The 218,696-nt window shown below is 42.1% G+C and overlaps 1 protein-coding gene across 1 annotated transcript; it reads right to left on the reverse strand.

Annotated features, from left to right (window-relative positions):
- Positions 1-249: 249 nt before the first annotated feature.
- Positions 250-152,927, reverse strand: LOC120999162 (collagen alpha-1(IX) chain-like). The gene is given in 39 exon segments (XM_040430036.1): positions 250-1,239; positions 1,242-1,268; positions 8,642-8,719; positions 17,544-17,732; positions 20,332-20,386; positions 20,495-20,641; positions 27,096-27,128; positions 28,356-28,400; positions 28,524-28,559; positions 47,486-47,557; positions 48,078-48,131; positions 50,671-50,724; positions 50,935-50,988; positions 52,128-52,172; positions 61,439-61,492; positions 62,844-62,897; positions 64,846-64,899; positions 70,855-70,908; positions 71,272-71,325; positions 73,467-73,520; positions 74,421-74,474; positions 75,295-75,348; positions 77,310-77,366; positions 77,450-77,482; positions 79,166-79,219; positions 82,958-83,011; positions 83,699-83,722; positions 90,195-90,230; positions 90,696-90,749; positions 104,048-104,110; positions 104,193-104,228; positions 104,356-104,430; positions 105,640-105,660; positions 110,722-110,805; positions 147,550-147,946; positions 149,054-149,186; positions 150,667-150,744; positions 152,606-152,679; positions 152,914-152,927. Coding segments are annotated over 39 exon segments (2,784 nt in total). The 3' UTR covers positions 250-1,063.
- Between the last annotated feature and the right edge of the window lie 65,769 nt (positions 152,928-218,696).

The raw sequence follows: 218,696 nt of genomic DNA on the forward strand, positions 1-218,696 counted from the left end.
ATGCCATTACTTTGATATATACCCCCTGTAGTTTCTATATAGCTTTTGATAAATTAACCATACATATAAACTTTGAATTATCCCATTTGCAGAATAAATGTTTGAAACGGAAAGCCAGATGTCTCCTCGGGGGTCCAGTTCAATTTCCTCATTTAACTTAATTAAAGCATACATTGAAAAAATGCACAGGGTTACGAAACAGTATTTATTCTTCCTTTTCATTTTCTCAAACAACCAGAGATGCCACATGAAAATAAATATAATCTCAGTTATAAAACTATTTTATTTCTGGATATAAAATCTGCATTGCTTTCATTCACATTGAGGAGCTGATGGTCACATAGAGACGAAGTCAGATTATAAACGCTCATACTCACAATGCTTAAAAAGAACATAAGATCAAGAAGAAACATCAGTTTTCTTTAATTACAATGTATTTTGAAGGCACACTGGTTGTCAGAGTTACCCCATAGCACATTTACAGAGATTTACAGCACATGTCATGTACTCAGTGTACCACATTTTGTACAGGAACCATTTCCCCTCCATGGATATACAGTGAACGGATATAAAAATCACACAATGGAATTGACATAGATGAAGGTAGTTGTTCATTGCCTGGTACCATTTGGTCTGGGCTCATACACGTCAGCTGCATTCATATTTGAGCTGATGATGCATTTTAGAAATGTATACCTTATGTCACTGTTATATACCGTTTATGTAGTCAGTTGGGCTATAGACAGTAACTATGATGGTTATTAAAACTTGAGGTAAATACAAGGCATTTCTTCATCCATGGAATCACCTGCACACCCTGGAAGTGGCAAATTAAATGTAATCAAATTATATATTTCTGTTTTTTCAGAGCTGTTTATGGAGGTCTTCACTGAGTATTTGAGCACCATCTTTTTTCCCAATTTTGGTAGTAATTTCTCTTAAAATTATAAATGTCACAGTTTGTTAATGCCTGCCATCCAGAATTAAAAAGAGCCTTGATTATCCTCTCTCTTGTTGAATCCATTTTTTGACGTTGGTTGCACTTGCAGACAGTAACATGGCATTAGCTGCTCAAGGCCCCTTTCATGTTGGGATCTTTAGCAGACTGGGGAGCAGCAAAGGCCTGAAGGCTGCAAGAGGAAGGATCACAGTATCCAGCATGGCCAGCAGGACCTGGTGGTCCTGGAATTCCAGGTTGCCCAGCAGGGCCAGGTGGCCCTCTCTCTCCATCACGACCTCTCGTCCATAACTTGGCTTTCCTGGTTCACCTTTGAGAAAGAAATAGATTTATGTGAAACCAAGCTTTCTTTTAGTCTGTCAGTACAGAAATCTTTGAAAAAGGGCTGAAAAAAATATTGTGCAAATTACATTCTGTGTTGAGTGACATTATAATGTAATATCAAGCCGTGATCTCTCAATGACACAAAACTTGCTACATTTCACTAAGCATATTATATCTAAAATACAAAATTTAATCTAATCTGGCTAATCTTAACATTATATATATATACGGTATTACCCAGGATGTGCAAGTAAAAGCTCCAATTATATGACAGCAACCCATTTCTCATAAAATTTTTATATTTTACATTCAATAAATTTGAACACAAGTATTAGGCATTCACACTGTCTCAAAAGGTCAAATTATCACAGAATGCTAAATGTCTTCAGCAAAAAAAAAATTAAACTGTCTAAATGGGGCATGGTTTTAAATATCAGCATTAGAGATGACATATAAATTTGAGTTTGAATCTAGATCTCCATCAGACATATAACTTCCCATCTGAATGCTTTGCACAAAGTGATTATAACTATTTTAGTACATCACATCTCCACTTACACTCATGACATCAAACTCTCTCTGTACAGGATGGAGATACAAAATTGTGGGTGTTTTGACATTTTATATATTTCCAAACAGAGTATAAATTATTTCTGCATTAACCAACAACAAATAATACACCTATTAATTGATCAGTTTCCCTATAAAGGGGTTGGCCACTTTCCACCCGCTGCGGAACAATGTGCATCTAAGATGATTATATGGCACTTACAAAAAAAGATTTGTTGATGTTTCTGCTCCATTTTCTATATTCATAAGGTATGCCCCCTTGTTGGGCAAATCTTTTGTGCTTGCCACACAGAGAACCTGTACTTAAAATGGTGGTATTCATGTAAGCATGCAAAAATAACTCCTGACACAACATTCAGTCTACTCCATTCAAATACACAGCAACTGCCATCTGAGTTTAGTCTAGGTGCAATGTCTGTGAAGTGTGGCAGGGGCGTAGTTAGAACTGACTGGGCCCCACAGCAAATTTGTACGCCCCCCCACTTTCTCTTACTTAAAATAAAACCATGTACAGGAGGCTGGCAGAGGAAGGAGTGGGCAGAGGTTGGGATAACTTCAGCATGCAGCTGCCAGGAAGCCACCCCAGTCTTTGCCCACTCCTTTCTCTGCCAGCCACCTTCTATCTGTATTGATGGAAGAGCTCATTGCTTCTGGCACCCTCAGCCGATCAGCTGTAATAAGAGTGGTGAGCAGTGTAATTATAAGTATGATGTCCCCATTCACGTCAATATGATGGCTCTGTATGCTTAAGTAAATACTAACGATAGAAGCGCTCATTGTGGTGAATACTACAGGTAGAAGCGCTCATTGCTAGAGCGCAGCGATGCTGGCTATCCTTTCAATTACTAGTGTTGGGCACGAATATTCGAATCGCGAATTATAATCGTGAATATCAGCACTTCGAGAATTTGCGAAGATTTAGAATATGGTGCTATATATTCGTATTCGCGAATATTCTAGATTTTTGTTTTCATCGGTAACCTCCCTTCTTGCTTGTGGGCCAATGAGAAGTCTGCAATGTCTTTGAGCTTAGCAACATCCCTAGCAACCAATAGGAAAGTTGCCTACCCCTTACTATATAAGAACCTCCACCAGCAGCCATTTTCTGTAGTTTTATGGAGTTCTGAGAGAGAGAGCAGTGTCATTGCTGAGCTCTGTGCTTTGCTGTATAATTACATTAGATAGTTAGTTAGCTCATATATATATAATACAGATAGTTAGTGGGAGATAGTCAGTGTAGGTTATATCCTGATATAGTGTAGCTGATAGGTTCCAGTGCAGGGTGTTAGGTAGTGTGATAGGTTCTACTGTCCATACATACGTACATACATACAAAGTTCACAACAATACTTAGTGCACCAATCAGTAATATGTAGTCAGACCCGCTAAAATGTGAAGTTGAATGTATTGCACAAAAATATGCGCATCATTAATTGCCGATTTGCGCAATTGTGAATATATTGGAGCACTCTATCTGCATATAAAGTTATTCTAATGTTCTGCCGTGCCAACCATTTACTCCAGTCTCAGGAAACTTCTAGCAGCTGGAAAAATGTAGCAAAAGTAACCCACGCCTGTATTGCGTGCGCAAAACGCGCATATTACATTGCAGATTTTCGCAATCAAGAAAATAATTGCGAATTCGAGAATGTATGACGAATATTCACCCAAATATTGGCGAAATATCGCAAATTCGAATATTGCCCCTGCCACTCATCACTATTAATTACTGCCTGCTATACTACAGACAGAGGCTGACAGAGAAAGGAGTGTGCATATGATGGGGTGGCTACCTGGAAGCTGCATGCTGAAGAAGGATAGATCACCAATGGTAAAAAGTAGTGACCTAATTCTTTATATAAATACACGCTACTAACCATATCGAGATATCTCCTGTATACAGAGTAAGCAGATGTTGACATAGATACACAAACACTCACACACTAACACATACAAACACAAATAAACACATAAATACATGCACACATATATACATATACACAAATGCACACACATATATACACACATGCACATATATATACACACATACAGATATATATATACACACACATATATATATATATATATATAATACAGACATAACCAATATATAAACAAACGCATATATACACACGCTTATTTACTTATAGGCTGCGGTTCTCAATTCTCCTCCTTCTCCTCTGGTGTCTTTTGGAGGCTAAAGGACCTGCGATCATGTGACATGATGACATCATCAAAGGTCCTTTAGCCTACCAGTACTGCATTCCAAATATCCTTCATACTCTGGAATGTACACCTTTTCTGGTACAATTCATGCCAGGCCTCCAGGACCTCCTCTGGCTGGAATGCAGTGGCTTGAGATGGTCAGAGATAAGGAAACAGCTGTGAAGGAGAATCCATGCCAGAGGAAGGTGGGGAGGTAGCCATCTCATATGGGAATATCCCATTAATATGATTAATATGACAGTATTTCAATGTAAAAAAATATGTTTGGTATGTTTGGTATATATCTACCAAACGTTTTTGAGCCTTACTTCCCCCTAATTACAAAAGGTGATTGACAGCTTTCACTGCATACAAACTCATCCTGTGCAGGCAACATTTCAGGCTTGCTTAAAGGGGTTCTCCGGGAATTAAGAAAATGAAAATACGTAAATATTACTTTATTATAAATATATTCCCAAATACCTGGATGGGGATGAGGCAGCTCTTTATCTTAGTGTTGTAAAGTAACTTGCCCTGCTGTGTGATTAGGACAGATTTTGTGTGTACTAATAGGACAGCAGCCATTTTGTTTTTCCTAATGATTGCTCCCCAGACAAAACGAGCCATTATAACTAATGTAAGGTATTTGGGAATATATTTATAATGAAGTAATATTTAAGTATTTTCATTTTTTTAATTCCTGGAGAACCCCTTTAAGGAGTTCTGGCAGCATTAAAATAACTTTCTACATGAAGATCTAAATCCCATCCCATACAGATCCCATAAAGATAAGGCAGAATGTTTTCAAAAACTGGCCCTATGGCCAAAACTTGCCATGCTACTAAAGAGATCTTCCAAGTTATATAAAAACTAATACATTAATGCATACTCATCCATTTTCTCCTCTGCTACTTGCTGCGATATGCTCTGGTCCTCACCAGTGCACTTTGTGTCAGCAATTGACTGCAGCGGTGACCTGTTCACGGAACATTACCGCTGCAGACAAGAAGATGACATCAGCAGCAGGAGGATCGAAGTGCAGCACTTGAAGAATCAGGGAAGAAAACAGGTGAGTAACCATTAATTTTTTATTTGGAGCCATTTACAGGGGTTGCCCGAATTTTAATATAACTCAGACAACCCCTTTAAGGTACCTCAACCATTAATCAAAATTTGTATAGGTCAAACATCAATGGAAATAATAACAGTAATAAATTATATTTTATCTGGACCTCTATGAAAACATTGATGATGATAACAATGCCTCCATAAATCTAGGAACATCATAAATTTCAATTTTCTATGCATCTAACTGAATTCATCTTAGTATAGGAGGCTTCCAGAAATGCAGAACTAAAATAACTAATATAGTATCAATATTATATTTTTTCCTTTTGGAGAAATGAAACAGGAAAGATGTGCCTTCATGGAAAATATTTATAGTCACTGGATTCGGTCAAGGAGGGGAGAACTGTGCCCTGCACTTCTGCCAGCTGTCCTTAATGTTGTGCTTGCTGATGACTTAAATACTTGTCCACAAGGGAGCAGTATTGATTTGTTGAATCATCCAGGCGTAACCTCATCAGGCCTTCGGCCTGAAACATCTTTTTTTTCTGTCAAAGATACACATTCTATTTTATAAGATGATTCTGCCTATTTAGGGAATGTCTTCAAACTACAGAGAGCAGTGAAAAGTGAAGAGCGAATATGATATTAAATTGAGGTAAATATTTATAGTGTTTTAGTATGATATTTAAAACGGTTGTGCACTGCTACAATATTAATCACCTATTCTCATCATAGGTCATTAATATCAGAAAGGTGGACGACTCCAAGCACCCCTGCTGATCAGCTATTTGTACTGGCACTGGCTTCCTCTTCAAAATTACACTGCACATTGTCTGCACAAGCACCACTACAACTTCAAACAGCTGATTATTGCAGAGTGGCGGGAGTCTGACCCCTGTCAATCTCAAATTGATGACTTATCCTGAGCATAGGTCAATACTGTAGCACACCATTTTATGTATTAGCACAGCATGTTAACATAGACTTTGAGTCAAAAGGTGAATGTAAAAAGTATTAACTGAGCCAACTAAAGGTAGACATTTGGTATCTCATGCAAGATATGCATCAAAGGGCATGAAAAGGGCAACATAAAGGCTATAGACTTTAGATTCTGTGTAACTTGTAAAATATTCATTTATATCTCTGCTCTTTCTTTGCTTAGTTATATCGAAACGTTTTCCCACTATATAATACATTTATATGCTCAGCTCCTCTTGCTCTATAACATGAAGCTGGTAGATGGGGCAGCATTGTCATTGTGACAGGTTCCTTTTAGAGAAATGTTTGTAAATAAAATGAGTGGTTTCATGCATGGGAAAACATAGAATTGGGGAAAATTAAAAAATAAGGACAATTATGCAAAGTCCTAGTTAGGGTATGTACAGTACAGACCAAAAGTTTGGACACACCTTCTCATTCAAAGAGTTTTCTTTATATTCATGACTATGGAAATTGTAGATTCACACTGAAGGCATCAAAACCATGAATTAACACATGTGGAATTATATACATAACAAACAAGTGTGAAACAACTGAAAATATGTCATATTCTAGGTTCTTCAAAGTAGCCACCTTTTGCTTTGATTACTGCTTTGCACACTCTTGGCATTCTCTTGATGAGCTTCAAGAGGTAGTCCCCTGAAATGGTTTCACTTCACAGGTGTGCCCTGTCAGGTTTAATAAGTGGGATTTCTTGCCTTATAAATGGGGTTGGGACCATCAGTTGCGTTGAGGAGAAGTCAGGTGGATACACAGCTGATAGTCCTACTGAATAGACTGTTAGAATTGGTATTATGGCAAGAAAAAAGCAGCCAAGTAAAGAAAAACGAGTGGCCATCATTACTTTAAGAAATGAAGGTCAGTCAGTCAGTCAAAAAATTGGGAAAACTTTGAAAGTAAGGGCTATTTGACCATGAAGGAGAGTGATGGGGTGCTGTGCCAGATGATCTGGCCTCCACAGTCACCGTACCTGAACCAAATCGAGATGGTTTGGGGTGAGCTGGACCGCAGAGTGAAGGCAAAAGGGCCAACAAGTGCTAAGCATCTCTGGGTACTCCTTCAAGACTGTTGTAGACCATTTCAGGGGATTACCTCTTGAAGCTCATCAAGAGAATGCCAAGAGTGTGCAAAGCAGTAATCAAAGCAAAAGGTGGCTACTTTGAAGAACCTAGAATATGACATATTTTCAGTTGTTTCACACTTGTTTGTTATGTATATAATTCCACATGTGTTAATTCATAGTTTTGATGCCTTCATAGTCATGAAAATAAAGAAAACTCTTTGAATGAGAAGGTGTGTCCAAACTTTTGGTCTGTACTGTATGTACATGAGTTGGGAGATCTTTATTCACTCCACTAAGGGAGAATGAGAGAAGTAGCTAACCTATGCACCACAACGTGGCAGATATTGAGGTTTGCTCAAAGGAGACCATACTGAAGATAAGCACATCCACCTGTAAAGCACATCCAATTTTCTGTTACATTGTACACACAGTAAATATCATCAGTAAGGTCCAATATGTTATTTGTTAGTTCAACCCACAAGAAATAGACCTCGTTGGAAGTGACTCCAAAGTGAGCTCCAAATGGATCTGTCTTCTGGTAGATCTGTGATGCCCTTTTTACTATATCAGAGCCGTGGTCCACTAGAGAATCATCAGGTTCTCTAGTGAACCAGTCAGAAGAATTCCTACTAAAGTGGAATAGCTCTTACTTTCATATCAGCTAAACACACATGCAAAATATCTGATTTTATGTGTAGGACTCTGGGACTCCAGGATGTATGAGTGTGTGAGTAAATAGTTGTCTGGTCCTGTACTTGTAAATATGCAATGATGTAACACAGGACTGCTTATTTGTTTAAGTAACATAATGTCATTGACATATTCTGATGTACTTCCCGATCAGGGATTCTTGTATGAGTACTGGATTATGGACTTGTTGTCCTGCTGTCTTTGTTTCTAAGTTTTCAAATTTAAAAGCTTTCTATAAATAAACACTATTAAAATTAATAAGACTAGACTGGATATATTTAAGGAGAATTTAAGGATATCATAACCAAGACTGAGACCATATACGTTTCATGTAACACTCTATGCATATATTCCTAAAATACTATAGACATACAGAGCAGTAAATGAATGCTCAATGAACATCAAAACCTCATAAGTAATGTATCTTTAGTGAAGAGGAAAATACATTAATTGGGTGGATTTCTAACCACTCTAACCCACTTTCTAACATAGGGCTCAACCACCTCTGTGCACAGGATGGGCAGTTCCTATGGCTGTATTCAGTTCTGATGTAATTTGCATGTGTTCATCCATTTTTAGATCTGATAGCTTTGCCAAGAAGTTCTGTTGCTGATCTCCTGGGTATTGACACCGTGTCTTTCTCTTATGTTCTCTCCATACGTTATGCAATCTGTGCGGCTTGTCTTTAAACATTTCCATCTATTATTCACAATTTATCATTATGTATCTACTGTGCACAGTTGCAGCAACCTGTTATTTCATACCTGTAAGTCCTTGTATTCCTGGCAATCCTTTTGGACCTCTGCCTGGTAGTCCTCTCTCTCCTCTTTCACCAGAATCACCTAAATGTGAATAGTAACATTTTAATAGATTGTAGGTGAACAGTAGAGTGCAATATCCTTTATACATTGCCCACAAAACAGGGAGAACCGGTTACAGCACTTTTGGTCATACTATTAAAAGCATACTGGATTTTGTGCACACAATAGCTTGCACTGCATGCTCTTCCCTGGAGATCTGGAATTATGAATCATATGCCATTTATGCAATTATGCAAAGCAGCCATGAAAGCAGTGCTTGAATATAAATATGAAAAATTAGATTCTCCTTTCACACAATAAATATAGCAGAGGTTAAAATACAAATTAAGAATGATGGTTGAAAAGGAAATATATTCTGATCCTCTCCATCCTTCAGCTTTGTAAATAGCCTGACAACAAATTTTCACTCGGTGTGTTTCTTGCAGCCTGATAAATGAAAATGGATTCTGATGATGTATCGACACTTTAAAATGGTGTGTGGAAGTGTCAGATAGAAATGGGATCAAACCTTTTAAGCTTCTGTTTTAATGCTTGATGCTGTCCATAAACTGACATGGAAATGCCTATATTATGGTGGCGCTAAACTGATATACAGTGTGTACATCTTTATGCTAATACACTATAGCCTATATATTATGATGATGAGCTGAAAGATATTTCTAGCATGCCATCCACAAGCTTATATAATGTGCTTTAAGCTCATATTTATTTGATGTATGTCCTTCGTATACATATACTGCAGTGCTGTACAGAGTTTGGCACCATTCACATTAGACTATCTTTGGGAGTCTATATATTTGCATGTGTTTGATAATATGCAAATACTCCAGAGTCCATTTAAAAAATCTGAAAAAAATCATAATAAAATCATTATTGATTACCTGACATTTTTCATAAGACTATAAATGAATATATACTTTAAGATGGCACGGTGTTTAAACAGGTTGCCTCTCTTCAGCAAATGGCATTTAACATGTAGATAAAGTTAATACAAGGCACTTACTAATGTAATTTGATGCTCCATATTGCCTCCTATGCTGGCTGGATTCATTTTTTCATCACATTATACAATGCTTATTTCCAGGGGTTACGACTCACGCATTAGAAAAAGTGTCAGCCTCTCTGGTGGCAGGACTGTGGGAGTGTGCATAGGCACACATCAGCAGAAGCTCCCGTCCCAGCCACCTCATATCTGTTCTGCAGCGATGACCATAAACCCTGTATACGAGCAGTGTATAATGTGATGGAAAAATGAATCGAGCCAACAAAGGAAACAATATGGACAATCACAATACATTAGTAAGTGCCTTGTATTAGCTTTATCTACATGCTAAATGTCATTTGCTGAAGTGACACCACCCCTTTAAAATAAAAAATGAAGTTGCAAGTTGAGCACTGCTATATGTGTCTTCTAAAGGGGTTGCTATTTTTTTTATAAGAGCAATGTCATAACAATCTTGCTAGTCTTATAGCAGGAGTCAATGTAACTAAGCAAAACAAAGATTGAAAGGGTTTTGGAATTCTGCCAAGGCTGCATCCATTTATGGGACTTTACTGCTCAAAAATAATATAATAAAAGCGTTATGTTTGCTTGTTTTTTTTCAGTACTTTGAATGGAGTGCATGCTCGACCATTGACCCATTTAAACTCCTCCAATCAGTGACCGTGTGGCTTTGGTTGGATAAGGCTTGGCTTGGCTTTGATATGTAAAAACATACCGTATTTTTCGCTTTATAAGGCTACTTTCACACCTGCGTTCAGGTGTCCGCTCGTGAGCTCCGTTTGAAGGGGCTCACGAGCGGACACCTGAACGCAGCCGTCCGGCCCTAATGCATTCTCAGTGGAGGCGGATCCACTGAGAATGCATCAGTCTGCCAGCGTTCAGCCTCCGCTCCGCTCAGTGAGCGGACACCTGAACGCTGCTTGCAGCGTTCGGGTGTCCGCCTGGCCATGCGGAGGCGAGCGGATCCGTCCAGACTTATAATGGAAGTCAATGGGGGACGGATCCGCTTGAAGATGACACCATATGGCTCCGAACGCTAGTGTGAAAGTAGCCTTAGACGCACTTTTTTTCCCCCAAAAGAGGGTTGACTTTTTTTTTACAGGGCTGACACTGATATATCGCCGGCCGCTATGCTGCACAGCGTGGCCGGCGATACATCAGTTACAGTGAGGGGAGGGAGGAGGGGCTGGAGGCAACTCACAGCGGGGCCCGGTGCAGACACTGTATTACACCGGCCCCCGTGCACAGAAGCCTCTTTGTATGTAAAATCTTTCATTATTCCTGAATCCATCGCTCTCCTATTGATAAACTAGCCTAATCGCCTGCATCAGTACTCACTATGAATGTAGCGTGCGGTCCCTCCGGCGCATGACTTCATCCTGCTCCTGCTTCATTAATGAAGTGGGAGGAGCTTGACTGACTGAGTGACGTCAGTCACACGCCGGCTGGACCGCACGCTACATTCATAGTGAGTACTGATGTAGGCGATTAGGCTAGTTTATCAATAGGAGAGCGATGGATTCAGGAATAATGAAATATTTTACATACAAAGAGACTTCTGTGCGCGGGGCCCGGTGTAATACAGTGTCTGCACCGGGCCCCGCTGTGAGTTGCCTCCAGCCCCTCCTCCCTCCCCGCACTGTAACTGATGTATCGCCGGCCACGCTGTTCATATGCAGGAACCTAGAGCCCTATCTGACCCTAAAGAGCCCTGGAAATAGTGTCAGGACAAAAGATGACCTGTTCCTTCCCAGCTGAGGGAACAGGAGACTCTCTCAGGCCTAATACCAAATGATAGGGGAATACAATAAACAAGAAATAGGGAAAAGACACTTAACTCCGAAGTACGCGGACGAGCAGGAACTCAGAGGAGAACCAAACACCAGCACTTCCACAACCAGAAAGGATCTATCAATTGCATAGCATGATGGGTGAGATCAGACTAAATAGAGGAGTTGGAATGACCACTTAAGCTACACGTGAGACAAGAGGTGTCGTCATAGCCAGCAACAACACAGAAACAAGTGAAACCAAAGAGGCTGTCAGATCACATCACGTGCAGCCAGTCTCTTAGATCTTCTGACCCCTGTGACGAGAGAGACCGTGACTCATGTGTGGCTGTACCCTAAGGGCTCATGCACAGGAATGTATTTTCTTTCTGTGTCCATTCAGTTTTTTTTTTTGTGCACCGTATGCGGAACCATTCATTTCAATAGGTCCGCAAAAAAAAAATGGAAGTTACTCCATGTGCATTCCATTTCCGTATGTCTGTTCTGCAAAGAAATAGAACATGTCTATTTATTATTGTCCGCATTACAGACAAAGCTGGACTGTTCTATTAGGGGCCAGCTGTTCTGTTCCGCAAAATACGGAATGCACACGGATGTCATCCATTATTTTTGCGTATCCGTGTTTTGCGGACCGCAAAATACATACGGTCATATGCATGAGCCCTAAGAGTGTTAAATACCGTATTTTTCGCTTTATAAGACGCACCTGATTATAAGACGCACCTAGGTTTTTGAGGAGGAAAATAAGAAAATAAATATTTTGAACCAAAAGGTGTGCTTTTGGTGGATTTTGAACTAATGGTCTGGGGATGACACTGTTATGGGGCTCTGTGGATGACGCACTGTTATGGGGGATCTGTGGATGACACACTGTTATGGGGGGGAATCTGTTGATGCACTGTTATGGGGGGATCTATGGATGATGCACTGTTATGGGGGATGTGTGCTGTGACACATAGGGCCATGAGGGGGGCCAGGATAAGATGCTATATGTGTGGATGACACACATATAGCATCTTATGCTGGTCCCCCTCATGGCCCTATGTTTCACAGCATTACAGTACTTTATTGTACTTTATTCTTTGTATGTAAAATCTTTCTTTAATCTTGAATCAATCGCTCTCCTTTTGATAAACTAGCTGACACTGATATATCGCCGGCCGCTATGCTTCACAGCGTGGCCGGCGATACATCAGTTACAGTGCGAGGAGGGGCTGGAGGCAACTCACAGCGGGGCCCGGTGCAGACACTGTATTACACCGGGCCCCGCGCACAGAAGTCTCTTTGTATGTAAAATATTTCATTATTCCTGAATCCATCGCTCTCCTATTGATAAACTAGCCTAATCGCCTACATCAGTACTCACTATGAATGTAGCGTGCGGTCCAGCCGGCGTGTGACTGACGTCACTCAGTCAGTCAAGCTCCTCCCACTTCATTAATGAAGCAGGAGCAGGATGAAGTCATGCGCCGGAGGGACCGCACGCTACATTCATAGTGAGTACTGATGCAGGCTATTAGGCTAGTTTATCAATAGGAGAGCGATGGATTCAGGAATAATGAAAGATTTTACATACAAAGAGGCTTCTGTGCACGGGGGCCGGTGTAATACAGTGTCTGCACCGGGCCCCGCTGTGAGTTGCCTCCAGCCCCTCCTCCCTCCCCTCACTGTAACTGATGTATCGCCGGCCACGCTGTGCAGCATAGCGGCCGGCGATATATCAGTGTCAGCCCTGTAAAAAAAAAGTCAACCCTCTTTTGGGGGGAAAAAAATTGCGTCTAAGGCTACTTTCACACTAGCGTTCGGAGCCATATGGTGTCATCTTCAAGCGGATCCGTCCCCATTGACTTCCATTATAAGTCTGGACGGATCCGCTCGCCTCCGCACGGCCAGGTGGACACCCGAACTCTGCAAGCAGCGTTCAGGTGTCCGCTCACTGAGCGGAGCGGAGGCTGAGCGCTGGCAGGCTGATGCATTCTCAGTGGATCCGCAGATAGGGCTCTAGGTTCCTGCATATGAACAGCGTGGCCGGCGATACATCAGTTACAGTGCGGGGAGGGAGGAGGGGCTGGAGGCTCTAGGTTCCTGCATATGAACATTCCTACCATCGAGGTCTGTTCATACTGATAGTAGTCAAGGCTGGGTCTAGGGATTCACTAGGTCAGGGCTGGCCAACCTGCGGCTCTCCAGCTGTTGCAAAACTACAACTCCCAGCATGCCTAGACTGCTTACAGCTATCAGCCTACGGCAGGGCATGGTGGGAATTGTAGTTTTACAACAGCTGGAGAGCCGCAGGTTGGCCAGCCCTGCACTAGGTGGTGACCTTTCCCCTTTCCCTAGTTTCCAGGCCTAGTACCTTTTCCCTTCCCACACCGCACTGTGACAACATGGCATAAATTCTGCAGATTCTCCGCAGTGGAGTTTTGTTTGGAAATATTGCAGCATATACAGCAGCAAAAAAGTAGATGTGATTTCAGAAACCTCATCTGCATGCAATAAAGAAAATGTGCATTGTAGCTTGACTTGTTTTGTGGTACCAACATGTCAGTTCATGCTGCGGATTTTATCTGTGGCTTTCAGCCTTAAAATGCAAAGGTTCATGGCAGCAGAAGACCCCCTATTATCCTGGAAGCAGTGTTGCTACAAAAACCAGACCATTTCAGATCAGATTAAGATTTTCTAAAGTGGAAAAACTGCAGTGGACACGCTACGTGTGGCCATATCCTAAGCGTTATATCACTGATGGAAATAGTAGGAGGAAGGAACACCCTCCCACCCCAATCAGAATTATGCAGTTCTTATTTGGTCAACAAATTACTATTTTCCTATGTGCCATGTTCCTTCAGATGCCACATTATGGAGCTATTTTCTCTTTTGCATCCAGGGAAAAATACTGTGCAACATGTAAGCACTAAGCACCAAATGGTGGCAAATGTAGCACCTATGGCTCTGAAGTATGTGTCTCAATACGGGCTCTATGCAGACTCTTAAATGGGTTGTCTTGGATTTTATTTTTTTAATCCCTTCGCTAGCCACAAGGAGCTCTAAAGATAAATATACTATACTTACTCTTCCCCCACTGCTTGTTTCTAGTTTCCTGGCTGCCAGGCTGTCTTAACTGCACTTCCAGACCCATCTATCAACATCCGCACATTGGGGGTCATGTGCACCACAGCAGCCAATGACAGCGTTGAACATCACTGCTGGGTCTCGTGCCAGTTGAGGACACATCACTGCTGAGGCCAGTCATTGACTGCAGCAGTGCACGTGACCTCGTCCATGTGGTTGTTGACAGATATTGAGCGGAAGTGCAGTGCAGACAACCCGGGAGTCAGAGAGCTGGAACTGCGTGGTGGGCATCAGGTAAGTGTGTTTCTCGTAACAGCTCCTGCTGGTGGTGTATTAAAGTGGTTGTCCCACGAAAAATATTGTACAGTTTTCAAACCAACACTGGAACTGAATACTTTTGTAATTGCATGTAATGAAAAATTTTGCATAGCCACTGAGTTATTTCATAAAATCGAACTGTTTAGCACCACCTGCTCATAGTTTTTTTTCTTATTTCTTTGACCTGCTCACTGAAAAGGCCGCACATGCTCAGTTTCATCCTACTGTCTCCTGATCTGTGATAGGGAGAGCATGGAAACGCCCCCTTAGCTTCAGCAGAAAAGACACTCCCCTGAGCTGTCAGCTTGATATAAATCCAGCAGAGCAATGAATGGGGAGATCTCTGGATTCATGTGAGGTACTGGGCTGGTTCTGGCTTTGTTAGAAAGAGATTGTCATGTACTGTATGATGTCTGATTTTCATTTTTTTACATTCGCCATGGGATAACCCTTTTAATAAAAAAAAATCCCTGACAACCCCTTTAAGATTCCTTCATCCAAAAACAGCGTTATCTGAATTAAAAACATAAGAATTGTATAAGAATATATTTACTGTGGAGAACTTTTGCTTACACTAACGCTCACTATAGTATTACAATTATGGATAAACATACGCATTAATATGGCAATACTATTACATGTAATGCTGCTGGCACATAGATTGCCAAGTCCACTTGCAAGGGAATTAGTATCTTTAAAAAATCATTCCGCCAAGTGCTTGTGATGCCCTTGGCAGATTGTCAATGTTACTAGGCAACAGGTGCATTGTAATAATCATCCTGGATATTTAACACAGAAGTAGCTTTTTCAAGCACATTTTCAAGCAGCAGCAAGAAACTCCCCCAGGATGATACAGCTAATAAATAACCTGGCTGAAATTAACAATATGTTAAATAGCGTTGTCCTAAACACGTGTTTATTTTGTTGAATAACCCCTGAAAACGTCTATTATGTAATGACATACTGAACTACCACAATCAGTCATAGCATAGTAATTTCCACTGACAGAAGCAGTACAATTCATGAGATTGTGCTAATATCAGCTAGACTCCTCCACTAGAAATAATTAAAAGCATCCGAGCGCACAAAACAGACTATTATAATGCTGTTAGATTTCTTTTTTCATGCATTTTTTTGTAACTTTAAGCTCAGGCTGAGAGATTTAAAAAAACACCTTTGGGATATCCATTTATTTTCACTATTACGTATGTTTATTATGCCTTCTTTCACTCAGATCAGGCATGAGCCAAGGAGTGTGTGTGTGTGTGTGTGTGTGTGTGTGTATATATATATATATATATATATATATATATATATATACAGTATATATGTGTGTGTGTGTGTGTGTGTGTGTCGGTTGTTGTCTCTCAGCCAAAGCAGGTTGTAATAAAATAATGTGGTTTTGTTTTTATGCAGCAAGCATTAAAATATATACAGTACACTAATGTAACTGCAGCTGCTGAGGCAATGCTTCTCACTGTCTCTTATCTCCCCTGCATTTCAGTCTGCCTCTCATCTCCCTCTAAAAAAGAAACTTAATTTTGCCCATATCAACCAATCACAGCAGAGCTTTCATTTTACTACAGAACTTCACACAATACTGTAGGCAGGCTTGGACAGGCCCACAGATGAACAGGTGAATCCCTCCCTTGAGCAAGGTGGGCCCTTAGCCCCCCCCCCCCCCATCCCCTGCACAAGTGACACAGTAGACTGACTGCAATATATACAGATAGGCAGTTTATTATTGTAGATGCATCAGGTGGCTGAGGTGACTTCTAGGCAAAGAGGCAGGCCAACCAGTATCCTCTTTCTCCATAACTTGCCTTCTCAAAATCGTTGCAGGGACACCCATAATCAATAATCTTGAGTTTTTTGCTGTTACCTTATGCTGTGTGAACAGGTGGAATGTGCATGCAGCTGTACAGTGGACCCCCAGAATGAATTTTACTGATGGGCTCTAGGCAGCCCAGTCCAAAACTGACTGTAGACCTATGTTCCCCAACCTGTCGTTTTCCAGCTGTTGCAAAACCACAACTCCCATCATGTCTGCAGCAGGGTATGATTGGAGTTGTAGTTTTGGAATAGCTGGAGAGCCACAGATTGGTAAACATAGGTCTACAGTATTGTAAGACGCGCTGCATTAAAATGAAAGCTGTGCTGTGATTAGTTGATATGGGCAACAACTAATTTGCCTTTTAGATAGTACATGCAGAGAGATGAGACTGAAATGTAGAGAAGATGTACGATCCAACAGACTTTATACAAAGGGGCACTCCCAAAACAGATTAAAAGATGTTTCTTCCAGGGCTGGGCACCTAGGTAGTAACAGGTTTTGCAAAGCTTGCAAAAAGTTAAGTTAAAAAAAACATAAATAAATGTTTTTTAAAAACAGTGGATGTTTTCTTTAACTCACTAAAGGGGACAAGGAAAAAGAGTATTTCTCGGTAACAAATAGAATTGGTAAATATTTATATAGACTGATGTTCACCTCGGCAATTCTGGATATATATATATCATGTACATATATATCTGTGTGTGTTAAACTATTCATGTTAAGAGGTAAAATTGGTTCAGCATGTGATTTCATGGAAAAATTACCACTTTACTTTCATAATCTCAAGGTCTATCATATTGAGTGTGTTTGATTAGTAATATAATCTCATACCTTTTGGACCTTTAAGACCAATTTCTCCAGGAGGACCTTTCAACCCAGGAAGTCCTCTTGCTCCAACATGTCCAGGAACACCATTATCTCCTGGTGATCCAGGTGGTCCTGGTGGACCCGGTCGTCCTGGTAAACCAGCTGCTCCAGATTCTGGCCTTCGTAGACTAGCCGCCAAGTTTGCTAACTGTTCTGTAAAACAGAGACATAAAGAGAGTATTGTTATACAATATGGAGACAAAAATGATGAAGTGATGAAAGCACATCAGATCTAATGTTAGAAATCACTAAAGACTAAAAATAATTTTGACTCATTTATTTCTCTAACAAAAAAAATCTGGTCTTCTCTTGGAAAAGAACTGTTGTTTTTTGTTTTGCTTTTTTGTTAGACCACAGACATAGCTTTAGAAGGTACAGAAGTGTGTACCAGTCCAAACAGGTCTAAGTACTAGTGTTGAGGGGCAGGGGCTATATTTTAATTTGCAATATTTCACAAATATTTGGGTGAATATTCTTCATATATTTGCGAATTCGCGAATTCGAGATTATTTTCTTGATTGCGAAAAATCGGCAATGTAATATTTGCGTAATGCGTGCGAAATACAGGCGTGGGTCACTTTTGCTACATTTTCCAAGCTGCTAGAAGTTTCCTGAGACTAGATAAAATGGTTGGCACGGCAGAACATTAAAAATGGCTTTATATGCAGTTAGAGTGCTCCAATATATTTGCGATTGCGCTAATCGGCACTAATGATGCGAATATTTTGGCGCAATACGTGAAATTTCCCATTTTAGCAGGTCTGCATGTATATATGGACAGCAGAACCTTTCACACTACCTAACACCCTGCACTGCAACAGCTACACTAGATCACGATCTAACTTACACTGACTATCTCCCACTAACAATCTGTATTATATATATATATATATATATATATATATATATATATATATATATATGAGCTATCTAACTATCTAATGTAATTAAACAGTAAAGCACAGAGCACAGCAATGACACTGCTCTCTCTCTCAGAACTTTAAAAAAACAGTAGAAAATGGCTGCTGGGGAGGTTCTTATATAGTAAGGGGTAGGCAACTTTCCTATTGGTTGCTAGGGATGTTGCTAAGCTCATACAAAGACATTGCAGCCTTCTCATTGGCCCACAAGCAAGAAGGGAGGTTACTGATGAAAAAAAATCTAGAATATTTGAAATTCCGAATATATTACTATATTCTAAATATTCACGAATTCTCAAAGTGAATATTCGTGCCCAACACTACTAAGTATCCGAGGAAGCATAAAGTACCCTCTGCCACAATAGTAGCTTTTAGCATTTTGTATGACACAGGGCTTATTACAGATTTTTTTTTAGATCCAGAAGCTTTTAATATATTTAGTTAAAGGGAACCTGTCATCAACTTTATGCTGCCCATACTAACGGCAGAATAAAGTAGAGACAAATCAATTGATTTTAGTGGGCTGTCATTTCTAAGTTAAAAGTAAGTGGTTGCCGAGAACCAACATCACAAACACTGCAGACTGGGCCTGGAAAAGAGTCAAATCTACATGAGAAGAGTCCTGGTTATTCATGGATTCCTGCTCTCCTGCCCACCTGCTGGTGACTGACAGTCTTCTACCTAGTTTTCTCCCTTTCTCACTAGGAGAGAACTGCCAATCATCAGCAGATGGGCGAGAGTGCAGGAGATTATGAATAACCAGGACTCTTCTCAGGTAGACTGGACTCTTTTAAAGGCCTGGGCTGTAATGACTATGATGCTGGTTCTCGGCAACCACTTACGGTACTTTTAGCTCATGAGTGACACACCACTGAAATCAGCATTTCTGTCACTATTGTATGTGGCCCTAAGTGAGGCTAGCATAAAATTGATGACAGGTTCCCTTTAAAAGGGTATGTGATATATGTCATATTCAAAGTGATACATCCAATAAAGTGATTATTTTCCTCAATGGTGCTCATAGTAGAAAATGGAATGGTCTCACCCCTTCTAGTTAAAATACAATGGTCATGCAGAAGTCCATGTAGTAAAGAGGAGTCACAGTGCAGGTCTCCTTGCTAGGTGACAACAGGACAAGGTGTTTGTCCCTCCACTCACCCTACTTAGCCTAGTCTCTTTTCCGTCCAGCCAAGCGGAGCACAACCCTAAAGGGACGACCCCTCTGGACAATCCCTTACTGGTCTGGAGACCCTAGTTTTTACCCCGACACAGGTTGTACCAGTCCTGCCGTCGAAAGAATAGCTGTTGGAGTCCCAGCATTCTCAAACAAAAGCGTTCCTAAGTGTTTCAAAAGGGCTATAGCATGAAGTTTCATCAGGGGTGAACAGAGAGGATATACCTGATTTAAAGAGGACCTGTCTCCACAAAATGCAATGCAATCTGAAAGGGAAAGCTAAGCAGATTGATACATAGTCTTGTGGGTAAAGATTTAGTAAAACCTGTAATCTATACATTTATATCTTAGCTTTTTTCACGTCCTGTGAGCAGTTATTGGTACAGGAAGGAGGGGTTATCAGTGACTGAGCTATGTCTGTATGCTTGCTTATACACACAATATCATCATTCACTGATAGCCCCTCTCTCCTGTACCAATGCTGTTCACGGGAGGTAGAAAAAGCAGAGATATAAATGTATAAATTACAGGTTTTACCGAACCTTTTCTCATAAAACAATATATCAGTCTGCTCAGCTCCTCCTGCTCTATAACATGGTGCTTTCAGATTGCATTGCATTTTATGTTGACAGGTCTTTAACAGTTATGCTTAACATACCTTGCAAAACTCTCATGCAGACTTGCTTAATGTGCTGATCTGTTGGTTCTCTACCCTATGAATTGAAGGGAGGTAAATAAAAAGGTTACATGTAATAAAAACTGTTAAATACATAAAATACAAAAGCAAAGAAAGTATAATTAAAGCAAATGTAATAACTTACTGCTGGGCCCTGACTTCCTGGTAAACCAGGTGCACCATGTTCACCTTGCATACCACGAGGACCAGAAGAACCTTGAGGACCTTCTACACCTGGCAGACCACGACCTCCTTCTGGGCCACGATTACCGGGCTCTCCGGGGCTTCCAGTCTACACAAAAAGAGTTACATTTCAATTTACATAGATAAAATATATCCATGCATTATGCATGTATACATAAAAATGTGCTCCCTACACAATGTACTGTATGTGAAGTATATATAGTAGTACCTTAAGGAGTTAACATTATGTATATCTGTGACTTAATATTATAGTACATGAACATAACATTCTAAATTCCCAGTGTCTTCACACAATCATGTGAATAATAACCTTTTTGCTGCCTGCAGTTGACACTAGGGGTAGCTTAGGAGGCTACTTCATAATAGTATTGTTTGTATAAATCGTGTGCAGTAAGTCTCCCTTTTGTCAGCTTCAGGTACAGTATATTAGGCTTCGTGGCACTACATGTTATAATGGAATGTTTTATTGTGCTCTTAGTACAGGCAAAGCAATGACAGTGTGACGTTTCGGTCATAAGGCAACCTACCTTTCTCAAACACATTTTCTGTTGGACATAAAGTATGGAAGTATGGGCACCAGGAAGTGAACCTTCACCAATGGAACAGCGCCTATACCTACATACTTCTTGTCCAAAAGCGATTGTGTTGAAGAAGGGTCGCTTTATGACCGAAACATCACACAGTCATTGCTTTGCCTGTACTAAGAGCACAATAAAACATTCCATAAATGTACATCTTATTGGATTACTGGAGTCTATTCTATTTTTGCTAATTTTGGCAGACAGACCTTGATTTACGTCAGTTCAACTGATTTGGAACTCTTTATCAGAAAAATGGAGCATCAAACTCTATAAACATATTTTAGGAATTTAAAGGGGTTGGCCAGTTTATATTACTAGCGGCTCATGTGTTGGTAATGCATGCAGCTAGTCATAAGCATTATAAAACCGCTTAATATGAATAATTTGTGTTTACATGCAGGTCCCCTGACCATTGCGCTGGGAACATGGCCACTGATGAGGAGTTCAGTCTGTCAGCGGCCTCCATTCATTTATACTGGAGACGGGCAGGGGGACTAGTGCATGTCCCCAGTAAAAATGAATGGAGACATCAGTTTAATAATGCTAATTACTAGCACATGTGTAGCTGGTAATATAATGTGGGTAACCCCTTTAAGTAGATCTAAAAAGAAATAAAAAAATAATAATGAATGAATGTTCAAAAGATTATCTGACAGATTTCTGACCAATCATTGGTCAGATGGCCTATTACACACACAGATCTTTTGTTATTGGTCTGATTGGACTGATTTTGGTCAGATAACCTGTTTGGCCAGTGATTTCCATCAGTGATTGTGAGTTAAACCAGGTGCAGATCAAAAACACAGAACAGGTACTAATCTTTCCATTACAGAAATCACTGACCAAATACAGTCTGTGTGAATGAGGCTTTATGTACACAACCACATTTTTCATGTGCATGCCTTTGGGATTTTTGCGGGTAGCATGCTGATCAGTAAATTTCTATGGGGCCATTCACACATATTTTTTGTGGGTCCATACTGCTGACAAAAATTGATATTGCTATTGATGGGAGTGAGAAAAATGTGAAATGCACACTGAAGGTATACATACCTTGTGGATCTATTGTTTGCCATCCGAAATACGGGCACAGACATGTGCATGAAGCCCAAGGCTACTTTCACATCTGCGTTTTTCCTTTCCGCTATTTAGATCTGTCATGGGATCTCAATAGTGGTGGAAAACGCTTCAGTTTTGTCCCCATTCATTGTCAATGGGGTCAAAACTGAACTGAACGAAACGGAATGCTCCAGAATGCATTCCGTTCCATTTGGTTGCATGCCCGTGCTGGACAGAAAACCTCTGCAAGCAGCGTTTTTCTGTCCAGTATAGGATGCAGATTCGGCATGAAACATAATGTAAGTCAATGATGTCAGATCCGTTTTCTCGGACACAAATGGTTTTAATACCGGATTCGCCATGGCTATGTTAAAGATAATAAAATCGGATCCGTTCATAACGGATTCTGCCGGTTTTATTATCTACATGGAAGAGATTTTGCTGAACCCTGCCGGAAGCCGATATGAAAGTAGCCTTAAGGCCTAAGGGTCCATTCACACGTCCGTGGGGTATTGCGGACAAGAATAGGACATGTTCTATTTTTTTACGGAGCCGTGGACCAGAAGATCGGGGCTGCGCTCCAGAAATGCGGATGCAGAGAGCACATAGTGTTCTCTCCGCATCCATTCCTGCCCTATTGAGAATGAATGGGTCCGCACCCGTTCCGGATATTGCGGAACAGATGCGGACCCATTCCACGGACATGTAAATGGACCCTAAGTATGTTTTATTATTCCCATTGGAGTCAGTGAAGAAAAAAGCATATGTCAACCCATGATTTGTTTTCATTATACGTAATGGACATTGGCCTTTACCTATACCTTTAACAAGGTCTTCTTGCTAGAGCATGTTTTTTATAGCTATAATTAGGTAGGGAAATGCTTTTCAAAAACACAATCCTCTTCTTTTACATGAGAAGGATCTGTTACATTAGCAGAGCATTCCTAGTGGTTCATAATTTGCATACATACAATATAGGAATTTAATAATGAAAAAACCAAATGAATGCTGTTGTGTAATTAGAAAGTGCTTAACTGAGTGGTATCTCAAAGATATAACACTTTGGGACCTGATAACATCTATCATATTAGTTTTAATTAAAGCAATATATTTTACTTCTCATATTATTTATATTCTATTACTTGATATAATATTGGTTAATTATATTTTATCATTCTATTAGGGCATATGGCCCTCCACTCAGGAGCCCCTCTTTATGAGCCAGAATCTAGTGCTGCTCAGTAAGAGAGTCTCCTGGGTTGGCGGACTGAAGACATCCTTGTATTACATAGGGGATTCAAAGTGTATGATCCATGGTAGTCAGCGATTAGCCATGGTAACTGCATTTTGAAAACAGTTGCCCCCGAGGAGACAACCCCTCTAATATTGTTAGCATTAAGGACTTTCAGTTATAGTTAGGGGTGGTGCTATATTAAAACTATTCCATTTACAATATTCATATAAGCACATTAGAAAAAGCTGATTAAAGCAGTATGTACAATAAAAAGTATATTTCTAATGTAAGGCTATGTTTTAAACTTCCATCAGCAATTGTGTGACTTTTAAGAAGAAAAGCACCGCATGCAGCACTATTCTTGTCATCAAAATGATGGGAACCTTTAGAGGTCCCATTTTAGGTCAATGAGTTCCATAGGGCACCATACAGGTTTGACACAGCATCATAGCTTCCATTATGAATGAAAGCCGTGACACAGATATGAAGAAAGTCTGTGTGTGATCACATTTGCATTAAAAAAAGACCTAAACCTTTACTGAAACCATGAAGGTGCCACAGGGTTTGTCAGAGAGCTTTCCACCTTCAGCTTCCATCTGCTCTGCTTGGCTTTTCCAAGGTGTGAAGTAAGGATCCCATATACTTTCTATGGATCTGTAATGCAGTGGCGTGAAAAAGGAAGGGGGAGTTTCGCCCCTGGGGCCAGCTGTGAAGGGGGCGTCACAGCACATGTTGCACACAGCAGGCTGTCAGGTAAGAGATGGTTATAGCATTCCTTCTCCCTGACAGCCTGTTTTCTGTATTGCTGTGCACTCCTCTCTCAGGACACCTCTTCTCCATATCCAGCACCAGCCTAGTCCTCTGCTCGCCTCCCCCCAGCTATCTAGTAGCAAGCAGAGGACTGGAGAGTGGGCAGGGCTGCAACCTTACATTCTAGGGGCACAGCTCACCATCTACAGAAACAGAAGCTGCAGGATCTTCCGTGATGTCAGTCACATGATCAAGGTTCTTCAGCCATGCACTGCACAGGTGGAGGACTAAACTGAGTGAATAGGGTAAGTGTAATATGGTGTGTGTGAATAGGGTGTCATCTATGTGATGTATGTGAATTGAGTGTAATGTGTATAAGGTGTGGTGTGTGTGTGTGTGTGTGTGTGTGTGTATAGGGTGGGCATTACTACTGCAAGGGGGCATAATAACTTTTATGGGGGCACAGAGAGGGCATATCTACTGTGAGGGAGGCACAATGCAGGTAAAACTACTGTGAAGGAGGAAAAGAAAGGGTACAACTACTGTGGGGGTCACAATGTAGACATAACCACTGTGAGGGGGCACAATGTGGGCATAACTACTGTGAAGGGGCACAATGAAGGATAACTACTGTGATGGTACAGAATGTGGACATAACTACCATGAGGGGGCACAATGAGGGCATAACTACTGTGATGGGGCACAGTGTGGGCAGAACTACTGTGAGGTGGACATTGAAGGGATAATTACTTGAGGGGGCATAATGTGGGCATAACTACCATGAGGAGGCACAATGTGGGTATAACTACTGTAGGGGGCACAATGGCGAGCATAACTACTGTAAGGGGGCACAATGAGGGCATAACTACCGTGAAGGGGGCACAATGAAGGTTAACTACTCTGAGGGGGCACAGTGTGGGCATAATTACCATGAGGGGGCACAACAAAGGTGTACCTACTGTGAGGAGGCACAGTGTGGGCATAACTAATTTGAGGTTGGCACATTGAATGGATAAGTACTATGAGAGGGCACAATGTGGGCATAACTACTGTAAAGGGGAGTAACTACTTTTAAGGGCACAATGAGGGCATAACCACTGTGAAGGGGGCACAATGTTTTAAAGTATGGTGGGGTAGCCAGAGAAAGGACCTGCCCCAGGTCCAAACACCTTAGGACCACCACTGCTCTAAAGGGCCCTTTACACAAGCCAAGAATCGCACAGATTATTGCTAACAAGCGTTCACAGTCGGGCGGTGTAAATGTACTGATCGTTTGTGCGCACGCAAAAGTGATAGTTTACCGGCAGCAGATCATGCCGTGTAAAAAACGATCTCCTGCCGGCAAACAACTAACCCTTATGGGGAAGAGAGATGGCATTAGCGATCACTCCTCCCCATACTCTGGAGGAGATGTAAATGTACTGGTCTCCTCCGCTAGCGATCAGCAGATTGTCGAGGAGGAACGCTTCCTTCCCGACAATCTGCTGTAATATCGTACTGTGTAAAAGGACCTTAATGCACAAGCTGGAAAAAGCCAAGGATAGCCAATGAAAGGCTATAATGTACAGCACTGTAACAAGCTTCATGGTTTCAGAAAAGGTTTACTTTTCCTATAAAGTGGTAAGTGATAGAAATGTCCAAGATTCCAGATTTATTCCAATGTCCTTTATTTAAGGCAGAACACATAATTATAGATTCTATGTGCTATACCGTAATAAACTGTTTGCTTATTGTATCTTTTTTAACACAATAGAAAGATAAAGTCATTTTCAATTTCGGATGCATTTCAAACACAAGGTTTAAATGAAATCAGACCACTAATTACTGCATTGTGTAAAATGTCAGAGGATGCATTATGGAACAAACAGATGGAGTTCCCACAATATTATCCAGGCAATAAAAATGATATCTTGAGGATCTTTTAAAAAAATGTGCTCAACTATTTTAAGAAGGAAAAATGTCAGCAAGTTTCTGGGAATTTCATATTTATTGCATTAAAATATATCTCATTTAATTATCTTATGTATCATGCCTCTATGGTGAATAATCTTGCAAATAAGACAGCTTTTTAGGGCTCTTTCTCACAAGTGGATGCCGTGCGAGTAATCCGCTGCGTGAAAGAGAGCCAATCCCCGTTCCGGAGAGCAGAGACACGGAACATTAACATGATTGATAATGCTCCGTGCCTCTCTGTGATCTTTTTACTACAAAATCACACTGATATAAAGTTGTCACCGTGATTTTGTAGTAAAAAGATCACGGAGAGGCACGGAGCATTATCAATCATGTTAATGCTCCGTGTCTCTGCCGTCCGGAGCGGGGATTGGCTCTCTTTCACGCAGCGGATTACTCGCACGGCATCCACTCGTGAGAAAGAGCCCTTGCAGGTATAATTAATGGTACTGAGATACAAAATACTTGGAGTGGGTTATCAATAGTGTCATAAGATGAGTGTGTTTAGAAGTCAAGGTATACATTTGGTGCACCTCACAATGCAACTGAGTATGGCGGTTACAGCCTAATGCAGTGCTCGGATGATGCGGTCACTCCCATAGAGTTACAATGGAGCAATACAGAGAATGCTCAACTGAAGCTGTATACTAACTTTTCACCAAAGTCAAAGAGATGTGTAGTGGTGGAGTTCCTAGTGATCAATTATTCTTGATCTTTCAGTTAAATTCATATTCTTCAAAACATTTTCTGTGATGTTTTCACAGAATTTCTCATAAAAAAAATATTGGAGCCTTGTGCCTTTTCAAATTATAGTAAAATATTATCCACATATACAGCGCTTTGGATTTTGAAATTTTTGTAGCACACTATATACCTCGCCATTTTTTGTGAATCTCTATTATTGTATCTGTACTAAGTAATATGACTTTGCTATCATATTCTGCAGCATGAGCATAACTACTTACCGTTCCCTTGGGGCCTGAATTTCCAATTTCACCCTAAATGGAAGACATCAAATGAAGACGGTAAATATGTACCCTATGTTGTTCTGTGAGCTTTCTAATGAGCAGAAATCTACTTTGTAATGTGGAATTGCAGGACAGGATTGCTCACACACCTCTTGGCTCTTAACTCCATTCCATAAATGCTGATGACTCCAGAGATGAAAAAAACATTGTCCTCCTACTGAAACTGGTTTGTGATATATAAGACTGCCACTGTACTAGTACTACTCGCTAATTATATTGTAGGGGGCAGACTACCCACTCATCAGCCTTTTCCCCATAGTCCCTGCACATGGAACATCTTCCAATGGAAGTCTTACATTTTGTAACATTTTGATGTTATGTTAAATAAATACAGTATTCTATGAGGAATGGAGTAATTATAAACAAGCAAGTCATGAATACTAGAACTTAGGGGGTCATTTACTATCCAGAAATATACTTATATTAGGAGTATTTCTGGCGCAGATTGTGGCGCAAAGGTTGCTTACGGCAGGTCTAAAAAAGCAGCCATGGCGTGGGTAGGGAAGGGGATTGGCCGGTAGGCCCGTCTCACTCATCATTTTCCATGCCTGTTTTAGTCGTCGAAAATGCTCTAAATGTAAGCCAGCAAGGAAGCTGTCATAGATTTAGACTGGTGCTGGACACGGTGAAGTTATGGAGAGGCCTGCTCCTCTTCAGTACTCCGGCGGATCCACTGCCAGCTACAGGGGTTATTAAGGCCGGCATCTAAAATATAGGTCTTAATAAATGACCCTCTTAATATTTAATTTACAATAAAGCCAAATTGATTAGAATTTGATGACCGAAAGAAAAGAAAGAAAGTACATACAGCACAATTCAATGCAATTAATTAACTCATGTTCGATGCAACATTTTAGTCCTATACCAGGGCATTTCTGGTATATGGCTAAAGCACTGCATTGAACAAGGGTGAATAAGTTGTATTTTTCCTTGGTATTCTTAAGAGTGATGCAACTTCCTTCAGTAAAGATGGATGTATAGATAGATGATAGACAAAAAGATAGATAGTAGATAGACAGATAGATGAAAAGATAGATGGTAGACGATAGAGAGAAACATATATGAATAGTAGATAGATGATAGATAAATAGATAGATAGATAGATAGATAGATAGATAGATAGATAGATAGATAGATAGATAGATAGTGTTCGGAAACAAATCTGCATATCTGTGTGCCATAGCTTAATTCTCTTACCTGTTCACCTTTTTCTCCGCCAAATCCTTCTTCTCCGGCACCACCCTGCATTAAACAGCATGGTTAAACAACATTGATACCATAAATACTTTACAGAATCAAATTCATTTTCAACAAATATAATATTTATATATATATTTTATAATAGTTTTTAAACACAAGGCTTACCTGCTCTCCTTTAGGTCCAGTCTCCCCGACACCACCCTAAAGGAACACAAAGTGTATTTTAGCAAAACTGGATTGATCATATGACATATAGTACTGTAATCCTAGCTGCATATGCAAAGGGGTGCTAAGATCTACCATTTTCATGAAAAAGTAAATGAGGTCACCCCCTAAATCAGAACCTTAGTGACCATTCCAAAGATCTAGACCCGTCAGTGCTAGAAAGTTGAGCATTATGATCTTTAGGAAATTCCTGGCAGGTTGTAGACTGCAAGTGATATGCTCATTATGCTGGTTTTGAAATCGTATTTGCTTACTATGCTTGTTCTATGCAGAAAATGGTTCTTTCTGGCTGCTGAAGAACCGAGAAGGAGTCGGAGAATTTTTCGAAGATTCGATTGAGATAAATGGTTTAAATCCCAGGAGTTACGCTACTTTAGAAAATTTCCAAGCATTCCACAATTACAAGGAGCTGTTCTAAGCATGTATTTGCATATGTTCACTAATCAGTGCAGTCAGGAGTTGCCAGTGCTGGATTAAAGTTACAACCATCTAAATTCCGCAAATCAAACAAATGTCATTTTATTACAAATCCCATGTTCCCTCGCAGCTGCATAGAAGACACTTCAAGACAGTTTGAAATGTAATGGAAAATTAAACAAACTAAGGCAAATAAAAAAAAAAAAAAGACCTGTCAGACTAATTACATCCGGAGTGCGTGATCTGACACTAAGTAAACAAGTGACTATTAGTTGTGATGCTGCACGCAGAATAATTATTGTCACTAGAGAATTGCGTCATTTGAAGCTTAGATATTATTGGCCATTATATATAACAAAGCCTGCCTCTCCAAAAGGAAAACCTCTGCGAGTGGCGCAGTTATATAGAGCATGCAGCATAAAGCAGACACTGATATTAAGGGCTATAGGTGGAAAAAAAGCAAAGATCTCATAATGGTTTATGTGTAAAGCATGGAACTATCCAAAATAGACGCATAAATAAAATGCCACAAAGAAATTCTATAAAATAGACATTTTTACGAAGAAATAAGACCTTTATAGCAACTAGCACTCTGCATTACTGTAAGAGACTGCAATACGTCTATTCCTGACATGTAAAAAGCCCAACCTGAAAGACAGGGGGATTGCTCTGTTAACATGGAAAGATTTTGAAGATACGATGCTAAACATCACAAAGCCCCAGGCTGCCCTAACCTCTCAGATGCCATGTTCACTATTGATTGCGGAATCCGAGGGGTTATATGACAGGGATCAGACTTATCTCCAATCATGGTCACTGTTGCCAAATGTCGGCTGTATTACACAGCCAGCACCCGCTGTGTATGGAGTAGGCTCAGCTCATGAGCCCGTTCTATACACCCCTATTGCACTGTTGATGTATATTTACATGGAGCTGCTGGGAAGGGAATAGGGGGTTGGAAAGTTGTATGGAACTTAGTTCAGGTGAATTACTTTTGATCACTCTCTGCTTTGCTTCTTAACTGGAAATAAGTAATGTACAGCTAGGGTTACGCAGTGACAGCAGGCGTGTAATGAGATGTGTTATCACTGCCCCAAAAAACAGCCCAGTGGTGCAGGATAAATGCTGTCTCTAGGGCAATATCCCATAATTGCAATATAATGCTGCAGAACATTTCACATTTCGACCATTCCTCTATGAACTTGTCATGCACAGTCATAGTCACAGCTGCATCCTGGTGTCAGATTTTACAAAGCTCAGAATTTCTAATTCTCTATTACGTTTTATTTTTAATATGAAAATTTCCCCATCACTATAGGCAGTGATTTTGATAACAGAACTATATAGAGGAATTGGTATTGCTATAAAAAAAAATATATTATTATTATTATTTTTATGTAACTAAAGCTTAAAGGGAACCTGTCACCATGAAAATGCAATACGAGCTGCAGACAGCATAATATAGAGCAGGAGGAGCTGAGCAGATTGATATATATAGTTTTATGGAAAAAGGTTCAGGATAACTTGTATTTTATTCATCTAAATTCCTGCTCCTTCTGGGTTTTGAAGTAAAGGAGGCGGTCCTATCAGTGATTGACAGCCTTCTCTCTATGACTGTGTACAGAGATAGCTGTCAGTCACTGATAGGACCGCCTCCTGGACTTCAAAGCTCATAATGAGCAGGAATATAGATGAATGAAATACAAGTTCTACTTAATCTTTTCCAGTAAAACTATAATCAGTCTGCTCAGCTCCACATCCTCTATAACCTGCTCCCTTCCATGTGACAAGTTTGCTGTAAATATTGTATAGAGAAAAGTTATGCAACTTTATATGGTAGACTTTTAATTTTATATGGAAGCAATTTGCTGCAATGTAGGCAAGAACAGATCAGGAGTTTATGTCATTACTTCATTCATCTCTTGAGGTCTGTGGAAATAGAACCAGGTCAGGAGTTTTCATTGTATAAACATTGTTACTGACAACAAGCAGAGATCTTGAAAATGGCAAGGAATTCAAACACACAAGCCTACATTTACTAATGTGTCTGCCCCTAAAATCTGTCTAAAAAGTATCACAAGTTGGTGCAGTTTGGAGCAATAGGGTTTCTACAGATGTATCGACCATCCTGATTTTTTGCGGGTTAAGTAAACAATGGCAAGAAACTTTTACTTTTGGTACCAGATGTTCTGACCTGCATTCTGGGGAGAAGCAGCAACGGACGTGGAGAGATCTAGAAGGACACAGGAATCTGGGACCAGGTAAGTATTCTCTGTATGAGGGGCTCGGGCACTGTGGGTGGGTTTTCCAGGTTTGGATAACCTCTTTAATATTCACCTCACTGATCTCCCATTGCTCCCGTTAAGATGTTTCCCATGTCCCCTATCAGTCTGTAAACTTCATGGTCACTCTTGTGTCAAGAGGGTATCTATAAACACATCTGTGCCCTTATGTGGACAACTTCATGATGTGAAGAAATTCATGACATGATGAGGATTAGCATGTGAGACTTGCAGTAAAAATAAAAAAAGCTATCGAGTTGAGCCAATCTCTCAGAATTCAATTCGGGTTTGAACTGGCCAAATCAGTTGACCAATTCGATTTAGGTCCAAATCCATCCTACCTCAGGCGAAAGTGCTCCAATAGGCATAAATATTTGTGTATGTAACTCTCTCTCTCTCTTTTTACAAAATTCTGGTCAAATTCGATATGTTAAGAATCGACTCACTCATCTCTTCTATTGACAAAACCATATCAGAGTGCAAAATTAAAGGGGATATCCCAGAATCCAACATTGTTCCTCTGCTTGCCATTTTAAAGACGATCAGCATCCAGTGTGTTCACCTCTGAGCAGTGCCTACTGAATTTCCAGAGCCATGGCAACCTTAGTGTGATTTATACACATGCTCAAGCAATGAGGACATCTAAACCATCAAGGCACAGACCCACTGCACAAGGACATAAGCATAGCTGCTGTATAGACACAGTAGACAGACACTGCGCACTCTCATCTTGTGAAATAAACAACTGCAGAAAATACAATATCCAGTCAGTGTCAGACTGTGATACTTAGGGCCCACCAATGTACCATATTTTTTGCTCCATAAGACTCAAAAGTGGAGAAAAATGGTCTTCTTCCAGGCACTGTGCTGGACATAGTGCACGTAGGCACACACTCTGACCTGATGCTGTGCAACATCTGGTCACGGTGCAGTGCCAGCCAGAAGAAGACCAGGAAGCGGCGCAGAATAAGATGACAGATCTGCGGAGTGGCAGCGCCATGCAGAGCAGGAGAGGTAAGTTAATTTATTGTTTTATGTCCGAACTGAGGTACATGAAATTTTGGGGGTCTGATGGATCTTGGGGGTCTGATCAGGATCTGATCTGAGGTCTGATGGATCTTAGGGTCTGATCTGTGGTCTTAAGGATCTTATGTTCTGATGGGGGTCTGATCTGAGGTCTGAAGGATCTTTGTGTATATACAAAATCCCAGCAGCTGTGTCTTCAAAAGTATAATTTATTCCAATATTAGTTAGTGTGTCCTACAACCAGGACGCGTTTCGGCTAACATGACTTTATCAACTTGTTGATAAAGGCATGTTAGCCGAAAGGCGTCCTGGTTGTAGGACACACTAACTAATATTGGAATAAATTATACTTTCAAAGACACAGCTGCCGACCGGCTTTCTTACCTAAAAGATATTGGTTGTCCGAGGTCTGAAGCCTAGTGGGGGTCTGATGGAGCTTGGGGGTCTAATCTGAGGTCTGATGATAAATGGGTTGATAAAATGGAGAATTTGGCCTGATGTATTGTCTGATACATGGATATATAAGGTATGTATTTCAAACTAGATGACATATGATGGCACATAATCACAGGAAAGAGCCTGTGTGCAAGAAGCATGTCTGGACCCCAGTGCGTCCAATGACAAAATAGCACCAAAAAATATGTATACATATATGCGTGGCACAGAAGCCACACACTAATAAATATATTGCACAGAAGCCAGTCAAATTGGACACATGCAGCACACATGACACTAATACAAGGATCATATGCTGCACACATCAATCTCACACAGAACACATGCCATGCACAGATCAGTCAAGTATACACACATAAAGCAAATACATTCATGCTGAACCCCTTTAAAATAGCACACCTAAGTAGTTAAACAAAAGTGAATGATACAGAATTTATACATACTTCATTACACATAATCTACATTTGAGGGGGTTGTCCCAACATAATAATTTAGGGTACTTTCACACAAGCGTTTTCTTTTTTCCGGTATTGAGTTCCGTCACAGGAGCTCAATACCGGAAAAAAACTGATCACTTTTATCCTAATGCATTCTGAATGGAGAGCAATCCGTTCAGGGTGCATCAGTTCAGTCCCTCTTACGTTTTTTGGATGGAGACAATACAGCAGCATGCTGCAGTTTTCTCTCCGGCCAAAAATACTGAGCACTTCCTGGAATCCGGCATTAATTTACATTGAAGTGTATTAGTGCCGGATCAGGCATTAAGTGTTCCGGCAAAACGGATCCAGCTTTCCAGTCTGCGCATGTGCAGACCTTTAAAAATGCAAAAAAAAATTCTACCGGATCCATTTTTCCGGATGACACCGGAGAGACGGATCCGGTATTTCAATGCATTTGTCAGATGGATCCACATCCGGATCTGTCTGACAAATGCCATCAGTGTGCGTCCGGATTGCCTGATCCGGCAGGACGTTCCGGCGACCGAACTTCCTGCTGGAATCCTCTGCCGCAAGTGTGAAAGTACCCTTATTACCTATCTATAGGATAGGTGATAAGTGTCTGGTTAGTGGGGTATGACTGGTGAAACCCCCACTGATGCCTGCGTGCATGGAGCAATGGCATCCCATTCAATTCAATTATGCATTACCGCCAATCTATGCACACAAGGGTCTTGGGACCACATTCTTGTGGTCATGGAGGTTCCAGCAGTCAGATTCCCACCAATCAGACACTTATCACCTATGTCATCTCCTATACACTTTTTCACATTGCCTATGCATAATGGGTGTCTTCAGATGTAAAATAAAATCAGGCTGAAATATGATGCTCACCTGTTAATACCACCACACCAGCACCAGCCTCTGTTCACATGGCAGAGGTGCTGCCTGTAATCACAGCATATCATCATTGCTGCCATGTAAATGATACTTGCCAACAATGGAGAATGTGACGCACTGCTCCGAATATTTTGAGCATTAGTCCATCACTCTTTGCAGGATATATACCTTTGTAATGCCCCAATCAAAGGTGCTAGTGGGGCAACAGAAGCAAGGGCATACCTGAGGCAGAGGCATTGGCGGGCACCTGCAGCAGGAGCACTAGAAGCCAAGGCATTAGGGGGCACCTGAAGCAGGGGCAGTAGTGGGGGGCACCGGGAGCAAGTGCAATAGTGGGGGAACATCTAGGGCAGAGGCATTGTTGGGCACCTGGAACAGGGGTAATAGAGGGTGGGATACCTAGAGCAGGGGCACTAGCTGGGGGCACCTATAGCAGAGACATTAGGGGGGAACATAGAGCAGAGGCATTAGGGAGGAATCTGGAGCACTAGAAAGGGGGGATGACAGAACACCACAAGCAGCATACATGCACATATATAGATAGGGCTCTCCGGGTAATCCACTGGCTTCCCAGTTGGCCAGACTGAGCTTGTATCCAGTAGTAAGAAGGTCCAAATAGCAAAATTGAATGTTTTTGATCCTGGTAAGGATACGGACATATGTTCAGGTTTCCTGATACAGTTTTGGAAAGAAACTATAAAAGACTTCCAAAACTGCATCAGGAAACCTATACATGTGGCTATATGCTAATGTTCCTAATAGTTGTACCTGGACAACAATTCATGAAAAGTCCAAATGTATATTGGCCTTGTGGTGCTTATGCTACCTGCGTACTCACTAGTACCAGCTCCAAAAATAACAACCTGCAACACCTAAAAGATGCTAGTAACGCTTTTTCTAAAGTTTTGCATTCCTATTATGTATTCCAATAAAAAAATACATTAACATGGAACAGCAAAGGTATTCTAGCAGTACAGTAACATCAAGCATAAGCATGCCAGTACAATCCTCCGGTAAACAGATCAATTCATCAAGTTGGCAATTTACAGTTCACATATACACAACGGTGTACTAGATAAGGGCAAATCGATTCACCAACTTTGAAGCTCAAAGCAAGAAAATCTAATCCCAAAATCAATTAATCAGTTTGCTGATGGAAAAAAAAAAACAGATAAAGAACTGCAAATATTTCATTTATTTATCTCAACCTGGCATTTTACTGCAGCAGCACTTTAAGGGGTCGTTCCAGGATTTAAACATATCCCCTATCCACATATTTGGCACTTGTTCCCCACACTCACCGATCATGAGAATGTGGGTCTCCTGTCCTCCAGCATGTACCTTAGAGATGAATGGAGCTACAGTGCACATACAACCTCTGCTCCATTCATACAGGAGAACACAGGACCCCAATTGTTGTGGGTCCTAGCAGACATTTATACAGGATAGCGATAAGTTCAAATCTTGGTACAGCACCTTTGAGCATACTTTACAAACATCCAAAACACATCCACATGGTCATAGTGATAGCTGTTGCGAGACTGCACTGCAAATAAGGGAGTCTACCAGAGTAAAAGAGCCCCTAGTGAGCCTTATGATCAGGGGCGGACTGGCCATATACCCTACAGGGAAATGTCCTGGTGGGTAGTCTGAGCCCTCATCATGGCCACTGACCAGGTACATAGTCATGTGGGGCTCTTGGTGTTAATTAAGGCTGGGAGCATCAGGTACTTATGTATCTGACCAGCAGCTACAGGTGAATTCAATTGTATCACCATCCTCAGGATATGGCAACTAGTGCTGATGACCAAGCTGGGAGGTATTATGTGCTGCCCTGTAGTATTTGGTTCTTCTGGGCCAGTATTTTGTGCTGCCCTGTGGTATTTGGTTCTTCTAGGCCAGTATTTTGTGCTGCCCTGTGGTATTTGGTTCTTCTAGGGTGTGGTATTTGGTTCTTCTGGGCCAGTACTTTGTGCTGCCCTGTGGTATTTGGTTCTTCTAGGCCAATATTGTGTGCTGCACTGTGTGACTGGTGGCCCTACCTACTTGTGTAGCTCTGCCTTCTGTCAATTTGGACTTGCTTACAACATGGGGCCACTTCTAGGTTTTTTTAGTTGTTTTTCCTAAGGTCACTTTAAGTTTGCAGTGCCCCCTGTTTATGCTGGTCACATTATACCTAGAGATGGAATAAGCTATCAATAAACTTACCTAACCAACAGAGTTAATAAAAGGGATTCTCTGGGACTTAAAGAGGACCTTTCACCATTCCTGACATGCCTGTTTTAATAGCTCCATGCATTCCCCATGTAATAACAATTCTGGAACATCTATTCTTATGGCTCTATGTTGTCCCATTCCGTTATTATTTCTACTAGAAGTTATGAATGAATTGCTAGCAGTCTGCAGTAAGGGTACATAGGGGAGGTAACCAGTTGGGGGGGGGTGTACCTGCACAGGCTGAAAATAGCAGCACTGATTAGATAGAGTGAGCCTATCCAGGTACACCCCCCCAACTGGCTACCACCCCTCTGTACACTTACTGAGGACTAATAGCAGTTCGATTCGGCTGATTTGCCGAATTTTACAAAAATAAATCGCTTCGTGACAAATTACTTTGTCACAAAGTGCATTTGTTTGTAAGTAGCAGGTGCAATGACAGGGAACTGCAATAGCGCCGCTCCCGTCATTGTACCCCTCAGATGCCGCGTTCATACATGATCGCGGCATCTGAGTGTAAAAACAATGTGAAATTAACATAATTTTTTTTAAAATCAAACTTACCGCCTCCATTTGCTCGCAACGGGTCTGCCACCGCCAAGATCTTCAATCAAGATGGCGGCTGGCGGCCCATTGCGAGCAAATGGAGTATGTTTTTTTTTGTTTTTTTACACTATTTCAGGTTGAATCGATTCGCTAACATGAAGCACGAGGAAATTCGGCTTTGAGGCGAATCAAATTTATCCTGAAATTTGGATCTAATTCCACTTTGTGGGATTTGATTCGCTCATCTCTAGTGGTGACTGTGTGTATGAGTGCATCCTTGTATGTGGTGATTGTGTGTATGAGTATGTCCATGTATGGGGTGAGCGTGTTTATGAGCGTGTCCATGTTTGTGGTGACTATGTGTATGAGTGTCTCCATGTATGTGGCGAGTGCATGTATGAGTGCCTCCATGTATGTGGTGAATGCGTGTATGAATGCATCCATGTATGTAGTGAGTGCATGTATGAGTGCCTCCATGTATGTGGTGAATGCGTGTATGAATGCATCCATTTATGTGGTGAGTGCATGTATGAGTGCCTCCATATATGTGGTGACTATGTGTATGAGTGCTTCCATGTATGTGGGGACTATGTGTATGAGTGCTTCCATGTATGTGGGGACTATGTGTATGAGTGCTTCCATGTATGTGGGGACTATGTGTATGAGTGCTTCCATGTATGTGGGGACTATGTGTATGAGTGCTTCCATGTATGTGGGGACTATGTGTATGAGTGCTTCCATGTATGTGGGGACTATGTGTATGAGTGCTTCCATGTATGTGGGGACTATGTGTATGAGTGCTTCCATGTATGTGGTGACTATGTGTATGAGTGCTTCCATGTATGTGGGGACTATGTGTATGAGTGCTTCCATGTATGTCTGGACTATGTGAATGAGTGCTTCCATGTATGTGGGGACTATGTGTATGAGTGCTTCCATGTTGTGGTGAGCGCATGTATCAGTGTGTCTATGTATGTGGTGACTTGATGTAAGAGAGCATCCATGTATGGGGTGAGCGTGTTTATGAGTGTGTCCACGTATGTGGTGACTGTGTATATGAGGGTGTCCATGTATGTGGTGAATGCATCCATGTATGTGGTGAATGCGTGTATGAATGCATCCATGTATTTGGTGACTGAGTATGAATGCCTCCATATTAGTGGTGAGTGTGTGTATGAGTGTGCCCATGACAGAACTGTATAGGGCACCTGTGGCTGCAGTATGAATGGTACAGAGGCTAAAATCATTGTGGTTATAACCTTGTGGTTATGTAGAGGTAAATCAGACATGTCTATTATAATGGCAGCGCAGGTTTAAAGGGGTTGAGTTATAAACTCCGCCAACAGCTGTAAAATGTTAAATAAAACCAAAAAGTCATGTTAACCACTTCATTACCGGAGTGTTTATACCCCTTCCTTACCAGGCCAGTTTTTCAGTTGTAACAATGTGTCTATCTAACTGCAAATAACTGATTAATTTCTCAGCCAGCCTACATGTATTTGATATTATTTTTCTTGGAACACCTTAGACCTTTCTTTTGTGCCTTTAGATGTTGGATATAATATTAAAAATATATATATATTTAAGGAAAAACTGTGAAAATTCTGAAAAAAAATATGTTTTCCTTTCTTATCAATTTTTTTTCTAACTATTACAAAAGGTATCAAGACAAAACATTTCTAAAACCATTCCCATACGCTTTTTTCCCTGAAAATGGATGCTATTTATGTAATTTATCAACTGGCTGGGCCCACTGCAAGACTTCAAAAGACTGGAGCGCATTTTGGATTTTCTATTGCTGGTTCTATAGCACCGTACTGCCAGAAAAATGTTCTACTTTTTTTTTAAAGAGAATTACCCCCTTTCTGTCACAGTCAAGGCAGGAAGAGGTTAATTCCCAGCCTGCAGGCTGACATTTCATTTTAAAGCCAGCAGGTGGCGATCTTACATAAGAAAAAGCGCTTCCTGCCAGCTTTCAGCTTCTTCTTGTAGCAGAGCACGGGGAGATGGGAGGAGTCTACCATCTTCCCCAATGGACAACTGGGCGAATCTGGTCCTCTGGTACCGTTTTATTGATGATATTATCTTCATTTGGAAGGGTGGGGAGGATCTTTTAAAAAGCTTTTTAATCGAAATGAATAAAAATGAATTTTAGCTTCAATTCACCCCATCTATTAGTTCACAACAGATACATTTCTTAGACTTAACTATTAGTATCCAAAATAATCAGATTCAGACACAAACGTACATAAAACCAACAGACAGTAATAGTTTTATTTCCCTAGACAGCTGTCATCTACCAATCTGGTTAACCAATATTCCACGGAGCCAATACATCAGGTTGCAGCGTAAATGCACATCTCTGGAACAATTCAATAAGGAAGCAAGCACCTTGCAAAATAAATTTGAAGAAAAAGGCTACAAAACGGATCAATTGTAGAAAATTAAATATGAAATAGCACAAATAGAGAGACAAACTCTTCTCCAAAAAAATAGGGAAAAGATAATAACAGATAAAAATAATGAAAACGAGACCACCGTTTTCAAAATTCCAATTATTACGCCATATAACAAAAGAGAGTTCCTCCGTATGAGAATTGTCAAACGCCACTGGGATGTCCTAAAAAAGGAGATGATCATAGGGGACAAAATCCCACAACATCCGTGCTTTATATTCAAAAAGGCACAAAACCTGGGCAATTTGGTGGCCCCCTCTGTTAAGATTCAAAGAAAAAAGAATTCAGAAACCATAAAGAAAAAAGGGGGTTTCTTCCCCTGTAAAACTTGCAAAGCCTGCCAATATGCTGCACATAATGGACCAATAGAAACAATAGAGGGTGTAAAGAAAGTATACAAAATAGATAGCCATCTTACTTGCCACACAAGTGGCGTAATCTACTTTATAAAATGCCCTTGTGCTAAAATATATGTAGGGAGGACAAAAAGGAGCCTCCAAACAAGGATAAAAGAACATATTAGAAACATCAAAAAGAAGTTTGGAGGCCATCCACTCTCACATCATTATGCGGATAAACATAATAGTAACTTTTCTGGATCCACCTTTGGAGCAATAGAAAGAGTCATACCCGACCAAAGAGGGGGTGAATACATTATATTAATGTCAAAAAACGAAACCAAATGGATATGCAACTTAGATTCCCTTGCACCAAAGGGACTCAATCAGGAGATAGAACTATTTGCCTTTTTGTAGCCCCATATATTGTCTAATTATCGATGACTCCGTGGTAGAGATTATATAGAGAGACAGTATATCTCCTCCTCCTACTTCTCCTACTTACTGAACTATCGGGATCTTCCCTATTGGCTCCACTCACAGCTCCGCTCAAGTGATTTTCGGCGTGGCATACTACAGTAAGTTATACACCTGCACGATTCTTGATGTGTCAGATTATTTGGGCACACACTTTTGTTTAGGTTCTGGGACCTTTATTTCATCCAGGAGGTCCTGCTTTCATGACAGACTGATATTCACAATTAGGTTATAGCCAGCAAGGCTGCATATTTTTACTTACGGTAATATTCAGGCCACCTTGGTGTACACCTTGCAGTTAGTACGGTCCTATAATTCATGGGCAGAATCTTATCTGGGTAGAGCTGCACATCAACCTGCTCAACTATATGAATTAACCAGCATCCTTAAACAACCACAGGGGCAACCATCGGTGCTTTTCTCTGTGGCCAGCGCGGCTTCAGATATTTATTCTTTATACTGAGCTATACTTTTTTAGCGGGTTTTATGGCACCAGCAGCGGCATACCTACACAAAGTTCCCACCTTCCCCTCTTTCCTTTTGGTAGCATGGGCATCTATCATTATTATTTAGTGTGTATTACTGCCTGACCGCTCCTGCAGGTCCCTGTGACCTCAGCTGTCTAATTACAGTGCGGTCACAGCGATCTGCGGCGGCAGATGTGTGTGGGAAGGGGGGGGGGGGTCCAGACAAAAATTTGCTGTGGGGCCCAGTCAGTTCCAGCTACGCCTCTGATTGTACTTATTATATGCATAACGTGTATGACTGTCTATATATTTTATACGGGCTATTCTCTTTGTCCCACAACTTGTCCAAGAAGCAGACTACATGTTGTTGGTTAATGAAACATAGCGTATAGACCAGACTTGGCAGGATAACTGCCTTTTGGGAGTCAAAATCATGACTAGCTGTAATTTAGAAACATCATTTATGAAAGCATCAAATTAGATCTGAACTGGGCCACCAGAGTACAAAATTATCCACCGGTGAGCCTAGATTATAAAACAAATCAGCTCAGAGGTCCAGTGGAAGAAAATCCCATCTGGAGAGACTGAAATCACTCACAAATGTCATCGTTTTAATAAAATGTCCTGTGTGTACAATAGAGATCATGATGCAATTTAAAGGTGACCTGTAGAATTTGTCTATAGATGGAGGGTGGGTCCAAAAAATCCAGGTCTGACGCTGCATAAAACCATGTTCCATTACCAACTTTATAGGCATAGGAGACATCTTAATTCCAACTCTGACTAACCTGGCTATACCTTCAATTCAAGACCCTGTAATACTATCAAGACAATGCCTTGTTGTAGCAGGTATTGATCTCCAGGCCTGAAGATGTGCCAAATAGTGCACACGACTGCCTGCCTACAGAGTGATACCACCCTGCAGATACTTCCCACTTTTGAAAATTATAAGAAATAATCATCCTGATCTAATGATGCTTGTATATTCCTTGCTGCAAAAGGTACATGGTTACTTTCATAAGAGGATGATGATACTTGTGAATCATATTCTCTAAGGCCTCTTTCACACGGGCGAGATTTCCGCATGGGTGCAATGCGTGAGTTGAACGCATTGCACCCGCACTGAATCCGGACACATTCATTTCTATGGGGCTATGCACACGAGCGGTGATTTTCACGCATCACTTGTGCGTTGCGTGAAAATCTCAGCAAGCTCTATATTGTGCGTTTTTTTCACCAACGCAGGCCCCATAGAAGTGAATGGGGCTGCTTGAAAATCACAAGCATCCGCAAGCAAGTGCGGATGCGGTGCGATTTTCACTCATGGTTGCTAGGAGATGATCGGGATGGGGACCCGATCATTATTATTTTCCCTTATAACATGGTTATAAGGGAAAATAATAGCATTCTTCATACAGAATGCTTAGTAAAATAGGGGTAAAAAAAAATAAGAAGAATTTAACTCACCTTAACCCACTTGTTCGCGCAGCTCGGCTTCTCTTCTGCCTTCTTCTTTGATGATCTGTGAGAAAAAGGACCTGTGGTGACGTCACTGCGCTCATCACATGGTCCGTCACATGATCCATCACCATGGTGATGGATCATGGGATGGACCGTGTGATGAGCGCAGTGATGTCATCAAAGGTTCTTTACCCAGGTCCTGAAGAAAGAAGAGAAGCCGGGCTGCGTGAATTAAGGTGAGTTAAATAATTTTTTATTTTTTTTAACCCCTCCAGCCCTATTGTACTATAACCATGTTGTACTATAACCATGTTATAAGGGAAAATAATACAATCTACACAACACCTAGCCTAAACCCGAACTTCTGTGAAGAAGTTCAGGTTTGGGTACCAAACATGCCGATTTTTCCTACGTGCGTGAAAAACGCATTAAAATGTTTTGCACTCGCGCAGAAAAATCACGCATTTTCCCGTGACACACCCGCATCGTATCCGGCCCAAATCCATGACGCCTGTGTGAAAGAGGCCTAAGTGTGTTCATGGTACCCAAGTCCAACATGATACCAACAGTACGGAGAATGAATTCTTCTTATTGGGCTTGTGTGTATCAGTAAAACCTATTAAATACAGTTGTACATTTAGACTGGAAACATATTATATCATGACTTGGAAAGTACCATATTTAATTCTGAAGCTTAAGTGAAACAAACTGACCATAGGCAGGTTCTTTGAAAAGCAAAATGAATCAGCTTAATATTTCTTTATGGCCTTTCTCAATTTAATTCCTAGCAGGGGACACCTCCTAATTCACATCTACTTTATAAAATCTTTTACCTCTGATAAAAAAAATACCCACTGAGTTGTTATTGTTGTAATTGCTAAATCAAATCAGCCGCTAATGTAAAAGTGATTTCACTCAAAGATGAATTTTACATTTGACATCTTTTAAATGATTGCTATAAAGATATTTTATTCCTCATGTATTATCTGTGTAGGATACAACTGCCCAATTAGACTTTTATATAATTAGGATTTATTATCAGCTAATACCAACCGGATTTGCAGCCCTATATAATGAAGGCAACTGATTGATTTATCTTCACAGAAATACTCTACATATAAACTCTATAAATCCCATCCATGTATCAGGGTAAGGCCTCTTTCACACAACCGTTTTTTTTTTTTTTTCAGTTTACGAGCCGTTTTTTGCGTTCCGTATACGGTCCGTATACGAAACCATTCATTTCAATGGTTCCGCAAACAAAATGGAATGTACTTCGTATGCATTCAGTTTCCGTATTTCCGTTTTTCCGTTCCGTTGAAAGATATAAGATTTCCTATTATTGCCCGCAAAGCATGTTCCGTGGCTCCATTCAAGTCAATGGATCCGCAAAAAAAACGGAACACATAAGAAAATGCATCCGTATGTCTTCCGTATCCATTCCGCTTTTGCAGAACCAGCTATTGAAAATGTTATGCCGAGCCCAATTTTTTCTATGTAATTACTGTATACTGTATATGCCATATGGAAAAACGGAACAGAAAAACAGAACATAATTGAAAACACAACGGAAACAGAAAACGGAACAACGGATCCGCGAAAAACGGATCGCAAAACACTGAAAAAGCCAGACGGTCGTGTAAAAGAGGCCTAACAGGAAATATGGAAAGGGCATTCTGGGAGTTGTTGTACATTTTCTTGACTAATAATCAGCATTCACTGGTATCTAGATTTACTCTTCTACTCTTAATCTAACTCATGAGGTCAACCAATGGTGCATCAATAGTTATAGTGGACAATATGTGCCTTGCTTTAGAAAGACTGAACCATATTAGTAGCTGAACTGTAAAGCTAAAAAAAATAGACGTGACAGTTACATAATTAATGGGTTGAGAAATACCATACTACCTTCATGTTAGTATTTTCTCCCTTTGCACTTTGTATGTATGCATCTTTTGCACTTTAAAACCCCCATCTGATCCACAGGAAGACTTTTGTGTCCCATACAATGCTAATCATTTACTTAAAGGGGTTGTCTGAGTTCAGCTTTCTTATTATAAACTGTTGTGGAACCAGAAAAATAATTTAAAAAACTTACCTTTCCTTCACCAGCCTCCTCCCATCCAGTGGTGCAACTCCATTCTCTTCGCTAGGCAGCAGCCAGTGAATTATTGTGGCTGCAGCAGTGATGCCCCATATACTGCTGCAGCCAATCAATGGCCTCATCATTGTATGGCCCAAGACTGGTGAAGTTAAGGTAAGTTTTTATATTATTTCACCAGTCCCACAGCAGTTTCCAGGTTTCCAGTTAAAAGAAAATGAAACCGGACAACGTATTTAATCACATAATTAAAGGGCTTCTGTCACCCCCCTACAGTCATTTTTCATTTTTCGGCTACTTAAAATCCTTATACTGCGATTTATCAATATATAGTGCTCTTACTCTTTTTCGTTCAGTAGTTTCTTCAAAAAACGGACTTTTATAATATGTAAATTACCCCTCTACCAGCAAGTAGGGCGGCTACTTGCTGGTAGCAGCAGCATCCTCCTTTCATAAAGACGCGTCCTCCTCATGTTGATTGACAGGGCCAGAGAGCGCTCTCTTCCTCTGGCTGGCCCTGTCAGCGTTCTAAATCTCGTACCTGCACTGTACCGGTCTTCACTCAGCGCAGGCGCACTGAGAGGAGGACGCTCGCTCGGCCGCTCCTTCCTCAATGCGCGTGGGCCGGTGACGTCACATCTACACCCGGCGCAGGCGCACTGAGGAAGGAGCGGCCGAGCGAGCATCCTCTTATCAGTACGCTTGCACTGACTGAAGACCGGTACAGCGAAGGCGCGAGATTTAAAACACAGACAGGGCCAGCCAGAGGACGAGAGCGCTCGCTGGCCCTGTCAATCAACATGAGGAGAGGGCGTCTTTATGAAAGGAGGATGCGGCTGCTACCAGCAAGTAGCCGCCCTACTTGCTGGTAGAGGGGTAATTTACATATTATAAAAGTCCGTTTTTTGAAGAAACTATATAGAAGCACTATATATTGATATATCGCAGTATAAGGATTTTAAGTAGCCAAAAAATGAAAAATGACTGTAGGGGGGTGACAGAAGCCCTTTAAATGGGCAATAACTTGTTGAAAGGCCAAAAAGGCCCAGGGCTTGGATCAATGGTGGGGCTGCATTCATTATTGCAGTAGCTGTTGGCCTGATAGCTGCAAGGCCCATAAAACTCAAATGTCTAACTCTTACAATGCAAGACTCTAAGGCACCTCCTGTGGTGGCTTTTCTTCCTCAAGAACATAAGGAAAAGACATGTTGAAATTCAACAGCCCATTCCCATTGCTCTATGGCTCTATTACAGAGATGCACAAGGAAGTAGGTGCATCTGAATAGAACCATAGGGTGCAGCAATGATTAGTTATAGTCTTGCCTAGGGGAGTAGAGGTAAAGAAGTATATACATATATTTAAAGGGAACCTGTCAGTAGATTCACGTTCCTTTAACCACAGCGAGCGTGAAATACTGACAAGATCCCAAATAGAGACCTAAAAGGTAACAGTGAAATAATAAAGGAACTGAATGCATTAGTCAACACGTTCCCAAGGAATGTGTAAATTATAGTTCAAATTCAGTTAAACCTATTCCTTCTTGTCAGGTGCCAAATTGTTCTCTACGAAAATATTAAATCCAGATATCAACATTTTCATCATACAAAATGGCATATCAAACTGAAGACTGAAGATTTCCTTTTGCCAAATACTTAAGTTCTACTGTGATGATCTGCGTAGACACATAATTGGATGAAATGTTCACCGTTATCATTATCTCTGCATAATTTGCAAATGTTTCAGCTCTACCTCAATTATACATTTCTGGCCAAGAAGCGCTCCTTCTCATTCTGTTAATTACATGCCCTAGTTGTTATTTGCTGTCTAGCCAGCAGAAAGATATCCCCTTTCTCAGAAATGTCAGAGATTTTATCTTGTATTTGCCACATGCTGTAGTGTGAACTGTCATATTCAGTAACCTGCAGTGATCTGCTATGTACAATACATGAAAGAAGAAAATAGTGGTTATTAGTGGTGTTGAGCGACCATGCATGGCTGAACACCAGTTCAAATCAGTGTATTTAAATCCAATTTAGCATCTATTTCTGAAAAGTTTCTGCTGGGATTTGAACTCACAACCTTCTACATTAGAGCCAAGAACTTTAACCACTATGCTATACAGCTACATGTTAACTTGCACTGAAATATGAAATTATACTTCTGCTGTATAGGAATACTTACTACATGACAAACTACTATGAGGTTTTTCTGACATAGTACATCATTCAGCTTTATAGTTTAGTGGTTAAATTCCTTGCCTCTAATGTAGAAGGTTATGAGTTCAAATCCCAGCAGAAACTTTTCAGAAATAGAGGCTAAGTTAGATTTAAATACACTGGATGTCCCCAAGCACTGACTCCATATATGGACATAGCTATATATGGAGTCAGAGCAGGGACTCCTAAGCCACGGACTCACACTGGGGGATTCCCTCACTGTACAGCGATCTTCTGCATTGACCTCAGTGGGACCCGAAACCCTCCATTCTTCAGAGCAGGTTTAATGCTCGGTTTCTCCCACTGACTTTCATTGTGCTCGGGTGCTCTGTAGAGCACCCGAGCATCGCAAAGTGTTCTACTGGAGCACCTGAGCACTTTGGTGCTCGATCAACACTAGTTATTAGACACTGATTAAATATTTTAGGAGATTATGAAAATCCAGTACAAATATGTATGCATTTACAATTATATAATTGATTTAGTATTTTTTTTTCACATTTATTTTAAAGTGTCACTGAACTTTCAAAAAACGTTTGATATGTCATTGCAAATTTTGATCAGTGGGGGTCTGAGCACTCACACCCCACTAATCACTAGAACGAGAACCAATCATCTTCCTCCTCGATGCAGGAGACAGAACTTAGACAGGCTCATAGGTTTTCTATTGATCCCATCTCCTGCAGTGAGTAGAGCGTGAACACGCTATGCTCCTCTCTCCTCGTTCTAGTGATCAGTGAGGGTCTGAGTGCTGAGACCCCACTAATCACTACAACGAGGATAGAGAGGTCCTAACATAACACACTCTCTCCTCTCTGCAGAAGACAGAACTAAGACAGGTCCATAGATTTTCTATTGATCACCTGCAGCGAGTAGATATTGAGCGCGCTATGCAAGTGCTTCTCTCTTCTCGTTCTAGTGATCAGTGAGGGTCTGAGTGCTGAGACTCCCCCGATCACTAGAATAAGAAGAGAGAAGCCATATGACATATCAAAAGTTTCTGTAAAATTCTGTAACACTTTATATATATACATATTAGTATTTTGGAAAGTCTTTGCAGAATTGCCTAGTTGTCCATTAATGTACATATGATGCAACACTTACCCTGTCACCTTTATGTCCTGGAAGACCAGGGGGACCAGGCAGACCTAAAAAGCCAGGAGCACCTCGTGGACCCTTAAAATAAAATCAAACACACTGACATTGGATCTCTAGCACATTAGTGAATGTTCACATAAAGTGGATACTTTGTTGTTCTTCAGATGCAAATTGTATTACTTTAAATACGCAAAAAGGAAATGACAGTGAGCAGTGTTTATTCTTGGCTTCCCCTGTGAGCTACAGTCCCCAAGGTCTACATTCCTTATGAACAGTGCCTTCTTTCACACAGGACCCTCTCTGCCGATGCTATGTAAATACCGGCCAGTCTGCATAGAAAGAGGGCATTCATAGCCATGCTCATTACTTCCAGACAGAGAGCAGCTTTTCACTGCTCTAAAGCTGGCAATATTTTATCTCCTTAAAAGAAAGTTCCTTGCTTTATGTAATTATTCTAGCCAGCTTTTATCAGTCACATTATCAGGAGTTGAAGATTTTTAAGATGCACTGCATGTCTTAGTATGTTAAAAGAAGAAGATATATTGTATTTATTCATTATTAAAAAAAACTTTCATCTTAAATCTCTATTTGTACTTACTTGTTTTCCAGGTACTCCGGGTGGGCCTACATGACCTGCTTCTCCTCTGTCACCCTTAATTAAAAGAACAAAGCAGAAAAATTATATAGGTAAACTTTTTAGAAAATGTAGCAGGTTTAAAAGCAATTGATCAGCTAAAAAAATTATAATCACATAAAAATATAATGCCAATTAAAAGGGATTTGACATCTTAGAATGTGAGGGCATATCGATATGATATGGAATTACTTGCTGATTAGTGAGGCTGATGGAACCCCTCTAAGATCACAAGCCATAAAAGAACAAAAGCACAACTCCCAGCAAGCAGCTCTACAGAGAACTACAACTGCAGAAGATCTACCAAATGTACAGCCTGTGCAAAGGACTATGGGTAAGGGACTCACTGTCACCGAAAAAGGTACTCCTATTGTTAAGTAGGTTGCATGAAACAATGTGTCCCTAGAGGAGGATATCCAGCACCATAGTAGATTGATTAAGATCCAAAATGAATTCTAAGAGCATTGGTGTGCATCCATGGAAATAGCAAACTGCTTTCATCATGTTTCAGATCCTAACAGATTCTTAGTCATAGCAAACTTCTATGAGAACAAATCAGTCAGGATTTGAAACATGCACGTAAGTGACTTGTTTTTCTACAGATGCACACCATGGCTCCGAGTGACTAACTCAACTAATCACTCTACTTTTAAAGCAAATCTTTGGTTCAAAAGTGCTGTTTTCCTTTAAAAACATATTTTTCAAGCAGACTCAATTGTGAGCAACATTATGCTGATTGGGCAGTGTTTTGCTCATAAGAAGAATAATGTATTGCGGTGTATTATTTAGTTAGCATTAACTTATATCAGAGCCAAATGATCAGTCATGTACACAATGGAACATAGCTGAGTACACTGTCAAAACTCAGTTGATACTGTGCATGACCATCAAACACTACGCTAAGGTTTCAGATGTGTAGTAAGAAATAAAGACCAATTCTTCAATCTACTTTTCCCCATAACTAGAATCCAATTATTGTACATTGGTAGTTTGAAATACCAAGCAAAAGCACCACAAATTGCATTTAAAATCCCTTGGCTGCTGTCTCTGCTTCTTGACTTACAACCTAAGACATTCATGCAATCACAGTTCAGCCTAGTCTGGAACCATAAGGTCCCGGTTCCCTACCTAGTAATTTTACCTGACAGACGTTAGACATATTAAACACAACAAGGAAGACATAAGCAGTCACATGTTAGATGTCCACTATTTCCAGGTATTGTGCAAAAATGAATATTTTATATACAAAATAATGAAATCACAGGTTTACTGTGAACCTAATAAAAAAAATAAACAGTAGAGTTCCAGTAAACTACCTTTCATAACGTGAGAATATCAGACATTCACAATGACATACATTTTTCAAAGAATTATCTGTAAAACTGTAAAAACCTCAACATATAATGCTGATGCGGAATATGCCATTTTGATATGAAGGGTCGATAAGATCTCTGACGGCTCTCTGACACTAGGGCTCAACTAGCCTGACATGTCAGCCCAGGTTCTGACCCGGAGGCTGTGTGGGAGAAAAACCCTTTTGGAGCTGACTGTGAAGTCAGTCACTTGCCACTAGGATCTATTTCTTATGGGTTAACTCGTAAATGGCCCATTATATCACATTAATGATATGTCCAGTGTGTGTAATGATAACAATAAAGATTACAATGCACTCAAAAATGGAAGTGTACATTTTCTTTATAGATTGCGATGGGATTCAGAATCATTTCCTATGGTGGACCAAAGTAACGTCATTCTAATGCTGCTTTTAACTGACTTTGTATCTTTACAAATATGCAAAACTTCTTAAAGGGAGTCTGTCATCTGGTGTTTGCATATTAAACTAAGCAAAGTGACATGAAGGGCTTGCAAAACTAATTAATTCATTACTTTTACTGCATTTAGCAGAGAATTTTTTTTTTTTTTTCAAATATGTAAATGAGATGATCAGAGCACCAGGGATGGGTCCTAGTCCCTCACTGCACTCACGTTCCGTTCATCTTCACAGTAAGCCTCTCCATTCCCTAATTAACAGGGTCAGATATCTGTATACTGCTCTCATTTGGCCCCATAATCTTGAGCTTGTATGTTCAGTACAGCATCTTGTTCCTGCTCTAGAGAGAAAACTGTTCTAATTATGCACTGAAATTCTGGTGAGTGGCACAGGCGCAAGATTACAGGGCTAGATGCATGGCCCTGTCAATCAACTAGGTTAAGGAGCAGTTTATTGCCAAGAGGGACGGAACTTGGCTGCACCAAGGAGCTTTGGCTTGCCTCGTTTAATAAGCCAAAACAATCCAGAAGTACAGTTTAGATAACACATCTCATAAATTGTGAGTGTTAACTCTACTACATCCGTAAATCCTGAGACAATTCAAGTTCAAAATGCCGATGTTTGCTACAGCATTCAGAAGGTGACTACATACACTGTAGTCAGCAGTCATGTGCTCAAGCTCAATGTTTATGTGTGATTAATTTGGCAATATATCTAACATATAAGAGGATTCTTTTACATTACACTATGCAACACATGAATACTCACTAAGCGTGTTTAACTTACTGAAGGTCCAACAGGTCCTCTTGGGCCAACTTCCCCTTGAGGTCCTTGATCACCCTGTAATTTGCAATTGAAAACTGTTTTGAAATATACAGTTCAGATGCCACTGAGTCTATTACTGAATGAGTCTCACTCATAATCACTTGTTTTTAACACAAGCATTCTTGAGGATTGCTATATGATTATGATAATAATTTCCTCATTTTATAAGGTCAAAGTTAAGCATCTAAAAAAAAAAGCATTCCAGAAAACAAAATTAAATCTTACAGGTTTACCAGATTTTCCCATTAATCCAGCTACACCTGGGGCACCGCTGTTTCCCTGCAGAATACAAGTAAAAGTAGAAAATTGGAAATCAGAAGCTTCAATTTTTTAGCTTTTAATTTTTTCTATTAAAAGACATTTACCAAAACAGAATACAGTGAAAGCTCTTTAAGAAGACGGTACACAATTGACTTGAAAAGTCTCCTAGGGGACATTATGCATTAGAGTATGAAAATTTGCCGCAGGAAATCTGGTCTAGATAAGGAGATGGTCTTTTGGAGAGGTTTTACTTTATATCCCAATTTCAATATTATTCTAGGTAACACAAAAGGATATAACAATTGAATGGACATAAAAGAGGCTATTTGGGAAATCCCCAGCACAGTACCAAATAACACAAATCTAAGTTTTGTTCCTTAATCCAACATGTTCAATATAAAATTAACAAACATCTCAAGTCTTCTTATATTTAGATTGGTCCTCTTACCATGTACTATTAGATTTCATCCTTATTAAAAATATTACAACTCCAATTAGCATCCAAGTATTAGCCCATATACTTTGACGTGGCCCTTCTAAAAAGACCTGAAGTTTCACAATCATGGGTAGCATGAAGGATATGAACCCAACAAAACCCATTTCTGTTATGGGGCCCATAAAAAGCAATGTAATGGAATCTGTAGTGGAAGCTCATAACGGAGCCTACCAATGACTTAAATTGCTGAGCAGACAACCACATCTGCTATTTGGCTAATGCCCTTAGGGTTTGTCATCCTGCTTCGACCAATTAGTGGAAAGTGAAGCTACTACTCGAGTGTAAAACTGATCCAGTCTACAAAATCAAACATTAAATTACAGTTTTGCAATCACCTCATATTGCTTCTCTCTATAAATATATATTTGCTGGAAGATCCCATCTAGCTTACATGTTAGGAATAACATTTTTCAAACTGGATGAATACATGATATGTTTTCCTCTGAATAATTTATTTGTTGGCTACATTATTAGTGACTGCAGCAATATTCATGAACCCTAATGATGGAACATCAGACTACCAACAAATGACAAATTACATGTGTAGTGCAGACTGCAATAATGATCTGCCAAAAATAACAGTTCTAATACACAAAATGTAAGGTCTTTCAAAACTAAATTCTAAGGTAAACATTGAGGCTAATTAAAGAGACATTGTTACCTTCTCTCCAGCTACTCCTTTTGCTCCCGGATTGCCTGGCAAACCCTAAAAACACATAAAATGCAAAAGTAAGGTATTTCATGTTTTTATTAATTTTGGGTATAAAGCACAATAAATCATTTCCATGCAAAAGAAATATAGAAAAACAATGGCCTCTATTCCTACACTCACATTCATATGTGTCGAAATCTACGCTCGCCCTTTTGATGTCCTGATTAACCTCTCTTCTAGATATGCCTCAATTTAACTAATAGGATATGCAATCAACAAAAATATATCATTAAACATAGAGATTTTAACAGAAAACCATCCTGGTTTGAGTCTTTAGTGCAGCCACAAAATTCCCCCATGAAGGTATGGTAATCTCTATAGCTTGTAAACAATTGCTGAGTTGTTCGCAGTAATACTGCAAAACACTTCTTTTGTGAAAACTTGGGACCTTTGTTTGAACACAGATTCAATGCCAAAAAATAATGCTTGCATTTAAGTCTGCTTCTAGATGTGTCCAGTTGCAAAGAAATGCTTATAAACTTCTGTCTCCATAGTATTTGACTCCAGATAGGCTGTAAGGAATAAATCAAAGCTACCCAGTTGTCTGCTGTAAATGTGGAGATGAGATGGGCTCCTCCTATATCTTTTGCTGCATTGTTTCACCTTTTCGCTCTGATATCTTGACTAGTTTCGATCGAGCACCAAATTGCTCGGGTGTTTGGAAACTCGGGTCGAACACCTGGGGATGCTCGGGTGCTCTACCGAGCACTCGAGCACAACGGAAGTCAATGGGAGAACCCTAGCATTAAAACAGACACCCCCTGCTCTGAAGAGGGGAGGGTGTCTGGTTCATAGGAAAAGGTCAGAAATTGATGGAAACACCACCGAAATGGTTCGGGAACAGCATGGGGAGGATGTCTGGATGTATCTTGGACTCCCAGGTCGCTGCTGGGAACTATGTTGTCCGAGTAGTACGCGACTACTAGAGGAAAAATTTTAGGAAACATTCTTCCCTGTATATTTACTTGTATATACAGTGCAAGTGCTGCCAAAAATTACAAGAAAGAGGCACTCCGATACAACCTGTATATCACATAATGGAGGGCCTCATTCACATTCACTATGGCCTGTGGGTGGGTGGCTGGGTATTTGCGCTTGCGTTCAAATGCCTGGGGTAAGGACATTTGTATGCTGCTCTGGGACACGCAAGTGGATGTGGTCGCTTATGGTGCTTGCGAAGGTCCAGGTGCAGGGCGGGAGGCATCCGGGCCTACGCCTTCGACAGGGGATTGGCCAGCATGTAACACAGTGGAAGAGGAGGCAGTGGTGTGACCCTCAGACACATATTGTGGATCCAGGCGTTCGGCCCACCTTTTACTGTGCTTTAATGCCATGTGGCGGATCATGCTGGTGGTGGTGAGGTTGCTAGTGTTCACGCCCCTGCTCATTTTTGTATGGCACAGGTTGCAAATTACAATTCTTTTGTTGTCTGCACTTTCCTCAAAAAAGCGCCAGACTGCTGAACACCTACCCCTTGGCAAGGGAGATTTCCGCAAGGGTGTGCTCCGAGGAACAGTTGCGGGCCTGTTTGGTGTGGCCTGCCTTCTCCCTTTTGGCACCCCACTGCCTCTTCCAGCCTGTTGCGTTGCTGCAGATCCCTCCCCCTTTGTACTGCTGTCCTTGTTCGGCTTGCCACCTTCCCAGGTTGGGTCAGTGACTTAATCGTCCACCACCTCTTCTTCCAGTTCCTCACGCTGGTCATCCTCCTGACTTGTTGACCTAACAACAGCCTCACTTATCGACAACTGTGTCTCATCCTCATCATCAACCTCTTGAGACACTAATTGCCATTGACTTATTGGCAACTGTGTCTCATCATCATCATCCACCTCGTGAAACACTAATTGCCGTTCCCCACCGTCATCTTCTTGTGTCTGTGGATGCTCAAGAGTTTGGGAATCAAGGCACAAGATCTCATGTCCCTCTTCAAGCGGGCTTGTTGAGAGGCCCAAATTAAGGAATAGTGCTGGGATCACTTGTTTGGCAAGACTCTCCATGGTGGGAGGAAGGAGGATCAGGGTGAGGATTGTGTTGACCAGACTCTTGGCTACTGAGACTGGACTTGGTGGAAGACAGGGTGGTGCTAAACTGACTGGAAGCATGATCTGCTACAATCCAACCGACCACCTTGTCACACTGGTCTGACTTTGATGCCCTGCGCCACCCTGCAAACTGGGACATGAAGCTAGGTATCGTGGATGATTGTTTTTATTGTGCTATGGCACCCAGGCCACAGCCTCTGCGTACACCATCAGCATCACAGCCACCTCCCTGTCCCTTACTGCTCGCCTTCTTCATATTAAATGTTATATATGCTTGAAAGTATGTCACTCGTACAGTAGCGTAGGATTTGTAAGTGTATGCGCAAAAAAATAAAAAAAGGGATTTGGGATGTGGAAACGTCACACAGGAGACATACCGCAGATAATGTTGCTGATGTCAGCAGGGGCTAATAAAAAATTACAGAGAATGTCACAGGTATTTGGAATGTGGAAACGTTACATAGGAGAAATGCCGCAGATAATGTCGCTGATGTCAGCAGCGGCTATAATGAAATTACAGGGAATGTCACAGGTATTTGGGATGTGGAAACGTAACACAGGAGATGTACCCCAGATAATGTCACTGTCCGCAGTGGACACCGACTACGGAAAAAGTACACTGGATGTCACTGATATTTTTTAGATGTGCACATGTTACACAGGAAATGTAGCGCAGCTAATGTCACTGTCTGCAGCGGACACCCTCTACGGAAAAAGTACACTGGATGTCACAGATATTTTTGCGATGCGCACATGTTACACAGGAGATGTAGCGCAGATAATGTCGCTGTCTGCAACGGCCAAACAATTGCAAGCTATCTAGGTCAGGATGCACTAAAAATAGATATTACTGCCACACACACAACAATACTTCTTAAAAGGACTTTTGGGTCTGTAAAGTTTTAGCAATTTAGCGCAGGTTCGCAAAAAATATATATTGCTGCTGCCACACACAACAATAGTCCTTAAAATAACTTTTGGGTCTCTGACAAGTTTTTCAAAGAAATTAATTTTTTCGCTCCCTACACTATCTTTCCCTTCTTCAGCACAGCTCTCCCTGACTAACACTGAGCCGAACAAGTGTCATCGGGTGCTATACAGCACCCGATGACGCGTTCTGGCCAGCCAATCACTGTAATGACAGTAACCAACATGGCTACAGCATTACAGAGAGGGCAGTACTTATCAGCACGTTTATTGGCTGCGTAGCAGCCAACAAACGTGCGGGGAGGAGACTCGAGCATATGCGGTATTCGGCCGAATACTGCCATGTGCTGAGAATTGAGATGCTCGAGCCGAACTTGTGTTCAGCCAAGCATGCTCAATCATCACTAATCTAGACTATAATAAACCAAATTTGTAAAGTAAAAACATATCTCTTCAAGCTGAAGTACTGCCCCTTCATTTATTCTCCCAAAACAATACATTTATCTCACCTAATTAAGGATCTCCTGCAGCAGGAATCCTACTATCCAAAAACTGAAAAGTGAGCACTTCCATTTCTGTAATTGAAAGGTCAGCAAAGGTAGACACTGTCTACCATCTCAAAGAAATTGCCCACTTGGAGACTAGAAATAATAAAAGATTTCTGGACATCTACTTGGCTTGGGCTGCCCACAAAGGATTCTCTTTCTCTTGACACCAGTATATAGCTATTATAACCCCTAGGGCTCTACCCCCACTCTTATCTCAACCTATTATAGTTTACAGTTAACATAAGATATATGTGCTAATGGTTATCATTGGGACATATCCTATTTTGCCTTCAAGCTTGCAGATAATAGCCAATGCTAGTGTTTCCAGATCTTTCCTGTCACTATACAGTATAAAATGTGATGTTCTCTGTATTTTTATCCTCACTTGTGAGAGTCTTTGTATTGCATACTATTTCTCGTTACATTGTAAAATCAATAGAGGTTTGAAAAAAAGAGATTAAGAGATGAAAGAGGTTTGCAAACAAAAACAATGCCTGCATGTCTTAAAATATATGTATTTTCAAGTACAATTAGCATGATATATGCTGTATTTCACAAGGTTTAAATTATGCTTAAAGGGTTATTACTATCTTGGACACTGGGGGCATATCTCTATGATATGCCCCCAATGTCTCAGCGGCCGCCCTCTATGCATTTCTATGGGACTGCCGAAATTAGCCGAGCGGCGCGCTCAGCTATTTTCAGAAGTCCCATAGAAATGATTGAGAAGCGTGCCATGCAAGTGTGGCCTCTGCTCCATTCACTTCTAGGGGCTTAGTGAAATTTTTGTTAGTCCCATAGAAATAAATAGAGGGCAGCTGTCCATGCGCAGTGCATCCTCCGGCACTTTGCGGGCTCCGTTCTAAGTTTCGGTGAAGGTCCCAGAGGTGGGAACTGCACCTATCAGACATTGGGAGCATATCCTTGTGATATTCCCCCAATGTCCAAGATTGGAAAACCCCCTTAATCATGGTACACACAGCTAGTTCTGTTTTTTTATTTGTGATATTCTGTTTTAGCTTTAAGTACTTAAAAGGAGTTTTCCCATCCTAGGTATTTATGGCATATCCAAAGTATATGCCATAAATGTCTGATATTTGTAAGTCCTATTCCTCCAAAATGGGTATCTTGTAAATCTTCAACCCATGGTCGCTGTGAATAGAAAGGTGACTGTGCATGTGTAGCTTTCTCCATTCATTTCTACGGAAGTTCTGTACTCTTCTGGGTTGGCAGCAAGGGGACAATTATTCTACCATTATTCTACCATGTAATTGTAGCAAAGAAGTTATTATGATGTATATAGAAATGTAAAAATAGTGAGACGCCTACTGATCAAATTCCCCATGTATATAAGAACATTTTGTCAAGATCACAGTTTATGTGACATTTTTTGAAGGTTATGAATATGATCAATTATCTCATGTTTCTCATAGTTATTCTCTTGAATATAACATGTTCCAAAAATCCTCTTGAAGAAAGGTTACACATTGTGACTCGATATCCCTTTAAGTTTGGATAGTAATAAGTGGATATGAATTCTAACCTAGAAGATAACCGGCACATGCTGAATGCATTTCTGTGGTGGGTTGACAGGCATTTTGTGGTGCTTTAGATGGATGAGCATAGAAGCAATGTTTTGAATTGACTAGAGTGGGAACATATGGTTTATTAGGATGCCAAATAGGAACATTTTGCAGCAGTTGAAGTGAGACATGATAAGTGGCTTTAATTATAATCCTAAAACAGAATCTAACAATGTTCTACAAGTAAAGATAGCAGACAGCAAAGATAAATGAACGCATGATAGATGACTAACTATGACTTTTATTGTCCGACAATAATGATATGCAACAAGAGTAGGATTGAAAAATGTAGTCTATGACTTTAACTCAGTTGTTTTAATGGGGCTTGAATATGTATGTTGGCAGAAGTGAGCAAATTTTGGTTCACATTGCTTTAACTGCAAATAGTATAAGTTACGTGAACTGCAGGTCAAACAGAAGCCATGATGCTAGTGTGAAAAGAAAGCCTAAGAAAGCTACTTTGACCATCTAAAACTCTTTCACAAGTTCCGCCAAGAATGAAACAAGTAACCATGGGGCAGCAAAACTTGCAATGCAATCAGTGAAGTTAAGCATAGGTATAATGTGAACAGTGGTGTGATAGTATAAGGATAATAGACACACGCATGTACATGGGAAATGCACAAAGGGACATCACAGTACAGGAATTACACAGTAATGTCACAGTACAGGGATAGTGCACAGTAATGTACATAGCACTATCACACATAAAGGTCAACACTGTGACATCACAACATAGGAAACAAACATAATGATGTCACATGTGGGCATTATGATATCTGAGTGCAAGGATATATGACACATTAATAGTGCAAAAGTAACGCACAGCAGGGGGTAGCCATGAAACTCTATAGTCAATTTCAAATGAATTAATATTAATTTTGCACACCCCTTTACATCATCCATAGTCATCACTAACTATTGTAAAAAATCTCAGTGGAAATCGACCCACTGGAAAAAATTAATTTTGTGCTTTGTGCATGAAATGGGTTGCACATCATTAGTGAAGTATTATGAATGAACATTTCTCCTCTCTTGATCAAGGAGGAGGTAGTCCAATTAAAGTATAACATTCTGGGGACAACATGTACTGTGTAGTTCAAATACAATGCATCTGTTTGAACTAAATTAAATGCTTTTCACCCAGTTCTTTATTCATGTGTTTTAGTATTGTAATTGCTTTTTACTATGCATGCTCATATTTATTGACTCTAGATGGATACTATAGAGTTTACGGTTCCTTGTTCAGCTAATCCATAAACAAAAAGGCAACAAAAAGGGAAAGAACCAGCCAAAGGCTCAAATATTCCTCAATAGGGATAGGTTGGTTCAAGGGCATACAAAGATCACATAGGGCCCCATGACAAACCTTAGTATGGGCCCCCTACCCCACCCAGTTTCCCAGTGGTTGTGTCAAACACTTCCAGGCAATTTGGAATGTAAAGCACAAGGCTTCAGATTTATGACTACATTTCCTATTTTTTATTAAGTGGAAAACATTGTATTTTTTCAAAAAATGTAATAAATAATTGTAACAGTTCATAGAAATGGCATTCTTTCTGAAGAAAAAATTTACACCAGAGAACTGGCTCATTTGCATACATTAAAACTTAATTTTTCCCAGCAATGCGGACACATATGAACATAGGACCAACACAGATGCCTTCAGCTGCCAAGCGCACATGTAACTGGTCAGTCAGTTTCATATGTACAAATCTACTGACAGATGCCCCTTAACCGCAATAGACCTGGAAATAATCTCTTGGCACTGAGCTCTCCCTAGTGATGGTCGGGAAGAGAAAATGAAGTGCTGGGCCCCCATTATTACACACACCCCCCCCCACCATACCCATAGCAGTCGTGTGGTTTGCCCCATGGAAGTTATGCCGTTTATTGGTTGAACAATCACAAGATCCTGTTTGGGCATAGAGGCCTGTGATTGATACATATGGCATTAAATCAGCCATGAGTTTACTCATTATGAACCATAGTTCTAAAAATAAAGAAGACAGAATGGAAAACTTGTTTGTTCATGTCAACTCCTTCAACCTATACTATGTATATCTGTCAACTGGACCCGCGTCACAGGGAGACAGATAATTACCTCATAGGAGGTGACTACAGTTGGAAGTGATATGTAAACAGAAGCAAGTGATAATTATTTGCTGTAAAATTATTTCAGCTATGCTATAAGTAGCTGTCAACATATTAAGGTTTTGTTGTAGACGATTATAATGATCTCCATGAGGGGAACTGCTTTTCAATTGACAGGTTGTTCAAATCACAGTGTACAAGACTCTTAAAGTTATCGTGGAGCCTATTACATATTTGATTAATAAACGCAAATACAATGATGGTAAAAAAGAATACAAGTTTCATATTTCCTTATTTTATATAGCAACGGTTAGGGTAAATGCATATGTAGCCTATTTCTGTGCAGATTTGCAGCTTGATGCAGTAGAGGCAAAAAATAATGTAAATTCACTTTATGAACTTTCACTGCGGATTTCACTCCTATCAATATGAGGGTGAAAACTGTGGTGAAATCCATAGAAAATGTTATTTATATGTATTTTGCTGAATATTTGCAACAGATCTTTGAAATCTGTCGTGCTACCACATGTAGTGGTAGCCTCAATGTAATTTTACCTGTAGATAGTAAACAGTGGTGTAAGGCCACTCAGATGAGAACATTCCAGTCCATAGTTTAGATGCCATAGTAGTGAATACTGCTGTGATACAAGCAATCAGCTTAAAGGGGTATACTGGTTATAGAAAGTTATCCCCTATCCACAGAATAGGGGATAACTATCAGATTGGTGGGAGTCCTACCGCTGGGACCACTACTGATCACGAGAAAGGGGGCCCTATACCGAGGGAGGCACACTGAAATGGACGAATGGCTGGTCAGAAAAGCGCGTTGCTGTTCCAATCATTTCTATGGGAGCAGAAAAGATAGCTGAGAACTGTAGCCGGCTGATAAGATCTTCTATATGAATAGGTAGTTCATTGTCATTTTAGTGCTGCTTTGAGGATAAAATGTTATCTGAAGAGTAATCCAATTTCTCAAAATCCCCCACATGTGCCAGGCCTCTCACCGGTAATATACTTACTCCGCTCCCCGCACTGCCACTGCTGCTTCTCCCTGCACACGGATGAAAACATCTGGTGGGGGGGCAGCCAATGGCAGACGGGGATGGGGTCGTGCCTCCCTAGCACCCCAGGATCGGCGCCGGGAGCGGGGTAAGAATATTACCGGTGGGGGGCCCGCCACATGTGGGGGGTTTGAATAATTTGATAACCCCTTTAAGATAGCAGTGTGTGTAGAATTAGGAATGGTATGACAGCTCTATTCAATTCATAGGCCTAGGTAAAGATGCTCATAGAAGAGCTTTGTATCGATTAGTATAATGTGTCATACTCTTATTGCGTCACTACAGGGTGGTTCCCTTTAGTCACAGTGAATGGTCTGATTGAGAAAGTTGAAGAGGCACTCCCTCAATTGTTTTTATTTCCTGACCTGTTAGAAAGGATCCATGATGTAAACTGTAGTGAAGGTAATCTTCTTACTAGAGACTGTATTTGTGAGTTTTCCCCTCCCTTCTACTTCTCAGCTGTGTCATGTGACCAGCAATCAGACTTTCCAAATGACACAGTATCTTATGTGTGGACAGGAAGCCAGTTTCCCTGTGTATTCCTATGAGGGCCTCAATGTCAGTCTCATAGGACTGAATAGAGAAGTAACTGACTTCTCCTGTCCTGTGTCAGGTGGAGATCAGAGTGCTGGTCACATGACACAGCTAAGGATCAGAAGGGAGGTTATAACTCACGAATACAGTCACTGGTAAGAAGATTACCTTCAGTGCAATTTACATCTTCTAATGGGCCAGAGAATAAAGATCTTTGTGGGAGTGCTTCTTTAAGCAAGAAATAATGAGCCAGGGCAGGAAGTAGAATACATGGAGTGACTTCAAAGAGTTATATCCAGAAAACTATCCACCCATTTATTTTGAAAAAAATTACATATAGTTACATATAGGTTGTTAATACATGACAAACATTATTTTATTGATGTGTCCTTCTAAACAGCTATTAAATGGCAATAGATGGCACTGAAAAATATTAAGGTTTATTTACCACAATATCGGGTACAAACTTACTGGCAATCCTTGAAGACCTGCTTCTCCTGGGGCTCCAGGTTCTCCAGAGTCACCCTAAAAATAAATACATGCGGTATAAATGTAAGATAACTTAAATTGATGAGGTTCAAATGGGTAACTAGAAAATGACACAACATTGAACAGATGAAAAGATAACATACAAGCATTCCAAGGCACCAGGTATTCCTCCAGCTTTAATTAATAAAGGCCCAAAACATTTCCTTTTTTCTAAATGTTATCTAGTGAAGAATATTAGGTATCTTCAAACATTATCTTCTTGCATTACAATACTGACAGGTTGCTGGTGAAGGATTTTGGATATGAGGAATTGGTTGTGGAGTAGCTGGACAGGACTGATTTAGACCAAAAAATACAAATAGGGGAATTAGCAGAAAACATGGATCTTCATCAGTTTTGGTAATCAGATTGCCATTGAGGCATAGGGTTCATATTAAGTTGCATTACCATTGGTGAACCATTGCCTGTGTGTAGATACTTTTATACACAAGTTAGCTCTCAATATACCGGTAAGTGTCATAGACACCATCAACCATAGTTAGAATAAAGCAAAGCATATTAATTATGGTATATTGAGATTGACTGGCCTGTTCTTTGAGTTTATACTTTTTTACATGCTACTGTGTCTTGTCCCCAATATTCGCTCTTGCACCTTAGTTTGCAGGATAGTGTATTTTGCATTTGCAACAATGCATCTAAAAATGTGTACGCCATATTGGAAGAATTAAGATCTCATTAACATGAATCAAAGCAAAACACGCATATTAAATCATGTTAATAGCGTTAGGTATCACATTGGTTATTGGCCTGTAAGATCATTGTATCAAAGTGTTTTATACCTCTTTTAAGTCATTATCATCAGCAAGTAATGCCAGAATAGGTTCTAATGGTATAATAATGGGAAGGATCAATCAAGTTCTATTCATAGACTAGTGACACTTCTAAGCTGTCATTAACCTTGTCAGTTTTAGAAATCTGCATCAAACGTTCCGCACTTTATAACGCTCATTTCATTTGGCATAAGCATTACAAAATGGGATATTAAATAAGTCATGTGTTTCGTGACATTAATGCTGTGTGTTTGATATATGACAGCATTAATATCACTGACTGCATTGAGGTGCTGAGAGGATAAGTACCACTCCAATGAGTTCCTTCTGTGTCAATGTAAATGATCAAACAATATTTACATAATTTTTGATGTTATTGTAATGTGGAAGAAACAAACATGTAATAGGTCAAACTGTGCACAGATTACCTTCTTTTAGCGGGTCTTACAACCATTAACGCTAACAAGCACGCGGACACATAAAGGATTCATTCATTATCACTTATACTATAGTGACAGCCAGTCATACCAACATGAGTGTTCATTGTCCATCATTACCTTTGATCCTGGCATTCCAGGGATTCCATCACGGCCATCAACGCCTGGCAATCCCTAGTGGAAAAACATGCTCTTATTACACAGTAGATTTCCTAGAATTTATATAACATCACCGTATTCTATGCTTTTATATAGAGACTCCAGCTACCTATATCAGTCCCTCCCCAGTTGGGCTATGATTGTCTTGACAAGACCGTGATGTTAGCTGTGTATTTAGACAGATGACTAAGAGAACGAAGAAGAGAATGTTCATCCACACCTGTTCCATATTCTGTTCCAAATTCTATAGAATTTTGCAGTTTCTATGGGAATTTCGTTACTTACTCTACTAGATCCTGTATGGGTCACCACACCCATGGCCAAAAGTTTAATTGAGATTTGTACTCCTAATATCTCTGCTATTCATTCTTAAATCTCTGTTTGTAAAGAAAAATTTGCCAGCTAAGACTAGTTTTTCACCTGTCTCTGCTGGAACAGCCTGCCGAAGCTCTCAGATCTGGCATTGCTGGATACTGCGGCCAGACCCTATTAACTATTAACAAATGTAAAAAGTAGTTTTATGTGATTCTGGGTATGGTATGGTTACAACTACATAATCGTGTTATTAACTGGGCTTCTGGTGAGTTAGAGGATGGGGACTCAAATGTTTCAGTACCTGTACATTTATGCCTGGTTCAAAGAAAATTTATGGGGTTTTCCAAGATTTTAGTACTGATGACCTATACTTTGGACAGGTCTGCAGTATCTGATTGGTGGGGGTCCAACACCCAGGACCCGATCAGGTGTTTGAGAAGGCAATGGCGCTCTCACAGCTTTCCCTAGGCTAGTGACAACATGTTCATCTGTCAAGTGACCTAGGCGCAGCTCAGCCCCATAAAAGTGAATGGGACTGAGCGCAATACCAATCACAGCTGCTATACAATGTACAGAACTGTGCTTAGAAAGCTGCGAGAAGGCCGTGGCGCTCACAGCACCACTGCCTTCTCAAGCAGCTGATCAGCGGGGGTCCTGGATGTCAGAATCCCCACCGATCAGATATTGATGACCTATCTTATGACATATTTTATATGCCTAATTGAGTAAGGATACATAATATGGCAGAAGCGTGTGGATATATGAACACCACATACCAGAATGTCTGTTGAGTGTCCCATTTCAAAATGGTGGACATTCTCTATGCATTAGTTTCCTATTTGCTGTTATTCAACATGGGAAAACTTTCCACTAGATTTGAACATACAGTGTCCTTTTAGCAACAAGATCATTACAAAGTTTTGGGTAATAATGTCTTGCTGGTACCCAATGTTTCATTTCATACTGTACCTAAGGTCAGAGCCCTATATGGTCAGCCAAGTTTTCCAGTGTCAAATTTTGCTAAATGTTTTGATGGACCACTCTTCGGTCCAGATTTAACCATGACCATGGCTTCAAACTATTATTATTCTACCATCACTCTTCACAGTTGACAACTGCTTTTGGCCAAGATACATGTTAGATGTTGAAGAGTGGTTCATTACTCAAGAGAGTATGCTTTCAGTGCTCAAGACTTTAATTGGACTCCCTTAATTCTTGGTATTGCGCACGATGAGCTGCTTATGAGGCTGCTTAAGGATAACCTCACGAGTTTCTTAAAAAAGATTTATTGTCCACATTTTCTTACAAAGGCTTTTTGAATTGTACAGAAAGTGCTGTATCCATGTAAAAGTGAAGTGTTGCATGCTTCACTGGTCATGAGTCCAGTTTTGTAAGCATGTGTAGACTCAGCTATAGCTAGGAAGACATTTAATGAACCTATTGGTCAGTAGTATGGCTTTCTATGATAGCACCACCTTGAAAGTCACTGATTTTGTCAGTGTGATATATTGTACTGTGAATGTTTGTCTATGGACACTGTATTTAAAAAATCTGTTAAAAAGTGTGGCAGAGATGGCCAAGCCTAGAACAGGTGTCCAAATACGTTGGACCATGTACATCCAAAATGAATACCATGAAAAATACATACCGATTCTCCCTTTGAGCCTGGCATTCCAGTGATTCCTCTGGGTCCAACAGTTCCCTGGAAAACGACATTAGAAAATATTAAAAATGTTGTTTTTTTTATTATAACTAAAGATGAGCGAATTTCCCAAAAATTCGATTCGGCTGGTCCACCGAATGTTTCTAAAAATTTTTGTTAGATCCAAATTTATTTGCAGCGAATAACGTTAAAAAGGGCTATTTCCTGGCTGCAGAGAGCTTTCATAGTGGTGTAAAACACTGTGCCTTGCAGTAACACGCTTAGGGAGTCTGTTGTGGTAGTGAAACACTACTGTGAGTCAGTATGACATGCAGAAGACAGGTGTCCCTCTTAAAATCACTGCACACTTCACTTATTTGGGCAGTTACGGGGCCAAAACTGACCAAATAACTCAAGTGTGAACTCAGCCTTACAGGTCAATGTTAGCATCAATAAGAAGCACACTCCTTTTACACTGTCAGTAGCTGATTCCACATAGATGTCTACAGAACCTGTTCTTTTAAATGCTTATACAAGTAGAGCCCCCCCCCCCCCCCTCCTCCCGACAGAGTGGAGAGGGTGTCAGCAGTAAGTTTGTGTTGACGTCACTGATAATTTTGCCCTTCCTCTGATCCATCAGAAGAATAACCCCCAAAAAATGGATCCTGTCTGTGGAGCACCCGTCTTCACTCGGTCAGCATTTGGTCAGTAATCCATCAGTATTGCTAAAGCCAAAGAAAAACAGGAGTGGATTCAAAACAGAGATGACACATGAATGGAATATTTGCATGTCTTCTGTGTTTTGTACTCACTCCTGCTTCTATCTAATCATCAGCCAATTCTGATGCAAAATAGGGACCATATCATGCAGGCCTTACAGCTGTTACATAGACAGGATCCGTTGTGCGTCTCATTTTTCCTTCCTTCTGACAAATCAGAAGAAGGGTCAAATAAATGATGATGTCAGACAGGTCGAAAGACAAAATAGTGGCCTAGTCATGAAGTGGGGAGGGTGGGGACAGCATGAGAAGTCCACAGAGTGGCTCTATGACATAGTGGTGATGTGGAAGCAGTATGAGGAGACCACAGAGTCGCCCAATGACAGAGTCTGGAGGTGGCAGCAGCATCAGGAGGAGGCCACAGAGTGGCACAATGTGGCACAACGACAGTGTGGAGGTGGCAGGAGAAGCATCAGGAGGCCACAGAGTGGCACAATGACAGGGTGTGGAGGCGGTGGCAGCAGCAGCATCGGGAGAAGGCCACAGAGTGGCAAAATGACAGTGTGGAGGTGGAAGCAGCAGCATCATGAGGCCACAGGGTGGCACAATGACAGTGTGGAGGTGGCGGCAGCATCAGGAGGCCACAGAGTAGCACAATGACAGAGCGTAGAGGTGGCGGCAGCAGCAGCATCAGGAGGAGGCCACAGGGTGGCACAATGAAAGTGTGGAGGTGGAAGCAGCATCAGGAGGCCACAGAATGGCACAATGACAGTGTGGAGGTGGCAGCAGCAGCAGCATGAGGAGACCATGAGGGACTCCCTGTCTCCATCTCCACTGTATACTGCCATGGTGTGTCTGGGTCCTCTGCCTCATCTTACTCATCGCCCTGTAGCTCCTCAGGCTGCTTCTGCTCCTCCTCTACTGTCACCTGTCCAATGTCCTCCTCCTCCTCCAGTTCAGCCCCCACAGGGCTCATGTGGCCGTGAGATCTAGGCGCCATGTCTCCAGTCCCCTGACCAGCCAGATTTACAAGCATCTGTTCCAGGACATGAAGCAGTGGAATGACGTTGTTCATCTCGTAGTCCTGGCGATTGACAAATAACGTGGCCTCCTCAAAGTGCCTGAGCAAACGCCAGGTGTCACACATGAGCTGCCACTGGCTGACAACGAAGTTACACAGGGGAGTACTTCTGTCCGCTTGGACCATCAAGAAATCGTTTATGGCTTTTCTCTGTTCGGTCCAACATATGGAGGGTGGAATTCCAACGGGTGGAAACTTCGCATATCAGCCTATGTTGGGGGACGCCGTTCTGCCGCTGCAGCTCAAGGATGGTGTGTTTTGCGGTGTACGAGTGGCTGAAGAGCATGCAAAGTTTCCAGGCCATTTTTAGTATGTATTGCAGATGGGTGAAAGACTTCAGGAACCACTTGACAACCAGATTGAACACGTGTGCCATGAAGGGCTCATGGCTCAGCCCTCCTTGACACATCGCCGACACCATGTTCTTCCCGTTGTCGGTCACCATGGTTCAGATTTTGAGTTGTCGCAGAGAAAGCCAGGATTCGATTTCTTGATAAAGGACAAGAAGCAGTTCCTCCCCTGTGTGACTCCATTTGCCCAGGCAAACAAGGTGAAGAACAGAGTGACACCGTCATGCCCTGCACATGTGGTATGCTGGAGGGACATTGTGAATTGTCCCTGCAGTGGAGGCTGAGGACACTGTGGAGGTTGAGGAGGCAGAGGTGGACATTGTCGCAGTACCAACAGCGTGAGAATGTGGAGGTGAAAGCAGCGTCACCTGGCCAAGTTACTGGTGTGACACATTCACCCAGTGGGCCGTAAAGGACATGTATTGTCCCTGACCGTAGTTACAGCTCCACACGTCGGTGCTGCCATGCACTTTGGCAGACACTGACAGGCTCAAGGACTGGTCCACCTTCTGTTCTACATACGTGTGCAGGGCTGGTACTGCCTTTTTTCCAAAGAAATGACGGCTTGGGACTCTTCACCTCGGCTCGGCACAAGCCATCAGTTCTCTGAAAGGTGCAGAGTCCACCACTTGGAAAGGGAGGGACTGCAGCACCAGCAAATTGGCCAGGAGCACATTCAGCTTCTGTGCCGTTGGATGAGTGCATGCATACTGTTGTCTCTTGGCAATGGCTTCAGTGATCGATTGCTGACAGAATGACTGACAAGGAGGAGGAGGAGGAGCAGGAGCATCAGGACCAAATGATGGGAAGGACAGACAGCTCTCTTTGGCTGAGGTGGTGGAGCCTTGACTGCCTGAAATCAGGTGCCTGCCACTGGGTAATGCAGCAGTTGCAGGCTGGACCACCACATCGGAGCCACAGTTCTCCCAGACCATTTTATGGTAACGCTGCATATGTTGATGCAGGGCTGTGGTGCCAACATTGGCACCCTGGCCACACTTCAAATCCTGCCCGCAGATTCTACAATGGCCATGTTGACCTCCTCCGGTGGCTTAACAAAAAACAGCCACACCTCCGAGTAGGTGATTTTGCCCCCAACACTCCGCACTGACTGACTGCAACCGCCGCTGCTTCCGTGAACCCCTGCACCACTACTTTCCGGGCATGTTTGGCTCCTGACCTTCTACTGCTGCCACCCTGCTGACTCCCGGCCACGCTAGTGACTTGCTGGCTCCGCCGCTGCCTCACGGGCAAGCTGCCACCCTCTTCTCCCGATGATGATGAAGCCCCTAATTCACCCGGCTCCCAAGGGAGATCAGCTACATCAGGCATGCTCAACCTGCGGCCCTCCAACCTGCGGCCCTCCCATCATTCCCGGACAGCCTACAGCTATCAGCCTTCAGCAGGTCATGGTGAGAGTTGTAGTTTTAAAACAGCTGGAGGGCCGCAGGTTGAGCATCCCTGAGCTACATCATCATCATTGAGTACTGTCTGCACGTTACTGATATCCTCCTCAACGGTTTCTGGGTCAGGACCCTGAACGCTCGCAACACCAGCTCCCACGCCACTCTCCTCATCACTACTTGCTCGCCTACCGGAGAAAGCGGCTGCCAGTAGCTGCTGACTGTCTTCTAGTAGCTCATCCTCGCTGTATAGTGGAGCTGAGCAGGGGCGTAGCTATAGGGGAAGCAGGGGAAGCTGCAGTTTTGGTGCCCTGACCGAGAAGGGGCCCATTCAGGAGGAGGAGGACTAAAGGATTTGGTCAGGGCCCCCTCAACAGTATTACACAATTAAATTATATACAGTGACAGTATAGACAGTGTATAAACGGATGGAACAGCTGCCGGCCCTGGTCTGAGAGAGCGATCTTTACTAGCCAAAGGAATGGGGGCAGCATGAAAGGAAGGGGCCGCTAAAAAATGACTGTGGGATGGAGCCCCATTCAAATATTTGCTGTGGGGCCTAGTCATTTCTAGCTACGCCACTGGAGCTAAGCCTACAATACTTATATATAATACTTCTCTGGCTGAGGGAACAGAAAAGGACAGAGGCAGGTTGAGGACAGGTGAGGGCAAAAGGCCTTCTCCTGGGCCATGCTAACTAAGGATTGTGTCTGACGAACCCACGAATCTAGGCTGGGGGTGTCTGATGTCACTTGGGATGAAGTGGATGACTGAGTCAACCATTCAAGAACCGCGGGGTTGCTGGTCAAGACACAACCGCTAGATGACACTGGGAGCTCAGGCGTCTTGCTGCGACTCCTTCTGCAACGCCCCCTTACTCTGCTGTGACCTCTGACTGTGCCAGAAACATTTAGGCCTCTGCCACTCCCCTGTGCAGGGCCTGGCACTTCTCTGTCTGACATACTGTTAGATCAAATAAATAAACAAAAAGGAAATTAAAACACCCCAAAAAAGTCTGTAATTTTCTCACTTCACCACACAATGGCTAATAACCCCTTGTTTTTTTCCACTAATACACTCCAAAAAGGGCTTTAAAGCATATAACTGCACCGCTGAACGGCAAATATGCCCTTATTTTTTTCCACTTATACATGGCACAAAAAGCTTTAGAACATATAACTACACCACTGAACGGCAAATAATATATATTTTTTTGCCACTAATGCACACCAAAAAATGCTTTAGAACATATAACTGCACCGCTGAACGGCAATTAATATATATATATTTTGCAACTAATACATGCCAAAAAGGGCTTTAGAACATATAACTGCATTGCTGAACGGCAAATATATATTTCTTGTGCCACTAATACACACCAAAAAGGGCTTTAGAACATGTAACTGCACTGCTGAATGGCAAATATATATTTTTTGTGGCACTAATACACGCCAAAAAGGGCTTTAGAACATATAACTGCACTGCTGAACGGCAAATAGGCCCTTACTTTTTTTCGCTTATACAAAAGGCTTTAGAACATATAACTGCACCGCTGAACGGCAAATAACATATATTTTTTTGCCACTAATACAAGCCAAAAAGGCCTGTAATTTTCTCACTTCACCACACAACGGCTAATAAGCGTTTTTTTCCCACTAATACAAGCCAAAGAATGCTTTAGAACATATAACTGCACTGCACAAGGGCAAATCAGACATAGAAATATTTCCTTGTAATAAACCCTGTTAATGGCTGTATCAAACAGCACTTGCACCCCTATAACAAGAACGGTTTGCTGGAATTACAGAGCTGTATAATAGCCATTTGGATCCAAGGCGGTGCAGCAAGGTGTAATAGGATTGTTCCTATTACCCAGGCTGTAAACTCCCTTACTGAACCCTGTTCTGCTTCAATACTGTGGAATGATTCCTCCCTATCTTTTCCCTGAACTTCTATTCAGAAAAATAAAAGTTTTAAAATCTTTTCTACCACTGTCCCTAGCTGATGTCTCTCCCTGCACTAAGTACACTGGAAAATGGCTGAATCCAAGATGGCTGAGGCTATTTATAGGGCTGTGACATCACAGGGCTGGCTGGCTGCTGATTGGCTGCATGCATGGCATTGTGGGTGATCCCTCATTACCAGAGTTCCTTGCTTCATGTCCTAACACGTGCAGCAGCCATTTTAGGAAAAATTTTGATTCGTTACCACGAAGCGTGAGGAAATTCGGATTTTTCCTGAAATTTGGATCGAATTCCACTTCGTCAACTTTGATTCGCTCATCTCTAATTATAAGACTTGTAAACATTTCTGACTTGGAAAAAAACTGTAATATCTTAGGATGATATTAACAAATCTTTCAAAATGGATAAAAGTATTCTGTGAACAATATTATTTTAATGGACCTTTGCCTTTTTTGGTACCAATGTACAGTATAATAACTATAGTAACAATATACTTACCCTATCGCCTTTTGGTCCAGCTTCTCCTAGTGAGCCTCTCTGACCTTGGTCACCCTGAAAATAATAGAAAAATATGTCTGTATTTCTGCAGATAATCTTATTTATACAAAACAGATGGTAGATTATTACAGATTTTATTTTAATGTAAGTACTTTGGGGGTTATTTATCACAGAAATGTATAGTTTTATGATAACATGAAAGGGTACTAAAACTATAATTTTAGAACTTTGGTTATCTTAAAATGTTTGAATGTCTGATCTGACCTTCTTTATTATATATCGTGATCCAGTATATATACTGTAGCATATACACCTTAACATTGAATAATCTATGAAGGTGTTTCTATGAAGTGGTAAAACAAAGACATCAAGAGAGTTACTGCACAAAGGGGTACGTAAAAGAACACAAGAACTCACAGCAGCTCCAGCAACCCCTCGAGGACCAGATTCTCCGTCAGCTGCACGAGCACCCTGAAAAGCAGATAAACATTAACAAAATATAATATCATACATTCTGTAGGCATAGTTTGTAATAAATACAATTAAAAGTCTATTGCTATAGAAATAACTTTTTAGTTATTATCCCACTGCTATCCATAGTGCTTCAGCAAAGATTGGTCAGTGTAATACTATTACTAATCTGTTGTGGCCTTTTCACTTTCCACATTTTATATAGAGAAAAGGTTTAAAATGTTGAAACCAGAATTAAAAGTTCAATAGCTAAGACAGATATGGTCCTCTCAGATTATTCGATCTTTGGAAATTATTTGCCAAGCTACTTTTTTATACTTTTTAATTGCACATGACAATGTATGACAATAACATTTTTACAATGTGCAATTGTCTGGTTCATTAAAGGTTGCTAGCTAATCAAAATTTACTCTGCCTAGTGATCACTTTAAAGGGGTTTTATTCTAGAGACAACCCCAACGGTCCAATTTGTCAATGGATTTATTTCCATTGTTATAAAGAAGTGGGAATCTAAGGCTTCATTCACACAGTCAGTGTTTGGTCAGTGATTTCCATCAGTGATTGTGAGCCAAAACCAGGAGTGGATCCTACACAGACATTAGGTAGAAGGGAAAGATCTGCACCTGTTCTGTTGTATTTTTTGCATTTCACCCCATTTGGAATTTTTTGCCAGCTTCCCACTACGTTGTATGAAATATTAAATGGTGCCTTTAGAAAGTAAAACCCAGCTCTCAAAAAAGCAAGCCCCCAATCGAACGGTAAAATAAAAAAGTTCTGGTTCCAGGAAGGCAGGGAGTGAAAAACAAAAATGAAAAAAAAAAAAGCTGAAAATCATCAGGGGTAGTAGGGGTTAAAGAACCTCCTAATCTCTCATACTTCCTGATAGGGAAGAAGTGCAATGATAAATGATTTCAAGAAACAAGTCTAAATGTCATTTTGGAAATACCATCAACGGCACTCAAAGATAGGAATAGGCCAATTGTAATGGTCTATCCAAGATTTGTTTAAGTCAATTGCTCATAGCCTTTCAAATGATCTGTATCCTTGTGTGTGAGCAAATACTATGATATGTAACAGTTCAAGGTGTATGAAATTTAAGGTGCCCATACATTTTCAATAACTGCTGGCCAACTGCTCATTCGGCTGACTCTTATCTCTCTGGACTCTAACATACACATACTGTACACGCTCGGCCAAGTGTGCAAATCTTTTTAAAGGGGAGAGAGTAGAATTCCTTTAGCACCCAGGTGGTCTACTATTTCCAGGGCGGATTGGCCATATAGTCTACAGGGAAATTTCCTGGTGGGCCGATGCCCCAGGGGGCCACCCAAGTCCTCCTCTCTGCTGATGACCAGGTACATAATGAGCTCTCAACAGTAATTAACGCTGTGAGAATCAGGTACTCATGTGCCCAGCCAGCGACCACACGCATCCTCCTGAATTCAACTGCTGTGGCCCACATCTCACTTCCTAAGCCCCCTGCTTCATAGACAACTGGAGGAGGACAGAAGATGGTATCTATAGATGGCCACCACAGAGGAACAGCTTTTGGGGCAGTATATTGTGCTACACTGTGTTATTTGATTCAGCTGGGATGGTATTTTGCACTATGGTATTGTTGACCTCACCTACTTGTGTTGTCTGTCCTTCTGTTAATTTGGACCCCCCTACAAAATGGGGCCACTTTTAGTTTTATTTTTTTCAGGGCCACTTTAAACTCCCAGTCCGCCCTTTCACTATTTCTGAGATATAAAGGCCAAATATTGCAGCTTAATTGAGGTTTTAACCTTCCACTTTCATTAATTACACGTTGTTTTAACAGTTGCTACCCATTGCCATTTAAAGTTAAGGGGCTGAATTACACCCTGATAGATTAGGAATGTCTTTTTCAAAGCCTTTTTGTTATTTTCCTATTAGCCAAACAGTAGAATTTTTTTTGGTCTATGACCAATACAGACCTGCACCTGTAATAAGAGGTCCTTGCCATAGTGGAGCATATTAGGCTGGCAAATTTGCTATAAATATGTAAATTCTATTATAATGAAAATAAACCTTCTCCTTAGTGGAACAACAACCTTCTTGTCTGAATTTTTTAAGAGTGATAGGGCTTAATTCAGTTTGTCAATGATATCAAAACTTACCTTGCCTCCTTTTAGTCCGATTATGCCAGTAATTCCTCTTAAGCCTTGTGGTCCCTAAAAGAAGCATAACTATCATGTAGATCAATGTAATGGATATATTTTAAATATGTGCAAATACAATTGTTTATTAATGTATATATTAAATATACAACATATAAATTGCTTATTTAGCCATTAAAAGTGCCTTTCTATGAATCATGTACTGGTTACATGGTAAAAATGGTTGTGTTTAGAATATTATACAAGTTCTTATTCCTTGAAGGAAAGCAGGATTGTGTGGCTTTTTGGATTGGGTCAGTTGAAGTTCTCAGGAGCCTTATCAGTATTAGTCACATGCTATGAAGTGCAAGTTAACCTAGTCATACTCTACCCCCTCTCATTTGGCAACTAGTTATACATCATAATACTGGAAGTGTAGACTATAGTGTAAATCAAGTATGGATTGTGAAATCATATATATATATATATATATATATATATATATATAGTGACACAGCAAGGCAGGTATTTTCCTCCCAACTGGTTTCAACCCAGGTGAGGTCAAATACCGGACTGGAGTTTAAGTGCCAGTCCGGGTTTTGGCAGCACCTGGCTGTCCTTTAATAGGCAGCTGGGCACAGCAGCTGAGTCTCTGTTTTTGGGATCTGAGGCTTTGTGTCGTGCTGGAGGGCTGAGAGCCGCACGCTGGGGAAATAAGACCTCTAAAGCCTGCTGTGGACCACTGGAGATAGAACTGCCAACAAGGTGATTTTTTGTTCTGTGGACTTTCCATTGTGTGAACTAACACCAAGACTGCAAAGTGTTGTTTTGTTTTTGCCTTATGTGTGAATAAACACTGAAGTTTTGCTTTACAAACTGGTTTTTGCCTTTGTACTACGTCTGCCTGCCTATCAGAGCGAATCCCCACAATATATATATATCAAATAAACATCTTTCAAAATAAAAGAGCATTACTGGAGGTCCTTGGGAACCAATTTCACCAATTTCTCCTTGTTCACCTTCTTCTCCCTGGAATAGAACAATAATATACCAAGTTAGAGTCAAAGTGAAAAGTATATTTTTTTTTATAACTATTCTAACAAAAATATAGATAAACTCCATTAAACAAATGATAAATTAGATGCCATTGTCTAATGGTACTATTACACTAACAGATCAGCCAGACGATTGTCAGAAGGGAAGCATTCCTTCCCTTGCTTGCTAGAGGAGGAAACTACTGCTATTGCAAGCAGTAAGGGAAGAGCGATCGTTAATGCCATTTCTCGTCCCTATACTTATCATTGTTTGTCGGCAGCAGACCTTTTTTATGGCATGATCTGCCGCCGACAAACGAGGATTTTTATAAATGTTAAAAGATCCCAATTACCAGATGAACGAGAGTTTGCTCATTCATCAGGTAATCGGCAGCAGTCATCGCTAACGAGCGTTATCTAATGGTGTAATAGTGCCTTTAGATCAGTACAATGCACATATTCTACCAGCTTCCTTATAATAATGCATCAGTGCAGATGAGATTATTATATTCCAGGCTAATAAATGAATAGGATCTAATATACAAATGCAGGGGGTTCATGCACTGCAGGACACAATTTGTCAATGTGCAATGAAATAATATGAGATACAGTACATTTGTAGGCCTCTTTTATAAATTTATATCCTATGACTGTAATAAGCAGCATTGTAGAATTGTATACAAACCATAAAGTTCTTGTAAATCTTCATATGTTTCAGCCTTCCAAATAAAATGTTTTTTAATAATTTACTGGATCTGAAAACTAAAACTTTTACGTAGCCATATAACCTAAAATTCCATACAATTAGTTATTACCTTATGACCTTGTTTTCCAGGTTCACCAGCTTCTCCCTTGACACCTTTGTGGCCCTAAGATCAGGAACACAATACACATAAACATAATTATGAAGGTTCAAATAAATCGTTATAAGCAAGTATTTGACCTTCGCGTTATGCAAGTTCTTCCCTTCTCAGAATCTAGCAATTTTGTCAAGAAACAAGCAAGAATACATCAAAGAAGTCCCAAAGGTAAACGTCTTCCTATCAAACATGTATTAGACAATATTAATATTATATATCAGACAAAAGCGCAATAAGCATATTCCATAGGTCAGCTAGGTTCTGCTATTCTTGTTTTTCTTTTTACTAAAAAAGATCTACAAGTTGTTTTAGATTCAATGGAGAAGGAGCAAAGTTTTTATCATCTAGGCTTGTACTGTATAATAACTTGAAACCAGGATAGCTTCATCATCAGGTCCTAAATGTCACACAGCATTGATCACACATTGATGTGGCTTACTCACTCCTCTCTCCCATCCCTCAGCCTTAAGAAATGTGCCTCATTTGTATCCTCTGCCACCCTTTCTCAATTTGTCGTCTCCAACTTCCACCTATTGTATGTATCTAACGGTCATCTTTACTTTAAAGGGTTTGTGCCAAGAAACACACTATACATTTTTCAAACCAGCACCTGGATCTGAATACTTTTGTAATCGCATGTAATTAGAAATTTAGTACAGCAACTGAGCTATTCAATAAAATGTATCTGTATAGCGCCACCTGCTGTTTGATCTTTTCCTTATTTCTTGTCCACCTCAGTGAAGTGGCTGCACATACTCAGTTTAACTTTTCAACTGCCACCAGTCATATCATCAATTTGAAGCTGTGTTAGTTACAGAGAAAGAGCTAGAGCAGGAAGGACACACACCCTGAGAACGGACACATCCCCATGAGCTTCCAGCCTGAAATAACTCTTGCAGAACAATTTTAGCAATGAATAGGGAGATGTTGATTCAATGTGAGGCACAGGGCTGGTTCTAGCTTTGTTAAAAAGAGATAGTCATGTACTATGTGATTTTTTTAAATCAATCATGGTATAACCCCTTTAAGCTAGTAACTCAGAATGCTTATTACAATACTATGGAGCACATTGCCACTATTTAAGAGTAAAATAAATGTACACTTGTTTTCTTTCTTGTTCTCTTTAAATTCATAGGTGACCTACTATTGTGTAAATGAATATACTTTCACCCTCTGCCCTCCAACATTAATCTGTTTGAACACATATACTAGAACCACCAATTATTGAGTTGATGAGTTCTACTACAAACCACTAAGGGTTTTTCACAATGCATTAGCAGTAAGTGTCCAAGGTCTCCATCAATGAAAGCCTTGGTTGCATGCATTTAATGGTTGCCACTGAGTGGTATCTGTCACCCATAGAAATCCTTGTTAAATGTCCTTCGTGGTATTCAGTTTTTACTGGATACAGTACCTTTGTATGGAATAGGGCAGTCTGCTCAGTTATTTTAGGCAGTAAAAAAATGGAAACCTCAGTAGTTACCACCAATCGAAACTCCAAAGAACACTGTTCAGCCTCCACTGGCATAATGGGGCCTGTGGGTCTGTTTAATGTATGTCCCAGATGCTTTCAGGGTGTATATGGTAAGACACTGTGTGAAAAGACCCAAATAATTTGCCACCTCACCTAACCATCAGAAAGTGATTTTACACCTCCAAATACATTTTCAACTGTCTGACTCCCAATACATTTAACTCTAGATTACATCTTAGAGGTTTGTGTACTGTAGTAAATGACCTTTTGTTTTGGGTATGTATCTTCAAATATGAGCAGAAAGGTACATTTTTATTAGCATCAATTTGGGCATCTTTGTATCTTTATTATTATGTTCTCCAGCATTTTTGGGTGCAGCTGCTTTTCATTGTCAACATCCCTAGAATGCTAAATTTTTAGAGCAAGGAATAGAAATATCCTTCTGCAAGCATATTCATTCACAATTGAAGACACTATTCCAGAACCATTGCTTTACCTTCATTCCAGCCAAACCTGGATATCCTGGACGGCCTGGTGGGCATGCATTAGGGCACTGGAAATAAAATCACAGTTTTGATTAATAACAAATTGAAAGAACATGGCTACAACTGTTAATGCTTTTCACGCAGAGCTCACCAGGGGATCTCCTTCGGGCAGAGCAACTGTCCCCTGTCGAAAACAAAAATAGACGTTTTCTGTAGTCAGTCAGAAACACATCACATCAGAAAACACAAGGAAATCAATTGTAATTGAAATTCTGAAGAAAAGAAAATGCCTTCGTGTACAGACACATTAGGTCTTAAAACTTTTTCTCTCCAACCACTGGGTAGCAGGAGGTCATAGTTTTGTTGATATTACTCAGAAAATGTGGCAAAATAACAATATGAGGTTTCATTTACATTGGCAAAAAATGTTTCACATCTCAGAGGTACAGAATACATATTCTACAGATTTTTTCCCACATTGGAATATTTGGATGGCAATCTAGTCAATTACATATGCTGGAAAATGTAAGATAACTATATGCCAACATGTACAATTTTCTGCTAACTTTATCTGTGGTTGATCAGAAAACCATTTGTTAGTTGTAATCATCAAACAGACTGATGCCTTATACTATTCTTGATAAATATGTCTGTGAATGAGTATTACCAGAAGATACAATAAACTGTACACATTAATAATAGTCAAATAATCATCAAAATACTATTCCTAGCAATATAGTGAAACCTTTCCAGAAAACATCTTAATGAGAGTCCCCCCCCCCCCCATGAAGACCACATTAATATTCTATGATCGATTTACATTATAGTCTACTGTATGTACCATTTTCCTCTCTCATTATGACCAACCAGAGAGAAAAGCTACAGTATACTGGGAAATGAGAAAGAGAATAGAGCCATGCTGGGGACTGAGAAGGAAAGTGGAGTGATGCTGGAGACAGAGAACATGGATTTGAGGATGGGACTTAGAAGAGGTAAGCCATGCTGGGGGATGAAAAGGAGAATGGAGCCATGCAGGGGACAAAGGAGATGGTTCTTAAGATTGTCTGATGAGAGAGAGAAGCTATGCTGGAGGCTGAGGAGAGTGGAGCCATGCTGGGGACTGAGGAGATGGGTCTAAAGATGGGACTTAGGAGACTTGGAGTTATGCTGGGGACTGTGGACATAGGAAATGGCTCTGAGGATGCATCTGATGAGGGAGAAGCCACCTAGGAGGCTGAGGAGAGTGGAGCTATGCTGGGGACTGAGGAGATGGGTCTGAGTAGGATACAATACAGTATGCTATGCTGTACTGCAGTGTTCTTCAACCTGTGGCTCTGAAGCTACTAGGAAACTAAAGCTCTTATCATGTGCTATAAATGACTGGTAGGATGAATTAGGAAGACACAGTTAGACCACTGGAGCTTACTGTTTGGATGTTCAGTTTAAATATTACAGTTACTAGGACAATCCTTTCCAGATAATTGGAAATAATGGAAAATGTCATAATAATTCCACTAGCGTATGCAGCTATGTGACAGATGACACGATTTTGGGGTGTTTCATCTTTGTGTGTTTCTCTGTGTACTGTACATGTTTGCTGACTGCATTAAACGATGTGACCAGCATTCTGTATACCACTCTCATAAAAGACCATTTTTGGGCAATTTTTGGTGGTCATGTCAAAAAAGTTTCACTGTATATGTTTAATGACGGAAAAACATTTGCAATATAATTTTTGGTGTGCTTCCATCTAGACCTGAAGATATTGTAATGAAACAACTCACATTGGAGTTTACATTTTTTTATAAATCGATAAAGAATTTACAATTGTAATGATTACATTGTTTTGCGCTTAATGAATACTTACTGGTGGTCCTGGTGGCCCTGGTGATCCTGGAAGTCCTCGTCCACCAGCATCACCCTAAAGGAAACATGAAGTTACACATTCAGTCATTTTTATCGTCATTTTCATCTGAAAGATTATTTACAGCAGGGATAAAGCAAGACAAAGGCAACCTTGAGCACTAGGCAAGGTTTGGGGAAGTAAGTGCTAGGTCTCAAGAGATTCACTGTTCTGTGTGAAAATACCAAGATTTTTTTTTGTATTTCTCAATAGTGAGAAGTACAAAGATTCTTAAAAATGTAGATACAACAGGTTTTCTATAAACATTCACTCTATAGAAAGTTAGGTGCAATGAAGTAAACTCATTGTACTTATAATCTAAAAGGGTTGACCAAGTGTTTAATACTGATGACCAATTGTCAGGATAGGTCATCAGTATCTGATCGGTGGGGGTCCAACGTCGATCAGCTGTTTGAAGGCCACAGACATCACATACAGTATATTGGTCACATGGCTTAGGCACAGCTCAGTCCCATTAAAGTGAACGGGGCTGAGCTGCAATACCAAGCACAGCGAATATCCATTGGATGGAGTTATGCTTCTTAATCTGCATGCCACAGCATCTTCAAAAAGCTGATCGGCAGTGGGTGCTGGGCATCAGACCCCCACTGATCACATACTGATGACCTACCATGAGGATAGGTCATCAGTATTAAACACTAGGAAAACCCCTTTAACCTTTAAACATCAAGTTCACCATGAACAAATGACTAATCAAATTTATGTCAACAAAACTTCTGCACTTCTAAAGTCACCGTGCAATTTTCAGCCCACCATTATGCCATACTGAATGAAAGAGTAAATGAAAATTGCTTCTCTTGGGGAGATGAATATTGCAAGTAATTTAAAAATCAAATCTGTCAAGATTTGGATTTATTACAAAATATATTTGTGTGTGTCACAAAAAGGCATTTTCATTTCAGAATCAATTTTATAGAGACAACCTCTAATTGTAAATGCATTAGAAGACAGTTTTAATTCTGCGTTTTGGTGGCGAACACCAGCAAAGGGGATTCTATTTAGGAATGACAGCACTTGTCAATGAGCAATCCTGTGATTTCTGATGTTTTCCACTTACCTTTTGGGGAAGTTGTATTCTGAAATGTTGCCGACTTGCAAAATTGTCAGTCTTTCTAGACACATTGATGTTCTTAGCCATGTTTAGTCTGAGTTTAAATTGAACTACTTAATCAATAGCTCAATGCTGCCTTGAAAATATCCTTTGTGGGCATTCGGGTTGTGCTTGTAATGTCAATAGGTTACATTTTCTAAGCAGATCACTTTATTAACAAGTGCATCAGTTCTATCTTTTATTTTACAACAATTGCTCCCATGGCTACAGTATTTGTAGCTGAAATGTAATTGAGTGCCCTTGATAAAGTGATGTGCATAGAGATAAGCTTACTACAGAGAAGTAAGGGGAAGTAAGTGAAGGCCGCTTTATATGGGCCAACACAGCAGGCAATAATTGGGAGTAAACTGCTCCCAATAACTGCTTGTTCGTCAGAGGAGGTAAAAGCTGTATTTACATGCAGATATTACCTCCACTGTATAGGGATGAGCATAGCTGCAGCAATCAATCATCCCCATAGAGAATCATTGTTTCTGGGCAGTAGATCCGTGTTCAGATGGCATAATTTGATGCCCAGAAATGAGGATTCTGCTGACCACACCAGCAATGCTTTCACCTGATAAAGAACCACTGGTGATCATCGGCACCTTTACACACAACAATTATCCAGAAACTAATGTAACACTCTAGGATTGACAAACCGTGGGAATACGTTTTTATTAAATACTTTTGTGTGCTACAGTAGTTTTTACATTGAAAACCAGTGGCATTTGCAGGGCGTATTCAGTGGGTCTTCAGTGCCACAAATGTCCAGAAGTCAAACACTACCTCCATTTTGTGTCCTGATAATAATATGGGGTGATACTGCAAACGAAATGTACAATATTGCTAACAACAAAGTTTATTCAGCCTGATAACTAGAGATGAGCGAATTGAATCCCACGAAGTGGAATTAGATATGAATTTCAAGATAAATTCGATTTGCCTCGAAGCCGAATTTTCCCATGTTTCGTGTAAGCGAATCGATTTAACCTGAAATAGTATAAAAAACAAAAAAATTCATTCTTACCTCCTTCACTTGCTCACGATGGGCCGCCAGCCGCCATCTTGATTGAAGATTTCGGCTGAAATCCCGCGCTTGGCGACGTATGATGTCATCACATCGGCAGGCGTGATGACGTAATCTCGCATCGCGCAAGATTATGCGCCAGATCTTCAAGCAAGATGGCGGCAGCCAGCCCGTCGCGAGCAAATGGACATGGTAAGTTTGATTACATTTTTTTATGTTAATTTCGCACTGTTTTTACACTCAGATGCCGCGATCATGTATGAACGCGACATCTGAGTGGTACAATGACGGGGGGGTGCTATCGCAGCCGAATCGAACTTTTTAAAAATTCGCTCATCTCTACTGATAACCTGCTTACCTAACTATTAATGTAGAGCATCCAGACCTCCTGTGATTCCGAATAGGTTTGCTACCTGCATGGCTTCTCTGTGCCACTTTGAAATGAGCCATCATGCAGATGGTAAGGAAGGAGATGTGCTTCAAAAAGGGCATGGTGTTTTATGAAAGGAGGCCAGGATAAGTGTCCCAAAGGATAATGTGGAACAAAATAGAAGATGAACCACAAAAGCAAGAGGGGTTAAAAGTACCCATAAACGTTAGTCTAAAGTTGATCAAAATGGACAAATTCAAATTGTAACGATTATTCATTGTGTGAAATGTAACAACAATTGTTTTAGTCAACTGATGACAGACCGCCATCATCTAAAAAAAGTAAACTATGTTTGAAATTTTTGTCCAGTAGTCGGACTAAAGATCTTTCATTTAAAGAAAGATTGTTTGTGAATAAAAGATCTATCTTGGAAAAGACATTCCCAGAAAGATTGTTGGTCCATTGCCTGGTTTCATTGAACGTATATGGACTAAAATGTGTATGGCTTTGTTTGCAAAATGTTCCTTCACAAGATGATTGTTCAACTGGTGGGTAACCATCAACCTGCTCATGTCTAATGTGTATTACCACCTTAAGAATACTACAAAGTGACCATGATGTACTGAAAAATAATTTGGGAAATTGTGTGCATTAAAAAGAACTAGTTAATGTCAGGTCTCAGGTAGGAGTGGGTTTCTTCATTGCAACTTCATTCAGAATTTAAGGTTTTATGTTCTATTTTGCAGTTTTGTTAATGATAATGCAAGATCTGAACTGCAATTGAGTAGTGCGAATGGGCCTTAATTTACATCAGTTTGATTAGTCATTTAGCTAAAGCTTTTTTGCTATTGTTTCTGTTTTGTAGCATGACAATGGTAGTTCTCTCAGTTCTGTGGAAATAATCTGCAGCACATTGCTCTGATGTCACCTATTATGTCTCTATGTGGTGTTGGCCATCGAAAGTTTTACAAATCAACCTAAAATGATTGTCACAGTAACTGATCTGTGCTTCACTAACCACGTCCCATGTACATTTGTATTGTAATTCATGAAACAATGCATATTTGCTATTCAAATAAGTTGAGGGTGTGAAAAACTTTGACTCAGCTTTACTGAAATATTACAGTCAGTTCACATCACTGCTATTGATTTCCTTTGCTCCGTAGAGGAGCAGAACAACGAAAAAAAATGGAAGTCTCAGATTCGGACTAATCAATAATATCAGATACATCTGGGGATTCTTACCACTGGACCAGACCGACCCAATTCTCCTGGAAGCCCAGAGGGACCAGGTGATCCCTGAAATGAGAATTAGAAATAGAACTTCATGATCTAGGTAGCTATCCATACATAACATCCACGTGTACTCCAATTATTAAAGCATTTAAACCCAAAAAAAAGTTTTAAATCTCACTTTTCCTATGTTTGCATTCATAAAGATATATCTTATTTGTATCTGTTGATGCACATATTGTTGTTGTTGTGGTTTGTAGTACTATTGAAATACTGTTTATTCTTACATTGGTATATTACAATTACTGGTAAAACAGCAGTAAAGCAACAAAGTTCTCAAAAGGAGAATACAACTATTTATGGCTAATTGCCCATAAAGCTTTCCAAAATATGTCCAAAATGACAAAATGAAGACTGAAAATAGTCATAAAATCTTCAGTTTAAACTGTGGAATGGTATACCACAGTGCTACATGACAGATTATTACTACGCTTGAACTATGAAAAAGACTCATTCTGCCATAATACCATGCAGCAGAAAATCACATACATTATCATCTACATGAAGGTAGCAACCAAGTGTTGATGATGTATATGCAGTCAGCTAAATGTACGAGATGTAATGGGATTTAAATTCAATATATTACAATGTTTGAAAACCGTATTTGTATCTAGAAGCTAAATTACTTAGCGGTATACAGTATTTTATTTATGATACTGTTTCTTGAAATAATTTCAGAACCAATGTACTTACCCGTGGCCCTGAAACTCCTCCACCCTGATAAAAAAGGAAATAAAAACATATTACATTATATTAAAGTTTTTTTGGGGAGTTCAATAAAGATGATCTATCCTCAGGATTGGTGGAGGTCTGATTCCCAAAAACCCCACAAATCAGCGACCCTCACAGCTTACCAAGCACAGTGCTGTACATTGTATAGTGGCTGTGCTTAGTATTGCAGCTCAGGATCATTCACTTGAATGGGACCGAGCTGCACTTATGTAGGCCTTGTGACCAATGAATGTGACATCACTAGACTAGGAAGAGGCCTAAGAGCTCACTGGATTTTAACATGCCCAATTGTTCCTGTTTTCTCGCCTCTTCATACTAAAAAAATACAGCTGAAAGGGGTGTATGGCCCCCTAAATGTGTCTATGCAATGTGTAATCTCACTGTGCAGGTTGAGATTTCATACTGCAGCCCTAGATGAGATAAGATTCAATCAACCAAACTAAAATGTGTGTGTTTAATATGCAATGTCCTCTTAATATTTGTAATTCCTGCACCAACTTAATCTTTACCATACTCCAAAATGAGCAAGACATACTTCATTTGTTAAAATAATTTATAGTTCTGATGAGCATTATATGTAACTTGACATTCACACTACATTTCACTTTCACTTAAAGTTATAACTGAAACTAAATTAAATTATAAGACATAGCTAATCAGCTATTGTCAAATCCAGTCACTAAAATGTCTTCCTTTATCTAATTAAACTGGATTTAGCAAATTAAAACAGACTGAAGTGGAACCTGCAAAATCATCTTCTAAATGGAAATGTAGGTGTTTTCTACGCCTTTACATATGAAATCAATTGTGAATACATTGATCTTTCTGCTGGAAATAAGCATGAATGTGAAAATAAAAGTATCTAGTGACAAAATGTTAAAATTGTGTTAAAGCAATATATGGGGCTGGTCATAAGCTTTTAATATGCAAAATGGTAGGTCTGCTTTCTAGGACCCCCACTGATTATTAGTAGGATAAAGGTGGTACACCATAGAGTGAATTAGGCTGAGCTACACTATAAGATTGTGCTTTGGCCCCTTTGTTCTACTGATTGTGAGAGTATACCGCAAATAAACCTTTAGAAGAGTTCTCCGATATAGACAGCCCATTTTCCTATGTCCTTTTTGCTGAGCAAATATAGGAGTTATATCTCTATTTGCTGAGCTGTTGGATCAATGTCCCCCATTTTTATACCACATGTCCACCTCCTCATCTTGCCCTTTCAGTTGTTGTGCCACAAAGCTCTCCTGGGACCCCTATTCTTCTCCATGCATACTTTCAGCCTAGGACAGTTTATGAGTCTATGACTTTCAATACCACTTCTCCGCTAATGACACTCAAATTTACCTCTCTGGTCCAAATATTTCCTCCCTGCTGTCCATGTCTATCAGCTATATCTTCCTTCTTCTTCTCTTGCTTTAAGGCTACTTTCATATCTCCAGATATCTCTGCCAGAACAGTCTGCCGGAATTCTCCAGATCCGGCGCTGCTGGATGTGGACAGATGTCTGCCGGCCCCATTAAGTATAATGGGGTCCAACAATGATCCGCACTCATTTCGGAAGACTTTGCTTGTCTGCCAGAATGGCCATCCCAGTGTTTCACACCATTAGTGTGACCGTAGCCTAAAACTCAACATGGATGAAATTGAATTCAGATTTTTTCCCATCTCACTCAGCACTCGTCACTCGTGACCTACCAATCATTGTTAATGGCTCCACACCTTTCCCAGTCTCACAAGTCCACTGCCACTATCACGGTGCTGTTCACTGTGACAGTTGTGGCCATGCAGGCTGGCTGCATGCCCTCTTGTGTACTGGCTGCAGGCTGACACCTGTGTATGCTGGTTGCTTGGGGCTGTGTGCTAGCTGAGATGGTGTATGTGTGAACTGTTGCCTGTGTTTGTGTCTCCCCACTTCATATCTCTGTGGCTCCTATCACCAGTGCCGTGCAGGCTGGCTGCATGCACTTTGTGTACTGGCTGTGGGTTTTCCCATGTATGCTGGTTCTGTGATGTGTGCTGGCTGTGGCCTTGTGTGTGAAAAGGGTCTGAGCATGGATGCAGTGTGCGGTTCTGTCACTCGTTGTTTTGTATGCTGGCTGTCTGTAACCTTGTACTGGCTACAGTTTTCTTCTGTATGCTGGTTGCCGTTTGGGCCGTGCTGGCTGCAGCATTCTGTGATAGGTATTGTATTATATTGTATTTATTAATGGTTCTGGTACTCCTAGTTCTGATAGGGTTCCCTGATCTGTTCTTGGGTGTGTCTTATCAGGTGCCCTCATTATGTAGCTATTTCTACCTGTGAGCTGTAGGGCTTGTGGTCAGTCTGTCTTGTGCCTTGCGGGGTGTAGACCCTTGCTGCCCTTCTGTGTGGTGTTGCCTCGTAAAGCATACTGTCACGAGGGCAGACCTCCAGGATGACATGCAAACAGGACACAGGCAGAAACAGACCAGGGACCAACAGAATACTTTATTACACATGTAATAAGGAACATGACAGTAATATATGCGGGTTGAGCAATAGTGGTAGCACTACCACAAAACCAAGAGCACAGGTAGACCGGAGGCAAAACCCAGGAGGGAAAAGAGCCAGTGAGTCCCGTTCTTCATAAAGCCCCTGTTGGTGGGGATGAACTTGGCCAAGGGCTCACTGGTCGCACCTCCAGGAAGGTCCCAGTACACTTGGCCACTACCTGCATAGAGCCACAGACAACAACAGGACTGGAACCCATACAAACACAAGACTTGGATCAGACGACAAACGGGAACCAGTACACAAGCAGATGCCTGGACCCCAAGAAGAATGGAAGCTTGACGGACTCAGTCAGAGCTGCACACAGACTACAGATCCTCCCTCCAGAAAACCCAGGAGCCCTCTCATAAAGGCAGGACATGCACAGGACAGGAACAGAAGAAGTAGGCACTGCAGGCAAGACATGGAACAGACTGGATCAGAAGCAGTAAGGCACGGCAGGCTATTAGACGCAGTTAGAGCACTGCTAGGTTAAACATGGAACAGAGTAGATCAATACACAGAACAGGTACAGAAGAACAGGCAAGGCATGGACAATGATATAAGATCAATGCAATACCAGGTGACACCACACAGAAGAGCAAACGGCAAAACAACCTGTGTCAGCAGCAAGAGGCTACACCCAGAAAGGCACAAGACAGACTGATCCAAAGCCCCACATGTAGAAATAGCTACATAACAAGGGCACCTGATAAGACCCACCCAGGAACAGACCAGGGAATGTTAACCCTATCAGAACCTTGAGTACCAGAAACAACGAACAAACAATACTTGTGTTAGTTCACACCAGTCACAGAATGCTGCAGCCAGCACGCCTCAAACAACAACCAGCATACACATGGTAACTGTAGCCAGTACGAGGCTACAGGCAGCCAGCCTACATAACAATGAGTGACAGAACCGCACACTGCATCCATACTCAGACCCTGTTCACACACAACGCTGCAGCCAGCATGCATCACAGAACCAGCATACATGGGAATGCACAGCCAGTACACAAAGTGCATGCAGTCAGCCTGCACGACTCAGAGACAGGAGCCACAGAGATATGTAGTGGGGAGACAAAAACACAGGCAACAGTTCACACACACCACCGCAACCAGCACATGGCCCCAAGCAACCAGCATACACAGGTGTCATCCTGCAGCCAGTACGTGAGAGAGCCTGCAGCCAGCCTGTACGGTCACAACTGTCACAGTGAACTGCACCATGACAGCCACAGGGTAACCTTTGATTTCACCCTGTCTTTCGAACTGCAGATCCAAGCCCCTAACCACCACCTTCTGCCGCCTCCACTTCAAAAATATTTTTTATTTAGACTGAAACAGTAATTCTTAGCCTCTCTCATCAAATTTTATTCTCATCTCTAGTGAATATAGCATTAGAGTAGTATTGTTGAATTGTGTTTTTGCTTTTGTATCGCAGCCATTGTGTATGTGCACCTGCACAATTATTCCATTTTATAGGATGTAATGACTACATTTGTTTTAGAATTCTACAGATGAAACTCGAAAAATTAGAATATCGTGCAAAGTTCATTTATTTCGGTAATGCAACTTAAAAGGTAAAACTAATATATGTGATAGACTCATTACATGCAAAGCGAAATATTTCAAGCCTTTGTTATAATTTGGATGATTATGGCTTACAGCTTATGAAAACCCCAAATTCACAATCTCAGAAAATTAGAATATTACATGAAATCAATAAAAAAAGGATGTTAAATAGTGATGAGCAGCAGGGGCAATATTCCAATTCGCGATATTTCGCGAATATTTGGGCAAATATTCGCCATATATTCGAGAATTCGCGAAATCATGATCTCCAGGCATTATTTTCTTGATTGCGAACATTCGCATAAAATTCGCATAAAATATTCGCATAAAGAATATTCGCGATTACGAATATATTTTGCGATATTCTAAATATTTGCGAATTCTCGAAGTGCCGATATTCGCGATTAAAATTCGCAATTCGAATATTCGTGATCAACACTAATGTTAAATAGAAAAATGTAGGACCTCTAAAAAGTATAATCATGCATATGTACTCAGTACTTGGTTTAGGCCCCTTTTGCATCAATGAAAATGAAGTCACCATCTCCATAAAGCTCGTCTGCAGAAGGAAGCATGAAGTGCTCCAAAATCTTCTGGTAGACGGCTGCGTTGACTCTGGACTTAATGAAGCACAGTGGACCAACACCAGCAGATGACATGGCTCCCCAAATCAACACAGACTGTGGAAACTTCACACTGGACTTCAAGCATCTTGCATTGTGTGCCTCTCCACTCTTCCTCCAAACTCTGGGTCCTTGGTTTCCAAATGAGATGAAAAAGTTGCTCTCATCAGAAAAGAGGACTTTGGACCACTGAGCAACAGACCAGCTTTTTTTTACTTTAGCCCAGGTAAGGCTACTTTCACACTTGCGGCAGAGTGATCCGGCAAGCAGTTCCGTCGCCAGATCACTGCAAAACGGATGGCATTTGTAAGACTGATCAGTCTGAAAAATGCATTGAAAGGCCAGATCCGTCTTTCCAGTGTCATCTGGCAAAACGGATCCGGCATTTATTTTTTTCACCTTTTTTTCAGTCTGTGCATGCGCAGACCGGAAGGACGGATCAGGCATTCCGGTATTTTGAATGCCAGATCCGGCACTAATACATTCCTATGGAAAAAAAATGGTGGCTCTTGATGCACCAACTCCAGCCTCAGTCCACTCCTTGTGAAAGTCCCCAAAACTTTTGAATGGCCTTTTCCTGACAATCCTCTCCAGGCTGCGGTCATCCCTGCTACTTGTGCACCTTTTTCTTCCACGCTTGTCCCTTCCACATAACTTTCTATTAATGTGCTTTGATACAGCACTTTGGGAACATCCAACTTCTTTTGCAATTACCTTTTGAGGCTTTCCCTCCTTATGAAGGGTGTCAATGATGGTTTTCTGCAGTCTTTACCATGATTGTGATTCCTACTGAACCAAACTGAGAGACGATTCAAAGGCTCTGGAACCCTTTGCAGGTGTTGGATGGATTAATTAGCTGACTAGAGTGTGACACTTTGAGCCTAGAATATTGAACCTTTTCACAATATTCTAATTTTCTGAGATTGTGACTTTGGGGTTTCATAAGCTATAAGCCATAATCATCCAAATTATAACAAATAAAGGCTTGAAATATCTCACTTTGCATGTAATGAGTCTATCTCATATGTTAGTTTCACCTTTTAAGTTGCATTACTGAAATAAATGAACTTTTGCACAATATTTTAATTTTTCGAGTTTCACCTGTATATATGGGGGTGAAGCTGGCTCCATTTTGGCCTTGGATCCTATCCAACCATCTGTTTAAGACTACATGCAAACCGCGGATCTGCAAAAAACGGAAGCCGCCCGTGTGCCTTCCGCAATTTGCGGCCCATTGTAGACATGCCTATTCTTGTCCGCAAAACGGACAAGAATAGGGCATGCTATATTTTTTTTGCGGGGCCACAGAACGGTGCAACAGATGTGGACAGCACTCCGTGTGCTGTCCGCATCTTTTGCGCCCCCATTGAAGTGAATGGGTCTGCATCCGAGCCGCAAAAACGGCGGCTCGGATGCGGACCGAAACAACGGTCCTGTGCATGAGGCCTAAGGCTGTTTTGATCAGGGCACAACATAGCTGGACGTCCTTTTCCTGAGTTCAATTCTAGGCCTAGGCCCGAGGTAAGGTGAGCCATTTTAGTGTAGGGTCCCATCTGTAAAAGGGCACCTTTTGGGCAAAAGGGGTCATATGTTTTGCACAAAATATGTGAAACTCAGATTCATTGATATAGTGAATACAGTATTCAAACAATTCATAATCTATATATTCAATGTTTGCAAAGTGCTGTTGCATCTTACATTTGCACTTAAAAATCTGTTTGTCTGAATCTGTTATTTTTACTTACCGACAAACCGCGAGAACCTGGCAATCCAGGCTCACCCTGAAAAAATTAAATGTATCACGTTACGGGGCATATTAATAATTGAAAATATCATGTGACGACATTGACCATAGCTATAATATTTCCTGAGTATAGCAGTTACCTAATATACAGTTACTACCAGAATTGCTCCCTTTATCAGCAAGAAGAAGAAAACTCTACTAGACACAGGAAGTTGTAGAACAGCTTGCAATCTGAAATCAACTGGCAGAATACAGACTTCTGCAACCAGCCAGTAACAGGAAATCTAAGTGCATTATTGTAATGCAGTTGCTACTACAAATATGTGGCAGACTTTTATGCTACATTTCTATAATTGATAAATCCCTTTTCACTGTCACAGTCTTTCTTCAATTCATAACAAATGCATGAATTTATTCATGATTGCTAGAAAAGTGGGGACACTCCTGAGTAACCTATGACCATGGCTAGAGTAACCCATGGCTAGATTTTCAACATACCCACCTTTTGACCTCTTGATCCAGGAGGCCCAGAATTTCCTTCAGGTCCAGTCAGCCCCTATGATTAAGGACAAGGAAAAACAAATCAATACTTCAGTTATAGCCTGCATTGTTAGCATTAAAGAAATCAGAGCAAAATAAATGTTATAGTGGTACAGTATATTAAATAAGGTGTACAGAGAATGGTAATGAGGCAAACAAATGACAAAAGAAAACAATTGCTAACTCCTAATATGAAAGGTACATTTATAAAATGATATCCTTTTAAATGAGGTATCCAAAGGCACCATTAAAGGTACAGGTATAATAAATTGGTTTTATTATTGTAGCTGTATGGTCCCTGTATGATCCCAGATTGTTGAAAAAAAGTACAATCAAAAACACAGGACAAACTGACACACACAGACTCCCCATACTTCTTCTATGGTGCAATTTAAGTCAGCATTTAATAATAGAAAGGGATTAAAGCAGAAATGTAAACTACTAAACAGGCACCCCTGTGTTTGCTGCAGAAACCCTTTTTTGGCCTTGTAGATACATAGCACTGAGTGAACTTTTATAGAGGTATTCCCATCTTATATAGTTCTGACATTATGTCTGCAATATTTTCTTACTTTAGTATTGGTGGGCATTAGTGTCACGGTGCGATTCACTGTGACAGTTTTGGCCGTGTAGGCTGGCTGCATGCTCTCTTGCGTACTGGCTGCAAGCCAAAACCTGTGTATGCTGGTTGCTTGAGGCTGCGTGCTGGCTGCGGTGTCTTGTGTGAACTATGCCTGTGTATGTATGTACTCCCCGTGTCTGCATCTCTGTGCAGTTCCTGTCTCTGGTGCCGTGTAGGCTGGCTGCAGGCTCCCTCGTGTACTGGCTGCAGGCTGACTCCTGTGTATGCTGGTTGCTTGGGACTGCATGCTGGCTGCAGTGGTGTGTGTGAACTGTGGCCTGTGTTTGAGGCCTCCGTGTCTCATCTCTGTGGATCCTGTCTCTGGTGCCGTGTAGGTCGGCTGCATGTGCTTTGTGTACTGGCTGTGGGTATCCCAATGTATGCTGGTTCTGCTATGCATGCTGGCTGCGGTATTGTGTATGAACACGGCCTTAGTATGAAGGCATTTCTGTTTGAGTCACGGGTTGTTTGTGCTCTGGCGTACTGTCTGTGGTGAACTATGCTGGTTGCCAGGGGCTATGTCCAGTACTGCAGCCTGTGTGTTCTCTTCTCTGTTCATGCAGGCTCCCCTCCCTGTTTGGTTCTGATGGGGTTAACTTTCCCTGGTCTGTTCCTGGGTGTAGCTTATCAGGTGCCCTCGTTATCCAGCTATATCTATCTGTGAGCTGTGGGGCTTGGGGTCAGTATATCTACTGCCTTGCTGGGTGTTGCATCTTGCTGCTCACCCAGGGGGTCAGTCTGTCTTGTGCCCTGCTGGGTGTAGCCCCTTGCTGCTGACACAGTTTTTTTTTGCCATCTGCCCGTTTGTGTGGTGTCTCCTGGTAATGTGTTGTTGTTGCCTTGTCTGATCTTCTGTACCTGCCCTGTGATGATGTCGATGTTATATCTTTGTCTGATCTTTTGTACCTGTTCTGTGATGTTGTTATCCTGGTTCATGCCTTGCCTGTTCTCAGTCTGGATCCACTATGTTTCATGTTTAGCCTAGCAGTGCTTTACAGCGTCTGATAGCCTGGCAGTGCCTACTGCTTCTGATCCTGCCTGTTCCTTGTCCAGCCTGGCAGTGCCTACTGCTTCTGATCCTGCCTGTTCTATGTCCAGCCTGGCAGTGCCTACTGCTTCTGATCTAGTCTGTTCCTTGTCTGTCCTGCAGTGCCTTACTGCTTCTGTTCCTGTGTTTGTACTGCCTTCGTGAGAGGACCCCTGGGTTCTCCGGAGGGAGGATCTCTAGTCTGTGTGCAGCTCTGCCTGAGACCGCCATGTTTCCATTCCGCTTGGGGTTCAGACATCTGCTTCTGTGCTGGTTCCCGTTTGTCTTGTTGTCTGTTCCATGTCCTGTGTTTGCTTGGGTTCCAGTTATGTTGTCTGTTCTGCTGGTGCTTGCACCAGCGTGGTTCTCCGCAGGTAGCAGCCAAGTGTACTGGGACCTTCCTGGAGGTGCGACCAGTGAGCCCTTGGCCCAGTTTATCCCCACCACCCGAGGCTCACTAGCTCTCCGCCATCTGAGTTTTGCCTTTGGTCTGCCGGTGCATTTGGTTTTGTGGTAGTGCTACCACTATTGCCTAACCTGAATATATTACTGTCATGTGTTTTTATTACATGTGTAATAAAATATTCTGTTGGTCCCTGGTCTGAATCTTGCCTGTGTCCTGACGTCCCGGAGGTCTGCCTTGGGCCTCTGGCAGGTAACAATTAGTGGAAGCAATACATCATCTTAACTATTTTTCCCAGCACAGCACCTCCTTCCCCTCCACGGCCTGCTCAGGGAACTACAGTAAAGCACAGCCCCATTTAAAGAGGACATGTCACAAACCTGACATGTTTTAGTAACCATGCATTTCTCATAATATAATAATTCTGGATGGTACCAGTTGGGGTTGTGCCCTTGCACAGACTGATGATGTCCAATCAGCCCTGACAAACTGTGCACCCCTTTCCCCCTTTCAGAAGGGGAATGGTAATGCACAGTTGTCAATTTATTCATACAATTTTCAGTAGGGAAATCAAAGGATTAGACCCGGATGCGTTCAGAGTGCGTTCAGTGAAACTCGCACCATTTTGCAAGCAAGTTCAGTCAGTTTTGTCTGCGACTGCGTTCAGTTTTTTCTGCACGGGTGCAATGCGTTTTGATGTGTTTTTCACGCGCGTGATAAAAAAACTGAAGGTTTACATACAACATCTCCTAGAAACCATCAGTGAAAAACGCATTGCATCCGCATTTGCTTGCGGATACAATGCGTTTTTCACTGAAGCCCCATTCACTTCTATGGGCCAGGGCTGCGTGAAAAACGCAGAATATAGAACATTCTGCGTTTTTCACGCAACGCAGAACTGATGCGTGAAAAAAAAACGCTCATGCACACAGACCCATTGAAATGAATGGGTCAGGATTCAGTGCGGGTGCTATGCGTTCATGTCACGCATTGCACCCGCGCGGGAAAACTTGCTCGTGTGAAAGGGGTCTAAAATAGAGTTCTAAAAAAAAGATGCTGCAGAACTGTTCATGGGGAATGCAAGTATTTACTAAAGCAGACATGTCATTAGAGGTGACAGGTCCTCTTTAAAGGAGTTATCCCATTACATGTTTTTTTCCTAAAATCTAGAAACGGTCAAAGGAAGTGTTTGTCGTGTATAGATTTAGCAGATGTGCGTTTTTTGCAACTTTCTTGTTTCCTTCTCCCGGTCTGTGCAGCACCAAAGGGGGAGATTGTGTAAGGGATCTGGAGGAGGTACACATGAGGGCACTAGAGAGGCTGCTTACTACAAACCACATAGTGTCTTGCATGTGCCTCTTCCTCATTGGTCCTCCCCCATCTGCCTCCTCACCTTTCCCTCCTCCCTGCCGTGGTGCATAATATTCCGTAGCTCTATAACTGTGATATATTGATATAAACGGTGATGTGTTCTTTGCCTGTCACTTGTACAAGGAAAGAACGCTAACAAGCAGTCAGATAGCTAAGTACAAGTGACAGGCGAAGAACGTCAGTCAGATCAAGGTGCTGCTTTTAGGGAGCTAGATTCAGTTAGTAATCCGGCACATGTGTATCTTCCAGTGAAAGAATCACCGGATGGATGTGCACAGGGCCATTCAGGATTGTCAGGTAACCAAAGGTAGTACGGCCTTTTTTAATGAAACATTCAATTGTAAAATTATTTGTTTCCTCTACGGAATCATTTCATTGTACTTCCTCTTTTAAGAGAATGGGGTTGGATGCAGTGTCTTGCACAGCCAGGTGGCCGAGAGTGCATGTGTGCCGGGAAAACCCTAAATCAACCCCACAGCCCATTCATTCTCAGGATGAGTGGGGGTCCAAGAGGTGGACTGGGAACCTAAAGTTGCCTTAAAAAGAATAATAAAAGTGGCTCCATGTTGTAGGCAGATCCAAATTGACAGAAGGCAGGGCTACAGAAGTAGGCAGGGCCAGCAATGTCCTAGAGCAGCACACTAGACTGCCCATGCAGAAACAAATACCACAGTGCAGCACAAAATACCGCCACCTTCGCCACAGTATTCAACTGTATCACTGTCCTGAGGACAGCAATACAGTTGAATTCAGGAGAGCAGCTGCTGGCCAGGCGCATTAGTATCTGATGCTCCTAGCATAAATTAATGCTGAGAACATCAGATTGTTATGTACTCAGCCAACGGCCATGGGAGGTGCTAGGCATCGGCCCACAGGGGAAATTCCTTGTATGTTCTATGGCCTGGTTGAACCCTTACCAATCAAATTGTAAAATCATATTCCAGGAAAATGTCATCACTATATAAGATGTGAAAACTCTCTTAAATGTAAAGCTTTATATTGATAATCAATAAAATAATCAAACCAAGTGGAAAAGTCACTTGGAGAAAGAGGACTTAACAGAGAAATTCTTGCTTGACATCAATAATTTGATGCAATAAAATCGGAAGAAATCCATTCAGAACACATCAAGACAGGAATAACCAATAAATGGGAGTGGAAAGTTTCCTGATAATGGCAATCTGATTCTATTTCTTTTATATAATGAATATTTTGTAAATAAATATGATTTTTACAAGGTTATTACATGTTCATCTAGGTTTTGCCGGGTTTGAAAGATTATATTTGTACACAGCAGGACATCAAAAACATATTGGCAGGGCCTTCCTCACAGCATGAAGCCCAGTAAGACAGAGGAAGTGATATATAATTTCCCCAAACTCTGGTGTGTGGTGGACTGTACAGTACAATAGCCATCCCATATACTGTATGCATTAGTTTAATCCTATGAGCATCTTGTAGAGCATTCAGTTCGTTCTGCCCTCAGATATGGTTTTCCTAATGAATCCTATATTCCCCATCATGCCTGGCTTTGCAGAGACAGAGTAGATGGAGTCTTAAAACACTGGACTGCTCTGAGTCCTGTGTAATGTCAGTCTCCATGTTTTCCTATGTGATACAGCTTGAACCTGTCTCCCCTCTCTCCTGTCATCTCTCTTCCCTGTCAGCTCTTACATGCAGGAGGCAGGAGACCAGTGTGAAGCTACATCTCATTAGAACTACACTGGAGAGTCAGCAAACACAGATAGTACAGACAGGTAGTGTGTGTCAGAAGGTTTATATAACTGCAGCTAATCACTGTATAAACTCACCAACTATATATCTACACTACTAGTCCTTTAGATAGGGGAGACATTATAAGTTCATAATATACAGAGAAATACACAGAGGGTGGAGAGGAGAGGGGCCTGAGAGCTGCCAGATGGGATTTGATTGCTGATAATGTCATCCTGTACTTCACAGGAAGTCAGCCAGAGGGAGAGACCGAGTTTCTGTTTAGACATGAGAGCAAGTTCTGGGTTGGTGGTGAGACTTGAGGTCAAATGACCAGGTTCCCACAATGAAAAGGTTCAAAATGTATGGATGCAACTGAGTTAGGGTCCATTCACACGTCCGTATGTGTTTTGCAGATCTGCAAAACACGGACACCGGCAATGTACGTTCCGTTTTTTTGCGGACCGCACATTGCCGGCGCACTAGTAGAAAATGCCTTTTCTTGTCCGCAATTGCGGACAAGAATAGGACATGATCTATTTTTTTGCGGAACGGAAGTGCGAATCCGGAAGTGCGGATCCGCAAATGCGGATGCGGACAGCACATTTCGGCCCCATTGAAAATTAATGGGTCCGCACCTGTTCTGCAAAATTGCGGAACGGATGTGGACCCATTTTGCGGACGTGTGAATGGACCCTTACAGGGTAACAAATTACACTGCTGCAATGCTGATGGTGAGTTAGCAATATATGAAAAATAAAAAAATACCCCAGAGTGCTTCTTTAGAAGAAACACATATAGTACCTACATGCAAGTTTATTTTATTTAAAAGGAGTGTGTCACCAGGAAATTAACCATTAAACCTGGCACAATGCCTTGTAGGACTATCTTAGCTGAATGTAATAATACCTTTCATTAGCCACCATTCTTCATTCTGGAGAAAAAGTATTTCTAATCCATATGCAAATGAGCAGCTAAGTACACTGAGGGCAGGCCCAAGCCACTTGGTGCACCCTTGCTCCACCTGCTTCTACCTCTCTATCTTCATTAGCAATGGATCACTTCATTAAGTGAAAGGTAGGATTACATTCAGCTGAGCTAGCCCTACAATGTGAACAGTGAATTTCCTGGCAACATATGCCATTTAACTGGCATACACCATGCAGAATGTTGTCACAATGTTGTCACAAAAAAGTGAACAATTTTGTTAAATATCATATAAAAGTAAACTACAAATAAATATAAATTCAGCCATACAAAGTGACCGAAAATTGCTAGTATGCTAGTATTTGCCATAACTTGCTGATCGGTGGGGGATACTAGTGAGATCCGCATTTATTCTTAAAATAACAAGGATTTTGCACTCTTTGTGGCATAGCTATTCCTTCTTAATTTTTCTCTCACGTCACTATAGCTATTCAGGCCCTGAGTACGCACTACAACTCAAATTAATGGAGCCCAGAAACAGTTCTTTATACATCACATGGATGGGAGCAGTCCTGTACAGAGAAAAGCCCCTTTATCCTTATGACTGTGGGGGTCCTGGTGGTCAGGCCAATATGGAAGTGACAACATGCTACTGATCTAGGAAAGATGGGTGACAATCTATATAGGGCAGACGACAACATAAACAATGGATGTTTTCTGGTTGTCATGGATACAGCTAGGGTCATCTACATAAATACACTTTCTCCTGTAGTCTATGCTACCTATACTAATATACAAATACACTGTGTTGCATACTGTAAAGTTTAGTAAGCACCAGGGGCGTTGCTAGAGTCTGAAGAGATCCGGGGCACGAGCCCACGTGAAGCCACGACCCCACCCCATGAAGCCACGTCCTCATCACCACGGGGGGGGGGGCTTTCACAGTAGTTATTAACCCGTTTCAGCAGTCCCCCCTTCAGTGAATGGGGGACTGCTGAATGGGGTTAATAACTACAGTGAAGGGCCTAGCCGTCTGGGCAACCCCACAGATCATCCATAACAGTGTCATCCACAGATCCCCCATAAGTGTCATCCACAGATCCCCATCAGTGTCATCCACAGATCCTCATCAGTATCATCCACAGATCCTCATCAGTGTCATCCACAGATCCCCCATAAATGTCATCCACAGATCCCCCATAAGTGTCATCCACAGATCCCCATAAGTGTCATCCACAGATCCCCATAAGTGTCATCCACAGATCCCCCATAAGTGTCATCCACCACAGATCCCCATAAGTGTCATCCACCACAGATCCCCATAAGTGTCATCCACCACAGATCCCCAGAAATGTCATCCACAGATCCCCCTAAGTGTCATCCACAGATCCCCTCCCCGCCCATCGCCGCCTCCTAGCTAATTTATTCACTTCACTTGCCTCTGTGTAATTGCAGAGAAGCTTCTCAATCTCACACAGGCGCACTGGCAGAGGCATCGTCAAACAAGGTGCGCTGGAAGACGGCGCATGCGCACTTTGCTCGACGATGCCTCTGCCAGTGCGCCTGTGCGAGATTACACAGAGGCAAATGAAGTGAATAAATTAGCTAGGAGGCGGTGCCGCGGGACCTGCATTCGGGGCACTGGACAAAACATCCGGGGCTCCAGCCCCGAATGTTTTGACCTAACGACGCCCCTGGTAAGCACAGTAAAATCCAGATCTATTCAGTAAATGTCTCAGGACATTGCCTCTGTTTGCATTGCCTTGAGAGATAGGACTACAGATAAAATACCCAAGTGCCCTATATCATCCTTCCAATTTCACATTAATGATTCAAAAACCGTTACCATCAACCAATCATATTGAACAAATAGAATATTTCTTCAATAGATAAATCCGAAGAGTTACAGTAAAAGAGCAGTAAACATGTCCAGAAAAATACAGCCAAAATCTGCTCAAATGTCAGCCACATATATAACAGTTTGTGTGGATTTTTGTAAACTAACCCAAGGTCATCAGACACACTTTAAAAATAACTCACAAGAAAGAGAGCGCGGCTAAAAAAAAATAACAAATATCACTGTTGTCTAAAAACTGAAATATATATAATCTAGATGAGTAAAGGGAAGAGTCTCAAAAGACCAGTTACCACGTAAAAGACTACAACAAACCAGACGGAGCAGAGAAGCGCACTACCTGAGTGCCATCTAATGGATGACTGAGGCACTGCATGTGCATAGAGGAGTGAAAAGATGGCTAAAGGGAACAATGTATCTTCAGTGATGGCTAACCTCCAGCACTCCAGCTGTGGTGAAACTACGACTCCCAGCATGCTCCTTTCACTTCTATGGAGTTTTGAGAACAGCCAAGCAAGTGTGCATCTTGGGAGTCATAGTTTTACCACAGCTGGAGTGCCGGAGGTTAGCCATCAAAGTTCTAGATCAGGGACGGCCAGACTGAGGCTCTTCAGCCATTGCAAAACTACAACTCCCAGCATGCCCAGACTACCTACAGCTATCAGCCTACAGCAGGGCATGCTGGAAGTTGTAGTTTTACAACAGCCGGAGAGCCGCAGGTTGGCCATGCCTGTTCTAGATCATCTCCATCTTTAGTCATCACCAGTCTGGACTTCCAATTCCCCTTTCTACAGCAAAAGAGTTGTACTATGTTTAGTAATATCTTCATTTTAACGTTTTTCTTAAAACTAGAGTGTGCAAATGCAGTTCCTCATCCAAGTATATGATACATTGGAGCTGGTAGGTGGAAGGCACATCTGGCAGATTTGTTGCAGAAATTTCTGTGACCGTCACATCCACCTGAAAGGGGTTTGTAGACATCCACATGCTTTGCTGCCAAAAAGAAACAACCCTTTCAGAAGAAGGGAATTGCTTCAATGTCAGAAATCTTTTCTAGAAATCTGCCACCTGGGAATATACCCTTAACGTGATCACTCGTGTCAACATGTATAGCGTGCCGCAATCAATGTCTACCTAACAGAAGATATTTCCACTATCAAAGTGAAGGCATCTGATGAGGCTCAGCATGCTCAGGCTTTCAGGTCCCTGCTGGAATACCTTTACAAACGTTTGTTTGAGTATCAGATGGAGGAATGCACTCGTGTAGAATTCCCCCGTCCTATTTATTTCGTTTACTAGCTTGTATCCTTGTAGATTTAGCTGTTGCTGGCACCATATGGTTTTACTTAGTGACTGCAGCTGTTAAAGCAGGAAAACTATACAAAGTGGCAGAGCTTAGAGTTTCAGAAGGTGCCTTCTGTCACCACAAAGTGTCACCTATGGTTTTCATACAATACTATGGACTTATGTAAGGTTCTGCTCATTGGACCTCTATTCTGCATCCTACCCTTCCAGTACCCTGTACAGCAAAGAGAAGGGACCTGCTGTCCTGATCCTCCACTGTTTGTACTTGAGAGTATATTGACCGTCCACACTGGTAACAGAAGGGGTAGAAGGAGATATATGGCTGACTTGTAGCAAAATGGCTTTGATGTTTAGTTAGGAATAGTCAATGTTGGAGTCTCCGTTAGGAGCTTCTGTCACCGATGCAGTAAAAAATGACGGACAAATGACAGACTTTATGAAGGAGACCCAGCAGACAGCAATATAGAGAATGAGTACATTGACTGCCAGTGGTGTCAGTCATGTCATGTCATTTTCTATGTTGTGCTCCGATCACAGAGTAGGAAATAACACAAATGTGAACAGAGCCTTACATAAAGGCTTACATAATGCAAGACATTTAATGGTCGTGCGAATGAGTCCTAAGTGTCATATGTATTTAAGGTATTTACACAGCTCCTTTTTGTGCTGCATTGTAAGATCAAAATTATAAGTGATAGGCAATCAATATCTGATTGGTGGAGGCCTGACACCTCATATTCCCACCTATCAGCTGTTCTGAGTAGCTACAGCACTGGAATGCAGCACCAAACCACACAGCGCCATCTGTTGTGTAGTGGACAGAGCTGGTTACTGCAGCTCCAATCCAGTTCAGTTTACTGTACTTCATTATTATCCAGTAGTCTGCTCAACAGTCCTCTGGGCAGTGGCGACAGTATTTGCGCTAAGAGACAGTGCACATGGATTGCTCCCCTTAAGGCTACATTCACACGACCGTGGTGTTTTGCGGATCCGCAAAACACGGATACCGGCCCATGTGCGTTCCGCAATTTGAGGACAGCAAATTCCGTTGCTGTCATAGAAAACGCCTATTCTTGTCCCCAATTGCGGACAAGAATAGGACATGTTCTTTTTTTTTTGCGGGGCCGCAGAATGGGGCAACGGATGCGAAAATTGCGGAACAGATACGGACTCATTCATACGGTCGTGTATCTGGATAACACAGAGACAAAAGGGTTAACCTGAAAGATGTGAAAAGACTCCAGCCAGGACCTAGAGCTCCGGTGGTCTGTATGGATACAAGGCCACACTATACACATATACTACTGCTATATTACTTTTCATGTATTTTCTATAATAACTTAAAGGGGTTGTCCGGGTTCAGAGGTAAACCCGGACATATCCCCATTTTCACCCAGGCAGCCCCCCTGACTTGAGCATCGGGGCAGTTGTTGCTCCGATGCTCTCCTTTGCCCTGCGCTAAATCGCACAGGGCAAAGGCATTTTCTGGAGTTCCGGTGACGTACTGGGGCTCTCTATGGGGCTACCAGGTGGAGGCTTCCGCCCAGCAGTTAGCCCGGTGATGTCACCGGCACTGATGGGCGGGCTTTAGCGCTGCACTAGCTTGTAAAACGGCTAGGGCAGCGCTAAAGCCCGCCCATCAGAGTCGGTGACGTCACCGAACACACTGCTGGGGGGAAGCCTCCACCCGGCAGTGTGTTATTGTAAAAAAAAGAGCACTTGGCCTGCGCGATCCAGGGCAGAGCAAGAGAGCACATCGGAGCATGAAATACTCAGATGCTAACATCAGGAGTGCTGCCAGGGTGAAATTATGGGTATGTCCGGGTTCAGAGCTGAACCCCTTTAATTCTGCCCTCCGTCATCCCCCTTTGGTTGGTGTGTATAACAAAAGATCTGTGTGTGTATTAGGCCACCTGACCAATGATTGTCAGATAATCTGTTGGTGTAATACAGGCCTAAGAAATATGTGAAACAATCTGTGTATATACCCAAGAGCAAACTTTGAGGAAAAGAGCATAGGGTTAACACAAGTTTGTCCATTTCTGACATTACTGCTAAGGAATAATTGAAAGTGAGCAAACAGTACAAAAACACTCGTCCAAGTGGCTAAATCTTCATGAAACATCAAAGAATGGGTGCGCTCGGCCCACAACAGGTAGCAGGAAGTCACGAACCCCAGAAGGCCAGAGTGCACTAATTGGGACTTATTAGAAATGACATGGCCGGGGTCATTTTCGGAGCTCACAGTGCACTGTGTTACAACATGCTGCGAATTTTAATTGCTTTCTACATCATTCCGCTAAATGAATTCCTATTATCCATCATCTTCAAGTGCAGATTTTAGCATCTGACTTAACGTCTGAAGTCTGTATTTTATGAACGTCTATTCTCAGCAGAGTGCAATGCGTCAAACGGTGGATCCCAGAAGATTCGAGTCTGCTGCGTCTGCATATGGACATCTATATAAGTTTCCAAATACATTAAAGGAAAATCTTCCTTGCAGCCCACCAACATGTACGAGATGTGTTAACAATGTCATTCTCAACAGCAACTACTCCGACTGCAAACCACGGAGGTCTCACACTGGTAGCATATACCGTCCGCAAACTGCGAAGCCTTATTCTCAGGCTGAAAATAATTCAAGTTTCAAATACCATCAGAATTGTGTATTTAATACACGTAAGGCCTCAGGAAAAACGCGGATCCGCAAAATACAGATGATGTCCATATGACGTCCGTGTTTCATCCGTTTTTTGTTTTTTTTGCTGACTCATTGACTTTCTGCTGTCCACATTTTCGGGCAAGTATACGACATGTTTTATCTTTTTGCGGAACAGACATATGGGTGTGGAAAGCAGATCATCCGTGTAGTTTTCTGCCTACGTATGTCTGGTCACAAAGGATAGACTGTGTCCTATTCTTGGCTGCAAAATGCAGTCCACTGACCCATTGAAGTCAATGGGTTTGTGAAAAAAAAACAAAAAAAAAAACGGATGCAACACGGACGTCATTTGTAATTTGGGTATCCATCCTGCTAAATACATTTGTGTGACTGTATACTTAGAATACAGGCCGCATATTCTCTGCAAACTCATATCAGCACAATATGACAGACATACAATATGATCAAAGTAAGCAAGCCGTCGAGCAGGGAGCTATGTGTCACCTCAAATAAAGACACCGGGTAAAGAAACGTCCGCTGTGACACGGAGAACATTGTCATACCATATGTTACCGCCTGATGTATGAGGCACCGTGTACATGGCTAGGCAGCTGTCAGTATACTGATGGGTTATAACAACGTCCAGTATACCATCTGCAGTCATCATTTCCTTGTCTGTTCCCTGGAAAGCTGTGTGACAACTAATATGGCCACCATCATGTCATAAAGTAGAAATCAGCAGTGCATTTCCTTCCGTCTCTGTTTGCTCAATCAGATCTGACATTCAGGAATCTTGAGGGGCTACCATGGGGCCATATGAGTCGTCACCCAGCTTTCCCAGGAATAGCTAGAATCAATCAGCTGAATACAATCTGTAATTCAAAATTTTAATGGCACTTACTACAGACTATGATATTAGATATAATAAAGCTGATTGAGATGTTGGCAGCAACTACCATCCAAATTTTAGAGCTATGCCCTGTCCCTTCTCTATCCATCCCCATATTATCCAGAAATAATGGAAATAAAACGGTTTTCCAACATAGTCGTGTCAGTAAGAACAGACAGAATAGCAGATTTCAGGCATAGCAGAGCCTTTAGTCGGCAGTCTCTGTGCCAAATGACAAACTCAACCCTGCTGCATATTATGTACTGCATAATAATAACAAACTGCATAGAATATAGACATTGCTATATGAACACCTGGCCATTTACTTAAATTGTATGTAGAAGGGAAGTCTGTGAATGGAGCTCACACACAGTCTGCTGGGAGATCTGAGGCACAGTCATCCTCTCCAACACAAGTCTATGCGCAGACAAGAAGCCCTCTATCCAGACACAGCATAGACGAGATGTCTACAGGGACCTCCCTCCCCCTTATACGACCTTGGCATCTCTAAAAACACCATGCAACACTGAATCTACTCACATCGGCTCCTGGCTCGCCTGGCAACCCGGGAGATCCTGGTTTGCCTGAATCCCCATCTGAACCCTGATAAGAGAAAATATCACAATTACTAACAAGACAAGGTTAAGAACACACAAGAACAGTCACAAGGCTCAGGGAAACTTACTGGAGGGCCTGGAGGACCATCTGGACCCCTGTCTCCCTAGAAGAAGCACAGACAAATCACAGCTACATTCAACACATGGGTGACAATAGGTGTTCAACAGATCCTTACTAAGGATGCACCTACAGACTCTCTCAGGTCAATCAGCTCGAATTGTCATACTTACATCAATGCCATCTATGCCAGGAACACCGGGTGGTCCGGGAGGACCTTCTGGTCCAGGGGGTCCCGGGGGCCCACTCTGATAAAACAATAGGATATATTAGGAATAGTGTAGATGATGCATTGCAACTCTGCCTAATACTAGACTGAACATACATAGCCGTGTGATCAACTTCTAAGTGAGGAGCATTAGTAGACAAATGATTTATTAGGTGGCATCTAACGGGCTTTCACCTGGTAATGGATCAAATACAGATTTAAGATAGTAGGGCACTTATTTATCAACTATTGTCACACTATAGGGTTTTATCTCTAGGTGACATCTGGAATTATAGACGGTATATATATATATATATATATATATATATACACACACACACACATAGTGATCTATTCTATGGAGGTTTCAGCCTGCCATGGGTGGAGTGTGTCCACTGTTCAGCCCCTGCAGCAGGATGAATGCACTCTTTCTTGTTTTCATATTTTTTTTAAATCCATCTATTTATGCAATGTCCTTAAAAAAGGTTTACAAAGAGGACATTGTGAGGTGGAGGTCTCTCCTCTGCCCCCCTCCTCTATGTGCAGAAAACCTGGGGGTGGGGGGCGACTTCTAGTCCATCCCCCAAGATGTGAGCTGGCCCAAACTTCTGTCCTGAACTCTACCTGAAACCGTGAGCCCTGCTTCCACATACATCCTAGATCACCTCCTGAACCTTGTACTGCGGCCTCATTGGCCACGCATTAACCCAACATCCCTTCCTTGTTAACCCTTTATCGCCTGAACCTGTCTGCTCTTCACCCTGCATAAAACCCTTGGTTATCTAGTTACATTAACCCTGCTACGGCTCAACCACCCCTGTGCTGTCCTCCCATTTAACATATTACACCTTAACCCCTCTCTGTCCCTAGTTAACCCTTTCTCACAGTACCCTCATTCTATGTCTCTCCAGGCTGGCTGCCTTACTGCTGCAGTCAGGAAGCTGGTGTTCAATTGGCATGTAATTGGCATGTCTAGGGAGTGATTATGTAAAAGTAGTCTACTTGAAAGCATCATCTTGCCCTTGTGTGTAAGTAAGATAAGTGCAGAACATTATGCAATATGTATCAGGTACAACTATGAGCAATCCCTAACACAGTCACAAAGTGCTGTAAACTGGCCACAAAATAGCCAAACATACATCAGTTAACACTTTCTCTGCTGTAAGTACACATTGCAGACACATTCAGGCAGGTGATGGCACTTCTAGAACCTCTAGCCCTACACAACGGCATTAAATCCATCTCTTACCTGGATCATGACCTGGGTGACCTGGAAAAGACAAGTGAAGGAAGTTAGATGACACTTACTTGAGCTAAGGAGATGCTGATGAGGTGTAACACTAGCACCAGCACAAGAGCCCTGCTACCCCTGCCACTTTTAGCCATGGTGGGACTTATGGCCAGGGAAGAAATCGCAGTATCCTTAGCCCTTGTCCAATATTAGGACCCACAAGTAAATCCCCCAAGTGAAAGAGCTAACACAAGTAGCAAGGTAAGCCCTGGAGAAGACTCAGATCCTTATGTTTATTAATGTTCTGGGAGGAGGGTAGTAATGATTGGAGGATGCCATGGTTGTGGGATGGGAAAGGTAGGATGGTGAAGGTCTCTTAACCCTTCCTCCAGCAGCTGGGACTGTAATCTAACACTACTGGTACATTTACTTGGAGCTGCCAGTAAGGGGTTACTGACCTCACTGACCTCCCTTTTCAATCAGGTATAATAACTTTCTTTTTATTGGAGCAATATGAAATTCCCACGCAGTCAACTCGTAACCCACGTCTTATCAGGAAGCTGCCTGTGAAATGACTTACATGACACTCTAGTTTTTCTAGATTATTTTTATTTCTTTTTCATCACTTCTATAAATGTTATATTAACCTTGCTAAGACTGTGAAAACCTGAGCCACCCACGTATTAATGCCCATTCAAAGAAAAGTCTTCCTATAAAAGAGAATGTAATATGAGACATTGAGAGGTCCTCTTTTGGCCAGTTGTTAAAAATCTGGTTATGGGAAAGCTGGGTAAACCAACATGACTTCGGTGTTTCTTCAACTCATTAATCACCCAGCTTTCCTAGAGTCCTGGGAGATTTACTAATGAAAGTGCACCAGAATTCTGTCACAATTTGCACCAAAAACAAAAATAGGCAAACATGCCTTGCCTGACATCTGTTAAGTGGTTTAGGCCATTTTCTCACCTCGTCCAACAAGGGGATATGGCTGTGGAAAATATGCATCAAAAGTGCACCAACATTTTTGTGCACATTTCTGGAGCAAAGTGAGACAATTAGTCGGTGATATTAACTAGTCTACTTTCACACTGGCGTTTTGGTTTCCATTTGTGAGATCCGTTCAGGGCTCTCAGAAGCGGTCCAAAATGGATCAGTTTTGCCCTAATGCATCCTGAATGGATGAGGATCCGCTCAGAATGCATCAGTTTGGCTCCGTTCAGCCTCCATTCCGCTCTTGGAGGCGGACACCAAAACGCTGCTTGCAGAGTTTTGGTGTCCGTGTGACGAAACTGAGCCAAACGGATCTGTTCTGACACACAATGTAAGTCAGTGGGGACGGATCCGTTTTCACTGACACAATATGGCACAATAGAAAACAGATCCGTCCCCTATTGACTTTCAATGGTGTTCAAGATGGATCCGTCTTGGCTATGTTAAAGATAATACAAACGGATCCGTTCTGAACGGATGCATGCGGTTGTATTATCTGAATGGATGCGTTTGTGCAGATCCATTACGGATCCACACCAACCGGCACCCCTTAGCACCGTACACGCTGCCACACACCATCAGTGTGGCAGCATTTGGATTGTGTTCTTCCACGTGTGTACACTGAGCTCCTGATGATTTGTGTAAAGAAACGCGTCGAGCAGTACTGAGATGCTATGAGTGGGAGTTTTAGCTAGGTTTAGGGTTATGGTTAGGGCTGGATGGTTGGTTATTTAGGGCTGATCATAGGAGTTAACATTCCTGGGTCCCGATCTTATTTAAAGGGGTTCTGCACTTTGTTTAAACTGATGATCTATCCTCTGGATAGATCATCAGCTTCTGATTGGCAGGGGTCCGACACCCGGGACCCCCGCCGATCAGCTGTTTGAGAAGGCAGCGGCGCTTCAGCAGCGCCGCGACCTTCTCACTGTTTACCGCAGGCCCAGTGACGTCACGACTAGTATCAACTAGCGCGGGCGGGGCTAAGCTCCATTCAAGTGAACAGAACTTAGCCCCGCCCAGGCCAGTGATACTAGTCGTGACGTCACTGGGCCAGCGGTAAACAGTGAGAAGGCCGCGGCGCTGCTAGAGCGCCGCTGCCTTCTCAAACAGCTGATCGGCGGGGGTCCCGGGTGTCGGACCCCCGCTGAAGAGAAGCTGATGATCTATCCAGAGGATAGATCATCAGTTTAAACAAAGTGCTAAACCCCTTTAAATTGGGGCGTTGTGTACCTGGACCTAGCACAGCCTATTTGGACACTCGCCATACTATACCAACCCGCCCCCCACCCTTTTCCGTTGTGCACGTACGATGTATACCCTCTAGGTGTGGACACCAATTTGTTCATGTCCTGTATCCAGTATATTAGAGTATATTAGGGTGACCGTGCGGCATCTTGCCCATTTGGCTTGGCTGAAGACCGATAGGGCATTTCTTTAAATTTATTGGAATGTACCCGACTTTGATGTTCACAGTCCTTTGCCCTTTCTTGTTAGCCCTCTGGCCGCCGTATGTTACTATACCGTAATTGGTTCTAGTGTGTAGGGTGTTTATATATATACATCCCCTTCTTTTTCCTTGTTTATTTGTTATTGAATAAAGAATATTTTTTTAACAGCTCTTTCCACCGTGATAAAACTAGCTATATTTAGAGACGTGTACCGTTTAAAAAAATAATAATGACAGTGAATTTGTTAAACTGTGATATGGCAGCTGTATCGCAACATAATCTGTCAGATTTATCATTACATCACAGTAGTTTTAGCGGTGACCTTATTGTTTTTGCCAAAACTACATAGAACTAAGAAATAGTTTTAACTGTACAATTCACTGATTGATTATTTTATACAGTTTTTTTTTGTTTTTTTTTCATTTAGGGGAAACGTTTTTTAACAAATTAATTTAAATAATGCTTTTATCATTACATCTATGATGTACATTCAAACTATTTTCCAGGAGCACTTTCTAATCTACACTTTGATGTACCCATTGACTCCAAAAGGCAAATATATAGCAAAAGAGTGTACTGGGACGAAACTGCAGTACCTGGCACTGTCACTATGAAACTCACAGTATAGGTATACAGACCGATATGAACAATGAAATGGCTGCAGCTCTCGCCCAAGCTCTGCTCTTAAAAAAACCTTTAAAATTAACACTGTGGCCTTTTCTACTTTGATAACCTGTCAAGTAAGGCTACTTTCACACTGGCGTTTTGGCTTTCCGTTCGTGAGATCCGTTTGTGAGAACGGTCCAAAATGGATCAGTTTTGCCCTAATGCATTCTGAATGGAAAAGGATTCGCTCAGAATGCATCAGTTTGCCTCCGATCAGTCTCCATTCCGCTTTGGAGACGGACACCAAAACGCTGCTTGCAGCGTTTTGGTGTCCATCTGATGAAACTGAGCAAAGTGGATCCGTCCTGACACACAATGTAAGTAAATGGGGACGGATCTGTTTTCTCTGACACAATCTGGCAAAATAGAAAACGGATCCGTCTCCCATTGACTTTCAATAGAGTTCATGACGGATCCGTCTTGGCTATGTTACAGATAATAGAAACTGATCCATTCATGACGGATGCATGCGGTTGTATTATTGTAACGGATCCGTTTTTGCAGATCCATGACTGATCCACCCAAAACGCGAGTGTGAAAGTAGCCCAACCTTGTAGACATAGTTCACTAAACATAACATATATAACCCAGCATTAAACAACAGCTATAAATATAGTTATGCAAATTTTTGAAATATTTGGGTACAGTATGTCATGAAATGCATGAAAGCACATGCACAAAGATGCTCACAGACAGTAGATTGCTAGTTCATTTAATATACAGTGAAAGCTTTCCAAATTATCTCCATTTTGAGAAGACCATCCCTTTATTAAAGAAGAGATTTACTATAATAGATTTTCATCTCCATCATAAAATTTTCATACTTGTTTCAGAGGATCCTCTAGAATAGGCATCCTCAAACAGCGGACCTCCAGCTGTTGCAAAACTACAACTACAACCCAGCATGCCTGAACAGCCTACAGGTATCAGCCTACAGCAGGGCATTGTGGGAGTTGTAGTTTTACAACAGCTGGAGGGCCGCAGTTTGAGGATGCCTGCTCTAGAAGACCATTGATGCAATTTTGGGTGGTTGTCTCAAATTGGTTTCACTATAGTTTTTTGGGGCAGATTTATGAACATTTTTGCTTCCTATGTCAGTCTGAAAGTGAAGTTTCAATGGGTCAGTCGGCACTCTGTGGTGCACGTGTCTTAGGGAAGGCATCCCGTGCAGACCATAGCGATAAAAGACCAGCACTCAATTTTAGTTAAATCGTTTATTGCCACATACTTATTAAATGTGACGCGTTTCGGCACAAGCCTTTACATTCCTCGGAAGGCACAGTTACGGGAGGCACAGGCTTGTGCTGAAACGCGTCACATTTAATGTAATGCATTTAAAGTATGTGGCAATAAACGTTTTATGCAAGACAACTGCAAGTGAGTGCCGGTCTTTTAACGCTATAGTCTAAAAGTGAAGATCATCAGAGTGAAATGCACCATGTTTATTAGGAGGTATATGGCTCTTTAAGGGGTTGGCCAATTTCTGGCTACTGTTGAAAATGTGTTTGTAAGATGATTATATGGCACTTACTAATATAGCATTTGTTGATATTGTGCACCAGTTTCTATATTTCATAATGTATGCCCCTTTCAAATACACTGGACCTGCCATGGGTGCTTGCATTGCTGGGAGTTTTGTGTGGGTGCAGTGTGGAGAAGACTAAGTGATGTGTCTGGTCACACGATCCTCCATCAGCAGCCATCTTATGGACAGGACCTCTATGTGGACAGGACAAAAGACTTGGCCATCAAGGAGCATACTTTATGAAATATAGAAAATGGCACAGGATTTTATCAAAGGCTATATTAGTAAGTACCATATAACACATTGGTCAACAATATCCAGAAAGAGGATAACTCATGTAATAAATTTGGAACTTCTTTCTTATTAAAACAAAATATGACATTTTCAACTACTATGAGCAAGTGCAGTCATGCATAAAAGTTAGAAAGTATATTTAGATATCTAGACATATAACACCCGATATGTACTTACCGCTCTCTTGGCCTCTAGCTCTGTGCAGGACTCTCTCTCAGGTCTCAGAGGATCACAATGAATTAACATCCACTGGAGGTCAAACTGTTTGAGAAAGCGGAATTGTGTCATTTTTTATGGATAACCTGTTATGTAAAGCCAGTACATAGAAAATATCAAAAGCACTTCTCAAGCATGAAGAAAAATGTGCACAGAGGGGGTCATTTATCAAAGAACAGTGTTTTACACCTATCTTTGATAACCCCTGCACCGCCACTTGATGTACTTAATTTATGATAAGGTGCATCGTTAGGTAGTCCATGTGCCAACATTGAAATCTACTCCAGCTCACAGCAGGAATAGATTTTGATCATTATTTATGCCAGTAAACTAACATAAATGATAGTGAATGTGCTGAGGTTACTCCCCCTTTTCAGAAAGTAGAAACTCCACTTGCACCTAACAGGGCCAAAATAGATGACCCCCCCCCCCCCCCCCCCCAGAGATACAGTATTCATGAATATACATATGTACAAAGTATATGTATGAAACACAGTACTTCTGACTCATTTGACGGTGTATATAGATTATTTGAAACTGGAACTATTAAGCGCTCCTGGAAACTTGAAGTTGTTCTGAATTGGAAAATTGATCAAACCAGTATTAGTTGACCAAAAAAGTTGTGACTTATGTAATAAATACAATGTGCCACCCATGGGCGTTGTTAGGTCAAAACATTCGCGGCTTGAGCCCGGATGTTTTGTCCAGTGCCTCGAATGTTATGCTGGATTGCTGGTAAAAAAAAATTGGGCTATTCCAGGGACCTTTTATATTGATTGGACCTGGGCAACCCCACAGATCATCCCCCACCCCCCTTGTACTTGTTCCGCTACTTTCCTGCTGCGCCAGCATGAGTTCAGTCACTTCGGTGGCATCGGTGCTCAATCCCGTCCTGCGTGGTGTAATCCCACACGACCTGCCGAGGGAGGTCACGGGTCTTGCGGGATCACGCGCCGCAGTACGGGATTGAGCACCGATGCCACCGAAGTGACTGAACTCATGCCGGCGCAGCAGATAAGTAGCGGAACAAGTACAAGGGGGGTGGGGGGGTGATTTGTGGGGTTGCCCAGATGGCTAGGCCCTTCACAGTAGTTATTAACCCCTTTCAGCAGTCCCCCATTCACTGAAGGGGGGACTGCTGAAAGGGGTTAATAACTACTGTGAAGGCAGGACTGCTGAAAGGGGTTAATAACTACTGTTAAGAGGGGACTGCTGAAAGGCGTTAAAGTACAAGGGGGTCGGGGGATGATCTGTGGGGTTGCCCAGATGGCTAGGCCCTTTACAGTAGTTATTAACCCCTTTCAGCAGTCCCCCATTCACTGAAGGGGGACTGCTGAAAGGGGTTAATAACTACTGTCAAGGGGGGACTGCTGAAAGGCCCCGCCCTCGGAGATGGAGGCATGGCTTCATGGGGTAGGGCGTGGCTTCACGGGGGCGTGGTAGAGTGGGCTTGTGTCACGGATGTTTTCAGACCCTAGCAACGCCCCTGGTGCCACCTAACATGATTGCAGTTGTTTTGCTAAGTGATGCCCATCGCACTTCAATGATGTCATCTGTTAAATAGGTGACATAATTTCCTAACTCAGTGACCCCAGTGTAAAATCTTCTAAGGCTACTTTCACACTTGCGTTCAGAGCGGATCCGTCTGGGGTCTGCCCAGACGGATCCGCTCATATAATGCAGACGTTTGTATCCGTTCAGAACGGATCCGTCTGCATTATAACTTAGAAAAAATTCTAAGTGTGAAAGTAGCCTGAACGGATCCGTCCAGACTTTACATTGAAAGTCAATGGGGGACGGATCCGTTTGAAGATTGAGCCATATTGTGTCATCTTCAAACGGATCCGTCCCCATTGACTTACATTGTAAGTCTGGACCGATCCGCTTGCCTCCGCACGGCCAGGCGGACACCCGAACGCTGCAAGCAGCGTTCAGGTGTCCGCTTGCTGAGCGGAGGCTGAACGCCGCCAGACTGATGCATTCTGAGCGGATCCGCGTCCACTCAGAATGCATTAGGGCTGGACGGATGCGTTCGGGGCCGCTTGTGAGCCCCTTCAAACGGAGCTCACGAGCGGACACCCGAACGCAGGTGTGAAAGTAGCCTAACAGACATAACTGTTAGGCCACTTTCACACAGCCACTGTTTGCCCAGTGTTTGATCAGAGCCTACACAGAGATAAGGTCCACTCCTGGCTTTGGCTGACAATCACTGATGAAAATCACTGATCAAATACTGACTTTGTGAAAGCAGCCTTAAGGTCGCTGATAATATGGGTCTGGTAAAGCCCAGAGCAGGGAGGGGTAGAGCAAGCAAACAACTGCATGGAGCTAAGGCTTTGTGATGTGAACAGAGGTATAGTCTAGAGATGAGCGAATTGATTCTAGCAATTTTGACTTTGTCCCAAATTTCCCCAAAAATCTGGTTTTGAGAGACCTACGCATAATACTCTACTGGAAATGGAACGTGCAAGTCAGTTCTGCTTCCAAAAGGAAAAGAGTACCGAATGTCCCCTTTTTATACTTCTCTTAATGAGACAATAAATTAATCTTCCTTTATCAGTTCACCTTCCAAAAGGACAAGAAAACTGAGTGCCTCAAAAGAAAATTGCCCTGGTTAGCCGAGTGGCCTTTGTTAGGGTCTTGGTGGTGCTCTTTCTCATGTGGGAGACCACCTAGTATGCACAAGGAGTATTGTAGTCCAGCCAACACTGAATATATGCAAATTAGAATATCTTACTTGTACCAGGATCAAATAGGCTTGGTGCTTTTTTCTTTTTGGAAAAAAAGCTAACTGAGTAATTTCACCAGAAAACCAAAGGTTTGCAAATTAGATTTCCTCGAATTGCACTGATTATACAAATGGAGGATATCTCCAGGGGAAAATCTTCTTATGAAAAAGCACTGATTGAACAGTTTGAAGCTACCACACGGGAAACCTGGTGGTAGCCTCAAAATCTTCAATCTGTTCTTTTTCATAATATGATTTTCCCTTGGTGGTAGCCTCAAACTGTTCAATCAGTGCTTTTTCATAATAAGATATTATTTCTGTCTATCTCTCTCTCCCTCAGCCTTCAATAGAACTTTTGATTCATACCCGAAAGGATTTTCAAGAAATTTGCTCATTTCTATTATAGTCATCACATTTATTTATTCTGTTATTAATGGCATTCTTATTCTAAATTCAGAATCACAGCACTGGCCTATATAAGTAGCATGTGCATGAGATGCATTATAGGACTGACCCTAATGCCAGAGGATCAGTATGTAGAGCGTGTGCTGATGGAATGCACGGCATAAAGGCAAGCTCACAAGGGGCTCTATGTGACTGTGACTGCTATGATCCTGTGAAATGTTTCACCACTGTGAGATATGTCGACTGGCCTCCATAATGCGACCTATGATGAAGAGCTAAAGTCTCATGCAACTGCCTGCTGTACGGTAACTGCTACAGCAGATAATGACTCCTTTCATACATAAATGATCATTGCTATGGAAACTAGCAGACAGGACACACTGCAGTCGAAAATGGCGTGCGCAGTATTTCTACAGAGAACAGAAAAATACATTTATGCGACCAGACAGAATCATTTTGCAAAATCATGGTTATTAAACTGAGACTTTGCTGCCCTCTGTGTGCACGATGGTTAGTCGGATTTCCACATAGGAAATCAGCAGTGCAATGTAATGGGCTGCCCTCCACTGCTCAGCATGTCAGAGAGCCATGCTTCATCGCTTCTCACTTGGGCTATCCTAATTGACATTTACAAATTCAGCCTCTCGTGGCAGTATAAGAAAAGAAAGTTATGCTTTCAAATATTATGGAAATGACTTTATTGAAACAAAGATCAGTCAGAGACACTTTCACATTTATTTATCATGTTAAGCCTCAATAAACTGGACGTACATTGCAGAACCCCGGGGAGTGAGAAGAGGAGATTTACTGTATATGTCTCAATGTTTAGATAGGAGTCAAACTTCTGTTAACATTAGACTAATAATGCATTTATTAACCTGGGCCCCTGGCTAATGTCAGGAATATTCAGTATTAGGAGCACTTTTCAAACAGAGTTTAACCTCTGACATTACAATACAACAAGGAGAAATATTAAGGATCATAACAATTACTTAAATATTTGTTAGCAGTATTAAAAAGATAAGCAAATATTTCTCCACCACCAGAATTGAACGGGCATGCACAGATATCATAGGGCCCCATAACAAAACTTAACGAGAACTCCAGTGAGACTTATGACAAGTTTTTATGTATTTTTTTTATATTTGGAGCCCACTTCACCCGAGTGGATTGGGTGCTTTATAAATATGGCGCTTAGTCTGAATACCATATTTCTAAATGTATTTATACTAGGCAACCGGCATGAATACATATAAAACTCCTCTACAGAGCTATAAATCCTATGCTTCCCCTCATAAAGCTAAAGGGGTTTTCCAGGCTCCTGACATTGATGAACTCTGTATAGGTCAATGACATCTGATCGGTAATGGTCCGACACCCTGAAACCCCCACGATCACCTGTTCCCTGCAGCCTCTTGAACGGGGACTAGCATTGTGAATAAAACAGGAAGTACAGCACCATTCAAGTGTAGTAGGCGTTCTGGGTTACTGCAGCTCAACTACCATTCACTTCAACCCGAGCTAAGCTGCAGTAACCAAGCGCAGCCACTACACTTTGAACAGAGCTGTTTTTCCAGTTCCAGTCAAAATGTTAGTTCTAGTACCAGAGGCTGCAGGGAACAGCTGATCGGTGGAGGAATGGGGTGTCAGACCCTACTGATCAGATATTAATGACTTATCCAGAGGATAGGTAGTCAACCTCAGGAACCTGGAATACCCCTTTCACTATAAAACTGGCTGCCTGCAGCCACGACTAGGGAACTCCCCCAAGTGGTGGCTGTGGGAAAATGTTCTAAGTCAAGAAATAGAAAAAGGGATTTAAAGCTGGAGAACATGGCAGGGGCATGGTCTGTCTCAATGGAAAGTATGCCACTGCTGGAACCACTTTGTTGCTTTCCTAGTAATCCTCTTGTAGCCGAGAGCATTAGTAACATGAAATTGAGCAGGATGCTTACGGTAAGGCAACAGTTGTGTTGATCGAGCTCCTGAGTATAATGGAAGTCAATAGGAGAACCTGAGCATTAAACCAGGTACCCCCTGCTCTGAAGAGGGGAGGGTGCCTAGTTAATAGATTCATAGGAACATGTCAGAAATTGATGGAAACACCACTGAACTGGTTTGGGGATAGCATGGGGAGGATGCCTGGATGCATCATGGACTCCCAGGTCACTGCTGGGAACGATGTTGTCCGAGTAGTACGCCACTTTTACAGACTGACAATAATACGCACAAAACCGAAGATGAAATCGATTTTAGAGGAAAAATTGTTAGGAAACATTCTTTCCTGTATATTTACTTGTATATAAAGTGCAAGTTCAGCCCAAAATTTTGTTGATTTTCGGAACTGGGGCCATGATTTAGAGGGACGGCCGGTGGCATCCGTATTGCGCCGCTAGAGGGGAAATTCGTGGACCGGCGCAAGACCAACCACAGTGAAAGCATTTGCCAAGAATGTTTTCATTAATCAACAATGAAAGTCGGAGGTTCGAAGACGATCCAACAGGCGATCCGGCGGCGTTATTCCCATGACCCGCCGAGCAGCTTCCAGGAAACCAAAGTCTTTGGGTTCCAGGGGTAGTATGGTTGCAAAGCTGAAACTTAAAGGAATTGACGGAAGGGCACCACCAGGAGTGGAGCCTGCGGCTTAATTTGACTGAACACGGCAAACCTCACCTGGCCCGGACACGGAAAGGATTGACGGATTGATAGCTCTTTCTTGATTCTGTGGGTGGTGGTGCATGGCCGTTGTGAGTTGGTTGAGTGATTTGTCTGGCTAATTCCGATAACCAACGAGACTCCTCCGTGCTAATCAGTTACGTGACCCCCGGCGGTGAGGATTGTGTTGACCAGACTCTTATGGGTGAGTGCCTGCTGCTTAGCTGACCATCGAAAAAATTATAGTTGAGGGCCTGCAGGTGAGCTGACCATCGCAAACATTATGGGCAAGGGCCTGCTGCCGCTTTGGTGACTCTAGATAACTTCTGCCTGATCGCACATCCCCGTGACGCCGATTCATTTGGATGTCTGCCCTATCAACTTTCGATGTCCTTTTATGCGCCTAACATGGTGACCACGGGTAACGGGGAATCAGTGTTTTATTCCAGAGAGGGAGCCTGAGAAACGGCTACCACATCCAAGGAAAGCAAATGGGGGGGCGCGCAAATTACCCACTCCTGACTGTCAGAAGAGGACACCGTCTATTGAAAAATTACATTTTATGTCACAGAAACATTTTAGAAGTGCACACGTTACACAGCAGATGTGGGCCTGGTCAGGTCACTGTCAGAAGAGGACACAGTCTATTGAAAAATGAAATTTGATGTCACAGAAATTTTTTAGAAGCGCACACGTTACACAGCAGATGTGGCCCTGGTAAGGTCACTGTCAGAAGCGGACATCGTCTACGGAAAAAGTGCACACTTTACACAGGAGATGTGACGCGGATAATTTAACTGTCCGCAGTGGACACCATCTACGGAAAAAGTGTACTGGATGTCACTGATATTTTAGGGATGTGCACACTTTAAACAGGAGATGTGGTGCGGATAATTTAACTGTCTGCAGGGACACCGTCTACGGAAAAAGTGCACTGGATGTCACTGATATTTTAGGGATGCGCACAATTTACACAGGAGATGTGGCGCGAATAATTTAACTGTCCGCAGCTGCCTATTACTCAGTATTTTGCTCAGGATGCACTAAAAATATATAGTGCTGCGGTCACACACAATAGTCCTTAAAAGGACTTTTGGGTCTCTGAAAAGTTTTTGTATATGCCTGTGTTTTTCTAACTTATATTGGCCATCATACTAAATGTCCTATGAATAGTTGGTAGCTGTCTTGATTATGGTGGGACATTCCTGGCTCTACAATCTCCCTCTCTACCTGTCCCATTCCATGCTTTCTGCAGAAATGCTTCTATTGCTTTTGCAAGATAACTGGATTTGCTGCCTCTCTAGATTTTATCTTCTGATCAACTTTCATGCATTACAGTTCGGGAAATTACAACTGTATGAAGAATTCTAGCTCTGCAGGTAATGACTAGATCCAAGGGATGTGATTTTGCACATTTACAAGCTTAGCAGGAGAAATTGTCCTCAAGTACCAGTTTGCTGTAGTACTGCCTACATGAGATTACTGATAATGATTACTGTATAGCTGGGAGGTCATGTCACCTACATGGTAATGTCAAATAACTGCCATGCATTCTTTTTCTGTTTTTCTAAACCATCCCCTTATTTGTATATCATTACTTCCTGAGTTATATCCCAGGGATATTGGCCATGTGCATTCTGCATTTTGTGGAATGGAACATCCTGCCCTCTATAGAACTATCCTATACTTGTCCATACAATTGACAAGAATAGAACATGTTCTATTTTTTATTTTCTATTATTTACGGGGCCATGGAAAGGACATACGGATGTGTACAGCACACCGGTGTACTGTCCACATCTTTTGCCGCCCTATTGAAGTGAATGGATCCGCACCCGACCTGCAAAAAATGTGGATCAGATGCGGACCAAAAATATGTTTGTGTGCATGTTCCCGAGCAAAGGTACAACCAGTCCTGTACCTATTCAGATTGGAAGAACCTGGCCCAAGCACTTCTAAAAGCAGCCCTTTCTCATTCAAGCATTTTGGAAACAGCTCAGTTCTCTAAGAAAGTGAAATGTAAAAAGCGCTGATTACATTTACTATATTGTCTGAGGCACCAGAAAAGATGTAAGTCAATGGTGTCATCAAATGGTCACTATGAACTGGATGCTCACTGAGTTAGTAGGTGGGTAACATCGCACCACTGGGTTAGAAGTAAACATGTTACACCATCACAATAGGAGAAAAAGCTTCGAAAGGAAGACAATGGCCATTGTGACATGTACATCGCAATATATCCTAGGTTATGAACAGTCTCTGGCTACTGTTACATTAGCACAGCCTAGGAATAAAGGTCAGAAGCTACTGGGATATCATCATAACAGAGCACAGCCTAGGAACAAAGATATAGATTATTGTGACTGCATCGTTTAGAGAATGCATAGGAAATAATACAATTTCATAATCATAACAGCTTAGGCATAAAGATAATTATATTGTGTATCATCACAAGAGTACAGCCTAAGGACCCTTTTACATAGCCTGAGGATCGGGTCGATTATGGCAAACAAATGTTCACACAAACACTCATTTGCTATAACTGGTCCTTGTAAATGTTCTGCTGATCAACTGACAGATGAGGGAAAACACATTTTTTCCTAAATGCAGCTAAAAAGCAGTCAGTAATGGGAATGAATTTTCCTCACGGACCCAAATAAAAGAGTCCTAATAGTAATGACAAAGTTCCCGATTTGTCAAACTGGAATTATCTTTATTTGAGTAAATTGTGAGTTTTCTGTTGTTTTACTTGTAAGGCAGATTTATCAATAGTCTGCAACAGGCTAAAGTTATTTTGTGCTCCTGCTAAGTCAGCTTCAGAAATCCAGCTTCTTGTGGGTGTTCCTATGGAGTATGTTGGTTGCTGACCTTATTTAACATAGGGATTGTCTCAAAAAATGTCTCAGCTTTACACAAATAGACAAATGTGAAGACAGACTTCACGGTGACATTATGAATATATACACCCTATCATAATAGCTATTCTGGCCTCATCATAAAAGAGCATAGCCTAGGAATAAGATAATCACTATTATAACACCATCACCCAAGAGTACAGTTTAAGGGTGAAGACAGAATACCATGATATCATCAATTCAGAACACTGTCTACACAGACTGCTGTGACATAATCAACATGCAACACAGTTTAGGAATAAAGATAATCACTAAAGTGACATCATCATAACAGAGAACAGCCTAGGAAAAAAGACAATCACTACTGTGACATCATCATAAGAGAGAACAGCCTAGGAACACAGACACAAACTAATGTGACATCATCATGATAGAGAACAGCCTAGGAACGCAGACAGACACTAATGTGACATCACCAATGCAGAACATTACCTAGGAATAAAGACACATACTAATGTGACATCATCATATTAGAGAACAGTCTAGATAAAGACAATCACTACTGTGACATCATCATAATAGAGAAAAGTCTGGGAACACAGACACACACTAATGTGACATCACCAATACAGAACATGGCCTAGGAATAAAGACACATACTAATGTGACATCATCATAATAGAGAACAGTCTAGATAAAGACAATCACTACTGTGACATCATCATAATAGAGAAAAGCCTGGGAACACATGCACACACTAATGTGACATGACCAATACAGAACATGGCCTAGGAATAAAGACACATACTAATGTGACATCATCATAATAGAGAACAGCCTAGATAAAGACAATCACTACTGTGACATCATCATAATAGAGAAAAGCCTGGGAACACAGACAGACGCTAATGTGACATCATCATAATAGAGAAAAGCCTGAGAACACAGACAGACACTAATGTGACATCACCAATACAGAACATCGCCTAGGAATAAAGACACATACTTATGTGACATCATCATAATAGAGAAAAGCCTGGAAAAAGACAATCACTACTGTGACATCATCATAATAGATAAAAGCCTGGATAAAGACAATCACTACTGTGACATCATCATAATAGAGAAAAGCCTGGGAACACAGACACTAATGTGACATCACCAATACAGAACATGGCCTAGGAATAAAGATACATACTAATGTGACATCATCATAATAGTGAAAAGTCTGGGAACACATACACACACTAATGTGACATCACCAATACAGAACACGGACTAGGAATAAAGACACATACTAATGTGACATCATCATAATAGAGAATAGCCTAGATAAAGACAATCACTACTGTGACATCATCATAATAGAGAAAAGCCTGGGAACACAGACAGACACTAATGTGACATCACCAATACAGAACATGGCCTAGGAATAAAGACACATACTAATGTGACATCATCATAATAGAGAACAGTCTAGATAAAGACAATCACTACTGTGACATCATCATAATAGAGAAAAGCCTGGGAACACAGACACACATTAATGTGACATCATCATAATAGAGAAAAGCCTGAGAGCACAGACAGACACTAATGTGACATCACCAATACAGAACATGGCCTAGGAATAAAGACACATACTAATGTGACATCATCATAATAGAGAACAGTCTAGATAAAGACAATCACTACTGTGACATCATCATAATAGAGAAAAGCCTGGGAACACAGACACACACTAATGTGACATCACCAATACAGAACATGGCCTAGGAATAAAGACACATACTAATGTGACATCATCATAAGAGAGAACAGTCTAGATAAAGACAATCACCACTGTGACATCATTATAACAGAGAAAAGCCTGGGAACACAGACACACATAAATGTGACATCATCATAATAGAGAAAAGCCTGAGAACACAGACAGACACTAATGTGACATCACCAATACAGAACATGGCCTAGGAATAAAGACACATACTAATGTGACATCATCATAATAGAGAACAGTCTAGATAAAGACAATCACTACTGTGACATCATCATAATAGAGAAAAGCCTGGGAACACAGACAGACACTAATGTGACATCACCAATACAGAACATGGCCTAGGAATAAAGACACATACTAATGTGACATCATCATAATAGAGAATAGCCTAGATAAAGACAATCACTACTGTGACATCATAATAATAGAGAAAAGCCTGGGAACACAGACAGACACTAATGTGACATCATCAGTACAGAACATGGCCTAGGAATAAAGACACATACTAATGTGACATCATCATAATAGAGAACAGTCTAGATAAAGACAATCACTACTGTGACATCATCATAATAGAGAAAAGCCTGGGAACACAGACAGACGCTAATGTTACATCACCAATACAGAACATGGCCTAGGAATAAAGACACATACTAATGTGACATCATTATAATAGAGAACAGCCTAGATAAAGACAATCACTACTGTGACATCATCATAACAGAGAAAAGCCTGGAACACATACACACACTAATGTGACATCCCCAATACAGAACATGGCCTAGGAATAAAGACACATACTAATGTGACATCATCATAATAGAGAACAGTCTAGATAAAGACAATCACTACTGTGACATCATCATAATAGAGAAAAGCCTGGGAACACAGACAGACACTAATGTGACATCACCAATACAGAACATGGCCTAGGAATAAAGACACATACTAATGTGACATCATCATAATAGAGAAAAGCCTGGGAACACATACACACACTAATGTGACATCCCCAATACAGAACACGGCCTAGGAATAAAGACACATACAATGTGACATCATCATAATAGAGAATAGCCTAGATAAAGACAATCACTACTGTGACATCATCATAATAGAGAAAAGCCTGGGAACACAGACAGACACTAATGTGACATCACCAATACAGAACATGGCCTAGGAATAAAGACACATACTAATGTGACATCATCATAATAGAGAACAGTCTAGATAAAGACAATCACTACTGTGACATCATCATAATAGAGAAAAGCCTGGGAACACAGACACACATTAATGTGACATCATCATAATAGAGAAAAGCCTGAGAACACAGACAGACACTAATGTGACATCACCAATACAGAGCATGGCCTAGGAATAAAGACACATACTAATGTGACATCATCATAATAGAGAACAGCCTAGATAAAGACAATCACTACTGTGACATCATCATAACATAGAAAAGAATGGGAACACATACACACACTAATGTGACATCCCCAATACAGAACATGGCCTGGGAATAAAGACACATACTAATGTGACATCATCATAATAGAGAACAGTCTAGATAAAGACAATCACTACTGTGACATCATCATAATAGAGAAAAGCCTGGGAACACAAAAACACATTAATGTGACATCATCATAATAGAGAAAAGCCTGAGAACACAGACAGACACTAATGTGACATCACCAATACAGAACATGGCCTAGGAATAAAGACACATACTAATGTGACATCATCATAATAGAGAACAGTCTAGTTAAAGACAATCACTACTGTGACATCATCATAATAGAGAAAAGCCTGGGAACACAGACACACACTAATGTGACATCACCAATACAGAACATGGCCTAGGAATAAAGACACATACTAATGTGACATCATCATAATAGAGAACAGTCTAGATAAAGACAATCACTACTGTGACATCATCATAATAGAGAAAAGCCTGGGAACACATACACACACTAATGTGACATCCCCAATACAGAACATGGCCTAGGAATAAAGACACATACTAATGTGACATCATCATAATAGAGAACAGTCTAGATAAAGACAATCACTACTGTGACATCATCATAATAGAGAAAAGCCTGGGAACACAGATAGACACTAATGTGACATCACCAATACAGAACATGGCCTAGGAATAAAGACACATACTAATGTGACATCATCATAACAGAGAAAAGCCTGGGAACACATACACACACTAATGTGACATCCCCAATACAGAACATGGCCTAGGAATAAAGACACATACTAATGTGACATCATCATAATAGAGAACAGTCTAGATAAAGACAATCACTACTGTGACATCATCATAATAGAGAAAAGCCTGGGAACACAGATAGACACTAATGTGACATCACCAATACAGAACATGGCCTAGGAATAAAGACACATACTAATGTGACATCATCATAATAGAGAACAGTCTAGATAAAGACAATCACTACTGTGATATCATCATAACAGAGAAAAGCCTGGGAACACATACACACACTAATGTGACATCCCCAATACAGAACATGGCCTAGGAATAAAGACACATACTAATGTGACATCATCATAATAGACAACAGTCTAGATAAAGACAATCACTACTGTGACATCATCATAATAGAGAAAAGCCTGGGAATACAGACACACATTAATGTGACATCATCATAATAGAGAACAGTCTAGATAAAGACAATCACTAATGTGACATCATCATAATAGAGAAAAGCCTGGGAACACAGACAGATACTAATGTGACATCCCCAATACAGAACATGGGCTAGGAATAAAGACACATACTAATGTGACATCATCATAATAGAGAACAGTCTAGAAAAAGTCAATCACTCCTTTGACATCATCATAATAGAGAAAAGCCTAGCAATAAAGACACATACTAAAGTGACAATATGAATATAGAACACAGTATAGCAATAAAGACAAACAGTATTGTGACATCACCAAAACAGAGCACAGAATAAAGTAGGAATAAAGACAATCTCTATTATGACATCATCTATATATAATAGTCTAGAAATAGATTGCACAGTTTATTATTGCATCAGAGCAATCTGCCCTGGCTATGTATGGCAATCTTCCAGTCTCAAGCCGGTTTGCAGACAGAGTCACATGCACCACTGTAGCCAATGACTGGCCTCAGAAGTGCTGTGTCCCCATTCCCCAAGCACACCAAAAATCTCAATTTTAACTCAGTTTTCATAAAAATAAGTATTTCTCACGATTAGAGGGCCACATTTTCACAAGAACCATATGGTCACATTTTGGGGCACCTACCCTATATGGTGGTATGCTTACTCTGAAACTGATTTTGGAGTTGACAGACTCCCTTTAAGGAAGATACAGTAGGAAATGACTTGTATTCTTGGTGGCATGTATACCCTAACCTGAAGTAAAACATGGTAAATGCTACACCTTGGCCTTTTCATAAGGATTTATTTTACATTGAAAATAGAATCTAAATGTAAAGGTTGCTTTCTATTGTTTCAGATCATGAATAGTGTTGAAGAGGTAGTCCATGGTTAAATATTTTTAGAATCTTAAAGATCGGATTAGTCATTCGTTTATTCCCTTCACTCCTAAGAATAGTTAATAGTTGGTCCTGAGCCCAGGAAAAAATGCTGCATTACTTAATACCGCCATCTACTGGTCATTTAAAAGTATGCAACATGTTAATGTTTACTATATGTTGTACTAAGATTTATAGCTTTTTCATAAATTATTTGCATCTAACATTTTTGCTAAGGTATGGGCCTCCAATGTCCAACAAACTTGTGAAATGTACTGTACAGATTGCAAATCATAAAAAATAAATACTGTACAGAGGACACCACCTCCAACCAGGCATACCAGAACTTTGCCTTACTTCACACAGCAAGATTATTATTCTTAATTTCCGCACCAATTTCTCCACTCATTTCCCAGAATCTCCATGTTTTTACCTTTCTATAGCTAAACAAATGTTACCTATCTGCATTCTAAGAATTCCCATGTGACTTGGTCAATGACACAGTAATGTAACTGACCTGAATATTGAACAGTAAACATCTATAGGCAGCACACTGATGTGTATAATGGACAGATTATGTAATGCTAGTCTAGGGATTTTAAAGACAAGAATTCTATGGATACAAAAGCATAAGTGATTGCAGATGAAGATGCTATGTCTGGCACAATAGGGAAGTTTCTTATTATATATTTTTTATATTCTTTACATTTGTCACATAATAATATTAATAATACGAAACCACATGGTATGTTACCTATGACCAGTGATATGTATATGAGTTCCCGTTTCCCTGTTGGCATATAACTACACAGGGTCAGGTCATCTACATACAGACAGCTATTAACTCCTTAAAGGGATTGTCTCCGTTTAGCAAGTGGCATTTACCATGTAGAGAAAGTTAATGCAAGGCACTTACTAATGTATTGTGATTATCCATATTGCCTCCTTTGCTGGCTGGATTCATTTTTCCATTACATTACACACTGCTCGTATCTAGGGGGTTATAACCACTCTGCAATCCTGCAGCAGCAGTGGCCATGCTTGTACACTACAGGAAAAAGTGCCGGCCTCCATACACTCCCACCGTCCAGGCCACTAGGGAGGCCGGTGCTTTTATCTATAGTGTGCAGGCACGACCACCACTGCTGCTGGATTGCAGGATGGTCGTAACCATGGAAACATGCAGTGTATAATGTGATGGGAAAATGAATCAAGCCAACACAGGAGGCAATATGGACAATCACAATACATTAGTAAGTGGCTTGTATTCATGATAAATGCCATTTGCTGCAGTGCGACAGCTGGGTTAAGTACCGGACCCATTTTCGGTTCTCCGGTGGGTCAGTCTGTCAGTGCCATATGGAAATACCATGCAGGAGCACACTGATTACCTGTCAATGTTTGTCAGTATTTGAGTCTCTAAGAATGTAACTAAAAAATGTTAGTAATTTTGTGTGTGTGTAAGTTCATGTGTCACTAAATCTGTCTGCTTGTATGTGTGTAAGTGCCTAACAATGTATATCAGTAATGTGTGTCAGTAAGTGAACATGTAAGTACGTGTTTCAGTAAATCAGTGTGTGTCATTCAGTATGTCAGTACAGTAAGTATGAGTAAGTCAGTGTATGAGTCTTTAAAGGGAGTCTTTCACCTATACTGACCATTATAGAACACTAACACCATTATCGTCCCCATATGTGAATGCTACTTACTGTTTAGCTGGCCGTCACTTATTTTCTTCAAAAAACACTTTTATTCAATATGCAAATTAGGTCTGAAGGTGCCCAGGGGCGGCGTTCAAGCGGCCGGTGCCCAGGCCCCTCGTCGCTATTCATATGAAACCCCTTCCCTTTAACCCCTCTGGCCCATCCTAGGTTCTTCAGAAATCCAGCGCCAGCGCCGTTCACAAGATTTGCAGCGCCTGCGCACTTCATTCCCTATTCCGGCAAATGCGCATCAAACGCTCTTGTGTCTCTGCCCATAATGGGGAATGAAGTGCGCAGGCGCGGCGAAGCATGTACTGTATGTCAGTAAGGCCTCCTGCACACGACCATTTTTCCCCCCGTTTACTGTTCGTTTTTTGCGTTCTGTATACTGTCCTTATACGGAACCATTCATTTCAATGGTTCCGCAAAAAAAACGGAATGTACTCCGTATGCATTCCGTTTCCGTATTTCAGTTTTTCCGTTCTGTTTAAAGATAGAACATGTCCTATTATTGTCCGCAAATCACGTTCCGTGGCTCCATTCAAGTCAATGGGTCCGCAAAAAAACGGAACACATACGGAAATGCATCCGTATGTCTTCCGTTTCCGTTCCGTTTTTTGCGGAACCATCTATTGAAAATGTTATGCCCAGCCCAATTTTATCTATGTAATTACTGTATACTGTATATGCCATACGGAAAAACGGAACGGAAAAACGGAACAGAAATGGAAACACAACGGAAACAAAAAAACGGAACAACGGATCCGTGAAAAAAGGACCGCAAAACACTGAAAAAGCCATACGGTCGTGTGCAGGAGGCCTAAGTTACTATGAGTACAATACAAATGTCTGTATTTCTGTGAGAGGCCACCTAGGCAGCTACTGCTTATTTACAGCTAGAGGCAAATCTTATTAGAACTGTGGAATATTTTACTTTAGAGAGCATTTATCTTTTGGCTGGGGATGGAGTGACATGGTTTTCTCTTTCAGTGTGTCAGTAAGTCAGAGTGGCACATTTATCAAGCGTGTCTGTTTTTAGGCATAAAATTAGACAGGCGTATTTGCTTCGTTTGACTTTCTTTTGCCTACTATTTATTAAAAGTCTCACAGTACATCATAAATCAGACTAGACGTATTGCTATTATTCTGACCTCTAATAATTCTTTTTCACTAAGACTGATCTAATTAGTATGTGCATGAAAATGTTGCGCAAGTGAGATAAAGTAGGCGCACTTCTCCATAAAAGTGCGACTTTTTAGGCATAATATGGCACAACTCACCACTCAAAACAGAGAAAGAAATGTACGCCAGCCCTGGAGTAGAAATTAGACTGTTTTTGCGACTAAATCAGGCACAAAATAAGGTGCACCTACATAAATAGGTCAGAAAATAGGCACAAAAGTTATAAAAGTTCTGAATTAGTCTAAAAAAACAAAATAGGTGCAACTGCCAAATGCCTTCAAAACAGGCACATTTTCAGTAGTAAATGCAACAAAAAAATAAGACCATCTAAAACAGCATTTTTACACTGAAAAACACTGAAAAACAGGCACATACACTATAGTAATTGTGCCCCAGTATGTGTAATTAGTAGGTATCATACAAGTCAGTAAAGTTATTGTCAGTAAGCCATGTGTTAGTACCTAGTGTGGTAATATAGTGTGTTAATAAAAATGGCAGTAACGGTTGATCTAAGTACATTTTAGAGACATCCTACTCATGGCAGCAACCAGAGGCAGAAGGGGCAGATTTTACCTTCCTGGTATGTTTTACACAGGTGTAGAGATGGCCTTGCGGTTCGCCCCGGTGGTCGTTTTGCGGGTTCACGATTCGCCGAACATCCGAACATATGGCGATGTCCGCCGGCGCCATATTCTTTTGCATTGCGCTGAACTTTGACCCATGACACATCCATCAGGTGGGACAGGACAGCCAATTGAGACGTTTCAGCACATGGACACGCCCCCACCCTATCACAGAACCCAATCTGGCAGCAATTTAACATTCTGTGTTTTGCCAGTGTAGGGAGAGGTTGCTTTGTGGAGCAGGGACAGGCTGTAAGGGACACCAAATGCTAGCTAATAGGGCCACAAAAGTCATTTTAAGGACTGTCATAGGTGTGCTATCGATAGGTATGATATACTGAGGGGTGTGATATACTTATAATATACTTTCTAACATAGAAAGTATATTATAGTGCATTTGTATTGTGCAACAGTGGTGTGCGGTTCTGCTGCAATACTGCAGCTATACAGAGGGACAAACGCTATTGGAACAACTAATTGAAACGGGTGTGATATACCTGTTGCCCCCAAAAAAAAGATTGAGGGGTGTGATATACCTATAATATACTTTCTAACATAGAAAATATATAGTGCATTTGTATTGTGCAGCAGTTGTGTGCAGTTCTGTTGCAATACTGCAGCTATATAGAGGGACAAGCGCTATTGGAACAACTAATTGCAACGGGTGTGATATACCTGTTGCCCCAAAAAAACTGACTGAGGGGTGTGATATACCTATAATATACTTTCTAACATAGAAATTATATAGTGCATTTGCATTGTGCAGCAGTTGCGTGCGGTTCTGCTGCGATACCGCAGCTATATAGAAGGACAAGTGCTATTGGAACAACTATTTGCAACGGGTGTGATATACCTGTTGCCCCCCAAAAAACTGATTGAGGGGTATGATATACCTTCTTCCACAAAATACTGATTGAGGACTGCGATATACCTGTTGCCCCAAATAAACAGGGTGGTGTGATATAACTGTTGTGGCAAATATTGATTGAGGGGTGCGATATACCGGCTTTCACAAAATACTGATTAAGGGGTTTGATATACCTGCCTCCACAAAATATTGATTGAGGCCTGCGATATACCTGCTTCCATCAATATACTGATTAAGGGGATTGATATACCTGCTTCCACAAAATACTGATTGAGGGCTGCGATATACCTGCTTCCACCAATTACTGATTAAGGGGATTGATATACCTGCTTCCACCAAATATTGATTGAGGCCTGCGAGATACCTGCTTCCACAAAATACTGATTGAGAGATTTGATATACAGTGAGGAACAGAAGTATTTGAACACCCTGCGATTTTGCAGGTTCTCCCACTTAGAAATCATGGAGGGGTCTGAAATTCACATTGTAGGTGCATTCCCACTCTGAGAGACAGAATAAAAAGAATAAACATTCAGGAAATCACATTGTATGATTTTTGAAGAATTTATTTGTCTTGTACTGCTGAACATAAGTATTTGAACACCTGAGAAAATCAGTGTTAATATTAGGTACAGAAGCCTTTGTTTGCAATTACAGAGGTCAAACGTTTCCTGTAGTTCTTGACCAGGTTTGTACACACTGCAACAGGGATTGTGGCCCACTTCTACACATAGATCTCCTCTAGATCTGTCAGGTTACGGGGCAGTCGCTGAGCAACACAGAGTTTCAGCTCCCTTCAAAGATGTTCTATTGGATTTAGGTCTGGAGACTGGCTATGCCACTCCAGAACCTGTATATGCTTCTTACGGAGCCACTGCTTGGTTATCCTGACTGTGTGCTTCAGGTCGTTGTCATGTTGGAAGACCCAGCCACGATCCATCTTCAGTGCTCTGACTGAGGGAAGGAGGTTGTTTCTCAAAATCTCACAATAAATGGCCCCATTCTACCTCTCCTTAATACAGTGCCGTCGTCCTGTCCCCTTCGCAGAAAAGCACCCCAAAAGCATGATGTTACCACCCCCATGCTTCACAGTAGGGATGGTGTTCTTGGGATGTAACTCATCCTTCTTTTTCCTCCAAACACGAGTGAAGTTTAGACCAAAAATTTCTACTTTGGTCTCATCTGACCACATGACTTTCTCCCATGCCTCCTCTGGATCATCCAGATGGTCATTGGCAAACTTCTGACGGGCATGGACATGTGATGACTTGAGCAGGGGAACCTTCCGTGCAATGCATTATTTGAAAACATGACGGCGTAGTGTTCTACCGACAGTGACCTTTGAAACTGTGGTCCCAGCTCTCTTCATGTCATTTACCACCTCCTCCCTTGTAGTTGTCGGCTGATTCCTCACCATTCTTATCATCAGTAATACCCCACGAGGTGAGATCTTGCATGGAGCGCCAGTCCGAGGGAGACTGACAGTCTTCCCTTTTTTAACAATTGCTCCAACAGTTGATGTATTTTCACCAAGCTGCTTGGCAATTGCCCCATAGCCCTTTCCAGCCTTGTGGAGATCCACAATTTTGTCTCTGGTGTCTTTAGACAGCTCTTTGGTCTTGCCCATGGTAGTAGTTGGCGTCTGACTGACTGTTGGGTGGACAGGTGTCTTTAAAGAGCTCAGACAGGTGCTAAGTTAGATTAATGAGTGGAGTAGAGGTGGACTTTTTAAAGGCACAGTAACAGGCCTTTGAGAGCCAGAATTCTTGCTGTTTCTCAGGTGTTCAAATACTTATTTTCAGCAGTGCAAGACAAATAAATTATTTAAAAATCATACAATGTGATTTCCAATTTTTTTAATTTTATTCTGGCTCTCAGAGTGGGAATGCACCTACAATGTGAATTTCAGACCCCTCCATGATTAATAAGTGGGAGAACTTGCAAAATCGCAGGATGTTCAAATACTTCTGTTCCTTACTGTACCTGCTTCCACAAAATATTGATTGAGGCCTGCAATATACCTGCTTCCACAAAATACTGATTAGGGGATTGATATACCTGCTTCCACAAAATACTGATTGAGGGCTGCAATATACCTGCTTCCACAAAATACTGATTAAGGGGATTGACATACCTGCTTCCACAAAATACTGATTAAGGGGATTGATATACCTGCTTTCACCAAATATTGATTGAGGCCTGCTATATATCTGCTTCCACAAAACTCTGATTAAGGGGTTTGATTTACCTGCTTCCACAAAATATTGATTGAGGCCTGCGATAAACCTGCTTCCACAAAATACTGATTAAGGGGTTTGATATACCTGCTTCCACAAAATATTGATTGAGGCCTGCGATAAACCTGCTTCCACAAAATACTGATTAAGGGGTTTGATATACCTGCTTCCACAAAATATTGATTGAGGCCTGAGATATACCTGCTTCCACAAATACTGCTCTTCTCTAGGGACTTAGGCACAGGGTCACTTTGAAAATGACAGGCAGAGGAAGAGGCAGGCCCTGCCACAGGGGTGGTAGGGGTCGGGCAGGTGCACCAGGCCTGAGCCTAAGTGGGAAGTTGGAGAAGGCACGTGCGATTACTTCAAAGGACGCACCAGAGTTGGTTGAGTGGCTCATTCAGCCTTCCGCTTCTGCACCCTCCTCATCCTCTGTATCTGCTCCCTCCTCATTGTCTGCTATGTGCACCCCCAAAGACACCACCACCACCACCATAGCCTCTCCACTCGAGTCAGAGGAACTATTTTCCCATCCATTCCCAGACCTTACCGATGCGCAGCCATTCTTGACATCGGATGAGGAAGAGGAGGTAGCAACGGCCGCCACTCAACGGTGTGACGACAGTACCCAGATTAGCCCAAGGAGGGAGGTCCCCGCTGTTGCTGCCTACTCCGAGATCTCAAATGTCAGTGGTGGTGAAGGTGACGTTGATGACGTGTCGATGGACATCATGTGGGTGCCCACAAGAGAGGAAGAGGAGGGGAGTTCAGAGGGAGAGACGGAGCAGCAGAGAGGGAGGAGAAGGAGGAGAAGCAGGCAGAGCTCGCAGGGCACAGGAGGCAAAAAGCAGACTGCAAATGTATCTGGAGCGAGCCATCCACCATGCACGGTCACTTCTGGCGCTCCCAGGACGCCATCACATGGCTCCACAGTGTGGGCTTTTTTAGTGTTGCCATCTGTAGCCTGTGCTGACAACGCATAAGTGGCGGTAAGCCCAACACTTACCTTAGGGCGACCGCCTTAAGAAGGCACCTGGCCTCCCATCACCGAGCCCATTGGGAGCAATGCCGTCAGAACGCACAAAGCCACACTCCCGGCGCTCCACCTCCTGTCTCTTCTCCTTCTCCTCTCTACTCCCATTTGACCTCCACTCCACCTTCCACCGTTCATCTGGCAGAAGGCAGGCTTCCGTGGCCCAAATGTTCGAGCGTAAAAAGTTGATGACGCAGGATAACCCTCTTGCCCAACGGCTGACCGCTGGCTTGTCGGAACTGCTAGTGCGCCAACTACTGCCATATAAACTGGTGGACTCGGAGGCCTAGTGAATATATCTCTGGCACACAGTGTCGGTGCCAAGATGCATCTGACCACAGACACGTGGTCTAGCAAACACGGTCAGGGAAGTTATATAACTTTTACTGCCCACTGGGTGAACCTTCTTACAGCCGTCAAGCATGTAACCCGTGGCTCCCGTGTGGATTTGGTGTTACCGCCACAGATTGCATGCAGGCCTGCCTCCTCTTCTCCTCCTCCTACTCCATCCTCCGTCTCCTCCTCGGCTGACTCCTCCTTTTCCACTGCTACCGCCTCTTCCGATGCGCCCTCCAAGCTCCCCAGAACATATTCGACGTGCCAGGTGAGACGTTGCCATGCTGTGCTGCGGCTGTTGTGCCTGGAAGCCAAGAGCCATACCGGTCCTGCACTGATTTCAGCTCTGCGGTCACAGGCCGATCAGTGGCTAACGCCGCTGAATTTGACAGTGGGTAAAGTGGTGTGCTACAACGGTGCCAATCTGCTGAGCTCGCTGAAACAGGGCAAAATGACACACGTGTTGTGCATGGCACACGTCCTGAACTTAGTCGTGCAGCGATTCATTGCCAAATACCCCGAGGTCCAGGACATCTTGCGGCAGGCCAGGAAAATCTCTGGCCATTTTAGAATATCTTACATGGCCATGGCTTGCCTTGCTGATGTTCAGCGGCGACACCACCTGCCCGTGAGATGTCTGATTTGTGACAGCCCGACATGCTGGAACTCCAACTTGTATATGCTTGATAGGCTGCTCCCGCAGCAACATGCTTCTAATGACTACCTGTACGAACTCTGCAGCAGGACAGGTTCTGGGGAGCTTGGTTTCTTTTCACTGTGCCAGTGGCTGCTCATGCGCGAAGCATGTAGACTTCTGCGGCCATTTGATGAGATCAACAAACAGGTCAGTCGCAGCCAGGGCGCCATCAGTGACATCATACTTTACGCCTTCTTTCTGGAGCGTGCATTGCGTTGTGTCATTGATCAAGCCGTCGAGGAGCAGGAGCTGGAAGATCAGGAAGTAGCAATGCTGAATGATTTTCCAGGGGGGCTACTCCATCTGAGACAAGTCAGCAGGAGTTTGAAGAGAAGTCAGAGGAGGATGGTGGTTGGGGGTGAGGAGAAGGAGCAAGAAGAGCAGGGTTTGAGGGGGACTTTAAACTTTTCTGTGATCCCTGGTGCTGTCCGTGGATGGACGACATTCTTCTGGGCGATGAGCAGGAGCCAGGGCGCTCCACCGCTTCCAATTTAGTGTAAATGGGCGCCTTGATGCTCCAGTGTTTGAAGAAGGGACCCCCGTATAAAAAGCATAAAGGGCAAGGACCAGTACTGGGTGGAAACGTACTTAGACCCCCGGTAGAAACACAAAATGGCGGAAATGTTACCACCATCACAGAGGGCTGTCAGAATGCAGTACTTCCAGGCCTTGTTTCGAGAAATGCTGCATTCTGCTTTTGCGGGTGCTGGCAGAGGAATTTCCACCCACAGAGAAACAGGTGCGGGCACCAATTCTACCGTGCCTGCTAGAAGAGGGTGGTTTGAAGATGTGTTGGTCACTTTAGATATGAGATAATTCTTTCAGCCAACCCAACGACAGCCTCCTTCTGTGGATTTTTTTTGTCTATGTAGTATTTGCTTGAGGGAGTGGCACCTTCAAGTGTGAATGCGCACCTATTTTATCTTGGGAGTAGCATTCCTCTGCACTTTTGCCCTTCCTATCCAATAGAGCGCCTTGATTAGGTGGTACATATGGGTGTGCTGGCTCCTCCTCTCATTGGTTGCTTGATGCACATGGAGGTGACTAGGAGCAGCACACCATATGTGCAGCGTCTGCGCTCCTGAACATAGAAGCCCAATGGCTTAGGTAGGTTTAGCGTAGGACCCGCCTGACCTGAGACCACCTTGGCGCTTGGTAGGCAGGCTTAGATGTGTTTTGATCAAAATATATTGACTAAGTGTCTCAGATATTATTATATCAGAGTGAGGACTTTGTCCATGTATAATGTTTGCATCTACTTTACTAAGTGCATTATTATCTTATTTCTGTGGTTTTCTTCAATAATATGGCCAGGGACATCCGCACATTTGTATATCACATCGTGCAGGATGTTTTTATCTTAGTTTTTTCTGTCGATTTTTTTTTCCTCCCTCCGTATCAGCCTCAGGGAACGCCTAGACCGACAGGTGTCCGACTACATTGGGTTAACGGCCGGTGTGGACGCTCTGAGAAGCAAGGAACCCCTGGAATACTGGGTGTGCAGACTTGACCTGTGGCCAGAGCTGGCACAATTTGCCATGGAACTCTTGGCTTGCCCCTCGTCGAGTGTCCTGTCCGAAAGGACCTTCAGCGCAGCAGGGGGATCATGAAAGATAAGCGCACTCGCCTAGCTCACGACATGAATGAGGCATGGATCTCGGAGGAATTCAAAACCTGTGACAACGTGTAATTGAAATTCCTCATGCCACAAATATCCGCCACCACCCAGAACAAAAAATGGTCCATGTCTTTTGTATATACAGCGGCATAAAAGACCTTTTCTGTCAGGTGAATGTCTAATTTTTGGGGCCTGTACTGGCCGACAATTTTTTTTTATCCAGTGACCGCCTAATGTACCTCCAGCCACATCACACAAGTTCTTTTCTGTCAGGTGAATGCCTAATTTTTGGGGTTTGTACTGGCCTACAGTAAAATTTGTATCCAGTGACCGCCTAATGACCTCCAGCCACATAATCACAAGTTCTTTTCTGTCAGATGAATGCCTAATTTTTGGGGCCTGCACTCCAGTGGCCTACAGTAAAATTTTTAGCCAGTGACCGCCTAATGTACCTCCAGCCACATCATCACAAGTTCTTTTCTGTCAGGTGAATGCCTAATTTTTGAGGACTGTACTCCAGTGGCCTACAGTAACATTTTTAGCCAGTGACCGCCTAATGTACCTCCAGTCACATCATCACAAGTTCTTTTCTGTCAGGCGAATGCCTAATTTTTGGGGCCTGTACTGGCCTACAGTAAAATTTGTATCCAGTGACCGCCTAATGTACCTCCAGCCACATCATCACAAGTTCTTTTCTGTCAGGTGAATGCCTAATATTTGGGGCCTGTACTGGCCGACAGTAAAATTTGTATCCAGTGACCGCCTAATGTACCTCTAGCCACATGATCACAAGTTTTTTTCTGTCAGGTGAATGCCTAATTTTTGGGGCCTGTACTCCAGTGGCCTACAGTAAAACTTTTATCCATTGACCGCCTAATGTACCTCCAGCAACATCATTACAAGTTCTGTCAGATGAATGCCTATTTTTTGTACTGCCGTGGCCTAAAATATAAATTTTCTAGACCCCAGCAGGGCACATTTTTGAGAGTTTCCCTTTAAGACGCATAAAAATTTTAGGGGAATTTTTGCCATTGATCCCCCTCTGGTATGTCACTGTCCATGTTGTGGGTCTATTTGTTCACTTCTAGTAAGTATTTGGTGGCTACAAATATGACCTGAAGGTTTTTCAGGCTCGCTTGCCATTAAAGTCAATGGGGCTCTCCGCAAACGCTCGGTTTGCGAACATTTGATCGCGGGTTCGCGAAACGTCCTGGCTGATCGTTCATCATTACACAGGAGGACTGTAAAAAAAATTTATGTGTGTGTGAGGATAATGCATGGCTTCAGGGCATTTCACTTAGGCCTCCTGCACACAAACGTTTTCTTTTCCGTTTCCGTTCCGTTGTTTTGTGTTCCGTTTGCGGTCCGAATGCAGAACCATTCACTTCAATGGGTCTGCAAAAACAACGGAAGGTACTCCGTATGCATTGCGTTTCCATATTTCTGTTCCGTTCAAAAATAGAACATTACCTATTATTGCCCGCAAATCACTTTCCATGGCTCCATTCAAGTCAATAGTTCCGCAAAAAATGTCTTCCATATCCGTTCCGTTTTTGCGGAACCATCTATTGAAACTTTTATGCCCAGCCCAATTTATTTATGTACTTAGTGTTTAAACATTATTGTATGCTTCCGGTTCCATTTGCGATCTGCAAAAAACGGATCACAAACAGAAACCAAAAGGAAAAACGGAACGGCAAAACGGAGCGGAAGCGGAAACATTACTGAAACAAAAAAACAGAAAATCAAGTCCTCACTGCCTGACTTTTGCCTGACTTTTCTCTCTCCCCTCTCCTCCTGCCCTGGTACTCAAATGGGGCCCCATATTTCTGCTGGATATCTCGGGCCCTTTACAGCTGTACCGGCTGTACCACCAGTGCTCATTGAGGCTGCAAATGTAAAGATACAGTGCAATATAAGGGCTAATGCACACGACAGTAAAATAAAGATGACGTCCGTGTGCATTCCGTATTTTGTGGAACGGAACAGCTGGCCCCTTATAGAGCAATACTATTCTTGTCCATAATGGGGACAATAATAGGACATGTTCTATTCTTTTATGTAACGAACATACGGAAACGGAATGCACATGGAGTAACTTCACTTTTTTTTGTGGACCAATTTAAATGAATGGTTCCGCATACAGTCCGCAAAAACAACGGAACAGAAACGGAAAGAAAATGCGTTCATGTGCATGAGCCCTAAGAGTTAACATTGCATTTGCCTATATTGAGGAATGTATTTGGTATTTATAATTCTAAAGATAATGGGTCACCTTTGTTTCCTGCCAGTTAAAACCAGATAGTGACACAATTTCTAATCTGTCTTTCTTTTCTGATTTTTATTCTATTTTCTCAAGGATCAGGGCCGCCATCTTGAATGATCTGTTGTTAACAGCATTTACAGCTTTACAGCAGCCACTTTAGGCCATATAGGGGTGCACCACCAATGAGACCAGGTGAGGCGATCGCCTCAGGCAGCACCAGGTAGGGGCAAGATAGGGGCAGCGGAAGGGCCATGGGCAATGAGCGCTTTCATTATGGCAAAGGGGTTAGGTTAAAAAATTGGCATTGGGCGGGGGGGCGCCGTTTCAGTTTTCACCTCAGGCAGCAGAAAGGCTAGGTGCACCCCTGTGGACATAGACACAATAGACTGGATGGGTGCAGAGGTCATTGTACAAGGAAAGAATAGATAAGCTATGATATCCCCTTTTGTGTATGGTAGGATCCTGTTTGCTGCTATCTGCCTATAATGGTAATGATGAAAACTGAACTGTAGAGACTAAGAAGTGGCGCCTGATATTAGGCTTAGTGGTGAGTACATAAACTGCAGGATTTTAGGATTTTTTTTTAAATATAGGTAGTGACATAGAAAGTTTAAAATATCATGAAAAATTCTGATGACCCATTTAAGAAGAAGACAATGCCTAGACACTACAGGAATGCAGTGATGGTCAGTTCGCACGCGAACACATACGGGCTGCCATCTTTAGTAAGGTAGAGTCACCCGTCCGGCGATGCACAGGTAAGCCCTTACCTGTGCCTGTGCCGGGAGCCGGTCTGAAATCAAATGCAGTCACCGGGAGCAAGCAGTTCCGAGAACAGCCGCCAGGGGCCTTCATCGGGTTTTTTCTCAGAACTTTCTGCTCCCGGTGACTGCATTTGATTTCAGACCGGCTCCCGGCACAGGTAAGGGCTTACCTGTGCATCGCTGGACGGGTGAGTCTACCTTACTAAAGATGGCAGCCCGCATGTGTTCGCTGGCGAACACTGCGAACTGACCATCACTGCAGGACTGTAGTTACAAGTGCAAAACCATAACTATACCAACAAGTGTTGAGCAAAGCAAAGCAATTAAAGCAAAATTCAGTCCGAAGTTTGAAAAACTTCGATTCGCAACTAATTAAAATTTTTCCTAAAATGGTGCCTGCCCGTGTTACAAAGTGAAAGTAAGAATCCTGGGAACGCAAGATCACCCATAATGCTGTGTAGCCAGCCAATCTGCAGATAGCCATCCCCTGTGATATCACAGCCCTATAAAACCCTCATCTTTCGCGGTCTCCGCCCTTGTCCTGTGAGCTGAGCATAGGGAGAGACGTGGCAAGCGCTCTTGCTCTAGGGACAGTGTTGCTGAAAATGATTACTAGAAGAATATTGGAGAGGGAGAGTGCGTCACTTTATTTTATTCCTACATTTACTTATTCCTACATCAGCTGTAAATGTAATTCAATACCAATTAGATCAAAGCCTTTATCATTGGGATGCCAGTGTGTCAACCAATACTATCCCGTCTACACCCCTTAAGGGGGTCAGGTCTTAATGATGACCATCCTCATCTTTTGCTGGCTTTACTTCTTCCAAATCATCCTTCTTGCTCTCCATGTCCTAGAGAAGTCAGCAAGATGCAGAGAGAGAGAAGGAGCTGGATGTTCCTGATGACATATTCTTATCGATATTAGAAGATGTGGAAAAGGAGGAAAAGCAGATGGCAGAAGAAGGGCTCCTACCTGTAGAGCAGGAGAGCACTGGGGTTGGAGAAGGGGGTATGCCAGAGCTGATTAATATTCAGTGTTTACTGTCAAATAACCCGCAGGAGATTGCAGGCAAGAACACCAATAATATACATATTGTGCCCCCACCTAGCCAGCTAAACCCCATACCAGCAAAAGCCCATTTACAAGTGCATTAAAGGGGCCACGCTGCCATTGACAATGAAGAAGGACTATACTTCATTATTAAATGAAAGGCAGCTACGGGCTAATTAGCCGCGAGCTTCTTCACCGCAGCACGGCTGTAACGTGTGGCCATACCCTATGGCAGAGTGGCCTGTATATACCTGATTTATAGTGATTCGTAAAGAATGGAATTTCTTGCCTAACTTCATTTCTAATACCAACATTTACATGATATATATTTTTATACTTAACTTTTGCTCCTGCTGACTGGTGTGCATTTAATTACCAGTTAGCTCCAGCTTTCATCTGCTTACTTCTTTAGGAAGACTACACAGATTCATATTATACAGTATGCCATGTGTTTCAACTCATACATTCTGCTTGCAGGATATAAAATTAAACTTGCCTAGGAATAAACATAGGAGCCCATATGGGAATCGTAACACCTCTAGATCCGTTCTGACAACATGTAGCACAAATACTCCTCTTGCAGTGAAGGATTTATGTCACATATCAGCACTTTGCCAAGAAATCTCCTACTTATATGTACTATTTTGTGCATCCAATAGCGCAGTCCACAGCAGTATGAAAGACGGACTACTTTTTATGTGTTTGCAAAAAATCTAACAGCAATTAAGAGGTCATTTTTAGTTCATATATTACAGCCACCCATGTGTAGATCTACTATGAAGGGAGTTTAATAACACTTCTGAAATAGAGGGCAAAAGAAAAACTCAACTCAAAAGCTGATCTAACTAGACAAATCAAATACGCATTTGTATTTTCATGTGAAATAAAGGCTTATTGGGATTTCCTCTAATTTCACGACATAGTAATACAGTATACTATATAGAACTAGATTAGTGCAGTTTTTAGGGTACTTTCACACTAGCGATTTTCTTTTCCGGCATAGAGTTCCGTCCTAGGGGCTCAATACCGGAAAAGAACTGATCAGTTTTATCCCCATGCATTCTGAATGGAGAGAAATCTGTTCAGGATGCATCAGGATGTCTTCAGTTCAGTCTTTTTGACTGATCAGGATGGAGATAATACCGCAGCATGCTACGGTTTTATCTACGGCCAAAAAAACTGAAGACTTGCCAGAATGCTGGATCCGGCATTAATTTACATTGAAATGTATTAGTGTCGGATTCGGCATTAAAAATACCGCAATGCCGGATCCGTCCTTCCGGTCTGCACATGCGTAAACCTTTAAAAATGTGAAGAAAAAAAATAGAAACGGATCCATTTGTCCGTATGACAAACTGACAGACGGAACCGTTCTTGAAATACATTTGTGAGACTGATACGCACCTGGATCCGTCTACAAAAGCTGTCTGTTTGTATGCAGATTGCCTGATCCGGCAGGCAGTTCCGGCGACGGAACTGCTTGCCGGATCACTCTGCCGCAAGTGTGAAAGTAGCCTTGATTTGCAGTCATTATGGGGAGAAACTAAAGGAAGCACTACTTCTTGTAAATGTTGTACTGGGTCCTATTTGACAGTGATCTTTAAAGGGAACCTGTCATCAACTTTATGCTGAGCTCACTGAGGGCAGCATAAAGTAGTGACAGAAATGCTGATTTCATTGGTGTGTCACTAATGAGCTAAAAGTAAGTGGTTGCCGAGAACCGGCATCATAATTATTACAGCCCAGGCTTTGAAAAGAGTCAAATCTATTTGAGAAGAGTCATGGCTATTCATAATCTCCAGCTCTTCCCATCCATCTGCTGATGATTGGCAGTTCTCTCCTAGAGAGAAAGGGAGAAAACTAGGTAGAAGCCTGTCAGTCACCTGCAGGTGGGCAGGAGAGCAGGAATCCATGAATAACCAGGACTCTTCTAAGGTGGCCGGGACTCTTTTCCAGGTCCAGTCTGCAATGATTGTGATGTTGCTTCTGGGCAACTGCTTACTTTAAACTTTTAATGACAGACCTCTGAAATCAACTCACCTGTCTCTACTTTATGCTACCATTAGTACAGGCAGCATAAAGTTGATGACAGGTTCCCTTTAACCACTTAAAGGGGTTTTCTGACTTTTCCATACTAATTACTTATCGTCTAGATAGGTCATCGGTATCTGATTGGTGGGGCTCCTATGAGCACCGTGGCCTTCTCACCAAGCGCAGTGCAGTACATAGCACAGCGGCTGTGCTTGGTATCGCAGTTCAGCCCCCTTCACGTCTATGGGGATGGGCTGTGCTTATGCCATGTGACGGATGAGCACGATGTCACTGGCCTAGGCTAAGCTGCAAGAAGGGTGCAGCGGTCATGGGATTGCTGCAGCTTCCTTAAAGAGCTGATCAGCAGGTGATGTATTTTTTTTACACTTTGTGTCCCCAATAATTTCATACAACCCCTTTGGGGATCATTTAACATTTTCTTTTATTGCTGATTTCTCCTGTAACAGGTGCTGACATAGTAGCCCCCAGAGAGGTTGACAAGGACCAACTCCTTTAACCAATGATTGGCTGGGCAGGTTTCTCACGTAAGTGGTAGGGGATCAGTAGAGGTAAGTAATGCTTCTTTTTTTATTGATATTTTCTTTTTTTTCTTTTTCTCAAAAAAAACCTCTAACAGCGTTTTTTTACCATATGGTTAGACCAAGCTGCTGCTGTGGGGGCCTCTGGAGAGATAGCGGTTGGTTACCTCTTCACAGGCTATATAAACAAACGTGTAACTTATGGGCACAGTTAAGGATCACATAAAGAGGCATAAAAATACACACCAAGGGCCAAACTTATCATTAAAGTATGCCATTTTTAGTGGCATGAAAAAGTTGCAAACTGCACATTTGCAACTTTTTTAACGGCGCTTGTGAAAAAATTCTTGCTAAGTGCCGTTACTCTGCCAGCCTGGCAACTTTCCAGAAAAGAGGATGTGATGAGAGCTGGGAGAGGAGAGGGCCGGTGGCCCCACCATAGGGGCTGGCAAAGATGACATGCCCATATACACATTTGACTAGTGCAGCTTGTCACTGGCTTCAGCAGTCTTGTGCTATATACTGCTGAAGCTACTGATTGGCTGAAGTGGTCACATGTGTATAAATACTAGCATGTCACTGCCGCAGCCAAGTAAGAGAAGACCAAAGGGAGGTGGAGGAGTGGCAGTGCTGGAAGCAGTGTGTGTCCAACAGGCATGTATGGTTTTTTAACATTACTACAATTCAACAATTACAATTGTATGCAAATTAACTCTTTCCAAAAAGAAAAGAAATCTGAGCCTCTAATGCCACCAGATGTAAGGAAGCCATCCTACAAGTCAATGCTCAACCTTTTAAAGGGAATCTGCCACTGAGATTCTGCCCTATTATCTTCTGTAATGCATAAGTAGTGCTCACAAGGAGTTTCTACTACTCCTGGTTATCCTGCCATCAGTGCTCAAAGCTGTGCTGAAATACACAGTCTGGACTGCTTTGCTGACATAATGGAGAAGACTCCTGTGTGCATGCATGACAGTCCAAACTGTGTATTTAAACACAGCACTCAGAGCTGACATGGGGATAATGGGGGGATGCAATAGAAAAATAAAAAAAATAGTAATCTGGACTCTTTAACTGTAGTACTTCTAATGTATTACTGTAGATAATAGTCCAAGATCATGGTAACAGAATCTGTGTAAACAGGCCTTGAGACATAACTTGGATTATAAACTAAGCCAGTAACTCATCTGTGACAATGAAACTGCTTTTAACGTCAGTCTGCACAAAGTGTGAACCTGTCATCGGAAGGGGAGCTCAGTTCAATCACTGTTATGAAGCCCTATAACCGCTTTGTATGCTCCCTTGCTTGATAATGAGATGTTTCAATTTTCAACTTTATATGTCAATTATGGCCAACATATACTGACAAGTTTTTAATTTGTTTCCACTATTAATCTTGCCCTACACAGACTGGGAGTAAAGCACTGGGGTGATTGTATAATTTGCCATACAACCATACATACCTGTCATGAGTAAGGACTGGTATTTTATAGTCTGAAACGCGTAAACTATTTACGGTGCTTTAAGTGTTGGATTTTTTAACCGCATGAAATAAAGAAACACCTGTTTTATGGAGCTGGATCCTTTACTTTTTTCTTCAATTTGCCATACAACTATAAAAGCAATGAAACAAAAAAGCTGCCATTGCTGGGTGGCAAGATCTGTCTATTGTTCCTCAACTACAGCCATTTACTGAACAGAAAAGTCAGAGGCACTATTGACTATAGGACTTGTGATCTGACAATGTCTTGTAATGATTATTTTTTACTCCAGTAACTATATTCTCATATCCACCTAATTGTTGATATGAGTTACAAATTACAATAACTTAGCATTAAAGGAGTCTGGTTTCAGCAAAAATCTTGACAATAATGGGAAGTGGCCTTGAAGAAAATGCAGCAGTACTTGCCCAGTAGACCATCAGAGCTTTTCCTGTCCGTTTTTTGTTTACTGGGCTTTAGCGGTGATGTGACATTAGCAACACAGTTCACACCTTAGATCTGTGATTGGCTGTGGTGGGTTACAGCACCGAATGCATTCCCCTTCTCTACTACTATTCCCATAATGCCCTATGCTTTGAGCCCACATTGGGGGGCAAAGCTTGAATATCCAGTTCTTCTACGCTGGCTCTACAGGAGAAGCTCCTAAAGACCACGCCTAGCACCCAGTGAACACATTGAGGGCAATTTTTTGAAGTCATGTTTGCTTGAGTCTATGTTGCAATAATTTGTGCAAAATTTATCAAATACTGTAAGTTGTTTGATAAATTTGGTAATTATTATTTTTTTTTTACAAAGAACACTTTTGTCTAGAGATGCTACTTTTTGCTTTATATCACTTCCCTACCACAGTGAGACTGCAAATAGTTTGGCGACTCTAAAAATTTGCAGTTGATAATAAATCTGGCACATACAAAAGTGGCAAGGGTCAGTGCAAAATCACAAAAAGTTGTTCATTTTCTGCACAAAAATTGTGTGTACCAAAATTTGCATTAAATTTACCCCAGTGACTGGTGTAGTCAGCAGGTAGCCTGCGTGGGGAATTATGATGACGGAGAAAAAAAAGAGAAGTAAGGGAGTAATAGCAGAAGTTCTGACAAATTAACCACATCCGTGCTGAGTATGATTGATGCCCCCTGCCTCTACCACAAAAAAATGACGTTAAAAAATAAAATTAAACCTTGAAGTGCTTCTTTAAAGGTAGGCACGACAGTATTTCGTTATTTTCATTGTTAGCTTCATAACCAGTGAGTCTTTTTGGTTTATGGATCAGTTTATCCACACAATACTGTACATACTACATTTTTAAAATTGCATACAGGTCTTTTAAAGAAGCATGCCCACAAAAAATCTTTATTCTCTGGCCCATTAGAAAAGTATATGATATAAATTGTAGATAAGGTAATCTTCTTACCAGTAACTGTATTTGTGAGTTATAACCTCCCTTCTGATACTCAGCTATGTCATGTGACCAGCACTCTGATTTCCAACTGACACAGGACAGGAAGTCAGTTACTTCTCTATTCATTCCTATGAGACTGACATTGAGGCTCCCATAGGAATCCATTGAGAAACTGTCTTCCTGTCCACACATAAGATGCTGTGTTATTTGGAGAGTCAATGTGTTGGCCACATGACATAGCTGAGGATCAGAAAGGAGGGGATAACTTACAAATACAGACACTAGTAAAAGATTACCTTCACTATTTGTTCTTTTTTTATTTCTTTGTCGAGCTCACTGGGAAGGCCGCACATGCTCAGTTTCATCCTTCAGTTGCCTCCTGAGCTGTGATAGGGAGAGAGCTCCAGCAGAAAAGACCCTCCCTTTGAACTACCAGCTTGGTAAATCTAGCAGAGCTATTAATGGGGATATCTCTGAATCCATGTGAAGAACAATGCTAGTTACTGAGTTTCAGTTCCCCTAGTCCATTAAACCTAAAATAGCTTGTGATAATGACAGATAATTTCTATTGCTAGTACTCCTACTAGGTTTCTAGTATTACTTGTAAAAATACCAAAACTAGTAGTAATAGTGGTATCAAACCATGATCAATAATAACACTTAATGCTGGAGCATGACTTAAAGACTTCTTTTAGCTAGACTTTTCATCTCGTGCAGTGTTTAGCCACCTATATTTCCTGAACAATATGCTGTATACATTAATTGAATATAAATGTTTCTGAAAATACATCTCACCCTATAGCTCAGGACATATAATTACTGTCACCATAGAACCCATGCAGTCTGCATTGTAATCTGGTAATGTTTGCATTTTGCAAATAAATAAGGAGATAAATAAGCACTAGTGATGATCGGCATAGGCAATATTCTAATTTACAATATTTAGCAAATTCACAAAATCACAATTGTAAAAATCAGCAATGTAATATGCACGTATTTCACACGCACAATTTCATTACTTATGACAAACAATCTATATGCCAAAAAATGTCTTTCCCATATGCCCATGTTTATGCAAATGAGTTTACATGACAAAACAGTATAGAAAGGTCATTGAATATAAATGTTAGGACAATTAGGGTACTTTCACACTAGTATTTTTATTTTCCAGTATTGAGTTCCGTCACAGGGGCCCAATACCGGAAAAAAACTGATCAGTTTTATCCTAATGCATTCTGAATAAAGAGCAGTATGCATCAGTTCAGTCCCTCTTACATTTTTTGGCCGGAGAAAATACCGCAGCATGCTGCAGTTTTCTCTCTGACCAAAAATCCTGAACACTTGCCGGAATGCCGGATCCGGCATTATTTTCCATTGAAATGCATTAATGACAGATCCGGCCCCAAGTGTTCCGGAGAAAACGGAACCTGTTTTGCGGTCTGCGCATGCGCAGACCTTTAAAAATGGGACAACCAGAAAGACGTATCCGGTATTGCAATGTATTTTTCAGACGGATCCGCACCAGGATTCGTCTGACAAATGCATCCGTTTGCGTCCGGATTGCCGTATCCGGCAGGCAGTTCCGGTGACGGAACTGCCTGCCGGAATCCTCTGCCGCAAGTGTGAAAGTAGCGTAGTAGTGTGAAAGTATCACCCTAATGATAATGATCTAGGTTCGCAGGTCCCCCAAGCTATCCAACTCAAATCAAGCAACTTTGAGACTTACTGGTCCTCAGTCAGATGAGAGCTGGTCTTGAAGGTCTCATTGCACACAAGGCTGCCATTGTAAGGTATGCTGACTACCTGTCTCATGGATGGATAGATTGTTGGCTTGCACATAGCCGGCTAGTGGCATATAGCCTTTGTGTGATTGTCTGTTATATGTTGTCTATTGTGTGTTATAGGGAATGATTTATTTAAAAAATAATATAGCATCTATAAAAAGATATAATTAATTATAGGTAGAAAAATATTAATAATAAAGGTTTATTAATGATAGGTAAAATAATAACTATAAAAAAAGAAGGTATGGATGATAGATAACATAATAAGGATAAAGAGAAGCTACATACAATAAATGAAAAAAGAATATAGGTTTATCTAGTGATAAAAAAATAATCTAGATTATTCGCGATTACGATTATATAGCACTATATTCTAGAATTTTGCGAATTCTCGAAGTGCTGATATTCGCAATAAAAATTCACTAGAATATTCGTGCTCTCTATGTGGTGCAGAATAGGCCATTATGAAAGCATAAAATAGAGACTCCGGTGTATACCTGATTTATGTGATGTGTAAGTTGTGGGTTATCTGCCATTTTGATTTCTTCTCCCCCTCAGATATGGGTTTCCTAATGAATCCTACATTCTATCCTGTCCTATCTATAGATCAGTGACATACACCTACTGTCCCCTCACACTGCAGAGTCTCCATGTTTTCTTGTGTAAGTCAGCTTCTACTCGTCTACCCTTTCTCTCCTATCAGCCCTTACATGCAGGAGGCAGGGAGTATGAAAATGCCCTAATGGAGTATAGTCCCTTTGCGATGATATTGGCACTAAAGTTTATAATTACAGATGAGTGAATTTCCCAATATTCATTTCAGGTCTGGTTCGGCCATCAGATTCAATTTGTGTCCCAATTACCCTGAAAAGTCATGTATGACACTCTGGGGTCTCCTAGGTCTCTAACCAACTCCTAAGTAAAGGTATGACCACTGATATACATGCATAGACACTTAACTGAACTCCTTCTACCTATCATCTTGGAAAGATCGGATAGCAAGAGAGCAAGATGTGGGGGAAGTTAAGAGTTACATTTCCTATATGAGAGAAGAACAGTAGCGATGCTAGTAAATCAATAGACATATGAACAAACCATAACCCAGACCAATAATAAATGATATATTAAATGCTATAAAAATTGATTGAATTAAAAAAAGAAAATGGCAGCCACTTACCGGCACAGATATTTCATTGTTACTCTTCAGTTTGCCTAGGATAGTGTAGCCATCCACATTAATTTTGCCTACTGGCACCAGCTTGAATGAATCCACTTTGATGCAATCAATATAAAGTGTGATTTTATCCTTTTGCACGCTAAAGAGAACTTTGTGGAACTTGGTGTCAAACAAGAAGGGGAGATGAGCAAAGCTGATAGTGTTCAATTTCCCATCTGCTCCCTTGTAAGAGAACTCAAGAGCTTTTTTAGGACCATTGAAATTGATTGCGGCTTGCTGCTTTCCCTCAGAGTCTACGATTTGCCAGATACTCCAGTATTTGTTCTTTGTGGTGTCTTTCATCCGGAAAGTGAACATAAAGGAATATTCCTCAGGTAGTCCACTGCCATAGATGTGCCTATAAGCGTACAGTTAAATGGATAAGCTATTTAGTACTAAAGGGATCAGCCTATAAAAGATTTTTTTTTCATTTCTTTTATTCATTTATCTCACGTTGCAGTAAAACAATACAGGAAAATCAAGTCCTAAAAATTGTACATTTACTCCTGTAAATGAACAATTTTGGAGTTCAAAGAAATGCATTGTGAGCTTGAGAGCAATTAAACATAAAAGGCATCTTAATCTGTACAGAAGGTAAATCTGTCTGATTGCATTTATTAATTAAACTGTCCAATCCAGGCGACTGCTGTTCAGACTAATTGCCCTCTTTGCATAGTTGACGGAAGTGCCTGACAGTCAAGTGTTCAGTCAGCAATTGCGCTAATTATCCCATTTTGTGCACCTTCCTCGTCTGTAATGAAAGCACGTTGCTATCTACAGACATGGTTGTGCTGCTAACCACAACTAAAATAATGATATTATTATTATTATCATCATAATTAATATTTTTCCAATAAAAATAATAATAATCTAATCTAATTAGGATTTTTTAACAAAAAACTAAATGGCTGCACACCGTTATATATACAAACAATAGAGCTAAGAAATGGGGGTCATTCTAGATAAAAGTGGTACAATACCGACTATAAATGAGTAATGGACGCTCTTAGCGCATGGATATGTGATTCTGAAGGTTCTAGTCTAAATTTTCTAGCACCTCTTTTAGGATTTTTTAACGTCATACCTAACCAGTAAAATTTCAGCACCACTCTGAGAACAGCGCCTGCACTGCCTCTCACATGTCACAAGGGGGTGCTAATAGTCAATATTTTAGATATGAGTTTGTAAGAAAAACACCAAATAATGCTGTCTTTGTCATGAATTTACTTTGTTTACTAATCCAGATAAATTATTCCGACCTGCATTATCATATTGTTTGCAATGCCCTTTTATCCACAAAATTGCTCTAAACATAATCAAAGTAGTTTGGGTAAGCAGGAAACTAATTAGACTGTGGTCACACACATTAATGAGATACGAAAAACGTTTCCATTTACGCATTCTTGTCATACATACTAAAAAATAACCACTGAGTGTGCTGACAAGTGATCTATAGGTTACACACCTGGTCAGAATCCTGAAGTCGACATTAGTTCCCAGCTGATAGGCCACTTGGAATGGCGATGTCCCCACCACAGTCCGTATAGCGCCGACCGAAGCTGCTCTGTCTATCTGGAACTTGGAAATCAGATCAAAGCCTATGGGAGGAAATGAGAAGCCCATGTTTATTGTGAAGGAGATGTGAAGAGGCACTTGCTTACATTATACAAAGTATTCATGTGTCACAAGTTGCTGGAAACAACCAGTAATAAAAACTCGCACTGATGCATCCGTTTGTAATTTGTGATAATAATTCAGGGTTCGTGCACACATACAACGATAGCACACTGACCTACACATTTCAATGGGCCCATGTACACATCCATTTATTTAATGGATCTGGTTGGCCATCCCATTTACAATATTGCATGTATTATTCTGATCCGCTTTTCTAGATGAGACTTGCCCATTGAAGTCTATGGGACTGTGAAAAAAAACTAGTTTGCTTCTGTTTTCAATCCATTTTGCAGTTGGCAGACCTCTGCATCAAAAGTGACACCTCTGAGGAACCTCGGGGGCGGCACCATAAGCCTACCTGAGCACCTTTGTGGACTCTGCCTTGTTTAGACAGAAAATCTTTTCTGGATTTTCAGGAAGAAAATACTTCTGTTTTCTTTTGTTTTTTGTTTTTTTTCCAGATGGAAAAAAAACTGATGGAAACGGATGGAAAACGCAAAAGTGAAAAAACTATGAAAAAAAAAGACAGTATTTTCTGTATCTTCCTGATAGAAAACAGACAAAACGGTCAGTTTCTGGAAAGTTAAATGAAAACAACATCACCCAACTTTCCCCAGCTCCTGCAGCCACAGTGGGTAAAAAGAATGTCACTACATTAGTGGGTTGATTGGTCACTGCAACATACAGTGACAACACCTGCAAGAGGCTTTTATAGAAGCCACATTTCTGATTACACAGCTTTCCTAAAAACAGATAGATCTAAGCCTCACCAAAATATAATTCAGAGGACAGCTATAGGATTTATACTTAGTCTGAATGAAATAATCATCAATATCTGATCGTTGGGGGTCCGCTCGGCACCCCTACAGATCAGTTGTTTGAAGAGGCAGCGGCACGCCAGTGAGGGCTGCGGCCTCTTCCTAGGCCAGTGACGTCACATGCCCTAGGCTCGGCTCAGTCTCATTTGAGTGAATGGGGCTGAGTTGTAATACCAAGCACAGCCGCTACACAATGTTCGATGCTGTGCTTGGCAAGCTGCGAGGATGTCACGGGCCTCAACAAAGCGCCACGGCCTCCTCAAACTGCTGATAGACGGGGGTCCCAGGTGTTGGACCACCGCCCATCTGATAGTGATGACCTATCCTGAGGAATCTCAGAAAACCCCTTTAACATGCACTGTTGGCTCAAGCAGTCATGCCTTATATAATATAACGTGAGGTGAGGAGTAGATGTCAGATACCAATGCTGCTGCTTATCTTCATCGATAGGACAAGGAGGATCCAGTCCAGATTTCAATCTTAGGGTTTGATTGTCAGCAATTCTATTAAACATCATCATGTCTATAGCCATGCATAAGGTATAGGAGGGTGTACAAGATTCGCGGTCAAAGTCTCTCCTTACCTGGTAAGTCATCCTGTCCACCATTGATGGGTGGGCATTTGTGCTGGACGTTGTTGAATTTTAGACTAAATGGAAATCCTAAAAACAAGCACAACATTAAAGAAAGTTATAGAAACTCTCCGCCCAAGCATGAAGATGCACCAGATGATATAGTAGATGTTGCTCGCAAGTAAAGGCTGTCACATGTTATTTCTGACATTTTACATGAAGTTATTATTTGCCACTTTTAATATGAACATCACACTAAGTTCCAGTACGACTAGAATCTGGACTGTAACCGACTGGCTAATGGTTCTTCATACCTTCTCAGAAAAGGAGACACCCTGCTTTCTTTCTAGTAATCATACCCTTCACAGTAAGACTGCTAGGACCACCCCTCAGACAGTGCCCCCACCCCTCATTATTGGAAGGAATGTCTACAGGGACTGTGGCTTTGCTGTAGTCAGGCTGTGGTCTATTGACATTTACATGAAGTAGAGAGGGGAGATCAAATAGACGACCACCTAAATCTAAGCACTCAATGGTCTGCTTTTCTGAAAGCACTCACTGTGCGCAGGAAAAATAAACATTTTTCTTTACAAACGAGTTCAATACGACCCAGAAACATTTTGGAAAATGTTGCTCAGGTCTGGTTTGTGAGTACAGGGGCTTGAGATGTGGCCTCTGGGCAGAGCACCCACTTTCACACAGAGGGCTCTTTTTTCACACAGTGGCCCAGTCTGTACAGGTCTTTCCTTTAAACAACATTAGCCGTGCAAAAACACCTTTCAGTCCCAATGTAACATGTACTGTATCTGCAATTACAGCTATCTGGCTGCAAGCCAGCTATATAGGATCAAAGGGCAATTCATGCCAATGTTATCCAGCCCTGCCTCATGGGTTAACAGGAGAGACTGGAAGGGGCCTTCATGTATTGCAATTCAGAACTAATGGAGGTTTGCAAAAAGTTTTAGTGATATAACTCATAGAACCATTATGTCTGTCCATTTTTCTAATATCTGTCTGCCATCTATTGGTCTATTCCATATCTATCTATCTATCTATCTATCTATCTGTCTATCTATCTGTCTGCCATCTATTGATCTATTCCATATCTATCTATCTATCTATTTATCTATCTGTCTGTCTATCTATCTGATCTTTTGCATATTATCGTAGGACAGGTTTTCAAGTTGTGTTTTATCTATTATCTATCTATATCATGTCTATCTATCTGTTCTCTATGTATATCTATCTAATAGTAGTATCTATTTTCTATCATATGTGTTTCATATCTACCTATGTGCATTATCTTCTAATGCCTATCTAATCTATAATCTACCTGTAGTCCTCTGTAAATCACAGGGGGCACATGGAATAGTGACCCACAATACAGAAAATACACCATGACAAAGGGATCTTGGCTACAGCTGTGTCTCATTGTTTCCTGTTTATAGATCCATGGTCTCCTTTTGAATATTATCTAATGTCAGAATTTTAAGTTGTATTTTTAGCTATTGTCTGTCTATGTCGTATCTACAGTATCTAATTTTGTGTTCTGTATGCATTTCTATGATCTCATTTTCCTATCTATCTATCTATCTATCTATCTATCTATCTATCTAATTCTATCTCCTAACTATCTATCTATTTATCTCTAATTCTATTTATATCTATCTAATTCTATCTAATATTATCTATCCATCTAATTCTATCTATCTATCTATCTATCTATATCTAATTCTATCTCCTAACTATCTCCTAACTATCTATCTATCTATTTATCTCTAATTCTATCTAATATCTATCCATCTAATTCTATCTATCTATAATCTCCTTTTTCATATTATCTCATGTCAAATTTTCAAATTGTATCTTTCTCTATCTATGTCATACGTGTAAGTATCCGTTCTGTATGCACATAAAAGAAAATTGTCCATAGATCATAGTTAGCACTTACTTGTGTAGTGTTCAATTGTGCCATATACCAGGGTTGCCAGGAAGCTGATTGAGTACAAGGCAAATTGAATGTTCCTGTTAAGAGAAAGATTATTGAGTACATGACAAATACTATATATTGACTATTGGAATATAGAACTATACAAAATCTTGCAGATTTGCCCCCATTACATAACGCTCGTGCAGTCAGACCCACTTAATGTAAACGTTTGTAGCAAATGTCTTCAGTGAAAATGGCACATAGTTGTTAGTTACTGTAGTAGCTCTAGCAGTACTACTCCATACCGGTTACGATACTATTGCACTTACCAGATGCCCTTCATGGTTCCTTATACATTCGCATTAGCTCCCTGCTATCCCTGGGCACTGAGATTTTTGGAAGGGGTCTAATTATTTATAGGGAGTATAATTCTTTGGAATTTCCAGGCCAATGAGAAACTAGCAAGCCCTAGACTCCACCTCTGCAGCTATGAGTATGTGTAAGCTTGTGTATGGCAGGAGGCTCAGCCAGGGATCTACAGAGTAAAGCACTGCTGTGAAAGGTGGTCTCTGGATCCCTGCAATACTGACTCTTGTCTCCTGTCACTGACCACTGCCTGGAGCGCACGTGCTCGCAAGGTGAATATATGTATCTGTGCAGAAGAGAGTACTACCATAAACCTAGTGCTAAATAAGGGCATTATGTGACCTAAGATGGCCATAGATGTATTTAATTTGATAAGAAAATGACAAGAAATATATTTTTACATCAAAGTACAACATAATCTAGAAAATATAAAAAATGTCAAATATACAGTGTCCAAAAAAATTTAATAAGGATTAAAATCTATAAATTAGGCATATATTCATATATAACTTATAAATCTGTATGCATCATGCACACTTACCAATGTTTTAGTTGGCAAAATCGGGACATAAAGTCCCACCCCTGGGACCACCGGGGATTGCACACTTTTGGGTGGGGTCTATGTTAACAGCCTGACTTTGCCCGCACTGTCTCTGGAAATCAGGGACAGTCCAGCCGAATTCGGGACCGTTGGTAACTATGCACCATGTTGTAGAGCAGTAGGAGCTGAGCATATTGTCTTGTGGGGAAAGCCTCTATATGACATGTATTTTACTCATATAAATTTCTGTTCATTCTGAGCTAAGGGGTCATGTGGGTGGTCCTCCTCAATGACTGACAGTTATCTCATGAAGATAGGACCACCCACATGACCCCTTAGCTCAGTATAAGATCAATATATAAGATCAATAATTGACAAGTTAGGCCCCATTCACATAAGCTTATTTTTGGTCCTCATCAAATCCACATTTTGCGGATTTGATGCGGACCCATTCATTTCAATGGGTCCTCAAAAAATGGACAGCACACCATGTGCTGTCCACATCCATATGTCTGTTCCGCAGTCCTGCAAAAAGATAGTACGTGTCCTATTCTTGTCCATTTTGCAGACAAGGATAGACATTGTTACAATAAGTACGCAAAAAACGGACGGAACAAGGACATCATCTGTATTTTTTGTGGATCTGCATTTGGCGCATGGCTAAGCACATACGTTCCGTTCTGTTTGCTATATTTCATAAACCGTGCCCCCTTGTTAAGCAAACCCTCTGTGCTGTACACATAAAGGTCCTGTCCAAAAGGCTACATTCTCTTGACTGTATGTGTTTTGCGGTCCGCAAATTGCAGATCAGCAAAACATGGATACCGGCCGTGTGACAGAAATGCCTATTCTTGTCCGCGGACAAGAATAGGACATGCTCTACCTTTTTTGTGGGGCGAAGGAACGGATGTACCGTATTTTTGGCTCCGCATCCGTTGCGCCATTTTGCGGAACGGGTGTGGACCCATTGAAATGAATGGGTCCGCACCCGTTCCGCAAAATTGCGCAACGGATGCGGAGCCAAAAATACGGTCGTGTGAATGCACCCTTAGATGGCCGCTGATGGAGGGTCATGTGACCAGACACATCCCTCAGCCTCCATTCATACACACTGCACCTGCAATAAACTCTCAGCAGTGCAAGTGCAGATGGCAGGTTCAATGCATTTGAATGGGGGAGACATCACATGGAGGTGATTTGCCTGGTCACGTGACCCTTCATCAGCAGCCATTTTATGGACAGGATCTCTGTGTGGACAACACAAAAGACCTGGCAAACAAGAGGGCATACCTTATAAAAAGCTATATTAGTAATTGCCAGATAATTATCTGTACATAAACAATGGTCAACAATAGCCAGAAAGCGACCAACCCCTTTGATCTTTCAGTCTTGTGATATAAGTTGACGTGGGAAGTGTAGCAGGACAATGTTAAAGGGTCACTTAACCCTTAAAAGTAAAAAGCTAGTGCCCATGCACTACAATGGATAGTCAGGGCACTGTGAAAGAGCTAGAAACCGCAAAACTGTGCATAACTGATGGAAATAACTGACCAAATAACTGGTGCGAAATTGGCCTTACTACAGTCATTATTGCCATTGTTTTTAGCCAAGTGCATAAAAAACATCTCTAAGAAGGATCAACTCAATTAAACCAGACATAATTGGCTTTTACCTCACAGGTTTTTTTTTTGCCTTCCTCTGGATCAACTTGCAGGATAACAGGCCGAACTGAATGGACAAATGTCTTTTTTCGGCCTTATGTACTATGTTACTATGTATAATGCCTGGTAGGGTTCGTCCTGCTAAGAAAAACAATACTTGCCTAATGATCCTCTGTAGTGCTGTTCCTTTTTAATTCCATTTTATTAATTACGTTAATTAGGTCTTCAGAGCATCAAGGGGCAGACCCAAGGCCTTCAGAGCACCAGAGCCTCTCTGCCCTCACAGCTCCCATTATCTTGATTGACAAAGTCATCCATCTCAGCTGGACCTGTAATGTTGCACCTACACCATGGTTTACATGCGCAGTAGCTATCTGTACTGCTGGGGAAGCTGAGGCAGATGTACTGCTCAAGTGCTGATAGTGTAAGCTATTTCCTGATGAATACTTTCAATAGAAGGCTCTGACATATGACCCCTGTATAAACATACAATTGCATACTATGCCCATTGGACCACAAAATGTACAGTATACCGCAACTTATATTGTTTTTTACTGTATGTTTTTGCGTACAGTAACATACTCAACTACACAGAGAAAAAAATGGTACGCTGTGACATGCCAAAAAGGGACCCTAAGGAGTTTTTCTGGCAGATATGCTGAATGTAGTCCACAAATAAAGTGCGAAGATAGCCTAAGCCAATTAAAGGTGACGTTACCTACAAGCATCCTGAGTCGGTGAACCGCTAATCATATAAACAGTGATGGCCAGTTCACAGTGTTCGCCAGCGAACACCTGCCGGCTGCCATCTTAACTCACAAGTCCGGCGATGCACAGGTAAGTCCTTACCTGTGCCGCGAGCCGGTCTGAAACAAATGCGGGCACCGGTCTGAAACAAAGGCGGTTCTCGGAACTGCCTGCTCCCGGTGACCGCATTTGATTTCTGACTGGCTCGCGGCACAGGCACAGGTAAGGGCTTACCCTTGCATCGCCGGACGAGTGAGCTAAGATGGCAGCCCCCATGTGTTCGCGGGGCGAACACAGCAAACTGGCCATCACTGCATATAAATGACAGACTAACAGAAATCCCCAGCCTGGGAACAGCAATGTGTCACTGTGCCCCCATCATAGAAAAATAGGTGAGAATAGGTGGTACATTAATCAGACAAGATGGTGGTCTGGCTGTAGTTAACCATTGTAACATACCAACTATAAATTCCAGCTAAATCTCAGTGTTTCACTTGGAGTTCTCGATGGAAACATAGTCGCATACAGGGTGTTATTGTTCCCCTGCCCCTGAGTCGTTTAAGGTAAAATTAAGAACAGTAATGGCATGAAAATGTGACTTGTGGCATTTCCATCAATAGGTGGACGTGTTCCAGCACTACACGCTCACATATTGATCTAACTAATGTGCTGTATATGAACAAAGCTATGCAATTAAATATAGGGTTCCAGTAACGGTGTACTTCCCTGGAGAGAACGATAGAATAACTGGAATAAATGCAAACTCTTGACTCTGATCGGTATTAGCCATAATTAAGGTTCATTTGACAACCAGTTCATGTGAAAATATAGCGAACACATGTCCTAGTGAGGAGCCAAATGATAGGAGGGGAGCTTGGGTGCGACCAGAGCAATGGTGACGCTCTGAATGCACCAAAGGTCTAATCTGCATCTTAAGAAAAAGTATCATAACTCAAGAACAGAGCCTCGGATCAACAAAAGACAGTGCTTTAATTAGGTGAACCACAGCTATGTGTCTGTGCCAATAGTTTGATAGGGAGGTCACTGCTGACCGATTCCCTTTAAACTTCTGGCCCAACAATGGCTACATACATACCACCAGACATTTCTCAAATAATAACTACATACAAAGACCAATTAACCGCTGTGTGGGCAATGTAATTACAGTGCTACTTAATGCCTAAAAATACTGTTATTTGTATCCAATGAATATTAAAAAGCATCTGTCAGCATAATCAACCCTATCAAACCAGACCTGCTGATTAAAATAATACCAGTCTTGTGAAAATTGGCTGTGGCTTTCCCTGATCGTGGGAGAGTCGGAAGCTCCCCGCACACATTAGCGTGTTCGGCCGACAAAAGTATAATGTGTATGGCCAGCTTAAAGGGGTTCTCCGGGCTTTTAATATTGATGACCTATCCTCAGGATATCCATCAGCTGTATGAAGGGAGGGTGCGTGCAGTTCACGCGTGCCATCTCCCTTCTCTATTCCTGCTCGCCATAGACATAGCAGCAGCAAGCAGGAGGAGAGAAGGGAGATGGCACGCGCCTTCTCTTCATACAGCTGATCGGCTGGGGTGCCGGTTGTCAGACCCCCACCGATCTGATATTGATGACTTATCCTGAAGATAGGTCATCAATATTAAAAGCCCGGAGAACACCCTTAATGATCTGAATATCTCTGACACGGCTCAAACTGTGAGTGCTGGGTGAGTCAGAGCATCTCCAAAACTGTTATGGACACTCCCGAAAGCCCCACCACTCGCCTGCCATTCCCAAATGAAAAAATATTGTAGCACTAGCATTAAAAAAATTACAAAACAGGGTCTTGCAACTTTTTTTGGCGCCCTATACTGGCATGGCGTGCTTTGTAAATGACCCCCACAGTAGTGATGTCGCGAACATAAAATTTTCAGTTCGCGAACAGCGAACGAGAACTTCCGCAAATGTTCGCGAACTGGCGAACCGGGCGAACCGCCATAGACTTCAATAGACAGGCGAATTTTAAAACCCACAGGGACTCTTTCTGGCCACAATAGTGATGAGAAAGTTGTTTCAAGGGGTCTAACACCTGGACTGTGGCATGCCGGAGGGGGATCTATGGCAAAACTCCCATGGAAAATTACGTAGTGGACGCAGAGTCGGGTTTTAATCCATAAAGGGCATAAATCAACTAACATTCCTAAATTGTTTGGAATAACGTGCTTTAAAACATCCAGTGTGTGTATACGATCAGGTATGATGTTGTATCGATCAGGTAGTGTAAGGGTTACGCCCGCATCACAGACATTGACAGACCAAACTCCCCTTTTAATGCACCGCAAACAGTTCATTTGCACAACCGCAAACTCCCCATTTGCACAAGGTTGGATACCAAGCTAGCCACGTCCCGGTGATGTCATTGAAGGTTTCTTCCTCCACCCAGCCACGTACAACACCAAGGGTCCCCGAAAGGTCAATTGAATTGATTTTTCGAACGGGGAGATGGTTAAAAAAACGCTGGCTCCCTCCCCTTTGTTTTTATCCACGGTGACTGCGTCTGCGCCGTGCAATTTACTGTCACACCCGATATGAGTGGTATTTTCTGTAGTACTATTCTCATCAGTTTAATCCCTCTAACGTCCCCAATCTGGGTGCCATTTATTGAATAGATTTTTCGAACGGGGAGATGGTATCAGTGGTTGGCACTGGCAGTGGGCACACTACAGTCAGTAGAAGCGGGCCTGACACACACTGGCAGCAGGCAAGCAACTGAAATTACACTAAAGTGTAAAAATTAAATGCCTTATTTATCGGCAAGCTACTGTGCCACCCGGTATGAGTGGTTGGCACTGGCAGTGGGCACACTACAGTCAGTGGAAGAGGGCCTGACACACACTGGCAGCAGGCAAGCAACTGAATTTAGACTACTGTCTAAAAATTAAATGCCTTATTTATCGGCAAGCTACTGTGCCACCCGGTATCAGTGGTTGGCACTGGCAGTGGGCACACTACAGTCAGTGGAAGCGGGCCTGACACACACTGGCAGCAGGCAAGCAACTGAATTTAGACTACTGTCTAAAAATTAAATGCCTTATTTATCGGCAAGCTACTGTGCCACCCGGTATCAGTGGTTGGCACTGGCAGTGGGCACACTACAGTCAGTTGAAGTCGGCCTGACACACACTAGCAGCAGGCAAGCAGCTGAAATTACACTAAAGTGTAAAAATTAAATGCCTTTTTTATGCAAAGTCCTGTGCCAGCCGGTATGAGTGGTGGGCACTGGCAGTGGGCACACTACAGTCAGTGGAAGTCAGCCTGACACACACTGGCAGGCAACTAACCTTAGATTAAAGTGTAAAAATTAAGTGCCTATTTTTTAAGCAAAGTCCTGTGCCACTCGGTATGACAGGGGTGGGCACTGGCAGTGGGCACACTACAGTCAGTTGAAGTCGGCCTGACACACACTAGCAGCAGGCAAGCAGCTGAAATTACATTAAAGTGTAAAAATTAAATGCCTTTTTTAAGCAAAGTCCTGTGCCAGCCGGTATGAGTGGTGGGCACTGGCAGTGGGCACACTACAGTCAGTGGAAGTCAGCCTGACACACACTGGCAGGCAACTAACCTTAGATTAAAGTGTAAAAATTAAGTGCCTATTTTTTAAGCAAAGTCCTGTGCCACTCGGTATGACAGGGGTGGGCACTGGCAGTGGGCACACTACAGTCAGTTGAAGTCGGCCTGACACACACTAGCAGCAGGCAAGCAGCTGAAATTACATTAAAGTGTAAAAATTAAATGCCTTTTTTAAGCAAAGTCCTGTGCCAGCCGGTATGAGTGGTGGGCACTGGCAGTGGGCACACTACAGTCAGTGGAAGTCAGCCTGACACACACTGGCAGGCAACTAACCTTAGATTAAAGTGTAAAAATTAAGTGCCTATTTTTTAAGCAAAGTCCTGTGCCACTCGGGATGACAGGGGTGGGCACTGGCAGTGGGCACACTACAGTCAGTTGAAGTCGGCCTGACACACACTGGCAGGCAACTAACCTTAGATTAAAGTGTAAAAATGAAGTGCCTTTTTTTTAAGCAAAGTCCTGTGCCACACGGGATGACAGGGGTGGGCACTGGCAGTGGGCACACTACAGTCAGTTGAAGTCGGCCTGACACACACTAGCAGCAGGCAAGCAGCTGAAATTACACTAAAGTGTAAAAATTAAATGCCTTTTTTATGCAAAGTCCTGTGCCAGCCGGTATGAGTGGTGGGCACTGGCAGTGGGCACACTACAGTCAGTGGAAGTCAGCCTGACACACACTGGCAGGCAACTAACCTTAGATTAAAGTGTAAAAATTAAGTGCCTATTTTTTAAGCAAAGTCCTGTGCCACTCGGTATGACAGGGGTGGGCACTGGCAGTGGGCACACTACAGTCAGTTGAAGTCGGCCTGACACACACTAGCAGCAGGCAAGCAGCTGAAATTACATTAAAGTGTAAAAATTAAATGCCTTTTTTAAGCAAAGTCCTGTGCCAGCCGGTATGAGTGGTGGGCACTGGCAGTGGGCACACTACAGTCAGTGGAAGTCAGCCTGACACACACTGGCAGGCAACTAACCTTAGATTAAAGTGTAAAAATTAAGTGCCTATTTTTTAAGCAAAGTCCTGTGCCACTCGGGATGACAGGGGTGGGCACTGGCAGTGGGCACACTACAGTCAGTTGAAGTCGGCCTGACACACACTGGCAGGCAACTAACCTTAGATTAAAGTGTAAAAATGAAGTGCCTTTTTTTTAAGCAAAGTCCTGTGCCACACGGGATGACAGGGGTGGGCACTGGCAGTGGGCACACTACAGTCAGTTGAAGTCGGCCTGACACACACTAGCAGCAGGCAAGCAGCTGAAATTACACTAAAGTGTAAAAATTAAATGCCTTTTTTATGCAAAGTCCTGTGCCAGCCGGTATGAGTGGTGGGCACTGGCAGTGGGCACACTACAGTCAGTGGAAGTCAGCCTGACACACACTGGCAGGCAACTAACCTTAGATTAAAGTGTAAAAATTAAGTGCCTTTTTTTAAGCAAAGTCCTGTGCCACACGGAATGACAGGGGTGAGCACTGGCAGTGGGCACACTACAGTCTGTGGGCCTGCAGCTCCTCACACACAGGCAGGCCAGGCAACTGCAATATGTATATAAAGGAAAAAAAAAAAGCAGACTAATGTTGCAGCCCTAAAAAGGGCTTTTTGGGGTGCTGTCAGGACGCTGTCCTTACAGCAGAGATCAGATGAGTCTTTCAGGACTGGAGTGGACACTGAATTCACTAGCCTAGCTATCGATTTCCCAATTAAATCAGCAGCAGTTACAGTCTCCCTCCTCTCACTAAGACTGCAGCTTCAGAATGAATCTAAAATGGATGCTGTGCAGGAGGTGGGAGGGTCTGGGAGGGAGGGTATGCTGCTGATTGGCTGGAATGTGTCTGCTGACTGTGAGGTACAGGGTCAAAGTTTGCTCAATGATGATGTATAGGGGGCGGACCGAACATCGCATGTGTTCGCCCGGCAGAGGCGAACGCGAACAAGCTATGTTCGCCGGGAACTGTTCGCCGTCGGATAGTTCGGGCCATCTCTACCCCACAGTGTATCACAGCTTGCTGCAAATGGAGCTGTGTAACCAAAGAGGGGTCAGAGGGCCCATGCTGACCCTTGAAAGCACCTACATGAGCATCACAGCTTTACCATGGAGAAAAGGAAGACGGTGGCTGGTTCTGATAAATTATGTTTTCTTTACTTTATATGGATTTCCATATGCGTATGGTTCCTTTACCTGAGTCCAGTCCACAGCAGGCCCACAACTCGCAATATACTGTACCTAAAGAGTCAGATACCACAGGACACCTTCATAGGTATTAGGGAGGTCATGTCTTCACTGTTTAGAGCTGTTTTGGCAGCAAGAGAGGGACTACGCCATATTAAGGAGGTGGTTTTAATGTTATACTTGCCAGTCCTCCATGTCTTGTAATGTGTATAAGGGCAGCTAACCCATCCACTGTTTGCATTTCAGCTTCAGTTTCATTACATTACAAGTTGTGAAAATATCAATGTTGTCAACGCATTTCTAACCTGAAGCCCACTGAATGCTCTTTTCTTTGCTGTGAGATATGGTATGTGCAAATGATGGCACGATGTAAGACTACCGTAATTTCATTTCCTTCCTGAAAACCTAAAGAAAACACATTTTACATGTGTAAGAGAACCTTTGCAGACTGTGCAGCCTTGCTAGTGCCGACATCTCACAAGCATGTGCTAGCATTTCAGGAAAGGGGATAGAAATGAAGAAACAAGCATGGCTTAAATACCAAAAATTCTGATTGTTTCAAGCTGCAAGATATTTGCAGAAACTTAAAAGGGTGTTCTAAAAAATATACGCTATACACTATTCTGGAGCCCACTTCATAAGGGGTTAATGTGCTTGGCTTATTTATTTAATTACTAAAGGCTGTATACAGCAAGACAGTGTTAATTAGCCAGTTCTAGTGAGGCCTCTTGCCCATGAACCTAAAGGCTCCGTGCCTGTGCTGTGGACCGCAAATTGCGATCCGCAATGCAGCTGCATGCAGATCGCAGACCCATTCACTTGAATAGTGTCCACGATCCGTCCATTACGCAAAAAGATAGAGCAAGTTCTATCTTTTTGCAGAACGGACGCACGGAACGGAACACAACAGAAGCACTCCGTAGTGCTTCCGTGGGGTTCCGTTCCGTGCTTCTGTTCCGCACCGCATCTCCGGATTTGCGGACCCATTCAAGTGATGCGGAATGCACACGGCTGGTTACCCGTGTATTGCAGAACCGCCGTATGCGGTCCGCAGCACGGGCACGGAGCCCTTACGTTTCTGTGCAAAAGGCCTGATAGTTGCTGGGTTTGGGTTGGTCTCACCCTCTCTGTAGTTGGAAGCTGTTTAGTCTTGCACAGGCTGTTTGTCGGAGCAGAGAAAGTGGCAAGGACTCCAGTTCTGTGACCATACAGCAGTCAGCAAAGTGAAAGGATTGCTGGATATAAAAGAAAGTTCAGCGGCAATACAAGGAAGAATAGTGAGTATCTATAGGAGAAAGTAACACCTGTACTTTGGCTATAGATTTCCCTGCATCTTGGTTGAGTTGACCTCAGGTCACTCACCATATTAAAAAGATAGACTGGTCATCTGTTGGAGGTCTGAACCCTGCTAAGGGTGCTGTGGAAATACAGATATAGAGTGAGAGAGAAAGGTTGTACCCCCTTGGCCAATTTGGGAGGATTGCACAGGTTATCTGGAAAGAAACTAAGAGGGTACATTTATACTGTCTACACCCTAATACACAGCCTTGGGAAAGCTGCCTATGCAACATGTATATCAAGAACTATGCCTATCATGGTCACATGTACTTACAAATTGCTGAAGTTGCTAGCAAATCAATTCATCTGTTACCTTCAAAACCAGCTTTTGTATAGTTGGTGTGTTTGTGAAAAATTAAGGGGTATAGTTCCAAAGTATTGTAAAAGTATGGTCATTTAGATTGGTTCGCTTTATAGATAGTACTGCACAAAAAAAAGTAGCCCTCCTCCAGATAACTCTTTACATATTAGGCTACTTTCACACTGGCGGTAACCTTTTCCGGCAGGCTATTCCAGCGGGGGAACAGCCTGCCGGATCCATGCTACCACAAGTCCACTGTGCTGGCGAAATTCCGCTCCGGCTCAATTCACTATAATAGGGGTGGGCCGGAGGTCCGGCCGCAGCACAGCAAATGTGCCGAGAGGCGGCCGGACAAAAAATTCTGCATGCTGTAGTTTTATTCCAGCCGACTCTCGGGATGTTTGACGTGATGCGGCCGAATCTCCGGCTCACCCAATTATATAGTGAATGGGGCCGGAGCGGACTTCCGCCAGCACAGTGGACTTGTCGTAGCACAGATCCAGCAGGCTGTTCCCCTGCCGGAACAGCCTGCCGGAAAATGCTACCGCCAGTGCGAAAGTAGCCTTATAATTTAGGATTCTATAGCGAAACTCCTCCCATATGCCGATCACAGGGATTCTCTGAACTCTAAACCCTCCCTTTGCATTCTAACATGAGAATTAAAGGGGTTTTCCACTATCACACATGTCTGAATGCTAAGAGGTCTGACCACTGGGACCCCCAGCCATTACGAAAGTGAAGCAGCAGTGCTCATGCGTAACCGCCATTCCATACATTTCTTTGTAACTGGAAAGTATTTTAGCTGCACTTTGTGCTAGTAAAAAAAATGAAAAAAGTGAAAAACACACATTTCTTTAAACATTTGCACAGGTATAAACAACAAAATTCTAAAATAACAGCAAAAAATACAAAAATAAAATTGACATAAAAATTACTCAAATAACTTCAAAGACCCATGTGCTATAAAGAACAACAGAAAACGCACCTGGTCAGGAAGGGGCTAACTGGCCTGATCTTAAACTGGTAATACACTTATTTCTTGTTCTCTATCAACTAGTGATATAAACAGTGAATGGTGTCATTCTATTACTGTCGTTATGTCCAAAGTCATGTCTAGATTTATACTTTGTTTGCATTTGAATAAATGCTAAATCATCAACCACTTGTGGGATGGATTCCAAATCAACCTGAAAATTAAAATAAAATTAAAATCCCAGACAGATTCAATTGGTAGGAATTTCAACAAGACAACTCATAATGTGACTGAGTAGTGTGTGTAGCCTCCACATGCTTGTATGTGCTCCAAAGAACATCTGGGCATGCTCCTGATCAGACGACAGATGGCATCCCAGAGGGATCTCCTCCCAAACAAAGGTCATGGCATCAGTGAGCTTCTGGACAGTCTGTGGAGCTACTTGGCAGCACTTGATGAACTGATATAGAATCCCCCTGAGGTTCTCGATTAGATTCAGGTGTGGGGAACGAGGGCCAGTCAATGGTAGTAATGCTTTCATCATCCAGGAACTGCCTACATACTGTGGTCACATGAGACTGGACATTGTCCTGCACCAGAAGGAACCCAGGGCCCACTGCATCTGCGTAAGGTCTGAAGATTTGAGAATTTTATCCAGCACCTCACATCAGTCAAGGGACCAATAGCTATCATGGTTGTGCAACGCTCCAAGTATAAGCCTTCCCAGACCCTCACTCACCCACTTCCAACCCAGTCATACTGAATGATGTTGCAGGCAAAATAACTTTCACCATGGCATCTCCAGACTCTTTCATGTGAGTCACATGTGCTCAGTGTGAACCTGCACTCGTCTGTGAAAAGAAAGGGGGGCACCAATGGAGGATCTAGCAATTCTGGTTTTCCTCAGTGAATGCCAGTCAAGCTGTACTGTGCTGGACTGTCAGCAAAGATGCTACTACGAAACGTTGGATGCTCATGCCACCCTCATGAAGTCTGTTTTTGGTTGGTCAGATCAGTAGCCTGCTGAAGTTTATTTTGTAGGGCTTTGGCATTGGTCCTTCTATTGCTCCTCGCACAAAGGAATAAATATTGATCCCAAGGCTGAGTTGAAGTCCTTCTATGGCCCTTTCAGGATAGGTCATCAATATCTGTCTGGACCCCTGCTATCAGCTGTCTGAAGATGAGACGGCGCTCCATGCGAGTACGTCTAGGAAGTGCAGTGTAATGACAAGTACTCACTGCATTTACTTGAATAGAGCGAATACTTGTAAATAACACTACGCCACCGCTCCACAGAAGATTATGCATAGTGTAATGACCAGGAAGCGGTGCTCAGATGGAGCGCTACCTCTTCAAACAGCTGATTTCAAAGTAATTTGTATTGCATTGCATTCAGAGATTTATCTTATAGTGCAAAACACAAGTCACTGTCTATACCAACGATAACTATAAGCGATTGGTACAATAACATGCTGTAGGTTGGTTTCGCACTGTTTATTTTATTTTATTTTTTAGAAAATGCCAATTTTTTTGTTGTGACAGAAATTACATGTTGGCCAATAGGAAATTATAAAACGCTGTAGAAACACTGGCTTTGCAAATAGGAGGGGTGGTTTTGTAGCGAAGTGGCTAGGATTAAATGGAGCACCCTGCACCAAAACATGTGCCAACATTTTTGGCACATTTTTGGAGAAAACTAAGCCGACAAACAGATTACACTACACAGTCTATAGGTGCACCAGATTTATCATCCTGCATCAGCCCTTGTGGTAAATCATACATTAGTAAATCTGGGCCTGTGTATTTGCATTTTAAAACTGTTGGGCTTTTATTGTACAACAAATGGTACAGAAAATGACATTATTCAAGTTCAAACTCATTTCTTTATCATAAAGAAAAAGCCTGAAATAGAATGTATCTTTGCGTCTGTCTCTGCTCTTTATATTGAAATACAACATGGCCTCCTAGTTAATGGTAATTGTGTCAGGGCTAAGGCTTTGCTTATGGTTGTGGGGGGAGACGTTTATAGGGTTTTAAAATAAATTACTCGAGTATTCTTAAAGGGGTTATCCAGGATTATAAAAACATGGCTATTTTCTTTTAAAAACATTTTACGCAGGCTGTATGTGGTATTACAGCTCTCTGCCATTCACTTCAGGGGAGCCAAGCTGCAACACCAGACATATTCTGGGGTCAGAATATACGCTACATCATCAATCTATATCTTTTCTTTCAAAGAAATGTAGTTGATATTGATGTAAAAGCAAAGTCTTAGGCCCCTTTCACACGTGCAAGTTTTCCGCGCGGGTGCAATGTGTGATGCGAACCTATTGCACCCGCACTGAATCCTGACCCATTCATTTCAATGGGGCTGTGTACATGAGCGTTGTTTTTCACGCATCACTTCTGCGTTGCGTGAAAATCGCAGCATGTTCTATATTCTGCGTTTTTCAAGCAAGGCAGGCCCCATAGAAGTGAATGGGGCTGCGTGAAAAACGGGAGAGGAGCGCATAGTTCCCTGCCCAGCTGCCGATCACTAAAAAAAGGGGGTTAGTCAGCATCTCCCAGTGCGCAGGTGCACGCTGCCATGGCAAAGACCTAGAGGAAAAAAAGACAATGCAGCAGCACCCTGCAAATCAGATAAAGTACAATAATGCCATAGTCACAAAAATAATGATTACAAAACTTATGGTGCTAATGCTACACTTATTTATAAAGTGAGATGCTTGGCCAATGCATTTTGTACAAAACCATCTGAGCCCGTCTGCCGAACATCAAGGCGACCTCTCTTAGACGGGTCCTAACACTAAATACTACCTGTTATGCGCCATAATGACCGCCATAAAATTCAGGGAGTGTTGGATCCACATGCATGCTGGATCCACTCTGCCTTTTACCATTTTTTGGGCATTGGCCAAGCATCTCACTTTATAAATAAGCGTAGCATTAGCACCATAATTTTTGTAATCATTATTTTTGTGACTATGGCATTATTGTACTTTATCTCATTTGCAGGGTGTTGCTGCATTGTCTCTTTTTTTCCTCTAGGTCTTTGCCATGGCAGCATGCACCTGCGCACTGGGAGGTGCTGACTAACCCCCTTTTTTGCAGATTTACAATGCTGGAGATGTGGCCCTCCAGCGAGTCGTGCACTCCTGATTAGCCTGTCTGCCCCATAGGCTGATTTTAATTACTTTCAGTATAAAGCTGTAGCCTGCTCTCACTACATTCATTGGAAGCTGTCTAGCACCAGGAAAGGTATAGAGTGGGCTCGGCATGCATGTTGGTACCTGCATCCCTTGTAATGGAGGCTATTATGGCACAAAAAATGGAAAAAGGCAGAGTGGATCCAACACTCCCTGAATTTTATGGCGGTCATTATGGCGCATAACAGGTAGTATTTAGTGTTAGGACCTGTCTAACAGAGATCGCCTTGACGTTCGGCAGACGGGCTCAGATGGTTTTGTACAAAATGCATTGGCCAAGCATCTCACTTTATAAATAAGCGTAGCATTAGCACCATAATTTTTGTAATCATTATTTTTGTGACTATGGCATTGTTGTACTTTATCTGATTTGCAGTGGGCTGCTGCATTGTCTCTTTTCTTCCTCCAGCTGCCGATCACTGCCATAGGCTTCAGGCCTAGTAGGCCTGAGGCCTATGCGGTAGTGAAATCCCGGGGCATGCGCGATGACATCATCGCGCGCACCTGTTCCGGGACTCCGCAGCACAATGCCAGGACTCTGCGAGCAAGCGCAGGTGAGTATTTATCTTTTATTTTTTTTAATCTTTTTTTTATTTTATGTGCCAACTTTGGGGGACATGAGGGGGGTGCACACAGGAGTACATGTGGGGGGGAAATATGGTGGGATACTGTGTGGGGAAAATTATTATGGGAGGGATTACTATGTGGGGGCAATAATTATGGGTGGGATTACTATGTGGGGGAAAATTACTATATGGGCAATGTGGAGGAAACTACTGTGTGGGGGGCAGTGTGGAGGAAACTACTGTGTGGGGGGCAGTGTGGGGGAAACTACTGTGTGGGGGGCAGTGTGGGGGACACCACTGTATGGGGGCAGTGTGGGGGGAACTACTGTATGGGGCAAATGTGTGGGGGAACCACTGTATGGGGGCAGTGTGGGGGAAACTACTGTGTGGGGCAGTATGGGGGAAACTACTGTGTGCGGGGCAGTGTGGGGGAAATTACTGTATGGGGGCAGTGTGGTGGAAAATACTGTGTGGGGCAAATTAGTATATGCGGGCAGTGTGGGGGAAATTACTGTGTGGGGGAAGGGTGGGGGAAATTACTGTGTGGGGGAAATTACTGTCTGGGGGCAGTGTGGGGGGAATTACTGTGTGGGGGAAATTTCTATGTGGGGGCAGCATGAAGGGCCTTGCTATTGGGGAGGCACTGTAGGGGCAATTCTATTATTTCTGGGGACACTATACAGGGATTATTGCCTGGAGCACAATATAGGGTGTTATTATTACTGGGGGCACTCTAGGGGACATTATAACTGCTGTGGCCACTATAGAGACATTTGGGGTAATTTATCAAGCTGGTGTAAAGTAGGACTGGCTTAGTTGCCCATAGCAGCCAATCAGATTCCACCTTTCATTTTTGACAGCACTTTTGGCAGCAGGATGACACTGTGGGCACACCAGGATGGGGAGGTTGATGGAAAAATTTAGAAATCTAACTTGTCTGTGCTACAAACTCTGTAGAGACGAGATGTGGCTGAAAGAATTTCTCATGGCGGTCTAACGGAGAAGAAGAGGAAAGAGAAGGTCTACATGACAGGAGATGTCCCTGGATGTAAGAGGTATGTGGTCAAGTATTGGGGGGGTGCCAGAAAAAAGACCCGCCCCGGGTGCCAAACACCCTGGGCACGCCACTGTCCGTCAGAAATATTTTTGGCCCTGGAAAATTGGTGCACCCATGGGCACATGTCTGGCCCCTGGCCAATTTCCCAGGTTCCACAGGGGCCGCCCAAAAACCCTACAATTAGGGAACATTATGGGCCACAAAGTAGGCCATACAGCCAACCGTATGGCGAGCCTTCATATGGCCAGCCTGGCCCCTTCTCCTCCTCCCAAGCTGCCCCATCCCAGCACTCTGTCCCTCCTTCCCAAAGCACCTACCATGGCTCACATTTTCAGCCCCCGCCAGGCTCACCCAGCCGTTTTTTGAATCTTAAATTTTTTATCTCTATTTATTGTTTATGTTATTTTTTTGCAACTAAAATCCATTGAGTACTCTGCGCCAAAATAAACAGTTTTGTTTTCATTTATTTGATTGTGGTCTTTATTCTACACATTAAATAATTATATTTATGTAGCACAAACACATAGAACACATTATTAATTGTACACGTTTCCTATAAATTAATAGAACCTAAATACACATAACTATATAAACATGATTTATAATTAATTTTACACACATGCATATTAATTTCGTTAAAAACAATATCAACCAATTGAATGACTTTAGTCAAAATTTGGGAATTTTTAATACATATCTTCAAAAGTACCGTATTTTTCGCCCTATAAGACGCACCTAGGTTTTTGAGGAGGAAAATAGGAAAAAAAATTTTTTTGAACCAAAAGGTGTGCTTTTGGTGGGTTTTGAACTAATGGTAATCTGTTCATGACACTATTATGGGTGATCTGTGGATGACGCACTGTTATGGAGGGGATCTGGGGATGGCACTGTTATGGGGGGATCTGTGGATGGCACTGTTATGGGGGATCTGTGGATGGCACTGTTATGGGGGGATCTGTGGATGGCACCGTTATGGGGGGGTGATCTGTGGATGGCACTGTTATGGAGGGGGATCTGTGGCTGGCACTGTTATGGTGGGTGGATCTGTGGATGGCACTGCTATATATGTGTCACCCACAGATTCCCCACCCCATAATAGTGGCATCCACAGATGCCCTAATATACCATAGCTAAACCTGTGGGAGGGAGGAGGGGCCGGTGTCATGCAAATGCGGCAGGGCCGGTGCGCTCACTATACTCCTGCCCAGCCGCTCACTCACTGCTTTATTGCTTAAACCTTTTATAATAATAACTTTAATTGACGTTCCGATCCCCAGCCCCATCTGTACTACTTACTAAATGTCCTGTAGCAGGCAGAGCACGGCGGGCGGCCAGCCGTAACTCACTGACGTCACGTGCCTGCGCCGCCTACTTCATTCATAAAGTATGCGGCGCAGGCACGTGACGTCAGTGAGTTACGGCCGGCCGCCCGCCCTGCTCTGCCTGCTACAGGACATTTAGTAAGTAGTACAGATGGGGCTGGGGATCGGAACGTCAATTAAAGTTATTATTCTAAAAGGTTTAAGCAATAAAGCAGTGAGTGAGCCGCGGGGCCGGAGTACAGTGACAGCACCGGCCCCGCCGCATTTGCATGACACCGGCCCCTCCTCCCTCCCCCCTGCAGATAATACATCGCAGTCTGCGATCATGCAGCATCGCAGACAGCGATGTAAAATGGCAGCATTCACTCCATAAGACGCAGGGGCATTTTCCCCCCACTTTTGGGGGGCAAAAAGTGCGTCTTATGGGGCGAAAAATACGGTAACTTAAAAACATTTTAATGTAAATTATGCACACGATAGTCTAGAGTCTCTAGACAATACAGTTGGAGTTTAGTGAAATGACACATGTAATGATGATAGTTGCTGATAATTGATTGATAAAGAGGCCAACTACAACGTTATTAATTATGTTAGTGATACTGGCATACATTTAAAATAGTGCTTACATTTAATCTATACAGTAATGAGGTATTAGTACATATTTCACATACCGTGTTAAAATAAAAATGTATTCTTATAAAATAAAAACCTATCACCCAACACACAAACCAGTCACACAACAAAAACTCCCACAAAAAATGGAGCTTTCCACATAAATAATGTATGCTAGGGGTTTTGATATATGTTGGCAGTAAAGGTGAATCTAGAGAATGGTTCACTTTTTTTTCACGCGCGGAAAAAACGCAATAACGCAACGCAATCGCATACAAAATGGACAGCACTCGCAAGCAAAATTGCATGATTTTCCCTGAACGCATCCAGACCTAATCCGTCACGCTCGTGTGAAAGAGGCCTTAGGGTACTTTCACACTAGCATTATTCTTTTCCGGTATTGAAATCCGGTAAAGGGTCTCAATACCGGAAAAAAACGCAGTTTTGTCCCAATGCATTCTGAATGGAAAGCAATCCGTTCAGTATGCATACGGATGTCTTCCGTTCCGTCCCTTGTACGGTATTTGACCGGCCAAAATACTGCTGCGGTATTTTTTTCCGGCCAAAATCCTGGAACACTACTGCACTTGCCGGATCCAGCATTAATTTCCATTGAAATGTATTCATGCCGGATCCGGTACCAAGTGTTCTGGAAATTGCCCCATTACCGGATCCGGTTCTCCATTCTACGCATGAGCAGTTCTTTGTAGCTTTGTAAAAATTAAATACCGGATCCGTTATTTCGGATGATATCGGAAAGACGGATCCGGTATCTCAATGCATAAGTCTAATGGATCTGAATCTGGAAAAAAAAGATATCCGTTTGCATACGGATTTCCGGATAAGGCAGGCAGTTCCAGCAACGGAACTGCCTGCCGGATTCTTCTAACGCTTCTGTGAAAGTACCCTTATACCGTATATAGATTTTGCACTGCATTTCAGTCTGCTATGTTTTACATATGGATGCCTCAGCACAGTACGAACGAGACAGTGGCAGACATGGAGAGATGTTTCAACCGGACCTTTCTAAATGATGCCAAAACAACCCCATAAAATGTAACTGTCCACACTTATGTGCTTGCAGTCTGCTACACTGTCCACCTGAATACAGCTTTTAGAAATTTGGCAGTGATGCAGTTCCCTAATAGAAAGTTAACTTTACATAAATTTGTCATATGACTCATAAATTAAAGCAAACTCCAATGAAGTAATATTTTTCATAAACCTCTCAATCACATGAATACTAGTACAGTAGTAGGCCTTAAAGGGGGTTTCTCAGGATTTGGTATAAAAGAATCATACCCTCTAGTAATGATCGAGCACCAAAGTGCTTGGGTGCTCTGGCCGAACGCATCGGGATGCTTGGGTGCTCTGCCGAGCAAACCCGAGTATAATGGAAGTCTATTGGAGAACCCGAGCATTAAGCCAGGCACCCCCTGCTCTGAAGAGGAGAGGGTGCCTGGTTCATAGATAAAGGTCAGAAATTGATGGAAACACCACCAAAATGGTTTGGGAACAGCATGGGGAGGATGTCTCGATGCATCTTGGACTCCCAGCTCGTTGCTGGGAACCATGTTGTCCGAACAGTACAGAAGGTAGAGCAAAACGTTTTTTACCCCTATGCACGGCGCCACCATCCCTTGGATCAGCAATATATACAGAAGATAAAAGTAATTTGTTTTTTCAGATAAATTCAGAGTTTTTTTGTGTGTTTAAAATTCAAATTACAAGTTACTGGCATATATATTCTCATCGGTTCAGGTAGTGGTTATGATGTCATGTAAAATATATATTAGATATACTATATATATTAAAAATGCTGTATATATTAAAAACAATTTTCAATTTTCACTCACTTCACCCAGGAGGTACCGGATGGGATAATCACAAAACACCCACCGGATCACCTCCTGCGCCTGGGTCGCCTATAAGATCCCACGGAATGACAGCAGTCCAGTCGAGCTTCTTGTCAATCGACTTTTATTCAAACCACAGGGTAGGGTGAAGGTATCTTGCTCTACGCGTTTCGAGGTATACAGGACCCCTTCATCAGGAGCATATGCTCCTGATGAAGGGGTCCTGTATACCCCGAAACGCGTAGAGCAAGATACCTTCACCCTACCCTGTGGTTTGAATAAAAGTCGATTGACAAGAAGCTCGACTGGACTGCTGTCATTCCGTGGGATCTTATAGGCGACCCAGGCGCAGGAGGTGATCCGGTGGGTGTTTTGTGATTATCCCATCCGGTACCTCCTGGGTGAAGTGAGTGAAAATTGAAAATTGTTTTTAATATATACAGCATTTTTAATATATATAGTATATCTAATATATATTTTACATGACATCATAACCACTACCTGAACCGATGAGAATATATATGCCAGTAACTTGTAATTTGAATTTTAAACACACAAAAAAACTCTGAATTTATCTGAAAAAACAAATTACTTTTATCTTCTGTATATATTGCTGATCCAAGGGATGGTGGCGCCGTGCATAGGGGTAAAAAACGTTTTGCTCTACCTTCTGTGCCTATATCCTCTCCATTAGGGGACCTCCCCTGATGGTTTGTTTACCCCTGGCTGCCTAATATCCCTACAATATCAAAAATACTGAAATATATAACATCTCTTTGTATATCCAACATATACTGTGTCTGTATATCCAAATACAAACACAGTTTTCAAATCCTTCCTCTGGCGCCCCGCTGGAAACTCTCAAAACTTCCCTTGGGAAGAATAGAGATTAACCCCCCCTCCTTTTTTCTCTCCTCTTCTCCACGTCCGAACAGTACGCCACTTTTGCAGACTGACAATAATATGCACAAAACCGGAAAAAAATAATCAATTTTAGAGAAAAATTGTTAAGAAGCATTCTTTCCTGTATATTTACTTGTATATAAAGTGCTGCCAAAAATTACAAGGAAGAGGTACTCAGATACAAACCTGTATATCACATAATGGAGGGCCTCATTCACATTGTGGTACAATAGTTCAGGTAGTGGGACTACTACACTCATAAAGCCTATGCACTAAGTGAAAGGGCTGCCAAAAATCACAAGGAACCGGCACTCTAAAATCACCCTTTGTTACACATGAAGGAGGGCATCATACACACCCTTGAAAAATTAGGATTGATGGCCTGCTGGTGACCCTCAAAAAACATTTGGAGCAAGGGCCTGCTGATCTGACCATCTAAAACAGGCACCCTCAAACGGCGGCCCTCCAGCTGTTGCAAAACTACAACTCCCGCATGCCCAAACAGCCTACAGGTATCAGCCTACAGCAGGGCATTGTGGGAGTTGTAGTTTTACAACAGCTGGAGGGCCGCAGTTTGAGGGTGCCTGATCTAAAACATTAGGGGCGAGGGCCTGCTGCCGCATTGGTGACTTTAGATAACCTCTGGTCGATTGCATGTCCCCGTGATGGCGACAATCCATTTGGATGTCTGCGCCATCAACTTTAGATGTTCTTTTCTGCGCCTGCCATGTTGATCACGGGTAACGGGGAATCAGGGTTCGATGCCGGAGAGTGAGCCTGAGAAAGGGCTACCGTTATGGGGGGGGGATCTGTGGCTGGCCATCCAAGGGAGGTCAATGGCTGAAATTGCCTTGCCCCATTTTTTTCCTAATTGTGAACCACCCAGAGAGGGTAGGTCAAGTTATTAAAGCACAAGCATCCAAGGAAGGCAACAGGCGCGGCAATTACCCACTCCCGACTCGGGGAGGTAGTGACGATAAATAACAATACAGCACTCCTAAGCGGCCCTGTTATTGGAATGAGTACACTTTCCGTTAACGAGGATCTATTGGAGGGCAAGTCTGGTGCCAGCAGCCAACTTTCTCCCGGCCTCCACTACGTTCACCCAGTGTGCCGTCATGGTGAGGATTATGTTGACCAGACTCTTGGCTACTGAGACTGGACTTGTAAGTGAGGGCCTGCTGCCGCTTTGTTGACTCTAGATAACTTCTAGGCAATCGCACGTTCCCGTGACGATCCATTTGGATGTTTGCCCCATAAACTTTAGATGTTTTTTTCTGCACCTACCATGGTGATCACGGGTAACGGGGAATCAGGGTTCGATGCCGGAGAGGGAGCTTGAGAAAGGGATACCACATCCAGGAGAGGTCAATGGCTGAAATCTGATTGGGTGTTGTTGCCTTGCCCCTTTTTTTTCCTAATTGTGAACCACCCAGAGAGGGTGGGTGAAGTTATTAAAGGGAACCTGTCACCTGGATTTGGGGTATAGAGCTGAGGACATGGGTTGCTGGATGGCCACTAGCACATCTGCAATACCCAGTCCCCATAGCTCTGTGTGCTTTTATTGTGTTAAAAAAAACTGATTTGATACATATGCAAATTAACATAAAAGAGTCATATCTTACTTGTGTAACCAGAGAAGAGTCATATTTTCAAGCTCTGACTCATCTCAGGTTAATTTGCATATGTATCAAATCGGTTTTTATACACAATAAAAGCACACAGAGCTATGGGGACTGGATACTGCGGATGTGCTAGCGGCCATCTAGCAACCCATGTCCTCAGCTCTATACACAAAATCCAGGTGACAGGTTCCCTTTAAAGCACAAGCATCCAAGGAAGGCAGCAGGCGCGCGGCAATTACCCACTCCCGACACGGGGAGGTAGTGACGATAAATAACCAATACAGCAGTCCTAAGCGGCCCTGTTATTGGAATGAGTACACTTTCCGTTAATGAGGATCTATTGGAGGGCAAGTCTGGTGCCAGCAACCTACTTGCTAACGGACTCCACAACGTTTACCCAGTGTGTCATCATGGTGAGGATTGTGTTGGCCAGACTCTTGGCTACTGAGACTGGATTTGGTTGAAGACAGGGTGCTGCTTAACCGACTGGAAGCATTATCTGCTGTAATCCAACCGACCACCTGGTCACACTGGTCTGACTTCAAGAGTTTTGTCCTGCGACATCCTGCAAACTGGAACATGAAGCTAGGTATCGTGGATTACGGCCTCTGCGTAAACCATAAGCATCATGGACACTTCCCCGTGTCTTACTGCTCGCCTTGTGCATATTAAATGTTATATGCACGCTTGACACACAAGATGTGGCACGGATGTCACAGTTCACAGCAAGCGCAATATATGGAAAAAGTACCTAAAAGTATGGAAAAAGGAAAATAGATTTTAGTTATATAGCTCCAATCTCTGGCCCTAACACACAGAAGGTATTGGACAGATGTCACTAGACACTGCAGACACCCTCTATATGAAAATTATTGAAAATTATGGAAAAAATATAGTAATTTTCAGTTATATTTCTACAATCTCTGCCCCTGACACACAGAAGGTATTGGACAGATGTTACTAGTCACTGCAGACAACCTCTATATGAAAATCATTGAAAATAATGGAAAAAATATAGTATTTTTCAGTTATATTTATCCAATCTCTGGCACTGGCACACAGAAGGTATTGGACAGATGTCACTAGTCACTGCAGACAACCTCTATATGAAAATTATTGAAAATGATGAAAAAAATATATTAATTTTAACTTATATTTCTCCAATCTCTGGCCCTGACACACAGAAGGTATTGGACAGATGTCACTAGTCACTGCAGACACCCTCTATAGAAAAATTATTGTAAATGCTGGGAAAAAAAATTGTACTGTAGCTATAAAATACTGCAAGCCTGCCACCACACACAATATTCCTTAAAAGGACTTTTGGGTCTTTGAAACGTTTTTCTACTGAATCAATTGCAATCAGACTCCCTACACTCTCTGTCCCTTCCGAAGCGCAGCTATTCCTGACTACAAATGAGCTGAACATGCGTCATCGGGTGATATATAGCACCCGGTGACGTGTTCCGGCCAGCCAATCACTGTAATGCCAGTAGCCAACATGGCTACTGGCATTACAGTGAAGGCAGTACTTACCTGCATGTTTATTGGCTGCATAGCAGCCGCGAAACGTGCGGGAAGGAGATTCGAGCATGGTGCTCGAGCACATGCGGTACTCGGCGGAGTACCGCCATGTGCCGAGCATAGCGATGCTCGAGCCGAACAGTAGTTCGGCCGAGCATGCTTGCGCAACACTAAAGCCCCTTTCACACGGGCGTATGCGGATTGGGGCCGGATGCGTTCAGGGAAAATGGTGTGATTTTTACACTAAAACAAGTCAGTTTTCACTGCGATTGCGTTCCATGTTTGCTTTTTTTCCGCGCGGGTGCAAAACATTGTAATGCGTTTTGCACACGCGTGAGAAAAATCGGCATGTTTGGTACCCAGACCCGAACCCGGACTTCTTCACAGAAGTTCGGGTTTGGGTTTGGTGTTGTGTAGATTTTATTATTTTCCCTTATAACATGGTTATAAGGGAAAATAATAGCATTCTTAATACAGAATGCACAGTACAATAGGGCTGGAGGGGTTTAAAAAAAATAAAAAAATAATATAACTCACCTTAATCCACTTAATCACGCAGCCCGGCTTCTCTTCTGTCTTCTTCTTTGATGTGCACAGGAATAGGACCTTTGGGGACGTCACTGCGCGCATCACATGGTCCATCACATGATCTTTTACCATGGTGATGGATCATGTGACGGATCATGTGATGAGCGCAGTGACGTCATCAAAGGTCCTTTTCCTGTGCACAGCAAAGATGAAGACAGAAGTGGATTAAGGTGAGTTATATTATTTATAAAAAAAATGTAACCCCTCCAGCCCTATTGTACTATGTATTCTGTATTAAGAATGCTATTACTTTCCCTTATAACCATGTTATAAGGGAAAATAATAATGATCGGGTCCCCATCCCGATCGTCTCCTAGCAACCGTGCGTGAAAATCGCACCGCATCCGCACTTGCTTGCGGATGCTTGCGATTTTCACACAGCCCCATTCAGAACATGCTGCGATTTTCACGCAACGCACAAGTGATGCGTTAAAATCACTGCTCGTTCACGTCACGCATTGCACCCGCGCGGAAAACTCGCTCGTGTGAAAGGGGCCTAATACCCACCTTCTCCCCCTGCTGCGGTCTGATGTCCTGGCTCTATTTGGTGGTCTTCTGATCCTCAGCTTGTTTACTTTCAGCTGGGCAGTATGGACAGGGTCACATGCACAGTTGCAGCCAATGACCAGCCTCAGCAGTGAAGTGTCACAAAGTGGCTTTCTACTGCTGGATCATGTGCAACATTTTACTGCTAATGCCAGTTATTGGATGCAACACATGTGACCCCATCTGGTAGTAAACAAAACACAGCATAGAGCAGGTGAGTATGATTACCACATAGTAGGCTCTAGTTATAAAAGTGCCAAAATCTAGGAAAACTCCTTTAAAATACAAAAGCAATGCTTGATAAACACAGAACAGTGGTTCAGAATCTGCCTGAAACTCTAAGGAGGTGCTAGTTCAGCAAGCCCCTGAGGAGCCGGAACAGCCCAGACTTGAGGATGTGGTCTCTTCCAGGCCATCACTCCCTATGGCTGATGCAGTTAAAAGGAGGGTGCACCCTTTCTGCCCTTAGGACACTCCCTGTAGTTGGGGCTCCTGTCTGATGTTTTATTAGAGTGCCCTTGATATTAGTGGTTGCATGAGTGCCTGGCAGCAGGTTTAGTAGCATGCAATGCCACGCAATGGCCAGCGTGTGGTGTAGTAGGAGTCAGTAACCAGACCAGGTTCAACAAAACAAATGTTCCCACAGAGATCTGTTAGTCTTTGGATTCTTGAAGCTGGAGGCATGAGGAGAGGAGCACATAGAGCCTGCTCCTGTTTCCTTCCTTCAAGATCTCCCTCAGACTAACTAGAACTTTCTGGAAAAAGGGGTGGAGCCAGCTATCACCTAGCAACCTCCTAGGAGGGCTGGGCCAGGATAATTAATCCTGGCTATACCTACACCATGCATAGATATACTGAGAACAATAAATTGCATAGAATAACATTACTCAAAATTACAGTACAGCACATTACCAAACTATTGCAGATACCTCAGTACTGGGGTACTTCTTTAGGATGAGATTCGTCCAAGACTGGAAATGGGTGGACAGCAGTTTGTTTCCGGCTCATGCATGTGTGACTTGTGTACAGTGACATGGTCTGCAAGGAAGGCTCTAACACGTACAGAGTGACCTCAGTAAGCCTGCCATAACCCTACTCAAGATAAAAGGCACCTGCTATAGGAAAGGCCTAGTTCATGGGGAAGTAGAAGAACCGAGCTCCCCGTTCACTGCTATGGGTTCTACTCTCTTTAGTCTGTACTAGTTCATTCTCAGTTATTAAAGAGACTGTCCTACAAAGAGACTGCTGATACTGTATATACAAACCGGATTCCCAAAAAGTTGGGACACTAACAAATTGTGAATAAAAACTGAATGCAATGAAGTAAATTTGAGCATAACGAAGAGCTGGAAGACCAATTAACACTAATTAGGTCAATTGGCAACATGATTGGGTATAAAAAGAGCTTCTCAGAGTGGCAGTGTCTCTCAGAAGCCAAGATGGGTAGAGGATCACCAATTCCCACAATGTTGCGCAGAAAGATAGTGGAGCAATATCAGAAAGGTGTTACCCAGCGAAAAATTGCAGACTTTGCATCTATCATCATCAACTGTGCATAACATCATCCGAAGATTCAGAGAATCTGGAACAATCTCTGTGCGTAAGGTTCAAGGCCGTAAAACCATACTGGATGCCCGTGATCTCCGGGCCCTTAAACGACACTGCACCACAAACAGGAATGCTACTGTAAAGGAAATCACAGAATGGGCTCAGGAATACTTCCAAAAACCATTGTCAGTGAACACAATCCACCGTGCCATCCGCCGTTGCCAGCTGAAACTCTACAGTGCAAAGAAGAAGCCATTTCTAAGCAAGATCCACAAGCTCAGGTGTTTTCACTGGGCCAGGGATCATTTAAAATGGAGTGTGGCAAAATGGAAGACTGTTCTGTGGTCAGACGAGTCACGATTCGAAGTTCTTTTTGGAAATCTGGGACGCCATGTCATCCGGACTAAAGAGGACAAGGACAACCCAAGTTGTTATCAACGCTCAGTTCAGAAGCCTGCATCTTTGATGGTATGGGGTTGCATGAGTGCGTGTGGCATGGGCAGCTTGCATGTCTGGAAAGGCACCATCAATGCAGAAAAATATATTCAGGTTCTAGAACAACATATGCTCCCATCCAGACGTCATCTCTTTCAGGGAAGACCCTGCATTTTTTAACAAGATAATGCCAGACCACATTCTGCATCAATCACAACATCATGGCTGCGTAGGAGAAGGATCCGGGTACTGAAATGGCCAGTCTGCAGTCCATATCTTTCACCTATAGAGAACATTTGGCGCATCATAAAGAGGAAGGTGCAACAAAGAAGGCCCAAGACGATTGAACAGTTAGAGGCCTGTATTAGACAAGAATGGGAGAGCATTCCTATTTCTAAACTTGAGAAACTGGTCTCCTCGGTCTCCAGACGTCTGTTGAGTGTTGTAATAAGAAGGGGAGATGCCACACAGTGGTGAAAATGGCCTTGTCCCAACTTTTTGGAGATTTGTTGACACCATGAAATTCTGATTCAACATATTTTTCCCTTAAAATGGTAAATTTTCTCAGTTTAAACTTTTGTTCTGTGATTTATGTTCTATTCTGAATAAAATATTAGAAGTTGGCACCTCCACATCATTGCATTCAGTTTTTATTCACGATTTGTATAGTGTCCCAACTTTTTTGGAATCCGGTTTGTACATACAGTGGATATAAAAAGTCTACACACCCCTGTTAAAATGTCAGGTTTCTGTGCTGTAAAAAAATGTGACCTATAAACTGTAGTCCCCATGCCCCATGCATGAGGGGCTCTGATATGTTCCTGACTGGAAGATATTGGCAAAGTTCTCAGCTTTTAACATCGGCCTGAGGAATTAGCTAGTATTGTCAGTTGCGTATCATTTTGGTGCATTCTTTGCAGTGATGTTTTGTATGTATATTTTTGCATCTGCACAATGTATCATTTTGTGTAAGATGTTCTTGTGCTGCATGCGGTCTGACCCGGCATCCTCCATTGTACGAATTTTTTGCTGGGGATTGCCATTGTCTGCGGACCGCATGCGGAGGAATTGCCCCACCCCCCCCCCCCACACCCGGTTATAGACACGCTACAGTGTCTGGGTTTGGAGCATTTTCACCCGTTTAGGCCACTTTTTTCAGTGAGTTTTTGTCTTTATGTGTATGGAATGTGCCACTTTGTTTTGTTGGTAACATTCTTTTGCACCTGGTAGCTTCTGTGTCACATGGTCTGTTGTGGGTTCGGCTCACAGCTTTATCCTACCTCACACTATGGAGGCATGTGAGAGTCTGGCTGTGAGTTGGTTCAGACCCTATTCACACACCACAGGCAGTTGAGTGATAGGACCCCATGCATGCTGAGACACCGTGACGTGGCGCATGAGGGGCTCCGCTATGTTCCTGACTGGAAGATATTGGCAAAGTTCTCAGCTTTTAACATCGGCCTGAGGAATTAGCTAGTATTGTCAGTTGCGTATCATTTTGGTGCATTTTTTGCAGTGAATTATGCCTCTGATTAACCCCAAATAAAGTTCAGCTGCTAGTTGGTCCTTCCTGAAATTTTCTTAGTTGCATCCCAGAGCAAAAGCCATGGTCCACAGAGCATCAGAGGGATCTCATTTTTAAAAGGTATTAGTCAGGAGAAGGGTACAAAAGAATTTCCAAGGCATTAGATATACCATGGAACACAGTGAAGACAGTCATCAAGTGGAGAAAAAATGGCAGTGACAAAACAGTGACATTACCAAGAACTGGACGTCCCTCCAAAATTGATGAAAAGACGAGAAGAAAACTGGTCTGGGAGGCTACCAAGAGGCCTACAGCAACATTAAAGGAGCTGCAGGAAGTACTGGCTGTGTGGTACATGTGACAACAATCTCCCGTATTCTACATATGCCTGGGCTATGGGGTAGAGTGGCAAGATGAAAGCCTTTTCTTATGAAGAAAAACATCCAAGCCAGGCTACATTTTGCAAAAACACATCTGAAGTCTCCCAAAAGCAAGTGGGAAAAGGTGTTATGGTCTGATGAAACCAAGGTTGAACTTTTTGGCCATAATTCCAAAAGATATGACATAAAGATAGAAAAGAGTGGAGTGGCACTGCTGTGTGTGATGTGGGAGTGCACAGGATCCTAGGCTACCCTGTCGATGTGTGCAGCTAGTGAACGTGGTGCTCTGCCCTGGAGAGTAAGTCCCAATATATGAATAAATATATATATTCCAAAAGATATGTTTGGCCCAAAAACAACACTGCATATTGTCAAGATATATCTTTTATATCAAATATAAATATTTTATATAAAAAATAAAATGTCAATAAAATATGGAAATCAGTCAGGAAATCCACTAGGCGGACATAAAACGCCTTCTCTTTTATCTTGAGACTCTAAATTTAATTTATGCAATTAATGAAAACAAAGGGGCAATCAATTATGCAAAATATATGTAATAATTTATAAATGAGTAAAAATCCAATATAAAACAGACATAAGATCAATGGATAGATAAATTGACGCAGTACCAACAACCCACTATCACTTTCTCACCAGCACAGAATTATTTAAAGTTACATATGATAAGTATAAATGCTATATCTTTATCAAACAGACCAATACTTAATACATCAAGAGAAGCTCAGGATTTTCAGTTTATCAACAGGTTATAACATGACAAAATACAGATTAATACAAGAACAATAAATGTTGTCCCTTGACTCTGTCTCAGCCTATGACAATAAAAAATATAAATTATATTAATATGATATTATATCCCACTCAGCAATCAGACTATGGAAATATAATTTCCCAGAGTTTTCCTCTATTCAGACAATGTCTAATTCCCCATTAGCAATATGCATCTTTGCTAAGAGGACAACTAGCATTAGGGAGGTTTTAAACATTATATGTTCCCACAGTATGAGAACTTTTGACTATATGCTGAGAGGAATATCTCATTAATATCACAAGAAAAAATATAACATACGTTACCAAGTCAAGGATGGACAGAGTTTCGGATGGGACCAGTTCTCAGGAGTTCTCTTGTGGTCAAAAATATAATTCAAGTTTCCTTTGATATCCTTTCTTATGATCTGATGATCTGATCTGATGGTTTGATCTGATGGTTTTTTGATCTCTCTCTATGTTCCTCTCCAGCAATACTTATCCTCCCTGATATCTTACGTTACCTCCTCCTGGATTATGATCTCCCAATCAACTGAGGAGGGTGTAACATATGTTAATTCTACTACCCTGTTTCCCCGAAAATAAGACAGTGTCTTACATTAATTTTTGCTCCTAAAGATGCGCTAGGTCTTATTTTCAGGGATGTCTTATCTTTCCATGACACAGGGGGATCAGAGGGGGAAATCAAAATGACACAGGAGAATCTGAGGGGGGATTACCATTTTAGTACCCCTTTCTTATCCTCCTGTGTCATTTTGATTCCCCCCCTCTGATCCCCCTGTGTCATTTTAAGTGATCCCCCTCCCCTGTGCCAGCGGACAGTGGATTATTTAGTCTCTCCCCCCTCCCACCTTCACCAGACATCCCCCAACCACTTTATCAGACATTTCCCCTCCCCCCCCCCCTACCTCAGTCACCCCTGTGTGTCCGTGCCGGTCAGATTCCACACAATGTGCCCGACTCCTGCCCTGCGCGACTCACTCACTGTCTAAATGTGAGTCAGACAGACTCCGTCAGGGCAGAGCGAGCAGCAGGCGGCAGCTTGTCCTGGCGGCGGCGCGGGCTCTCTGATTTAAACAGAACTCGCACTGCCTGAACAGCTCTGGCTGCACTGCGGCCAATCAGTGAGCTGCGCGGCGGCGCCCGCCGCTACGGTCCAGAGGAGTCAGATGCCTTACAGTAGCTTCTGGGACCTTATATTCCGGGATGCCTTATTATCGGGGAGGCCTTATTATCGGGGAGATGCCTTATATTACAGCAAGAGGCAAAACTGGAAGTACGTCTTATTTTCGAGGGGTGTCTTATTTTCGGGTAAACATGGTATGATGTAATCTTAACCCTTGATATGCCATAGAAAACAAGTTAGAAATAATGTACTATTGTCCATCTACCTCTAGATGGCACTGTTGTACCACATAACAATTTTAACATTAATTCTAAATACCTAATAATATATTAACATGACCTTTTCAACCTATTCAGTATACATCAGTATTAAGGGTTTCTTCCTGACATTTTAATTACCCCTAATCTAGACATGTTGGAGTCACCATCTTCTACTGTCTTCTTAGGGACAATGGACAATGGTTCCTTTTACTTGACATTCGGGTTCATTAACTTGCCCACATGGCTACTAATAATATTCAGCTCTCCTGATGAAATCCAATTAGTAGGAAGACAACTTCAATACTTTCTAAACCTTAAGAAGTCTATATGGTCAGTGGGATACACACGGCATAAAATATATATATTCTAAATTATATATATATATATATATATACACTCACCTAAAGAATTATTAGGAACACCTGTTCTATTTCTCATTAATGCAATTATCTAGTCAACCAATCACATGGCAGTTGCTTCAATGCATTTAGGGGTGTGGTTCTGGTCAAGACAATCTCCTGAACTCCAAACTGAATGTCAGAATGGGAAAGAAAGGTGATTTAAGCAATTTTGAGCGTGGCATGGTTGTTGGTGCCAGACGGGCCGGTCTGAGTATTTCACAATCTGCTCAGTTACTGGGATTTTCATGCACAACCATTTCTAGGGTTTACAAAGAATGGTGTGAAAAGGGAAAAACATCCAGTATGCGGCAGTCCTGTGGGCAAAAATGCCTTGTGGATGCTAGAGGTCAGAGGAGAATGGGCCGACTGATTCAAGCTGATAGAAGAGCAACGTTGGCTGAAATAACCACTCGTTACAACCGAGGTATGCAGCAAAGCATTTGTGAAGCCACAACACGCACAACCTTGAGGCGGATGGGCTACAACAGCAGAAGACCCCACCGGGTACCACTCATCTCCACTACAAATAGGAAAAAGAGGCTACAATTTGCACGAGCTCACCAAAATTGGACTGTTGAATACTGGAAAAATGTTGCCTGGTCTGATGAGTCTCGATTTCTGTTGAGACATTCAAATGGTAGAGTCCGAATTTGGCGTAAACAGAATGAGAACATGTATCCATCCTCTGATGGCTACTTCCAGCAGGATAATGCACCATGTCACAAAGCTCGAATCATTTAAAATTGGTTTCTTGTACATGACAATGAGTTCACTGTACTAAAATGGCCCCCACAGTCACCAGATCTCAACCCAATAGAGCATCTTTGGGATGTGGTGGAACGGGAGCTTCGTGCCCTGGATGTGCATCCCTCAAATCTCCATCAACTGCAAGATGCTATCCTATCAATATGGGCCAACATTTCTAAAGAATGCTATCAGCACCTTGTTGAATCAATGCCACGTAGAATTAAGGCAGTTCTGAAGGCAAAAGGGGGTCCAACACCGTATTAGTATGGTGTTCCTAATAATTCTTTAGGTGAGTGTATATATATATCGACACACTGTTATACATAGATGACATATTATATAAGTCATTGGTTAAGATATGTTGCAAATTTAAATATACCACACAGGAATATATAGAATGGGACATTCACACACCCAATGCTTTCTATAAAGTAGACTTCGCTAATGACTTTGTAATGAAGTAAAATAATACATTGCTATTCAAATGGTTCTCTCTCACAGACACATGTCTGTAGGACCCATCATAGCATTAACAGATATACCACATCTGCTCATAATAATTTTAAGAGACAATACACTCTATGTCCCTACAAACATTTTACCCAAACTGAACTCAGCATAACCTCATCTTGGCCTGTTTCAACCTATAGAAAAGATTTTAGACTCTGGTTCAGTCTGTGATTACACTTAAAGGCAATGAACATTGATATTTAGACTATAATATCTTCAGATAAGACTATACACTTATGAAAATGCATGACAACATCACCAAAAGAACACCATACCCACAGTTAAGCATGGTGGTGGCAGCATTATGCTTTGGGGCTGTTTTTCTTCAGCTGGAACTGGGGCCTTAGTTAAGCTAGAGGGAATTATGAACAGTTCCAAATACCAGTCAATATTAACACAAAACCTTCAGGCTTCTGCTAGAAAGCTGAACATGAAGAGGAACTTCATCTTTCAGCATGACAACGACCCAAAGCATACATCCAAATCAACAAAGGAATGGCTTCACCAGAAGAAGATTAAAGTTTTGGAATGGCCCAGCCAGAGCCCAGACCTGAATCCAATTAAAAATCTGTGGGGTGATCTGAAGATCACAGAAACCTGACATTTTAACAGGGGTGTGTAGACTTTTTATATCCACTGTATATGATAAGGGAACACTCCTATTGATTATTGCCATTGTATTATTTCTGCTCAAGCTATTCCATTGTTCTCTGCACCTTGTTTTAGTCTGTTTGTCTCCTGTTCACCAGCACTTACAAGTGTACCATACCCAAGTTTAACTATTCATATTCTGGATATTACATCTGGAAGCGCTGCAGTTCTATATTTACAGTGTTCTAGATGTTTATGATGCTGTAAGTTCAGTTCAATGGAAACGTAGAGGGCCAGGGTGTTGAATCTGGTATATGGGCAGTCAAACGTGTGTACAATATGCCCATCTTAACAAGGCCTAATGCAGTATGCAGCATTAATTCCAGTAGGTTCTTCCATGCTGGGTAAGTATACAAGAAATCTGTACAAACTATGTCCTGAAGTAACAGACATTCTGTGGGTTTTATGCTTAGCATTTCTGGCAGACACGCTGTTTAATTTGGATATACCAAAGGTAAATGTACAAGGAAAGGTGTTGGATAGTATTGCACTAACTGTGTTTGCTCTCATTAAAATGCTGGTTTCTCAGATGTATCAGAAGATGAACAACCTATCACCTTTTCTGTTTGTGCCCAATGTAGAAATGGAGCTGAATGTCTACAACATGATGCATGCTATAACCTGCTTTTCATATGTGTTTCTTTATATTAAAGAGCATCTGACACCATGATCATCAACCCTATTGAACCAGGTATACTGACAAGTGGGGATGATCATGGTGTATTAACCCCTTGCTACACTGTATTTTCCATTTTTCCGTTTTTTATTTAATCCCTGCCTTCTTGGAGCCACAGCTTTTTCTATTCACATAGCCGTATGAGGACTTGTTTTTTGTTGGACAAGTTGTACTTTCTAATGGTACTATTTAATATTGCATAGGATGTAGTGGAAAGCTGAAAATAAAATCCAAATGTGGTGAAATTGGAAAAAAAAATGCAATTCTGCCACACTTTTATGGGTTTTGTTTTTATGCCATTCAAAATGTGGTAAAACTGACTTGTGCTCTCCATTTTCCGGGTCAGTACAATCACGGTGATACCACATATGTATAGTTCTAAGTCCATATATGGTGGGTCCATTTATGATAAATATGACATATTCCAGTATTAATCTAAATGGTGCTGAATGTAACTGGTTAACTATACAACTGAAAACTTACCAAGACATGGCCGTCCACATAAATTGACAGCTCAGGCAAGGAAAGCACTAATTAGAGAAGCAGAGGTCCATGGTCACTCTGGAGAAGCTGCAGAGATCCACAGCTCAGGTGGGAGAATCTGTCCACAGGTATTAGTTGTGTACTCCACAAATCTGGCCTTTATGGATGAGTAGGAAGAAGAAAAACATATTTAAAAGTAAGTCATAAGAAGTCCTATTTGCAAGTTGCCACAAACCATGTAGGGGACACAGCAAACATGTGAAGGAAGGTGCTGTGGTCAGATGTGACCGAAGTAAAAATTTTTGGCCTAAATGCAAAACGCGGAAAACCAACACTTCACATCAACCTAAACACAGCATCCCCACCGTGAAACATGGTGGTGGCAACATCATGCTTTGGGGATGCTCTTCTTCAGCAGGAACAGGGAAGCTGGTCAGAGGTGATGGGAAGATGGATGGAACTAAATACAGGGCAATCCTGGTGGAAAACCTGTTAGAGGCTGCAAAAGACTTGAGACTGGGGTGAAGGTTCACCTTCCAGCAGGACAGTGACCCTAAATATATAGCCAGAGCTACAATGGAATGGTTAGATCAAAGCCTATTCATGTTTTAGAATGGCCCAGTCAAAGTCTGCAACTAAATCCCATTGAGAATCTGTGACAAGACTTGAAAATTGTTGTTCACAGACCTATCTGACTGAGCTTGAGCTATTTTGCAAAGAATGGGCAAAAATGTCAGCCTCTAGATGTACAAAGCTGATAGAAACCTACCCTAAAAGACTTGCAACTGTAATTGGAGTGCAAGGTGGTCCTACACCACAGTTTCCATATTTTTATTTACAAAATTTTTTGAAAACCATGTATAATTTTTTTTTCACTTCACTCATACTTGTACTTTGTGTTGGTCTATCACATAAAATCCCAATAAAATAAATTTATGTTTGTGGATGTAATGTGAAAAAATGTGAAAAAGGGGTATGAATACACTGTATTTTTCAAGACACTGTATATTAGTACAGAAGCATGCTATGGGTAGATCAGGTATACAGTTTTAGTCTTCCATATACTGTACTTAGAGACTAAAGCACCTACTGTAAATGTCTAAGACACTCCTATAACAGAAACAGACATAGGGGTTAGTGCGACAGGAAGACAAGGAAGTTATACAGAGGCCAGTGGAGGAGTCTTTGACCTTCATCATGGCACCTTAAAGATAGACACGTTGGCAGTGACAATTGACAGTTAAAACAATATACAAAAACTATTTTGTTTTTTTACTGTAACAACTCCATCTTTGAGATGACTGCAATAGTCTTAAAATTTTTTAATAGATTATGGCAAGAACAAGAATTTCCAGCTCCAAATAACACATACTGTATTATAAATGTTTGTACCACAAAAGGAACACAGCAATAATGGGCAATCACACAATTATATAAGTGCAAATGTACAGTTTATTCAATACTCAGAAAATATATACAAAATAAAGGCACAAAGGACCTAAATGGATTAAAAACATTCAAAAGGCATCAAAAAGCCATTGGTGACTGTCCTGAGCCATAGTGCTTTAGTATTTTGTGATTGGTGTATAGCAGTCTTCAAGTCATGACAAAGAGTCACAACTGGATTGAGGTATGGGCATTGACAGACCCATTAAAAGACATTTAAAATATTTTCCCTAGAACCAATCCTGCTGGGAGCTGAAAATCTGTCTCAGTCTGAAATCTCTGAGGTTTTCCTCAGGAATTACCCTATTATTACTGCCATGCATTTGCTTTAATGCTGACCAGCTCTCCAATCCCTGCCAATGAAAAGTATCACTACAGAATGATGCCGCAACTACCATGCTTCACTGTGGAAATGGTGTTCTTGAAGGTGTTGGATTTGTGCTAGGTTTAGTTTTAGTCTCATCTAACCAGAGAACCTTCTTCCATGTACTTGGGGAGTCTGCCACATGATGCCTGCCAAACTCCAAACATGATTTCTTATGTTTTTCGTTAAGGAATTGCTTTTTTTCTGGCCAACTTCCATAAAGCCCCACTCTGTAGAGTGTATATCTATGGATGCATACTTCTATGGTGTGGATACATCTATGGTGTGGTTCATTGCAGCTATCTTTGTTGAATCTCTGATTAATGCCCTAAATTGTCCGGTCTGTGTGTTTTGGTGAATGGACTTGTGCCATCATCTTTCCATTTTGTTATAATAGACTTAATGGTGCTCTGTGGTATGTTCAACTTTGGGATATTTCCTATAACTCATCCCTGATCTATGAGTCTCCATAAATTTGTCCCTAACCTGTTTGGAGAGCTCCTTGGTCTTCATGTTGCTTGCTTAGTAGTGTTATAGGCTCAAGAGTCATTCAGAACAGAAGTATTTACAATAACATCATGTAACAGACCATGTGACACTTTGCACATAGATGGACCTTATTCAACTAATTATGTGACTTCTGAAGTTAATTGGTTGGACCAGACCTTATTTAACCCCTTCCAGACATCCGCCGTAATAGTACAGCGGATGATGGATTTTTAAAGATGGTGCCAGCTCCGCAGCGGAGCAGGTCCCATTGCAACTGGGTGCTTGCTCTTTCACACAGCAGACACTCGGGGCTAATTTTCATGATTGGCAGTAATGCCAATCGCGGACATTTAACCCCTCAGATGCCGTGGTCAAATATGGCCGACAACCCGGAAACGCGATTGGGGAAGGCATTCCATTAAAGTAATAAGCCAGAGCCTGTACTAGGCTTATTACTTGTATATTACAATTCAGCCCAGCAGGTGGCAGCACAGAATTGTTATATAGGGATCTTTGTATAGGGTAATGGATAAAATTCCATTACTTTATACAAATTGCAATCTAATAATTGCATGTTGAAGTCCACTTGGGAGCCTTAAAAAAGTAAAAAGAAGTAAAAATATATAAAAAAATAAATAATATAAAAAATTCAAATTACCCCTACCCCCCTTTTCCCCAAAATAGAAATTAATAATAAAAAAAATAAACATCATAGGCATCACCACTTCCGAAAATGCGTAAAATGTTCATTTATATTCCTGCTCATCCTGGGCTTTGAAGTCAAGCAGGCTGTCCTATCAGTGATTGACAGCTCTCTCTGTATACACAGTCATAGAGGGAAAGCTGTGAATCAATGATAGGATCATCTCCTTGACTTCAAAGCCCCAAATAAGCAGGAATTTCAATGAAGAAATTGCACGTTTTACTGAATTTTTCCCATAAAACTACGGTATATATCAATCTACACAGCTCCTCCTGCTCTGTATTATGCTCCCTGCAGCTCAGACACCATGTTCCCTTCAATAGCTGCTACCCTTCTCCTTGATTGCTCAAAAACTCTATTGCTCATTTTTCATTTCCTGATTGCTGTAACTCATTAGTCTTCCATTTCCAGTCTGTCTTGAATGTAGCAAGCAGGCTCAACTATCTGTCCAACCACTACACCGATCCCTCTATCCCTTTATCCAACAGTATCCACCACACTCTCATTAAACCACACTTTTTCTGGCTGGTGGCTAGCTTCTGCAGCTCTATCTCTATGTGCACTACCTTGTTTTAGAACAGATGGCCGTACCATTGAACAAAACAAGCAAATTTATATTTTGTCACCCCTATTTTTTATATTATTTTTATTGATTATTTAGAAATACATATAACTAAAATATACTGTATGTAACCATTTTCCCTTATACAACCCCCACCCCCATCCAACCTTATCCAAGAGAAGAGAGGAAGGAATAAAGAGGAAAAAAAGAAGAAACACAAGTATTGTTCCCTCTCACTTTTCTCTGCCATTCCAATGCCAGCATTGCTGTCTATCTCATTTATCAGATTTTTTTTCCTGTAACTCTTCATATCTAATAATTGTATTCACTGTTGCTCTCCATTTTGCAACATTTGGATTTTTATGACATTCATAACCTGACATGTCAACAATCATGCTAAAAAAAAAGTTGTGTAGATAACTCCACAGTACCTCACTTTTATCTCCAAGTATTACACATGAGAATACATTTAATATTTTAGGCGCGTCTGTTCCTATGTTTTTCTTTGGTATAGATTATGTAACAAAATTATTAATAAAAACCTATAAATTAAAAATGCAATTACAATTTTAACCTTAGAGGACCGGGCGATTTTCCATTTTTGCTTTTTTGTTTTTCACTCCCCGCATTTAGGGTTGAGCAAACCCGAACTGCAAAGTTCGGGTTCGTACCGAACTTTGCGAGTTCGGGTACCCGGACCCGGACTTTTTCACTGAAGTTCGGGTTCGGTGTTCGGCTGATTTTATTATTTTCTGATATAACATGGTTATAATGGAAAATAATAGCATTCTTAAGACAGAATGCTAAATAAATGGCCATTGAAGGGTTAAAAATAATTAAATCAAAACTCATCAACTTGATCGCGCAGCCAGTATCCTCTTCTTTCTTCTTTCTGCAGGACCTGCAAAAGGACCTGCGATGACATCACCGCACTCACCACGTGGTGAGCGCGGTGCACGTCATCGCAGGTCCTGCTGAATGATGATAAAAGGACCTGCGGTCATGTCACTACGCTCGCCGAGCGAGGTGACGTCACCGCAGATCCTTCTATCTTCTTTCAGCAGGACCTGCGATGACGTCACCGCGCTCACCACATGGTGAGCGCGGTGACGTCATTGCAGGTCCTTTTGCAGGTCCTGCAGAAAGAAGACTTAAATGGAATCCGGGTTCGGAGTCAAGTTCGGGTCCCGATCCCGAACTTTGACCTGAAGTTCAGCCGAACCCGGCGAACTCGAACTTCCGCGGGTTCGCTCATCCCTACCCGCAATCCCAGAGTCATAACTTAGTATTTTTCCATTCACATAGCCTTTTGAGTGCTTATTTTTTGTGGGACAAGTTGTACTTTCTAATGGCACCATTTATGGTTGCATACAATGTAGTGGGAAGCAGGAAAAAAATTCCAAATGGGGTGGAATTGGAAAAAAATGCAATTCTGACAGATTTTTTCTTTTTTTTTTACAGTGTTTACTATGCAGTAAAATTGACCTGTTACTTTTTTTCTCCAGGTCAGTACAATTACAACGATACCACAGTTGTATAGTTTTTCTTGCATTTTAATACTGAAAAAAAAACTTGAAAAACAATGTTTTTTTTCATCTTCATATGCTGACCCCTAGAACTTTTTTGTAGTTATAAGTACGAAGCTGTATAATGACTCATTTTTTGTGGGGCAATCTGTACTTTTCAGTGACAACCTTTTGAAGTGTGTGTGACTTATTGATCACTTTTTATTAAGAAAATATTGTAGAGTGGAAGTGACAAAAAATTGTGAATTGGCTGTTTTTATTTATTTTTTCCATTAATCCATTCGCTGTATGGGATAAATATTGTTTTATTTTAATAGTACATTTTTGCATGTGGTGATACCCAAGATGTATATATATTTTTTTATTGGTTATGTATTTTTATTTTGGGGAAAGGGAGGTGATTATTTTTTAAATTTTTTAAAATATTTTTAAAAAACTTTTTTTTGCATTTTTTTTTTAAGTCCCTGGGTGACCATAACTGGCAATCATAGCTACCTGCCTGCTTGAGGTTTTGGTGTACTAGTATAGCATAAAAGGTTCCCCGGGGAACTCTGTTATGGGAGAGGGAGTGCACAACTCCTGCTTCCGAACCACTCAGATGCCGTGGTGACCACGCCATCTGAGGGGTTAAATGTATGCGATCAGTCTAACCACATACAGGTCATACAGAAGAAACCCGGAGGCTATAGCGTCTGCTGCAAACGTGAGCAGGTGCCATGTTTAAAGATGTGACTTCCGCTGTACATGAACGGCAGCAGTCGCGAAGGGGTTAACAGGACAAATCCTTTCCATTATTTCTAGTACTGTACATGAATATTCTTGTAATCCTTTCCAGTGCCACCATATACAGTATGTATTGAGTGACACCTCTTCCAATTAACTTTACCACTTCTCTGGAATTTGCTCATTTTTGTGGGTAAATAATGTAAATATTATATTTACAATACAGAACTGTATAATTTTAAGAGCATAAGACCTAACAAATACTTTACTTAATTCATAATGCTCCAAGTAAATTTCCCCATCTCTAACTTGTTTCTAGTGAATTATGCAAAAAAATCTCACTCATTATTACTAAAGTGAGTGAAGTTCTTAAAAATTTTATTCAACTGCTTCATCATGCTGGCCGGCATGGTGACGTCAAAGGTAACCGCGCACAAGATTTTGCGTGGGATCTTCAAGCAATATGGGCGTGACGGCCTCTTTGCGCTAAAATGGATGAAGTGAGTATGAGTTTTTTCTTTTTACCGCCATTTCAGGGAAAATTGATTCAAAGCACGAGGAAATTATCCTTCAAGGTGAATCGAATTTTCCCAGAAATTTAGATCGAAGTCCACTTTGCATGCTTCGATTCGCTGAACACAAATTATACCAGACACACATGAAATATGTCACCTTTTCCTGTTAGTTATCTGGATAATTTCCCCAATTTTGCTGTTTTCAGGAAACCTAAATTGTCTTATCTTGAGTATACTAACTACATGCTTAAATTGTCAATATTTAAATTGTGTTAACTCATGCAGCGCTTAGACTGGGTCACTGTAAAAAAGCGTCGGCCAGCCTAAGATCCCTCAGTGACTGCCGTAAAAAGGCGTATGGGTGGTCACTAAGGGGTTAAACCATTATACATAGGGTTTGTCAAATAACATAAACTAAACATAGTGTGGGGCAGGAAGATCATAACCTAGCTCTTGCACTGTCAAAAAATCCACGCCGGTCAGATTTACAGGAGGGTCTTCTTCTACCATCTGACCATGGCTGCGAGGAGCACTAAGAACAGGTAGTTGGTGTGAGTGGCAGTAGCAAGTCTCTTGGGCTCCAGCCAAAATGTCTCACAGTCCATCATCAGTCTTTGTGTATATGCCAGCAGCGATGATATGCCACAAAAGCATGTGAGCGGTGCAGGGAGCGAGGAGCCAGTATATTCATTGTGAGGGGGGAGTATTTTATAGTCTTGGATAACCCCTAACATTAGGCATTTTACATCAGCGGCAAGGCATTAAAATATTGTGCCCACAGGCGCCATAGCCAACGGGTGTCTGCTGTTTTAAAAAGGGGACACCCGGCACTAATGTCCGTAACCGGCAGTAATTCCTATTGTGGACTTTTAACCCTTCAGATGCCGTGGTCATCCGTGTGTGCCTCGGCTCCCCCCAGTAGCGATCTAGGGAGCCAGAGCGTGTAAGTAGCCCCTGTCCTCCTGTGTAATGGTACTAGAGATGGTACATAGCATTTAGGCAGGAAAACCTTCCTCAAGGCAAAAAAATTGAGGAATTCACAGGGATGACCATTCACAGGGATGACCACAGGGATGACCTCCATAAGGTCTTGTATCCCTCCCTATTATGAACCTAATAATATTTCACTTTTAAAATTATTAGGGTTAAAACCAGATACTGAACATGGTGGATGGATCAAACATGGCCGCTGGATTATTGCAGCAACACTGTCCCTAGTACATGAGCACTTGCCACATCTCTCCCTATGCTCAGCTCACAGGACAATAGCAGAGACCACACAGGAGCATGGGTCATCAATATGGGAAACTGGACAACCCCTTTAAGGAACGGCCACACCTTCAAATTTCTTGATGCAGTTTTGGTAGACACAACTAGGATTGAATTAAAAAAAGAGAAGCAGTATCTGTCCTTACAATTTTTTTTCCTTATGATGCATTCCTGATTTTGACTTCCAAAAATGCATAAAGAAACCTGAATGTGTAGTCACACTCTTAGGGCCTGTTCACATAGAAGAATTTGCCAGCTGATATTGGAGTGGTTACTGCACCAAAATTCTGCTTGCAGCCTCATGGCCTCCCACTGTTTAAAATGGGAAGCAGCTTGCAGTTCAAGGGCTGATGGTTTAAAGCTGCGACCGCACCAAAAAAGGAAATGCTCATTTTTGACACAGTGTCCGGTAGGGCTGCACAATATGGGAATTTTGTGCTATTGCGATTAGGGCCCTAAAAATTGCGATAACGATATGCGATGCGATATTTGAAGGGAATTGTGCTAGAGGTCTATTTGCTTGGATTTTCAAGGCAAAAGCACACAGAAATTACTTATAATGCTGAAATGTAGTTATGCTTAACTCAAGAACTGAAATGCACAGTGTTTTTCAAAATAAAACGTTTTTTACTAAATTAAATAACATATTTGCATTACTGCAAAAGTACAAAATACAAAACTTGCCATTTTCTTAATAGCACTGCACAGAACAGATAAACAGAATAAATAGAAGAACATTTGTTCATTAAAATAACGACTTGCCTCCAGCCCCTCCTTCCTCCCCGCACTGTAACTGATGTATCGCTGGCCGCGCTGTGCAACATAGCGGCCGGCGATACATCCGTGTCAGCCACGTAAAAAGTCAACTATCGCTTTATAAGACGCACTGCCATTTTCCCCCCACTTTTGGGGGAAAAAAAGTTTGTCTTATAAAGCGAAAAATATGGTAATACAATTGCAGCATTTTTGGGTCGGCCAATTGGCGATTGCGATATGGCGATTTATTGCGATTGCTTTGGCGATATATTGTGCAGGCCTAGTGTCCGGATAGATGTTGCTTGAAGCTTCACGAGGTTGTCCACTAGCGGTTTAGCTCCATTCAATGGAGCTAAGCTGCATACAGGTTAGCGGCATTAAAAAGTGAACAAACGCAGCAGAAACCTCAACGGAGTATGCGGCTGATTTTGGCAGTGTCAAAATCTGCCATGTAGACAGGCCGAGAAAACCCAGTTCTCTATGATTGTCCACTTAGGAGAAGACCTAACTGATACTTGGGCAAAATAAATAAATATTGCCGGGTTACTGCAGCTAAGCTCCCTGCAACCCAGCAGTGCAGACTGTGGTCTCTATTCACTTGTTGCCTATAGGAACATAACTCATATGACTAGTCTACTAAGAACTCTACAAAGAAGGTTTTTGTAATGGTAAGTAAACCTGCAGATGTGTGGCTGAGCAGTTAAATGGTTACTCACTGTTTTGAGGAATCTGGTTTATGATAGAACAAAATGCATCTTTTACAATCTGTAGAATGTCTCCAGGCTGTGTGTTCTTTTTTCATGGGTCTCATTCATGAACTGGCACATTGCAACAAACAGCCCTTTTCATTTTAAGGCAGCAAACATAAAACCAGAATTCTACCTGAGGAGAAAAGCAAACAGTAGCAGAAGTGTCTAAAGCTGGAAAGATGAATCTTGGATTCCAAAGTCCACAGAGAACATCCAAATAAATCTTTGTTTTCTAGGAGTGCTAGATATTTAATGCAAATTTTCTGGCTAAAGACACAAATTAAGCAAAAGTAATTATTATGGCTTACCAGTAGTGATGATCGAGCATGCTCGGCCGAATACCACGTGTGCTCAAGCGCCATGCTCAAGTCTCCTCCCCGCACTTTTGTTGGCTGCTACGCAGCCAATTATCATGCAGTTAAGTACTGCCACTCACTGTAATGCTGTAGCCATGTTGGTTACTGGCATTACAGTGATTGGCTGGCTGGAACGCGTCATTGGGTGCTATAAAGCACCCGATGACACGTTGTTTGGCCAGTCTTAGTCAGGGAGAGCTGTGCAGTAGAAGGGACAGATAGTGTAGGGAATTTAATTAAATTTTTTGGTTAGGCAGGGTTGGTGTTAGAGACCAAAAAGTCCTTTTAAGGACTATTGTTGTGACTGGTAGCAATATATATTTTTAGCGCAACCTGTGCTAAATTGCATGCAATTAGAGACCCAAAAGTCCTTTTAAGGACTATTGTTGTATCTGGCAGCAATATATATTATTATCGCAACCTGCGCTAAATAGCTTGCAATTGTTTGGCCGCTGCAGACAGCGACATTATCTGCGCTACATCTCCTGTGTAACATGTGCGCAGCCTAAAAATATCTGTAACATCCAGTGTACTTTTTCTTTAGACAGTGTCCGCTGAGGACAGTTACATTACCTGCGCTACATCTCCTGTATAACGTTTGCGCATCCTAAAAATATCTGTGACATCCAGTAAAGTTTTAACATAGACGCTGCGGACAGTGACATTACCTGCGCTACATCTCCTGTATAACGTTTGCGCATCATAAAAATATCTGTGACATCCAGTAAAGTTTTTCCGTAGACGCTGCAGACAGTGACATTACCTGCGCTACATCTCCTGTATAACGTGTGCGCATCCTAAAAATATCTGTGACATTCAGTGTACCTTTTCCGTAGATGCTGCCGACAGCGACATTATCTGCACTACATCTCCTGTATAACGTTTGAGCATCATAAATATCAGTGATATTCCCTGAAATTTTTTATTAGCCGCTGCGGACAGTGACATTACCTGCGCTACATCTCCTGTATAACGTTTGCGCATCCTAAAAATATCTGTGACATCCAGTGTACCTTTTCCGTAGATGCTGCGGACAGCGACATTATCTGCGCTACATCTCCTGTATAACGTTTGAGCATCATAAATATCAGTGATATTCCCTGAAATTTTTTATTAGCCGCTGGTGACAGGGACATTACCTGCGCTACATCTCCTGTATAACATTTGCGCATCATAAATATCACTGACATTCAGTTCAATTTTTTCGCCGCTGGTGGCAGCGAAATTACCTGCGCTACATCTCCTGTATAACGTTTGCGCATCATAAATATCAGTGACATTCAGTCAAATTTTGTCGCTGTTGGTGGCAGCGACATTACCTGCGCTACATCTCCTGTGTAACGTTTGCACGTCGTAAATATCAGTGACATTCAGTTTAATTTATTTGTACATACACTTACAAAACCTGCGCTACTGTACGTGTGACATACTTGCAAGCATATATACCATTTAATATGCAGAAGGCGAGCAGTAGGGGACGGGGAAGTGGCCGTGCTGCTGATGGTGCGCGCAGAGGCCGTGGCCCTGGGTGCGATGAAACTGTGCCTGCTACCAGAGCACAAGAAACACACTCATCCACGATACCTAGCTTCATGTCCCAGCAGTACTCTCAAAGTCACACCAGTGTGACCAGGTGGTTGGTTGGATTGCAGCAGATAATGCTTCCAGTCGGTTAAGCACCACCCTGTCTTCCACAAAGTCCAGTCTCAGTAGCCAAGAGTCTGGTCAACAGAATCCTCACCCTGATCCTCCTTCCTCCCACGATGTAGAGTCTTGGAAAACAAGTGATCCCACACTCGGATATTCTGAGGAGCTCTTTTCATCGCCATTCCTTGATTTAGCCCTCTCGCCAAGCCCGCTTGAAGAGGAACATGAGGAGATCTTGTGCACTGATGCCCAAACTCTTGAGCATCCACAGTCATAAGAAGATGACGATGGGGAACGGCAATTAGTGTTTCACGAGGTGGATGATGATGATGATGAGACACAGTTGCCAATAAGTCAACGGCAATTAGTGTCTCAAGAGGTGGATTATGAGGATGAGACACAGTTGTCAACAAGTGAGGTTGTTGTTAGGTCAACAAGTCAGAAGGAAGACCAGAGTGAGGAAGTGGAAGAGGAGGTGGCGGACGATTAAATCACTGAGTGCGTGACCTTCCTCCTCCGGATCGGCGTGGCGTGGCCTACAGCGCGGCGTTTATGGTGTGATGCCGGGCCCCATGCACGGAATACTCACCATGTGATAGTATTCAGGTGAGCTGAAATAGATGGATGATAGGTTAGCAAATGATATCAGTGTTCCGTTTGAATGACAGCCCACCAGCCAATAAGATATAGTCGTTCCACCTACTTAAGGGACTATCCTCACTACACCAACCAGTACCCCTTGAAAAAGCTGTACGCGAAACGTGCGTTGGGGAGTGGACCGGTGGTGTTGCTGTTCGGTACATTACAACTGTGTGGTCAGTATCTTACTATGTGCTGGTATAATTTTATTTACCCTATTGTCTCAGTTAGCCATTTGTGGTGTGTATTATCACTCCCATTCTGGTATCTGTTGTACAAACTAAGCATTTAGGGGAATCACGTAAATCTTGAGCCATAATATATAGGTATAACATACCTTTTCTCTAATGACCAATCAGAAAGATTCTTTGCACGTGCACTTTATTTATATATACCGGCAGTCCACCATCGGTCCGCTTGGTTTTTAATATGTTGTGACCTGTATTAAATGTCTTTATGTGACTTGTGTCAATCATGTGTCTCCTTGTGATTTTCTAATAAAATTATGTTAGTTTTTTTACTATCTTTGTACTACTTGTGTTATTTGCAATTTATTTGACCCACTCTTTTTGGTCGGTTTTGATGAAATCACTGACCCAACCTAGGAAGGTGGCAAGCCGAGTGAGGACAGCAGCACCGCAACAGGCTGGAAGAGGCAGTTGGGTGGCAAAAGGGAGAAGGCGTGCAACACCAAACAGGCCCGCAACTGTTCCCCGGAGCACCCCCTTGCGGCAACCTCCCTTGCCAAGGGCTAGGTGTTCCGCAGTCTGGCGTTTTTTTAGGAAAGTGCAGACGATAAAAGAATTGTCATTTGCAACCTGTGCCATACCAAAATGAGCAGGGGCGTGAACACTAGCAACCTCACCACCACCAGCATGATCCGCCACATGGCATCAAAGCACCCTAATAGGTTACCCTATTGCCTCAGTTAGCCATTTGTGGTGTGTATTATCACTCCCATTCTGGTATCTGTTGTACAAACGAAGCATTTAGGGGAATCACGTAAATCTTGAGCCATAATATATAGGTATAACATACTTTTTCTCTAATGACCAATCAGAAAGATTCTTTGCACGTGCACTTTATTTATATATACCGGCAGTCCACCATCGGTCCACTTGGTTTTTAATATGTTGTGACCTGTATTAAATGTCTTTATGTGACTTGTATCAATCATGTGTCTCCTTGTGATTTTCTAATAAAATTATGTTAGTTTTTTGACTATCTTTGTACTACTTGTGTTATTTGCAATTTATTTGACCCACTCCTTTTGGTCGGTTTTGATGAAATCACTGACCCAACCTGGGAAGGTGGCAAGCCGAGGGGGGACAGCAGCACCGCAACAGGCTGGAAGAGGCAGTGGGGTGGCAAAAGGGAGAAGGCGGGCAACACCAAACAGGCCCGCAACTGTTCCCCGGAGCACCCCCTTGCGGCAACCTCCCTTGCCAAGGGCTAGGTGTTCCGCAGTCTGGCGTTTTTTTAGGAAAGTGCAGATGATAAAAGAATTGTCATTTGCAACCTTTGCCATACCAAAATGAGCAGGGGCGTGAACACTAGCAACCTCACCACCACCAGCATGATCCACCACATGGCATCAAAGCACCCTAATAGGTTGGCCGAACGCCTGGGTCCACAATCAGTGTCTGTGGGTCACACCATTGCCTCCTCTTCCCCTGTGTTACATGCTGGCCAATCCCCTGTCGAAAACGCAGGCCCGGATGCCTCCCGCCATGCACCTGAACCTTCGCAAGCACCATCAGCTAGCATATCCACTTCTGTGTCCCAGCGCAGCATACAGATGTCCATACCCCAGGCCTTTGAACGAAAACGCAAATACCCAGCCACCCACCCACAAGCCATAGCAGTAAATGCGCACTTTCCCAAATTGCTGGCCCTGGAAATGTTGCCATTTAGGCAACCACTATTTTTCCTGGTGTGCCGTCCCAGCCTTACACCAGCATGTGTTCCGTAACATCACCCGTGCCCTGACCAACGGAGTTATTGGGAAGGTTAACTTAATGACTGACACATGGACAAGTGCTTGTGGCCAGGGACGCTACATTTCCCTGACGGTACACTGGGTGAATGTTGTGGAGGCTGGGAGCGATTCGTACCCTGGGATGGCACAGGTGCTACCGACGACAAGGATTGCAGGCCCTACTTCCATCAGGATTTCCGCCACCACCTACATTAGTGGCTTCAACCTCCCCTTCTCCTCCTCCATTTCCACCTCTAAATTATCATCTTGCAGCACCAGTCATCCATAAGTCAGTAGCTGGAAGCAGTGTAGCACTGCAGTGGGGAAGCAGCAACAGGCCGTGCTGAAACTAATATGTTTAGGTGACAAACAGCACACCGCCACAGAGCTGTGGTAGGGTATAAGGAACCAGACTGAGCTGTGGCTTTCACCGTTCAACCTACAATGAGGCATAGTTGTGTCTGCTAATGGCCGTAACTTGGTGGCAGCTTTGGAGCTCGGCAAGCTCACACACATACCATGCCTAGCCCACGTGTTCAACTTAGTGGTTCAGCGGTTTCTCAAAACCTACTCTAATTTGCCTGAGCTACTTGTGAAGGTGCGCCGCTGTGTGCCCATTTCCAAAAGTCATCTATAGCTGCCGCTAGTCTGGCAATGCTGCAGCAGCACTTGCAATTGCCAGCTCACCAACTGTTGTGCGTTGTGAGCACGCAATGGAACTCCACGTTCCACATGTTGACCAGGCTTTGTGAGCAGCAGAGGGCAGTTATTGAATGCCAGCTGCAACATGGTCGTCGCCTTTCCAGTCAGCTTCCGCTCTTCACAAGCGACGAGTGGGAATGGATGTCTGACCTCCGTGAGGTTTTACGCAACTTTGAGGAATCAACACAGATGGTGAGTGGCGATGCCGCCATTATCAGCGTAACCATCCCACTTCTGTGTCTACTGAAACGCTCGCTGCTCACAATGAAGGCGGATGCTTTGCATGTGGAAGAGGGGGAAATGGGGGAAGACAGTACACAGGGTTATAGCCAGACCACCCTCCGTTCGTCTTCTCAGCGCGAATTGGATAATGATGAGGAGGAGGACGAGGAGCAGGAGACGGTTGCCTCCGCTACAGAGGGTAGTACCCATAACAGGTTTATTCCATCTGTTCAGCATGGATGGGCCGAAGAGGAGGAAGAGGATAAGAAAATTGAGAGTCATCCTCCTGATGAGGACAGCGAAGTCTTGTCTGTTGGGACTCTGGCACACATGGCTGACTTTGTATTATGCAGCCTTTCCAGTGAGCCTTATCATGGTTGGGGGCACTGTAGGGGGCAGTATTACTATGGGGGTACAAATTTTTCTTCAGGATAGTATTTAGGGGTATTAGGGTGCACAGTGAGCAGCAGGATAACACTGTTGGGACTCCAGGTTGGGGGATGATGATAGAAATGTGAGGAAGCTAAGATGTCTGTGTGTCACACTCTGCAGAGACGAGGCGGCTGAGAGAAGTGGACCGAATGGAGAAGATGATGACAGAGAAGATCTACATCCGAGGAGACGTCACCTGGGAGGCCCTGGATGTGAGAGGTATATGCTGCTGTATAGCAAGTACAGCAAAATGCGGTGTGTGGGGGATGGGGGATGACTTAGAGCAGTGTTTCCCAACCAGTGTGCCTCCAGCTGTTGCAAAACTACAACTCCCAGCATGCCCGGACAGCCTTTGGCTGTCCGGGCATGCTGGGAGTTGTAGTTTTGCAACAGCTGGAGGCACACTGGTTGGGAAACACTGACTTAGAGAACTGGGCCATATTCATTGGGGCTTGGGCCCCGGATCTTTTGAGACCCTAGCAATGCCCCTGCCCTCACCCATAATGTTTTAAATGGTTAGCTCAGCAGCAGGCCCTCGCCCATAATTTTTTTCCATGGTCAGATCAGCAGCAGGCACTCGTCCCTAATGTTTTAGAGAGTCAGCTCAGCAGCAGACCTTCAACCATCATTTTTTCGATGGTTAGGTCAGCAGCAGGCCCTCGCCCATAATTTTTTCCATGGTCATATCAGCAGCAGGCCCTCGACCCCCAATGTTTTAGATGGTCAGCTCAGCAGCAGACCCTCACCCCTAATGTTTTAGATGGTCAGATCAGCATCATGTGTAATAAAGGGTGTATTGGAGTGCCGGTTCCTTGTAATTTTTGGCTGCCCTTTCACTTAGTGCATAGGCTTTATGAGTGTAGAAGTCCCACTACCTGAACAATTGTACCACAATGTGAATGAGGCCCTCCTTTATGTGATTGTAGAAAGGCACAAGGGGTCGTCATTCACGGAAGATATGTGTCACCAAGGTTCCTGGCCTCGGTGAGGTAAGAGCCGGTAATTTCAAGGGTCAGAAGCAGCTAGTGCTGATTGACACTGTTTGCTGTTAGTATGGCTGTAAAGCCGATCCGGGCCGGCTCTTACTGGTAGCAGCCAAAGTGCTGGGTGGGTGGCTGCTCCCCATGTTCCAGGCCGGGTCTTTACTGGCCTATATACAACCTGGCCAGCAGTCTCAGCTGGGTGTGGATTACTCCTCTCTGACAGTGGAGCGCTGTCACTCTCTATGTGTTTGGGAACTGAGAACTTGTGCCGTGCCAAAGGGCTGAGAGACGCCTGCTGGGAAACAGGCCCTAAAGACTGCTGTGGACTGCGGGTGGAAAAACTGCTGACCAGGTGAAGGCTTTTGTTCTGTGGACTTTTATGGTGTGAACAAACACCAAGACTGCAAACCGCTACTTTTTGTTTTTCCTTATGTATGAATAAAACACTGAACTGTTTAAGTTAAAGACTTTGTGGTTGCCTCTGTACTGCGTCCGCTAGCCTGTCTATCAGAGCAAATCCCCACAGTGATATACAGGTTGTATCGGAGTGCCTCTTCCTTGTAATTTTTGGCAGCACTTGCACTTTATATACAAGTAAATATACAGGAAAGAATGTTTCCTAACAATTTTTCCTCTAAAATCGATTTTATCTTCGGTTTTGTGCGTATTATTGCCTGTAAAATTGGCGTACTACTCGGACAACATTGTTCCCAGCAGCGACCTGGGAGTCCAAGATGCATCCAGACATCCTCCCCATCCTGTTCCCGAACCATTTCGGTGGTGTTTCCATCAATTTCTGATCTTTTCCTATGAACCAAACACACTCCCCTCTTCAGAGCAGGGGGCACCTGGTTTAATGCTCGGGTTCTCCCATTGACTTCCATTGTGCTCGGGTGCTCGGTAGGTGTTCCCGAGGTGTTCTACTCGAGCATCCGAGCACTTCGGTGCTCGATCAACACTACTTACCAGTACAGAACTGGAGAAAGAGACAATTTTATACATACAGTAGATATAAGAACTCTTAGTAAATCACACTTAGGGATCATCTCCAACTTAGAGCTTTTTAAAAAAAAATTATGCATTTGAGAACATCCCCATATCAGTCGTCAGTTACATGCTGATATGTTCTCCCTACTGTTATTTATTGTAAAATACATTTCACTTCATTTTTTTTCTCACTGGCTTCTCTATCAGGTGGTTTAAAATTAATTGCATACATTTGTGTATATAAATGAGGGAGACTGCAGTAATATGGCTTCCCACGCAAGTACCTGTGTCAGTCAGGAGGTAAGAGGGAGGCAGTACTGTCTGTGCCTACATCATTTACAGCAGGGGCGTACAATCTTTTTCGGTCTAAAGGACCGTATTGCGACAACGCTCTATTTCAAAGGGCCCTATATAAAAAAATATTGATTGGCACTCATTTGCATCGGCCTATTACACAAACCAATGCAAAGTGAATGGGGAGGAATGATCGCTACCACAGTTATTGCTCCTTCATTTAGTTCTATTAACTATTGATAGCCCATACCTGATTACACAAGGAGATGTGCTGACGATTATCTGATAAAATATGCAAATCAGCAGACAGTATGTCCCCATTCATTTAGTAGTAATAATGGATGACACAATCTGTTACTGACCTGGTGATATAGTAGTAGATGAGACTGTCCTAGGGATATGTTCTCATCAAGACAGGTTTATCTGTAAAGTAGCTCTTTTACCTGCAAAATCCAGGCTGTCCACTACTATGATAGAGCTGCTGTGCTGCAAAGTTATGCTTCATGCCTTTATCTCTCATGGTTTCTTTCACTGACTCAGCATTGCCTTGTGAACTGTCATCACCAAAACCTTATTCATAATTTCAGCCTCTATATGACTCCCAGTTTTCTTTAAAGGGATTCTGTCACCTGGATTTTGCCTATAGAGCTGCGAGCATGCGCTGCTAGATCGCCGCTAGCACATCCGCAATATCCATTCCCCATAGCTCTGAGTGCTTTTATTTAGGCAAAAGAACCATTTTATATATATGTAAATGAGGCAAGTAAGGAGCCCAAGGGGCTGTTACTAACGTTTCTGGAGCTCAGCCTCGCCCACTGTGAAGGAGCCCAGCACTGCCTGCATCCTCCGAATCTCCTCCTTGCTCCCGGACGTCACAAAGTTAGAGCGCTGTAATCTCGCAGCTAGCGCATGCGCAGTTCGTTCCCTGAGGCTGATGCCAGCACAGGGAAGGAACACTATGCCGGCACTGACATGCCGCGTACTTGCGCATGTGCGAGATTACGGTGCTATAACTTGGTGAGTGTGACCCCGGGGAGCAAGGATGAGATTCAGAGGATGCGGGTGGTGCTGGGCTCCAGAAAGGTTAGTAACAGCCCCTTGGGCTCCTTATTTGCCTCATTTACATGTTGGTAAGGCTGATTAGTCAGCCTGCATTTGTGGGAGGGGCGGAGGCTCTTCATATACGAGCCACAGCCTCCCTCACAGGCGTGTGTTCTCAGGTGCCCCACCCTCCCTCTCTTATCTTCTCATTTCCACAGGGTATGCCCACTTATAAGCCTACCCACGATCATGGCTTAGGGCACACAACAAGCCATTTAGTCAGGTTAGCTAAGACACGCCTAGCTGGGTTAGGTTGTTCCCGTTGTTTCTCTCCTTAGGGTTCTTCGGATATCTCTTGGCCGTAGCCATGACCACAAATATATATAAAATCGTTTTTTTGCCTAAATAAAAGCACTCAGAGCTATGCGGAATGTATATTGCGGACGTGTTAGCGGCGATCTAGCAGCACATGTCTGCAGCTCTATAGGCAAAATCCAGGTGAAAGAATCCCTTTAAAAAAAGTTATTGTAGCAATAACCAGAAATTATTTATTTCCTGTTTGTAAATCACTAAAACAGGAATGAACCTTTAATTACACAGGCAGCTATACAGTATACTTCAAGTATCATATTCATCAAGTAAATATCACTTTCAGTTATATCTGTATCGTTTAGCATGGTCAGGACAGGGTGTATGCAATACTATATTGTAGACTGCAAATGGACAGAAACAATGGCACAGTTTTGCCTGATTGTGTCCTCAATGCTGAGAAATACTGGCAGATGCTTATACATCATGCAAGGAGGTATCTGAGTGGCTCCAAATTTATTCAGCAGCCGGACAATGACCCCAAACATACAGCAAATGCAATTATGAACTATCTTCAGCATAAAGAATAACAAGAAGTTCTGGAAGCTATGATATGCCCCTGATCTCAACATAATCGAGTCTGTCAGAGATTAACGTGAAGAGAAACAAGGATTTGAGCAAGTCTACATCCACAGAAGATCTGTGGTTAGTTCTCTAAGATTCCTGGCACAACCTTCCTGCCGAGATCCTTAAAAAAATAGTGTGAAAGTGTACCTAGAAGAATTGCTGATGTTCTGAAGCCAAAGAGTGGTCACACCAAATATTGATTTGAGATTTCTCTTTTGTTCATTGATTTTCCTTTTTGTTAACTGACAAAAATAAACTATTAACACTTCTATTTTGTAAAGCATTCTAAGGCTGTATTAGAGCAACAGATGAGGCTGATGATTGCCAGGAAGGAAGTGTTGCTTCCCGACAAGCACCTGCTCGTCAGTGGAGGAGACCGCTGCTATTACATGCAGCGATCTCAACCACAGTATGGGGAGGAATGATTGCTAATGCCGTCATTCGTCCCCATAGAAAATCATTATTTGCCAGCAGCAGACAGTGATTAGATGTCACTATCTGCCGCCGGCATATGATAATTTTTCGCCCTGCTTCAGTCAGCCTGCTTGTAATCAGCGGCATTATTACACAGGTAGATCATCATTAACAAGCATTCCTGCGAGCAACGATCAGTAGGTATTATACAGTATTTTTTCCACACCTGCCTAAAACTTTTGCACAGTAATGTACATCTAAAGTAAAAGCCAGATTCAAGCAGAACAAATTGGATGTAATCTATTTTTTAACATTATGAAGCACATGCTTGACACCACATTTATTAAAGATGTTACACACTTTTCCTGCTGTATCCAACAAGGGGCATGGCTCAGTGGGAAGTGTGCACGCCTCAGTGAGAAGGGGTGTGGTGTTACTAGTCCAAGTTTAAGATGGGGCAAATTTACTTGTCCTATTTTCTTGCTTCACTGTCTTAGGGCTCATGCACACAAACTTATTTTCTTTCCGTGTCCGTTCCGTTTTGTTTTGCAGACCGTATACGGAACCATTCATTTCAGTGGGTCCGTAAAAAAAACGAAAGTTACTCGTGTGAATTTCGTTTCCATATGTCCGTATTTCCGGTCCACAAAAAAATAGAACATGTCCTATTATTGTCCACATTATGGACAAGGATAGTACTGTTCTATTAGGGGCGAGCTGTTCCGTTCCGCAAAATACTGAATGCACACGGACGTCATCCATATTTTTTGCGGATCCGTTTTTTGCGGACCGCAAAATGCATACGGTCGTGTGCATGAGGCCTTAAAGGGGTTGTCTCATCATGGACATTGGGAGCATATCGCTATTTCCGTCGGCCCCATAGAAATGAATGGGAGCGGGGGCTGTGCTTGGCGCGTGGTGTGCGCTCCCATTCATTTCTATGGGGAGCCGGCTTGGTGGTGGCCGGACCGGAGTCCTTTATCCACCACCTTGCGGGGCTTCGTTCTCGATATAGGTGCGGGTCCCAGAGGTGGGACCCGCAACTATAAGACAATGGGGGCATATCCTAGTGATATGCCCCCATTGTCCATGATGAGACAACCCCTTTAAGTCTATGTGCCTGTTCTAAGACAAATCTCTGGACTGCTGTATACATATCAGAGCAGCAGCCAAAGCAAGATAGATATCTCCATAATCTTCTAAAGAAAATAGAATACAAACAGAAAATGAGCACAGAAAAAACTATGCATTTTTAAATAATGAAAAAAACAAGGTGATATATGCCTTTCATTTAATCTTTTCAATGAATCTGGCACATTGTGAAAATGCTACCCAGCACTGTACAATCATGGATGCCTTCATGCCATTTTGCAACCAAGTCTAATGTTTTGTAACCAAAAAAATATAAATAACGCTTGTGGCTAAACATCTGCACTTCTTTTAAACATACAAATACATGATTACATACATGTTACTTATGTCTAGGTTTACATGCAGATATCTTCATATATTCACCAGAACTAAATAGATCTAAATCTTCAGATACCAGCAAAAAATCAAGTCATAGGGTCAACAAATGGTCTGATCAGTTGTAGAAGGTGATTACATGTTCAAGTTCTAGCAGCACATATCCTCTCTCATTGCCAAGGGGTGATAACATGAAGAAAAGTCCCTGAACTCCAGGTCACTGGAGGCTGTACAGAGGACAGATCTTTATTCCTGATCTCCTTTGCACATACCCAGAATCAGGAAGAAAAACTTTTTGTCCTGTAACCTGACTTTTTGTGAGAACTGTGCCCCAAAGCTTTGACCTGAACCTAGTATGTTTTGTGTTATAATATGATATTAAAACCTAAGCTCTAGCCGTTATATTCTAGTCACCAGAATTATTTCAAGTCACTATGTATTGCATAAATTCTTGACAGTGGCATGGTTAAGTCATGTACCATTAGTACATTTCTAAGCATTCTGTCAATGCTACTGACAAGAACACTTTGTTCCCAACAGACTCTATAAAACCATATTTCCGTCAATGTGCTTTAATCCCATGCCATTTTAACTTTCATATTAGCAATAGTTTGCCCCAGATTATTGCTTGCCTTTATAGGCATAAATATTTTTATAGATGATGTTTGGACAGAAATGCTCCATTGCAAGTGTTTTACGAGCCTGGAAGAACATGTGTCAATGTGTAAAAATACCTTGTGAGTGGCTTGGGTGCTGTAAATATCCCATCTTTCTAGGCATCCACAGCTGTAAATATTTTAGCTAGGACTCTGGAGAGGTTTTAGGCTTTGGCAGTTATAGCAAGATACTTATGCTTGTACAGACATATACCATGTTGTAGAAATATAATAGTTGTAATCTGCTCTCCAATATCTTTGTGTAAGGAAATGTAAACCCCCTTTCCCTCAGCCGCAGTCAGAGCCAGACCCAGGTGTTACCATCTTGAATTCTGATCAACTCCTCCCCGCCCAGTCTGTTTATTTTATTTACTCACAAAAGGTGTAAAAGGGGCTGGCCCAAGACAAGGATACAGGAAGTGATGACATACAGGAAGTGATGACATGTCAAAGGACAGGGAAGGGCATCAATGTGGCTGGACAGACAATGCACACACCCCATCCCTGTATAAGGAAGGATGAGTCATGTCCATTGCCTGACCAGCCAGGTGGCCGCCCACCCCCCATCACTGTCAGCATGGACCTCATTCAATACTGCTCAAGGGTGATCAGTATCTAGTGAAGATCATTCTACTGGTTCTTATAGGTTTGAGATTATCTGCGAGACATTGCTACGGCTATTGTCAGTATACGGTACGAGTATACCGACAAGGCAGATATGCATGTCTTAAAAGCAGATATGTATCCAGAAAGGGATAGTGAAGCCGCAGCAGAGGTATAATATGTATCTCTCGTTATGCAGACTTCACTTCTCTAATGTATATAGACATTTGAAGGGAAGAAGCCCAGTGCATTGCACTTAGTGCTCACAAACCGGCAAACGCCCCCCTACACACTAAGAACACGTCTCCAAGCCCATGAGAAGGTTTCCATACTGACTGTTTCACCACTGGTCCCGATTCAACCCAAGTACCCTCTGCTAGAGCGTTCTTTGGCTAAATCCAACACAGGGAGACAGATGACAATCTATAAAAACACACACACATCCTAAGATAAAATGTCCGCATAATAGAATTTCCACAACAACCATATACATGAAAAGTTTTTAACGTGTACGTTTTGTTTCCATTATTTTTTGTTCGTTCTGGGCATACAATTCCATGTCATTCTATGTGTGTATCACTGCTTTGTTGCTCTATTCCGCTATGCTCAGCTTGGCGAGGTGTACTTAAGAGATCTCCTCTCTTTATCCCCTAAACACAAAGTATTCTCTTTTCAGTGCTATGCCAAGATTGAGCATCTCTGACTAGTGGAGCTTCAATCATATACTGTATATCAATCATCAAAAATGTAAAAGTTTGGTCTGTTTCTACAATCCACTAATATAACATATCATAGATGATACATAGATATTGTTACAGAAGTGGAGGCTGAGAGCCACTTGTGTGCTCTTAAACTCACCCTGTGGGCCAAACCTGTCTCCTGCTGCCATCCTCTGGCTGGGCCCAACCAAAGGGATCACTCATCCTTATCAAGCAAGCTATGGCCTGCCTTTTAGTAAAGAAAAAAAAAGTGGGGGGTTAGGCTAGTTTCACACTAGTGTTGTTGGATTCTGGCAGGCAGTTCCGTTGCCGGAACTGCCTGCCGGATCCGGAAATCCATATGCAAATAGATATCATTTGGATCCGGATCCGTCTGACAAATGCATTGAAATACCGGATCCGTCTCTCCAGTGACACCTGGAAAAACCGATCCAGTATACATTTTTTTCACATTTTTAAAGGTCTGCGCATGAGCAGACCGGAAAACCGGATCCGTCCATGCGGCAATTTCTTGAAAACTTGGTACCGGATCCGGCATTAATACATTTCAATGGAAATTAATGCCAGATCCAGCAATCCGGCAAGTGTTCCAGAATTTTGGCGAGAGGAAATACTGCAGCATGCTGCGGTATTTTCTCCAGCCAAATACTGTAAAAGGGACAGAACAGAAGACATCCTGATGCATACTGAACGGATTGCTTTCCATTCAGAATGCATTTGGACAAAACTGATGCGTTTTTTCCCGGTATAGAGCCCCTAGGACGGAACTGAATACCAAAAAACTTTAACGCTAGTGTGAAAGTACCCTTAGGGTATACAGTAATTACATAGAAAAAATTGGGCTGGGCATAACATTTTCAATAGATGGTTCAGCAAAAACGGAACAGATACGGAAGACATACGGATGCATTTCCGTATGTGTTCCGTTTTTTTGCGGACCCATTGACTTTAACCCCTTAAAGCGAACCTTTCACCTGCATTTCACTTAATAAACTATCAAAAGTATCTTATAGATCATCCTCATTGTGTTATCATACAGTCTTGTCCCGCTTTTCTGCCATGTATATGCATGAAAAAATCGCCTTATAAAGTACTCTTCTCCAGCTCCACAAGTCACGTTAGAAGTCAAGGGGGTAGCCCTTCCCTCACTCCAGACTGTAACTCCCCTGCCCTAACCCCGCCTCTATGCAGTCGCCGGGACCGCGCTTGTACAGGCGGCTCATGCGCCGTCGGACTCAAGCGCGATCCTGTAACTGAATCGCGCATGCGCCGTCCCCGGTGCCTGCCTGTCTTCAAGATAGCCATCTAATTAAATCTGGGTTTGTCACATGTGTATATCTATGTATAGATAGATAGCCCCATGAAATATGCGGAGTTTTTGACATATAATACCTGCTGAATATGATAACAATGCTCCAGATGATCACTGGCTTGCGATCTGCGGCAAGTCAACAGTGATCACGTGGACGCATGAAGCGTGAAGATCGGGGCGCGCGTGTGAGGAAGAGAAGACAGGCAGGCATCGGGGACGGCGCATGCGCGATTCAGTTACAGGATCGCGCTTGAGTCCGACGGCGCATGCGCCGCCTGTACAAGCGCGGTCCCGGCAACTGAGCCGGGTGTCAATTAGACTGCATAGAGGCGGGGTTAGGGCAGGGGAGTTACAGCCTGGAGTGAGGGAAGGGCTACCCCCTTGACTTCTAACGTGACTTGTGGAGCTGGAGAAGAGTACTTTATAAGGCGATTTTTTCATGCATATACATGACAGAAAAGCGGGACAAGACTGTATGATAACACAATGAGGATGATCTATAGGGTACTTTTGATAGTTTATTAAGTGAAATGCAGGTGAAAGGTTCACTTTAAGGACACATGACGTACCGGTACGGCATGTTTCTCGAGTCCTTAAGGACACATGGCGCACCGGTACGTCATGGGTTTAAAACGCGATTGCGGCGGGGGTTAATCGGAACAGGATGCCCGCTGAAATCATTCAGCGGGCATCCTGTCACAACGCCGGGGGGGTCATGTGACCCCCCCGTATCAGCGATCGCAGCAAACCGCAGGTCAATTCGCCTTCTCTTGAATATTCATTGGTGTCCAGTGGGTATACCAGAGTGTCAGCACATTGCTGACACTCTGGTATAAACGGCTGACATCTGTGCTGTGATGTCAGCCGTTTAACCCTTTCCATACAGCGGTCCGTACGGACCGCTGTATGGAAAAGGTTAACAGTCAGGGAGCTCCCTCTCCCATCGGGGGCTGCTGTGCCTTTGCAGTCCCCAGACAGGATGGTGTCACAGAGGGAGGGAGCCCCCCTCCTTCCCCTTCCCCGTCTGCTCAGTTGTGGCAGACGGGGAAGGTTCCCATGGCAACAGGATGCCTTCTCAGGCATCCTGCTGTCCATGGTGCTGAACAGATCTGTGCTAAAGGCATAGATCTGTTCAGACAAAGTGTAAGTAAAATACAGTACAATACACTATATAGTGTACTGTACTGTATTATACAGACATCAGACCCACTGGATCTTCAAGAACCAAGTGGGTCTGGGTCAAAAAAATGGAAAAAAAGTAAAGATAAAAAAAAACACATTTATCACTGAATAAAAATTAAAAAAATAAAATAAACTACACATATTAGGTATCGCCGCGTCCGTAATGACCTGATCTATAAAACGGTCATGTTACTTTGAGGAAATTTAAATTTTGCCCACCTTACTTCCCAAAAAAGGTAATAAAAGTGATCAAAAAAGTCGCATGTACGCCAAAATAGTACCAATCAAACCGTCATCTCATCCCGCAAAAATCATACCCTACCCAAGATAATCGCCCAAAAACTGAAAAAACTATGGCTCTTAGACTATGGAAACACTAAAACATGATTTTTTTTGTTTCAAAAATGAAATCATTGTGTAAAACTTACATAAAAATAAAAAAGTATACATATTAGCTATCGCCGCGTCCGTATCGACCGGCTCTATAAAAATATCACATGACCTAACCCTTCAGGTGAACACGTCACAAAAAGTGTAATAGCAAGCGATCAAAAATTCATATGCAACCCAAAATAGTGCCAATCAAACCGTCATCTCATCCCACAAAAATTGAGACCCTACCTAAGATAATCGCCCAAAAACTGAAAAAACTATGGCTCTCAGACTATGGAGACACTAAAACATTTTTGTTTCAAAAATGAAATCATTGTGTAAAACTTACATATAAAAATACCACAAGATCTAACCTGTCAGACGAATACTGTAAATAACAAAAAAAAAAACGGTGCCAAAAAAGCTATTTCTTGTTACCTTGCCTCACAAAAAGTGTAATATAGAGCAACCAAAAATCATATGTACCCTAAACTAGTACCAACAAAACTTCCACCCTATCCCGTAGTTTCTAAAATGGGGTCACTTTTTTGGAGTTTCTACTCTAGGGGTGCATCATGCATCAGGGGGGCTTCAAATGGGACATGGTGTCCAAAAAAACAGTCTAGCAAAATCTGCCTTCCAAAAACCGTATGGCATTCCTTTCCTTCTGCGCCCTGCCACTTGCCCGTACAGCAGTTTACGACCACATATGGGGTGTTTCTGTAAACTACAGAATCAGGGCCATAAATAATGAGTTTTGTTTGGCTGTTAACCCTTGCTTTGTAACTGGAAAAAAAAATACTAAAATGGAAAATCTGCCAAAAAAGTGAAATTTTGAAATTGTATCTCTATTTTCCATTAGTTCTTGTGGAACACCTAAAGGGTTAACGACGTTTGTAAAATCAGTTTTAAATACCTTGAGGGGTGTAGTTTCTTAGATGTGGTCACTTTTTTGGAGTTTCTACTCTAGGGGTGCATCAGGGGGGCTTCAAATGGGACATGGTGTCAAAAAAAACTGTCTAGCAAAATCTGCCTTCCAAAACCCATATAGCGTTCCCCTCCTTCTATGTCCTCCCATTTAGCCAAACAGTAGTTTAGGACCACATATGGGGTGTTTTTGCAAACTACAGAATCAGGGCAACCCATATTGAGTTTTGTTTGGCAGTTAACCCTTACTTTATTACTGGAAAAAATGGGTTAAAATTGAAAATTTTCCAAAAAATAGAAATTCCTAAATTGTTTCTCCATCTGCCATTAACTCTTGTGGAACACCTAAAGGGTTAACAAAGTTTGTAAACCCAGTTTTGAATACCTTGAGGGGTGTCCTTTCTTAGATGGAGTCACTTTTTTGAAATTTCTATTCTAGGGGTGCAAGGGGGGGCTTGAAATGGGACATGGTATAAACAAAACCAGTCCTGCAAAATCTGCCTTGCAAAACCCATATGGCGTTCCCCTCCTTCTATGTCCTCCCGTTTGGCCAAACAGTAGTTAAAGACCACATATGGGGTGTTTTTGCAAACTACAGAATCAGGGCAACCCATATTGAGTTTTGTTTGGCAGTTAACCCTTGCTTTGTTCCTGGAAAAAATTTATTATATTGGAAAATTTTCTTAAATTCTTAAATTTTATGTCCATTTGCCATGAAGTCTTGTGGAAGACCTAAAGGGTTAACAAAGTTTGTAAAATCAGTTTTGAATACCTTGAGGGGTGTAGTTTCTAAAATTGGGTCATTTTTGGATGGTTTCTTTAACGTAAGCCTCACAAAGTGACTTCAGACCTGAACTGGTCCATAAAAAGTGGGATTTGGAAAATTTCAGAAAAATTTCTAAATTTGCTTCTAAACTTCTAAGCTATGTAACATCCCCAAAAAATAAAATTTCATTCTCAAAATGATGCAAACATGAAGTAGACATATGGGGAATGTAAAGTCATCACAATTTTTGGGGGCATTACTATGTATTACAGAAGTAGAGAAACTGAAACTTTAAAATTTGCAAATTTTTCCAAATTTTTGGTAAATTTTGTATTTTTTTATGGAAAAAAATTAACTTTTTTGACCCAATTTTAGCAGTGTCATGAAGTACAATATGTGACGGAAAAAAAATCTCAGAACGGCCTGGGTAAGTAAAAGCGTTTTAAAGTTATCAGCACTTAAAGTGACACTGGTCAGATTTGCAAAAAATGGCCTGGTCCTTAAGGTGAAATAGGACTGGTCCTTAACGTGATTTGTGGCCAAATATAGGACATGTTCTATCTTTCAATGGAACGGAAATACGGAAACGGAATGCAACGCATTCCGTTTTTTTGCAGAGCCATTGAAATTAATGGTTCCGTATACGGCCCATACACGGCCCATACACTCGCAAAAAAAAAGTTTGTGTGAACTAGGCCTAACCCCCAATTTTTTCTCTGCAGTCTGCATTGAAGGGCGGGCTGACTCAGTCATACACTCTTAACTAACCTGGCTGTCCCATGGACTGATTTTTTATTATTGCAAGTATAAAGCTGTAGCCTACTCTCCATGCCATTTGGCACCAGTGATGGCCAGTTCGCCGTGTTCGCCCGCGATCAAATGCGGGCTGCCATCTTAAATCACAAGTCCGGTGATGCACAGGTAAGTCCTTACCTGTGCCGCGAGCCAGTCTGAAACAAATGCTATCACCGGGAGCAGGCAGTTCCGAGAACAGCCCGGTAAAGGCCCCCAGCGGCTTGTGGATTTAAGATGGCAGCCCGCATGTGTTCGCGGGCGAACACGGCGAACTGGCCATCACTGTTTGGCACCAGGAGAGATAAATTACAGAGTGGGCTCAGCATACATGTGGAACCTACATTCGCTGAATTTCATGGAGGCCAATGTGGCACCAAAAGAAGTATAATACAGTGTGGGCTCAGCATGCATGTTGAACCTGCATTCCCTGAATTTATTTGATGCCAGTATAGCACCAGAGGATGTAACTTACCTTTTTATAGCACTTAAGCTGATTAATCCCTTGAATTGGCATTCTACAGATCGGTTGACAGCTATTGAATGTGTATCGCCGCCCTAACACTTTGGTCATGGCTACAAACTTTGCAAAACCCACTACAACCCAGGTGCCCATTCATGGAGGAAACATCTTTCTGTCTGTTGACTATTACATCTCACGTAATAAAAATAAATAAAAAATTGTGTGTCAGAGGGTACTCCCAATCCTCACAAGTCCACTCCATATACAGGACACAGTAACAACGTCATTTAAAGTGTATTCACTTAAAGGAATTCTGTCACCTCGTATAACACAAATTCAGATTTTAAACCAGTCATGCTCCACAGCTTACCTTGAATCGGCTGTGCTGTTTTTTATTGTAATCCGTCCAGCAGTTTTGCAGAAAAACGACTTTTATAAAACCCTGAAGGTGCCCAGAGGGGCGTTATGTTCCCCTTTGTGTGCCCAGTAACGCCCCTCTTACAGTGCCCAAAACGCCTTCCTCCAGAATCCCTAACCGCCCACAGCGTCTCATCCCTCTCCTCCCCCTCCCCGATGGCCGAGCGAAGTCTCGCACAGACGCAGTACCACTGAGGGCTGCGCCAGTGCGATTTGCTGGAGACTGAGGGCAGGAGCTTCATCGTCGTCACTGGGCATGCGCCGAGCCCAGTGACGTCCGATGCTCGCGCGAGACTTCGCTTGGCCGTCAGGGAGGGGGAGGAGAGGGATGAGACGCTGTGGGCGGTTAGGGATTCTGGAGGAAGGCGTTTTGGGCACTGTAAGAGGGGCGTTACTGGGCACACAAAGGGGAACATAACGCCCCTCTGGGCACCTTCAGGGTTTTATAAAAGTCGTTTTTCTGCAAAACTGCTGGACGGATTACAATAAAAAACAGCACAGCCGATTCAAGGTAAGCTGTGGAGCATGACTGGTTTAAAATCTGAATTTGTGTTATACGAGGTGACAGAATCCCTTTAATAAAGTGTATCATCAAATTTTCACAGGACAAGTTCATATGCATTATCCATAGCAACTGTAAAAAACACAGCATCTGAATACACTCCATTAGCATTTATTAATTCAAAGAGCCAGTTCAGTTCCGGTTGGAGAGGCAGCATGTTAAGGAAGGGGGCGTGACCCCCGAAATGTCGCAGACTGCGTGTGTAAAGAACTTTTCTTGCAAAAAAAGCCTTGTACAGCTATATTGAACAACAAATATAAAGGGTATGACTGCTGGAATGCAAAGAGAAAACACAGAACGATTGTTCTATAAATCCACATTTTCAATCTAGAATTAAATAGCGAGAGAGCTATCCTGTTTATTAGCTTCATTCACTAGCATTAAATTGTCAGGAAAATAATAAACTGAAATGACCGAAAATATTGAAATATTACATTACTGTACATACATTCCCAAATGCCTTCAATTATTTATAATGGTTTGTTTTGTCTAGGGGGGTAAATAAAATAAAATGGCCGCTGTCATATTAGTACACACAAAACCTGACTTAAGCGTACAGCAGGCTTGGTACTTTCAAAATAAAGAGCTCCAGACCTGGCTTGGGCCTCTTCCCTGCTCTGTTAGTAATTAGGATCAGGAATATAACTGACAAGATCTTCAGCTGAATATGTAGAGCCAACTGAAGCACAGGGAGATCGGACAAGGCCCAGACATGCGATAAGTAGCAGAGTGCATACAAGTGCTGCTGCTCATTAGAAAGACACATTTCTTATTTTACAGTTTTTTGCAGGACAAGTTATATTATGTAAGGCTCCATTCACACGTCCGCATTTTGTTTCCGCAAAAATGCGGAATAGATGCGGAATATATGCGGACCCATTTATTTCAATGGGGCTGCAAAAAATGCGGACAGCATTCAGTATGCTGTCCGCATCCGCAATTCCGTTCCGCAATACTGCATGTTCTACTTTTGTCCGCAAATTGCGGACCGTGGCCCCATTGAAGTGAATGGGTCCGCAAAAAGGCGGATGACATGCGGAAAGATGCCAAATGTCATCCGCATGTCATCCGCAAGTGTGCCAAGAGTTGCTGTC

This window comes from Bufo bufo, chromosome 4, assembly GCF_905171765.1.
Source record: "Bufo bufo chromosome 4, aBufBuf1.1, whole genome shotgun sequence".
NCBI lineage: Eukaryota > Metazoa > Chordata > Amphibia > Anura > Bufonidae > Bufo > Bufo bufo.